Source organism: Leopardus geoffroyi, chromosome B2 (assembly GCF_018350155.1).
Source record: "Leopardus geoffroyi isolate Oge1 chromosome B2, O.geoffroyi_Oge1_pat1.0, whole genome shotgun sequence".
NCBI classification, from domain to species: domain Eukaryota; kingdom Metazoa; phylum Chordata; class Mammalia; order Carnivora; family Felidae; genus Leopardus; species Leopardus geoffroyi.
Window position 1 is genome coordinate 6,260,543 of NC_059332.1, and position 288,358 is coordinate 6,548,900.

A 288,358-nucleotide genomic window follows, 5' to 3' on the forward strand; every position below is an offset into this window, starting at 1 on the left:
AATGAAGAATGAGACAATTTACAATAAACACAATGCACAATAAATTATACGTCAGAAGGTTAGAAGTGCTATGAAGAAGAACGTAGACGTTGGTTAGAATTGACTGGAGTGTGGTCCTTGGGATGGGGTTGCAAAATGCAATGGGGTTCTCAGTGTAGGCAACATTGAAAAGCTATGTTCAGGAAGACTTGAAGGAAGTGACAGAGTTAGAGTTAGGCCTAACTTTCTGGGGAAAGAAATTTCCAGAAAGAAGTCAACACAAAGGCTCTAACATGACACAGAACAGGAGTGTTGAGTAAAAGCAAGGAGGCCAGTATGGCTGGAGAGTGAGGGAGGAACCAGAATATCAGGAGGAGGGGGGACAGTGGTGGAGGAGGGCCTCTTCCAGGGTGTAGGTCACGGATCTCCTCCATTACTAGTGTTCTAATGGGTCTCATTGCAGTCTTTTTTTTTTATTACTCTTTAAATTTTTTAATGTTTATTTTTGAGAGAGAGAGAGCAGGGGAGGGGCAGGGAGAGAGGGAGACACAGAATCTGAAGCAGGCTCCAGGCTCTGCTCTGACAGCTCAGAGCCTGACCCAGGGCTCGAAACCCATCGAGATCATGACGTGAGCCGAAGTTGGACGCTTAGCAGACTGAGCCAACCAGGTGCCCCCTATTTCGGTCATTTTTAAGGTAAACCCTTGGAGGATGTAATCATCCTCCTTAGAGCTGGCCTTGCAATGGAGACCTGGGGGGGTTGGGGGTGGGAAATGGACACTTGTGCAAAATTGGGAAACTGGAAGAAAAATGCATATTGTTTCTATTGATATTAACCGCAGTATATTCATCTTTTACCTATTTCCCCTCATTTTTACCATCCCTTCTGATTGAATCATAGCCCTCACGAATCATTGCTAATCTCGGCTTTCTAGGGTAAATAATCAATCCTCATTTGAAAGAAAAAAATCGAACACGCCCAGATTCTGCTGAAATATCCTTTTTTTTATGGACAAAATGGCAACGTTGGTATTTGGATGAACGCAGTGATAATTTATTTCCAAGGATCAGATGAACATTTTTGACACAATACATTGTGTTACGTGAACGAATGTAAGGGTTTTTGTCTCTGACCTCCTGAAAATGGATGACACATTGAAAATAATTTCATGGTACACCTGAGCATTGCATTTCTAGTAGTTTCCCTCTACCTAGACCTCTTTCTAAGTTTCTGATCGTTGCCAAATAGATTGCTACATAGAACAGGTTTTGTGGTGTTTTAATTATGGCCATATGACAAAGATTGCAATTTAATTTCTTGCTTCTGAAAACCGCAAATCCTTTTTTTTAATTTAAGTATAATTGGCACGTGATATCCTATTAGTTTCAGGTGTGCACCACAGTGATTTGATATTTTTATACATCACAAAATGATTTCCGTGATGTTTCACAAAATCATCACAAAATGATTTCCATGATGTTCTTTTTCGTTTATATTCATCTGTATACTCCCTTTCATTCTGGAGGTGTCTTATAAGGCCATTTGTAGCTGTGGAGGAGACATAACAAGAAAAACAAATAAATGAAAACTCAAGCACGCTTTTTTATGATTCTTTTAAAGATTCCATGCTGAAGGCAGGGTTTTCTGCAGGTGGCCTTCTGAATCCACAGCTTTAGCAGACGCACAGAGGTGGCATTGCTGTGACACATGGTGGAGAAGACTCACGTGTGCGTGCTCTCTTATCCTGTCACATCTCCGAAGGCACTCGGTCGCTTGCTTTGTGTGATGCACACACAGGGCTGCCTCTGAACACGTGAAAAAGAAAACAGGTTGGCTTAACCCAAGAAATGCTATATCCACAATGATAGTGTTTGTCACTACACCAGCCTCATGTAACACAGTTCTCTTTGCACGTAATATTAGAAACAGTCCCATGTTGAGAGTACAGGAAAATGAGTGGGTGAAAATAGCATTCGTTCACCTGAACTTGTCACTCTATTGATAGTGATGGGGGCAATCACAATGAAAAAAGCAGGAGGAGGTGCGGTGTGGCTGAATTTTGTGAAAAAAATGACACTCTTATAACAATATTAATAATACGAGTTAAGTCTTACATAAAAGGTGCGAAATTGAGCTCCAAGTCAAGCCTTGAGTACATATCAGGAAACTCCAAATCTTTGGATCAAGTGAATTGTTAAGATGTGATTTATACTGTTTCCGCACCGGGTCGATACATCAGCAGGCAACCCCCAAAAGAGACCACGTCTGTCAGTATCATGTGACCCGAGACATGAAGGATGTGAGGTCCGCAGGAATCCTTATCTTGCATGGAACGCTGTACCCAGGATGCTAACCCCCAAGCGATGCTTGTTTTCACCTCGTGGATAAGGACTCTGAAATTCAGAGCGAATAAATGAGGTAAATACCACTCAGCCACTGTGTACCCCACATCAGGACTCAAAGGTGCTTTTTTTTTAAAAAAAAATTTTTTTTTTCAACGTTTATTTATTTTTGGGACAGAGAGAGACAGAGCATGAACGGGGGAGGGGCAGAGAGAGAGGGAGACACAGAATCGGAAACAGGCTCCAGGCTCTGAGCCATCAGCCCAGAGCCCGACGCGGGGCTCGAACTCACGGACCGCGAGATCATGACCTGGCTGAAGTCGGACGCTTAACCGACTGCGCCACCCAGGCGCCCCAAGGTGCTTTTGCTAAATCCCCAAGTCTCCCTCTTTGCATCCTGACATCTTAAAAAAAAGTATCACTTTTTTTAGCCCACCTCAAACAGTGAAAAGGACCTTTGCCTCCTGTTTTTTTTTTCTTTTTTCTTTCTGTCTAACTTTCCCAGCCCAAATATTTACCACTGAGTTCAAACCTTGTGTTAATTGCGGATTTCAGAGCTTGGCGAGAGGTTGGCTATAGACATCGGGCGTGTCTGATTATCTACATTGGTGCAGTGCTGTTGGAAGAAACTTGTTTTAGGATTTCAGCATCTTTTAACAACACAACAGGATACATTGGGACATACTTGGTATCTTCCTGTCACTGCACCTTGTTCCATAGGCTATATGACAGCAAGGGACATGTGGCATGAGTAATACGAATCCGAGTGAATAACCCATTCTTCCTCTTTTTTTTTTTTTTGTAAATGACATTACTTTCATGGGTGCACACTGGCAAGATGACGTAGAACTCTATGTTTTCCTTTTTATGAAACTGCATACTGTCTTTCTTAACTCATTTTCCCTGTGAATATATATGTGCTGCCAGAAATTATATTTAAACTACTTGCTTATTGAAGTAGTTACTGCAATTTTCATGCTTTCAATGTGAAGGCATTTTCAATGTGGTGCATTTAAGGGTTTAAAAGCAGCAACAACCCACTTTCCACACCTCTGCTTCCAGTGGCTCCAGCAAAATTTGAAAACCTTCTTATGTAGAAGGACAAAGAGGCAGGGTCACCCACCTGTGCCTTGTGCTTAAATTGAGGTGGGCTAATTCATGTCTTTTCCTTCTTTTTTTTTTTTTCCTTGAAGATAACTGCTATTTTCACCACAGAGAGGAAAAAGGGTTTTACTGTACATTTCTATAATGGAGCTAAAAGAATCCAGTAGCTTGTCTGAATTGAAAGGTCTAATTAGATTCTACTTTAATGTAAGATCTTGGCTTCAAGGTACTTAACCACTAAAAGAGAGAGGGCTTTATAAAAGGAAGCCATAAAATGTTTAAACAGGAGCATCTTAAGTGTATAACTAGGAAATAAAAATACAGCACACCGTATTAACTGGGGATTTTCTAACTCATTGTGGAAACTCTTCTTTTTTTTCTTCTTCTTCTTCTTCTCTTTCATGCTTGTTTCCATTCTGTCTGCATCCTGGTCTCATAAAGGGAAGGGTGATAAAAGGAGGTGACTATGGGAGAAAAGATCCCAGCGAGATCTCCAATTTTAAAATAGAAGCAAGCTGTTCTAATATATTAGTAACACAAAGAGATTCACCACTTCTGCCCCTTCCAAAGGGCAATATTCCCACATGTTATTGTGGAGAAAAGATATGGTAGGTCATTTTCTTTTTCCTTTTCTTATCTTTTCTAGATGGGCAAAATAGAGACCCTTAATGAATTTGCCATTGTTAAGCAAGACTTAACAGTATGCTACTATTCTGTTGTCTACAAGAAATCTGGGGACAAATGTTCCTGAAATGTATCTCCATAGTGAGAATTATTGCCTTGAATTTTTCAGTGATTCTGTGATAATTCTTTTAGACCCTTGTGAATTGGGACTTTGTTGAGGCAGGTGAGACCTATAACCCCTGTATTTACCTCAGCCACTTGAAGCCACTTGGTTAAAACAGCTGCCTGTTAAAAGCAGTGTTAAAAGCTCCAGTGGAGGGGGAAAGAGTTTCTCAGACATGAGCTCTAGAATCTGGAATTCTCTTCTACTCCAGGATGAATTCTACACTTGATCTTAGCCAAAAGACCGAGCAGCGATCAGGATAAATTCTGTAATTGAAGAGCCTTCATGAGCCCCTCCACGGTGTAATTGTGTAAGCTCACGTGTATTTTTCTTTTGCCTTCTCCCATTTAAAAATGTCCCAGGCCTTTTATTGTGGTTCTCGTAGGACCAAAAAGAAAAGTTTTGTGAAAGAACTTGGTTTCTGGCTTCCATGCTGTCGTCTATTAGAGATCAATTTGGTTCTTCCTCTGTTTTCAAATAGTTAGAATTGGAAAGAATGCTTTTCAAGCAATGCAGTGATGAAGAGTTTCCATATTGTTGGTGTCTGTACCATTTTTCCCCTTTACAATAATATTTTTGCCCAGGAACTTAAGAAAGGACACTCTGCTCGCATTCAGGAAATATTTATTGAGTGACTGCTATGTACCAAGCACTGGGGGAAAGAATACGACGTAACACTAAACAGCTATAGATTGTTACATTGCTATATTTTAAAAAGTACCTAGATGATTTGAGGCAGCTAGCAGGGTATGTGGTATGCTATACTTTTTTTTTTTTTAACTTTAGTGAAGTTGCAAAACTATTTCAGAGTCCCTTTACACACAGCAGCAAGTTTCCTCTGTTGTTAATCTTCCCGTGGTACATTTGGTGCAACTAACGAACCAGTGTTGATATATTATTACAACCCAACCTCATACTTTATTCCAATATCACTATTTGTTCCTGAATGTTCTTTTACTGTCCCAGGATCCTATATGGGATCCCACATTACATTTGTTTAGCGTGCTCCATAGGCTCCTTGGGAATGAAAGTTTATGAAATTTACCTTGCTTTTGAAGACTTTAAACAGTTTTGAGAATTACTGGGCAGGTGCTTTGTGGAATGTCCCCCAATTTATCTTTTTTCTGTTGGTTTTTCTCATGGCTAAATAAGGTTTGCGGGTTTGGGGAAGAAAGACCACAGAGGGTCTACACCAACTTTCGTTGAGGATAGATACATGGCACCTGTTAAAAGCATGACTTAACGCTGTGGTTATTAATCTTGATCGCTTGTCTGAATTAGTGTTGGCCAGGTTCCTCCCTGTAAAGCCCCTCCTTGCTTGCTGTTCGTAATGCCCTCTTTGGGAGAAAGTTGGCTCTAGGTCACACTAAAGGGTGGAGAATTATGGGGTGAGCATTTACCAAAACTATTTCAAAGTTTTCTGTATGGGAGATGTGTTTATGTTCCATTTATTTATTCTACCCTGGACTTATATCAGTATGGGCTCCTGGGTATTAACTATGTATTTGGGTTTTTTTTTTTTTTATTTTTATTAAAAAAATTTTTTTTTTCAACGTTTATTTATTTTTGGGACAGAGAGAGACAGAGCATGAACGGGGGAGGGGCAGAGAGAGAGGGAGACACAGAATCGGAAACAGGCTCCAGGCTCTGAGCCATCAGCCCAGAGCCTGACGCGGGGCTCGAACTCGCGGACCGCGAGATCGTGACCTGGCTGAAGTCGGACGCTTAACCGACTGCGCCACCCAGGCGCCCCTGTATTTGGGGTTATAAGTGAATACTGTAGTATTTATTTTGTTGCTCAAATTGTTCCAGATTTAGTCATTAAGAGATTTTTCAGTGGGCTCCTGTGTCCTTTGGACATACTGTCATCAGGGTGTGTGTGTGTGTGTGTGTGTGTGTGTGTACATGTGCGTGCGTGTGTGTTTAGCACCTCTTGATTTCTAGCACTGCATGAAGCTTCAGCTTCAGCTTCCATATTCTCTGCTCCAACCCTAGAACCATCCCTTGCTGCAAGAGGCCCTCATTCCTTTGACTGATACACTCTTTGTACTGAAAAGTTCTATGGGTTTTAACAAATGAGTGCTACTGTGTGTCCACCATGGTAGCATCATATAGAATAGTTTCGCTGCCCTAAAAATGCTTTGTGTTTTACCTCTTTAGCCATAACCCTCCTCAAACCTTGGCAACCACTGATCTGTTTTCCATCTCTAGAGTTCCGACTTGGAATCCTACATGAGATGGCCTCTTCAAACTGGCTTTATTCATTTAATAACACTCAGGTTACAGCCATCCCTGTCTTTACATGGCTTGGTAGCTGACTCCTCTTTATTGCTGAGTGTTATCCGATTGAATGAATGCACCACACTTTGTCTCTGCATTCACCTATTGAAAGACATGTTGGTTACATGGTTACATTCCAGTGTTTGACAATTATGAATAAAGCTGCAAGAAACATTTACGTGCAGGTTTTCTCTGTGGACATAAGTTTTCAAAGAATTTGAATAAATATTTACAAGAGTGATGGCTGGGTTGTATGGTAAGGCTCTATTTAGATTGGTAAGAAGCTAAAACTGTTTTCCAAAGGAACTGTACCGTTTTGAATTTCCACCAGCAATGAATGAGATTTCCTGCTCTTCATTTTCATCAGCAATTGGTATTGTCATTTTCCCTCCCTCCCTCTTTTAGCCATTTTACTAGGTGTGGAATGGTATCTCGATGTTTTAATTTGCATTTCCCTGATGACAAATGGTGTTGAGCATCTTTCCATAGGCTCACTTACCACCTGTATATCTTCTATGGTGAGTTTTCTGTTCAGATTATTTGCCCATTTTTCAAATGGATTTTATTTATTGCCGAATTTTAGGTGCTGTGTATATTCCAGATACGAGTTCTTTATCCCATATGCGATTTGCAAACGTATCCTCTTGGTCTGCGACTTGTCCTTTGGCAGTGATTTCCACAGAGCACACGTTTTTAATTATAATGAAGTCCATCTTCACAATGTGGTTCATGGATCATGCTTTGATGTTGTATCTGAAAACTCATCACTAAGCGAAAGGTGACATAGATTTTTCTCCTAGGTTTTCTTCTGGACTTTTGATATCGTACGCTTTAAATCATAGACATGTTTTTAGTTAATTTTCGTGTAAGTTGTGAGTGAGTTGTGTTTATGCTCATTTTTTTTTTTTTTTTTTTGCATATGGACATCTGAATGTTCTAGTCCCATGTGTTGAAAAGATGCCTCTCTTCATTGCATCCTCCTGGTGCCTCTGTCGAAAATCAGTTGCCTCCATTGGTGTAGGTCCATTTCTGGGCTCTCTCTTCTGTTCCCTTTGTCAATGTCTTTTCTTTTTCCAATACCACCCTATCTTGATTCTGGTAGCTTTATAATAAGTCATGAAATTGGGTGATGCAAAATCCTCCAAATTCATGCTTTTTCAGAAGACAAAAGACCTGGGGGGTGGGGTGGGAAGGGGGGCAGGGAGAGGAACTATTGTATGCCCTTGAAAACTTTTATTGAAATTTAAAAGACAAAAGTTGAAATAACTTGAACTACAAAATTTGTTAACACAAGGTAAAATGTAAATTGTGAAATCAAACATAAGATGTTGTGGGGAGGGAGAGTAAAGATACAGAGCTTTAGTACATGTTTGAACTTAGGTTATCAGGAATTTTTTTTAAAAAATCAGGTTCCTTGGGTTTGTTACATAGACAACCATGCTGCCTGCAACAGAAGACAGTTTTATTACCTCTTTTTGTCTTTTTGTACGACCTATGACTTCTAGTGTGAAGTTGAATAGCCGTGGTAAGAGACAACTCCCCTGCTTTGGCCTGCTATTAGCATGAAAGTGTTCAGTCATTTGTATTTAAGGATTCTGTTAGCTGTAGATTTTTGTATTTTTTGTATTTTTATGAGGTTATAGATAGTCCCGTCTCATCCTGTTTTTTTAACAGTTTTATTATCAATAAGTAATTTTGTCAAATGATCTTTCTGAATATGTTGATACGATCGTATTGTTTTTCTTGTTTTGTCTGTTAGTCTGATGAATTATGTTGGTTTAATTTTGAATAATGAGCCATCTCTGTGTTCCAGGAATGAAATCAACTTGGTTGTGATGACTTATTTTGTTATGTGAGATTAGATTAGCTCATATTTTGTCCATGATTTTTGTCTCTATCTTCATCAGAAATCGGTCTGTACTTTCTTTTCTTGCCATAGCTCTATTTGATTTTGTTATTAGGGTAATGTAGTCTTCATAAAGCAAGTCGTAAGGTGCTCCCTCATTTATTCTGGGGGCGGGGGGGAAGGTTGTGTAGAATTAGTTTATTTCGTATGTATGTGTTTGGAAAAATTAACTGATGAAACCATCTGGGCCAACTGTTGTCTTTTTTTGGAAGATTTTTAACTGCTACTTCAACATCCTCAATAAATATTATAAAACTATTCGGGTTACCTGTCTCTGCCTTGCTTACGTATTTTGGTTCATCAGATAATAAGTCCATTTTATCTAAGTTCTCAAATTTGTATTTATAAAATTGTTTGTGGTATGCCCTTATGATCCTGGCTCAGTTGTGACTATCCCTTCCTTAATTCTTTTTTATTAATTCATTTTTATTTTAAAAAATGTTTTAATGTTTATCCATTAAACATTAATGGGGGAGGGTCAGACAGAGAGGGAGACACAGAATCTAAAGCAGGCTCCAGGCTCCGAGCTGTCAACACAGAGCCCGACACAGGGCTCGAACCCACGGGCCATGAGATCATGACCTGAGTCGAAGTCGAATGCTCAACCAACTGGGCCACCCAGGCGCCCCCCACCCTTCCTTAATTCTTGACATGGGAAAGTGCTCTTTTCTCTCTGTCTCTCTCTTTCCCTCTCTCTTTTTCTGGTTAGCCTAACCAGAGATTTACCATTTTCAAAGAGCCAGCATTTGGGTTCATTGACTTTTAAATTTCTTTTCCCCTTTTAATTTTATCGATTTCTGCTCCAAATTTCATTTTCTTTCTCCTGCTTTTCTTAGGTTTGATTTGCTCTCCTTTCTCTAGTTTACTAAGGTGGAAGCTGAAATTACTGATTGTAGATATATCTTCTTTTCTAAAATATATTATTATTAAATATGATTAGCTGCATTCCAAAAATTTTGAAGGTACGTCTCCACATTCATTTAGTTCTAAATACTTTTTACATCCCTTTGAGGCTCCCCCCAGCATGTGTTGTTTAATTTCCAGATATATGGGGAGTTTCCAGCTCTTTTTCTCTTCTTAACTTCCAGTTTAATTCTATTGTGGTCTAAGAACGTATTCTGTATGATTTCTATCATTTTAAACTCATTAAGGTACATTTTATGGAACAGAATATGGTCTATCCTGGTAAACATCCCATGGGAGCTTGAGAATAATGTGTATTCTACTATTGAATAGAATATTTTATAAATGTCAATTAGATCAAGTTGATTGATAGTGTCATTCAGGTTATCTATAATCTTACTGATTTTCTGCCTGCTTGATCTTTCAATTACTGACAGGGATGTTGAAGCCTTCAACTAGTGTCTTTCAGTTATCATCCACCGCTATTTTATTGGATACTTGTTGGCATTGCAGGATTGGAGGAGTGAGGGACATTCTGTAATTTCCTCATCACATCTGAGTCTCAGATGTGAAGACCGACAGTGCTTCTGTTCCTCCTCGGGGAGTGTAGATTTTTATCCCCATTCTCCTGCTCCCTTCTCTGATTGCAACATTCCTAATCTATTTACCTGATATATTTTGTTTCCTAAGTAAGACATGGAGGCAGGAGTTGGGGGCAGGATTCCTTCCTGAACTGGGATAAGGTTTCAAGTTTGCTCTTGGTGAATCCCTTTCTTCTGGGGTCTAGCCTTTTGTTAGGGCACCGAATCTGTGTGGGCTGTAAGATTACTGCTCTTTCCTTCCCCCAGCCTGGGCCGTGACGGGATCATTCTCCAATCCTCACCATGAGAACTTGGTGGGGGTTTTGCAGTGGGAAGCTTAGGGGAGTGTGGGACCTCCCTTAGACCGATACCCCCAACAATCACTCACTTTCACACTATTTTGAACTCAATCCCTTTTTATTGAAACAGTCATTCAACTGTTCCCAATGGCTATAGATTCTAGTGGCTTCTGTTCCAAGTAAACACACCTCAGAAGCTGTATCTCTCTAGATGCATGACTCTTTAGATTCTAGGCTGGTATTTTGTCCTAAGACCACGGGTCTCAGGTTATTCAAGAAAAGTCACTGATATTCAGTTAGTTCAGCTTATTTTCTTGTGGTAAGTTTGGAAGTGGCAGTGTACAAGTTCTGTATATTCTGGAGTTTAACCAAAGACCCTGGCCCATGCTTTTACTTTGCCAAATCATCCTGGACTTATTATATGGCCTTTGAGCATAGTTTCATCATCTCTTAAAAAGAGCAGATTATGGATTCTAAATCCCCTTTCAAGCAAACATAGTGGGGCTCTCTGAAGGATTCATGGACATGGAACGTGGAGAATGGCCTTAGCAACACAGGTATTTTAAAGCCCCAGAGGGGACACAGAGATCTAACTTAACATTGGTAATCCACCATCCATATCAAAATGTCACTCACTCCCAAATATTCTTTTCCTCGTACTTTACCTACTAGAGGCCCGCAATCTCCTGATAAAATAGTTAGAATTCAAAACAGAAGGTGAGAGCTGACTCCAACAATTAAAATATACCACTAACCCATGAATTCCCTCTTTCTTTATTACCTCCTCACTCCCAACCAGTATGGTACATTCAACTAGTTAGAAGATTGTGCTACCATCATGATAAAAATGATCTAAGTGACTGAAAAAAAAGTCCCCCCAAAAGCCAAATAAGTTTTACTTTGTTTATTTGCATGGCAGAAGGGTCCAGTAACTTGGTATGATTACTTTAGATTATCTTCCATTGTCATATGTTTCTAAGATTGGAGATTAATAACCCTAGGACGATGAAAACAAAACCAGGCGGCACCATCATAAACAAAATAATGCCTACTGTTATACATGATCATTTTATTTAATATTATCTGATCAAATCCTTAGGCGTGGGGGCTAAGAAAGGTTTGAGTTACTCATGGACAAGTCATAAATGTATTTTTTAGTTGGCCACCTCCACCTAATAATGACCACCTCTCCCTCATCATCAGACCCAGATATGATTTGGAGAGTCTTATGTGTAGTCTTTGGGACCAAATTGTTTGATGCTACTTAGTGGTTTCTTCAAACTAAACAGGAAGATCAAAGGTAACATATCTTTATTCTCATCTGCTTCTTCCGTCTCAGTTCTGGAGACAATTCCCCTGTTTTCCCAGCTAAAATCCTTAGAACTGTCTTTGAGTTTGCATTCTCTACCCTTTGAATTATTCTATCACAAAGCCATGTTATAACTTCTGTCCAAACATCTCTGAATCTCTCCTGTTCCTCCATTCAGTTACTTCCACCTTAGAGTCAAAGTACAATGAGAAATGACATTCTTCCCTCTTTCTTCTAACTTGAAACAACACTAAACTATAAAGCACAACGTTTATGGTGCAACATAAAAATAGCTTTATTTCAGATTGCAAAAATCTTGGTAAGTTAATCCAAGCTAAAATTTAACCTCTGTGTTTTTATTTTTATTTTTTATTTTTGTTAATCCCGGCGTTGCTGGCGCCCTGGAAATATGTTTTGCTCTATGGGCATGTCATAAAAGTGTATTAGGAGATTATAGTTAACAGATAACAAGATAGCAAGTATGAGGATACTTCCTGTGTAATCACCTGCAGAGGAGACATGACGATCTTTCTATTCTTCCTCTTTCTAAGTCCTGGGCTGTGAGCAACACATTTTTGTTGTTGATGAAAGAAATATTTTATAGGAATACACAAAGAGGTTTATGAGTCTAAATGAATTCATAATTAGTGTTTGTTTCTGTTTTGATGTTATTACTCTATATTTCTTCCTAGACTAGTTTCAGAACAATGGCACAGGAGAGCCAGAATGGCTTACTGTTTTTGTTTTTGTTTTTGTTTTTTAGGAGAACTCATTAGCACATTACAAAGTCTCATTTTTAAACTTTCTATGGCATTTTTCCACATTAACCTTATTTGCCATAATGGATTTGTGTTTTATTAAATTGTGAAAATGGCACTTTCTATAATAAGAGATTGGTTAATTTGCCATTTTCCTGAAATGGCTAATTGGGATGATTTTCATATTGAATTAGCGTTATTACACCATAGATTTTAAAACACATAACTGACTCTCCATAATGCTTCTGTGATTGCTTGTTTATTCTTTAAGTGTTCCTATGGCAAAATGGACTGTCTGTCTCAAGATCCAACGATTCTAGGTATCTTATAAACAGGCTAATGTTCTTTCTTTATCACTTCGCCCTTTGGTTTCAAGAACACATTTAGACATTTTGATTCTTGCCATTTGGTTCCGATGTTTGGGACATTTAAGTACTTCTCATTTGTGAAATCCTGTGAAATGTTTTGTTGTTCTTCCAGTTTAAGTAGATGTTTAAAACCAACTACTTAGACAGTTACTTTAAGGGGGCTTTTTTGCTTTTATTTATTTATTTATTTATTAATGTTTATTTCTTTTTGAGAGAGAAAGCAAACGTGAGTGGGGGAGGGGCAGAGAGAGAGGGAGACCAGAGGATCTGAAGCAGGCTCTGCCCTTACAGGTCAGAGCCCGATGCAGGGCTTGAGCTCACGAAATGTGAGATCATGACCTGAGCCAAAGTTGGATGCTTAGCAGACTGAGCCACCCAGGCACCCAAGGGAGCTTTTTATAAGAATGAAAATAAAACCATTCAGAAACTTAGTAAAACTGAAACACATTAGCACCGATTTATGCTTATAAACACACATGCTTATAAATACATACATATATATATATATATATATATGCACACACATATACAAATATATGCTGCTGTCTGTACTATACTAATACAAATGATTAAAATCCTTAATATAAGATATACTTTCGCTTTTTCAGAAAAGGACTAAATATATAAAGTAATAGATACTACGAAAAATTGGCAATATTGAAAAGCAGCATGAATAAAATGGGAATTATAGAGTTTTACCAACTCAGCACACCAATTGAGGTGATTCTGGGGTATTTTCCTTGCCTAGGATGTCGACTTAGTTAAAGTAATAATTTTTATGTGGTATAGCCCGCCTCTTTCTCTGGGTGTTACATCAAAGACCCTTCCTATGTTATTGTTTTCTCTTAGATTTTCCTAATCTCTCAGTTGTCATTCCAAACTCATTCTGCTTCAATAACAAGGTAGCAGAAATAAGTGATTACGTAGCTATGAATGTGGAGCAACTCTTGAGAAGTAACATTTGCCTGTGTTCTAATTAAATGCTTGAACATGGTCTTTTGTACTTTTAAAATAACACATTTACATAAGGGAGAGTGGAGAGTAAATATGCGATTAATAACCCCAGGTCGGAGTCAAGTAATGGCCAAGGCAAATAATTGCTGTTATTGTAGTATTACCTGGATATGAAAAATGGTCTTCAAATTGTTGACCTGTGCCTTTAATAGAAAATAATTATAATTATGTTCCTGGTCATATAAAATTATGAATTTCATACAGATCCTTATTCTTGCCTTCTGTAACATGGTAGTAAGGATAATTCTACCTTGATATAGGATTGAATAAACTATTTCAGTATAATCTCAAGTTTCATAGAACGATGTTTTATTGAATTGGAACCAACTTCAACCCAAACCATATAATGCTTGCTTATTGTAGTGGGCAATGTGAGATCAAATTTTGTCAGTTTCAAACAGTTTGTATGGATTGTTGTGGCTTCTACTTAAACCTTATGTTTTCATACATGAAGAATTATTTGTTTTATTTTTAACATGAATAAGTAAGTTTATATTCAAATTTGTTATTAGAAGAAAGCATTGACTCAGTTAAAATATTTTGTCTTAATATTATTTGCTGTGCTATTTTTCACAAGATTTCATTGATCAGAATTCCTTTAGTAGAAGTACAGTGGAGATTTAAGGAGTATGCAGATTTGAAACAGAAAAAACAGGAAGGGGGATTCTAACACATTCTTTTGAAATACATTATTCTTCATCAATCAAAAACAAGTTATTTGATCTCCTAATATCTGCTCTGAGTTCCTGAAGCACTGTCATTCCTGCAGTGAACCCCATGTCCCTCTTACTTGGATAAGATATTTTTATTAAAAGACTATAAAAAAATTTTGTCTCAGTAGACAGAAGGCCACTGAACTGTTCAGTTGACCAAAAATGAAATACATTTTTTTTTCTGATTAATTTTTAAATTGCTGAGATAGATTTATGTAAGGTGAGTATATATTGTTTGGGCATTTAAATATTGTCTCACTAGACATATACCTGAGGTATCATGATGATTCTGAAGCATTTGGGGAGTAATTTTGTTTTTAAGGCTTTTTTGAGTGTTCTGAGTACTCAGGTTGGGTGTTTCATAAGTGCTCAATAACTCTGTGTTGAGTTTGATGAACTTCATGATATTTCTTTTTTTTTTTTTTTCAACGTTTATTTATTTTTGGGACAGAGAGAGAGACAGAGCATGAACAGGGGAGGGTCAGAGAAAGAGGGAGACACAGAATCGGAAACAGGCTCCAGGCTCTGAGCCATCAGCCCAGAGCCTCAGCCCAGAGCCCGATGCGGGGCTCGAACTCACGGACCGCGAGATCGTGACCTGGCTGAAGTCGGACGCTTAACCGACTGCGCCACCCAGGCGCCCCGATATTTCTTTAACAAATGCAGAAGTCTGACACAATGCCTTGGAAATCTCATGGGTTCACCTTAGGAGATAGAGTTATCATGAGCATCTTCACTGACTTTTCGAAGGTAGAGCCCTGCATACTGTGTGATGAATTTCATCTTTTCTGGATCATGGGGAATAAAATGTTATTATGATAAGATAGCATTTCTTGGATAATTTTCAAGATCTATTTCCCTTTTTCAGAAACTCACAAGACACTGAGCCTGACTTGGGAGCACAATGAATCTTATCCAAAGTAATTGTATATGATATACATAATGTTTATTTATCATATATTTATCTATAATGCATATTGAATACACAGATATGTAATTGTATACAATAATGAATAATATAATTTTTATGTATTTAGAAAATGTTATAATTTTAAATACATTTTCCCAAGATTTTCCCTTCCTCTTACATGAAGTCAGTATGATTTGTTTTTTTCTCAGTAAAAGCTATTCAGAAAGAGTTCAAAGATGGAAAGTTCTGGAAAGAGTTCAATTTCCTGTTGTCTAGCATTGATCAAAACTCCCCAACGTCTGGTTCTAGAATTTGTAAGAACTGTAAAAATACTGCATCAGGTATTGGTGTTTGTTGATTTCAGTGGCCAAGTGGCTGCTTCCATTAGCTTTAGAACAGAAATATAAAGTAACACACATTTTCTTTGAGGTTTATGGCTATAACATTGAAAAATATTGGCCTCAATGTCAAAGAAAAATAATTTTTAAATGAAAAATTTATCTGTGGCTAGTATTTATATTATTACAAAATGTTTTATAAAATCTATCTCTTTTTCTTAAGTTTATTTAACTACTTTGAGACAGCTAGAGCTCGTGCAAGCAGGGAAGGGGCAGAGAGAGAGAGGGACAGAGAGAATCCCAAGCAGGCTCCACACTGTCAGCTGGGAGCCCGATATGGGGTTTGAACTCATGAATTGTGAGACCATGACCTGAGCCGAAATCGAGAGTAGGATGCTTAACCAACCTAGCCACCCAGACACCCCTAAAATCTATTTCTTAAAGCTATAGTGTATGCTTCAGAATAACTCACAATTAATTTTGGGGACCTAAGACATACTTTGATTTTTCCATATAAAAATTACTATAGAAGGGGTGCCTGGGTGGCTCAGTTGGTTAAGCATCTGACTTCAGCTCAGGACATGATCTCACAGTTCGTGGGTTGGAGCCCCACGTCATACTCTGTGCTGACAGCTCAGAGCCTGGAGCCTGCTTCGGATTCTGTGTCTCCCTCTCTCTCTGCCCCTCCCCTGCTTGTTCTCTCTCTCTCTCTCTCTCTCTCTCTCTCTCTCTCTCTCTCTCAAAAATAAATAAACATAGGGGCGCCTGGGTGGTGCAGTCGGTTAAGCGTCCGACTTCAGCCAGGTCACGATCTCGCGGTCCGTGAGTTCGAGCCCCGCGTCGGGCTCTGGGCGATGGCTCAGAGCCTGGAGCCTGTTTCCAATTCTGTGTCTCCCTCTCTCTCTGCCCCTCCCCCGTTCATGCTCTCTCTCTGTCCCAAAAATAAATAAACGTTGAAAAAAAATTATAAAAAAAAATAAACATAAAAAAATTTTTAAAAAAAGGATTATAGGAAATCAGGTTATTTTGTTTTTTATGATATTGCTGTAAGACCAGCATTTTGAAAGAATGGATACATATTATTCATTAGGCTACATTGTTTTCAATCCAGGTAAATTTGATAGAATTGTGGCCATATTTCCTTTATAAAAATAAAAGAAGAAGAAGAAGAAGACTATCTGGAATCTCTGATTCTATATGAAGGTCTAGTTTCTAGTTGATTTTTCTGTATTCATAGAAAAGGAAAGAATGGCTTTTGATTTAAGTTCAATATTCCTGTGGTGCCTAAGTGTCTAGTTCTCAGTATTCAGTCTGTCATTATTCATTTATGTATCCACCAATCTCATTTTGCTCTAAGAAACTGACTAAATTGCCTATGTCATAATTTCATTTAACAGTTGCAACTGTCTTGTCAATGTTATTGTCATCCAAATAATTTCCCCCAACTCTCTAACTACATATGGCTCCTTATCTTCAGGTTTAAAATTGAGGGAAGTGATATGGTCTCTGCCCTCTAGGAGTTTATAATCTTAGAAAGATTTGGTGAAGGCAGTCTTGCAGACCTCCATCTTTCATTTTTTTTTTTTTCTGCGATTTAGGCTGTGATTGTTTCCTGAGCCCCCTTCCAAGTCTCTATTCCCAGATATACTGCCTTTGATTGAAAGAGCAGAAGGTTGCATTGGTGTGTGTGTGTGTGTGTGTGTGTGTGTGTTCGCACAAGTACACATAAAGTCATGTGCCTGTATCTTAATTACGTGGAAACATGTAATCAGGCCATAGTCGTGGCACGATGGATTGAGTTAAGAAAGAAAGACAGCTGGGGCGTCGGAATGGCTCGGTTGTTTGAGCGTCCAACTTCAGCTCAGGTCATGATCTCGAGGTTCATGAGTTCAAGCCCCTGGCTCACTGCTGACAGTGCAGAACACCTGCTTTGGATCCTCTGTCCCCCTCTCTCTGCCCCTACCCTGCTTGCACTCTCTCAAAAATAAATAAACATTACAAAAAAAAAATAAAGATGGTGGAAGCATTCTCACAATTTTCCAATTCAAATGTAACTCAAAACTCAGTGCTTTGCCCCCCACACCGCTTCTGGGAGGGATGAAAATACAGAGTACAGACACGCTTTTGCTTCTGGGCCATCCTGATACGAACGTAATCCAGCTGCTTCTATGAAGGAGGCAGCCACTCCTCTCCTTCCACAGTGCAGAGGTGATTCACAAGGCACGAGTGATTTCTGCGACCCCGAATCAAAGAGAGAAACCCTGAGAGTGGTCTGAGGGGACGCAGGAACATTCCTGCTCCTTATCTGCCTGTCTTCCTCAACATGGCCGCCTCCAGACTGTGCACATTATTAATAGCTGTCATTTTTCTTCCTGAACAAATCTCCTCCATGCAGTTTGCACTCGAGGGTACTGGAGAGTGTCCTGCCTATCTCCGTACATTAAATAACCTTATTGCGGTGTGGAGTCTGGCCGTGTCTCTCTCTTTCTCTGTGGCAGGTGTATTTATCATTTTCCCCACTCTGACATTCCTAGCTTGGCTGCCAGACCAGGCCTGGCGCCTTCCTCTCTGGAGATTAGTTTGCATTCTCCAGGATTAAAAAGGTTTAGGGAGCAACTGGGAGTTGGCAAGAAGAGGCTGGGTTGTTTAGAAATGTCAGGAAAGCGTCAGGACTGCCGGTGTGCTGTGGGGGGAGGAACAGAAACACTCTTCAATCAGATTCTAGCAGACAAAACACCACGAGAAAGAGTCAGCAAGGACCTCGAAGATAATAAGAAATCCCTGTGTTCTGAGTACAGGGGAGGGGAGGACGGCGGCAGGGACAGACAACTGCCTTTCCACCAGATAATTTCGAGTTGACAAATCGGACAGCCCAGCACATCACACACTCCAGTGTCACCCTTCAGTGTTAGCGTCATGGCACGTGGCCACCGGGGAGCGGGGCACTCGGAAAACACACACGTGGCTAATGCACTCGGCAGTGACTCCCTTTCCCGTCTCCTTTCCTGCCTCTCTTCGTATTTCTTGGGTGACCTGTGGAGGAGGGACTTTCGTCTTTGATGGGTTTCCTTGGAGAAAGGAGACACTTCCCGGAGCTCAGAGAGAAGCCTCGATCTCCCGAAGATTCTGCGCAGGTGACCAAGGAAGCGTGCGGGTGATGTTTCTTAATGCCGTGTCTATCATAGTCCCACAACCACAAGTGCTGAGAACACAGGGGGTTGTCACGTCTGAAAACCTAAAAGCTGGATTTAGCAGGAAGAATGAACACTATATGAAGAATGCACTATATGCACGGGTGGATTGTCTACACCAGCCTGCCGATGTGTTGTGCCTTCACTGGGGGATGTATTCTGAGCAGCCTTGGAAAGAGTGGGGCTCAGTGCACCAAGAAAAAGGACCGAGGCCTGAGAAACTTGGAAAAGAATTTCCTTGGGGTTGGCTGAATTTGAAGTGAAACACTCAAGTCGTTTGGCCGACGTCCACAGGAAGGATTCCCACCATGCTTTGTTTGTGCCAGCTTACATGGCACTTTGGGACCTTCCTGGGGCAGAGAAGGAAGAGGAACTGATAACAGCAAAGATTTTTTGGCTTTATCTTCATGGCACGAAGCATGGGAACAGTCTTCCATTAGGAATCAGGAAGGAGAGTTTTAGTCAAACGCTTGGGGTTGTTTTCTTCATTTTTAATACAGGCTGGGTGGGTCGTTTGTGATATGGGTTGCGGCTGGCCCACATGATTTTTAAGGTTCCTTCTAAAATGCAGTCCTGACATTCACTTATTAAACCCACATGACTGGCTATAACAACTGGATTACGGGGTGAACTATGCATGTGTCCCATCTAAAAGGCGCTATTAAGGAAAAGGTACAGTTATCTCTGCTACGATTAGCTCTTGAAAAAAATTTTGTTAGGGGCGCCTGGGTGGCTCGGTCGGTTAAGCGTCCGACTTCGGCTCAGGTCATGATCTCGTGGTTCGTGAGTTCAAGCCCCGCGTTGGGCTCTGTGCTGACAGCTCAGAGCCTGGAGCCTGCTTCAGATTCTGTGTCTCCCTCTCTCTCTCTGACCCTCCCCTGTTCATGCTCCGTCTCAAAAATAAATAAACATTAAAAAAATTTTTTTTAATTTTTTAATTTTTAATTTTTTTTTAAATTTAAAAACAATTTTTTAAATTTTTTAATTTTTTAAAAAATTTAAAAAAATTTTTTTAAATTTTTTAAAAATTAAAAAAAAAATTTTTTTAAATTTTTTAAAAATTAGAAAAAAATTTTTTTAATTTTTTTAAAAGTAAAAAAAAAATTTTTAACGTTTACTTTTTTTGAGAGAGACAGAAACAGAGTGTGTGTGGGGGGAAGGGCAGAGACAGAGGGAGACACAGAATCCGAAACAAGCCCGACATGGGGCTTGAACTCACAAACTGTGAGATCACGACCTGAGCCAAAGCCGGACGCTTAGCGAACTGAGCCACCCAGGCGCCCTCCAGTAATTCTTAACCAGATGTTGGGAGTTCGGGGGCCAGTGCTCAGGGCATCTGACATATACAGCCAGTCAACAGAAAACAGGAAACTTCCTTTTGGCCAAGGTGTTGTTTGCAAGTCCGGCACAATTAGCCCATCCCTTTTGCTAATGGGGAGCATTCCTGAGGGGAGACACGGAAGTCTTGTACCTGTGAGAAAGAACTGGGTCTTGTCCTCCAGATAAATCAGTCCTCATATTAAGTGTTTTACGTCCTTATGCATATGAAGCCTCATTCCAGCAACGTATCTCCGTTGCCTTCTTCTCCACAGGGTTCCTCCCCACCAGTCTGTGTGCCCGGCCAAGTCTCCCTTGGCGACACCTTTGTCCAGATAGCTCTACTCAGATCTCCCCGTCTTATGTTGTTCTTTTCACTTAAGCATCAATATTTTAGGAGCAAGACTCCAGCCAGGACAGCAAAGGCCCTTGCTCTCATGCAGTTTAATCTCCAGTATGCTGTGGGGTGGGGGTACAGTGGGAGAATAACACATGATTAACACGCACATAAACAAGATACTTGAACAGTTTTGGCTCACAGCCCTCTTGGAAGCTTCCCGGGAGGGATCTGAAACTTGCCCCCTTATGGGGAGGGCAGATAGAGACCCAAGAAAGAGACAGACCACTCTAGGTTGCAGTTTTAAGAAGCAAGGGGAACTTGCAAGATGAATGGATCCCTGCACCTACTTGCCAAATCTTGAGGGTTTATAAAGGAGCCCTAACTGGGCTCAGTCACCTCTACTTGTGTGGTTTCTGGGAGCGGGAGCCTACATTCCCAGGACAGGGAAGGGGTAAGGCGTCTCCCAGGGCCCAGGCTCAGCTAAGGGTCAGTTGGCAGACAAGTCTTTTTGATGATGCCCCGTAACAAACGTACCAGTAAGTACTGTAAAGACAATAAAATTAGGTGACCTGGTAGACAGTGACTGAGGGGTAGGACATGGGGCTACTTGAAATGATGAAGTAGGTCTTCCTTCAGGAGGAAGGAGGTCTCTCTGAGGAAATGGTATCTGAGCTGAAACTGGAAATTGCGGGAAAGATCCAGTGTCACAAGGATCATTAACAAAGCATTCAAGACAAAAGCAGTGGAAAGGGCCAGACCCGTAAGGCCAGCAGGAGCTCGACCCTGAGAAGAGAAAGGAGGCCAGTGAGGTTATGTGGTCGAGAGTGATAAGGAGTGTGGTGGGAGACTCAAACAGATGTGGGCAGGGCCGTACTGTGAGCATACTGAGGGCCTGGCAAGCTGTGGTTAGAATTTGGAGGCTGCTTTTGAGGATTGGAAGCATAAGGTGACAGAATCCAACCTATATTGTAAAAGAACTCATCCTTGCTCTTGTGTAGTGAACTGATGGTAGAGAGACAGGAGTAGAAGCCAGAAGGCCAGGAAGGACACCACGTCAGCTTCATGATGGTGGCCCAGACCTGGTCCATATGGTGGCATGGAGATGGACAGAAGGAGACACAATTCTGAGATTAAACCAGTAGATTTGGAGATAGACTGAACTTGTCAAGCGAAGGAGTCGAGAGTGCTAATAATGGCTTCTAAATATCTGACATGAGTAGTTGAGCCTGAAGATGTGACAATGACTGACATGGGGACTGCTGGGAGAGGAGCAGGTCTGAGTGTTAATGAAGGATTGGTCTTTGGCCATCTTCTTTTCCGTGTATTCATTTCAGATGGGGGCAGCAGGAAACACCTTCTCTTTCCTGTTATCAAGTGGTGGTGCTCCCAGTCAGACACATCCTACTGACTTCTCTCTGCCCCTCTAGGACTCAGCCCTACCCTGGGAGGAGTAGTGAATTCTCTCCTTCGTACGTTTATGAGCAAGAAGGGGGAGTTTTGAGTTCTGCCTTTTCCACCATCTTTTCTCCCTGAGATTGGCCTTCGCTCGGGCTAACAGCCTGGAATTTCTGGGGCCACTCAAGTCCATTGTCACATTCATTCAGTGGCCATGATGTCAACGTACATTCCATGAATGAGCCACACCAGTTACATCTGTTACAGCTCTTTTGTATCCCCTTTTTCCTGTTATTCTCCAGGTACAAATCCTCACTGAAACCTTGACTACCAACCTACAGCCTCTCCCTATGTTCGCCTTGTTAAATGAACATTTTGTATCAATAACTTTTAATAATTTGGGTAAGAAAAGGATGTCAGACTCCCTTAGATCATTTACAGTTTGGTCCCAGGTAATTCTTGCCCAATTCATAGTAGTAGGAGAAGTGTCTCCACTCCTCAATAACCACTTTGTATTATCTGGTCTCCGTGGATGATTCATGCTGTTCCCTGAGCCTGAAAGCTTCTGACATTTCTGCAAGGCCCAATTCTTTCCGTTCTGTGAAATCCAGCCTCAGTGACACCAGTGAAGTGAAATCTTTTCCTGTTGATATCCCTAGATGGAGATCATTTCACTCCTCAAGTGTAGTATTAAAATATGATCTACATCTCAATAAACACACTGAGAATTTCATAGAAAATTGTATGCCTATCCACAGCTTCCACTGACCTCCAACTCTACATTTATAATTGTTATTACCATGGTGCTTTGTAAGAGTCATTCTCAAATAGCAGTTGTCAGATTAAAAAACTAAGAGTAGTCTAAGGGAGTTTATGATGGTATGAAACCTGATGCACATCGCCAAGGCACCAGCCGTCTAAAGGAGAGTGTGAGTGGAGAGTAACACAGAGGCCAAGGTAAACAGGTAGTCTGTTTCTTTACTTCTTTAGAACTTCAGCAAGGTCTCCATGGACCCCCCCAAAAGTACATTTAAGTTATTTTTGTGGATTAAAGTCTTAGATTCTAGATTTTCCCCTTCAATCTGCTAATTACCTGGCCCTTAGCTGAGTGATATTAGGTAACTGGTATTACTGAGTATATAAAACATTGATGAGTTGTTATTTGGCTTTGGCTTTGGCTTTGGCTTCGGTTTTGTTTTTAATAAGCATGAAGCTTTCTGGTATTTACCTGAAGCTACCGATCCACTCCTGAATAGCACTGAGAACCTCAGGTATCAAGATCACGCCTTTGATTTTACGTCATGACATTCCTTGAAAAACACAACGCTCAGTACAAGCAATGGTTCTGATGCCATCAGCAAGAAGGATATTGAAATGTACTGCTCCTTGAATGCTACAACTGGTAGCATTTTTAATATGCTTCTAAAGGATAGTGACCCAGGGACCTGCTATCAATATCATACTATTGCTATTGCCAAACACTTTCAATTGCAGAATGCCACCTGGATCTCACAGTAACCTTTTAAGATAAGCCAGATGGGTCTTTTAAATTCACACTTGTACAGATGAAGTGACTGAGGCTCAGAAGGAAGAGCTGACCCAGAGCCACAATGTGAATGGTTGCAGTGAGAACTTGAATCACCATGTGTGAGTCTTACACAAATACTCTTTCATTGCTCTGTGCAGCAGATTTACAAACTAGCATTTGGTAGCCTCACAGACCACATTAATCAGACCAGGGAAAATTAGTGCAGGTTTGCACACACACACACACGCACACACACACACACACACACACACAGGCAATTTGTGGGACCAAAAATTGTCATTTTCTTCTAGTCTTTCAGTTTTGCTATTTTTAATATTTATGTTAATTTTTTGTTTCTTGGTGAAGTGCTAAAACAGAGGCAGCAGTTAAATGAAACCAAATACTGTCTATCTTACAGAATTTCCCATTTTTTGTCTAGAAGCTTGATGTTAACTAGATCTAGCCCAGTACTATATACAATGGGGAAAAGGTGTTCAGAAATATCTTATCTCACCCATTTCTTTTTTTTCCTATATTTTTTTGTCTGTGTCCAAAACTCTTTTAAATATCAGATTTGGACGAACAGCATTTCTGGTGGAATACCAGGATTTTCCTCTCCTATAAAATCAGGATTGAAATCACAAGAATGGCAACTTCTGAGACATAGGAATGATGTGAGTGGCACCTCTGGTCACGCTGAGTCAGGACTCAGAAGTGCATTGTGACTTCCCACCTGGTGCCCTGGCTCAACCTGGCCCAGCCTCCTGGAATGTCTTTCTCCTGGTCCCTGGTGTAATCCTTGTCTGTATTTTATGCATCAGATATTGAATACAGTCAATAATACAGATCCAGAATTTGTATTCTTCTTCTAGGGCTACCATCACAAAATTCTACAAGATGCATGGCTCAGACAGCACAAATTTCTTGTTTCAGCTCTGGAGGCTAGAAGTCCAAATTCCAAGATATCAGCAGGGTTAGTCCCTTCTGAGGGCTGTGAGGGAGAACATGTTCTAGATTTCTCTGCCTGTCTAGTAGATGGCTGAACTCTCCCCATGTCCTCATATCTTCCCTCTGTACCTTCTCAAATGGACATCTTGTTCTCTGTCCTCTCAGGATTTTTCCAATGCTATTCCATGTCTTCTTCATTCTAGCAACTTCTATGAGAGCTGAGGCATACTCGATTTCCTTCACTCCTTTGTGCCCCAATTGAGAAGAGCGTCCTCCATGTAGAAGCCTTCAAAAATTAATTCAAGGAAACTCCTAGGTAGAGGTCTTTAAAAGTGGGACTGGAATCCATTTGGCGATATTATATTTCCTAAATTTTGAGTGGGGCGTCCTAACATGTGCAAGCCTTTCATCAGCTAAAAGCTCATCAATATTACTTGCTTAAATTTATATGTAGATTCAAGGATAAGCCTCAAAAGAATATATGAGTTTGTGGTAAGGATTGGGACTTGAGACTGGTTTCTTTTAATTCATACTCTTGTCTTTAATTCTGATTTACTTTCAGTCAAAGCACTGATTTATCTTTTTTTTTTTTTTTTTTTTAGTGTTTTCTCACTTTGTTCTTCATAAGCCTTTTGTTGGCTTTCTAAAAGTTATTGCCACTGAATTAGATTTTAATGGAGTTAATATATCAGTATATTGTTTAGGGTTTTAGTCTGTGATTAATCCTAGAAAAGCTGGGTGAGTGCCTTACCAGAGGGCTATGTTTTCTCCAGGTTGCAACATTATTCATGTCAGATGCAAACCTACAAATACAGAGCGGCAGGAAAAATGTAGTGAGGAAATAGGGAGATCTGGGCTTTGGCACCAGAGGCTAAGGGGAACATTTTTTTTTCCAGGGGAGCTCAATTTTCAACTCAAGGGTCTCTGATGAAGCAGGTCAACTTGAATTCTATGGTAACCAAGATTAAGATGTTATTTATTTCTGATCTACATTTCATGATAAATGAACAGATTTACTTTTATATTCAACTATATAATATAGTTTTCTATAAAGGGCAGATTGTTGGGGTATGTGAACCAAGACTTATAGTTCTATCTGTGCTTCTCCTTGGCTGATGAAAGATTGCTTAAACTCTATACTATTTCTGTAAATAATATTCCCCCATGCTATGCATGTTATGAAACTCGCATCAACCTGAGACCCCCCTCTTCATGTGTCTCCTTTCTCTAGGGGACTCTTCCTCCTTCTCTTGCTTTCCTAACTCACAGATAAGGAGGGCACCAGAAGAACACTTACCTGAATTCCCCTCCTAAAACCTGAGAAGCATTCTACACACAATCCCATCTATATTTTTCAACCCAAAGGGTGCCCGAGAAGCTGGGGATTGTGCCAGTTCGGGCTATGAGGTCAACTCATCCTCCTACATACATTTTCTCTAACAAGAGCATGGCTGCTGATGTTTCCTCATTCAGCATGTCCGGGGCTCACATGGGTCAGCAGTGCTCTTTTCAAATGAGATACCTGGGGTTACAGGTCACCGTTTAAACCAGCAAAAACACCTTGCAGTTCTAGGTTACTTTGACATTGGTAATGACGTACAATTCCTCTGAGCTTAGATTTTACACTTACAATTCTCCAAATTAGCTCTTGTTTTCCCTGTGAGTTTCTGCCTTTTGGGCTTTTAGAGTCGAAAGTGTCTACTATAACCAGGGCCCCAAAGTCCTCGTATATCGTCACAAATCGCTGTAGGATGGGGTGGGAGGGATGCGTGTGTATGTTAGCAGGGGTGGGGGAAGTTGTAGTTGGTGAAATAAAGACGTGAAGAATTGTCCTATGATGAATAGAAGACATGGTGCTGGATGTCAGCCTCAAAGGTACCAGCTAATACCCGCTTGAATCTGTACCAGATCTGGAAAAACAAAACAAAACAAAAAACCATGGAAAGGGAGAATTACGGAAGATTATAGAAAGACAGTGTTTCTTCCCTCTTGACTTTTTATGTATACGTGTGTACCATGTGAAGCAAAAATAAATTAAAATATTTGGCCAGAGTGCCGTGTATCGTGTGCCATGTTTTGTGCTTACGTTGAACTGTGAAAATCCTGTAAGTGAGTCTTTGTCAACCTCCTATATCTATCAGCAACAAAAATATTGTGAACCGCTTATGGGCTTGCTTGAATGACAAATATTGTTTTCATTTCATGGAATCTGAAGGCTTGAAAAGAAACTAAGATGGCCATTAAAACTGTCTGCCTGGCTGTGTGCAAACGTGACCATCCTTACAGAAAGCTGTGGACATATGAGGATCTGTACTGTTTTCAGAGGATATGGACATTCCTCCCTTGAATAAATCACGCCTGCTGTTTAACAACCTTTACAGTTGGGACGTGCCTTCTCATAAAGAACTTGCTTTTAGAGTTGACCAGAGTTTTTCCATCTTGCTGAAAGAAATAGACTCCTTTGTATTGTTTGACCACATATACAAAAGCTTTTGTAGCGAAGGAATCGTCACATGGTGAAGGCACTGGTCTGGTGGCTCTTTCTTCAGAGTTGTGCTCTTTCCTCCCTCAAAACCTCTACAATCTCAAATAGAATTGTCTCCTAGATACTCTTTCTTTTTCCCCCTCTGGGTTACGGCACATCACACTAGATGGCAGTAATACCCCAGTTTGGGCGTCCATTTACTGTCTCCCCTACCCCCACACACAACCTTTTCTTGTCCAAGATAATATGGAATAAAGCATGCAAATAAAATCCGTTCATTTTGTATAAGATTCATTCAGAAAAGCTGATATACAATTAAAGCTGGTAAGGAAAAAAAATATATGTTAAACAATATTGAAAATTCAGGCATTGTGGGGATTTTGGGGGGAGGGGGATGGTCTTCTGGTTTGTTTCTTTGTTTGTTACTGTTTTTCAGATATAGTTTAATTACAAAAGGAAATTTGTTGGGCCAGAAATCTTAGCTTAAGTGAGAAGGTAAACGTGGATTTCTGAGAAAGAAAGGAAGTCGCTTCTGTGTTTTTCAAATTCTATGCTTCTTCCAGCAGATTGGCGATGCCTTTATGCAACATTAACCTGGATTTTCTAGACAGAGATGGTCAGATGCAAACTCAGAGCCTTATGTGTATTGCCCATTAACAGTGAGTAGGATGATTGGAAGGAAAACCAAACCAAATCAAAAGCTCCTGATATAATGAGGACCCCTTTTCATTGTGTTTGTGTAAATCTGCAGAATCTGCTGAGGATTTAGAGGGAGACAAAATCAGTTTCTGTAAAATATTCTTGGTCAGCTAATCCAGAGCCCCAGAATGCCCTACTAGGTGGGAACCATCTGAGAGAAATATGCAAGAAAAAACAAAAACAAAAACAAAGGCTTACTTGGACTGGCACTAATTCATTTTGCATATAAAGTAGTAAAAAGGTAAAATGTTTTTATCAAGAAAAATTTGTCAAACATTTAATTTGATGTTACAGGAATGTTTTTTTTTCCCCTTACACAGTTCACAGCTTTAGGCTTTATGTTGGAATTCACAGGCACTAGCCTCTCATTTTAAAGGAAAGCATGTAATCACGTTTTAAAGGTTACTATACAGAAAACTGAAGCAGCATCATAAGCGGCGTGAATTCGTGAGCAAATATGAAGAATGTTACTCAGCCTGCATGTGAAAATGCTTAATGCATTATTTATAGATATTGTTTTACCACGGAGATCAAGGTCATGCGTTGGCCTCCCGGGCGATGGGTCAAGTCTTGAGAGGCCATCCTGATAATCCCAGCTGACAGTTTCTTGGATAGACTTGGTGTACGTTAAGTAGATGTATTTTCCAACTTGGAAGGAACAGTCAAAACTTTTTTTTTTTCTTAATTAGCTAGCTACTCATTTATCCAACTTGATCACAACTCATTAATTTTGATCAGAAACAATCCACTGGGTTATGAGGTGTTGCTGTGTTCACTTTCTCTCCCTAAATTTTATGAATCATTCCATTAAGAGAAATATGCAATTAACCTTTTCTTCTATCAATTCCTTCTTGCCTTCTATCCTTTGCCAATGATGTTTCCATCTATTCCAGTGTCCAAAAGCAGACTCAATAATAATGTGACTTATGAGAAAATACTGGAGTGCTCACTTCAACAGCACATATACTTAAAATAAAAAGAAGATACTAGAACTCTAGGACATTTACCCTAGAATTTTCAATGGCAAATTATTTCTGAATACTTTTCAAAATCGATATATATATTAAATATTATAGAATTCCATGCCTTTAAGTTGTTACCCATACTGGGCCCTTTTGTTGTTTGTGGTTCCCTTGGGTTCTCTTGTATAATACGGAAGATGTAAACCTGCTTGTTCAAAGAACCTTGGGACATGAAATTGGGGTCCTGACCTCTCCTAGCATTAAACAGGCACTGACATATGGTGGGGAGATTAGGGAGAGTGGGTTGCCCCTGAACAGGCAATAAGGAAGTGCATCGTCTGCTGAGAATTTAAAAACAATAGTAAACTTTACGAAAATTACTCCGGTTTTTATTATCATTGTGCACCAGCAATTCTAAACAATGTCAGTAATAAAATAGGTCTCCACACCGAGCACATCCTTCTTACTCTCTGTCTTCCTCTGAGGGCTGCTGTAAAAGGGAAGGTTCTTGAGGCCATGATACTAGCTCCAAGGGGCTATATTTTCTATTTAGGCGTAAGTGTAAAAAATTAAATAAAATAAAATATAGGAGTTCTCTCATTCCACTTGTTAATAATTTCCCCCAGTTGTAATCTCCTCTACTTCCTTCAATTTTTATTTGAGGGTTTCACATATTATTTTTGTGAGCATGGAGAATTTTGTGGCAATTAGCATTTTTCATGAATACTGGAACATTTATGGATCAATCTGGGCTTTCCTCAAAATCTTGGAACCACATACATTCCTTTCTATCTTTCCCTACATCCAGGATCAGTAGACCTAAAATCAGGCAATATAACATCTATCCTTTATATTAACAAAATACTGTAAAATCAAAGCATTCAGAAAGAAACATCCATATTTACTAGGTAATGGAATTTGGGATAATAAAAGGTGGCAAAAGAACCTTCTGCAGGAGAATAACTGGGAAGAACTTGTCATCAAAGTCAATGTGAATCAGGACAGCCCCTAAGTGAGCATCTCAGGACATCTCTGTTTTGATTAAACACCTCTGCATCAAGGTGTTTCCAGGCCAGTTTAAAAAATCAATGATTGAATTCACAGTAAAACCAATGTATGAATGGAAATCGGGGTTGCTATCATTTGTACATCCGGGATATATGGAAATAGGATCTGTGATTAGAAGCGTGGATTTTGAAGTCAGGAAACCGAAGTTTCTACACTAAGTGTATGACATGGCATACATTCATCTTTAGGACTTAATTTTCTCATCTGCTAAGTTGGTATAGGAATAATATAACAATATAATATAATAAAAAATGTGGGGCTACCATTAGATTTAAATGGTATGATGTAGGTAAAATGCTTATCTTAATTCCGGGCACATAGAGAACTTTCTATGTTTCTTAGCTATTTGATTCCATATGGAATCCCTTGTGTATGGTAGGCGATAGAATAATAATTCTCTTTGGCCAGACTAGCTACCCATTAAGTCGGGAGTGGGTTCATAAGGCTTTAAGCAAGTGGTCACTCTGGGTCCTCGTCTTCTCTTTCTATATTCACACATCACTTCTAGTTATTTAGTCCGATTCTGGTTGTTTAGAATATATCCCAAGTCCTCTCACCAGTGTGTAAATGACAACAATATCATATTCCTAACAGAGGTGGTATATTTCCATCAAAGAAAGAAGAAAAAGCAAGAAAGTATCCACTGAAGTAAGACAGGTGCCCACGGGAGGGGGGCAGTTGGGGTCAGTCTCACAGGATAGTTTGGGTTTGAACAAAGGGGAGCAGGAAGCGGTTCCATGCAGGGTGGGTGGGAGAGCATGAGCGAAGTAATGGGGCAGAGGAAGAAAATGTGCACAGAACAAGGAGGCAGCCAGCATCGCTGGTGTAGGAAGAAGTGCCTTGAGTGGATCGGGTTGGATGTGTAGGCAAGGCTGATCGTGCTGACCCTTCAATGCTGGATGGAATCCTGTTGAACTACAGCAGGAAGCCACCTGGGGTCTGAGAGTCAGGGTTGGTGCTAGATGTAGGGTGGACTCTGGCACTAAGTTTGAAGTTCTAGTTAGGCTTTGAAACTGCAGCTGTGGTTGTGGTAGGTTTGGGGGCCAGTCGTGGATAAAAGTGAAAATGTATTGTGTGTACAGGTGAGTACATTTCAGAGGATCCAGACTCCCTGCAGCTAATCAATGGGTTACTCTTTAAGAGCCCCCCGTTCTCTCTCTGTATATATGTGTGTATATATGTAAACATATACATAGGACTAGTATGTGTACACATATACATATGGCCAAAATGGTGATTGGTCCTATTGTAGGAAATGTTGTCTGAGATGTTTGCTAAGCTGAACAATAAAAATAACAACGAACATTTATTCAAACCCAGGCACGGCGCTGAGCACCTTGTGTATGCTATCCAATATAATTTAAATCTAATGGAAATGGGAGAGAGAGATTACAGCGAGGGGTGGAAAGCAGACCGCCATCAGGGAACCCAGTTAGCAGTCTGTTGCCAAAATCCCAAATTGCCAATTGACAAAGCTCTGGTGTATGATAAATAGAGATGGGGATGGAAAGGAAGGAGGAAGATGTGAAAAATGTTAGGAAGGGAGGAATGATCTCGTTTTGAAAGACACCAGCAGGAGAGCTCTTAGGGAACACTGGAAGATGTTTGTGAATGGAGTAACGTTGGTGGACTGCAGGAATATGAGAGGCACCAAAATGTTTGCGAACTGCAATGTACTTAAGAGTGTACAACATTGTGGAGCGCCTGGGTGGCTCAGTCGGTTAAGTGTCCAACTTCAGCTCAGGTCATGATCTCACAGTCCGTGAGCTTGAGCCCCGCGTGGGGCTCTGTGCTGACAGCTCAGAGCCTGGAGCCTACTTTGGATTCTGTGTCTCCCTGTCTCTCTGCCCCTCCCCTGCTCATGCTCTGTCTCTTTCTGTCTCAAAAAAATAAAAATACAAACATTAAAAAATTTTTTTAATTAAAAAAAGAAAAGAGTGCACAACATCGTTATCTTACCTATCTACGCAATTCTCTGAGAGAATACTTGAGTTCCTGCCACGTCTTATCCTCTGCTCTGTGGTCTGCTTTAAATAATATTCTTCCAGGCCTTCTCTGATTTTTGTCTTCTTGTTCCCAAGCAGATGAGAGAAAACACAGCCATGGACAGGCTTGTTTCAGTGACATCAAATCCCGCGACCCTCTCTGTTCCAATCAGGACACAGTTACCCTAGCAACCAGCTTCTCTCTCTCCCTTTCTCTCTTTTCTTTTTTCCTTCATTTTCTCTCCCATGAAGTGCAAGTTAGTTTAAAAGACGAACTGAAACAAATCTATTCACTGTATTCTGCATTTGACAGTTTGGCTCCTCGAACGATATCCCAGTGCTCCTCTTTCTTAAATGGGTCAGACTCTTTTATGATTTTCTGAATATTTGAAGACACAATTTAAAGAAGACAGAATAGGTGGCAGAAAAAGTGATGCCATCGTGAAGTCAAAGCATTTCAGTCTACCATCTTTTTTGGAAACTGACATTGTAATAGATGGTTTGCTCTCCTGAACTTTAAGTCCAAACTGAGATAATGAAATTATGATTTATTTTTCTCGAAACTCCCATCCTCCTTTCTTGCATTCCGCAGCTGGCATTCTCAGATAGAAACAGCATGGTCATTTCTACACTTCCCAGGATAAGAATGACGTTTATCTAAGAGGTGGTGCGTGTGTACAATTCAGGGATGATGCTTTTCCTAACGGGATGACTTCTGTGAAGGAAAGCTAATTGCTAGGCTGAGCCAATTATATGTCAAGCATCTCATAAAAGAATAGTCCCTTGGTACAAAAAAATATATCACTGACCCCGTTGGCCTTTTTATCCCATGCTTTCCTTCTCTACTAGTTCAATCCAGTAGAAGAATTTCAGAAGAGGCAACTAGGAAATGTTCAAGACCACTACCAAAGTATTTGCTCACCAATCTCAAATCATATTTGAGTGGTTCCATACTATTGGCAGAATTTAGGTTTTGTGCACCAAAGGGGATTTTTAAACAACTTGAAATGGCTAGATTTGTACTGGGGGATGATAAAATCTAGGCATCCATGTTAAAGGGCTTATGAGAACTTAAATGTTCTATAGATTTGGGGACTGTCAAAGTTTTAGACATTAGTTTAGAGTTCGTTAAGTCTAATGACAATAGGATGGTCAGAGTGGGCCTCATGAAGAAATGAAGAAGGTGACTGGAGCAGAGAATGGAAGGAAATGAGGGACGAGTCGTGGGGGATTTTGAGGGAAGAAAATTCCAGCCAGAGGAAATCTCCAGAGAAAGAGCCCAAGAAGGAAAATTGTCTGAATGTTTGGAGAAGAGTAAGCAGGCTGGTATGAAGTGAATAATGCAAAGGTAGTAAGTACTGGGGTCAGAGAGGGATAAGGGCAAGTGTGCAAGGCAGGTAGCAGGTTGGTGTAGGTCGTTGTGAGAAATTGTAAGGATGTTGGCTTTTATTCTGAGTGAAAATGTTTACTGGAAACCTCTGCGTATAAGTTACCAATTTTATTCATATCTTTAGACTTGTCTACAGTAGGATTGGTCCTCTTTTTCATAAAGAGCTGGATAATAAATATTTTAGGCTCATGAGCAACATGGCAACTGTTGCAACAAAGGCAACTCCAATATTGTAGTGCAAAAGCAGCCATAGGCCATTTGTATAAAATGGGCATGGCTATGACCCACTAAAACTTCATTTACTAAAACATGCAAGCAGGCCACAGGCTATAGTTTGCTGACCTTTATTCTAGAGATTCATCTGATTTATTTATACTTCTTCCACAAAAATAAAGCTAAGGGGAAACAGAGAAGAAACTTAAAAAGTGGCTGACTACCTACTATGGGCCAACATGAGTTCTAGGTGTGATATATACTTATTTCCATCCCTCTTCTTTGTCATACATCCAGGACAGCTTTATCTCTCAGGAAAATAACTTCAGTAGACTCCTTCCTGATCCTGTTTTGTTTGCACATCTCCTCAACGCATTCTGCCAGAGCAATCTTTTAAAATATAACAATGCCAAATATTTAAAGAAAGAATAACACTAATTCTGTACGACCTCTTTCAGAATATGGGAGCTCCCAATTCATGTTATAAAGTCAGGATTCCTTTGATAGAAAAACCAGGAGAATAAACATCAGAAAACTACAGAACAACATCCCTCGTGAACACATGAGCATAGACCCCAAAATTATCAACAAAATATTAGCACATGGAATCTGATAACACATAAAAAGAACAATACACTAATGTCAAGCAGAATTTATTCCAGGACTGCAAGAATGGAGTAATATTCTAAAGATTATTCAAAGTAAACTGCAAATTAAGATCCCAAAGAAGTGAAAGCACGTGATCATGCCCATTGATGCAGAACTAGCATTTGACAGAATTTAACAACCACTCATGGTATAGGATCTCAGTAAATTCAGAGTGGAATGGAACATCCTCACCCTGATACAAAGCATATACTAGAAAACTTACCATTAACATTGATAGAAGACCGAATGCTTTCTTTCTCAGATGGGAAACAAGTCAAGAATGTCCATTCTTACCATTCGTATTCATCATAGTACTAGAATGCTACCCTGTACAATACAGCAAGAAAAGAAAATTAAATGCATACAGATAAGAAAGAAAGGAAACTTTTCTGTCACTATCTGAAGATGATAATCATACGTGTGCATTTGAGCAATGAATAAATATAAACTGGTACTAAAAATAAATATCATTTAGGATAGTTCCCCAAAAGTTAAAACCTTAGGTACAAACCTAACAAAACATGTATAAAATCTGAATAGGAAACTACACGATGATAATGAAAAAAGTCAAAGACCTGAATAAATGGAGGGACAGATTATGGTCAGGGACTGCAATAGTCAACATAACAAAGATGGTAATACTTTCCAAATAGATCTGTAGGTTTAATGTAATTGCTATCAGAATCCTAACAGTATTTTTTGAAGATACAGACATGCTGATTCTAAAATGAATATGGAGAGGGGTGACTGGGTGGCTCAGTCAGTTGAGCATCCAACTTTATCTCAGGTCATGATCTCGCAGTTCATGGGTTCAAGCCCCGTGTCAGGCTCTGGGCTGACAGCCCAGAGCCTGGAGTCTGTTTCAGATTCTGTGTCTCCCTCTCTCTCTAACCCTCCCTTGCTCGCTCTTTCTATCTCTCTCAAAAGTAAATAAACACTAAGAAATTTGTTTAAAATTAATATGGAGAGGCAAAAGAAATAGAATCGGTAAAACAATTTTGTAAAAAGAAAATAAGGTCGGAGAAATTATAATACTCAATATACAGGCTTATTTTACAGTTACAGTTATCAAAACAGTGTGGTCCTGGCAAAGGGATAGACACATCACTCAATAGAACAGGACAAATTAATACAGATTAGCACAACTGTTTTTCAACAAAGGAAGGTCTGATCTTCACCCAGGCTTCCCTATGACAGTTCATTGAATCTTCATCCTTTTATTTGGTTGTGGTCTAAGTGCCTGACATTAAACTTCTCAGTGCTGAGGCATCTGTTTCGAGAGACATTCTTCTTGAATTAATATACCACCAGCTGTGCCACCCAAGACGTGCCTCTTTCAGAAAACCCTGGGTGACCTAAATAATTGACTGCTTGAGCGACCCTGTCTCCACTCTCCCACGCCCTAATTCTTGCTCTTATGCTTCAAATGAACGAGTGATGAGTGACCCCAGAAACCCCAAACTTCTCACCCTTGCACCCTAATCAAGGCAGGGTACCAAGTCCAGTCTCTCAATTTGTCTCTCCCCGTGAAGTCACTATGTGGCCCTCAGGCAGGAAATGTACCCCACAGGACTTGTAAGTAATACATCGCGTTCCTCAAAGCTCCCTGATGGTTTCTTGGTGAACTTCATCCTGTGATTGTAATAAGAACTACAAGGGCTTCGCCCTGGTAGGATTAATGTCTATGGGGGCTCTTCATCAGTAATTCAAGTTGGATGAGGGCTTCAGGTATTCCTAGCTGAGAGTGTTACCTTCAATACACTGGGGCTGACACAACATTGGGAAGCCCAACACTAGAGTCACCCTTGACTCTGCTCTTTCTCTCACACCTATGCTTAATCTGTTGGAAAATCATGTCCACTCTTCCTTCAAAGGGTATCCAGAATCTGACTATTTCTCACCTCCTCTACTTTTATCACCACCATCCACTTATTATCCAAACTATTAACAGACTTTTAATTGGTCTTGATACATCTACACTTTCCTGTTCTATAGTCTGTCATCCATAGAGTTGCCAAAGGACTTATTGTAAGAGTTAAGGTTGGTGATACCAATCTTTGACTCAGAAGCTTCAAATGGCTCCTCATCTTACTGAGAGTATAAACCAAAGTCATGACCATGGGATTAAAAGGTTGTGCATGACCTGATCTGGCCTCTTTAGCATCCCTCTGCTTTCGAATTCTCTCTCCGTCTCTGTCTTTGCCTCTCTTTGACTCTTCTGCTGTCACACTGACTTCCTTGATATATCTTGAACAGGCTAAGTATACACAACCCTTGTAGTCTTTGCACTTGATAATTCTTGTGCCCAAATTTTCTTTTCCCAGAACTCTGAAAAGTTCTCTCCTTCACTTCCTCCAAGTCTCTGCTAATCTGGCCTCATATCAGAGACCTTTCCTGACCACCCTAAATGAAAGCAACCTACCCATTCCTGGTGTTCCCAACTCCTCCTACCTGCTATATCTTTTTCTTTCTTTTTGGTATATACAACCTACTGATGAATTATATACATCTTTTATTAAGCTATTCCATAAATATAATGTAACTTTAATAAGGACAGAGAGTTTGCCCATTTTTCTGTTTATTGCTCAATCTAGAACAGCCCCTGCCATATCATAGGTACTTAATACATAAATGTTTGACGAATGGATTTAATAAAGTCATGGCCTTGATGTGCAATTCAGAATCTATGAATAGACTTAATAAATCAACAAAACTCTGATTTTTATGAATATACCTTTGGAAAGTACTTTTAGTAAATAATTTAGGTTGTATAAGTATTACTAGTATTCCTTTCATGTCTTTAACATGAGCCAACCCTCAGTCCATTCTTCCAGTTCTTTCTAGGGTAAATTCTTCAAGACACTCCATAATGCCTTGTTCATCATTTTATCTTCTATGATTTATCATTACATTGAGAATCTAGATTCCATGTTCAATAGGCTATTTCATCTTTAGTTTTTTATTTGTTTAGTGTTTATGTATTTTTGAGAGATAGAGACAGGCAGCATGAATGGGGAAGGGCAGAGAGAAAGGGAGACATAGAACGTGAAGCAGGCTCCTGGCTCTGAGCTGTTAGCACAGAGTCCGACGCAGGGCTCGAGCTCATGAACTATGAGATCATGACCTGAGCCAAAGTCGGACCCTCAACTAACTGAGCCACCCAGGCGCCCCTCATTTTTAGTTTTTTGCCAAGAAGTAATGAATGCTACTTCTGGCGTGTGTTAGTTTTTCCATGTATTCCAACTAGCCAGTTTTAGTACAAGTGCACTTAATTCAAAGAGACATCAATGTTTGGGGTCTTCCCCATGCCCGCATTCAAGTGTCTTTATTATAGCTTGGGTTGACAAGATTATTCATTTGCATTTTGAAACGAAGTTGATGAATATTTCCTAACAAATACCTGTTTCCTTTTTAATACGTTTAAAGACACATATAAAACTCAAAGTCACACTTAACAATTGTTACGTTGTATAAGACTTGTGTTAAGAGCCTTCTCAACAGAGTACATACAACCTTTCACTTTTAGGTGGCAGGTCAAAATAGGAAAAGGGACCAGAGCACCTACATAAGTTTATATAACACGAGAATCATTGTGTTCTTCTCAATGATAATGAGGCTAGGGCAATAAGCAAAACAAGACAAAACAAAGGAACCTAATGGAAAGCATCCATGATGTACATGATTCTATAGGAAATTACTATCAACAAAAATGCTTCTTATGCAAAGAAACATAATGTTTACCCTGAAGTTGTCTACAATCTAGGTCATAGGAGAAGCCAAACCCTCAGCTCTCACCGCATGACAACAGATGAAAGGGAGACAAATTATTACTGAGTTTTGGGTTTCAAAGCCTTTTAGGGACACTGGGAACTTGCAGGGATTCCAGAGAAGAGCCACAGAGATGATTAAAGAGTGTAAAATGGGGCCTCTGAGGGTAGGATAAAGGAATTGGGATTATTTAGTTTGGAAGCGAGGTGATTAAGAAGTGGTTTCCAAATAGCTTTAGAAGTACCCAGTGTTAGCTAATTGATAATGGTGGCTAGCTTTTCCCCAGGATGAGAAGAAGCGGACAACAAAATGCTACCTGAGAGATTTGATTAAGTATGCCACTAAGGGAGAGTTGTCAGAGATTAAAGATAGGAATGGATGGTCAAAGCACAATACTGTTTCTTTTCGCTTTATTTAATCTTTAAAAATAGAGAAGAGATTCAGATAACTGATGTTGAAAGGCAGAGAGTGAGAGCAAGTCACTTTTAAAGGCTATAGCAGTAGATGACTTTGCAAAATATCTTCCATGTGTGTGACCCTTGGACTTTATTGAGCATTTGCCAGGTTTGACCCTAGGCTTCATGCCAATTTTGACTGGAAAAGCATGCAGCCTTTCCTATCATCTTCCTTTCTGATGTAACACCAATTATCTCTATGGATTGAAATTTTTTTTTTTTTTTTAATTTTTTTTTTTTCAACATTTATTTTTGGGACAGAGAGAGACAGAGTATGAACAGGGGAGGGGCAGAGAGAGAGGGAGACACAGAATCGGAAACAGGCTCCAGGCTCTGAGCCATCAGCTGAGCCATCAGCCCAGAGCCTGACGCGGGGCTCGAACTCACGGACCGCGAGATCGTGACCTGGCTGAAGTCGGACGCTTAACCGACTGCGCCACCCAGGCGCCCCTATGGATTGAAATTTTAAATTCTCGGTATTTTGTATCCTCTTATAATCAGGCACACCAAAATAACACAAAGGAACGCGTTGTTTGTTTTCTTTAGGAAGTATTTCATATTTCATTGGTAGATGATGTATAGTCTTCTGGCAGATGAAGCCAGATTGGCAATAAAAATTACTTCCTGGGGGATTACAATTTAGCCTACATTTAGTATCGCCAAATAGTTTTGGTAAAGGAAAAAAACCCTGAAGCAATCAAGGCAAGTTCCACATTTTTGTTTGTTTGTTTGTTTGTTTTTGTTTTTTTTTTTACTTATTAAAGCCTACTTAAAATAAAAGGAATGGTAAATGCAATGATTATGAAAATAAATTTTTCCAGTCCAAAGGCAACAGTTCAGTTGAAAAGCTCATAAAAATGGGGGATCTGACACAATTCATCTCTCTGAAAGCTTGAATAATGTTTGATTTCTTCCAAACCAAATTTTAAACAGCCTAAGCAAACCCAAATTTATTTGAAAACCCAACTCCCATTGTTTACTTTTTCAGTGGGTTTTCTTCTTGGCAACAAAGAGCCTGAAGTCTTAATAAAGTTGGGAACTTACTTAAATGCAGTGATGAAGAAACTGGGCCAACGCTTAGGGAAACTGTTTGCCAAGAAATTTTAGTAACAATTGCATTTTAAGTATTGTTCCATTTACGGGGCGGAATTAAACCGGAATTAAAATTGCATTTTAAGTAGTGTTCCATTTACGGGGCGGAGCAGAACTGCCTATACACCTTAACGTTGTACTGTGCTCTGCACGATCTTAGATGGAATTAGGTTTCTCATTAATGAAGGAAATAAATCTGCATTTATTTCCCGAAAAGACAAGATATGGATTCCAGTAATAGTGTTTTAAAACACACTCTTGTGTACTTACCTACATTATAGTATTTCAAAGTAATAGAAATCTTGGCCACCAAACGTATCTTCATTAATTTCACACTGAGTATGTGAATAAACAGCTAAGCTCAGCACAGGCTTTCTAAAGCTTCCAGACCCATCCACGTACCTGTTCTTTTAGCTTCATTTACTGTGATGTGGAAACCAGCTATTTGACCGCCTGTTTGGTGCATGAATCATTGCATGTTAGAGATAAAATTGTTTTTATTACGTGAGTTGCTTCCATGTCAGCAGGAAAAGGATCTTTAAAGAGAGTAAGAAAAAAGCCACCCAGGACTAGGGGAATGAGCCACTCACGGTGATGATAGGATAGAAGATATTTGGAAGAGCAAAGTTTCACTGACTTCTATACTTCTGTATACAACCTCCCTTTTTTAAATAACACCCTGTTGCCAAATTGCAAAAAAAAAAAAAAAATCTAAGAAAATTGGAAATCATGTTCAACAACACAGATCAATGCTGGAGAAGTGTGATACTCCCTGAATTGAACCCCTGCAATGGGAATAACCCACTTAAAGACATTTTGCTCTATATTAGTTAGAATACAAGAAAAAAAAAGCCCATCTGGGTAAAATTATGATCACTAGATTTTTACCTCTGAAGTCTTCAGAGATATGCTCTCCCACTAAGGCTCCATTTAGGCAGAAATTAAATTTCCACCCTTATCGGCTGTGCAGGCTTCCATGCAGAGTCATGCCCACAGAGCTTAATCCAGACAGCAGTGTTTTGTCATCCACAAATCTATTCTGTTCTAATCTTTGGGTGTGTTTAGAAATACGGATGCATTATTTTCATAGGCCAGGCTGCAAATTGGAGGCAAACCATGTGGCAGAAAATACGAGCTCATAAGGGAAAACGAGCTTAGGTATTTTACTCTAAATTGACAAATAGGATGTTCCCGATCACTAAGGAATTCTTTGGCTCACTATTCAATTGCTCTTAAAAATATGTATCACTGACAAAACAGACACAAATTAAGTTCCTTTAGGAAATAGAATTTCAGTATACTTTGCATTATTTACAGGAAGAATGAAGGACTTTGATACGAAAAGTAACACAAAAGATAGAATGTCACCTGTCATGTAGATACCCAAGGGAGACAGCAAATTGTAGTTAGGGGTGTAGATAAGGAATTCCCGAGAAATTGCCAAATATCCTCTTGAAAAGGTTCGACTTGGAAGTAATTCAGGTGATACCCACATGTACAAATTTGGGAATTTAACGCACAGGGGAGAGTGGGGCATTTCAGGATTATGGTGAAAATGTAGGAGAAGCTCAGAGCATGTATTGCAATGGCTGGAAAATGAGTGAAGGAGAGGCAAACAAATGCTCCCATAGAAGACAATGGCATCCAGTCTCCACTGTCTCTCTTAAAATGATGCTTTTTATTGTGTGTGTAATAAATGTTCTAAGGAGAAGTACAAGGTGGTCATGGGGATCTGTTAAAAAGTTTGGGCTAAGTCCCAACGGGCAGCTGAAAGGTAAAAGTTTCACACTGTCATTTAGTTACTTGGGTGGAAAAGTAGCTTTTAGTCATCATTATCTCCTGGCTGCTTTTGTTTTCTCAGTATGCTTGGCATTGGCATTGTAATATCATACGTCTTTTCAGAAGAGCAGTGTTGGTAGGCATCCTAAAAAGTATACGTGAGATACATACAGACACATGTGTGCACAAACACACATGCTTATGTGTTCACATGTGCGCACAAACACACACACAGGTAGTATCTGTAGTCTGAGTCCCCTTTAAGTCTCTACCACCTTTAACCTCTATTTTCCATTTTCTTTGAAATAGCCATGGTAGTTATTTTATTGTTATAAATGAATTAAGAAGATGTACTAATATATTTATAAGGATGGTGTGGGTAGACTCCAGTTTATATAAAAGTCTTGGAAATAATTTCTTTGGGCATATGGCAATTACAACATATCAAGCCATTTCAAATGCATTTGCTTTATTCTATTTGTAAAAACCACCCATTATATTATATTAAATACCTTAGATAAGTTTTTTTTAAACCTTTCATAATGAAATGGGTAACCCTTAAAATAAAATAAATGTGTTTTGGTGGTTGTTGATGGGTTGTAATGATTTAATAAGCTGTGTCTAATATTTTCTGTATCTATTTAATATAATTTGTAACCTTTCAGTCTAGGAATTCATAAATAGAAAAGAACCACTAGGTCAATTTGTACCTTTCTGCCTTTTCTATACCCCATAAATATGCTTTGTCCATTCTTGGTTTCAGTAACTCTAATGTTGGTTCATCTGTCATATCCTGTGGGAAATCCACACAATGATAGCTTTCAATGTTTAGATATTTTCTTTTCTAATAACATTAAAAATTAGTCCTTAATGTATATAGCAAAATATGTTGGTTGAGGTTTGTACAGAATACTCTCAGGGGAATAAGTGTACCGTGCATTTTCAGATTTATAAGCTATTTGTAAATGCCTACAAAATCCAAGGCAATATGCTTTAAATCATTTCATTAACATGATATTGCATTGAGAATTAGGCCCTTAAATTCAATCTTATGGATATATATATATACATATATGTATGTGTGTGTGTATATATATATATCGTATATATATATCCATATACGATATATATATATCCATATACAATATATATATCCATATACGATATATATATATATATATATATATATATATCCATATACGATATATATATACCTTAGCATCATGTCTCCTGCCAGTTACCTAGTGAGATATAAATGTAAAAAATAAAATTACTTCTGTAACCCTCCTTCATTCTGCATTCTTATGTCTCTGATACACATGGAACACTTTTAGATGGAGATATTGGTTTATTTTTTTTCCACACGAGGTTGTATGTATTTGTATTTGTCCTTTCTCTGACATCAAACATTAATCATTACAAGGGTCACCCTCTTAAGTCCAATAGCATAATTAGAGAAAATTTTCTTTTTCATACAAATGTAACTCACCTTAATAAAATCTAAATGGAAACAGGTACACTGAACCAAAAATGAATTTGGGACATTCAAGATGATTTATTGCCTGTATGTTTTTTTGCATTCCTTTTAGAAAGCAGCCATACTTTATATACTCCTATTAGTCGGGTCAAAATGTTCTGCATGTGCAGCTAGAGTGTCTGGGTCTAAATTCTATCTGTGTGTCCTTTGGGAATCTACGTGCTGTGTCCAAGTGTCCTTACCTGTAAAATGGAGCTAAAATTTTGGGAGATGATGGAGTTTTTGTAAGCATTAAATGAGATGGTGCATTTAGAATGCTTATTAGAGTCTCTAGCTCAGAGTTGGCATTTAATAAATATCTGTTCCTCTTTTTTTTGAAAAATCAGGAAAGGATAACGAAATAACAAGTTGCTAGTAATGGACACGGAGATGTGGGTGCAGATCCCCTTCGAGGAAGGACCTGAGGCCCCGCTGCTGTAAATGTGGTCAGAAGACTGCATTTGGCTGGCGGTGCCTTCTGGGATTGCCCTGCTGCGGAGAGATACCGCATCCCTTGGGGAAGACGTGCGCCTTGATGATCAGAGTGTAGGTGTAACAGTCTTGCCGTTTAGGTTCAAAGCAGGACAGACTGTGACAGGTCATTTCATCTCTGCCGCTCTCAGTGGAGTTGAGTCAGGCTGCCTGTGTCACACTTTACCGGCACCTGCTTCCTCTCCCTCCCTTCCAGAGAGGGTAAGCTGATCTTATAAACAGCTCCAACTCCGAACTCTGGCTCAGAGTCTGCTCTCCAGATATCCCAAACTGCAGCCTTGCTTTACAAAAGGTGTTTTGAAAATACTAGCTTTTCTAACAAATATTTAATTCCAAAATATTTTTGAAAATGTAAAAAAAAAATGGGGCATCTGGGTGGCTCAGTTGGTGAAGCGTCCAACTCTTGATTTCAGCTCAGGTCACCACGGTCTCATGTTTCCTGAGTTCAAGCCCTGCCTCAAGCTCTGTGCTGACAGCATGGAGCCTGATTGGGATTCTCTCTCTCTCTCTCTCTCTCTCTCTCTCTCTCTCTCTCCCCGCCCCCCCAAACAAATAAATAAATTTTTAAAAGGGGGAAAAAAGCCCTTCATAACTAAATGTATTATTTCAAGGCCAGCATACCTGTCTTCAGCAGTGCTTCAGGTTAGGTTCCTTGGAAAGTCATGTAAATGTAAAGAGATGAGTTTCTAAAATAGTTTTAAGTGATGAAGTTTCATTCTTGATCAAAAGACCTGATATGCAAAATTCTGTGGAAATCATTATTAAAAACAGATTAATTATAACTGATATAATCGTCCAAGGTAGTATGATATTATCGAAATTTTCTTTAACACCTTGTTTGGTAGCAAAACATATTTATTTAATTCAATTTATAGAAAAGATTATCCAGGAAGGTGCCTGGCAGTCTGTGATGCCTCCAAGAACCAAAGGAATCCTGGGAGAGAGTAGGGCAAGATCTTTTGAATATGTAAGGACCCGAATGGAAGAGCAGGCTAATTTACAGTGTCGCTCATTTCTTTATTTATTCAGCAAGTAAATATTTATTGAGCATGTATTAAATAACAGGTACTGGGCTAATATCGGCGGTGAGAAAACACAGATGTGTTCCTTGTCTTTTTTCAGCTACTTTATGGTATGTGAGACATATCCTCACATAAATACCTACAAAATTCTAACTGTGGTAAATACTAGGGAGAAGAGGGGGATTTGTGTCTTTGAGAGATTTTATAATGGAGATTTCCCTCTTCAGGATGGGTCCCAGAAGCAACTATTTAGCAAAAGCCTGAAAGATAAGTAGAAGCTAGCAATATGGAGACAAAGTAAAGAACATTTCATGTAAATGCAGGGGCATTTCCAAAGGCCCTGAGGGGAAGACAATTTGGCAAATGAAGTTTGATAAATGAAGGAATGAAAAAAGGCCAGTTTGCAAACCTCCAAAAATAAAGGCGAAGGGTTGAAGCTGAGGAAAGATGTTTAAAAAAACACATTATCCTGAGTTGTTCAAAGTGACACAATGACTATTGTAAGGAAGGTGATCAGAGGAAATATATATGTGTATATGTATATAATAAATATATATAATTGTATAAAATAAATGGATATTTTAATATACTTTTGAAATATTATTGGCTAACGAGAAATTAGTCTTACTAATTTCCACCAGTATATTGGTGGGTGTATAAAATCGTTCTTTTTTTTAAAGATAACTTTTTTTTAAAGTTTCTTTATTTTGAGAGAGACAGAGAGAGTGTCCCAAACCCTGACAATGGGGCTCAATCCCACAAATGGTGAGATCATGACCTGAACCGAAATCAAAAGTCAAACACTTGACTGACTAAACCACCCAAGCACCCCTAAAATAGTTCTTTTTTTATTTTTTTTTAACGTTTATTTATTTTTGAGACAGAGAGAGACAGAGCATGAACGGGGGAGGGCCAGAGAGAGAGGGAGACACAGAATCTGAAACAGGCTCCAGGCTCTGAGCTGTCAGCACAGAGCCCAACGCAAGGCTCGAACTCACAGACTGCGAGATCGTGACCTGGCTGAAGTCGGACGCTTAACCGACTGAGCCACTCAGGCACCCCTAAAATAGTTCTAATCAGGGTGGTTGCATAGATCATTTCTGAATTCACCTCTTCCTATGGACACAGTAAAGGCACCCCTGAGATGGGCCAATTCTCTCTGAAAGAAATCCAGAGACTGAGCACAGGCACATCAAAGTGGTGGGAAAGGCTGAGATACACCTTGACCATAATTTCCACCCATAAATACAGCACTGTGCTCTTTGGAAGGAATACCTAATGAATTGGCCGCCAAATACCAGTCTCTCAGCTTTTACTTATTTTTTATTTTATTATCTTATTTAGTACGCCTAACGAACTTTAGCATTTGTGTATATTGAAAGCATAATTTAAAAGCAGAAACATTTTGTATTACGACATGAACCTTAAAATGACCTATGTATGATAATTATTTATGGTACATCTTCAAATTCTTTAACCCATTTCTCAGCCATGTCTGTCTCTAGTACTTTGTCAAGAGAAGAATTTTTTAAATATAGTGTTATTTTAATATTTGCCATAAAATCATCTGCAGTTTGTTGGAAAGTTGTGTTTTGTAGTCAAATAATATTGAAATAGTTGATACATTTGTCCCTTTTTTCTGTAGACCATGATATTTTACTTGTGTCCACAAGCTTGTTGTTTCATATCTTCATTATCATGCAGTTCAACATATTTTAAATTTCTCTTGTGATTTCTTTTTTGTTTGGCTCATGGTTATTTAAACATATTATTTATTTATTTGTTTATTAATTTATTTTTAGAGAGACAAAGAGTGCACAAGCAGGGTAGGGCAGAGAGAGAAAGGGAGAGAGAGAAACTCCCACCAACAGTGCAGAGCCTGATGTGGGCCTCGATCCCATGACCCCGGGATCATGCCCTGAGCTGAAATCAAGAGTAGGTATTTAACCGACTGAGCCACGCAGGTGCCCCTGACTCATGGTGACTTAGAATTCTATTGCTTCCTTCACTCTCTCCTAACAGAGACATCGGTGTTCAAAAGTTGGATGATAGGATTAGGGCTTAGAAGTGATAGGTGGGAGAGGTGGATAAGTGACTGGTTATATTGAACAAATATGTTAACTGACTGAGCAAGGAAGTAAGTGACTAATAATGGGAGTCATTATTCTGTCTGAGAAATATTTACAAACAGTAATTGGGAAGGCTACAAAAATTCCATGTGAGATGGACTGGAATTGCACTTATATCCAAGTAGCAGTGAACATACCAAGCATTTGGGATTTGTATTCCAAATACCATTCTTCACTAAAAAAGAAAACCAGGAATGCTCTGAGACATATCTGGGAAAGGGAAAGGAGATGAACTGGGAGTCTCTCTTCTCAAAAGAATGAAATTTCTTTTTTTTTAAATGTTTTATTTATTTTTGAGAGAGAGAGAGAGAGAGAGAGAGAGAGAGAGAGAGAGAAAGCTAGGGAGGGGTACAGAGAGAGGGAGACACAGAATCTGAAGCAAGCTCCAGGCTCTGAGCTGTCAGCACAGACCCAGGACACGGGACTCGAACTCACGAACCGTGAGATCATGACCTGAGCCGAAGTCAGATGCTTAACTGACTGAGCCAACCAGGTGCCCAAGAAATTTCTCAAATAACAATGGAAGTACATCAGAAAGACCCAGGAGTCAGCTTGAAGGACCAAATCTAAGAAATTTGAGAATCAAAAGAAATAATGAGTCTATCCAAAGTTATTGACCAGAACTGGAATCCTACTAATATTAAAAAATGAATAATTGTATGACATTGGGAGGAGAAAGAAAAGTCCTTCCTTGCAGTAGAATCTCAGACAATAAATGTAGGCAGAAAGATGGGCACGAGGATTCCCATTTGGTGGCCGTCTTGAGTGTTGGTTGATTCAGTCAGAAGTCACAGTGGACTGTCTGGCTGGTGGGTAGAAGTTGGAAGGTGAATGGACTGGATAAAGATTTAGCAGGGCATAACTCCTTTCTGGCTCTATAATTATTGGGCTCTCAACTTGAGAGCCGTGGCTCACATGGCTACAGATGTCCCAGACAGCTTGACTGGGGCCCTTTTGTTTCTTGTCCACATTTTGTGTACTGGGGCTTCCATGGGTAATGCCTGTGTGAGGATGGCTGGAGAAGCTAAGGTTGATTTCCAAGTTTGTTACATAGCTTCTGGCTTCCCCAAGGATGTGTCTTTGAAGGGGCCAAGGTGGAAGCTGGATAGCTTTCTATGAACTAACCTCACAAGGACAGAATGTCAGCTCTGCTGCATTTCGTTGCCAAGCAAGTTGGTCGTGCCAGCACGGACTCTAGGGGAAGGCAAGTAGCCTTTACCCTTCAAAAAGAGGAGGAGCCAGGAATTTGCAGCCATTTTTAGCTTCTCTTTTCCAAGTAAATTTCTTCTCCATTGCAATTTTACTCAGTAAGGGCATTTTTTACAGTAATGGAATGATTCTCAAAATATGTATTCTTATTATCACCCACCTAAATAATTTTCTCTTTGAAGCATTTCCTTGTTTCAATAATTTGAAGTTCTGCTAATGGGGCCAAGGTAATTGACTCTATCATTTTGATTTTATTAGTTCATAAGAACATTTGGAACTGAAGATGAGTGAAATTAAGTATTAAAATAATCATTCCATCTAATTGAAAAGTCACGGTTCACACAGTTATAGGTAAATATAACTTTTGCAGCTACAGGTATGGAAAATTTTTATTTTAAAAATAAAATTATTTTTATCTTAGCAGATAAACTATTTATAATTTTTTATTTATAAATTATAAATAAGGTATAATTTATAAAAATATATTTTTATAAAAATTTATAAAAATATATTTTTATAAAAATTTATAAAAATATATATATTTTTTTAATTTTTTTTTCAACGTTTATTTATTTTTGGGACAGAGAGAGACAGAGCATGAACGGGGGAGGGGCAGAGAGAGAGGGAGACACAGAATCGGAAACAGGGTCCAGGCTCCGAGCCATCAGCCCAGAGCCCGACGCGGGGCTCGAACTCACGGACCGCGAGATCGTGACCTGGCTGAAGTCGGACGCTTAACCGACTGCGCCACCCAGGCGCCCCTAAAAATATATTTTTATAAAAATTTATAAAAATATATATATATTTTTTTCAACGTTTATTTATTTTTGGGACAGAGAGAGACAGAGCATGAACGGGGGAGGGGCAGAGAGAGAGGGAGACACAGAATCGGAAGCAGGCTCCAGGCTCCGAGCCATCAGCCCAGAGCCCGACGCGGGGCTCGAACTCACGGACTGCGAGATCGTGACCTGGCTGAAGTCGGACGCTTAACCGACTGCGCCACCCAGGCGCCCCTATAAAAATATATTTTTATAAAAATTTATAAAATATATAAAATATATAAAAATATATTTTTATAAAAATTTATAAAAATATTTATAAAAATATAAAAATATAGAAAAAAATATAAAAATTTATAAAAATATTTATAAAAATATAAAAATATAGAAAAAAATATAAAAATTTATAAAATATATAAAATATATAAAAATATATTTTTATAAAAATTTATAAAAATATTTATAAAAATATAAAAATATAGAAAAAAATATAAATATATAAAATATATATAATAAATAAATATATATATAAATATAAAAAATTATAAAAATATAAAAATATATTTTAAAACATGAATTATAATTTATAAAAATAAATCATTTTTATCTCAGCAGATTTTTGACTTCTCGTTTCATTTTATCTGTGACATCACTGCTGTCCCTATTCTGGATGGTAGATGTTGACAAAATCATTTTATGTAAGTTCCACATTCGTTATCAGCCTGAACAGGAAACACCATGTTAGGATTTTAAGTTTTCATTAAAGATGCAATTTTATTTTGTAATCTAATTGTTGATGGAAGATTCATCACACAAAAGTTTATAGTCAGTAACATCATTATAGATACACACCAAACACTGACAAATAATATGTAGCAAAGGAGTTAAGACTGCTCTCATAACCTCTACAGAATGAATGCTAAGCTCCCATCCTTATTTCACAAACACCTGTAGTTTCCTATTTTTGTTGTTGACGATGCCAACTGACAGCCTGGAGGCTTCACGCTTATCGTAGACCTCGGTGATCTGTCTCTAGCTGCTTGTGTCTGAATGCATGTTTTTAAACAGCAAAAGCCCCACGTTGTAATTGAAAGAGAGGTGTTGTGTTGAGTCAGAGAAAGGAAGATGAGTTTTTGCTGGTTGCATTACAAATGTAATAGACTTTAGAGCGAGAACTCTATCTACTGTCCAGGAATGCCACACGTGACCAGATGGACATTTGGCAGAAACTGCAAGTACAAACAAACACATCCTCATTTTTCCCCTGGCTTTTTGAGACACACACACACACACACACACACACACACACAGAGAGAGAGAGAGAGAGAGAGAGGCAGGGAGAAAGAGAATCTGAAGCAGGCTCTGTGATGTCAGCATAGGGCCCGATGTGGGGCTCAATCCCACGAACCTTGAGATGGTGACCTGAGCCAAAATCAAAAGTCTGATGCTTAACCAGCTGAGCTACCCAGGCACTCCTCCCCCTGGATTTTTAAAAATGCAACTCTTTTTTTTTTTTTTTTTTTCAACGTTTTTATTTTATTTTTGGGACAGAGAGAGACAGAGCATGAATGGGGGAGGGGCAGAGAGAGAGGGAGACACAGAATCGGAAACAGGCTCCAGGCTCTGAGCCATCAGCCCAGAGCCCGACGCGGGGCTCGAACTCACGGACCGCGAGATCGTGACCTGGCTGAAGTCGGACGCTTAACCGACTGCGCCACCCAGGTGCCCCAAAATGCAACTCTTAATAATGCTACTTTATTAAACATTCAGAAATCAAGGGACAGCTGGGACAACAGGTCTATACCAATACCACGCAAGGAAATCAAGATAAATGATATTCTACAAGAGCAAAATGAAGAGTCAATTGTTTTAACTGCATCACATTTTGAAAGGATCATCCCAGTGTACTGTGAAGAAAGAATTGAAGGCAGAAGACAGGATACTGAGAAACCAAACCACGTGAGAAGTTGTCATCATATACTGGGTGACAGATGAACAATGTTGATGGTAGCAGGGATAGTGGAAAGTAGATGGGTTTCTACTGAGGACATAGAAGCAAAAGGATTTTGTTCTGTATTGGTGTCTGGAGCATGACTGAAGGTTTTCATAATGGCAGCCATGTATATGGCTTTCATAACCGTGTGAGTGATTCTTTCATTCTCACTCAGAAGGAGACCCCTAGAAAAGGTCCAGAATTATAAGAGGACTACCTTTGAGGTGAGGTGGCTTTTCTCATTCAAAAACGTCAGATGGTTGATTATAGGAGTCTGGGATGAATGAGGATAGAACACCCTTAGACACACAAGTTTTAAAATGAGAACTTAAAGTTTCATCTGATGAGTGAAATTTTCTCAGTCAAGTAGGAGACAGAACTTTTACTGCTAATGGGTGGAGGTGAGGGTAGGAAGTAAGAGACATGGAGAGACATAGCAAAACAGAGACAGAGGTTAGGATACTGAAATTAATCGTTGTTACTGCCTTGAGCAGGTGCATGAGTGGGTCAGGAAGAGCACCACGGGGACATGGGAGTTTTCTACGTGGCGATGCAGGCATACCGAGCTAAGTGCGATGAGCGTGAATCCCCCTAAAATCCAATCACTGTACGCTGAATTAGAAAAAGAGGGGGACCCCCTGTTATTCATGGTCTTTGTTGATTGCATTTTAAACAGATCATGTCTGTTGTGAATCAAAGTCCCTTTTTGCTGATTAATGTTTGAAAAATACTTACATATTCTTTGATGAGCTGAGCTGAAAACAACTTCTAGTTTTCCTACTCCTGATTGGCATTGGTGCTTTCTGACTTTTTTCAAAAAAAATTTTTTAAGTGTTTATTCGTTTTTGAGAAAGAGAGAGACAGAGCATGGGCGTGGGAGGGGCAGAGAGAGATGGAGACACTGAACTCGAAGCAGGCTCTAGGCTCCGTGCTGTCAACACAGAGCCAGATGCAGGGCTCGAACTCATGAACCGTGAGATCATGACCTGATTTGAAGTCAGACACTTAACCGACTGAGCCACCCTGGTGCCCCTGGACTGGGCTTTTTAAATTGCTATCAGATTGAGGGCAGCATTCAACAATAGGCTAAGAATCAGGGACCAAAATTTCTGTGGCTCAAACTCAATCATACCAGTTTGTGTTTTCTTTTTCCTGGCCCCTGAGTTCTAGAAGAGAGGGACTAAAGAGACTGTTTTCTAAATCCCTGGATCCATTTGCAGCATAGGTGAAGAAAATGATTTTTAGCTATAAGTGTTTATTCATGCACTTAAATATACTCTATGCTCTATTATAAATGAAGTTGGAGTCCATATCTGTCAAGGTGATGTTGATAGAAAGTAGAGTTCTATCCTATTAGAGCTTATGAATATTGCTTCAAGGGGACAAATCCTACAGATTGTGCCACAGGTCGGAGGCCATTCTAAGTCCTTAATGCCACTCACATTTAAAATGTAAATAAAGAAGGAGCAGAGTTAGTTACTATGGATGACATTTGAGTATCTGGGGGGAAAAAAAGCTGATTGTGAACTTAAGAGACAAAACTAACCCAACTTCTAATCCGATCAGTCATTTTTTAGATGCTAAAACATATTTTAGAAAAACCTGGTCTGAATATCTTCCAGTCTTAAATAGAAGCTGTACGTACAGTGAGGCCTTCTACCCCATCAAATGTCATTTATGTCACAGTCCTTAAAAGCTTTTACCCTTACCATTTTTTTAAACCTTTTAGTTTGACAGGGAGCTGCAGGATGCTTCTTGTACGTTGAACCCCCACCATCTATCTTGTCCCAAACCAATGTGGCCAAGGAAATGCCGGGGGGGGGGGGGCGGCGGGAGGCATGGAATGTCATTCTTTCACTGAGCTCTGCCCAGACCACTGGCGATAAAGAAAAAAGAAGTTTTGAAACTCAATTTAGAGAAAATTGTGGCCAATGTTTTGAGTTACCACTGTCATATTCATTGCATTTTGATATTCAGTTTGCATTTCCCTCCCTCCCTCTTTATTTATTAATTGGAAAAAAAAGCAGGCATCCATATGGGGACCTCTGACGCTTCCGCATGTCAGAAGTGAAATACAGCAAATACATATGCCAAACTTACAGGCGTCATTTACTCTTAAAACTCCAGGAATCTGAACGATTGGGTAAAATTTCTATGTAATGGGAAATCGTCCTTTGAGAGAGACCCCTGTCTCCGCAATGGACTAGAACTGGAAATGAAGAGTGTTCACAGATAGTCAATGATTGAACCCTTTTTTTTTTTTTTAACTTCAGAAGCATTTTAAAATTACAAACTACAAATGAATTTGAAACACTGCTAATTTGTAAGCCTGCTGGCTGGCGTTGCGGTGGATGTGGGGATGTGAGGGGGGCTGGGTGCAGTGGGCGCAGGAATCTGATGGGCGCAGAAGTCTGATGCCTGATGGGGGGTGGGAAGAAGAAAGAGAAGTCAGCTGCCGAGGAGGAGAAATAGGTCAACACGCACCTCCCTTGTGTGGGGAGGGCTATGTTCGGAAACAATGAAAATCTGTCACAACCAGGAAAACTAAGTAATTGCTTCAACCTGCTGAAGATCCCTTTCCTGGGTAATCTGTTTAAATCATGAAGTCCATTTCCACCCACCGCAGCCTACTCACAGGTGCATGAGGGCAAACACCACGCTGCTTTTAAGGCCCCTGGCAGCGCTCCCTGGGAGGCTAGAAAAAAGATGCTGAGGTGCAATTGTGAATCCAAAGATACCATCTAATATCTGGTGCAATTTATGTTTTTAAGGAAAGCTGTAGCCTGTAATTCACTTGTGAAATACAGCATTGATTTGGTCTCTGACAGAAGAAATAGATTCCGCAGGTGATCTGCACACTTTGTAAACTTATTTCAGCAGACATTCAGACGTTTATCGTACGTCATGATGGTGATTGTCCCCTTTCCAATTTTCTATTGTGATTTTTCTTGGAAAATAACACATTCAGGCTACTTTCCTACAGTTAGGTGGACATAACGTTCGCAAATAAATCTCAAGGGTGAGAACGGGAATAAAATGCTTAGTTGGGGACGCCTGGGTGGCTCAGTTAATTAGGTGTCCGACTCTTGGTTTCAGCTCAGGTCATGACCCGAGGGTCGTGGATGGAGCCCTGCGTCAGGCTTCATGCTGAGTGTGGAGCTCACTTAAGATTCATTCTCTCTCTCTCTCTCTCTCTCCCTCCCCCGCCCCTCCCCCTGGCTCTTGGGCATGCTCTCTCTCTCTCGCTCGCTCAAATTAAAAAATAAATAAATAAAAATTAAAAAAAATAAAAGCTCTATTGGTGGTAGTTTTCCATGAAACTCGGGTATGGAATGTAATCATTATTAATACTTTCACATAATAGAAATGTATGCTTATAGTCACAATTCCATAGAAATCATCCTAAACTTTAGTTAGCACTAAAATTGCCCTGAGAACTCGTGTGAATATTTTAGACATACAGCCTTCACTATTTTCTGAAGGCCTTAGCTATTCCCCGTTAAAAAGAAAATGTTTTGTGTTTCAGAGTAGAAGCATTCTGTGGCCAATGCCTGTATTTCACAAGCTTGGGAACTCGACTTAGGGACACACTGTCTCTGGCATTGGTAGAGTCACCTATCTACACTCGTTTGTTCATGCGAAACACATTCTTTGTGCCATGTACTGTAGAGGACACACAATTATTTAAAAATAAACCAGTCCTCCCTTCAACGAGTAAAGTTGAAAGAGAGAAAAATAATGCAAACAAAACATGATATTCCTATGCAGTGAAATAGGGGTTCTGCAGAAAAAAGTCTAGATTAGAGAGGGAGGCTTTTAACTCCTCCCCTCAGGCCCAGACTTTTCTATCCAACTGCTAGTATGACACCTCCATTTGAGGTCCTATATACATCTCACACTTAGGATGCAGAGAACTGGGCCCGTAATGTTTTCCAACCTTATTCCTCCTCCAGTTTTCTTCAATTCAGTATCAACCTCACCCAGTACAAAATATGTGAAGTCATCTTAAGCTTCTCCCTCATTCTCATGCACCATGTCAATCCATTAGCAAGTGCTGTGGGCCCCACCTTATCCTTCGCTGCGATTTGGTTCCAGCTCCATTGAGTGATGCAACAGTCTTCTACCTCCCCCCCCCCCCCCCCCGCCAAACGTCCACCACTGATTCCATGTATGCATTTTCAGTGCAGCAGCCAGAGTAACATTGTGCCTTACCCAACTCAGGACTCTCCAGTGGGTTGCCATTTTGGGTTGCTCTCAGGACAAACCAAACAATCATCCATGAGAACCTATGAATATCTAGTTGCCTCTTTCTTCTTTGGCCTCAAATCTTCATATTCTCCATCTTGGTCATTCTAATGCAGACACGTTTACCTCCTATGTATTCTACAAATGCTAGAGACGTGCTCCTGAGCCGGGGCCTCTGCTTGGAATGTTCTTCTTGGAACTGTCTGCACCCTGGCTCGAATACCATGGATGTTTATTTCTCAGTCTCATAATAGTCCAAAGCAGGTGATCCTGTTGGGAAGAATTCGTGCTTGATAGAGTACTTTTCTCCATGTGGTGATTCCATTCTCTTGTATGAGTCAACCATCCACGAGGGCAGGGGCCTCCCTGCTGGCCAAATCTGGCCCACACGTGTGTTTCTATTTTTGCCCCACAATAATATATTTTTACATTTGTAAGGGGTTGGGGGGAAAACTCAAAAAAAATGTATGTGGCTCACAAAACCTTAAAACATTTGCTAATCTTTGGTCAAAAGTCTAGGCTGTAGATTGGAGCCAGATTAAATGTAGTCATCTAAAAATCTTAAAGACGCCTGTTTGTTTGTTTGTTTGTTTGTTTATTGTTACCAAACCCTTTAAACATGAAAAGGAAAAAAGAACATTCTTGTTTGTGAGCCATACAAAAGGAAGCAGAAGCCATCGTTTGGTGACCTCTGCTCTAACCATTTATTCACTTTGGAGATAAACTCATTTTTTCTAGGCTTCAATCCCAATGGACACAATGGAATATCCTGTCAGCTTAATACCCTCACCTTGTGCTAAGAGTGTGGTTTGCTAGTTACAGGGCAGAGGAGAAAGGTGTTTATTTACTCTTCTGTGTCTCTCTGTGGCTCCAAGTGCTATGCTTTCCAGCCACGGACTGGTGGCCAATAAGAACCAGGATTATGGCACTCCCAAGTTCCTAGGCAGGCCGTGGTGATCATTTTTACCTGAGCTTCAGTCTTACTTTAGTAGTCTGCGGGGGGAGGGGTAGCTACAGGGAAAATAATTACTGTGCAAGTCAGGACAATGAACCCTGGTGAAAAGAGGACCTTCCCCCCATATGTTCTGATAAAGCTTAGGGCATAACACACCTGTCAGTTTAAATATATCTCTCTCTACTGTGGTCTCTGTGTTCATGCCAGCAACATTCACTGTGAATTGTAACATTTCCTTACATGTATGACTAGAATGATAAAAATAACAACCTTGTGCTAATAGAATTTATTTACTTTGTCTTGAATTTCAAGCGCGCTCGCCCACAGTGAAGATATGAGATTGGTACAAGCTGAACCAATGGTTGCCATTGTTTGAAAAACAGGAGAAATAAAATTTTCCTGAGTGTTGGGGAAATAAATATTTGAGTGGAAAAAAAGGAAATGGAAACTGAATTGGCCAAAATAAAAGTCATGAGGGGAAAGTTTCCTTTGTTCTCCTGTGAAGTGACTTAATATCAGGTGATGTTTAACTTAACAACGAGGACACTGGACAAGAGCTGGCAGCGGAGTTAGGTCAGTTCATACAAGTCCTCATTTCCAAGACTGAGACTGTTGGAACATCCAGGATTAGACTGTAGTTAAACCAGCACAGGTAGTATGCTTTCAGTTGGATTCAATATGAATCTGGGGAGGGCCTGTAAGTTCCAGGCATGTTGCTGGTGGATACGGGTATATTAATAATTAGGTTACCACCTATAGGCTATTGGAGAAGACAGCACTCAGGAAGCCCAGTATGATACAACGTGGTCACCACTGCAAACACAGACACAAAAACAGAAGACTCCTCAGGTGGTATCAGCCCGGGAATACACTGATGTGGATTCAAGCTCCCACTTTGCTGTGGTGGCCGTGGGCAAGGTATGATGGGCTTTCTCTGCCCTGTCTTCATCTGTAATATTGGGAGAATAATCACTATCTTACAGGTTTGAAAGGATAGATAGATAAATGATAGGTAGATAATAGGTGTCTAGATGGATGAATAAATAGATTACTAGACAGTAGATAGATCAGTCTTCTATGTGATAACATTTAGCATAAAGAGTGCACAAAAGAGGAGTTTCTCCTTTTCTTCACCTGATCCTATAGCTGGATGGACCTAACATACGTCAACATATCAAAGGAGAGATTAAAAGCAGTCAGCAGTATTTTCCCATTGGTATTATACTTGTTGGATCAGCACTCTGTATTTCCATAGGTACTTCATAAATTTCAAAACTATCTTATTTTTGGAGCTACATGCACTTACCAACTCACCTTTCTTGACACCATTTGAGGAACAGAAGGGCTCCCACATTTGTGAGTAAAAGGCAGTTTTCCCACATATGACTCCAGTAGTATCAGCAATGGTGTCATTAAATGCAATAAACCCATTTTGTTTTCGTGTTTTGTAGGAAATATGTTTCTTTTGTTCCTATATTAAAGTAATTGGAGTGTGGTTATTTTTTTCCATCTCTGCCTTTAGCTATTGGGTTTTTAAAATTCTTTTGATGATCATGTATTTGTACAGACGTAACATCTGCAAAATACCTTTTAATCAATTATTGGCTATTCATAGTATAGTAATTAGCATATGTGTGAAAATGTATGGTTTGAACGTCTACTTGTTAACATCATGACAAATATGTATCCCTTGTTTATTTGAAATATCAAGAGGTCTTGCAATGTATAGCTTATTATAAACGTTTGAAATTTATATTACAGATGTGTTTTACTGTGCAATATTGGAATATTTGGAAACACATTCATTATGCGATCCCACATGACTTGAATTAGTAGGATCCTTCCAGCAGACCATATCAATGTTGTCTCCCGGCTGTGTGTTTTACTGTCGCAGGATTAGATGGGAGAATCTATCTCACAATTATCAGTGAATTCAAAAGGGAACTATGAGTTACCTTTGAGTGCAAAAATAAATACGAAAGAAATGAAAAAGTAACTTGTTTTATCCCATTCTCCAGGCAAGTAGTATATGCCTAAGCTAGCCAACGAGATCACTTTCTTTCCTGTATTGTTATCTTATGTTTATGTGCACGGGCCTCAGTAAGTCTGTAGTGCGGTTTTCCAGCGTTATCAGAAACCTGGCCATCAGAGGTGTGTGTGTGTGTGTGTGTGTGTGTGTGTGTCTAATTACCTTTTTGGATACAGTGAGGCTGCTAAAGTTTCTCAGGACTGAGTTCTAAAGGATGAGAAGAAACAAGAGGGGGTGACCATTTCAAAATGGGAGAGATATAAATTGAATGTTGTGTGTCTAGAAAAGAAAATGCAGTTATCTGTAGCAAGGGATGTTGGGAGCACAGCCCGTAGTCACACTGGCCAGGGACCCCGTGCATGGAGATTTGGGTTTGACCTTAAGGCCATCTGGCTGCTACAGGAGCTCCTTGCACAAAGGAGGGAAGGGCAGCCAGCTGGGTAGCATGTCACCCACGCCTATGAGCCAGGTGGGGAAGGGAGACTGGAGTAAGGGAAGTTGGAGAAAAATTCTGTTTGGCTATAAAGCATGTTGGGCAGTAGCATGAATAAGTTTTTCCCAAATCATTGTGGAGGAAAGTGGCGTTCCTGAGAGGAGAAAATTGGGAAAAACAAGTGGAACAGGCTGGAGGCTCTCTACTGAAATGTAATAACACTGATAAGTGTTGCCAGCTGTCATATTCGGCATATTCCAGAGAGCACTGCTCATCTCTGGGAATATACTTCCCTAATTTGTACAAATGAAGCCATCATATTAGCAATGAGTCTGACTAGTGCTACTGGAAAAGGTAAGGTCGGGATACTGTGCAAAACACACTGCAAGGCATCTTAGCAAGCTGGCCGTTAAAGAAGGGTTCCAGAAAGAAGCGAGCCAGAGCTGAGTGATGGAGAGAACACAGGAGTGAGCTGGGGGCTAGGGGAAGGGCCGGGGGGCAGTGGGGGTGGCAAGCCCACTTCACCTGGGTGTCCTGTATCCCTTCCTAACAGATGAGCAAAGGTGGAAGGAACAATAAGGCGGGGGAGGGGAGAAGGGAAGCAGAAAGGTAAATCACAGAGATAAGCAAACCCATAGCAGACTATATTTGTTCTTTTCCACAGAATGAATGGTATAGTGCGTATTTCACAGCTCAAAAAAATTATTCTCGCCTTCAGAACACCATTACTTTGAGATTGTTTTTAAAATATCAGATTTCTCAGCATTTCTCAATCTCGCATATACTGGCTGCCTATGGATGATTTCTGAGTGCCTGACACCGAATGTACCATAATAATAACAAAATTATTTCCATGCCTTCAAAAAGCCTATAGTCTAGTGTTATGAGGAATCACTACTTTTAAGTGGCCATTTTTTTTTAATAAAATGCACTTCCTGAGATGCCTGGGGGCTCTGTCGGTTAAACCTCAGTCTGTTGATTTTGGCTCAGGTCATGATCTCCTGGTTTATGGGATTGAGCCCCGCATTGGGCTCTGTGCTGACAGTGCAGAGTCTGCTTGGGATTCTCTCTCTCTTTCTCTGCCCCTCCCCCCATCAAAATAAATAAACTTTAGAATAAAATAAAATAAAATAATGCACTTCCTCTTTTTAAAATCACTACCGATGTAATTCTCATTTCCAGTCCCTGACCTCACTAACAACCCATTAAGGAATGATGCCACAGAATTCAGCAGTAAAGAACCACATTTCCAATGCACCAATGAGTATTCTAGACTTCTGTCAGCCACAGCAGATGGCAGCCCAGAGTCTGAGAAACAGGAGTTCACAAATGTGGCTCTTCAATCATGGTGCTAGAAATTTCCATGAGAGTGGCTTTCCTACAACAGGCCAGGCTACAGACTCATTCTGCTTCAGGAAAAACAACTTTTGAACGATAAAGGTGAAAGATGACCAAACTTGATTTTTTTTTTAACTGACAGGGATAGTACAGATTATCTAATACAAACTCCTAATTTTGTAAGAAAAGAAATGGAGACCAAGACGTCTAGACGATTTACTTAATATCACACAGCTAATGAGATAGAGTTTAGATTATAAACTACATCTTCTGACAATGTTCCCTTACCATTACCATATTACCTCAAGTTATTCAGTGTAGATCTGAAAAAAGAAAAGAAAGCGAATAGGTTTCAGAAATTATTTCTTTGGTTATCAGAGATAAATTTGAGAAAAACAGTAATTGTGAATAGAATTTGATTCAACTATTTTTGAACAGGTGCTTCTGTTTGTAACAAGGAAAAAAAAGAACCTGTCTCTAGTCAATTGAACAAGACTATTATGTGAACAGAAATGCAAATTGGAGCATCATTCAGCCCCGTCTCTTTCTGTGTTCTCTGAAAAACCTTTTGTTTCTAAGTAGAAATTAGTTCGAGAAAAGAGTCCCTTTGCTTGAAAGGCAAGGCAACAGGTTCTCAGACTCTTTTCCTGCTTCCCTCTCCCTCCTGCTCCTGCTTTTAACGTCCGGGTGGTACAGGTATATTTTCCTATTGGCATGACATTCCTATTGGGCAACTTTCACTTTATTTTGAATACCTGCAGGACAGTCCCGGAGAAAGCGGAGGGGAAGAAACGGTGAAAAAAAAAAAAAAAACACAGGAGAGAAGAAGCAAGAGAAATCTATTCCCATTTGGAAAGGGCTGATCATGATAAGAGCCACGAAGGGCACAGGGGGATATAGAATATTAAGCACAGAGAAATAAAAATAGTCCAGACTATCCTGAATGGGGCATAGAAGAAATAAACAATGCTACTTCGTAGTAAAGCAAACAGACTGGAAACAGTAATGGAAATGAAACCCAGCCACACATCTTAGCAAGTCCCCAGTGGAAAGGGGAAAAAAATGGATTTGGTCATTTCTCGCTGAACTTCTTGGACGAGCCCATTTCAAATACAAAGAGCAGGTGGCCGTTGACGGCAACACTCTCGGCTTTCCTTGTCTGATTCAGGAGCAGTGTCAACACCACACTATTCCTTTCGTCCTCCTCTTCCTACAACCTCCTACTGTAGTTTCATGCCAACTCAAGTCCTGCAAGATCTCGTTTTCCAAGCGGACCCTTCAGCGGCCACCCGGATTAGCACAAACGACCACAACCACAGCAGCCCATCAACGTACAGGCAGAGACATTACGGTGACTTTTATTTCCGACTTTAATCTCAAGTTCAAACATAAAGCCTATAGCTACAATCTCAAGAATAGATCAATGTCAAAGGTAGCAAAGGAGGTCAAACTGAATGCAGAGAGAGCTTGAGGCAACTAGAAATTATATCAAGGTAGCGGGTATCGTAATTCCATTTCATGAATACTTTAGAAAGCAGGGACTGGGTGGTCCCCAAACCATTTAAGGCTTTTATTGCTTTGCCAGGCAGCCTGCAAAGACTCTCAGCTGTCAGACATTAGCACCTTGAAGGCTCTCCAAGGTTGGTGAAGCTTTCAGTTCATTTGTTGTTCTGTCTGTAGGGGAGAAGTTGGGTTTGTAACCGAGATTCTGGGGCACTGATACGTTGGTTCCTGATAGCAGAATCATGGCTGTTAATGCACAAGCCTCGGGGCTGCAGGGGAAGACACAAACTGTGCATGCACACATTTCAGGCAATTCAACACGTTGAACACATTCAAGCCAGTTTACTGCATAAAAGTATAACAAATGGAAAGAGAACAGGAGCAGAGGAAGAATGAAGGAAAACAGAAAGGCCGTCAGGAAGGAAAACAAAAAGGTAAAATGAATGAGGACGGCAGAGAGAGGGAGAAAGGACACAGCAGAGAAACAGGGTGGAAGTCGGAATTCGATGGGATTCAACTATGAAGACACTGAGCTGTAGAATTCAATTTTTCAACAGTAAAGTTATCTCTATAGTCGTCGAACTAAAGGTCATTACTGAAAAAGATGTGGTTGTGAAATTAATAGTAAGAGTCCATTTAGGTTTTTAGGACAAGCAAGTTGAGTTTTAGCTTGTAAGGAAATCCATAGCTTTTCTTCTATACTTAAAAGTTTGATACGAGATGATGCAGGACAAGGAAGTAGGGATGGCCGGGTGGGGGACGCAGGGGGTGGGGACAAGCATGGCGCATGCGCAAAAGGGACTCTGGCGATGTAACGGTTCCAAAAAGTCTTTGGTGTACTGCTTTGCATTTCGATGAGAAAAGTTTAAAATAGTGAAATGAATTATTATGAGATATCTGCTTGCACAAGTAGTAACCTGTACTCCAGATGACTGACGTCTATGGTCCTAAATCTATTTACCAGTTAGTTTTCACATTCCATCAAAACTGAAACATAAGATCCACATGATGAGTGCCTTGAATGTGACACTTTCCCTAAATATCATGCACACATGCACATGCACACGTACACGCACGGACACACACGCATGCACACACTCACGCAAAAGCAAAATCCATTACCTAATGAAGCCGTGCCTTTAGGGGCACCTGGGTGGCTCAGTCGGTTGAGCGGCCAACTTCTGCTCAGGTCATGATCTGGCAGTCTGGCAGTTCCAGCCCCACGTCAGGCTCCGTGCTGACAGCTCAGAGCCTGGAGCCTGCTTCAGATTCTGTCTCTCCTTCTCTCTGTGCCCCTCTCCCACTCGCTCTCTGCCTTTCTCTCTCTCAAAGATAAATAAACATTAACAATTTTTTTTAATGAAGCAGTGCTTTTAATCCCCTCTTTCAATCTCTGTCTTTATTTTTGAGAGTCACCATTCAGTTATCTTTCAGTGGCATGAAAAATGCTCTCCTAATGATATAGTTCCATTCAGCTCTCAGAATTCTAAGGAAATTACGCCCAGGGAAACACTGGACACAGGTCTAGAAGGTGTGATGTTAACATGGGTTGTCTGGTAGGCAGATTCGAGGTGATCTTATTGTTTTTCTTGATGCTTCTATGCATTTTCCAAATTTTCTGCATTTTGGAAATTGCCATTATAATCTATCACGATTTAATGAGAATACATTGCTGGTGTCATCATTCTTACCTGAGTGAAACGGAAAGTGAAACCTGTGTTTCATGCTCCAGTGAATACTCCTACTCTTTGAAATCTTAGACCTTAGTGGGGGTTCTCAAGTTTTATTTTATTTACTTTTCTGCCCAGCCTAGGATTATATCTGAGGGATGACTCCACAGTGTCTCCAAGGCTGATCAGTACTAGTTTGTAGCCGCCTTCGAGGAGGTCGAGTTCAGTACTAATTTCACTTAGAAAGTGTGCATATACTCAGACACACACACCATTCTCTCACAACTAACACTCTGATATACTTAAAAAAAAAATTAAGTGTACCGACATATTGGACCAAATGGAAAATCCGTAGCCGCAATAACTACACAGACTGCTTTTTAAAAACAAAAACGAGTTTCACGCCTTTACTGATCCAAACACTGGAAGTGAAAAACTTTGGCCCAGCCCTTCAGCTGGTTTGTAAAACGATAAAAATATGCCTGATATCTAACCCATATAAATGTTACTTCATTCAAGAAGCTGACTGTCTATCATCTCTTCAAGTATTTATAATATTCATTAAAGTGAAAGACAAAAGGAGAGATGGAAAATCTTTGAGCATCTAAGAGTTCAAACATTTTTTTTAACGTTTATTTATTTTTGAGACAGAGAGAGACAGAGCATGAACGGGGGAGGGGCAGAGAGAGAGGGAGACACAGAATCAGAAGCAGGCTCCAGGCTCTGGGCCATTAGCTCAGAGCCTGACGCGGGGCTCGAACTCACGGACCGTGAGATCGTGACCTGAGCTGAAGTCGGACGCTTAACCGACTGAGCCACCCAGGTGCCCCTCAAACATTTTTTTTTTTAACATTGCAGTATTGTTCATCAACGAGACTAGGAGTAATTAATAGGCCTGTAAGTTGGGAAACCAAGTAAAATGCATCGCTTTCTTTCTTTTTTCTCAACGAGTTAAGGGAGAATGTTGCAAGAAGTCTTTCATCAGGGAGAAAGTTTCGTCTTCCTGAGATTTGCTATATGTAATATTTGAGATAGTAAGGACAGGATGCATCTGGTGTGATTACTTTAGAATGTCTTGCCTAAAAGCCATGTGTTAAGTTATAGATTCAGAATACAGTCCCTGCATGTAAGGCAATGGTCTCATGTTTGGCCCCTCCCATGGTGAGCCACACCTTCCTCCTCATAAGAGCCGAAGGTTGAGAAAGGGTGATTGCAAGACTGATGGGAGCTGAGGTACACCGCTAAGGAGGCGAGCACGCTAGCCTCCTGTATGCCTGTTACAGTCTGTAACACCCCTTGCCCACTGCAGGCAGACGGTCCATGTAAACGCCAACAGAGTCTGTGTCTCAGTTTCGTCACCGGAATGTTCCAGCCCAGATCATCACAGAAGAGTGGTAATTCTGTGAGTTTGCTTTTTAGCCCAACATGGCATACGATGATATGATGTTCACAAACAGGAATCCCTGGCAAATTCAATATATGAGATACTCTGTCCTTCGAGGGTGTTTTTGAAAGGGTCTAAAATCATGAGTTAAAAGCAATGAGGGGGCCCCTGGGTGGCTCAGTCGCTTAAGCCTCTGACTTTGGCTCAGGTCACGATCTCACATCTCCTGAGTTCCAGCCCCGCATCAGGCTGTCTGCTGTCAGCGCAGAGCCTGCTTGGGATCCTGTGTCCCCCTCACTCTGCCCCACCCCCAGTCGTGCACACACGCTCACTCTCTCAAAAATAAACATAAAACTGAAAGCAACGAAAGTAATGGAAGTGACAGGCCAGTAGGTGCTGTTCTGTTGCTACTGTAAAGTCTATGTGTCCCTGAACCACCTGTTTCACTACTGTGTGGAGGAAGAGATTAATTGTTCAGCCAGCCTCTTGTGTCAGGATGATGAAGACATTATGCATGTCTTTTTATTTTTTTCCTGTTTAAAAGACAAAACAGGGCCGCCTGGGTGGTTCAGTTGGTCAAGTGTCAGACTTTGGCTCAGGTCATGATCTCGCGGTTCATGGGTTTGAGTCCTGCGTCGGGCTCTGTGCTGACAGCTCAGAGCCTGGAGCCTGCTTCGGAATCTGGGTCTCCCTCTCTCTCTGTCCCTCCCCCATTCGCGTTCTGTCTCTCTCTGCCTTTCAAAAATGAATAAATGTTAAAAATTTTTTTTAATTTAAAAAAAAACAAATAAATAAACATTAAAAAATTTAAAAATTAAAAAAACAAAAACAAAAACCAACATCCTGAAAAGATCCTTCCCTAGCATAAGGAGAGAGCTGGGTCAATAAGACCCCACCTGCACGCTGGAGCCTCAGGTTACAGAAGCCTTTCTTCAGAAATCAAGGGCGTTGGCACCCTTCCGTCGTGGCGGGGAAGCAAATTCGGGAGGTGGGCCTTGCATCATTTTATCTGCTCTGAGAGCATTCCTCTCCCCAAATCTGCCTTAGGAAGTTTTCCTCCTGAAATGCAAACGGTATTTCACGCGCATGGAAGTTCCAATGCCACGAGAGGGCAAGTGTGGCTGTTCCAGCCAACCGCTGCTAAATGACAAACGCTGCCACATTGTTGCACGAGTGCGTGTGTGTGCGAGGATGGGGCTGCGTGTGTACAACCACCTGTGAACACGCCCACAGACCTGGAACGTTTCCCAGTAAAAATATAAAAAAATAAACTTCATCACCTTCATTTTCACACATTTCTTCTTATCAGTGTTACATCCAACATAAAGAAAGAGGCCCAGAAACTCATCATTATAGTGTGAGAAGAGGGGGCAGGAGAATGTGGATCTCTCCATGTGTTTTTGTAATTATAAGAAAAATACGTAGAAATGGAAACAACTCTTCCTCGTGGTATCGAGAGGACAACGCTGAAAGCACGTGCGTCTCCAAATGAATTCTTGCAATGATTCGTCCTCCACAAATCATTCTCTGAGCACATGTTTGTCTTTTAAGTTGACAAGAAATCCTTCGCCAAACCAAATAGTGTCAAGAAGAGACTGGTACTTTACAAACTTTGCAGGTTTTTTGTGTATGGGTTGTTTTTTTTTTTTGTTTTTTTTTTTTTTGCAAGTTCATGATTTAGTACCTGCGAAAGTAGGAGGCTGCTATCCTAGCAAGTTCCAAGATTGATTTCTTCAAGTTCATCCTTGCCAGCCTCATTTGACATGTACAAACACAATCAATACAGTTACACCACAGGTGATCACTCATTAGAAGGACTCCATCCATCCCAAGTGGTACATGTATCAATTCATCATTTCATTTCCATGCATGTCAGAAGGCTGTGCTTACCTTTCAGGGGCATCATTTGAACAGACAAGGTTAATACCAACTTAATTTTACTTTAATGGTAATTTAAATGAAATACTTTGAAGAACACGGAGACCCGGATAGTCTGCCGAGGCGATTCAATACAAAACTGTCTCTGTGTTTGAAGGGTGGTTGTTCACACTATTTTATCTGGTCTCCTCCCTTTCCATGAATGGTGGTGGGAGACCAGTGGGGCCTCAGCCGTGAGGATGAAATGGATATTGCCCACGGAACTGCATTTTTTGGGGGTGGAAGAGTCGAAACCTATGGCAAGGAATGTCGAATTTATTACACAGGACTTTTAATGTCCTGTCTTTGCATAATACAATCGTGGAAATAGAGCATGTGATTCTAAGTCCTGCTGCCGATTCACTCGCTTCTTTTCACATTATTCAAGAGTAAGCCTCAGCGCGGTTAGCTGTGAGGACTTCACTGGCGACACCAGGGAGATCCAGTCACTTTTCAGTGGCCTCATAGCACTGTCTCTGGGTCCCTACCCTCACATTTATGCACTGGCAGAGCGTTCCCTGGCCAGGCGTCTGCATCCCTGACTGGACTCTGCTCTTCCCGTTCCTCGATAGCTGAGCTGTGGTGCTATCGTTTTTAGGCACATATAAAACTTAGCAGGCACAAAGAAGCACTCACTTGATATTAATCCTCATTCATAATTTATGTTTAATAATTTTTTATCCTGCAGTGAATGTGCATTTTTTTCTTTTCTATTACTTGTCTTAAGTCCATATATCCCACTCATCAACTATGCCACTTGTGTTCAAGATCTCGGTCATGGGTTATCACCCGGGGATACTTTTATGGTTTAAAAAGTGCTTCCAGAATAAATTAGGTTGGGGTACTTGGGTGATTCAGTTAAGCATTTGACTTCGGCTTAGGTCATGATCTCACGGTTCCTGAATTCGAGCCCCACATCGGGCTCTGAGCTGACCGTGTGGGCCTTGCTTGGGATTCTCTCTCTCTCTCTCTTTCTGCCCCTCCCTCACTCATACTTTTTCTCTCCCTCTCAAATTAAATAAACAAACTTTAAAAGTAAATAAATTAGCTCATTTGGGGCGCCTGGGTGGCTCAGTCAGTTAAGGGTCTTACTTCGACTCAGGTCAAAGTTTGTGAGTTTGAGCCCCGCATCGGGCTCTGTGCTGACAGCTCAGAGCCTGGAGCCTGCTTCGGATTCTGTGTCTCCTCCTCTCTCTGCCCCTCCCATGCTCATGCTCTGTCTCTCTCTGTCTCTCAATACTAAACATTAAAAAAAATTTTTTTTAAATAATAAAAAATAAATCAGCTCATTTAAAGCTAACATTAACTTATGAAGATAAGAATGGTAATCCCCGTCAGGAAAAAGTCAGAGAACAGGGACAGAGTGCCATAGTAGATGGTCTAGTTGTACAATAAGTTTCTTACTTACTCCCCCAACTCCAAGTAAGTGAAGATTTCTGTTTTTATTCATTGTTAGTCCTTGGACGCAGGAGATGCTTGATAAATATTAGTCGAGTACATCAACATGTAAATGAATGAGCAAATATCACTATGCTTTTTCCAAATCAGATCTCAGCCAGTGCTTCCTTGGTGAATTTTCCCTACCTTTTCTCTCAGGGGCTATTCTAAACATCAGGCTTTCTGACCAAGCCTCCCCCTTCCCTCACCTCCCTCCAGCCAATACCCTGGAAAGCACCTGCACAGACAACAGGGAGGAACTCAGGTGGGAGCGTTCTCACCTCCCTGCCTCCACACATAAAGACCTCTGGAACTTCATCACCTCCCGACCCCCTTGAAGGCTGATGCTTCTAACCACAGTCTTTATTCCACTGTCTTCAGCTTCTCTTGGATCTTTTCCAGTAAGTATTCCATCGCCCACGCAATTTCATCCATTACCTTTCTTCCAGTGTTTTGTTTTCTTTGTTTTTTTTTTTTTTTTTTTTTTTTTTTTTTTTTTTTTTTTCTTCTCAAATGCTGAGCTTGATGAAGTCACTCTTACTGTCTGAATTCTGTTTCTCCCCTTGGTATCTGACCCCTCTCCTCCCTCACTGACAAGAGTCTACTGCTTTTATTTCTGCTCTCTCCATGTGTTTAGATCACATATACTTCTCCCATAATTTCATCCGGTTTCTATCCTCACTGGTGCTGCCAAATCAATCATGGCTAAAACCAGTGGACACATTTCAATTCTTAACTGTATTTTGTCATAAGTGTTCAATTCTCTCGACCTTTTCCTATATTTCAGAACATCTTTTTCTTCAGTGACTGTCCTCTTTCTAGTTCTTTCTGACCATTTTTCTTACCCTTTACTTCTCTTAAAATGATGGTGCTTCCTGGTGTTTGTCCTGGGTTTTCTACTGCCTTTTTTTAAATTATTTTTTTAATGTTTGTTTTTGTTTTTGAGAGAGACAGAGAGAGACAGAGAGCACACACACGCACGAGTGGGGAAGGGGCAGATAGAGAGGGAGACACAGAATCCGAAGCAGGTTTCAGGCTCCGAGCTGTCAGCACAGAGTTCCACGCGGGGCTCAAACTCACAGACTGCAAAATCATGACCTCAGCCAAAGTCAGAGGCTGAACCGACTGAGCCACCCAGGTGCCCCTCTACTGCCTTTCTCATATAATCCCTTGACTATCTTATCTATTCCAGTGATTTGGTTACCACGTGAATGCTAATGACTCTGATGAGTTGCTTGACTTCTAAATTATGAGTCTCCCGTTATGAATTTTTCCAAAATGGAATTCATTATTTTCCCTGGAATCAGTTTATACTCTAAAATTTCGTGTCCTTTTTAAATGAGTGCTACATCAACACAGCAACCTAAACCAGGTAATTCAGCCATTATTAATTTTTCTCCCTTCTTCGTAATCTACAAAGATTTGGTTATTAATTCCTCTCACACTATCCTACTACATGACTCTTAGTTTTCTCTCTTTCTATCCATTTGTAGTCCTGCCGCGTGCATGCAAGTCTTTATCACTTCCGGTCTAGACTGCTGAAAAGGTACCATGAGAGGGTCCCCCTAAATCTGGTCTTGTTTTCCTCCCTATCCAACCTCCTGCCGTGTTGCTGCTATCATTGAATTACCGAGGCAAAAACCGTAAGATCATATATGCCCGTTTTAATCCTTTAGTGCCTTTTTATCACCCTGGAAGAAATACTAAACTCTTTAGCCTGCCTTCCAGAGCTAAGACCTAGTATGTTCCCATCAGCCTCATGGCGTAGGAGTCTAGGCTTCCCTCGCCCTACCTCACTCCCTGCTGTCCTGGTTACATTTCTCCCTATCACATTAAAACCTTTGAAGACCTTGAATCATGTCATGACTTCATGACTTTAAAAGTATTTTTTAGTTAGAGGCGCCTGGGTGGTTCGGTCGGTTGAGCGTCGGCCGACTTCAGCTCGAGTCAGGAGCTCACGGTTTGTGAGTTTGAGCCCCACATCGGGCCTTGTGCCGATGGCTCCGAGCCCGGAACCTGCTTCGGATTCTGTGTGTGTGTCTCTCTCTGCCCCTCCCCCTCTTGCACTCTGTCTCTCTCTCTCAAAATATAAAAACGAATCTTTTTTCTCTAAAGTATTTTCAGTTAGTTTAGAAATCTCTTCACTTGCTAGTCCCTCTTTCATCTCATATGCTATTATTCACGTTTTAAGATTCAGTTGTCAACAACTGTTATGTTTCCCTGCCTCCGTCCCAAGCATAATTGATGACTTAGTCCTTTGAGTATCTACTGCGATTTGAGTATCAACTTAAACTTATTGGACCAATGACTGTAATTTTTTCATCTTTATATTTCCAATGTCCCACAAAGATCTTAACACATAATAAGTGATCAGTAAGTATTACTTGAATGAATTTAAAATGGTTATCAATCATGCTTTATTATTGATTTTCATTCACTCATTAGTAATTAGCATTGATTGATAATTAGATGAGTTTAGTCCTTGATCTGCTCTTCTTTATTATGTTAGAAAAATATTTTTCTTATTTTATTTCACTGTGTTGAGAGCAGTTGAGTCCTGTTAACAGACTTGTAAGTATCCGATACTTACAAAGTATTATATATAAGCACAGTGTTGTATAGAAGATCTCTACAGGTTATTTATATGCATAATTGAAATTCATACCCATTGGTTAGCAACGCCCTGCTTCTCCCTCCTCCTAATTCCTGGCAACCACAGTTCTATTCTTTGTTCCAATGAGTTTATTTTAGATACCTCATACAAATGGAATCATACAGTATTTGTCCCTCAGTTACTGGCTTATTTCATTTAGCATAATGTCCTCTAGGTTCACCCACGTTGTTGCATATTGCAGGATTTCCCTCTTTTTTTGAGTTAGGGATTTCAAAGAAATATTAGCATTTGCATGTTCATTCCAGCACTATTCACAACAGCCAACATGTGGAAACAATGTCTATCAATGGATGAATGGATTAAAAAAACACTGTGGCATATACATACAATGGAATATTATTCAGCTTTAAACAACGAAGAAAATCCTGCAGTATAAAAATCTTGTAGAATGAAATACCATGAAATTTATGGATTTTAATATATAAAATGATATCCTCAGGCATGAGACAACATGCTTTTCCTCTACACAAAATGAGCACTTAGAAATTATGAATGAACCAAATAGTTGAGGTGCATACAGCCATAAAGAACCAGTAATGCACAGATTCATCTTTGCAATAACATTCAGAAAAAAACATAAATGTAAGAGAAAAAGGGATATTAGTACACATCATCTGCTTTAGGCTAGACTCATAGTACTTGAAACATGGCTGTGGATATTTTAACAAACACTCTGCAACCCATTTTACTCATCCTTTTGATTTGGTCCTTTTCGTTTGATTTTTTTTTTTTTTTTTTCTGTAACGTACCTCTGAAAGCTGAGACCCAGAAGGTCTGTGATCATTTCAATTATTGTTATATGAAATTAAACTGGTGTGAAGTTCTAAAAGGAGAATTATTTAATACCCCAACATTACCTGCATGTTGCAAAACAATAATTCTGTAAATAATCCCCTACAAGAGTGAACGCATTTAAATAAATTACAGGGCACAGTCAACATTCGCCAAGCTTCTGTTGTATATACTACTTAAGTAGTGAGAGAAACCTTGATCCCAAATACATGATTTCTTCTGACATAATGACACTATTATTCTCATATTTTCCCTAAAACCTCAACTTCAGGACTGAAAGAAAAGAGCAAAACAGTAGCCACTGCGTTATATATTGCTGAAACAGTGCTAACACACAGATCTGGTGTTCTTTTCTTGATAGGGAAGCAGTAGAGACATATTACGTCCTCTTGAAAATGTCGGGAAGCTGAGGCCATGTTCCTACTTCCCCTTATTCATTATGTTCCCTTCTGTCACCTCAGACACATCACGATGGAGTGAAACCTGTTTCTAATAATGCAAGGTTTCAAGTTGCAGGTGGGGCCGGGAGCAAATATATTTGTTGGAAATACGATAGCGCTATCCACAACATATGCCCGCAGCTACATAAGCTGTGAAACCTAAGTCCATTCTGCAACAGGGTAAGATATATTGTGTGTGTGAAGGTGAAAAAAGAAAAACTATAAGGAGTTTGGCATATTACCTAACTAATCCTAACACCTCAATTTTGAGTCTCCCTCTTGCCCTCTTGAAATTATTTATTAATAATAAGAAAAACGTATAGCTCTTAGCATTGGCTGGCAAACACGGTTTTCAGCAGCATTAAAGTTTAGCAGTGTGGAACGTATAACTCATAGTGGAAGAAACATGGGTTTGAGTTCTAGTCCGTACCTGTGATTTCGGACAGTGTAAAATTGGAGTTTAAAGCCGCTTTCAGCTGAAAATGCATCGAATCAAAACACCAGCCTCGGGGCGCCTGGGTGGCGCAGTCGGTTAAGCGTCCGACTTCAGCCAGGTCACGATCTCACGGTCCGGGAGTTCGAGCCCCGCGTCGGGCTCTGGGCTGATGGCTCAGAGCCTGGAGCCTGTTTCCGATTCTGTGTCTCCCTCTCTCTCTGCCCCTCCCCCGTTCATGCTCTGTCTCTTTCTGTCCCAAAAATAAAAAATAAAAAAAAACGTTGAAAAAAAAAATATTAAAAAAAAAAAACACCAGCCTCATAAGCACCTTAGGTGGCCATGAATGTAAAGTGTTTAGTGCATTGCAAAATCCATGGTAAAGGTAACACGATCTTTCAATCATTATTATCACAGAGATTTGGTTGTTAAGATAATGCCACCATCCTTCGAAGGCTGAAGTCGGGGCAGACATGATTCTGAATAGAACACCTTTGTGCCAGCCAGCCCTCCATAACCCATTAGAGAAGGAGCAATGTCAAGGTATAGAATCTTAGAAGAAGGTCTCCAGTAGGATTTTGAGAGGACTTGAATTCGCAAGGGATCTACATGAGAGGGGCAGCTTGTGTGGATTTGCAGAAACAGCAGATAGAAAATTAAGAGGGCTCTGAGTTCCTTCTGAGCCCGTGGAGGTAGAGCCTGAGATGTGCAGCGTAGGGGCAGTTATGGCTCAGTAACTGGCTATGGACAAAGCGGCTCAGAACCCCAGGACAATCTGCTATTAGGAGGTGGGAGAAAGTGAGTCGAAGAGAGACAGCGTTCACTTACTTGAAGATTCATCTGTGTATTCAGTTTAGGGAGTTACTCAGATAAATTCAGTTCTCGAAGAACTGGAGGCAAAGAAGTCCCAGCGCTGGGGAAGGGACTGGCAGAATCGGGAAAGAGTACAGTTTCCCTGCAGCCATTCTCCGTCCCCAAAGGCAGAAAAGCAGCTGATCCAGCTGAAGCCTCACCAGCCTTCCTGCTTCCACATATGCACATTAGTTATATTATTGTCTAATAATGTCTGCTTGCTTCCTATCTCCCAGGGACAGAGGGAGAATTAATGGTATGAATTTTGTCAGGCACTCCAAGACCCCTAGAGATAGGCAACATAAATATCTTATGATGGTATACATTATTCCTTCCTCTTGTTGTGTACCTGGTAAATGGGAGAGAAAGATCTATGCATTTGTCTAGCAGAAACATTGATGTTTCTTTGTAAACAAAATCAGATTTCATTGGCTCCGTTGTTTGGATTTTGAGAAAAGGTAACATTTTTAAAAATGACTTTACCTTGTTCGTGTCCTCGTTAGATTTGGCATGATATCCATATCCTTACTATGTCTCCCCACATCTAATGTATTTTAATCCTTGCCAATAGCCACTGCACTGTTCTGTGTCAACATAATTTTTTTGTTCAAGCACATGCGTTCTCTCCCTACTCCTATAGTTTCCTGCCTCTTGTAAGAAAATGTAAGAAAACTATCTGAAATAAAGGGACTGTTAATACATAAAACAAACCCTATAAATTACTATCAGTTCTTACTGAAAAACTATTTTTCTTTAGTGAAAGAATATATTTATGCCCAGCTAATTAAGCCAATAATAATGCCATTAACCTCCGTTAAAAAACAGCAGAAGGAAAGATGATTTAATAAGACGAACGGACTGCTGACCAGCGGGCCCAGCTCCTTCCTAATGCAGACACTCCATCCTGACTCCTTTCGAAGGCGCCTACGCAGGGAGGGGACGTGCTTCTGCATATCTGTGCTATGCTGTTCTGTTTACGAGGAAGGGGAACTTTCTGCAGGGATATGCTCTGGATATCTTTCCCCTCGGAGCACCAATGAATTATTTAATACTTGATTTGTCAAAGTAAAGCTTGGCTGCATCACGGTGACAGAGCCCTGCTACAGAAATAGAATATTGTTTAAGAAATTATTGGTGCAAAAAAGGCAACGAAAGCAGAAAGCATAGTTGGTTTTCCAAATATACACCCATAGCACTCATAGTCATCATAATTCAAAGGCTTCATGGGGGAAAATTCTAGCACATTTTGCCTTTATGAAACTATCTTTATGTTCCACATGCAACTTCTGGCTGGGTTTCCCCCAACCCTTTCTCTGTAGTCATCCATATTGATTTCTTTAGGGGTTCTTTTGTCACTTATATTCAAGAGGAGAAAGACATTTCTTTTATATCATTCCCCACTTGCTAGTACCTCTTAATCCCATATTGCGTGGGATTATCTGTATGTGTTCAGTAACATTTTTACTTTGTTTAATGTGTGTGTGTTCTTTAAAAAAACGTTATTATAACTTTAAATCATCACCCCTCTTCTCCCTGGCATCTTTTCAAAACTGGTAGTTTTCATTATTCAACCTCCTTGGGTCCTCAGATCCCAGGACAGACAATCCTTGCTTTGCCTGCTGGTGATGGGCACAGACTTCAGTTATCCCGGTTTAGTTAAACCACATCGGTGCCCAAACGGTCCATGCAAGTTTCAAGTCCCACCTGTAGTAGCTGTGGGTAATCGCATAAAGTACACGCTTAGCTGCCCACTCGTCAGCCCCGCAATCGCATCCTGACACTTGATCATCCTTGCTTTTGACCAATCATGTCCCTTGTTTCAAACTCTGCCGGTGATTGGTCCCCACGCAGCGGTGGTTCCGTCCACACACACAAAGAGCAAAGCGTGTAGCTGCGTGCCCTTGTTATCGCTCAGTGCTAAACCCGGGTGACATTGCACAAAAAACAGATACTTGAAGCTGGAGATATGCCACCAAATAGGGACACCCGGCAAAGAAACAAAACATAGTAACACTGAGGGTGCAGGTGGTAACACCGGGGGTGCAGGTGGGGTGGCTCGTTGATGGAGTTGTAGGAGAAACAGCTCCTTCTAGGAATGTTGACCCAGCTGCCCTCCACCCTAGGTATGGAAACAGGGAACCTGCCTGCAGACAGGAATGGGGAATGTGGTTGTGACCAGGAGGATAAAGATGTCCTGGAGCAAATGACATTAACATAAGACTTCACATCAAAGGAACTCTCAGAGCTGTTTCAAGTCATTGTAAAGCAGAAGATAAAATGTTGAAAGCTGTGGGAAACTTACAGTAAGCTAACTCTCCTAGGTTCGCAAAAGATACTCCTTACTGCCCTCTGTGCTAGGATAAGGAAACAAGCACTGCTCCAGGGACTATTTGAGAAGCGTTGTATGCAAAGAACATACCACGTGCCTGCAATGTTGCTGCTCGAGTTTGAGATTATGATGTACTAAATAAATTCGTTTTACTAATTTTGATTCCTTTATACGTTTATAACTGACATTCTCAGAGTTTTTAATGTATTGACACAGTTTCCTTAAATGTTTATTTATTTTAGAGAAAGAGAGAGAGAGAAAGTAAGCAGAGTAGGGCAGAGGGAGAGGGAGACACAGAATCCCAAGCAGGCTCCCTGCTGTCAGTGAGAGCCCGATGTGGGGCTCGAACTCATGAACTTCGAGACCACGACCTGAGCAGACATCATGAGTTGGAGGCTCAACCGACTGAGCCACCCAGGCGCTCCTTGACACAATGTTTAAAGGTCGCAGAACAGCTGTATTTTTTCAATGGCTTCCACTGCCTGGTCTCAGCCTGTGCCGTCACTTCTACAGCCCCTCACTGCTGTGTAAGCTGGAAGGTTTAAAATATAGGAAAGTCGTGGTTCTGTCATTTCAGTTCCTTGGATGAAGATATTTAAAGTCTGTAATGTATCTTAATGTCACATATGCTTAAGGGCACACTGACTGGTATGGATCAGGGTATGACTTTTTTGAAGGCATTTTGTAAATGTGTTCTTCATAATTGATGTTCCAGGGAATTCAAATCAAGAAAGTCACAGTCCGGGGGCGCCTGGGTGGCTTAGTTGGTTAAGCGTCAGACGCTTGGTTTCGGCTCAGGTCATGATCTCAAGGTTCGCAGGTTGGCATCCCGAGTCGGGCTCTGTGCTGACAGCGTGGAGCCTGCTTGGGATTCTCTCTCTCTCTCTCTCTCTCTCTCTGCTCCTTGCCCACTCTCTCTCTGCCAAAAAGAAAAAGAAAAAGAAAAAGAAAGAAAGAAAGAAAGAAAGAAAGAAAGAAAGAAAAGGAAAGAGAAGAAAGTCACTGTCCAGGCCAAAGTCATGATCCTAATGGACAGTACAGTGCTTCTATTATTTTTCAGTTATTTTGAGTTGTAACAAAATAATGGCATTTTACTATACAGTTTTTTTTCAAGTATTAGGTGTATGTTAACTATTCGTAAAGATTCACCACATTTCGTATGAACTGCAGTGCTCCCTCTTCCTACTGTGTTTTCCCTCTTAAAAAAAAAAACAAACTATTGTTAAAAGTTAAAAAAATAAAAATAAAAACATTAAAATTAGTAATTAAAATTAATAAGGAAGCCATGTTAAGAATACCTCTGAAATTTCCCTCCAATATTTCAGTTAGAGTCATTGTTCTGTTATAAAGCTTCTAGGTGTATATTTCTTTCTTTCTTTTTTTTTTCTTTTTTTTTGGAGGTCAAGACCAGCGAAACCAAAAAAACCTTTTTTTAAAATTTTTCCATCAACAGGCTACATCTTTGTATCTGCATTAGTTTCCTATTGTTGCCTTAGTTAATTACCACCAACTCAGTGGCTTAAAACAACAGAAATCTATTACCTTATCATTCTGGAGTCAGAAGTCTTAAAGCCAAGGTCGGCCTCTATTCTCTCCGAAACATCTAGGCAAGAATCCACTTGATTGCCTTTTCCAGTCTTTGCCCGTAGCTCCCTGCAGGACACAAGCAGCAACTGGGGCTGAATTCTTACCCTGCCCCTGTTCTGGTTTTCTGTAGCTGAGGAAGTTTCCCCAACTTCTGAGGACTTGTGATTAATTGGCCCCACCCTGACAATCGTAACTGCGAAGTCCCTGTTGTCATGTAAGGTAATAGGGACACAAGCTGCAAGAGCTGGGGCACTGGCATGTTGATATCCTGCCTCCCACGCCATGTGGCGATGAGAACCAGGGAGCAATTCATTTCTCCTGACTCGACTTTTACAAAACTCAGAGCTGCAAAATATACTCCATTGTCACAATTGCAAATTCTTCTTTCCCTTCTGACTTTTCTCTGCCACGACCCCTTTTCTATGTTCTGATTTTATTGTGTTAAGGTCCTCATTGTACCTGTGTTTTAAATACAAAGTCGTATTTTTTTTCATTAACAAGTAAATTAATCAAAAATAATATTGTCAGTACCTACTTGCATACTTCAACCTTTTAATTTGCCAAGTAGTGATGTGAAAAGACAGAACTAACACAATTTAACTAACATCTAATTTAACACAAAAACAATGAGGATGGACATGATCACAAAAAGGTATTTGTTTCAAGGAAAATAGAATGATGAACACAATATTTAGCTACTTATGTCCTCATACCTCTGGTTGTATTAAAATTAAAGTGCAGATAAATAAGGTTGCATTTTGAGCTAACATTTGTGTAACTTTTCCTTCATGTGGTTGATCTGTATTAAAGACAACCGAAGTGGAGCTTGAATGACTAGAGTGTTATGATGTTTTATATTTATTCTGTTTCATATAGATTCACTGATGCAAATGCAAAGAACACCCTCTTCCAGCACTGAATCTGGAATATTTTTTACCCAAATGAATATTTCATTGATTTTTCCCCCTAAATTTCTTGGGGAGTTGGATATTGTGTAGATACCGCTTTACAAATGTCCAAACATGGAAATTACATGGGAAGAGAGGATTTTTCTTTCTTTGCAAGATGACATCATGTTTATGGTTTAGTAAAGACCCCAGAGAGTTCTGTTGTCTCCAGGTGCCTGAAAGGTGCTAAAACAGGATCACTTTTCCTCGACCAGTTAGGATGTGCACACACATATACACTCCTGCCTGCCCTCACTTTTTGCAACTTGTCTTTCATGGTGTCTGCTGAGCGGGAGCGAACCAGGGAGCCCCCAGGTTGATGCCTGAGCTGAGCTAGATCGACTGAATTCTTGCTCCTGGGAAGTCAGACTTGGAACATGGAACGCTGACTCACTTAGCTGCTGGGACCAATACCGGGAGCTCACAGAGGGATCAGGCTGGAGTCAATGTTTTCTATCACATGTATAAAGTAGCAAGAACATGTAAATTGCCAACAAACAGAGGAGCAAAGAGGTGCAGTGTCAGAGCATGGGACCAAAGAGAGAGAATCAGCTGGCTTCCCGGGCCCCTCTGGTTTGTTTCCGGTGTCCAGTAAAACCCAGTTTCGTATTTTTTACCTTGATTTCCATGCATCCTTTTCAATAAATTTCCCATTTCATTTATTTTTTTAATGTTTATTTTTGAGAGAGAGAGCAGGAGCAGAGGAGGGGCAGAGAGAAAGGGGCACAGAAGATCTGAAGCGGTCTCTGAACTGACAGTGAGTCCGATGCGGGATTTGAACTCATGAACCGCAAGATCATGACCTTAGCCCAAGTCGGATGCTCAACCGAGTGAGCCACCCAGGTGCCCCCCAGAATTCCTATTTCAGATGTAACAAGGATTTTTTGTTGTTGTCATTTACAACCCAACATCTAAGACTTTGATTATTTTATGTGCAATCTCCTGTTATCCAAATTATGGAAATAAAATATTTTGATGAATATGTCAGAGTCAATTAGGCACATGTAATGTAACAAATATTTCATGAGTGCCTGTCATCTTTCATACTCAGAGCTGGGTCCTACAGTTACAAAGACGAAGAAAGCATGATTCCCGTCTGGTGAAGCTCTTTTTTTTTTTTTTTCCCCAAGATAAATAAACATACATCTTGCTTTGGGCTGGACAGAAGAAACTCCTCTTGCCTGGTCATTTCTTGTACCAAATTAACTTTCTGGATTCAACAGCAGTGTGTTTCCATGTTAATAAAGCTTGATTCACTGTAGCAATGTTTATGATCATTTGGACCCGTCCAGTTGTCATTTGACTTTTTGTTTACATAAAGTGGAATGAGAAGAGTGAAGAAGTGATGGGAAGGTGATGAATTTATAATCAGAAGAATTTCTCCTCGAGGAAGATTTACAAAGACACCATGAGATCCAGTTATACTCAGCTTTGAGAAATAAGGAAAATATATTTGAAGGATTTGAAGGGAAAGGCCATTTGAGATAATTATGCTGTTTGCTCTGCCTCTGATGCCAAAGCCCTTCTTTGTGAAACGGGGATACACTGGTCAGGGGCTGGAGCTCCTGAGACACCCTTACAGGTTTTGAATTCTGGTCCTACCACTTTCTTACGTAATGGTTTCAGCTAGCGTATTACTTGTTCCTGTTTCCTCATTTTTTAAAAAGAGGATACAAGAGTATCTACCCACATGGTCATTTCTGAAAATTAAATAAGATAAAAAATATAAAACCTTTAGAAGAGTACCTGGTATGTATTAGGTATTGAATACATAATAGCTGTTTCCATTACGCTCTTTAAACACATGCACAGAAAACACAGCACAGCCGTGCGCACACATAATGCAAACACACTTAGCCCAAATAGAATCATGAGAGTCTGAACTCATTATATTTTTTAGGGCCTAGTACATGAGTAGTGCTACAAGGAATAAATGTGTGTATAATGACTACATTATGTTCAGTATCTGGAGTTAAGTTAATTATACAAAATAAAAACACAACTTTCTTTTTTTCTTTATCCAGCTTTGCTATTCAGTAAAAATCGGTTTTATCATTATTTACTTGAACATTCACTTTCTCCAGGGCAATAATTAATGACAAAGGGATGTTTACGACTTACCTCTTTTCATCCTCCCCATCTCCCCGCCCAAAGAAGCTGACTGTGATACAGAGTAAATACAGATTTATTTCTGACAGTAGAAGTTTAGCTGGAAAAGTTACAGGCGAAGTTATTCCTTCCTGTGAACGTTATCCAAATATAACTGAATTTATTTGATGGATTGAGGTTAAGTGAATGTGATATAAATATTTATAAAACACAATCGTACTATATACATAATTTATATATATATACATATATACACACATATATATTCTATATACATATATATTCTCTCCATATATAAAATGGAAAATGTACTGAGGAATAAATTCTGCACACAAATAATGCGGCAAGGTTTAAGCACCTACTTTGCCAAAATTAGTAAATACGAAGATCGGGAAGTGAAAAAAAAAAAAATTAAAAGCAGTCCAGGCACGTACCTCAGAAATCAGAGATTAACAAACCTGAGGTGAGCCTCTAGAATTTTTCAAAGTATTTACTTCACAAGAAGGGTTTGAGCATTTCAGCTACTAATTATGTCTATAAATGACCATCCGTATAATGATCAATAAATACTTAACCCAGATACACTATCGCACCGTTAATACGTTGTATTTGTCCAAGGAAATATGTCCCCTGTGTTGTCTTAACTTTCCCTCCCTGTATTAATCAAGTATTGATAACCATGACTTAAGGCCTGAAAATATTACAGTAGAAAACCTTGGCACAGGGAAAGCCAGATCGTACGTGCGCAGGGTTATTTATCAGGCTGTCACCGAACCCTGGGGAAGTGCAGTTCCAGCTAATTTATGACCATGTTGTTTTCATTTTTACCCGGCGCGGGAAGAGCTTACACGGAGGCCCGGCGCTGGTTTCCACAGGAGCTGGGGCAGCCGAGGCACTTGTGGGCTTGCACATTTTTTATGGCACCTATTTTCCCCTGACTCTGCTCTCTTCCCTAGAACATTTAAGAACATTTATTAAACTCAACAGAAGCCAAGGGCTGTGTACGTGTGGCGAGGACAGAGAGTGGAAGGTGAGGAAGTTGAAAGGCAGGAAGGTGGCCCCCGCGCCATATGCACGTTACTTGCAAATGTCACTTGCTCCGGCCCCTCATGTCTTATGCACGGTCACAGGAAAAGCAAGGCCTGAATGTGTGGTGGCTCACAGGTGACCGAAGAAGGTGGAAGATGAGGGTGAGCTCCCAGGATCGCTGACTCTTTCTTTCTCTAGTATAAATGCACAGAAAGACGGAATTGGGGGTGGTGAGGAGTGATGGGTGGGGAGTTGCCAAGCTTAGGGAAGTGAAAATGTGTTTGAATTTTGTGCAAACATTATATGTAGATTTCCCATTTCTCTTCCTCCCATGTAGTCGGCAAGCAGTTCATTTCAAGTGCTCACTTAGGGTTTAGCTTCCTCAAAGAAATTGTAAGCCAGGAATCGTTTGTCATACGTTGTGGCTATTTCCGGCAAACGTGTCACATATATGTCGAAGGAAAGGCAGCATCACAGAGAAATGCATACTGAGTATTTACTCAGCTGCACAAAGAAAGCAGTATACAAAGACGTCCTTTATCCCCCAAAGTCTGGTCTGTCTTCTATCAGTTCTCTCCTGCTTTACTCCCGGTACACCGGGACAGACTGCATCCAAACGAATGAGTATCTGCATCCTTTTGCACACGAGGGTGATACTTGTGTGCATCAAACATCCATCTTCTACGAACTGGAAATAATATGAATAATACGTTGTCCTGTGAATGTAAGATGCATTTATACACTTAGAAGTTGCTTTCATCTGCTATTCTACTTAGTATCTCCAACAGTGCTTTGAAACATGAGGTGGCCCACCTCTTAGCGGTGAAGGTTAACTGAGCGCAAAGAGGTGAAATGACCACTGTAAGTCAATAAGTTAGCCAGAGTCACTACTAGACCCCAGGACTGAGGTCACTAAATCGTGCATTGTGCAGTTACTGTAACAGGACCTTTGGATCTATACAGATCGTATATTAGTGCAAATACACACCTTGTGATAATACACACCTTGCAACAAGCCCCCCCTCCCCCCATGGTGGTTGTCCCTGACGCCCTCCACCAGACGCTCACCTCCTCCAATCTCCCGGAACTCCTGTGCTGGCACACACCCTTCCATTTCACACTGTTGTTCTAAGATTAGTTGTGAATGGGTGTGTCACCTGCACTGGATGGTGACCTCTCAGAGGGCAGGGACACTGATTCTTTTCTTATAGTTTGAGCACAGAGCCAAGTGCCCTGGCATATATTAAAAATAGGTGATGGGGGAAATAGAGACTCTTCAATAGAGAGAACAAGCTGGTGGTTGTCCGAGGGGAGGTATGTGGGGAGAAGGATGAAATAGGTGAAGGGCACTTACCGCGATGAGCCCTGAGTAATGTACAGAATTGTTGGATCTTGCACTGCACACCTGAAACTCCCAGAATGCTGTAGGTTAATTATGCTCGAATAAAACATAGTTGTCGGATGTATCTGTACCTTGATAAACAGCATATGGTTGATGTAATTACTTAGCTGGCTAGAAGGTATACACTAATATGGTTATAAGTTCAGCATCCTTAGGGGCCAGTTAGGTTACATCATCCAAGACAGTAAGCTTGGGCCTTTGGCTGGCTCAGTCAGTAGAACATGTGACTCTTGAACCTCGGGGTTGTTAGTTTGAGTCCCATGTTGGGTGTAGAAATTACTTAAAAAATATAATCTTTAGGAAAGAAAAAGACAGTAAGATAACTCTAGTTATGTATCTTATCTATTGAGAGGTATGGAGCCCCATCTAAGAAGTAGGCATGACTCTGGGTTCTGGAGAGTCAGTTCACAGTATGACATAAATGGAAAGAAAATGTTAAAACAGGAAAAATTCTTCATAACTCACATCCTACTTAGAATTGACCAGTAACATTAGCTTAGTAAACCAAGCAATAGAATCAATCAACGTGCTATACAACATTAATAAAAGAAATGATAAGAACCATATAATCTTGTGAATAGATTCAGAAAATAGGTTTGACAAAATATGGAATCTTTCCCTGATAAAAACCCTCAACAAAGTAGGGAAAGATGGAACATACCTCAACATCATGTAGGCCATATATGAAAAACCCACAGCTAATACCACCCTCAATGGGGAAAACCTGAGATCTTTCCCCCTAATGTCAGGAACATGACAGAGATCTCCAGTCTCACCACTGTTGTTTAACATAGTACTGGAAGTCCTAGCCTCGGCACTCAGACAACAAAAAGAAATAAAAGGTATACAAATTGACAAAGAAGTCAAACTTTCACTATTTGCAGATGACATGATACTCTATATAGAAAAATTCAAAAGGCTCCACCGGAAAAATTGCTAGAACCGATACAGGAATTTAATGAAGTTGCAGGATATAAAATCAATGTGCAGAAACCTGTGGCATTTCTATACACCAATAATGAGCAGCAGAAAAATAAATCCAGGAATCTATCCCATTTGTAACTGCACCAAAAGCAACAAGATACCTAGGAATAAACCTAACTAAAGAGGTAAAAGATCTGTACTCTGAAAGCTATAGAACATTTATGAAAGAAATTGAAGAGGACACAAAGAAATAAGAAAGCATCCCATGCTTATGGATCAGAAGAACAAATATTGATAAAATGTCTATACTACCCAAAGCGATCTACACATTTAATGCAATCCTTATCAAAATACCACCAGCATTTTTCACAGAGCTAGAACAAACAATCCTAAAACTTGCACGGAACCACAAAAGACCTTGAATAGCCAAAGCAATTCTGAAAAAGTAAAACAAAACTGAAGGCATCATGATTCCAAGTTTTGAGTGATATTACAAAGCTGTAGTCATCAAGACAGTATGGTACTGGCACAAAAACAGACACATACATCAATGAAATAGAAAAGAAAACCAAGAAATGGACCCACAGCAGTATGGTCAACTACTCTTCAATAGATGGAATATCCAATGGAAAAAAGACGGTCTCTTCAACAAATGGTGTTGGGAAAACTGGACAGCAACATGCAGAAGAATGAACCCGAACCACTTTTTTACACCCTACACAAAAACAAACTCAAAATGGATGAAAGGTCTAAATGTGAGACAGGAAGCCATCAAAATTCTAGAGGACAACAGAGGCAGCAATCTCTTTGACCTCGCTCATAGCAACTTCTTACTAGATGTTTTGCTGGAGGCAAGGGAAACAAAAGCAAACATGAACTATTGGGACTTCATCAGGATAAAAAGCTTCTGCATAGCTAAGGAAATGATCAGCAAAACTAAAAGGCAACATACAGATAAGGAGAAGGTATTTGCAAAAGACATATCTGATAAAGAGTTAGTATGAAAAACCAATAAAGAACTTATCAAACTCAACATCCAAAAGAACAAATGGAAGAAATGGTCAGAAGACATAAATAGACACTTTTGCAAAGATGGCATCCAGATGGCTAATAGACAAATGAAAAGATGCTCAACATCACTCATCATCAGGGAAATACAAATCAAAACCATGATGAGATACCACCTCACACCTGTCAGAAAGTCTAAAACTAAGATCACAAGGGACAACAGGTGTTGGTGAGGATGCAGAGAAAGGGAAACCCTCATGCACTGTTGGTGGGAATGCAAACTGGTGCAGCCACTCTGGAAAACAGTATGGAGGTTTCTCAAAAAGTTAAAAATAGAATTACCTTAGAACCCAGCAATTTCACTACTAGCTCTTTACCCAATGATACAAAAATGCTGATTTGAAGGTGTGCATGCACCCGATGTATTCAGCAACATTATCAACAATAGCCAAACTATGGAGAGAACCCAAATGCCCATCAGCTGATGAGTGGATAAAGAAGTTATGGTGTACACACACACACACACACACACACACACACACACACACACACATTGGAATATGACTCAGCCATCAAAAAAATGAAATCTTGCCATTTGCAACAACATGGATTGATCTAGAAAGTATAATATGAAGTGAAATAAGTCAGAGAAAGACAAATACCATATGATGTTACTCATATATGAAATTTAAGAAACAGAACATATGAACACATGGGGGGTGGGGAGAAAAGCAAAAGAGAGAGAGGAAAAAGCCCCTTATGGTCTCTTATAGACTCTTGAAGATAGAGAATAAACTGAGGGTTGACAGAGGGAGGTGGGTGGGGAGTGCGCTAGATGGGTGATGGGTATCAGGAGTGCACTTGTGTTGAGTACTGGGTGTTACATATGTAAGTGATGAACCACTAAATTCTACTCCTGAAACCAATATTGCATTGTATGTTAACTAACTAGAATTTTTTTAAAAAAGCAAATGATAATATTTGGCATTAGAAAAAATACACAATATCCCCCCCAAAATATCAGGGTCTAATTTTTTACTAGAACTCTGTAATAGGAGTTGCAGTAACTCTTACACTACATAGTGAATTGTTATTAATCCTAGCATTCAAGTTTGAGTAATCTATAAAAAAAAAAAGTTCTTGGAAAGTCATTTTGGCATTTTCTCCAATTATAAACATAACCTTTATCCAATATACTCAGAAATAAAAGTAAAAGAATGGGTGAAAAGGTATAAACATATTCCCCCTAGGATTACTATCCTATTTAACCTTTAAATTAAAAAAAAATAATCCTGAATTTTTTTAACGTTTATTTATTTTTGAGAGACAGAGAGGGACAGAGTGTGAGCAGGGGAGGAGCAGAGAGAGAGGGAGATGCGGAATTCAAAGCAGGCTTCAGGCTCTCAGCTGTCAGCACAGAATCCGACATGGGGCTCGAACTCACGAACCATGAGATCATGACTTGAGCCGAAGTCAGACGCTTAACCGACTGAGCCACCTAGGCGCCACCCTCCCCAAAAAAGTATTTCTAGCTAAAATTATCAAAATTTTACTTTTATCAGCAAGAAATATACCATGATTTCCAAAGATTGTTTGTCTAATTTAGATAATATTGAAAATTGTATCTTCTTCACTCAGTATTTTCCTATCATATACACTCTAACCAAATTTATTGATTTCTATACCAGGACACTACAAGGTTGAAAAATATATCTGAAATTTTGAATGAATTTCCAAGTAATTCCATATGTTCTTTATCTTGCCTTTTAAAAATCCTCCAAATTAAGCTTATCAATTTCTTTCAGGCAAGACTTTGTGTTATTTCCTTCCTTTGTGATAAGTTTCTCTTCGGTCAAAAGCCTCAATAGACCATGTCATAAAAATATTTAGAATCTTCTCGTGCAATGAAATTCAGATTTAACCATAAAACAGACAGAATCTTGTCTGCACAAATGTCGTTATATTGGACACTTGCTTTTCCTTCAAAATCCTTCTTAACTTCAGCCTTTGTAGCCGCAACTGGTCTCATGCAGACTCTAGCCAGCTTCACACGGTGCAATTACACAAAACCTCATCTCAGGCCAAGATCTGGTAGGAAATAATCAGCAGCCATTCTGCATTCAGCGATGGGCAGTCTGCAAGGTCAGGTATGTTAATATCCATGGAGCCAACCATGCCCAGTGGGATAAAGGAGCTGGTGGATCAATGTTTCCTGCCTTTATCCTCTGGGATAGACTGTTCTGAGGTATATTAATAATGTTCCCCAGAAATCCCTGGGCAGTACCACAGTTATACATTTTTCTCATCTATGCAGTTCTGGGAGAAGGGCAGGACAGGAAATGAAGCATTCCTGTAACAATGGTTCCCAAAGTATTATGCTTGAACAAGCAGTATCAGTATCGCCTGGGATCTTGTTACAAATGCAAATTATTGTGCCCCACACAAGACCTATAGAATCAGAAACTGTAAGTTGGTGCAGCCTGGTCATTTCTGTTTTAATAAGTCCTTTAGGTAATTCAGAAGCACAGTAAAGTTTTCAAAGCATTGAGCTATTTATATGATCGCTGTGGCACCTCAACGGTACAGGGACATTTGTAAATAGGACTCTGAAATTAGGTGGCTCTTGTTTTTGTTTTGGAAGCTCTGAAACAAGAAAATGATAAGCCAAGGTCAGTTAAATATTAACATCTTTCAAGAGCAGAGTACTTCTACAGGAGCATTTATGGAAACCTTCCTCTTAAACAGAGAAGGGGCTTTAGTGCTGAAAAGAAGGTCTGTACTTTAATTACAAGAGTGAGATATCTTGCAAACTAACTGAAAGTGTAGTCTCCATAGAGAGAAACAATGTTAAAAATCAGGGTAAAACCATGTTACCCTGAAACCTGGAATGGCCACGTTTAGGTGAATGAGTCTGAGAATCTTTCACACACACACACACACACACACACACACACACACACGTATAGATACATACCTGCATGCATGTATGAATGCATGTATGTATACATCAACAAAGAGAGAGATGATAGACTCCAACAACAAAAATGATTGCATAAATCGTTGTAAAACAGAGCGAAAGCAACACAACTTACACAGAAATGTTAGGAAGTCACTGGTAAGGAAACAAGGGAAGTGCAAAGCGAATAATCACAGATGTGATTCAAAACAAACAAAAAGTAATTGCCACATACAATTCCAGTTGCTCTGATTAGAGGTTGGGTAATGTCACAGACACGGTTTCCTCCATGTCCCAGTGAAGGATAATTTGAGTGTGCAGCTTGGGGCAGAGACTTAGAAAAGCTAAATTACTCTGCATAATAGAGTTGGTAGAGAACTATCTCTATTATTTTTCCTGAGGATTCTTAATGTGCCATGGATGAGCCCAAGCTCAACATCGTGATGCACTGGTTTCATCTATTTCCCATGTAAGTTGGAGTTGCTCCTTTCCTCGGTCTATTACCTACACAGGCAACCATTTTTTACTTCTATTTGGAAAAATAGAGACATCGATTAGTAAGAAAACCCTAGCCCTAGCCACCAGCAGAGATAAGCTGTTAGTTTCCTATTCTTCTAACATTTCCAAATCAAGTATGTCAGCATAGACAGAGACCTAAAATGCGGAGAATCAGGAAAAAAAAAAAAGCAGAGCATCACCCTGTCAGGGCTATGCTGTCTAATGAGGTAACCCATAGCCACGTATGCCTATCCAGCACTTGAAATGTGTCTAACCCAAATTGAGATATGTTGTGGGGGTAAAATGCATATCACATTTCAAAGACTTAACACAAATATAATGTAAAATATCTCGTTATTCATTTTATATTGATTACATGTTGGAATGATTTATGTTGGACATACTGAGTTAAATAAAATATGTAACTACATTTAATTCCATTTATTTCATTCGGAGGGTTTTATATGGATGTCTGAAAATTTTAAATTATATCTGTGGCTCACAATATATTTCCATCATGTAATACTGATGCAGGTGATTTCCAGACAGTTGGAAATCAAGCTGAATTACTTCTGAACAGTTTATGGTCAAGAAAGAAATCAGAAGAGGTATTCAAAACTATTTCAAACCGAATGAAGATGAAAATACAGCATATCACAAATTATAGAATGATAATAAAACAATGCTTCAAAGGAAACTTACAGCTATAAGTATGTTTACTAGGAAAGAAGAAAGATGTAAAAATGATTATCTCACTTTCTACCTTAAGAAGTGAGAAATGATACCAGTTTTAGAAGGAGATGGGAAAACTTCCCAACTCATTTCTGTGAAGTTTGATGAGTGTGAAACAAAGCCTGGCGATGACCATTCAGGCAAACAAACAAATTTCAGTTTCAGATCAGAAACTCTCATGACACAGATGCAAAATTCTATCAGGAATAACAGCACCAATCAAAGCCGCCAATACATACAAACAGAATAATACATCATGACCAGTGGGGGTTAATCCCAAATGTATGGTTAGTTTAACATTAGAAAAATAAATTGATATAACTCATCAGATGAACAGAATAAAAGAGAAAATCCTATGATTATCTCAATCAGGGCTGAATAAAGCCCTTGGCAAAATCCAACATCCATTAATAATAAAACTTCTCAGCAAACTAGAAAATTGGGGAAAATTCCCTAATATAGGAAGGGCATCTTTGAAAAACCAACAGCTAACTGTATCATAATGAAATATTGCTAATCTTTTCCCAGCTTTGGTAATAAGAAGGGATATCTACTCTCAAACCTAAAGAATGGAGAGAAATTCTATATCCGTGGATCTGGACACTTGGTGTTTTCAATATATCCTTTGTATCCCCCTATACCGCCCCCCCCCCAGTAAAACCCTAATCTTAATCTTAGCATGATTTTGGTAGAAATTGATAAGCTGATTCTAAAATTTACATTAACATGTAAATAACTAAACAATCAATACTAACAAACTAAGGAATTATTGAATATAATAACTAAAACCATTTTAAAGGAAGAACAAAATTGAAGGCTCGACATACCTGATGCCACAACTGATTGTAATGCTACAATAGTCATGATCATGGGATAATGGGGTAAAGATAGACAAATAGATAAGGGTGGCAGACACACAGAACTAAATTATGGCCGTAGCACCAATTCAATTGAGTGGGAATATCTTTTAGCAAATGGTGCTGGAATAACTAGATTTTGTTACTGAAGATAAGAACTATGACTACTGTATCACTTCATACCCAAATTTAATTCAAAAGGATCATAAATCTAACCATAAAAGCTGGAACGATCAAGCCTCTAGGAGAAACATAGGAAAGTATCTTCATGGTATTGGAGTTAAGTAAATATTTTTCATAGGATGCAAAAAGTACAAAAATTCAAAGGATGTAAAAGAAAAAAATAACAAGTTGGGCTTTATCAAAATTAAAATTTTCTATTCACCAAAAAGACTACAGACTAGGAAAAATTGTGTGTGTTTGTGTGTGTGTGTGTGTGTGTGTGTGTAAGTATGCACATGTGTATCCAGAACTTTCTGTTTCTTACAACAATAAGAAAACAAGGGACCTGTTGTAGACAGAATAATGAGCCTCCAAAGTATACCCACATCCTAATTTACAGAACCTATGAATATGTCCCTTTCCATGACAAAAGAATCTACAGGTATGATTCAATTAAGGATCTTGAGGGAAGGGAATTATTCTGGATTAGCTGAGTGTGTCCAGTCTTATCACAAAGGTCCTCAAAATCAGAGGTACTTTCAGTGCAGAGTTCAGAAAGAAAGAAAGATGTGACCACAAGGAATGATTAGCGGGGTGCCACCTTCCTCTCTTTGAAGATGGTGGAGGGGGCCGTGGGTCCAGGAATGTGAGCAGCCTCTAGAAAATGGAAACAGCAAAGATGCAAAGATGGGGATTTTTCCCCTAGATCCTCTCTGGGCAACCTGTGGAAACTTCCATTTTAGCACAATAAGAGAGGTGTCAAATGCTGTAAGACAAAATCGTATTGTTTTAAGCCACTAATTTTGTGATACTTTGCTACAACAGTGAGAGAAAACCAGTATACAGTCCATTAACAATGGAAAGAGTTGAACAGATACTTCACAAAAGATAGAAGAATGACCGATAAGAACCTCCAAAGGTGCTTGACTTCATTATACTTTAGGAAAATGCAAACTGGCTCCAAAATGAGGCACCCACTAGAATGCATATTGTTACGAAACAAAACAAAACAGATAATATGCAACGTTGATGCTGCGGATTCAATGTTTGCGATTGGCCAAAATACAAGTGTTAAATCCCTAACCCTTAATGAGATGGTATTTGGAGGTGGAGTCTTTGGAAAGTAATTAGGTCATGAGGGAGGATGTCTCAGGAATGGGATTCATGCTTTTTGATGAGTAAATAAGAGAGAGATCATCTCTCTCTCTCTCTCTCTCTGTCTCTGCCCATTGAGGATTCAGCAAGCAGGTGTCTGCCTGCTAACCAGGAAGAGCGCTCTCACCAGACAGTAAGTGAGCCAGCATTTTGATCTTGGTCTTCCAGCCTCAAGAACTGTGAGAAATAAATATTTGTTGTTTAAGCCACCCATTCTGCCCGCAGTCCATGCTCACTAAGGTAACTGTCAGGCAAATGGTGGGGCAAATGGTGGTAGTATAAATTAGCACCTCCGTGTGTAGACCCGCTCATCAATGTTGTGATAGATATTTACTCTATGACCCAGCAATTCCATTCTCAGGTATTTACTCAAATAAACGTAAACATGTGTCCACAAAAAGACTTCCACAAGGAACTTCAAAGCAACCTTACTCATAAAACTGGAAAACACCATGCCATCAATGGCAAAATGGATAAACAGCAATATATTCCAACAAGAAAATATTGCCTGACAATAAAACTGGGTAATAAATAAAATAATATGAAGAAATGTATGATATACATAATGGCATGATATACATAAAAGCATGAATGATTTTCCTAAGTACTATGTTGAGTAAAAGAAGTCCTATGATGACATTACATTAACATTGTTATATAAATCAGACTAATTTCAATTTAAGTTAAACTCCCAATTTAGTGTGATAGAAATCAGAAGCCTTGAAATTGGGGAGAATTGATAAGAAAGAGATTTTAGGGGGCTACCTGGGTGGCTCTGTTGGTTAAGCACTTGACTCCAGGAAATTAAGTCTCAGTTCATGATCCCAGGGTTGTGGGATCAAGCCCTATATCAGGCTCTGTGCTGAGACTGGAGCCTCCTTGAGATTCCCTCTCTCTCTCTCTCTCTCTCTCTCTTTCCTCCTCCTCCACCCCCTCCTCCTCTTTGTCTCATGCTCTCTTTCTCTCTCTAAAACAAGAAAAAAAAAAGAGAGAGAGACACCTTAGGAACTTTGTAGGGCTATGGTAACAGGCATATCTTCTTTAGAGTGATAGTTTCACTTGTATAGGAAATGATCAACACTCCTGAATCTGGACACTTAAGAACTGCATATTTAATTTTACATAAATCACACTTCAAGGCTCCAGGGTTGCAGAGGTATACCTGGACAGCACATTGCCTTCCTCCTAGACTGCATTCCTCTCACTCCCTACCCTGTGGCGCCTCTGAAATGGCATCCTCCCAGGTGCAACACTGGGAAACTTGCTCTGCTCTCAGCATGTACACCCCAGGACTGGAGGGTGTCAATGCCCATTTGAGCACCATTGTCCCATGAGGAAAGGGTTTCATTCTCTAGGCAGAGAGAGCTGAGATCCGTTCTGTCAGTGTCCTCAGAAGCTTCTGCTGTGGTTGAGAGATGCAAAGACTCGCCCATGTGGTGGTGGTTTCTCCACCGGTTCCTTTATCCCACTCTCTGTACCCCTGAGTCCTTAGGACACTTTCCCACATTAACTAGCGGAATACAAGGATCTGTCTCCTACTCGGCGTGGGGACCGCCATGTTAAGCCCTCCTTCTCTCTGGTAATACATTTATTTTTTCTTACTTCTGACTCTTTTGTAGCTATGATATTTTTAATAAAGCGGTTTATCTTCTTATGGTATAATATTTATGTACAATAACTTTATTAAAATGTATGTATGTCTTTTGCATATGTGTGTGTGTATTGGTGTGTGTATATATATATATTGCTGTTGGTTTCGCAGGTAGATTTCCATGCTTCATAGATTACATATAACACCCAGTCTTGTCCCAACAGGTGCCCACCTCAATGCCCATCACCCATTTTCCCCTCTCCCCAACCCTGCCCATCAACCCTCAGTTTGCTCTCTGTATTTAAGAGACTCTTATGGTTTGCGTCCCTCCTTCTCTGTTTGTAACTGTTTTTCCCCTTCCCTTCCCCCATGGTCTTCTGTCAAGTTTCCCGAGTTCCACATATGAGTGAAAACATATGGTATCTGTCCTTCTCTGACTGATTTATTTGACTTAGGATAATACCCTCCAGTTCCATTCAGGTTGCTGCAAATGGCAGGATTTCATTACTTCTCATTGCCAAGTAGTATTCCATTGTATATATAAACCACATCTTCTTTATCCATTCATCAGTTGATGTACATTTAGGTTCTTGCCATAATTTGACTATTGTTGATAGTGCTGCTATAAACATTGGGGTACATGTGTCCCTATGAGTCCGCACTCCTGTATCCTTTGGTTAAAGTCCTAGTAAGTTGAAACTTTTTCATGGCTAAACACATTCAAAGTAATGAATTTACAAAACTTTGCAAAACATAGCATACAACTTTACAGAACACATTTTTTATTATTCTTTAATTTACATCCAAGTTAGTTAGCATATAGTACAATAATGATTTCAGGAGTAGATTCTAGTGATGCATCCCCTACATGTAACACCCAGTGCTCATCCCACTAAATGTCCTCCTTAATGCCCCTTGCCCATTTAGCTCATGTCCCCACCACAACCCCTCCAGCAACTCTCAGTTTGTTCTGTCTATTTAAGAGTATCTTATGTTTTGCCCCCCTCCCTGTTTTTATATTGTTTTTGCTTCCCTTCCTTCCATCCATCTGTTTTGTATCTTAAATTCCACATATGAGTGAAATCATATGATATCTGTCTTTCTCTGGCTAATTTCACTCAGCATGATACATTCTAGTTCCATCCACATTGTTGCAAATGGCAAGATTTCATTCTTTTTGATTTCCCAGTAATACTCCATTGTATATATATACCACATCTTCTTTATCCATTCGTCTGTTGATGGACATTTGGGCTCTTTCCATACTTTGGCTATTGTCAATAACACTGCTATAAACATTGGGGTGCATGTGCCCCTTCGAAACAGCACACTTCTATCTGTTGGACAAATACCTAGTAGTGCAATTGCTGGGTTGTAGGATAGTTCTATTTTTAACTTTTTGAGGAACCTCCATGCTGTTTTCCAGAGTGGCTACACCAGTTTGCATTCCCACCATCAGTGCAAAGGATTCCTCTTTCTCCTCATCCTCACCAACACCTGTTGTCTCTTGTGATCTTAGTTTTAGCCATTCTGACAGGTTTGAGGTGGTATCTCATCATGGTTTTGATTTGTATTTCCCTGATGGTGAATAATGTTGAGAATTTTTTTCATGCGTCTGTTAGCCATCTGGATGTCTTCTTTGGAAAAGTGTCTATTTATGTCGTCTGACCATTTCTTCACTAGATTATTTTTTGGGGTATTGAGTTTGGTACATTCTTTATAGATTTTGGATACTAACCCTTTATCTGATATGTAATTTACAAATATCTTCTCTCATTGTGTCAGTTGCCTTTTAGTTTTGCTGATTGTTTCCTCCACCGTGCAGAAGCTTTTTATCTTGAGAATGAACCTGGACCACTTTGTTACACCATACACAAAAATAAACTCAAAATGGATGAAAGACCTAAACGTTAAGACAGCAAACCATCAAAATCCTAGAGGAGAAAGCAGGCAGAAACCTCTTTGACCTCGGCCACAGCAACTCATTAGTCAACATGTCTCTGGAGGCACGGGAAGCAAAAACAAAAATGAACTATTGAGACCATAGCACAGTTTTCTAAAGTAGGCTCCACACCCAACTCACAGCCCAATGCAGGGCTTGAACTCACAACCCTGAGATCAAGACCTGAGCTGAGATCAAGAGTTGGCCACTGGATGCTTAACTGACTGAGCCACCCTAGAGCCCCTTCAGAGCACATTGTCTACAAAAACATTCAAATAATATTAAATTCCTATAGGTCAGGCTGGTATGATGCCAATTTTGTGAAATAGCTCTGAGAATTTTCATTTTTGTCTCTTTATGAACCTTTATTTCCCTGAAGATGTCACCTCTCCATTGAAGGCAACTGTCATTCAGCTGAGAGTAATACTCTCTCATTGCTGTGTATGTGAAAGAAACAAGATTTTGGAATGTGAGAAAGAGGATTGGTTCCTTGCCCCACTACCAGCTACACAGAGATCTGTTGAGTAAATCTCTTAACTATTCTGTCCTTTTAGCACCTTGTCCCAAAGATGTCATAACAATATTTCTGTCTCTCATGCTTTTCCAGAACCTTGCCCATCCCTGTGATTAAGTGAGGACTTCTCTCACCCCCTCTCCCTTCTCCTGCTTGAATCTGGGCAGGTTTTTGACAGTTCTGCTCATCAGAGCATGGCACAAATAGCACTATGTGGCTTCCACAGCAAGGTTAGGAAAGGCAATACAGCCTCCACTTGGCTTGCTCTCTTTGTTTTGGGATGTTTGCCCTTGGAATCCAGCCACTATGCTGATAGGAAGCCCAGACTAGTTCACTTGGAGAAGTCAAATAGAGAGGCCTACAGGGACAGGAATACAGTCCCTGGCCCATAGTCAGCATTAACAGCCAGACACTGAATGACTAACTCTTCAGATGATTCTAGTTCTAGCCTTGGAGTCTTCCACTGAGGCCCCAGGACACATCATGGAACAGAGACAGTTTTCTCTGCCCTAACTTGGCTGAAATCCTGAGCCACACAACCCACGAGTGTAAGAAATAGTTACTGGACGCCACTGTGTTTGGGGATGATTTGTTATGCGCCCTCAGTAACTGGGAGAGATTTTGGTACACGGAAGTACGAAGGTATCTGCCATTACAAAACCTAAAGATACTAACAGTGGTTTTAGGACTGAGTGACAGCTTCAAGTTGGAAGGGCCTTGGAGACTCTGTCCTGTGTTTTCCTACTCACAGCCCAGGCTAACTAAGCAAGAACTCACAAGAGTCTGTGGTTGTGGAAGTGCATCCTGATTGGATGGAAATTGGAAGTTTGAGCGTTACATACTGGTTACTGGGAAAATAGGGTTCTCAATAGCATTAGGGTTAGATTCCCCCTTTGATATATTCTCCATTCTGCTAGTCCCTGATAGGTATAGGATTTAATGAAGACAGGGAAAATGACGCTAATGCTCTAACCAGTCCTCATTTTAGAAAAAAAAAATAAGCATTATATTTTGGATGTTTTCTCAAATGATAATAGATCTATCCCTCTATATGCTTATACCACATTCTGAACAAATATTTTCATCTCCTTAAAGTAATTTTTGTTCTCTTATCCTTTAAACAATCTTACTTCCATCCCAGAGTTTTTAGGAAGAAGATAGCTGCCAGGGATACAATATAACTTATCAGCTTCACCATTTTTAGGAAGTTTAAGTATTTCACTGTTCTTTCTATGTAGGTAGTAACTCAGCTTGCCTGTCCCAGTCTTTGAAAGTTGAAGAAGCAATGGACACAAAATTCCTGAGAGATTCCCAGTTCCAGGATCCTATCCTGGGGAACAAGCTGTCTAAAAGGAGCATTGCTATGATGTTAGTGATAACTTAAGGTTGTGAGCTCTGTCCCTTCTTTATTGCCCTCTTTTGATTTGGTTTTTCTTTTCCTTCTTTTTCTCTGTCCCTGAGGTAAAAAAGGCAGTTGTCACACTGTGTACAGGTAAAGATAAAATGGTTGAAGGAGCACCCAAATGATGCCATCCTGTCTTTTCAAATAAATGCACACCAAGAAACCAGGGAGATTTATCTTCGCACTTTGTAATACCCTTTTGGTTCATTTATTTATTTATTTTTATTATACCCACCCCACCTTCTCACACTCTTCGTTATACCCCGTCGCTGCCGGGTCCTGTTTATCATTTATTTAGGGGGTACGTTTTCATCCATTCATGAAAAGGTGACACCACATCTATTTCAAGTGACAGTTACCAAATAGGCTAGTCTAGCCTGATTAAGTGTGCAAGGAATTTCTTTTCTTTTTCCTTAAAAAATAATTATTCACAAAGACTAGGGGGGAGGGGGGCACGGAAACATATTAGTCTTTTACTGGTAAGAGTTAAACTTTAGTTAACTTTCAAGACCTTATTAATTGGAGAAACTCTACATTTCTGAAAATATGTGTTTAACTGTCTGGAAACTGAGAATTGCATTTGCTAAGGTAATCAGTCAGTAAACAAAGATAACAATGGGCTGTTAGGAGGGTTATAATTTCACCCTTAAATAAAACATAAAGAGATTAGTGGCCATGCTAAGACCAATGATCTGTGAATCAGTCAAGTGGAGATTCAGAATTAAACAGGGCGCAGATTTTGGCAAATATACATTCTCATTCAAGTAGACCTGAAGAGTATAGTAGGAATGATCATTCCTTATGCCCTTCAAAATACTAGCAATACTAAGCCTTCCTCCACATATAGAATTATATTAATTAGTTATCAATGTGAAGAAAGCAAAATTAAACGACAGCCTTACTCTCTGTGCATTTAATAGCTGAGCTTTTGTTTTTCTTTTAAGTCAAGTTTAAAAGAATTGTAGATGTCAGATGGAGAATGGTTGTACCTTTGTTGATGTCAGATGGTTGTACCAGGTTAGTTTTCTCTGTACTGAGAGCAATACTAACTTGGGCAAAAGCAACTTTGGCGGGCCACTAGCCTCCCTGGTTTTCCTTCATGCCTGGGAAGAATCATGTAATTCACATTGCTGGATATATTGCCTCACAGTTCAAAGACATCAGTGTATTTGTTTGAATTGTTTGCTTTTGTTTTTCCACTTCTAATAATTGATTGTCATCAATGGGCAGTCTGAAGATCTCCCTCTCACTCTAAGTCCAAAGACCCATGGAACCATACTCAGTTTAAAGGAGTTAGGCTTGTCTTCAAAGGCCAGAAAAGGAAAGAGTGAAATTGGAATCCACGATTGGCGTTCTTGCTTACATAGCTCCCATCCCGGTGTTGTGTGGGGCTGTGTGTACCACAATGCCCTTGGCCACTGAGCTCTTTGCACAGAACCTGGTGGTGCCCCAGACTGGGGCATTCACACTCATAGGTTGGCTATTATTTTGTAGACATGGTGCTATCATCCGGTACCTGAGCCCTGAATGGTACCAGCTTCAGCCACACACTGTGTGGTCATTAAGCCCTTCTCCAGGAGGTGCCAGAGCCTGGTAGAAAATCCAGTGAGCTCTTCTCTGGGGCAGTCATTGTTCTTTCTTGCCCCTGGTGTCAGTCATGGCCTCTCCAACCCATTCACCAGATCTCAGAGTCAGTTTTGAAGTTTCCACCCAGAAGGTCCCCTGAATCCAAGGAAAAATTACCTTATGCCTGCCAAGAATTATGCCAACTAAAGATAGGAATTGTAGGTAGGGGCACCTGGGTTGCTCAGTCGGTTAAGTGTCCAACTTCAGCTCAGGTCATGATCTCGAGGTTTGTGAGTTTGAGCCCCGTGTGGGACTCGGGGTTGAATGCTCAGAGCCTGGAGCCTGCTTTGGATTCTGTGTTTCCCTCTCCCTCTGCCCCTCCTCTGTTCACGCTCTGTCTCTAAAAACTAAATAAACATTAAAAAAAAAAAAAGGTAGGAATTGTAACACTGGCTACTGGGGTTTTTGTATTATTATTTTATTTGTCAAAAGCCCTAATATGTGATTTGGATAGATGCCTTTCTTCTTATAGATTCCAAATTCACAAATTAAAAAAAAAAAAAGCCTATATATGAAATAGGATACAGTGTGAACCAAATATAAAAGTACATAACTAGAAAAAATACTGGAAAATATGCTAAATGTTAGTAGCAACTGCTTATCAGATGTGATATTATACATCAATCCTCATCATTATTCTCAGAAATGAATGTAAAATATTTTTGTAATTAAGGAAAAATACTAATAATTTGGAAACCAACACACAAGAAGATATTATCATTTTTCCCACATTTTTTTGAAAGCAGAAGTAACATATATTTCAAAAATAAGAAATTATGTGGCCTAAAATACAGAACTATAGGGATCTGGTGCAACTTTTCAAGGAGCTTCTCTCTGAAAATACATGAACATTTTCTATTTTAATGAACAACGTGGTAGTTGCTCTTCATACAACACTTCTCAAGTATTCTTAGCTTACGCTTACCCTAGATTTGAATATATCACCCATTACCTTCTGGCAAACTTTTTAAATTTATAAATTTAAATTTTATAAAATTAAAAAAAAAAGAGACTCACAAACTGAAAATTCAGATGGCAACATGTTGATGCCGAAAGCACTGGGTGACTTCTATTTCCTGGGCTGAAAACTATCACTCACTCATGGATCATTTACTATGAATTGAAGGGACAGACTTGTGGTGCCGCTCTACTCAAGTGACCAAATTTAGTTATCAGCAATCGCAAAATAAAACTCAAGTTCCACTTGAAGGGATGCAATAAAAAGTATACATACAATATCCTCTCCGTGGTGTTTTCTGCTGAAAAAAAGTGTTAAGTATATTATAATATAATGTTAACATATGTTATATATATATATATATAATATATTACATGAGGAAAGAGTCGAAGCGAGCCAGACTATGGGACAATCAACTGATTGGCCTGAACTGAAAACTGGCCTGAACTCTTCAAAAATTTCATGTCATGGCTCAACATTATAGACTAAAGTAGGTATAATTAAATTAATTTTAATGATCACATGTGTTGTACTTCATTGTGGTCACATACGGAAATGTCTTCACTCTCCGGAAATGCACGAGAAACTATTTAGAGGTGAAATGTCACCTCTGCAAATCACTTCCAAATGGTTACCACCAGCAAGTATTAAAACATACAGACAATAGGAAGGCAATAATGGAAACATATTAATAAAAATAGTTAAGGGCGATGAATGTTCTTTGTGCTGTATTTCAGCTTTTCGTTGGGCGATGCTGAGGGACACTTTACCCAGACCTGAACGATTCCAAAACAACGATACTGAAGGAAGCGCAGAGAAACTTTCTGCCTTCCAGGGTTTCTCAGGGAGCCTTGTGTGCAATTCATTCACACCCAGGTGTATATGAAAGGCTTCAGATAGTTTAGATGGTAAGTACAGAAGAGATACGGCAGAGAGACATCTGGGAGTGAAATTAGTGGCATATGTGACTCTAAAACTACGAATATAAAAGTGCATGGCATATAAGAGAGAGGCTGTATATGTATATATCAGTATATGATGTTTATAGCTGTAGTAAATTTAGAAAGAACTATTTATAATTAAGAGCAGACCGAATAGCGTTGGATCATCTTTGAGAGTGTGCACCTTGTGATCCATATACGATTTCCAAAGGCAGGAGAATGATCGGAAGATCAATAGCACTCGAGATGATTATAAGAGTCAGGAAAGATTAGGTTGAACAATTTCACAGACTAAATAACAATGTAAGCAATCAAAACTGTTGAGGTCAAGTGAAAGGCGACCTCATTCCCACCCCTTTGTGGATAACGTGGGGCTGAGTCCTCAGGCACCGCACAGAACTGGCCTCCTTGTCCCCTGGAAACCATTGTCCTCATGATCTCAAACCCTCTCTCACACCAGCAGACGAAAAGTGTCTTCTTTTTTCCGGTGAACTTCCTGTTTCGATGTATTTTGTAAGAAAAACCTTGATATTACAAAGTATTGGCACAGAAGTTGAAATCAACTTGAAATTTCTTTGGATAAAGAAAGAATCCCTGCCTTGGCCATCTGTTAAATTCATTCGAATAGGTCTGGCAGAATATCGCATATGCTCCTGTCTCTCCTTATAGCTTTATCAGCTTTAAAGGTCAATCGTGATGGTGTTTATTAAAGAAAAGGACAAGGGAATTTGCTTTACCTTTAAATCTTTCACACACTTTGCCTCAAGCTATCTCCTCAAGACATATAACCCATTAAAGAACCTGGCCACATTTGTGGATTATAAAACATGTACAGTTTTCCTTCATCATGGAAGGATTTGTTTCCTTGTGAATTACTACAGGTTAAGGTGGGAACATAATTGAAAATTGAGAAAAAAATGGTTAAGTTCATGTATTCTGAATCCGTTTAAATCATTAGCCATCACTAAGGCACTTCTTATATCATCAGTTAGCTAAAATAAATGCTTCCAAGTTTTGCAAATAGTAAATACCACGCAATGGAGTTCAATAACAAACACGGAGAATGAGATCATTGGTTAATATTTTTTGCTGACATTTCATTTTTTATTTAAAAACAAAAGAAAATTTATCCTAATTACTGTCACCCTTCAAAGTAGAAGAGTGAATCGTTCCAATTTATCAAGTGCCTTGAATGTCACAGGCCCAATACTAGATGCTTTTCTAAGTGAAAACATTAGCATTTAGGGACCTATTTTGTCTGGTACAAAGAATTTCTGGAAATTATACTTTTTTTTTTTCTTTTGGAAGTGAGGTAGCTACGTTGGCAAAGGAGACAGAAGCAATGTCCAGAGATGTGGGCAAACGTCCAGGAGAAAGTGGCATAGCAAGAGGGAAAAACACAGAAACTTCCAGAAGTCAAGAATGCCAACTGGGTCAAATGCTGCTGACAGAATAAGATAATCCTGGCGTCAGAGCACTGGATGTATGGTCATAAACATCACAAGTGGCCAATTTGGGGGGATGTGAGGACCGGAGCCAGGCTAGCGTGGCTTACAGAATGAGGACCAGGAGACATGGCTTATTTCAATACTGAGAACTTGCTGTCCTCCTGAACTTCCTGACATTGAAATGGACAACCTAGGAGAAATGTGCTCCTGTCAGAGGAAATGCTCAAGGCAATGTTCAGTTTTCAAGGGTGTGATGGCACAGACTTTAAGCACCTGTTTGGAAGTGAGGAAGAAGGGCTACATTTAATATCTGAACTCCTTGGGGACATAGCCACTTTATGCGATTGAGGGAAGACTTAGAAGTTATGTTTATATTTCTATCCATCTCCATATAGATTTCTCATTTTTTACCTTTTTAATTAAAAAAAATTCAGTCTTTCTATTTTGCAAATACTAAGTGAGCATTTATAGATCCAAATTGACATTCTGAGACTATCCTGTGAGACTAAGCAAACAAAACTCTCAGGCAATCAGAAGACAAAATGGCGTAAGAAATACTTGAGAAATAACAGAAACATTATCCCCTCAAAATTATGGGGGAAAATGAAATTTTGATTGACCGGAGATATCCTTCCAAATATAATCTGGATTAATGATGCCTTCAATCTAAATTAAGTGAAACTAAGAAGAACAAAGCAATAGAACAGAGAAAGCAGGAAAGACCTTTGACTTGAAGAAACTAAGACATAGCTATAGGGGCACCTGGGTGGCTCAGTTGGTTAAGTGTGTGACTTTTGATCTTGGCTCAAGTCATGAGCTCACCCTTCATGAGTTCAAGCCCCACATCGGGCTTGGTGCTGAGAGTGGAGCCTGCTTGGGATTTTCTTTCTCCTTCTCTTTCTCTGCCCCTCCCGCACTTGCTCTCTCAAAATAAATAAAAAGAAAATATAGAAAGTGGAGACCAGTGCAGCTAGCCAAAGAGACAACCCTCCTAGCCACCACTTCAAGCTGACTTCCCTTCTTTCCCGCCTAAAATGATTGATTTGAGACTAACCATTCCTCTTAGGGGGAATTTCTCAGCCCTAAAACAAAGAGTTTAGAGGTGGCCTTCAAATAGAAACAGGTGTCTATTTCCCAACATCTGCCTTATTCTGTCTTAAATTACACCACACACCTGATGCCGACACTTAAATTTATTTTGTTCTATGCTAAGTCCTGTGCAGCTTCTTTGTGCAATTTTCCTCCAAGGTGAGACTTAAAGAGTTCAAGCCATCAGGATTTTCATATGCTACACTTCGGTTCCAAGTCTGCCACACAATTCTTCAGAACAGAGTATTTAAATATTAGTTTCTTCTTGAGCTTCCCTTGTCTCTTATAGTTGGCAGGCTTCCAGGTTGTTGTCACCCTAAGTGTTGCTTAGGGTCAGTCCTATGCTGGCAAGAAATCTATCCCTTCCTTGTGACCATCCCCCTGTCTCACTGCCCAAAGATTCCAGTCCATGGCTCTGGGAATGAAGTGTATGTAAGGGGAGTCAGAAGTCATCAGGAAAACTGCAGACAGCTGAATGCCCATATGTTTCAAGCACCACTATCAGAAATGCATGTGTTGCCTATGCCTGCAAGATAGAATATAATTTAATCTTTCTTTAAAAGGCAGGGCAAGGAAAATATTTTAATATCATTATACTTTACTGGTGGAAAAATCACGATTCCCCGAAATGTTACGTCATGTTTTGTGTAAAATGGGGAAATTTACCAGAAAGATACTAGAGTAATTTGGAGCCTGCATACTCACAGATTCTTCTGATTCTAATTTGTCCTTTCCTGGTAGTCAGCGAGATTGTAATGCTTTGTTTGACTACTCAAAGAGGTGATTTCTTTTCAGGAAATTAAATCAATTTCCATTTGTTCTTGGTCTAGGAAATTTTATTTTCCCTTGTCTTTATTCAATTTTCAATTCATTGTTCTTAGAGCATAAATCAATGTCTTCCTTTGATTTCATGGCAGGTATTCCTTTTTAGAGCATGAAAAAAAATCATTATATTAAACATCCTTCCAAGCTTTGAAGCTATAGTGGTACAAAGTAATCAATATCAGGACATTTCTAACACTATGGAAAATACCAAAAGCTTAGTATTCAAGGATATGAATACTTCAGGAGCAATAACTAGAAATCCTTGATCAGGCTTATCTTTACCTATTCAGCACACGATTATAGAGCAAGTGTAGCATAAACAAAGAAGAAAAGTAACTATTCGTGTTGATTCTCAGAAGAACATAAGTCGTAGTGATGATTTTATTAAGATTCTGCCCTTTTCCTGCACACGTCTGCCTGCCTTGGTTTAAATTTGGAATTGATACTCTATTAGTTTGCTAAGCTGCTGTCATAAAGTACCAGATGGGATGGTTTAAACAACCCAAATCTGTTTTCTCCCAATTCTGGAGGCCAGAAGTCCAAGATCAAAGTGTAGGTAGGATTGATTTCTTCCTTGGCTTGTAGATGGACTTTCTCTCCTCCCTACATCCTCTTCTCTCTATATATCTGTTTCTGAATCTCTTCTTATCAGGACATCAGTCAGACTGGATTCAGGCCCAACCTGGGGACCTCATTTCAACTTAATTACCACTGTAAACATTCCATCTCCAAATACAGTCACATTCCGAGACATGGGGGGTTTGGACTTCAACATATGAATTTGGAGGGGGGTGAGGACCACAATTCTGCTCATAACAGGTACAACGCTCCCTAAGGAACACTCTGTGTAGCCTGGCACACATCACAGAGACATTCTGCCAGGAAACCAAACACCAAGATGAAATTCAGATTAATCTTTTGCACCTGCCCTGATGATAGGTCAACATATAGAAACCAGGAATGGGCACTCGTGACTATATGCGTCAAATCCTGGGTGGATAAATGAAAACACTGGTTTTAAACTTTCAAACTTACATGATATACCAAGTGGGTTACTTCTCCCTCTGCCCCCCTTCTCTCTCAAAAAACTCAAACTCACCTATTAATATATTAATATCTACAACTATTTCCATGGGCGTTTTGAACACAGACCCTTGAAGTTTGTGCGATTATTAAAAAAAGAGTGATATATTTTGACCAATGAAGTTAATGTCATATCAATTCCAACTATTATCATTATTTAATTTATAATTTAATCCTCATGATGCATTAAAAATTTCATCCTTCTAAAAATTATTTACCTGATACAAAAAGAGTGGGTTAAAAAGTCAAAAATTTGTTTAAAATTATTATTTAGCTCAAACAATAGATCTCACGACTAAGTGTATTTTTTTTTAAGTTTATTTATTTGTTTTTGAGAGAGAGAGGCAGGGGAGGGGCAGAGAGAGAGGGAGAAAAAAAATCCTGACTTGGGGCTCAGTCTCATGAAGCCTGATATCATGACCTGAGCAGAAAGCAAGAGTCAGAGGCTTAACCACTTAACTGACTGAGCCACGCAGGCATCTGGTGGCTCAGTGGGTTAAGCGTCCAACTCTTGGGTCTGCTTGGGTCATGATCTCAGGCTTCTCGTGCTTCCTGAAATCAAGCCCGGGGTCAGGCTCCAAGCTCCCAGCAAAAAATCCTTGCTTGATATTCTCTCTCTCTCTCTCTCTCTCTCTTACTTTCTCTCTGCCCCTCCTTCACTTGTGCTCTCTCTTTTAAAATAAATAAATAAAACTTAAAAAAAATAAGAATTTATTTCTATCATTTTATATGTTCATGTAGCACTAGAAAAAACTAGGGTAACAGCTTCATGCCAGAGTCTTATGTCTGTGTACTAATGAAATTTTATGTGTTTTTTTAAGTTTATTTATTTTTGAGAAAGAGAAAAAGAGAGAGAAAGCAGGGAGGGACAGAGAGTGACAGAGACACAGAATCTGAAACACGCTCCAGGCTCTGAACTGTCAGCACAGAGCCTGACATGGGGCTTGAACCCACGGACTGTGAGACCATGACCTGAGCCAAAGTCAGATGCTTAACTGACTGAGCCACCCAGGCACACCTGAAATTTTATGTTTAATCCAGGTGGCAAGGAGTATGATGAGGGTAACCAAGAGCTAAAATGTTTGGACATGTATTTCAGTACTTTGAAAGCCACTTTAAAAGTCCTCTCAAATGAATTTATAATTGCAGTTTTTAACTGAGATCCTCTTAGAACATTAGCCCTGAAGTACATTCGGTGCAGTGAAATCAGTGGAAAGTGTAACAATATAAGGTTTGATTGCTGAACTCCAATCTATTCAGGTAGAAAGTATATTACATGCTTATATAATATCAAATATCCATATGTTTAAGAAAATCCAGTGAGCACTTAACCGATGTTCGATAATTTCATTGATTATCACTCCAGTTCGTGATAGACTTGTCGACATTTAGCATTATACAAAAATACAGATGGCAGATATTTTCATTAAAAAAAAATTTTTATTTATTTTTTTCTTTTTATTATTTTAGAGAGGGAGAGCATGAGTGGGGAAGAGGGGCAGAGGAAAAGGAGGGAGAGAGAGAGAGAGAGACAGAGAGAGAATCTTAAGCAGGCTCCACGCTCAGCAAGGAGCACGACATGGGGCCCAATCCCATGAACCTGGGATCATGACCTGAGCTGAAATCAAGAGTCAGATGTTCAATCAACTGAGTCACCTGGTTGCTCCTGGTATTTTCACTTTCTGTCAGCAATTCCAGGTACCGTCTAAACTTACTATTTCTCGGTTTTCAACTAATTTGTGCCGTTGCCCTTGATGTCCTTTGTGAAATGGAGAGAAACACAAACTAAGGTCTAGGAAAATCTCCAGGCATTTGATTCTGTGGCTTTACCAAGACATGAAAGCCAAGGACAATTATGGCTTAATTCATCTCAATCATGGAGAGTATTCTTTATATAGTTGCTGAAACTAAAACAAAAACAAAAACACAGCAATCAAAAATTTTCTTGTGAAGTGAGCTTTTAAGATGCCAGTATATCTTAGAAGAAAGATAATTTCAATAGAACTCTCATTTAGTTGAAGGACAGTGTCAAACTTTAAAGAACAGAAAGTAAATAGAGTAAACCAAATGGTTCTAAGCTTTCACCACTCAATTATTAGACCTGCTTGAATGAAATAAACATGTCAGATCAAGACATTTGTTTTATCCCAATTTATGCAGATGAGCACCTGGTAAGCTAAAAACAGTTTAACAGTACAGATTCCAACAGCTCTTTCATTTAAAGGTTTTTTAAAAGTGTTAGTTTTCAATACTATGTTCAAATCTTATATATACAGATATATATCTTTAAAAGACATATATATAGATATGCATGTATGTAATTATTAGATTATACACGAGTATGTATCTGTACATATGTAATATATAAATTATACATATATGTGTATATACATATATTCATATTCCTCAGAAATTTATAGTCTTGCACATATAACAAACCACAAATAATGGATCTGATGTAAAATGTAAAGGATCATAAAACATCTCATTTTAAGTGGGCTATTTTCCAAAAAATACAGTATTTGCTGAGAATGTATATTTCCTACAACCAAGCACCATCCAGAATATTATTGCATATGCATTAGATACATCCAATAGATGCCTGTTTATTTAATTTAATTTGAACAAACATATGTATTTTGTAAAATGACAGAGGATATGTCATTGTTTTTTTTTTTCCCTAAATTTGACCTTAAAAAGAAAAACACCATGGATAAGGACCAAAACAAAACAAAACAACAAACAAAAGCCCATAAACAAATGAGATGGCTTTTATCTTTTCTTTTATATAAATGGATGGAGTGTATGTAAGTCATTTTGGTAGTTGTTAGAAGTAAGGACTCACTGAGGTCTATACATGTCCCTTTTTCAGCTTTCTCATAAAAAAAAAAACAGACTTAAAATATGGAGTAGTAGTTAATTATTGAACATAATGTACAAGACATTTTTCAAGGTATTTTAAAAAACTAAACAAATTTTGAGAGAAAACCAAGCAATTCTATAACATACAATACAAAGCATTCTATTAGCCACTAAGAGCTGTGACATATGACAAATGAGCTATGGATTTGCTAGAAGATAGACATTATGGGGACCTTCTTTTATAATTGTAATGCTAATCATGCTAGTAAATGATACTCTACCATTTTTCTCTCTGTATCACATTCAGATAACACAGTCCAACAGTTAAAAAAGTAATGTCAAAAAAAAAAAAAAAAAAATCCTTGACTCTCTTGAACAATATCCAAGGGATGTTACAGAGCATTGCAGTATCCAAAGTGTCTTTTCCCATCTTCTTCCCTCACAAGTCACAACTGCCTCTCCAATGTCACTATTAGTCAACTACTCGTCGGCTAGAACAGCACCCCATCTTTCAGGAACTGCCCTGGAAAATGAACTTCATACTCCTCTCTTCGGCCTTTTCAAAGCATCTGCCCATCTACATAAATGACTTATTTTCTTCCTACCTCTCTTCTTCTCTACTCAAGACATGGTCAAGAAATGGGAATGAGGGTTATGGGCTGCAGACCGGGAGGAACGTGGGGCCCAAGAATGTGTGACATGAAAAGGGATCCAATGAAAATATTTGCCTTTGCTGGAGGTCCTTCTTTAAAAAAACAAAACAAACAAACAAATAAACAAAAAATGAAACAATGAAAAATTCAGACTGCTTCTCTTTCGAGAACCTGTTTCAAGAAATTCCTTATTGGCAATAACACCTGTCTTCAGATAACCAACTAATTAAGAAGAAGAAAAAAAAGTCTGCAATTTCTTTACTATGATATATTTCTTCAGAGTCCAGGCAACAGTTTCATTTACTGATCTAATTGATTTCTTTTTATCAGAGAACTTCTCAAAACAAAGCATGGGAGACTGGTCACATTTCAGAGCAAGTTTAGTTAGTTAGTTTTTTAAATCTGATAAACAGCCCTGAATATCTCTTTACTTCAAGAGCATTAACCATTTTAGATGAGAAAGAGCTATGATTTTATCCTTATGTCTTTGAAAATATGTGGATTATGGCTTAGGCATGATGTCTTTGTTCTAGGTGTATTTGAATTTTTTTAATTCTTTGTTTATATTCAATATGTATTATTGATGATTATTTGAATGATTAGGATTATTACGCTGTTGCAGTATACTTTGAAATGTCAGGTCATAGTTTCAAAACTCTCTCCCTTGTTGGTTGATCATCTAAAAGATTTTCTGACATTTCAGCTGTCCAAATACACAGAGACGGGAGGATTGTATGACAACCAAATTGAAACTACATTGCAGGTTGCATATGAACATAAGAGATCACTTACTGGTAACTTGATACCTGAATTTCAACTGATGGCTAAAATTAACTAAGATGTCTTTAACAGGTTTGAATTTTAATACTCTTTCTTAAGAAGGAGAATCAAGAAGGCTATGCTATGAAAAATCTGAATTTTTAAAATAAAGGCAATGAAAATAGTATCCTATGATTCCATTAACCCCTGAATGTGAATTGATGAATGATCTCCGATTTCATAAAATGAGAAAGGGATTGAGGCAATTTGGAGTTTGGCTTCTACCACCAGTGGAGATAATCAAATGATATTCATAATTGTTTAGCCATCCTAGGTACTTAGAATAAGTATTTCACGGGGCTTAAAGAGACAAGAGCGTTGCTAAAAACTTTATTCATTCCCTTTTCACTACATCTCTCCTATTTCTTCTGATCTCTCACTCTTTCAAGTCAAATAAGAGTTTTTAGTAGGTCTTCAGATTTGTCCAATTAATTGAATATGAGGATGAATGGAGAATAACGTTTATTCATAAATAGATGGGGATAAAGAAAAAACACAAAGCTAACTGAATCTGGTGATGGAATATACGTGTTCTTCCTCGTTAAAGACAAATGTTGGGTTAGAAATTAAGAAGCAGCATATTATGGGTGAATGCGATGCATAGATAAATTATTCTGACTTAATTTTTTACCCCCCTTTTAAAAAAATAAATTATTCAGATTAGCATAGAGATAGACAAAACAAAGCAGATCTTCTTAAGTTTTGAATAGTTGGTAAATTTATGGAGTGGTAAAGAATAGTTGGTGAATTTATGGAGTGGTAAAGATGGTTCACAGCAGTGTGAGTAGTTGGAAAAGTTACTGAAAGAAGATATGTTCCAAACAAAATATATGGCAGAATGTTGGTAGGGTGCGACATTCAGAGCTACCTGTGATGAAAATGGGAACCAGGAGTTGATTATTAAGCACTATATTTCATTTTGATAAGAATTTCAGACTAATTTAGAACCGATTCAAATGGAATCCCACCATTTTTAATAGCAGTGACATACTGAGGCTGTACCAAGAAATGACGTGTGATGCTCTTCTAGAAATTGGTGATTCCATACTAAGGAGAACAATAATTAAAGTCTTATATCCGAAATTTCTCTTAAATATTCATCTTACTGCAAGAATAGCCATGATAATATAATTCCTGCCTATGTGATCTTCATTATTTAAGAAGTCAGTTGATGCTAGGGTTACTGGAATTTGGAAAGTACTCAAAAAGAGTAGAGAAAGGGATATCATTCAATACTGTCACCTCATAAATCATTAATCCCTATATTAGGATTGCATCGTAAGGTCTGCCTGCAACTCTATTATTAAGTAGAAATGGTTCATGTATGGCTTCCTCTCATCCTTTCTCCTTTACTTCTAGTGTGCATTTGGTCTTCATATATTGGACTCACAGACAACCAATGGGGTCTTGTATTTCCTCCTTCTAATAAATAGTTAACAGCAAGAGGACCCCTTAAGGTCAGGTTTTCCCCCACAATGTCACATTCCCAGAGAGAAGTTCATCTCATCTGGGTCTAGGAGGGAGAGTAATGTAGGGAGATTTCATAAAGTAACGTGGTGTTGGCAACGTTATGTTGGCATAAGCTCTAGCTGGGCTATGAGCAGGACAAATAAATAACACTAAATTATTCTCTCTACAGGGCTGATTTACATTAATTTACAAAATTCAGATCAGACTTAGTTCCTTCTTTCCAAACAGCTCAGACTTTCATCTCTGTTTCAACTCTGCTTACCCCAAATGCAAATCAAGTCAAATCAAAACATTTGCTTTTAGGAGGGAGAAACATGTGTCAGTTTATGGCCTCTGTGTATACTATTTGCAGATTCATGCTACCCAAGAACCTCAACATGCATTCTAAATCCACTGCCCTTCCAGTCAATTATATCCCCTCAAGCTTTTCATAATCAACTGAAATAACACAAAGTGATTTTTTTCCTCTAGGGAGACACCAATCAGGCTGGCAATATTGGTGATTTGGACCACTCTCTCAAGTCCAGAGAGTGCTCTGGTTTCAGCATTAGGCACTAATTCAGTTTGTTTGACTGTTAGAGCTGATCCTCCAGGCATAAAGGATGTCTAGTCATCAAACAAACACGATTACTCTATCTTGGACTTGTGCCACGGGAAACCATTAGTGAGGCGTGTAGTGGACGGTGTGGCAAGTGGAGGTAAAGATGGGGAAAGTTGGGTTACTATCTTTCAGAGACCCATTTCAATGAAATAGATTTAAATTTACTAATAGGCTTCTCTTTGTCCCTTACCTGTTCTATGAAATTTGGACTGTGTAGAATTGGAAGGGACCCCATAGATGTTCTAAGCAACTTCCCCTCCCAGGGCAGAAAACTTCCCTACAAAATATTTATGACAAATGGTCGTCACAGGATTCCAACTAAAAAATAAAAAATAAATCTTATATTGAGGGAAAATTTGCTCTATCTTGGACTTGTGCCACGGGAAACCATTAGTGAGGCGTGTAGTGGACGGTGTGGCAAGTGGAGGTAAAGATGGGGAAAGTTGGGTTACTATCTTTCAGAGACCCATTTCAATGAAATAGATTTAAATTTACTAATAGGCTTCTCTTTGTCCCTTACCTGTTCTATGAAATTTGGACTGTGTAGAATTGGAAGGGACCCCATAGATGTTCTAAGCAACTTCCCCTCCCAGGGCAGAAAACTTCCCTACAAAATATTTATGACAAATGGTCGTCACAGGATTCCAACTAAAAAATAAAAAATAAATCTTATATTGAGGGAAAATTTGCTTCTCAGTATCTTTTTACCTCTTGGAGATAGTTTGCCCACTGGAGCAAGGAAGACCAATAAATCAAGCCCAGGTTCCCTTTTGACAACCTGGCAGATAATGGAAGACAACAATTACACCCTGTAAGTTCACCTTTTCTCTGATTCACATGCACAGCTTTGTTCTTTCCAGTCCCTGTGCTTGAGTCAAATAGCTTATCCTCACACATCTGTGGGACAGACCATATTTGGAAATTCAGCATTCTAATGAAATACTCTAAAACCTTGTGACTTATGAGGTCATTGGGATTGTGGTTGGGTTGGAACCATGCTCACTGGTTTCAAAGTCAAGTGCTTTCACATTACTACATGTTCTCTTTAGCACACATGTCCACCTTAGTGAGGATGACTTCCCCCCAAGGATGTATCCACCAAAAGAGAAATTAACTTATCTGTGAACAGCTGCATCTCTAAAAGAAAATAAAACTGCTGAATTAGAGATTCTGTGATTCATGGGAGCGTGGAAATCCCCTGAGGCCGTTCTATTGCCCAACACATCACAATCCTGTCCCTGGTCCCTCAGTATGTTTTCACTTTTATTTTAATACGCCCTTGATAGCAGTCGTGCTCTGGAGCCCTCTTCATTTGAAGTGATAATTATATGGTTTCCCAGACTTTAAACTAGAACCCATGCAGAGAGGTACCAAGCTGGGGAGGTGCCGCGTGTTTGGGGCAGGATGTGAATTTGCAAGGATGGCAATGGCAAGGCTGTGTTGTCGTATCATCAAATTAAATAATTAAAGCTATTTCCCCCATACGTGCACCGTACTTTCTTTATGGCTAATAATTATAACGATGCACTTGGATACAGGCAAGGGTATTATTAGATAATGCCTGAAATTTGAAGTGGCCTCATCAGCCACCCGAGGCGAAGCATAATTGCCCCACTTCTGTGCATTATCAGATAGCAGACAATGTTACTGAATGTTATTACTTAAGTATTTTAATTTTTCATTGGGTAAAGAAATTGAATTCCAGCTCTAAGAGAGAGCCGTCTCTAGCGAATGGATATGTCTGGGCAGGGGGTGAGGCCGCTATGTGGGGGAAACGTGGTGCATCTTTGGAAAGAGTGAGGCTTGCATACAGAACATGTGCATTTTTCCTTTCTCCTGAGGCACAGAAAGGGATATTTCCAGGGCTATTTTTCCCAAGGAAAGCAAAACTCTCTGTCCTCAGTTCACTGAAGACATAGCTACAACAAAAACAAAAAACAAAAAACTTGCTGACAGTGTGTAGAGCTGTTGTTTTAATTCTGATACAGAGAACTGTCTTCCCTCCCTGGAGGGCAGAAAACAGGCGTCTGCAATAAGCACAAGTCACAAGACCGACAGATGCTCTTGGTCCGTGGTGCATTTTTACCACAGTTGCTTCTGCAACCATGCTGGAAATATGGCGTGTGGCATGATGGGAGGGTGTGCGCCTATTGTAAGAGACACAAGCCTGCAAGGGACTCTGGCTGTGTCCTTTGCCATCCAGTCTCCCCTGGAGTAGGAACCAACTGCTCTATTAAGGACTGGTAATGGGTCACATGCAACAAGCATTAAATTCTTCTGCCCCAGTGGCACTTCATAAAGATTTTGTTTCATTAAAAGTCATCACAATAGCATGGTTGAAGTTCAGTGTTGTGGTGGGGGGTTTCTCTTCCTTCTTTCCTTTCTTTCTTTTTTTTCTTTTTCTTTTTCCTTATGTCACAGAATTACTTTTATTAAATTTCATTTGGGTTCACTGTCCCCATGAGGAAGGCCCGATTCCTTAACACAGTTTTTCCTAATCTAACTATCTGCTTACATCTCAATCTCATCTCTTAGCTTTTCTCCTGGCCCCTGTGCAGAATGGCCATGGTGTTCTCCCATGGGGACTCTGTAGGTCTAACTGGAGGCTTAGAAGATGCTTCCCACCACTGCTCTCTCCCTTTGACCTCTTGGATTGGCTTCTCCAATCATAGGGCTTAGTTGCCTATATTTCCGTATCTTCACCAAGCTGTGAACACCCTGAAGTTAGGGACAGTGTGTTCCATTCACCGTTTGTCCCTTCATACTGACTGCTGATTATATATGCAACCAGTGGTTGTTGAATAAATGGATTATGGGACATTATGAGATTTAATAACGATAATCATGACACATTAAAAGAAAAAGCCATTGGATGTTTAATGTCACATTTATTGTCAATAAGTTTTAAAAGATTTAATCCATTTCCCTTGTATTAGGTGCCCCCATGGGAGAAATTTCTTTCAGTTGTCAGTTCTAAGAAATACTTTAGGACTGAGAAAACTGGTATTCCCTTCCCTTCCCTTCCCTTCCCTTCCCTTCCCTTCCCTTCCCTTCCCTTCCCTTCCCTTCTCTTCTCTTTTCTTTTCTTTTCTTTTCTTTTCTTTTCTTTTCTTTTCTTTCCCTCTCACCTATTTTCATTTGTTCCTTCCTTCCTTCCTTCCTTCCTTCCTTCCTTCCCTTCCTCCTTAATTTATATGCACTAACTAAACCATTTCTTTGTTTACACTGGCTGCTGCAAAGTATAGATCCATATTTGAGGCTGGATTTGGTCCACTAACAAAAAAAGGCACAGAAAGAAAATAAATTTACCTGGGTTGCATACAAGGCCATTCATGGTCACCTTAGTTAATTAACTAAGCAGCATCTCAAATCAATGTTGGGGTCCTATTTACATTTAAAGATATAGTTTATGCCTTAAACAAGAAAGTATCAGACTGAAAGTTCAGAATGAGCTATTTGCTGATACATGTTATTCCTAGAAAAGTTTTAAGTGATGGATTTGGGTTAATAGCTGCTGTTTTCCTTAAGAGGTGTCAGATGGCCCCATAATCATTTCTCTAATCCTGTTATTGTATAGCTGAACTTTGTTAATTGGCTTGAGCCTATGTTTTAGTCAAATGTCAGAGTAGAAATAGTCCATGGATAACCATGTTTACTCAGTCTCAAAGAGCTCAGAGAAGATAAACCTTAAAACACGCACTGCTATAAGGCCACTTTCACTGCAGTTTGCAGCCTGGTGTTTTATGTATCAAGAGGATCTCATTGAAGGTGAAGGAAAGCAAAAACCATGCAACAAATTATTTTCAGGCTACTTTGCACAATTGTATTAGTTCAGCCTTCACAAGAAAGATCTTAATTTTTTAATGTTTATTTATTATTTATTTTTGAGAGCGAGACAGAGTGTGTGGGGAAGGGGCAGAGAGAGGGAGACAGAGGATCTGAAGCATACTCCTCTCTGACAGCACAGATCCCGATGCAGGGCTTGAACCCAAAAACCAAGAGATCATGACCTGAGCCAAAGTCGGATGCTTAATTGACTGTGCCACCCAGCTTCCCCAGGAATGGTCTCAATTTTAAGTCTACCTCCGCTCTGTCATCCTTGTATTTTACACAGCAGCACTTAAAAGGGGGAGATGCAGGGACCTTACTTTGTTCTAGTTCCTAAAAATGCACACTTAGTTTTTACTGAAAACAATAAAAAAGTAAAAGTTAAGCAAACCAAAGATTCTCACTCAGTGGATGTCAAATCTTGACTGACTGTAGTGGGTCCTTCTAAGGGTATGAACCAAGAATACTGATATTTTCTATGAGAAATTATTGAAAAAGTGGTGCCATGGGTTTGTGTGTGTGTGTGTGTGTGTGTGTGTGTGTGTGTTCTTCACTTTTAGTCACTACATATAAGTGAATCATGATGTCTAAAATTTTGGTTTACCACCTACTACAGTGTTTTGATCATGAAAGGCACTATTGTAGCATACTTAAGACAATCTGGAGAGATTGTCAACGTATTTCCATTTCTGGCCCCTTTCTCCTTGATGGGCCCAATTAGTGGCTCTGCCCTTTGCACTGGATGAAGAGACTGGGTGGTATTTGTGTTGGCTTCTTTAGAGAGAGGTCAATCTACTACATGTATAAGAAGACTCTCTGAATGTGTGGTGCTCAGGAGGAATAACTTGGTAGAGACTGGCTAGAGTCAAGTATGGCAGGCCCATAGGCCTAGTTTTAGCCAAATAAGGAAAACAAAAATGATGTGTGTTGTTTTGGTCCAAGGTGATTAAGAGCTGGTATACCACCCACACAGCTGCTTACATGGCCATGTCCATGCTGGAGGATGCACGTGGGATTGAAGCCCAGAATGGAGAAAAGCCTCTGGCAAACACATCCAACTTGTGTGAACCAGAAACAAACTAATATGTCCCCTTTAAATCATACTGTGGGCCAGACTTCTTAGTCTTGTAAACATGAACTCAGTTCTGAAAACTCAAGCGTGTTCTTGTTTCTTTCCATACCTTCAACTTGGAATGTATGGAATGAGTGAACATTCCACCTGTCTTTCCCAGGTGCATAAATGTCAATCAATCTACATGAGCTTCATTATCCATTAAAAATAAAACAGATTAGATGAACTCCAAGATACTTTCAAATGATAGGGTTTTAGAATGTTTTGGATGTAACTTAATTGGTTTCCACCAAGATTAGTTGCTGGAATTTAAAGAGTATCTTAAAGATAACAGCATAGAAACATGATGAGTCGATGTTTACGGATTTCTTTGGGAAAAGCAGTAAATCATACAGAAATAAACATTTTGAATAAAAAAAAGGAACTATCAGGTGAGATTCGTTCTAAATTGTGGGTGTTGGCCTAAAGATGGATGTGTTGATTTTCACTTTTTTTGTTGATGTTTTTAGTCAGAAATGAACTGACAAAATGTGAGATTAGGCAAAAGCAGTAATGACAATAAACAAAACTACCTTTGAATGTAAATGAGCATTACATGGTTGGTAGCTGGCATCTCTTTATAATCAACAAATATTTCTTGAACTAGTTGGGGTCACTCACATTTGCTGCGTACTGGAAACAGGGTTGAATAAGGTGGGGTCCACGCCCCCAATGAATTCACTGTGACTATAGACAATAGACTAGAAAAACACACAATTACAATACAAGATACAGACTGAAAAGGAATACTATGTCAGTGTACTCACTAAGCTGGGGGCGGGGGCAGGGGGTGAGAGTAGGGAGGTGATATGAGCTAAGGAACGGAGTAAGAGTGGAATGCATTTTGAGTCTATAGGAGATATATAAAAAGATCATTGCACATGAAAATGTCCTTCCCTTTGAAATAATTAAGTAGCCAACGTAAATAGTTGTGTATCAACTGGACAATTACTTCAAATAAAGGAAAGGGTTAGATTATAAGAGAGAGAGAAAATGCCAAACTTGGTAAAACAATGGAGGACTACGGAAGCAACCTTATAAAATCATTCACTTTAAAATGTGTCAAGAAACACAAGGTCATTCTTAACAGGCAATACATAAGAAAAAGATGAATTATCGCTTCTCAGCCTTTTGGCTAAGATCAAGTGAAGACAAAGATGAATTGCATATGGATGATCTCTATTGACTATAGACATATGATTATTTATCTATAAGCAAATATGAAAAGTCATTTTCTCCTTAAGTCCCCTTCTCCAGAGCCCTAAAAGTCCAAATAATCGTCTAGACTTCTCCTTTTATGAAAAAATGAATTTTAACTATGAACAGCTAGACCATAAGTGGAAGGTTGTCCATCTGAAATCTCTAGTGAGGACTCCAGACATGAGATAAAAAGGAAGGAAGAGGGGCAGGAAAAAAAATAGGCCAGTAATAACTGAAAAGCCTTAGGGACTGGAAGAGAGAAGAACGGTACAATTTATCTTGGTGTTTCAAGGTAAGACAATGGTGAATCGTTGGCCAAAGTTTGACGGGACAGCTTTGACTTGATTATTTAGAAGCTCACAGATGTAGAAATCGGTGCTTAGCTTATGTTACAGATGCAAATTTTGGTAAATTTATTTTGTGGTAAGAAAACTGGAGTACTGCATATAATGCAGCCTGCACATAACCTTCCTCTGCAATCTCCTGAATTTTATAAATAACCTGAGGGATAGCCTCACCCTCATTAGTCAATGAAGGCAGAATGTCAAGGAAGAAAAAAGAGCAGCTTTATAATGAGGAATGGATATAATTATAGTTATTATCACAGAGAAAATGAGGCAGAACAAGTTTAAAAGAATGAAAATATGATTAAGAATCAATTTTAAATACATTCTTAACTTGCTGTAAATACCATACAATATACCCCTGAAAAAATTTTAATCACACATTTAGATAAGCCCTTTTAATTTTTTTAAAAGCCCTAATCCATTGCTGACCTCAAAATATTCAAACTAGAGACCCACATTTATCTCACTTAATCCACATACACAGGTAGATATTAATATTTATGTCTCATTTTTCTTCTCTATGAAGTTAGAGTGATAAACCACATGTCCATTCTACCCAGTTAAGAGTTGACAAAACTGGAATTACAATTCTGATGTCCTTCCATGTTTCTGGGCTACTTTCCAGAACATTTCTATTTATTATAGCAGATTTAACATAATTCTTTCCAACTTTCCTAACCCTCTTCCAGCCCTTCAGAAAAAAATGAATTTCAGTCTACTAAGAATATGTTGTCAAAAAGCATATTTATAAGCAAGATGTAGGATGTTACACAATCAAATATGATTACAGCCTCCCACCTCCATTCTGCTTCCCCAATAGAAGATCTTTTGACGTCTTCACCCCACAAACCTGCCCTCGTTTACGGGGGGTGGACAATTGCCTTTTATGTATCTTCATTTCATTTTTTTTGTTTATATTTGTTTGTTCAGTTTGAATAATAGACACACAATGTTGCATTAGTTTCAGGTGTACAACCTAGTGATTTGACGAGTTTCTACATTATCTTCAACACACTGCAAGTACAGTTACTATCTGTCCCGTTACGTCGCTCTTATGATATCATTGACTCTATTCCTCATGCTCTGCTTTTTATTCCTGTGACTTACTCTTCCAATAGCCGGAGACCTGTATCTCCCTCTCTGCTTCCCCCACTTTGCCCATCCCCCCCACCCTCTCCGCTGGCAAGCATCAGTTTGTTCTCTGTAATTATAGTGCTGACTCTGATTTTTGTGTGTTCATTTTCTACGTTCTACTTATACGTAGAATCATATGGTAGTTGTCTTTCTCAGTCTGACTTACTTCACTTCGCATAATACCCTCTGGGTCCATCTATGTTGCCTCAAATGGCAAGATCTCATCCTTTTTTATGGCTCTGTAATATTCCATTGTGTATATATGCCATGTTTTCCTTATCTATTCATCTATTGATGGACACTTACGTTGCTTTCATAATTTAGCTATTGTAAATAAAGCTTCAATAAATATAAGGATGCATATGTCTTTTTGACTTAGTGTTTTTATTTTTCCTATGTTAATACCCAATAGTGGAATTTTTGGATCATATGGCATTTTTTTTTTAATTTTTTGAAGAACCTCCATACGGTTTTCCACAGTGGCTGTACCAATTTACCTTCCCACCAACAGCGCACAAGGGTTCCTTTTAAACAGAACAGTCTGGGGGCACCTGGGTGGCTCAGTCAATCGAGCGTCCGACTTCGGCTCAGGTCACGATCTCACGGCTTGTGAGTTCCAGCCCCATGTCGGGCTCCAGCTTGGAGCCTGGAGCCTGCTTCAGTTTCTGTGTCCCTCTCTCGTTCTGCCCCTCCCTCGCTCATGCTCTCTCTCTCTCCCTCTCTTTCAAGAACAAATAAAACATTTAAAAAAATTAAAAAAAATAAACAGTCTGGAAAACATTGTGGTTGAAAGCCAGTAATCTCCACTAGACAAATCCAGAATATCATTATTCACAAAGCAGAAATCAAAAGAGATCAAGAGGGGAGAGTAAAAGGGGATTCGGACCAAAGTCAACCAGTCATTAACCTCTTTTCCACGTGTCATTTTTGGTTACCTGACTGACCATGGGTCATTGGCATTGGCACTATGCACCCTGACCCAATCAAACGACATCGGTCTTGCCATACAATAAGTGGAAAGGTGGGTACGGATATGTCGAAAGAGTGTCCACCACAGAATGGATTGTTTGAAGATGCCATTACTCAGGCCTCAGTGTCAGAGAGGACCTTGTCAAAAACTGAAAAGCATTTGTGTCTGAAAGCATTTGTGTCTGTTAGACCGTATCATCATGTCAGAGCATGTCCCATCTAGTGCTGTTTTATATTTATAGAGGGCTTTTGCTTGGGTTTTTATTAGCCATTTGTCACAAGAGTTCTAAAGATGTGTCAGCCGTCATCTCTTTATTTTCACAAGGCAAGGAAGCAGCAGAGATGTGGATGCATTCAATGACACGCCTCTGGGCCCCAAGTCCTAACCAGCCCATTTCAGCACAATGTCACTGGGTGGAGCGGGGCTGGGGTAATGCCGACCTGCCCCAATGTGTTTGCACCCATTTTTCCACATTACATATCTGATCAAGGCAGATGAACCCGTGGGACACGAACAAGGTGTTGTTAGGCCATTCTTTTGCTTCAAGTCAGTTGGATTAGTTGACAAATCCCTGCATAGGTGATACCCTCAGACTTCCCAAGCTGTTTTTAAGTCTGTTAGGTTAGTGGAGGAAAAAGAGTAGAGGAGGTTCCTGTACGTCTGGAAAGCATTAGTGGTAAATCCTGAGTATAAAGCTCATCCACACCACTTTCCCTTAATGAACATCTAATCCAGACATACAACACAGTCCCCAGTGTCAGGACTACACATCTGCTCTCCGCATCCCAGTGGGGGGTTCTAGTTTTCTTGGAAGACTGAAAACCTGTGCATTATCCATTATGCCCTTGAAATCAGGCACGGGCATTTGGAGCAAAGACAGCAAGCTAACTTGGCTGAAGTGAAAGCCATCTGGACTTTTAGCCCTCCCTGAAACATTTAAAAGCAAATCTAAAAAAAAAAGGCATGCCAAAAAAATATATATATCAACGTCTCTCTTTATTATCTGTAAATCTCTGTTGAGCACTAATTATAGAGCAGGCACTAGTCTAATGAGAGCGTAAATAATTTTGAAGTAAGCAGGGCATCTTTGTTAGAAGAGGGATACTAGTAGAAAACCAGATATATGAACACATAATCTAAACATGTTTTAATATATTATGTACCTTTATATGCATATAGATAGTTCCTTTTTATATTAGTTCTACAAAACTTTGGACTTCCAGTGATCCTTGGGTCCTAGCATTGATGGCTTTGTGGAGTCCCCTCCCATAATGAATAGAGCTGACTTGAGCGAACACTAAGATATTGCAGAAATGATGGCATGTGACCTCAGTCTAAATAGAAAAGACACTGAGCTGTGTTTGCTCCAGAGGCCCGTGCAAGAGACCCCAAGACAGAACCACCAGCTAAATTGCTCCCAGGTACCTGATCCACAGAAATGATGCAAGACAATTTCAAAAAAAAAAAAAGCCCGTTAAATGTCTACATCTTAAGGTAATTTTTTATGCAATAAGGAACAATTAGTATAATTTCTGCAAGGTAAATCAACTTATCTACACTGCATTCCCATCAATAACAAGGCATAAGCTTTGAATTGCTATTCTGGTATTGGTGATGAATTTAGTGAGGAGACACCTTGTCTATATACACATATTGTTAGAAATCCATACAAATAAGATGGCGAGTCCAAATTTAGGCTTTAGGCTACAGCCATGCAGAATAAAGTTTCCTGTCCTTTAGAGTCCTTAAATCTGACCTAATTGTGCTCTAATCTATTCATAGGGTCTGAAGTGCGGGCATGATTTTTTACTGCTCACTATGTTCGAGTTTGCGAAATTTATTTTTGATGATTTAGTGCTGTCTCCACAGCATAGCTCTTAGTCACATCCATATGAGTAGGAGAAAAAGAAGTGCCAGCATGTGTTCAGGAAAATGATCAGTGGTCCCAGGTGTGCCCTCGAGGAGGATGTATGCTAGCAAATGTCATAGGATCTGCTCGTCTCCATGGAAAACAATTGGAAGTCAATTCAGTCATAAAAACAGCAGATGAGTTAAACCACTGGGTGGGTTTTTTGTGAGGGGTCTTTGATAACTTCATAAGGGAGGTGAGGTTTTCACATAAGTTTTACAAGAGGCAGGGAACAGGTTTGATTGCAAAACAACAGAAAGCGTTGCCTAGGAATCTCAAAGCATCCATACCATGCTCAGAAATGGGATAGGGAAGCCAAGCAGGGTGTGGATGGGTTTGGCAAGAGGGTGGTCTGTCTCCTAGAGCCCAAGGATGTACACAGGGAAGTGGGATAAAATCAGTGATGCGAGTCATGAAAGAGCCAGGGGGAATTGACGAGCTCAGTTGGAGGAGGGGTGAGTGGACACGGGTGTGTGTTTTATGAAAGGAGAGAAGAACCACAAAGGTATGAGTTTAGGAGAAGGAAAGGAGATCAGGGCCCCCAAACCATTAGCCCCTACATACCCAGAAAAGAAGAACAAATGTGTGTAGGAGGGAAGCCGTGTTTACCAGGAAGAAGTAAGGCAGAGACACAGACCAGCCCACCTCCCATTCACAGCTACCTGTTTCCAGATCCGGGCCCTGTATACTCGTTGATTTTATTGTTATATATTGACTTGCTTAATAAGGATTCATGCACTGTTCTGTCTAGTCAGTGCTTGCAGGGAATTCAGGATATAGCTTGCAACAAGATAACCTGGTCTTATACCCCTTGTAGGTTTTCTTCTTCCAGTTCTCTCTGTCTTCTATGATCAGTCTCTTCTTCACTACAAATCCTCTGCTCAACAGTTATTGACCAGCCCCTAATAAATACATGGACGTAAAATTGTCCCTTCCAATATATCGGCGCCGTCATTGTTCTGGGTGGCCATTTTTTTGCTCCTTTTCCACCTCAAGTATCTGAGAAGAGTAATGATACTCACACTTCACTTAAATTCCTCAGTTCTCAGCACTCTGGCTCTCTTCCACCTATGCACCATCCCCATTCTAGATCTCTCCATAAGGCTGGTCATTCATAAATTCCTTCCTAGTGCTCTGTGACTTTTAACATGGTTTTCCACAGTCTCTTCCATTGTCTTGGGCAATACAATCATCTCCAAATTCCCTGAGGCTTCTTTCTCAGAATCAAATGACATCATTCACCCAGTGTTTGACTTAGAATTTCACTCTCTGTCCTCTCTCATTTCCACTCCAAATATGAAGTGATCTTATCCAAACACAGCTCCTTCCCCTACAATTCTAAGTAATAAGGCTTTGCAAAAAATATTTCCTATGTGCCCACTGTGATCCAGGCAGAGCTCCAGGTGCGGAGCATCCAGAAATAAACAAGTAAAGCCTTTGCCCTCATGGTTTGTTTTTTTTTTTTTTTTTTTTTTTTTCTATGAAGGGAAGACAGGAAATAGGGAATGTGTCCAGAGGTTGTATGTGCTCTCATGAAGAGCTTCCTGATCTCAACTGTCCTTCTCAAGTTCTGATCTCTCTCAAGTTCAAACTCTATCTTTTCCCATGGTCGTAAACACTTCCTTGAGTATTTAAGCTCAGCATATCTCAAACTAAATTCAGCATCAACTTGTCCCAATCGGCCACCCACTCAGAAGAATTCTCCTTTTATTTCTCTGCCTCAATGAATTAAACTATCATCTGCCCACTTACTTGAATTTTGAGACATATTCTGTATTGCCAGAGGTATTAGTTTTGGAAAAAGTAAGTGGTGTCTTTCCTTGCAGGTGTTCTTTTAGTAGTTCTCCATACCAAGCCCAAACTCCTTAGGATAGCAGAGAAAGCCTTCTGCAGTCTAACGCCTGCCTCTTGCCCTTTAAGTATATCTACAGCATACCCTTTCTTGTCCTCATGCTGAGCTCAAGATCCCCCTTTTGCTAATCATATCTTCTCCCACTCGATTCCTTTTCCATCTAGTTACCTCTCATTGAGGCATTCCTCAAGATTCTCCTGACCTGTCACATCCCCTTGGAAATAAGTACCATGCACGCCTTCCCATTTGAGATTGGCACCCCCAGTGTCTTTCTATGTCCCCTTAATATTCAGAAACTACCTTGCTGTTGACCATAACCACATAAAGGCAAATCATATTTCATGTTTTTTCTCCCACATTCAACCATGACTTCTCTGAAAGTAAGAACTATTTTCTCCACATTTTCCTCCAAAGTTTAGCACAGTACTGAATCGAGGAAGCTGAAGAAAAATTTTCTATCACGAATGAGTCACCAAGTCGGCATGGCAATCACTGAGCCCCACCTATATTATGCTTACTCGTATTCCCACCTACTTACAGAGATTATCCGATTGGAATCATTTTATGTAGTGTTATTCATACACAGCCGTGTTGTCTTCTGTGATTTTAAACTTGGTAAAGTGTTAACTTACGGAAGCATGCTCTCCAACCCAGTTGCTGGGTACGGTGTTTTTATTTACTCTTCAATTTTAGCTAAGAGTAGAACTATGTAGGTTTCGTGCACAGACATTTATTTTTTTTAATCCCAAAGAAGTTTACTCAACTATTGTAAGTCATTCTCCAGCAGCGATACGTGTCCCTCCCAGGCTCTGGTATGAACTTCTCTCATCGTGTTTGTCCAAATGAAAACAAAGCAACTGTTGTTCACATTTTCTGTCTGAGACTGTCTGTCATCTCCCTCTACCTAATTTATACTCCTTGTATTAATAGAACAAGGAAAGAGGAGAGAGTTAAACTGCAGACTTTTGTTTAAGAGAAAGTAATCTTTAAACACTTCACTGTTTACTCCATCCTTCAACGTGGTTGGGAGCATTTTGTGTCAATGTGTGTGCCTCTTCTCGACAACAGCAGTTAAGCTGGACGTAGTCCATCGTAGGCTTTACCCACAACCAATGGTCACAGTGTCTGGAAAACCACGGGGACCAAGGCGCCATCAGCTATGGCTGACAAATGGATCCTGAGCTGACTTTGTATTGCAGGGCATGAAATGGAGTGGAATTGTGGCACTTGGCAAGATTGAGTTTGCTTGAGGACTTTTATCCCCCACAGCAAGACAAAGAAAGCAGTGTTCTTTGGAGGCTCTTGGGCGCTCACTTGAAGGCATACTGCTGGGCGGCTAGTTTGCAAATGAGGAGAAATGGGGAATGATTATGTTCCAAGGTAGCTGGAGGCTGCCTGCACTCTTGACCAGGCTGTAGCTCCTTGGGAAGAATGATTAACCTGCCATATGCTACAGCCTGGAACAGAACGAAAGGTAGAGGAGGTGGCAGTGAACCAAGTCAGACAAAGGTAAATTCGGCCAAATAATAACACAAAAACTCACTACCATTTATTCATTATCCATTCATTTGTCAGGTATTTTTTTGAGTACCTATGTTATGCCAAGCACCATTCTAGGTGTGAAGAATGAATTATTGAACAAAGCCAACAACGACGGCAAAATCTACCTTCATGATTCAACATTCCACTTGGGGGGAACGTAGCAAATTATAAATATTACAAATTGATCATATAGCATGTCAAGTTGAGTATCGGGTACCAGAGAAACAAAAAGAAAAGGATAAAGAGAACAATGAGGGCTCAGGATGAGTTTGTCATTTTAAATGGAGCCACACTGGGAAGGTGACGGCAGAGCCAAGAGTTGAAGGTGAAGAAATGATTATGTGACGGTGTAGAGGAAAATTACTCCGTGCAGGGGAACAGACAGTGCAGAGTTCCTGAGGCATGGGTATGGCTATAATGTTTGTGAAGAATCAAGGAGAACTGTGTGTCTTGAGTAGACTGAGCCAGGAAAGGGTTGTAGAAAAGGAAGATAAAGGGATAACGGACCAGCAATGAGGACAGACTATACAGGATCATTGGGGCCATTTTGAAGACTTTTTCTTTCACTCTAAAAATAATGGTGAGCCATTGAAGACTCTTGAGTAACATTAAATGGGAGGACTTCAGGTTTTGTAGCTGCTATGTGCTTGCCATGTAGTATGGGGGAAGATTGTACTGGATCCTAGTGACTAGGTGTTATCTTACTTAGTCCTTTTAGTCAAATTGGCAGTATGTCACCCATTTTACAGATGAGGAGACTGAAGCACAGTGAAGGGTAGCAGTTTGAGCAAGACCACACAGCTAGCAAATGATGGATCCAAGATTTAAACCATGAGACAAGTAATAATGTGTATTCCCCATGGTTTATAGCAATATCGATTCTGGTTTAATTACACTAATGCTTGGGGTTACTAATGGGATGGTAAGTGCATCAGGAAACAGTCCACAGACTTGGGGCATTACTGCTTGAACTAATTTCCAGACCATGTATGACTGATGTGATTGAAAACTTTGACCAAAATTGCTGGCACTTTTAATAGTTAGCCAAGTTCATACTTAAAGAAGAAAGAGTTCTCTGTCTCCCTTCCCAGATGCATCCTCAGGTTGCTTTGTACCCTCTCTTGAGGATTCCTGTATCACTGGAGAGGTACAACCCTTGTTTGGTGACTAACACTGCCTGAGTTGATATATTCCCAACTTATTGATAATAACTGTATCCTGCTTCTAAAACATATAGTATTTTTCCAAAGCAAAGATTAGAAAAAATGGACAAACTGAATAAAAGCAAGTACCACAGTGATGGCCAATGGTATTTGGTGACCTTTGACTTCGGGATGGATATCCAAAAGCAAATGTGGGAAAAACTCTTCTGAAAATTTAACTGATGGTAAACATCATGATTACTTTAGAAGAAAATTTAGAGGATATTGTTCATTTGCCAAATCATCTGATTCTTTCTTCGCAGGCATTAGTTTTCAAAATGCTTCAATTCCACACTTCCTAAATAGAATCATAGCTGATTGACCATGGCTTTCTTGTGTTAGATTTGCCAAGGATGTTGTCCTTGCCATTTACCCAGAAGGAAATCACTCAAGATATAGGCTCATGCCATTTCCTTCAGGGAAAAGTCAACTTCCACAGGTTGCCATAATATTCAAATGAACGGCATATCAGCAATGCTCAAACTTCACTTGAGGGAAGAAAAGCCAGAGGTCTACATAAACCACATAAGGCTTACAATGTATATCCACACACTATTGTCTGAAAAGGTTTACATATTTGATGTGAAGCATTAAAGAAAAAGCAGCATCCAAATATTTGGCCTCACGTGGAGAAGAACATCTGGATGATGGATTTATTGAGAAAATGAATCTGAATGTCTGGGTGTAAAGAATAGTTCCTGTTCGTTGCTTAGAAAAGTGGCCTTGAAGTCTTTAGGAAGAAGTTCCTCATGAGAAGAAATCTCATTAAACTTTCAGTGTGACCTATTTTAAGCTTGACTGGAAAATACATAATTGTTCCATTTGAAACCAGGAAGTAGAGCAAGTCAACATCCTTTATAGCCAAGTCAATAAAAAAAGTGCCTGTTTATAGATAGGTGCCATAACTTTCCACAGGAAAATTGACAGTTTCCAATTTACAGCATCTGAATGGGACCACATTTGTATGCGAAATTAGTTAAATGGGTTTCATTACTTTATAGACACATTCTATCTGTGTGTGTATATGCATGCCATTAGATTATTTTTACCAAATCGTTTTATAAAATCTGCATTTCGCCCTGATTCTGTCATAATTTTCAGGGAGCTTTTCCGTCTTTTTATTTGTATTGCCCTCTGGAGATGGCTCTCAGCAGTTTATCTACCCCAATTTATTGCTTATATTTTGTCCTTGTTTCTTATTGATTCAAAGCTACATGCAATTGTTTCCAGGTACGCTTCTGTATTAAGCAATGTTATCCATCTTTCAAAACCATTGTAAAAAAAACTGGTGCTGTTGGACTCCTGAGTTCTGGTGGTATTTTGTCAATGCAGAGACACTAACTAGACATTGAAATTAATTGAAATCATGACAAACATTTCTATGCTGGATTGACTCCCATCATATTCCAGTGAGTAGCCATCAGGAGTGAGATGCTTGGCTTTCCATGACTGAGATGTCTAACTCATTTTATTACTCAGAAATATATTTTAACTCTACAGAAATGCAATTTTCTTTTTTTGCCCTAAAAATGCACATCTAATACACTTATGTATATATACATTCATCTAACCTAGACATGCCCCATAAGATAATTAATTGTATAAGAAAAGTAGGGTGTATGTGTCTGTGTTTATTCTATGTTCTATCTATCTATCTATCTATCCATCTATCATCTATCACCTGCATCTAATTATCTGTCCATTCCTAATTTATCCCTTTATATTTAGATACTATAACATCAGATCTATATCTAGATATAGACCTAGAGATAGGTGATAGATAGATAGATAGATTAGAGATAGATCATTTCTTTTTCTTTGAGAATAAGTTGGGAAAAAGAGGGGAAGACATATTTAGGCACATGTCACCTTACTTGTTTGGGTTGGTTTAAAATAGATGAAGCATGTGACAACAACCTTTCTTCCTCTCTCTATTCCCACCTGATAGCCATGCCCTTGAGATCACAATTTCCCTCAAAAGGCATAGGGGTGGAAAAGCAGATAATACCATCTTCTATCCATTCTATTATTTATACCGAGGAACTGTAGTAAAGAGCTAGAAGATCAAACGTTGGTTCTCCAATAATTTTAATTATGACTGGTTTGAATTTTTGCAAATAGCTCTCAAACTTCTGTTTCTTTAAATACAATGTGGGTCTGAACAAGCTTACAGAACAAGGTTCATTATCAACTGGTAGTTAGCTTTTTACAAATGTAGCTTCTAATTATCTATGGTGTTAACCACAGGAATGCAACTTATATTGTATCCTGATAATGTCTTTTCAGCACTGTGATTTTTAAAAAAATTTTGTTAACGTTTATTCATTTTTGAGAGACAGAATGTGAGTGGGGGGAGGGGCGGAGAGAGAGGGAGACACAGACTCCAAAGCAGGCTGAGCTGTCAGCACAAAGCCTGACGCGGGGCTCGAACTCACGAGTCACGAGATCATGACCTGAGCCAAAGTTGGACTCGACTGAGCCGACTGAGCCACCCAGGCGCCCCCAGCACTGTGATTATTAAACCATCTGGTTTTCTCTCACAATCCGAATCTGAAAACAATTCTGTTTGTAAAGGGCACAGCTTTTGATAATTCAGAGATTTGTTATAAACATTTGTTAGGGGATATGGGGTGGGCATGAGGAATAAAAATTACAGACATAAATAGCCAGTATGTATGTAAGCAAGTATTAACAGAAATCATATCATACCACTATGAAATCAAGTTTTGATGGATAGAAGCAGGTAACCGATTACCTTATCACAGAACGGCAGAAAACCAGTTGTCTTGTTGGGCTCTAACTGAGAAGCCAGATGGAGACTGGCAGTTGAAGTGGCATTCCCTGGACACACAGGACCACAGGAGGCAGTGAGCCACTGGTTTGTATTTCTAGTTGCACATAGCCAGCGTTGCCCTTAGGAGTAAGAACAGATTCCCCAAGCTATGCATATCCCAGCAAACATACTTTGCTCTAGTACACAGCAAACGACAGATTTTAGAACACACGCGTTCTAGTTTTTATGAACACTTCTAATTATTTTAATGTAAGGAAAGGTGGTGAGTCCAAATGCATAAATGATATGAAGAAACTGTGGGGAGTAAATTATTTTCCGAAGATCTCCATTAGAGTTGCATTAAAAGATGCTCATTTAGAAGGCTATTCATGTATTTTCCATGAATTACAACACTGTACTCACTCCATCCTCAGAAGAAAAATACAAAATCTCAGGAAATAATGTGCTCGCCCACATGGAAATGAATTAGTGAATCTTGGCAGATTATGGAGGTGTGTAAAGAATAAAAAGTTGCAGCAGATTTTCACCAGTCTTCCCACATTTAGAAAGCATTCCAAAGCAGAGTAAGTACATTGTGAAAGATTAAAAGTGCCGTGTACTAGTCCGCTTCACTGTGACTCTCGAGACATTTCACTTCTCATTTCCCTCCCCTATTGCTGGATGCTTCTTGGGAGGAGGGGAGAAAATAAGGATAGCTACAGAAACAGGGGGTCAACCAGAACGGATCAGGAAGGAGCCTCTTGTTGACTGAGCGTGGGCAGGCTTTAGAGTAACCCAGCTGTATTTCCCCAGCGTGTCTGTAACAGAACTGCTCTGCTGGATCACAGGCCCCTCCTTTGCTTTCACAAGAGCCCTGTGTCACAAGGACCTAGGATTCATTCCAAGGTGTCACATTGCATGCTTTGGCATCATATTTACAATCCAAAGAAACTCATTTGCTTAACTGGTTTTTGCATTCCTGCAAGGAGGCGGGGATTTGACAAGAACCAGTGTAGAAGCACCATTTAGAAACACTATATATTGTGAAAAAATATATAGAGAAAAGTATGTGGTGGATAGAATAATGGCTCACCCAAAGATGTCCACTTCCTGATCCGTGGCAGCTGTGAATACGGTGGCAAGGACACCTTGCAGATGTAAATAAGTTAAGAATCTTGAGGTGGTGAGATTATCCTGGATTATTTGAATAGTCCCAATATAATCATATGCATCTGTAAAAGTGGAGAATCTTTCCTGGCTGTGGTCGGAAGGACATGTGACCATGGAAAAATCATCAAAGATATGCAATGCTGTTGGCCTGGAAGATGGAGGCAGGGAGCCACAAACCAAGGAATGTGGTGGCTCCTCGATGGCTGGCAAGGAAAAATATTCCCCAGAAAGTAACAGAGCCCTGCTAACGCTTTGGTTTTCACCCAGTTAAGACCTAGGTTAGATTTTTAACCTACAGAACTGTAAGAGAATACATTTGTGTTGTTTTAATGTGTATTTATTTTATTTTTGGGAGACAGTGCAGGCACAAGCAGGGGAGGGGCAGAGAGAGAGGGAGAGAGAATCCCAAGCAGGCTCCATGCTGCCCAACGTGGGGCTGCATCCAACCGTGAGATCATGACTTGAGCTGAAATCAAGAGTCAGATGCTTAACCAACCCAGGCACCCCACATTTGTGTTGTTTTAAACTAAACGTATCATGACATACTATGGCACCAATCCAAAACTAATATAGTGTCTAATAAAATTACTCTTATATCTTATTGATGACAATTTCCAATGCCTTTCCACCAAGCCATCTTTCATACATTTCTCTCCCCTACCATATTTGGGGATAAAAAAATATCCTATTGACCCTCCTAACTTTTAGCCAGGGATTGCCCTTTTAATGCATCCAGTGACTTTTATTTTAAAACACTATATCAGCTCCAATTTTAAACCCATAGGATTCTTTTGTCCCCCCAATTCCCCATTTCAATCCATTTCCTTTTAACGTTTGAATCAACACAAGGATGGGGAAATGAATGGTTGTCTCAAAAACTAAAATTCAAACGCTAACCGTCACTAAAAAGAAGCATACATTTCAAGTGCATACAAAATATTCTCTAAGACCATATATTTGGCCACAAAATAAGTTTTATGTATTTAAAAAGATGGTAGTCACACAAACACAAACATGTTTTCTGATCACAATGGAATTATATTAGAAATCAACGATAGAAGAGATACCTAGAGGGGCGCCTGGGTGGCTCAGTAGGTTAAGCGTCTGACTTCGGCTCAGGTCGTGATCTCAGTCTGTGAATTCGAGCCCTGCATCAGGCTCTGTGCTGACAGCTCAGAACCTGGAGCCTGCTTCTGATTCTGTGTCTCCCTCTCTCTCTGACTCTCCCCCCTTCATGCTGTGTCTCTCTCTGTCTCAAAAATAAATAAATGTTAAAAAAAAATTAAAAAAAAGAAAATATACCTAGAAAATCACCTAATATTTTGCAATCCTATAATTCAAATAACCCAAGGTTATATATTTAAATAACCCAAGGGTCAAAGAAGGGTAATTAAGAAAGATTTTAGGCCAAATGAAGATAAAAATAAAATATATAGACATTTATGGGATGAAGTTAATGCAGTATTTTGAGAGAAATTTATTTCATAAAGTGATTCCATAGGACAGAAAATAATGGCCTAAAACTAATTATCTAAGATTCTACCTTAAAGCTAGAAATAAATGAACAAATTGAACTCAAACAAGCAGAAGAGAGCAAATAATTAGGATAAAATGAGAAATTAATCAAATAGAAACTTCTGTTTTCTAGACCAAGACAGCAAAAAAAAGGTCAATAAAAGTAAAATTAATTCTTTTTTTTAACTATTTTTTAATGCTTATTTATTTTTGAGAGAGAGAGAGACAGAGACAGAGAGAGAGAGAGAGACAGAAAGAGAGACAGAGCACGAGCAGGGGAGGGGCAGAGAGAGAGGGAGACACAGAATCTGAAGCAGGCTCCGGGCTCCGAGCTGTCAGCACAGAGCCCGATGTGGGGCTGGAACTCACGAACCGTGAGATCATGACATGAAACGAAGTCGGAGGCTTAACCGACTTAGCCACCCAGGCTCCCCGAAAGTAAAATTAATTCTTAAAAAAGATCATCCATGTACCTGATCAACTTCTGATCAGATAGCTCAAGAGATAAAGAGTGAAGATAAAAATTACCAATATCAGAAATGAATGAAAGCTATCACTCTACATTTTACAAACATTAAAAGGGCAGTAAGGGAGTATTATGAACTAATTTATGACAAAAAATTTAATAACTTAGACAAAATGGGCAAATTCCTAAAAAGAAACGAACTACCAAATTTAATCCAAAAAGAAACCACCTGAATAGTCCTATAGCTACTAAAGAAATGTAACTGATAATCCAAACAAATGACTCCTACAAAAAAAAAAAAAAAAAAAAAAAAAAATCCAGGGACAGTGGCTTTACTGGTAATTCCTACAAAAAAAAATTTACGAACAAACAACACTACTTCTAAACAAACTATGGAAGAAGAAGGAGAAGAGGAAGGGGAAGGAGGAAGAGGAGGGGGAGGAGGAGGAGGAGGGGGAGGAGGAAGAGGAGATAGGGAAAGAGAACATTTCTCAAGTTATTTAATGAGCCAGCATTACACTGATAAAATCAGGCAAAGATATTACAATAAAAATATGGATGTCTCTCAGGCATAAAGAAGATTTTTAATGAAATATAATCAGAAAAATATAATAGAATGACAATATAAAATTATCAAATGGAGTTCATCTCAGGAGCATGAAGTTTGTTCAATATTAGAAAAAATCAACCAATGTACTTCACCATATGAAGAGACTAAAAGTAAAAATCATATGATTATTTCAATAAATATGCAAAAAGGCTTTGATAAACTTCAACGTCCATACTAGGAAATTTCTCCTTTTTACTTTTTAATTATTTTTTTATTAGAGAGAGAGAGAAAGCACAAGTGGGGGAAAGAGAGAGAGAAGGAGAGAATCTTTTTTTATAAATATAAATATAAATATAAATATAAATATAAATATAAATATATATTTATTTTTATTTTTCATAAGGAAATGGCTCATACAGTACTGAGGCTGAGAATTCTCATGATCTGCCTCTGCAAGCTGGAGACCCAGGAAAGCCAATAGTGTAATTAATCCAAATCCAAAGTCCTGAGAGCCAGGGGGCACTGAGGATGGGGACCAGTAAGGGTCCGAAGGCCTGAGAGCCAGGAGGGGTGAGGGCAAGAGAAGGTTGTCCCAGATGAAGCCACCAGACGAGAAGGGGTGAGTCCAGTTTTTGTTCTATTCAAGGCCCTCAGTGAATTAGATGAGGCCCATTCACAAGGGAAAGGTAATCTGCTTTACTGAGTTCACCAGTTTAAATACTAATCTCATCTGGAAACACCTCACAGATACACCGAGAATAATATTTAATCTAAGCCCCTCATGGCCAGACAACACATAAAAATAGCCATCATGGTAAAGTGGTACAGGAAGGAGTCAGGCTGGAAATCAGCAGACCCGGTCCTTCCTCTCAGCTTGGCATTTCCTGACTGTGTATCCTTGGAGTAGTGCCTTAACCTCTCTGGATTCCGGTTTTGTTTTCATATATATATAATTTATTGTCAAATTGGCTAACATACAGTGTGTAAAGTGTGCTCTTGGTTTTGGGGGTAGATTCCTGTGGTTCATCGCCTATGTACAGGACCCAGTGCTCATCCCAAGAAGTGCTCTCCTCAGTGCCCATCACCCATTTCCCCCCCTCCCAACACCCACCCCCTCCCCCATCTACCTTCAGTTTGTTCTCTATATTTAAGAGTCTCTTATGGTTTGCCTCCCTCCTTGTCTGTTTATAACCATTTTTTGTCCCTTCCCCCATGGCCTTCTGTTAAGTTTCTCAAGATCTACACATGAGTGAAAACATAGGATATCTGTCCTTCTCTGACTGACTTATTTCACTCAGCATAAATCTTAAGCAGGCTCCATGCTGAGCATGGAGGGTTCCACCTCAGAACACTGGGATCATGACCTGAGCCAAAATCAAGTTGGATGTTCAGAAGACTAAGCCACCCAGGTTCCCCATACTAGGAATTTTCTTACCTGGGAAGGGAATCTAAGAAAAGTCTATAGCTAACATCATTCTCAAAGGTGATAAACTGTATGTTTTACCCCAAAGAGTGGGAAAGTGGCAAGAGAGGAAGATAAAATAAAAAAACATACAGATTTTAAAGAAGAAACTAAGCTATTTTTTCCAAAGAATATGATTATCTATCAAACAAAAGCTACTAGATCTAACAAGTGAGTTTATGTCATAGGATACAAACTCTCTATATAAAATTCAATTGCAACTCTACAGACAAGAAATGAAAAATTTGGAGATTAAAATTAAAAAGAACATTTGTAAAAACATTATAATGTGAAAATGTAGGAATTGCTTTAAAAACATACGCAATGACTCGGGGCGCCTGGGTGGCTCAGTCAATTGAGCGTCCAACTCTTGATTTCCACTTAGGTTAAGATCCCAGGGCCATGGCTCTACGCTGAAAGTGAAACCTGCTTAAGATTCTTTCTCTCTCTCCCCTGCTTGCACTCTCTCTCAAATAAATGAATACACAAACAAACAAAACCACAAGCAAACATGTCCAATACCTGTATTTTACATTCCAAATATATATCAAAGGATATATATATATATATATATATATATATATATATATCCCAATCAACATGGACACATAATTTTTGTATTGATTGATGATTTTTCTTAAAATTACATGATCATACAAAGGACAGAGAAGAGCCAAAATAAGTTTTAATGAGAAGAGCAAAATTGGATGTCTCACACTACTTGATTTCAGAACTAATGATAAAGTTACTGTAAGCAACTCCATCTGGCATTGACATAAAGTAGACATACAGGTCAATCAGACAGAATAGGTACTTCCAACATAAATGCACACATGGTCCTTTGATTTTTTGCAATGTTACCCAAATAAATCAATAAGGAAGGGATACCTTTTCAACAAAAGATGTTAGAACAATTAGCTATTTATACTTACTTTATACCCAATTTAAAAAATAAGTCAAAATGGATTTTAGGCCTAAACATCAAATTCAAAACTATAAAACTTCTAGAATACATATAACAAACCTTCTTTATTGCATTTGCTTAGATAAAAATCCCTTTGATAGCACGAACTATAAAAGAGAAAAATGTATTTTGTGTATAGTGTAGGGAGTTTCCCTTCCATATTTCCAGTATTGAAGAAAGGGTAAGTATCAAAATTCACTAAGAGTTTGGAGACTATCTCATTTCAAACTACCCAGTCTAGAGCACCCATCTGGGACTTCATCATCACTGTAGAGGTCTAGTTGTCTATCTCATGGTTTGTATTTTTACTTTTATATAGCTTTCACCTCAACTAGGTATAAACTCCTTGAGAGTCATCTTTAATATATCTTGTTGACATGGTTTATTAGAGAAGGGGATGCATAAGTAAGCTAATTGGCATTGACTCTTTTTTTTTAAATTACATGATATGTCTCAAGACAAAGTAGGTCACTGAGAAGATGGGAAGATAGGGATGGAGGTCTTAGCAATGGATAAGAGATGTGCAAACAAGAGCACAATGTTCCACCTCTTTTCCAGAATAGTGATGATCTGGCATGATGCTCCAGCTCTATCTGAACAAAGTGGCTCCTTTCACTTCAGCAACCCAAGATTGTGGATGGTACTCAACGGGACACTGAAACTTTTCAAGATGTGATGGTGATTTCTCTTACTGTTCATTTGCATGTTGAAGTCTTGTTATTTTCCCTGTTCTTTTTCCAAGCATGCTCCTTCACCATTATCTTCAAATGTTAGTTGCTTATACAGAGATTTTCCCAGGGATCTTAGGGCTGACAATTTCTTTGTAGGAGCAATTGATTATTCACTGTGTTTTAATGACAATGAAGAGATTAAGAAAAAAAACTCTAATATATACTGAATGTCAATGCCATGAAAAAACCTTTGGTTTTTCATAAGCATTGTCTTGATCAGTTATCAAAAATCTCATAAAATACTGATGAGTTAGGTATTATTTCAATTTTAAAATTGAGGAAATTGTGCCTCAGTGATATTAAGGGGACTTGACCAAACTCAAGAATAAAATAGGCAGCAGTATTTATTTATTTATTTAGTTCTTTGTTTTTAATGTTTATTTTATTTTTGAGAGAGAGAGAGAGAGAAAGATACAGAGAGAGAGACAGAGAGACAGAGTGCGAGTGGAGGAAGGGCAGAGAGAGAAAGAGAGGGAGACACAGAATCCAAAGCAGGCTCCAGGCTTTGAGCTGTCAGCACAGAGCCTGACATGGGTCTCGAACTTATGAACCCTGGGATCATGACCTGAGCTGAAGTCAGAACGTAACCGACTGAGCCACCCAGGTGCCCCAAGCAGCAGTTTTTATTTGAATTGAAGTCTGAGTTCAGAGTCTGTGCGGTTTTTGCTACTTCAACCTACATCCAGGAGAATCAAGAACCTAGACCCACTTCTCTGGCCCTGGCAGTGAATACAAGCAAAGATGGTATATTAGTCATCTACTGCTGTGTAACAAATTACTCCAATTCTTAGCAGCTTAAAATAGAAGTAAATATGGATAACCTCACATGGGTTTTGTGGATCAGAAATTAGGGAGAAGCTGTGTTAAAAAATACCCAGGGGATTTTAATTTATGGAGATGACGGAGTGACAATATGGAGAGGTTAATGCTATTGAAAGAGTGAATAATGTATTACTTACATTTCTTCAGAGAAGGGAGGTATGCCACACCATGCAGGGTTGCATGGGGAAGCACAGATTCAGGCAGAAGGCAGAAAAGAGAAAAGGAGAAAGCAAACCCTTTCTTTCTGCAGGAAACACAAGGAGGACAGAGGATACAGCTTAGAATTGGCTACCAGAATAATATCAGTGGGCTCTGGGCTATAGGGGTGGTCTTTAGTTGCCCTGGATTGATTTAAGGCAAAGAAATACTGGTTTGGCATATAAGAGTTACACAAAGGAGGTGGTGAGTGGTATAGACTCAGGATGGATCAGTTGCATATGCAACGTGTTTGTGATGGCACACAAGTTGTTTGTTATCTCTAGAAATTAGCTAGCTCTGAGAGAAATAGTCTGTCCCCAGCAAGCTACGCCCTTCAAGATGTCAAAGCAGCACAAAATATTTTAAAAACATGATTCATGAACAGCCTAGCTGGGTGGTTCTAGCTTTGGGCCTCTCGTGAGGTTCCACTTAATCTGTCAGCCAGAGTTTCAGTCTTGAGTGCTCGACTGGTATTGGAGGATGTGCTTCCAAGATGGTTTGTTCACATGATGTCAGTTATTGGGGGGAGGCCTCAGTTTCCTTCTGTCTTTGTTTTCTAGTGCTCTGTAACAAATCGCCTCAAATTTAACGGCTTAAATCAACACAAATGTATTCTGTCACAGTTTCCATGAGTAAGGAGGCAGGGTACAGATTAAATGGGGTCTTCTGTTCAGGTTCTTTTCTGAGCCTGAAATTGAGATGTTAGCCGGACTGTGTTCTCACCTTGAGCTCACAATCCTTCTCCAAGCTCATACAGGTTGTTTGCCAGTTCCAGCTGCTTGTGGCTATAGGGATGAAGTCCCTTCATTCATCTTCTTGCTGGATGTTGGCCAGCATCTCCCGGAGCTCCTAGAGGCTGTCCTCAGGTCCTAGCCCCATGGCCTTTGCATAGCATGGCAAATAACTTCTTCTAAGGTGTTGGGAGAATCTCTCCAGTCTGCTATGACAGTCCTAAATAACTTAATCATGGGAGTGACTGTCCACCTACCTATTCTGTATAGCCATATTTAATTTTTTTTAATGTTGATTTATAGTTTGAGAGAGAGACAGAGTGTGAGCAGGGGAGGGACAGAGAAAGAGGGAGACACAGAATCTGAAGCAGGCTCCAGGCTCTGAGCTGTCAGCACAGAGCCCAATGTGGGGCTCGAACCCACAGACTGTGAGATCATGACCTGAGCTGAAGTCGGATGCTTAACCAACTAAGCCACCCAGGCGCCCCAACATAAAGTCATATTCTTATGTCCTGTCCACACTCAAGGCAGAGGCATTACAGGATGTGTATACCAGCAGGTGGGAAGCTTGGGGACCATCTTAGAATGCTGCCTGCCACACTCTACTGGCTTTCCATGGATACCGACATAGCAGTTGATTTCTCCCAGAGAAAGCAATCCAAAAGCAAGCAAGGAGCAAACTGCAATGCCATTTATGACCTAGTCTTGCAAGCCATGTGCTATTATTTTGGTTACATTCTGTCCTTTTTTTTTAAGTTTATTTATTTATTTATTTATTTTTTTAATTTTTTTTTCAACGTTTATTTATTTTTGGGACAGAGAGAGACAGAGAATGAATGGGGGAGGGGCAGAGAGAGAGGGAGACACAGAAACGGAAACAGGCTCCAGGCTCTGAGCCATCAGCCCAGAGCCTGACGCGGGGCTCGAACTCACGGACTGCGAGATCGTGACCTGGCTGAAGTCGGACGCTTAACCGACTGCGCCACTCAGGCGCCCCATATTTATTTATTTTTGATAAAGAGACAGAGATAGGGAGAGAGAGAAAGAGTGGGGGAAGGGTAAAGAGAGAGGGAGAGAGAGAATCCCAAGAAGGCTCCACACTATCAGTGCAGAGCCCAATGCGGGGCTCAAACTCATGAATCATGAGATCATGACCTGAGCTGAAATCAAGAGTTGGATGCTCAACCAATGAACCACCTGGGCGCACCTACATTCTGTTCTTCAGAGGTAAGTCTCCAATTCTGTCTTTCTTTCAAGGACAGAGTAATTAGACTCTATCTTTTGAGGGGAGCTTATAAAAAATTAAGGATATATTTTAAAACCACCACAGATGGCATTAAAAAATTGTCTCATCATCTGCAAGAAGGGTTTGAACCAGTTGGTTACAAAGGTTTTTGAAGTATATGTGCATACATGTTTACATACTTGTGTTTAAAGTAGCTTCAGTTTTGTGCCTCCAGAGGGGTATCCACTGGCAAGGGGTGTGGTAACTCTAAGGAAAGATATCTTCATTTTGAAATCAATTGGCCTTGACTTTAGACTAATGCATTTTCCTTCAAAGTGAAGATTTTATCTCATTTCTGTAACCTAATTAACAGAAAAAAAAGCCATATTAATGGTTTAAATGTGTGCATGTTGGGAAGGGGAATGGTCACAACGTACTTCGCTACATTTCAAACTGTCACATTGTTCTTCCTTTCTTTGCAGGAAGATTTTTTTATAAATCACTTGTCCTTCTGAAATGATGGGTAGTTGTAACTTGGTCTGTCTTTGAGAAAGAAGAGAGGAAACATGGGGAAAAACCAGTGTTAGTCATCCTGACTGCCCCGACATTCAGGGAAATAGAAAAATCCAAATCCAGTGTTCCCATCAGAAAATTTCTGTGGTTTATGGCACGTATTTCAGACCCATTACCTCATGGATTTAGTGGATCATGGATTAACCAGCCTATATTTCAGGAGCATTACCTCATGAAGGAAACATCTTTATTATAAGACAGCCATGTTTCTGAAACATAACCTTGCCACGTGGTGGTTACATGTGGCTGTCTAAGAATATACATTAATAAAAAGCCTTGATCACTAAGATACCTGATATTAGACAAAATAGTTCCTTCTGGTGGGCCAAGTGAGCTAACGGTATTTCCCTCTGACATTTTGGGAATTGAATGCTGCTATGCAATAAAAGAGTATGTTTTCCAGGGGGGAAATATTCCTTTAGAGAAAGCTACAACCACTTTTCTTCTTTCTAGAGGTATCTAAAGTAGCAAGAAGCCAAAAATCTGAGAGCATGGTCTTCTCAAGCGTATCCAACTGTTATTTTATTTTAGCATTGCTTATTAAAAGCTAGTTTAAGTTGTCAAGGATTTCTAGGTCTTTACGAAATTAAAGGGTGGGAATCCCGGCACTCCTCTAGGTACCACCGTCTCAGGGATCCTAAAAAGCCATAACGGTGCAAAAATATCACGAGAAACATAATGGGCTGAAGAAGAAGGTTGGATAAAACATTCTGAAAATTTCCCTTAAGGCGGGAGTAGCAAAGCCATCATCATGTAGTAATGCCTACTTAATTGGTAGACAATTTACTGTTTGCCCAAAACTGCACAAAGCACTGTATCTACACTATCATAATCCTTGTTATCTTATAAAGAAGCTGCTCTTGCTGTATGCAAATGAAGAAAAAGAGAAGGAACTCAAATCAGGAGAAGTCAGGTAATTTGCTCAGCTTTGCTTGATGCAGAAGTGGCAGAATTAAGGTCCTATTCAAGGAAGGCGGACTCCGAAACGTATACTTGTTACAGCTGGTGTTAATAACGTCACATAACTGGACCACTACTAAGGAGTGTTTAGTCCAGGGACTTCTAAACTTCTAAGTAAAATATCTAAGCTGTGACCCAGCCACCATTAGAACTAGGCTTTGCTCTTCTCGGATGTAACACTTAGCCTCGCTCCTAAAGAAATTAAAACAATAAAGAGTATCTGTTTGGAACTATATTGTGTTCATCAGCCTTCTTTCCTGCAAAAAAAAAAAATACATAATAAACAACTCTCCAAATCTTTATGGTTTCTTTTATTTATTTTGGGAGAGAGAGAGAGGGATAGACAGTGGGTAGGGTAGGGACAGAGAAAGAGGGAGAGAGAGATTCCCAAGCAGACTTCATGCTGTCAGCGTGGAGCCTGATGCGGGGCTCTGTCTCATGAACTGTGAGATCATGACCTGAGCTGAAATCAAGAGTCAGACGCTTAACCGACCGAGCCCCCCGGGTGCCCCCATATCTCCATGGTTTCTAATGAATAGCATGTGTTTGTTTGTTTGTTTGTTTGTTCTGTGGACAGGTCTATGAGTTGAATGGGATAGCTCTACATCAGGTCAGGTTCTGGACTTTTCCACATGCGGTCACCCTGAGCCGCTTTGGACACATTTACATCATGGTAGATGGCAGAAATTCTAGAGACAAGCCAAATCACATAAGCGTAACGTCTGTGTTCATAGCAAAACCGCTCACATTCTATTGGCCAAAGCAAGTCATGGTCAAGATCAAAGCCAGTGGGGCAGAGAAGCCATCGCAAAGGTGGCCGGTGTGCAATCTGCTTCTAATGCTAAGGCTTTTATCCTACCATTGAGAAGTTCAGAAGGTGAGGGCATCTCCTACCCCCATAAGTAGTTCTCACTGATGCCATCTTCTCTCAGAAATCTTCTAGCTCCTCCCAAGTTCTGATTAATTGTCCAAGGAAATATGACCCCTATGCCCTTGAGCAAACCCTCTCTTGGTCCTCACCATAGTGTACCACATCTGCTCATGTTCTCATCTGTATGCCACCAAAATGCAAGTTCCTGGAGGGCAAGGACTTAACACACGTGCAATACCGAGATCAGTACCTACAAGTCTTAAATTAATGTTACTCCTCCTCCTCTTTCTCCCCTTTCCCCTCTCCTCCCCTCCCCTCCCCCTTCTCCTCCTCCTCCTCCTCCTCTTCCTCCTCCCTTTTCCTCTCCCCCTTCCCCTTCTCCTTCACAATTATATTCCTGGTACCTTGCACATTCTCTAACACGTAGCAGGTACTCGATATTTACTTCTTGAACTATTTCCTTTTTCTGCCTTGAGGGGAAGTATGACCAACTATTGTAAACGTGAAACCAGTTTGTTTATTTATTTAGTTAGTTAATTATTTTTATTTTTCTCCGGCTTTATTGAGATATAATTGACATATACCATTGTGTATGTTTAAGGTACATGTTGTTCATGAGGACTTGATACATGTGTGCAGTGTGAAACGATTACCACAATAAGGTTAGGTAACACATCCGTCACTTCACATAATTATAATTTCTAACCAGGCGACAACAGCTAATAGATCAGGACATCACATATTGTAGCACGGTTAAAATCACAAAAGTCATGCTGGTAAGTTTTAAATTTGAGGAATCAGAGAATAAGTGACTTCCTCAGGATCTGACAGCATTGCATTAGAACTCAGGTGTCTCCCCTACATCTGTGCTTCTGTTGGATTCTACGTCCACAAGATGGTGTGGACGTTATAATGGTAACATAGGCATGCTTCACCCAATTCAGGGATGAGGAACACTTCTTTGCTCTTGGCTTATTATGTGTAGCCTGAAGGGCTTTTACTGTCTCTTCTTTATAATATTGTATACTTCTTATTTTAAAATAAATAATCAGAGGTAGCTACTCCAAACTTATCACAACCCAAAGATTGGGTAATACCCAAACCCTGTCTACCAGCCAACAGTTTTTCCAGTTGGATTTTCTAGTAAAGACAGAAAATTCTATTGCAAATTTGTCTTAAGGTTTATAACCTATTGGCGAGATTTAGGGAGACAAACATATAAAATACATGCTTGCAGCAAAGCACGCTCTTGAATTGCCTCCATATTTCCTAGCAAACACACCGAGGGCTCTTATACCTGCAGTATATAAAAATATGAGCCCACTCATGTAAGTTCAGCACACCAGAAGAGCATAGGTTAAAATGTATTACCTTCATATTCTATCATGTTTGCAATTTCCCCATGTATTAGCATTTATTTTCAGTAACTCCGACAGAAAATCTCTAATGCTTGCAGATTGAATATTTTTTAGCAGATGCTGATCCAGTGAGATAAAAGCTAAATGCACATTATTTTTAGTGGTGTCACTGAAAAATAATCGTGAACCTTTTGTGAGGTTTGCAGTTTTGAAACCTCCTTCATTGTCTTCTTTTCAGACAGAGAGAAGAAAAACAGGAGGAAGAAAACATAAATGTTGGCATTTGAGTTTTAAGTATGGGCTGTAGTCATGCATTTTCCTGTAACATTTTTCCTTCGAAGAACCATGTTTATTTTTTAATGGATTTTTAGTAATGTATTCTTATGTTAAATATTACTCTTAACATGCGCTTTAGGTTACCTTCTTTCACTCAAACACACAACATTACCTCTTCTACTAGGAAACTTCATGGAAAACTATAATGCAATGCTTCCTGCTGCAAAGATTGGAAGGCCTGAATACGCAGGTTTCCCCATTTCACTGTAGAAGTTTTTTCATATCCTGGGTCCGAAAGGATGTGGGGAGCATCTCAGTAAATTCAGTCTTGCTACAGAGAGCCTGCATATGTACGTACACTTCCTCCCCTTCCTTCCAAAGGCCCCTGGAGCAGATGTTTGCAGATTGATTTATGCCCCATTATATTTAGCTGTCACTTCACCCAGAACTGAAAAGCAGTCATCTCTGGAGGGGAAAAAAAATGGCAGTGCCTTAACGAATTGCATGGATACTGCAGTGAAGGGCAGGAAATGAAGGCCTGTTTGAATCTCAACCTGTTATCAAAGAAATGTAAGAATTTTCTCTGTCAGGGGTTCTGTGACCAAATTTGGATTAGCATTCAGAAGGGCTTCTCTGCCTGCATCCCGTCTGTCCCCTCAACTCCCCAAACACAGCCTTCCATTAGCTCTAATAGGGCCAAGGACACCAGCTACGCTCCTACCCTCTTGTGAAAACCCTATTCACAATGATGGCGGCCAAGTCAACCTGGAATCTTGCTAGTAAAAAATAGTAGAAGCACTTTTTTTAAATGTTTTTAATTTTTTTTTTTTGCATTTAATGGCTTCATTTGCCCTTTGACTCTCGCCTCCCCTCTGAGGAAGCCAGTCCCTTTTAGCAGCCATCTCTTTAAAAAAGCCCAGGGCCAGGTTATTCCTAGAGAAGCAGCCAGTGACCAACAGGGCCATGGTGGAAAGTGTTACAGTCCCGTCCTGGGATCTTCACCAACCCCCCACATGTTCTTCACTCAAAACCCCTGAGTTTAGGAAAAATTTATGGAATATGGTTTCATTTCATTTTCTATTCTAATAATTCCTCTTATGGACTGCCAGTCTTCCGGGGTGGGGTGGGGGAGTAACTCCAATCTAATTGGCCTTATTGAATGTGTTTCCTTTCTGATTAGAGGGATCAGGGCAGGATACAAATGCCAAGTGTTGGCTGTCGAGAATTTGTAGGTGACAAGAGAAAAGATAAAAAGGATAAAAGACAGTGAAAAGGGGAAGCAGAAGGCACCAAAAGACACATTAAAAAGTCTGCTTAGGACAGCTCTTTGCTGTGATGTTAGGACTCTGCTCACTTGCTCCAACTCTCAGTTCTAGATGCTTTTAAACATCTCCATATATGTGACCCTCTGCTCTTCAAATATAATACTATCCAAAAAAATCCATCTACCTTTCTCTTAAATTCCTTATCTCAATGAGCAAATGAAACTTTATTGAAGGTTCCATTTTAGCATGTACTTTATTCTTTGCACTATACAGCACTATGTTAAACATTTATTGACATATATATTCATTTTTAGCATATTCCTTATACATAGCAAGCATTCAGTCACTGTTAGTGAGATTGGAATTCATTTGATTAAACTTTGGAACAGCAATTTTTTTTTCTCTTTTCCAGAAAAACTCATCTCAGGGTTATTGGAACAAATAGTTTCATGAGTTTAGAGAAACTCCTTGGGCTCTGAGTAGCCCACTATGACACCGAGAACCCGAGGTATGAACTGGGAAAGGCTCATCTTACCCTGAGAGAGCCAGCATTCTGCAAACACTCTATCACGTTGTTTGGCCACCCTCCTCAGCCCTGTGCCCCTCACCTTTTGCAAAACAATGTCTTAGTTCATCCAGAAAAAATTCACACTTCCCAATGCTAAGGTTGAAGTCATTCAATTTTGATTCCACAACCAGTCACTGAAAGCTTACTGTGCCCCAGGTTCTTGCTGGGTACTTTAATACCAAAAGCAATGTAATCGTCCCCAAACCACTCTGAGATAGGCGTTGTTACACCACTCTACAATAGGGAGTACTGAAGTTCAGAGAGGTTAAGTGAGTTGGTTAACATTAAGCATCTAATAAGTGAACCAGACTTCAAATTCGCATCCAGATGTGCTGATTCCGTGGCCAACATTCTTTTCACTGTAAATCACAACTGTTCATCAAAACAGATGCAAGTTGTGTCCAGTCTTATTTGATTACTCCCATCTGTTTATCATTTTCCAAACGTTTGCCATTAAAGATTGGGCTGAATCTATCAGATCAAATTTGAAGCGCTGTCTACCACCCTCTGGACAAATAATTTCAGCAAACGTGGCCCAGTTCAATCAATGAACTCCAACACACTAGATTTCATTTCTGACCCTTCACGTTAAGGTGTCCATCTGTTGATAATAAATCACAACACAATCAAGAGGTCAAGCTATTACTGGAGCAAAATGTTTCAGAATAGTTCTCTAAGAGAAGTACCATGAGCTTGACTGAAGTAAGAGAAACATTTTATTTCACTTGAACCTATCTTTTAAACTCGTGTGTATGTTTCGGGAGATTGCTGATGCACTACCCTCTTTACTGTGCAATTAAATACCAAACATACCTGCACGTTTGTTTGCTTTTGAAAGAAAATCCTTTCCTACACCATTTGCAAGTAAGTTTCCTTGAGATAGGGCAGAAACCATAGCCAGTTCTTAGACTTTTGACCCCATCAGAGAGAATAACACAGTATATTTAGTGATGGAATTGGGTGGGAGCATGGCAGCGGTAAAACATGATGCTGACAGCCTGTCTTGATCAAGAATATTCTCCATGTGTGCTTTGCTGAAACATTTTCAAAGCACTTTTTCCCTCTATTCTGAAAGGTGTTAAGTATCTCAGAGTGCCAGAAACACATCATTCCCAGCCAACTCGAGTGAATTTTTTTGCCAATATCGCATTTCTTCCTTCCTGCCTGAAGGTATGAGGCTAACAGAGTTTAAAAAAGTTCTACATCTTAAGAAGTAAAGCTTGTATTTTATTTTTTTCCAAATGCGGTTTGTATGCCTTTTAAAATCACATGAGTTCCCCGGGAGACCTCCACTCCACATCGTTTACTCTGGAGGTAGGCCACCGTGGCCTTTGGGGGTGAGGGGTGGGGTTGATCATAGACATACCCTATATCCATTTGCTGGACAATCAAAAGGCAAGAAATATTTTACCATCTCTACTTATAAATAAGTAGATCTTTACGTGTATAAATTTTAATTCTCGTGAGCACATTTTTAAGTATCTCAGAGTGCCACTTAAGAAGATGTGGCTTTAAAAGCTTGTCATCGCACTTAAGATGAAGAGCCAAACTCTCGTTACCACACAAAAATCTACCTGCTGGGGGCCCTTCCTTCCTCTCTCTAGTCCTCACCCCATCTCTTCACCCTGGCGACCTCTTAGTCTTACTTGAAGACGCGTAGAATTATGACTTCCCCATGAACATTTTCCCGCCATCCTTGAATAGCCCCAGAACTACTAGTAAATCCTTCCATAGCACCCAGTAATTTCCCATTGTATATAGCTCTTACCATAGTTTTAATTTAACATTTATATGCACACTTCTTTCATACACTTATGTCTCCTCACTGTGCCCCATAAAGGTTAAAATCATGTTTCTCTTGGGGCGCCTGGGTGGCGCAGTCGGTTAAGCGTCCGACTTCAGCCAGGTCACGATCTCGCGGTCCGTGAGTTCGAGCCCCGCGTCGGGCTCTGGGCTGATGGCTCGGAGCCTGGAATCTGTTTCCGATTCTGTGTCTCCCTCTCTCTCTGCACCTCCCCCGTTCATGCTCTGTCTCTCTCTGTCCCAAAAATAAATAAACGTTGAAAAAAAAAATCATGTTTCTCTCTTTTTCTTCATTTTTAAAATTGTATATTTTCAGAACCTGTAACAATGTCTGGTACCTAGCAGACAATAGACATTTGTTGAATAGATGAATAAATGATGGTCTTTCTTTTTGAGTTTATTTTCTTAATGCTGAGAGGGTGGGAAAGCGAGAGTGGGGGAGGGGCAGAGATAGAGGGAGAATCCCAAGCAGGCTCCCCGCTGTCAGCACAGAGCCCGATGCAGGGCTTTATCCCACAAACCGTGGCATAGTGACCTGAGTTGAAACCAGGAGTCAGGCTCTTAACGAGCTAAGCCACCCAGGAGCCCTTTCCTCCTTTAAAAATATAAAAACTAACTCAGGAGATTTTTAGTATTTTCTCAAAGCCTGCTCAGCATCAGATGCTATAGAGTTTAGGGAATTGCCTAAAATTAATTGAGACAAAAATAAACAACAAAACTAAAAGTTTTCCAAGGGATGAACCACAACCTTAAAGAAGGGATGAGTTCCCTTTACTATATTCTGAAGGCGTTCCTTCACCACCATGGGAAAATAGGTTGCAAATCTTATGATTTTTCTAATGGAAATTTACCCTTAAACATTATTTTAATTGTATCATATTGGAGAAAGGAAAACAGCATTTTAACAATGATTTGATTAAATGGATTAGAATTATTTTGCTCCAGCCAGAATGATTCGGCCTTAAAAATATATTGACAGTCTGGGGCCCCTGGGTGGCTCAGTCGGTTATGCGTCCAACTTCAGCTCGGGTCATGATCTCACAGTTTGTGAATTCGAGCCCCGCGTCAGGCTCTGTGCTGACAGCTTGCTCAGAGCCTGGAGCCTGCTTCAGATTCTGTCTCCCTTTCTCTCTGCCCCTCCCCCGCTCACACTCTGTCTCTGTCTCTCTCAAAAATAAATAAGCATTAAAAAAAATATATATTGACAGTCAATAGCCCCACTTCAGATGGAAAAACGTTGGGACTGATGGAAATGTTAGCCCTGAGCCCTTCTTTTGAAGTTAGGCATGCATGTGCGTGTGGGTGCACGCACGTGTGTATGTGCACGTGTGCTCATGCATGTGTGTGTGCATGGGTGTGCTTGTGTGTGTACATGCACATATGTGCAAGTGCTTGTGTGTGCATGTGCACATGAGCGTGTGCATACACGTGTGTGTGCGTGTGTGTGTGTGTGTGTGTGCGTGCACGCACAGCGGAGAAAGAGTGGACGTGGAGGAGGGAAAGGGTTTCACCTGTAGGAGTTAACCAAAGATCCACTCTGGGCCCCTTCACTGCTCATTTTATGCCTCCCTGGACAATTTTATTCACCTCCACAGATTCCATCATCATGTATCTGACAATGGTTCACAAATATTTATTGTAAGTCCAGGCCTACTTTCTGAAATCTGAATATGATTTCACTACATGCTCAGTATCTCCGTAGAGGCGCTTCAAATTATTAATACATCTACACTAAATTCATTGCCTGTCCTCCCACATCCACCCAGTCCGTTCCTCCCCCAGGTACCTTATCCTATTAAATGCCACCACCAGCCATTCAGGTGGATGGAAGCATCTTGCCAGGGCCATTTACTACACTCATCATCCAACCGACCAACACCATACAACGTCTCTAATCTCTATACGAATTTTTATTTCCTCCTCCCAGCCAGCATCATCCCTCTTCTAAATCATACAGTGGCCTCCTCACTTGAGTGGCCCTCTTTCCATCCTACTGCCAGAAGAATCTTGTCAAAGTCAAATCTCATCATGTCACTGGTCTCCCACCGACTCCTGACCAAAAGCCTACTTGGCTTCTCCCGCCTCCTCCATGAATGACAAATAGCCTGTGAGGCACTGCACGGTGTGGTTATTAACACTCTTTATTCTTTCTTTTCTCTAGTCAAACTTTCTCCTTTCCTTCATTATGCCATACTTCCTTCTACTTTTGTTCAGATCGTTTGCACGTCTTTTCTCCTGGTTTAGTTTGTGTTAATCTTCAGGTCTCTGTTCTAACATCACTTCTTCAGGTAAACGTCTGCTTAACTTGCCTTTATAACATTTACCACATGCTATACTTGTTCATTTATTTTTATGTTCACCCTGTTCTCCGTTGATATCTAGACATCTCTTTCCCATCCCAAGCAGAAAACAATGAGGGAGAAAAAGAACTTAGTCATAATTTAGATAGACCCATAATGCCACATTCTTTATCAACCACTTTCCTTTGTTTAATTAAAAAAAAATTTTAATGTTTATTTTTTCCTCAGAGAGAGAGCGAGCGAGAGAGAAAGAGAACGTGTGAGTGGGGGAGAGACAGAGACGGAGAGAGACACAGAATCTGAAGCAGGTTCCAGGCTCCGAGCTGTCAGCAGCTTCATGACCTGAGCTGAAGTCGGAGGCTTAACTGACTGAGCCCCCCAGGTGCCCCTCTTTCACTTTCATCTAGAGCAGGAGCGTGGCTGGTCTCTGGAAAACAAACTCCTGGGGCCAGACTTGGCTGAACAATAGCAGTGAAGGCAATTTTGATCCCTTCTTGATTTATCTACAACACCCACAGAATAAGCTTTTCTTTTCTTTCTTTTTTCTTTTTTCTTTATATTTAGTGTTTCTCATATTAGATGCTCAATTTAGCTATTTGGGCAAATTAGGGAAAATTAAAAGTGGTGCTCTTGAACTTCCTTAAGGACCCATCTCCCACAAGCTTGATAATGCCAGAAGGTTATGGCCAAGAATTAAAAAAAAAAAGCCATGTAAACAGTATTTGCTTTTACTTCCAGATTTAGTAAATATTATACAAGGTTGATTTATAAAATTTTGACACACAGATTATGGCAAGCTGTTGATAGCCACATGTGGTAAAATCTCCTACCAGAGCACACAACTTGAAGTCATGAATGCAAGGAAGCAACGAGAACAGCTCAAGATGTTTTCAAAAATTAAGATTAGGAATTAGAAATATTTTATTTTGGGGCACCTGGATGGCTCATTTGGTTGAGGGTTGGACTTCTTTTATTTATTATTATTTATTTATTTTTTAAATATGAAATTCATTGTCAAATTGGTTTCCATACAACACTTAGTGCTCATCCCAACAGGTTTCCTCGTCAATGTCCATCACCCACCCCCCCCCCCATCAACCCTCAGTTCATTCTCAGTTTTTAAGAGTCTCTTATGGTTTGGCTCTCTCCCTCTCTTTTTGTTTTTCCTTCCCCTCTCCCATGGTCTTCTGTTAAGTTTCTCAGGATCCACATAAGAGTGAAAACATAAGGTATCTGTCTTTCTCTGTATGGCTTATTTCACTTAGCATCACACTCTCCAGTTCCATCCACGTTGCTACAAAGGGCCATATTTCATTCTTTCTCATTGCCACGTAGTACTCCATTGTGTATATAAACCACAATTTCTTTATCCGCTCATCAGTTGATGGACATTTAGGCTCTTTCCATAATTTGGCTATTGATGAAAGTGCTGCTATAAACATTGGGGTACAAGTGCCCCTATGCATCAGCACTCCTGTATCCCTTGGGTAAATTCCTAGCAGTGCTATTGCTGGGTCATAGGGTAGATCTATTTTTAATTTTTTGAGGAACCTCCACACTGATGCTCAATGTCACTCCTCGCCAGGGAAATACAAATCAAAACCACACTGAGATACCACCTCACGCTAGTCAGAGTGACTGAAATGAACAAATAAGGAGACTATAGATGCTGGAGAGGATGTGGAGAAACGGGAACCCTCTTGCACTGTTGGTGGGAATGTAAACTGGTGCAGACACTCTGGAAGGTCGGACTTCTGCTCGGGTTGTGGTGTCGCTGCTTGTGAGTTCGAGTCCCGCGTCAGGCTCTGTGCTGACATCTCGGAGCCTGGAGCCTGCTTCGGATTCTGTGTCTCCTTCTCGCTCTCTGTCCCTCTCCCAATCTCTCTCTCTCTCAAAAATAAATAAACATTAAAAAAATTAAACAAGGAATATTTTATTTCTTCCCTAAGTTCAACAAAACACTACTGGGAAATGAGCCATCAATAGAAAGACAAAAATCATACTGAAAATAAGTATCCTTATAAAAATAACCCCATGGGTGTTGCCGCTGCTCATTTGTTTGCTTTTGGTAAACTTTATCACGAAAACAATGGATTGTGTTGCTTGCTCAGAGCAGTGATGTATGCTATGTTTAGAGAAAAGTCATGTGACTGTTTAGGTAAAATATCATATTTTGCATCACAACTAGTCATGGCCAGGTTGACTTCGGTAGGACAGGGAATATAAGATCTGCTACTCTCTATGTTCATTGGGATATTGAGAGCTTTGATGGATCCAATCTGACGTCCATTGGGAGGAAGTAAGAACCAATTGGGAGCCCACCTTCTTAATCAGCGCCGTTTCATTACAAAGCAAGACAAAGATTTGAAAAATAAACAGAAGAGAGTTCAGATAGAGAATCTACGTGGAAGCTACTCATGGTGTAAGAGTGGGTCTCCCAATGATAGGACAGGCTTGATGGTGAGCAGCAGGTAAACAATAGGGCAGGTGTGCAACGGTCAGACTAAGGAAGACTTTCTGTGGATGAAGGAGAAATGGAGCTTCTTACCCTGGGATAAAGTTTGGCCAATTCAGTCTAGGCCTTAGCCTTAAGGACAGAAAAAGGGCTTGAGAAACCCGTGAAGTCACCCATGGAGCCACCAGAATGTAGAACAGAGTAGTAATGATTCCATTATCTATGTTCACCGTTCTGAAAGCTTCCTGCAGCAAGAAATAAGAACGAATCTATGACCCCTAACAAGGCCTCCTACCCACTCTGTAGGTCACTCATGTATTTGCACGTACTGCAGTGGGATCTCTGCAGACCACCATTGGCAGGGATTGAGACTGTCCCCATGTTCAAAGTATGACTACTTCTTTCTGAAACCCTTACTTCCATTAGCAGAAGCCAGGTGGGTGTGTGAGAAGTCTTCCTGCTCCAGGGAAGGTCCTAGAGTTCTCCCTCCCCTTGAATTTACAGCTTTAGGATTGTGAGGATCATCCAGGATTAATCTCATTGTCCCTTGTCCTGCTCCTGATAGTCACCCAAAGAAGCCCTGACCGCTTCTCTCACCATGCTCCAACCTGTGAACCCAATTCTCTAAGCTTCTATAATCCCAAGTCAGTTATTAGTAAAATCCCCCATATCATCACGTTCACTTGGTCTTCTTGCTATAAACGAAATCTGACTTTCTCCTCATGACACTGCTGTCCGTACTACCTTCTCATGGTTTGTCTCCCAAACTCCTCATCACTCTGGGGCCTCCACACCCCACAGGTTGGTGGGGCAAGTGCCTTTATTGTTGCTTGTGGTCAGTTTTAGACCATCTTTTCTCTCTCTTCCGTGAAGTCATCCACGTTGGACTCCTTTCATCACACAATAGCAGCCACTTCCTTATTTTACAGACACACACTTCTCCTCAAGTTACTGCACTTCGTTCCTTGAAGAGTTGAGCTCCCAACTCATTATCTCTCTGTCCACCTATTGCCATCATACTTCTCAGTGTTTCGAATACCCATAGAGATGACTCTTGCTGTAGGCTGGCCTTTTACTCTTTGACTTCCAAATATCTTACCCTTCACTCACCCACATCCACTCATTCTCATGATCTTACCTTTGTTATTATCAATAATTGCAACCCCTCTATAATTTCAATCATGAACATCCCACTCAATGCACATATGGCTACAAATTGACGAGAAAGAAAGGAACAGAACTTTATGGTCTCATAAGAAAGGACCCAGACCTCTACTGGACCTGTCAGAGAGGTTTGCTTCAGGAACAGAGTGCTTGAGCTGAAGCTATTGGATGTTTAAGTGTTTAGTAAGAAGGAAAGGATCTCTGTGGAGAAGTGAAGAAAGGTAGATGAGAGAAGTTTCCAAGTAGAAGGTAGGCTATGCGCCAAAGCCCTGGGGATAAGAGGGAACACATCTATAGAACAGAAAAGAAAACAAAAATTAAAACAAATAGCCAGAGTTATGTAGCATACAGACACAAAGCCCTTAAGGAAAGGATTTTCACATCTCAGCTGCTCCTGGCAATGAATGACAAATACTCCGTTACCATCACTGTTCTATTTGCATGTGGCTCTCTGGCCTCTTCTTGGATATAGAGACCATGAACTTGACCCAAGTATTTGCTAGCTCATATAATCGATTGTAAGATACTCCTTCCCCAAACAGAATATTTTTAAGTTAGTATATTATGGATTACCCTCAACAGCTCTGTGCTGGGGTCGCTTTCAACCCTGCAGGCAGCCACCCAGGCTTCTCACAATCCCACAAGTGATCTTACCTGCTCATCAACCTTGGCTATCAGGCTGGGCAGGACATGGATAGTAGGATACTTCTGGTCCTACTCTGCCTTTGCCAGTGGAGTGGCTTTGGGGAGTGGTGGATAGATGTCAGCCGGGAACAAGAAGGGTGTGTGACCAGACGGGGCACAGCCATGCCCCTGCAAGTACTAGTGAGAATGTGTGAGCGTCTTCTCCCATATGTGCACATGTGTGTGTGTGACCGTGAGTGTCAGTGCAAGTTTGTTCAAGACGTGTTTCTCTCCTTCCATTCTAGGGCTTGGTTGGAAGGCTCAGAATCTCCATGTTCTGCCCCCACTGCCACACAAAATCACTCTGTGTCTACAAAGTGAATGGCTCTCTTGTGCAGTAGATGCCCGGGACCCCGTTTGTTGTGGCCTGGACTTGACCTCTGGTCTCTTGTTTCATTGTCTGCTTTCTGGACTGGAGCTCTTTTTGTTTTGGTTCCTTGATAATTGCTCTTGATTTCCTGCCTGTTAGGTCTTTAATCACTTTTGACCACTTTTCCTGAGACTGTAGTAGTTTTTAGCCCCCATACCCCCACCCCCTTAACTGATCCAAAACACAGACATTTAATCTGTCCTCCCCTCTGGGTGCCTGGCACACAAGGCTGAGTAATCTGTTTGACCAGAGAGACCCCAATCAAGCAAGTATATACTCATTTTTATGCTAATGTGAAGAGCTTTGGTTTTATCCTTCTTTGAAGCCAATAGTGAATGTGATGTTTGAAGACATTTAGTTTGTGGTATAAGAAGTATTGTAACATGGTGTTTTGGTCAGTGTTTTTCAAACTAGTTTTTGCTTCCTATATATCAATGTATGCAGTACACGTGAATAAATTCCCAGTGCCAGTTGCTGAAAATCACAAACTGCATTTTATGATCCCTTGAAAATGAAAAATGCATGGTTGTGTGAATGTGGCAAAGCCATACTTCATCATTTTCAACTGCTAAGCTTTTGCTGCAGAGGTTTTTCCTAGGCAGATCAGTGGAGTTTTAACTTTCTACTCAAGAATATTGATTTAACAAAGGGGGAGAGAGGTTGGCATTTTTTTGTCAGCTCTTCCCACTTGAAGACTGATCACTTGTGGGCGGTGATCCCCCTGAGCCCAGCATGTCTGGACTTATTTATATAAGCAAACCCACTGTCAGAGGATTCAGCGGTAGATACAGTCTGCTATTTTGCTAATACCACTACTCCTCCACAATCAAAATGGAGTAGAATAATTGAAGTTTAAGAACGTATCCTTAAAAACAAAAGACTTTTGCCTAAGGCACAGGAAAAAGTTTTATTAATCAATGTCATTTAAATGTTTGTCAAGCTCTACTTGGCCTATTCTGATTTAAACTAAATGTGAGTTTAATAATACTAAACCAATCAGAAGTTCTTAGAGGAAAATTGGCAGTCAGAGGTTAGCCTGAGAGAATGATTGTACGGAGGTGTCCTATTTGGTCATTTATGTTGTTTGGTTTTAAGACTAGGAATAATTTTAATGAAATAGTCATAAAGATTCCCTAATTGATTCTCTGGGAAATGATTTGTTTCTAGAATATTTGTTTTCCTATAGTTGACCTATATATAATAAAGATTCAGTAGAACCAATTAATACAGGACACAATATGGAAATAGGCAAATGTCTTAGAAATCCCAGTTGAATTGGCTCAGTGATTCTGATAAGGCGTACACATGACTGCTGCTTTTTTCTCTGGGTTAAGATTAAAAGCCAGCTGAGGATGAACAATAGGTCACCATTTATAATGAAGCATATCAAAACAAGAAAGCGAGACAAGTAATAAAACATAATACTCCTTCACGCCCCTGTTTCAGTAAAAAGATAAACCACGTTGGGAATTTTGCCCTTTGCTTGTGTATATCACGTTACATCAGACAATAAGAAATCTGCTGCAAATGCAGGGATAGAGAGAAAAGCCATTCAAATCTATCTATTGTTGTAGGCACATAACAAATGGACCTTTACTGCATCTTCCTTTCAAGGTGGTCCAGGAATAATAGTAGAATGAGAGCACGTCGATACTGATGGTACATCATTTTTCTCCACTCAGAGGAGAAGGAGGGAAAAAAAATCTATTTAATCAATGTATTTTAACAGAGGTGCCTGGCTGGCTCAGTCGGTAAAGCATGTGACTCTTGATCTTGGAGTCATGAGTTCAAGTCCCACATTGGGCATAGGGTTTACTTAAGAAAAATAAATTTCAAAAATAAATAAATAAATAAATAAATGTATTTAGACAATGTAGGACTTTTTAAAAAATATTTATTTCTGAGAGAGAGAGAGAGAGCCAGTGAGGGAGCGCCAGCGGGGGAGGGGCAGAGACACGGGGCAGTGTTGGGGGTGGGTGGGTGGAGACACAGAATCCGAAGCAGGCTCCAGGCTCTAAGCTCTAAGCTGTCAGCACAGAGCCCCACTCGGGGCTGGAACCCACGAGCTGCGACATCATGACCTGAGCTGAAGTCAGACGCTCAACCGACTGAGCCACCCAGGTGGTGGCGCCCATCAATGTAGTACTTTTATATAATAAGCCTCTTAGGCCAGATTGTCCTACCACAACATAAATAGGAACTGGTTGGCAACTGTCCTGTGAATTTTGATTTTATAAGAAACCTAATCTGGACTAATGAGATAAAGAGTCAACGTGCCCTGAGAGGATTGAAGTCTAGGTAAATTGATGAAGAAAGTTACCTTTTCATTTCTTTGGCTCAAGCAAAACTCCCCCTTGCGGAAGGCAGACAGCTTTCTACATGTCTTGGAGTGAGCTTTCCTATCATGGGGCTTACTCCTCCCTGCCGGGTCTTCGTTGGGACTTAGTTTCCTTGTAAGTCAGAAAATAACGATCTTGCAAGATGGTCGCAAAGCTCAACCATGACTTAGGATATTAATTCATAAATTAATCTAGTTAAAAGCAAAGAAACCTCCAGTCTAGTATCAAGAGAGCTGAGATAGAGAGCTATGGAGGATAGACAGATGACTAAATAAAGGAATAAAATCCAACGGGTATAACATTTTTATCACTGAAATTTGAAATATTTAATTCAATTTGGAAATTCAACAGTAATGTACGCATGCAATTTGTGGGTATCATTAATGCATGCACACATATAGTTTTCCATCTCAATTACCTGGTTTTTAACCCCAAGTTTGCATATGTAAGGCAGCCTTCCAGGAAACACATTTCAGGAAAGATATGATGTGTTAAAAGCAGCCCTTCCTGTATTTCAATGAAAAAGCAATCCTCAGCTAGGGGTAATTTTGTTCTGACGGCTGAAGGTTGATGGGCAAAGCTGTCCAGTGCAAACATGGCTCGGAGGGTACAGGCATTTGTTAGTTTAACTCCTCAGGACGATTTTTTCCCCTTTATTTTAGCGGAGACTGCTTTCATGATAGAAAGAATAATTATTACTCAGCACGACATTCTATTGTACTCATTAAGTTATGCCGGTAAGTTATGAGGCATCTACTCAGGTTGTGTAAGTGACCCAATTATCCATATTCATTGTTTGCACTTCAAGATACATTAAAAGCTGACACTGTGTCCGTGTTTTTGCCCATCTCCCCTTCATTTCCTTCACCTTCCCTGCCCCCAAGGATCTGCAAACTAGAAACTGGCAATACTGTTCCTGTTATTTCTCTAGGTGCCCAATAAACACATTTGAGCAGTGGGAGTGCAGCCCAAATTCAGTAGATGGAACTTACCAACCAAAGTGACTTTTGAAAGCTGGACCATGAGTCTTACTGCCACACACAAGCACACACACACACAGGCACATGCACACACGCACACACACACACAATCAAATGGTTTCTTAAGCAAGAGTTAGGCTGTATTTGCTTCCTACCACCTCCTTTTCTTTCCAATGGAATGGCGGATGGCATAACTCCAAGGCTGTAGCTTCTGTGGTTGGGACGGGCCCCCTCTAATGGACCAGACCTCACCTAGGTAACAAATGTCTAATGTGCTCAAGGTACGTGCTCCTCCCAGCACAAAATAATGAGTGAGGTGGACAAGATCAAAGCCACGTAGTTTCTTTAATTGTATCCTCAATTTACTTCAAGGGTAAGAAAGTAAAGAGTAATTGGCAATACAAAAAAAATGAGGCATATGGGATTCATCTTAGCCCTTTACTAATCTTCACTACTGTTTGATAGATCTTTTCTGAAAACAAGGTAGGTGTTTTGTTTAGATGGCGGGATATATTCGGGAAATGCAAGCCCCCCCCCCCCCCGCCGCCCCTTTCAGGAAATGCAGGAAACTTCTGAGTACAGACTTCACTCTGAAGCATAAGCAGATGCTAAATCTTAAATAACTCTTTTGAGGCACTCTTAATACTTTTATCAATCTGTCTTAGATTTAAATGCCAAGATATTTTCATTATATGTTAAAGGAAGCACAACGAAATTATATGAACACAAGCGTGCTATGCTTTGCTATGTTCCTAATAGTCCATGCTGCCCAAATACTTTCCCCATGAAAACAGCACTGACATCAATTCCTCACATGAGACCATGTCGTTAGATGAGTCTGTGGGATTAATGCGAGTATACTGTTTGCCAGATTTTACTGTTCGTTCTAGGACTGAAACTTTACACATAGAAAAATAAACTGGGCACAAAAATTACGATTCACCGTGTGGGTATGTGGCTTTTGTAATTGTGTTTCTTAGATTGTACATCAAAATCACTTTAAACCTTGCTTTTTTATTCCTCTCATAAAGAACATACATTAAAAAACAATCTGCATCTTACATACATACTGAATATATTCATTTAAAACATTTTTTAGGTTTATTTGTTTATTTTTGAGGGAGAGAGAGAGAGAGAAAGAGACAGTAGGGAGGGGAACAAACATGGAAGAGACAGAGAGAGAGAGAGGAAGGGAGAGAATTCCAAGCAGGCTCCACCCTGTCAGCACAGAGCCTGACCTCACAAACCTTGAGATCATGATCTGAGCCAAAATCAAGAGCCGGATGCTTAACCAACTGAGTCACCCAGGTGCCCCCTCAATATATTTCAACAAGAAGGTGAACAGATGTGGGAAGGGACACTACTGTGGACAGTTTTAGAAATATCAACACCTCTGGAGGTTAAAAGGAGAGTTATTCTAAGCCATTTAGCCTATCTGTATCTTTCTTTGGGCATGGTAAGAAAGCTCTGATCATGAATTTATTTGATTTTATAGAGCATTCAAAATGTTCTTGATTGCTATAAAGAATCTTGTAAGGAAACTGACAATTGTCTGCATACAGATTTAGGAATACTGGGGGGGACCCTGGGTGGCTCAGTTGGTTAAGTGTCTGACTCGGCTCGGGTCATGATCTCACGTTTTGTGAATTCCAGCCCCGCATTGGGCTCTGGGCTGACAGCTCGGAGCCTGGAGCCTCCATTAGATTCTGTGTCTCCCTCTCTCTCTGCCCCTCCCCTGCTCTATCTCTCTCAAAAATAAACATTTAAAAATATTTAAAGAATGCTAGAACTGGATACTAAAGAGTGGTACGAACTGGGATGTTCTGATTTCATGATGGAAAGAATGATTATTACTCAGCATGACATTCTATTCTACTCATTCAAGTCATTTTTAATAACTTATGGATAAAACCCTCACTATCTTAATATTTGGCCACACCCTCTCTGTCTAGTGAATCAGGAACACTGAGTTTACCTTTCCCAGATTATCTGGAATTAGATGTGGCACATGACCTCCCAATCACAAAAGGTATACATTTCACACCACTACATGTGACACCACACGCTGATCAACTACAAGGCAACTACAAAGGGGTGGAAGCCTTTTCAAAGATATTTAAAGAGCATTTCCTTTTCATTTACATGGGGTCTGGGTGGGAATCCCGAGGAATCGCCTGTGAAACAAGAAAATCACAATGTGAACGTAGATCAGCTATTTTTATGCCCACCAAAAATATTTATTTCTTTATAGTTCTCTTCCCATGAATCAAGTTCTTGGTCATTTGCTCACACAAAGACTACCTCTTTAGTGACATTGCCTAGTACTTTAATTACACGCAGATGCCTTTCTTCTTGATTTCTTTGCATTTCTGAGCATGTCCTGTAAAACAGTTCAGTGATATGTTTGCTCTTTAACCTCACGTATAAAAGATCCATAGCATGTTGAATAACACAGAAGTATTTCCCTTTTACAATGAGATTACATGTTGGGGATTTCTTCCATACCCTCCATATCCCCCACATCATCTTTCTAGTGAATTTTAAAGTCAGTCAAGAAAAGGAAAAAACTGTGTTCACAAAAGGGTCCTCTTCAGGATGTGTATAAATTTCCTCTTTTCCTTCACTTTGGGTATATCATTCAGAGAATGACCGTGAGGTGAGGGGCCTCATGGCTAAAACGCAAGTCAGCAGCCCTCGTTTTGATGCAAAGAAAGTTTTACAGAAAAGAGCCCTTATTTTATCTAAAGTTGAGGCAAAGGGGAGTCTCCAAGTTTCTCTGTAGGTACCGTGATTCAATTTCCTGCATAAGTGTGTATGTGCGTGCGCAATGGCCATTTTGACTGTGATAGGTGGAATACCGCCCTTCTTCCCCCTAACCAAAGGGAACCACTGTTTCCCTGAACCCAAGAATATGTTAGGCCACATTACAGAGTGCTTTTAGGATTTCAAACGGAATTATGATTTCTAATCACCATCCATGAGATGATAGGTTATCCTGGACTTATCCAGGTGGGCTGAAAGCAATCATAAGAGTAGTGTGATGATAAACAGTGGAATAGGGAGTCAGAAAGAAAGGTCAGAGTAAGACGATGTGAGAAGAACCCAGCCCACCATGGCTGGCTTGGGAAGGGGTCATAAGCCAAGGAATGCAGGCAGGCTCTCAAAGGTGGAAAAAGCCAGAATACGGATTCTTCCCAGAGCCTCCAGAAAAGAATGCACCCTTGGTGCACCTTGATTTTAACCCCGTGAGACTGATTTCAGACTTCTGACTTCCAAAACTGTAAGCCAAGAAATCCATCACGATTTAAGCTAAGCTAGTAAGGTTGTGGTGATTTCTTACAGCAACAACAGGAAAACGACACACATTTCCTGTAGTTCCGTTCTGTAATACTGTTGCATAATTGTGTCCTACTCTATTGGAAGGGGGTGTTGGACAGATTGGGGTAGTGGTGTCATGGTGGGAGAGGAGAGAGAGGAAACAAAGTACTAAGTTAGCTTAGAAAAGCTTCATATCATCAAAGAACTGTATCCTTGAAGATCTTCTACTTCTATGCTCCTTTGCAGTATTAACTATGGCAACAGATTGATATCCTATAAAATATGATCTAACTTTATTTTAATCTAAAAAAATTAGAATCTCATTCCAAAGTTCTTATTTTAATAAGTTTTTCCTTTTGCAAAATAGAAAAATGTACCTCAGTATCCCATTTAACTAAAATAAGATTAAATGCCACCCCAAACGCTTTCTTTGTTACAAATCTATCTCCTGAATGTGTGCATGTGTGCGTCTCATACGAATCTGCATTTATTTGTCATAAGTCATTTTCCTTGTAACTATCTCTCACGTAAATTCCTTTCCATTTTTGTTTCAACCAATTTATGAAACAGTGGAGATCACTCTGTTTCTATTTTTGAGTTAAATGACTTTGTATAGGATTCTACGTATGATTTATTGCTCCTGGCTTAAATATGTAAAGTCTCAACAGAGATGTGTTTAGCCTGGAGATTTTGCATTTTTAGTCACTGGTAATCTGAATTCCAGGACCGGAAAGGAATTCTGAATTCACAAACCTCTCTTTAGGTAGACATCTACATTAATGGTCTAGACAGATATTGCCTTTTTCTCCTTTTGTGTTTTCCAATTCTCCTGGGAAGACATTTTTCATACCAATGTGAAGCTGTGTAGCAATCCCTTACACTGTGCTTTGTTACGTCTAACCTAAATGCCTCTGATCCACTCAAACCCAGTTCTTGCTATGGTCTTAATAGTGATACGTCACACTATCACTTCTGAATCATCTTGCTTTTTACACATGAAATTTTCTTAAGTAATCACTATCCCTCAACAATACTTTTGTCCTCTCCAGGCTTAATAGAGTCGAAAGTGTTTTCCTAAAGGAGGAGAAAAAATTCAGCAATTAATCACATTCATTCTTCTCTCTTGGGGTCACTCCATTGGTCAATTGTGGAACCCAAAGTACTGTATCCTAATTCAACTGTCATCATTAGGGATTGAATGATATTACGGCATTTTGGTTAATGTTGTCTGTGTCATTGTCGGATTTCTTACAGTATTAAGACACTAAAAACTCATATTTAATTCATGGCTTCCATAGCCTGGGTTTTTAATCACAATTAAAATCAAGGTTTATTTCTACCCAGAAATTCTGTAGTTTATTTCTCTTCTTCCATTAAAGGAGAAATACAGGTATAGTCCAAAAACTGTGGGGCTGAGAATAAGGAAACAAACACTCTGGAAGACCCTTCTCTTAACTGGGTCTCAAGGTACTCTGTAAAATTAGACACAAAAATTAGTGATTATGACACAGAGTTATTGTACTCTCTTCCTCCAGGTCCTACCCCTAGATATGTTAAATTAATTGATGTGCATTTATGGAACTCATGAACAAAAATATCCCACTGCTTACTGTGAAGAGTCACTTGATTTTTTTTGTCACACAGATAATTTCTCTAGTCTGTTAAAACTAGTATAAAAGATGAATCCAAAATGCAATTATCTTCTAAACTATCATCTTCTAAGGATTTGACAAACTTTTCCAATATATTCTTAGGGGTGTCAGTTGAGGTAGGAAGCCTCTAATTTATAAGGTTAAGGCTCTCCTAACTTACAATTAGATTATATATATATATATGTATATATATATATATATTTTTTTTAATTTTTTAAATTTATTTTCAGAGAGAGAGAGAGAGAGAGACAGTGTGAGTGGGGGAGGGGCAGAGAGGGAAGGAGAAAGAGAGACAATCCCAAGCAGGATCCATGCTGTCAGCACAGAGCCCAATGTGAAGCTCGAACCCATGAACCGTGAGATCATGACCTGAGCCCAAATCAAGAGTCAGATGTTTAACGACTGAGCCACCATGGTGCCCCTTAAATCTTAGTTCTTATATGGGGATATTTATATTCTTCTTTGGGGAAATTCCATAAGTCACTCAATAAAATATGTAACACCCAAGAAAAATCATCTATACTTATGAAAAAATGAAAATTAACTTACGATCAGACGAAGTAAAATGCCAGGCTAGGTACTCCTTACAATAATTGTGAGGAGCCCTTCAGAATAAGAAAAATGTCTTTATCCATGCTATGTATCTGAAATCATTATAGCTCATATCCTGGAGACACCTCAACAAATTTCTGAAGGAGAATAATTGGAAAATATTACATGACATGAACTTGAGAAACTTAGTGTATTTAGCTGGGCACGGATAGCTGTGTCCCATTCAGAATGCTCTATCCTCATTGTACTATTTTAGTCATTAGAATACTGCTAAGTTTGGGGTTAATGATTGTGTCTTGAAATGATTCAAGTTCTATCCCTTTAATGTTTTTGATTGTAATACTTTCTTCCTTTTACATATAGTTTGCTGTCATTATAGATGGGTATAGAGGGGCAGTTTTCAAATGGGAGTTAATATTGGCCATAGTTACAACACAGAACGTGATTCCCTTCAAGGGAAGTTGCTTCTCTTGGCAACAGTAGTCTTTCAAAGAGAAGGCCCTGGGGCTGAGTAGATGTAATTGAAGAAGAATAAAATGTTTTTTAGCTGTTAACATTTACTTCTGGCTTAAATGTTTTTGCACCTCTGCAATTATTTATATCCAACATTGAGATTGTTAGCATTTATTCTATTAACAATCAGCAGCCCAACTCGCCTAAAGAAGAGGGACAACTTGTTTATTCTTCTCCATATTGGAGAAATTGAAACACAAAGAGAACATATCCACAAGCACAATGCTTTGCCCCCTTTGACCAGTGGTGGCTGTATATCCTTTATTCTCTTCTACTACCTGACATATTAAGAGTTTCTTGGGTTTTTTTTTTTTTTTTTTTTTTTTTTTTTTTTTGTTCTCAAAGCGCATTTTCACAGAAAATTGGCCACTACAATATATTAACATCCCAGGGATGAGGCAACTACTGACAGACTCAGAAGACTTTCTTCCAGGAGATACAGTTGAGTAACTGAACGATGTGATTATCTTTTCTCACTCCCAGTTTGCATGAAAACTGTTCCAGGAAAAATGGGTTCGGCTGTAACAGTGCCTGTCAGACCCCTTCCCATGGGAAGTACGAATTCTCAGCGACATTCTGATACGTGGAGAGACATGAGGTGGAGCGCAGTCAGACCTTGAACTTCAAATTAGTGGACAATGGCACTGTGGAGATACCAACTAATTTTCTCCCTATAGGAATACTGGGCAGCCTGACAGGCCAATAGCATCCATTATTTTTAATTGGAGAGAAAAATGACACGGTTAGAGTGACATACCACATATCCGTGGCCTAACTTTGTGATGGGTAAAAAATTTGCTAGCAAAGTGGACTTTCGTTTTGTATTCAGTTCCTTTTCACACCAACGGGAAGAGTTGAGGGGAGAAATGTCTAAATGTCAGACAGTCAGTGAGGAGACTGCTGTTTCTCAGCAGAGGTAATTAGGTGGACCTTTCTCAACCCGGGACGAGGGAGTGAAGGCTCCTTCCAGGTAACGGTGCCCTTTATTCTGTTTTCAAGAGCCATAGACCAATGTATGTTCTCAAAAAGGCACTTTCCCCTCTGTGATTAAATATTTATCACAGCAAGAAGCTAGCAGTGGGACCAAGTGCTTCCAATTAGCCACAACAGAGGGTGATAAGTGACTTCAGAACAAGTATCAATATTTTAAAAGGGAGGAGTGGGTCAGAGCAGCAAGGTTGCCAATCTTTATTTCTCCCCACAAGCCCATTACAAAGCTTGCTGTATGTTGGTAAACATCAGCCCTCCCCAACCTGCTCTAGTAGCAAGGCTTTGGTGGCCAATGTCAACTACAATACAGAGTCTCTAGGCTTCCAGGTGGTCTTATGAGTAAAGAGCTGGAAGCAGCTTTCTAAAATGAAAGGGGTCAATTCTAGGTCTACATTGTTTAGCCTCAACTGTTGCTCACCCAGAAAAAAAAGTTGGCTTTTTTTTGGAAATTATTCCAGGCAAACGTAAGCTCCTTGAAGGCAGGTGCTCCACACTCTGAGTTCTATCATGTCCTCGGCGCCTAGATGGGCACGGGGTTTCCGTGTAGCCATGATGGCAAGCTTACACTCAGCCGTCCTGGGTCAAAGAAAAGGGAATACCCATTTTCACAAGCACACCATTTCAGTAGTCTCCAAGGAGACAAAAATAATGTAAACATGACAAAATGACCAGATGGTGCCTAGGAAAGAAAAAAAAAAAAAGGCACAGCAAACCTTCTAGGAAAAGAACTGGCAATTTGGCAACATTTCAACTGTTTCAGAGTTGGGGAGCAATTACACTTATATGATGTAAAGTGAAAAAAAAGTCGTGTTTTAGGGAAGAAACCCAGATGTTTCACACCCCAATGTCAAAAGTTTTTGAACTTAGTTTTGCCATACAATCGGTTGATACTTACAAGTAGCTCCGTCAACCATGAGTCATGATGACTCATCATCCATCAACATGACAATAATTACTCCCCACCAAGTGATGAAGGAGAGGGTGTAATGTGAGTACAGTTAATACTGTGCCTGAAACAGCCATTCAGTGAATGTTTGTTTGCTCCCTGTCCTCTCCTTTAGTCCAGATCTGTTTGCTTGGGTGGTTAGTTTATTACAACTATGCTTCCATAAAAATAGGTTCACATACATGATCCATTTACCTACCTTCTAACTGCCAAAAATCTGGCAGGTCAGTTTATACTTATGCAAGTATTTTTTTTTTTTTCTCAAATTTCCGGAATTTTGTATACGATTCGTATACAATTCCAAATAATGGCTGGCACTAGAATCTTGTCCTACCTTCCACTTTCCCATGTTGTCATTTAGGGTTAATTTTGTTTAGTCTCACAAAATGGAATGGTAAGCTGCGTTCCCACTGTCACACAGAAAAAAATGTGAAGACATTCACAGTCTTGAAGAAGTTCACTTCTGCTTCTTTTTATTTTAGAATACTTCTCACAGTATAGGTGGTGACTTCTGGCTAAGTTGTTATTCCCCCAAATGAAACTTCTCAGTTTGAAAGCATTATATCAATGGGGTAATTTTTTGTTAACAGACTTGAGTATCAAACATGTCACTATCAACATATATCAAATACAAGCGTTAAATATATGTGCTAGTTAACACAAAACTATGTCAGTCGGTTATTAGTTATTGTTAATTGTTTGCATTGTGTCTGAAGAATGGCCATTCATTCCAGGCACTGAGGGCAAAGGGTTTGCCCAAAGTACAGACCAGTTTGAATGACTATTCTCTACTTGCTTGCTAATAAATGTTACCTCATTGGGTAAAATTTGTTATGAGAGCTCCTTTTTGAAAAAATAATGTACTTTCAGGGTGCCTGGGTGGCTCAGTTGGTTAAGCGTCCGACTTTGGCTCAGGTCATGATCTCGCGGACCGTGAGTTTGAGCCCTGCGTCGGGCTCTGTGCTGACAGCTCAGAGCCTGGAGCCTGTTTCAGATTCTGTGTCTCCCTCTCTCTCTGACCCTCCCCCATTCATGCTCTGTCTCTCCCTGTCTCAAAAATAAATGTTAAAAAAATAATGTACTTTCTTCCTTCTTTTAACCCTGGATTTACCAACTTCTACGAAAATAAAAACCTGATATGCTGAACGGTCAAATTGACTTAGGTTAATGTGAGACAAAGATCTATTTCCTACTTCTTCTCCTCTGCTTCCTCACCAACATTTTCTCCCCCTGAGAATTTTGTGTAAACAGCAACACAGTTATCATGAGGATGAAGCCAAGATCCTATTTGTCCATTTTTAATTGGCACCACAAAGGTTAACATGGTGGCACCCAGCATCTCTGTAAATGTGCATTTGGCCGCCTTGCTCATCACCCAGTCAGGCCGTGATAAAAGGAAGGGGCAATGTGGCTTCAGTGCCGTATTCAGTACACAACCAAAGAACAGTGGATGCATTGTAGAATCTGAAATGGCTCTTGTTACCAGGACTGAGTTCATGTGATTCTTGGAACAGCACGTGAGGCTGAAGTTGAGATGCCTTTCCGCAAAGAATGTACCATTTAAATAAATTTAAATAAAAATAGCCTTCTTGGAGTCACAATACATTCCACTTAACTAACAAGTCACTATTGATAAAACATAGACATATATATTTCATAGAGTATGTAAATGGAAACTGAACGGGAAATGTTTACCATCTCGAAATGCTGCAGGTTGGAATAAACCTGTAATATTTCACACATTTCCTGGTTATTTGAAAATGTGAAGGATTTGTCTGAGTTACAAGATGAGCTCTCAGCACTTCACTTAGGAACAAACCACAGTGACTGTCAGAGGATCATTTATATGGCTGCTCTCTTATGCTGTTACTGCACGGGTCTGTCCAGAAGTTCTTTACAGTCATTGTATCTGAAAAAAAAATGTCTAAGGCAAGTAACAATGCTTGAATTTAGGACCATGGTATCGAAGTTATATGAACAAAAGAATAGTTGAAAGACGCTGATCGAATGCAAAATGTGGTCTTTTTTTGTATATCTATGCATCGTCTGAGTGGGTGGCTCTATAATAAGCCATGCAAGACTGGTGTAAGCCTGTTCCCAAAGATCAATGCCATGACTGCGGTCATCCATCATCTCTACCACAAGCAGGATGCAATCAATGATAATCCATCTCTTTTCCATTGGATAATGGATTTTTTAAAAAATTTGTGGGATTGATCTTTTTTCATTTTAAGAAACTGTCATTGCATAATACAGTAGTTTTAAGGATTGAGGGAAAAAGGCTTCAGTTGTTTCAATAAAATTCGAATGTCGCTAGATTTAATCGTATTCTTTCATGATTAGCCCTGGGAAAACATTTTAAAGCTTCTCTATTAGGTATTTTCCTGTGTTCCCAGTTTGGCTATGTTTCCCTCTGCTGGGATCACACATAACCCCTTTTAGCTGCTTGCCAAATTTTCTGTTTGTGTTGATTAACTCACATTAAATTATTTGCTGTTAAAGATGTTCCCAATCCTGAGAACTTTTGACTTTCACAGAGGTCTTTTAAAAAATAAAAAACTTTTGTTACCCTTCAAGGACTTTACCTTGGAGACAATGATAACTAATAAACATTTTTTTTGAGTGAAGTTTTCTTAAAAGACTCAAGTATTACCCTACCTAACCAGACTTCTAATTTTCTCTTTCAAATTTGTATTTCCAAACTTTATGTTTCAACTTATATTTCCAGCAGGTTTCACTTCCATACATTCAGTCATTTAGGATGTATTAATTTTGGATCTACAATGTTCAAGACACTCTTCAACCCACTGGGTATACATTAATTAAAGAGAAAAAAAATACCCAAGTCTCTCTCTCAAAGAACTTACATTGCAATAACAAGGGAAACAAACAAAAAATACATAAATACCTTTTAATCTTGGTGGGTTCTACAGAATATGAAGTAGTCTGATCTCAGAGTGACTGAAGACCTCCCTTGGAAGAGTCATGTTGGGAGGACTCTCGGTAGAGGTGACATTCTCTAAAAGAAATAAAACATTCTAAAGTTCTATAAAAAGAAAAATAGAAATAGCAACTTGAAAGAGGGTATGCTGGGATGAGAAGCCATGGTTCCAGGCAGGGTGTCAGGAGAGCATGTCTGCAGTGATGATGGGTAGCTGACAGCTGAGTGATGGATAAGGAACAGGTCACACGGAACTATGTGAGTACAACATCCCTTCGGAGTGGCTCGCTAGTTCAGAGATGTTAGGATGGAGTGAGTCAGGCATGTTCTGAAAGACGTTAGTGTATGTGTCAGAAAGCAAGCCAGTGTCACCTGTGTGCAGTGAATTCCATCTGGCACCGTACCCCCGACCCACAAATGCCACTGTCACCTACATGAGGAACTGAGCCCTACATTCATGAAGCCATGCTCAGAGAACATTCCCAGCCAGATATCTCTGTTCCAGTCTTAGTTTAAACTTCTGACAACAAACAATAACTACCATAATATTCATTTGTCAGAGTGTTAATTTTCACCAAGCACTAAACGTGAACTTTCACAAGACAATCTCAAATTCAGAAAGAGTCCTAAGGTCCTTGTAAGAGTAGTAACTATATTGATTGACTTTATCCTTCAAACATGGAAAAGGAGTTTCAAGGTAACCTCTTCAAATATATTAATAGAGAGAGAGATATTTGTTTGTAATTTTTCTTTTTTCTTACATTGTCTTGATCAGGTTTTGGTATTGGGGTATGCTGATCTCATGAAATGATATGGGAAATATTTTTTGTTTTTATTTTTTCTCCTTTGTTTTGTGCAACTCTTTGGGTATGTTCCATCTTATTTCTTCCTTAACTGTTTGCTGGAATTTACCCATAAAAATGAGTTCGGAATTTTCTTCCTGGGAACCTCTTTGATAATTTCAATTCTGGGGGCGCCTGGGTGGCTCAGTCGGTTGAGCGGCCGACTTCGGCTCAGGTCATGATCTCGCGGTCCGTGAGTTCGAGCCCCGTGTCGGGCTCTGTGCTGACAGCTCGGAGCCCAGAGCCTGTTTCAGATTCTGTGTCTCCCTCTCTCTGACCCACCCCCGTTCATGCTCTGTCTCTCTCTGTCTCAAAAAGATAATTTCAATTCAATTTCCTTAATAGATACAGAGTTATTAGGACTTTCTATTTCTTACAGTGTCAGTTTCACCAAGTTGCATTTTCAAGGAATTTCTTAATTTTAATTAAACTGTCATATTTAGTTTAAATTTTTTTAATATTTATTTTTGAGAGAGAGAGAGAGAGAGACAGAGTGCAAGTGGGAGAGGGTCAGAGAGAGAGAGGGAGACAGAATCCTAAGAAGGCTCCAGGCTCTGAGCTGTCAGCACAGAGCCTGACACAAACCTTGAACTCATGATCAGTGAGATCATCACCTGAGTGGAAGTAAGATGCTTAACCGACTGAGCCACCCAGGCACCCCGTCATATTTAGTTTTAAATGGGTGTTCCTAATAGTACCTTATTATTCTGTAACAACTATAAAATCGGAAGCCAGATATTCTCTCTTTTAATCTTGACACTGGTAATTTGTTCTTTCATGCCATTTTTTAAAATAAAAACTATTGTTTGATGTTTATAGCAGCATTATCAATAATAGCCAAATTATGGAAAGAGCCCAAATGTCCACGAGCTCATGAATCGATAAAGAAGATGTGGCATGCATATATATATATATATATATAATGGGATATTACTCAGCCATCAAAAAGAATGAAATCTTGCCATTTGCAATGACATGGATGGAGCTGGAGAATATAATGCTGAGCAAAATGTTCAGTCAGAGAAAAATACATGATCTCACTCGTATGTGGAATTGAGGAAACAAAACAAATGATCATGGGGGAAAAAAGAGAGAGGCAAACCAAGAAACTGACTTTTAACTATAGAGAACACACTTATGGTTACAGAGGGAAGGTGGGTGGGGGGATGGGGGAAACAGGTGATAGTGATTAAGGAATGCACTTGTCATGATGAGCACTGGATGTTGTATGTATTGTATACCAGAAACTAACATTATAGTGTATGTTAACTACCTGGAATTTAAATAAAATCTTAAAGAAACTATTGCTTGGAGTTATCCCTTTTATTACTCTTTTTGGAAAGACTTTTAAAAGACTGCCTGTAGTATTTCTTTTAGTGCCATCTTATCGGTGATAATTTCCTTCAGCTTTTGTGCATCAGAAAATGTATATATAGAATTCAGGATTGAAAAACTCTGGCTTCATTATTTTTTCTCTATTATTTTCCTGTCTTCTATTTCATTGGCTTCTACTCTGTATTATTTCTTTTCATCTACATATTTTGGACTAAATTTGCTTTCCTTTAGGTAGCTTTCCAAGATAAAATATTATATCATTTTTGTGAACTTTTCTTCTTTTCGAATACAGATATTTAAACCTATAAATTTCTCTGTAAGCATTACTATACTGTCATCCCACTAATTTTGATGTGAAAGCATTTTCTTTATCATCCAGTGTGAAATATTGTATAAGGTCCTGTGTGATTTCTCCATTTACTCATGAGTTATTTAGACTTGTGTTGTCTAATTTCCCAGTATTGGGGTTTTTCCAGATGTCTTATTTCTATTTTTTTTATTGATTTCTATTTTTTTAAGTTTATTTATTTTGAGAAAGAGAGACGGCATGCATGTAAGTGGGGAGGGGCAGAGAGAGAGAGGAGAGAGGGAGAGAGAGAATCCCAAGCAGGCCTAGCACTGTCAGCACAGAGCACAGCCTGACACGGTTCTCATGAACCATGAGATCATGACCTTGGCTGAAACCTAGAGTTGGACGCTTAACTGACTGAGCCACCCAGGCACCCCTGATTTCTATTTTAATTCTGTAAAGGTAAGAGAACATGTTTTGTAAGATTTAAATATTTTGAAAATTATTGAGAGCTATTTTATGAACCAGCATATTTTTTTTTAATTTAAAAAAAAATTTTTTTTTCAACGTTTATTTATTTTTGGAACAGAGAGAGAGCACGAACGGGGGAGGGGCAGAGAGAGAGGGAGACACAGAATCGGAAACAGGCTCCAGGCTCTGAGCCATCAGCCCAGAGCCCGACGCGGGGCTTGAACTCACGGACCACGAGATCGTGACCTGGCTGAAGTCGGACGCCCAACCGACTGCGCCACCCAGGCGCCCCGAACCAGCATATTTTTTATCATGTTAAATGTTTCACAAGGAAGCAAATGCATATTTGAGTGTTACTGGGTACAATATTCTATAAATGTAAATTAGGTCAACTTAGTTTATAGTATCATTTGTATAGTATAGTATCATCATTTAAATCTTTATATATTTTTATCTATAAATTACTTTTTCTGTACATTATTGAAGTAGGGTCTTAAAATCTCCATCTACGATTACAGATTTATTTCACCCTTTACCTCTGCTTTTTCTTTATATATTTAAATGCTATGGTTAGCTGCATACATATTTATGGTTGCTTTGGCTCATTAATAAATTAGTCCTTTTATCATTATGAATTATTCCACTTTATTTCTGATTATATTCTTTCTACTGATGTTTACTTCATCTGAAAGTAATATAACCATTTCAGAGTGTTCATGCTCACTATTTGTATTGTATTTTTTTCTTTTTTCCTTTAATTTTCAATCTATTTTTGAATAGATTTTATATAAACCATCAGTTGTTATTTCTAAACATTAGCAACAGAATGAGATATAGTTGGGACGCCTGGGTGGCTTAGTGAGTTGAGCGTCTGACTTCGGCTCAGGTCATGATCTCACGGCTTGTGGGTTCAAGCCCTGTGTCGGGCTCTGTGCTGATGGCTCGGAGCCTGGAGCCTGCTTCAGATTCTGTCTCCCTATCTCTCTGCTTGTCCCCTGTTCACACTCTATCTCTCTCTCAAAAATAAATAAACATTAAAAAATTTTTTTTAAAAGAAATGAGATATAGTTTTATATTTACCATTATATTTGCCACTTCCAATATTCTTTTTCCTTAAACATTTAAGCTTCCAGGTAGTATCACTTTGTTTCAGTGTAACACATTTCTTTTAGTATTTCTTTCAGTGCAATATTGTAGGTGATAAGTTCTTTCAGCTTTTGTGCATTAGAAAATATTGGATATAGAATTCTGGATTGACATCATTCTTTTCTTTCCCTGTCAGTACTTTTAAGATGTTTTTTCATCATCTTCTGGGCTTTGCAGTTATTAAGAAATTAACCATCATTCATATTGCTATTCCTATGTATGTTATGTGTCTTTTTACCTATGGCTGCTTTTAACATTTTCTCTTTACCTTTGATTTTCAACAACTTGACTGATTTTTCTCTGCACTTTTCTTCTTGGGTTTGCAGAGATTCTTGCATCTCTAGGCTGATGTTTATATAAAGACACACACACACACACACACACACACCATTCTCCTTATTTTTGGAGATTTCAAATACATATATATTATACTGCTGAAGTAGTTCTATACATCACTGAGGTTCCATTCACGTTCTGTAATATTTTTCTTCAGGTTGAATAATTTGTTTTTTCACGCAAATACCCCTTTCTTTTGACATTTCCAATTTTATATTAAACCTATTCAGTGAATTTTTCATGCCAGATGTATATTTTTCAGTTCCAGAATTCCTGTTTGATTCTTTTATTAACAGTTTCTAGTTGTATACTGAGCTTTGTCATTTGTTTGCTTCTGTTCACCTTTTTATTTAAATCCTCTAAAAATTTATAATAGCTGTTTTGTAGCGTTTTTCCATTAATTTCAATTTCTGCATCATTTTAGGGTCTGTGTTTATTAAATGTTTTTTGCCTTGATTGGTGGCCATATTTTCCAGCTTCTTTACATTTCAAGTATTTTTTTTTCTTTTGCATGAGATCTTGTAGACATTTAACTATAAGGAATCTGGAATGTGTTGTCTTCATTTCTAGGGGTTGACTTTTTTTTAAATAAACAGTTAAATTATTAATGGATTTTCTCAACCCAGTCAGGCTGGGTTTTATACCTTCTTTGGCCATGTCTGTCTTTATTGTCTTTAGTCTTATGTTATAGACCTACTCTAAGAAGTACATAGTTATAAAGTTTACCCCCCCGGGAGCTTCACTCAATGCCCAGCATGCTCAGTGTGGCATTTCTCCTCTGATGAGATGGAACATTCTAAGAAGTCCTAGCACTGTGTGACTTCAGATATTTCATTTCAATTCCAGTTGCACAGCCTCTGATTTCTGTTAGACTTTGCAAACTAATCTAGGCCTCAAAGACCCAAAGGGTAGTTCCACATAGACATTGCCCTGCTCCTCATAGTTCCATTGGAACAATGGACTTCCACAGTTCTGCCAGCTTAGCTTAAGTAGAGTTAGCTTAGTTAGACTCCTGATTTCTGCCTGGGCTCCATGGCCCTGTGCCATTGTCTAGAAAGTTCCTAAGGGAGAAAGTCCTGTATTAGTCAAGAGTCCTTTAGAAGAAAGTCTACAGAGCTGTAGTAGCTACCATAAAGTATAAAATTCTCTGAAAGTACTTTGGGTTTTTCTTCCTTTAGCAGTAGGTTTTAAGGAGTAATATTATTACCAGTTTGGGAATATATATGTATATATATGTGTATATGTGTGTATGTGTATATATATATATATATATACATATATATACAGTATTTATTTTTAAATTTAATTTTATATAAACTACTAATTTAAAATAAATATGAATCATAAATTCTAAATTTATTTAAATTTTATATAAATTTAATTAGTTTTATATAACTTATTTATAAGTAGTCAGTGTAATAAGGACACTAAGACTGTATCTGTTAGGATATCTCAAATTATCTCAAAAGTATCTCCATTCTCAGTGTCAAATAGAAGTCCTAATGGCTATGTCAATGTCATCAGCTGAACCTACTCTGTTGGCCAGGGATATTAGATTGTTCACAATCTAATTGCTTGGAATAATCAGGATATACCTCTAGGGCCGAGGGTGGAACCCACTTTCCCTAAAGCATCTATACTGTATGAATGAGAAATGATACCCGCAGGAGTATTGGAGTACTAGGTGCTGACTTGACAATGATGTCTAATACAAAGTACTGTACTTGGTGTCTATCTTCACATTAAGAAGTGAAGAAATAAGAAGTGTGCTACTGATTTTAGAGATGAGAGAGCAACCACATTATTGTCACTCTGTGTTAAAAAATAAGTATAATGATACTTAACAATAAAAATGTCAAGTGCTAATAAATAGAATGCTTTAGTTGCTATATATAAATGCCCCTTTGCAAACACAATGCATCACAGAAGAGAAAGTAATCGCTAATTAAGATGACATTGTTGTAAGTGTTCTTGAATTTGCGTGAACGTGTTAAACATCTATGCTATTAGAGACAAAATACAAGGACATTTATGTTCTCACCATTAGGGGAATCCATTTTTAGTTTTTGCCCTCTTCAAATTTTTTTTTTCAACGTTTATTTATTTTTGGGACAGAGAGAGACAGTGCATGAACGGGGGAGGGGCAGAGAGAGAGGGAGACACAGAATCGGAAACAGGCTCCAGGCTCTGAGCCATCAGCCCAGAGCCTGACGCGGGGCTCGAACTCACAGACAGCGAGATCGTGACCTGGCTGAAGTCGGATGCTTAACCGACTGCGCCACCCAGGCGCCCCTTGCCCTCTTCAAAAAATTACTCTATTCCCAAAATTGTGAAGTCTACCTCCATTTTACTTCCAGAAGTAGAACACAGATTTATCAGGCCAAATAACAAAAGATAGACATACAGTATTGAGGTAAGAAACATGTGGATTTGCAGCATCAAGGAAGGACACATGAAATCATTCCCAAGGCACCATGCAAAGCAGGCATCTAACAATTCACAGACCATTCTAGAAGCAAAACAAAACTTCCTGAGAAAAGAAATGATGATGCATAAACTCTGAATATACTCAGTATGAAAGATTAAAAACTTTATATAATAGATTAAGGGTTATGATCTGGAAAATTATAGACCCAAAGGACAAGAACACACTTGAACAGAATAGTCATGTTCTTGGGTCCCCAAAGGATCAAATACTATAGACTATATAGACTGAATGAATGAATTCATTCCCAACGTACTACTCATTAAAATTGAACTGAATTTTTATTTCCTAAGGTGCATTTAATAGGGCAAGATTATTCACAGATATGAGCATATGTAAATTTTCTTACTTTCAAAAATCATCCATAAAGAATTTACTGAACACCTAGGAGCACACCTCTCATGAGTAGATTCAGTGGAGCCAATTCTACATCCTAGAGGAATACCATCACTGTTAATATCTTACAGCTGGCTACTAGATTCATTTCAGTTCACAGCCACCCAGAAGGGAATGGATCTTAACATTGCTTTTAATAAATTACTCCAAAGCAATTACATTTTTAAACTTCTGCTTCTACCCTACTCTGAACACTTCCAAAAATCCAAATACCTGTGGAATTCTGAAGATCTGCATGACGCTCTCCAGTATGCAAACAAGCTGTGCCATTTGTGTTGATGGGCTCTAGAGGCCATCTTATTAGTAGCTGAATCTCTTCCTGCTTCAGCTCCCAACCCCCCATCTCCCTCAGCAAGTATCTGTGGTCTTCCTGTGGGAGTATCACAGATGCCTTTGTTTAGAAAACACTAAGTGCCATTTGTTTAAATATTTAGACCTGCTTACATCTAAGGGGAGAATTCTCCAAGGACTCTCTAACCCCCTTCATAAATATTTAACATTAATTTTAACTTTATTCTCAAAAATTTTGTTACAATTCAGCAAAACCCATTCTAATTCTCCAACGGGTGTCCTTTACAGCTGCCTTAACTTCCATAGTTGTGTGGTCTTTTGAAAGATAATCCCTGGGCTTCTGTTTCCTCACTTGAAAATGAAAATAATTTTACTGAACATCTTATAATGCTGTTGTGTAGTTCAAAGAAGTTAATTCACAGAGCATTCAGAATATTACCAGTCATGTAGTAAATGCTCAACAAGCATTGGTAAAGTGGCCATCTTATTTATCATCCAACTAGAAACAACTTGGAGAGTAAAGGGTACCATTGGTAACATACAGGAACAACAGGTATAAACTCGAGTCACCCAGAGCAAATGGGGACGCATGGCCATCCTGATTTTTTGCTATAATTAGTGAAGTCTTCATGTCCTACACTGTAGTGGTTTTGATTCAGCACTCCTATCTCAATGTGTATGGATCTAACACCTTTTGTCTTTCCTAGCATGAACATCCCTGAATGGTAGTCCTTCCGACTTGCTTGTCAATAAATATCCACCTACTGCCTGACGAAAGCCAGTATTATTCCTGTGGTAGGGGACTTTTGACAGGAGATCGCTGAGGTTTGAAGTAGCTATGGAAGAGACTGGGCACAGACTGGGCCTGATCTATATTAGTGAGCATGGGTAATAGGTGTTTACCCAGGTTATGATGAAGTCTGATTAGAAAGGGACTTAACAATAAAATAGAAAGGTCAGGACTTAGTGGGACAAGGAACATATAGTTTAGGAGTTTTCTATATGGACAGCAAGATATGGCTGTGTTCTAAGAAAGTTACAGCATTCTCCAAGAAGGCAGTGATTTAAACAAAAAGTCTGTTTCTTATTAAAAAGGCAATTTGTTATCTCAAATCTTGAACCAAGAGCCCTGCAAATTATTATTCATTTGTGCATGTTCTCGTAATCTACTCTCCATGTGCTTTCGGCCAATTGTTTCTGGGTTATTCCTGATGCTTGTTTTCATGTGTCCTATAAACTTACATAACACTTACTGTGTCCTTGGTATTCTTAGTGCAGCCCATTCACATCAGGGAACCGTGCTAGAAAACAAAGACGCTAATTTTATAAGTTCAGTGTAGCTATGCCTTCAATATTCAATTTACAGAGAGAATTTTACACACAACTGATTGAATATCCATCTGGTAAGTCTTTAACATTATCTAATTTCTTTCCACTGTGTGTGGAGCTGCTGAGACACCTCGGGGACTATTTGTATAACATTGCTGCTGCAGGCCATGGAAAATTCTGTGCACTGCTTTCCACACATGTTTGGTTACAGCTGGTTCTGGTTTGTGTGTTTTGGGGTTTTCCAATGCAATTACTGCCTACTTCATATACACCAAATGAATCTGCCTCTTTCTGTTTTAACTGAAGGCTTTTAAACCAGAGTTTCAAATGTGAATACACTGATTAAAAAATAAAAATGCCCAGATAGGCTGAAGGAAATTCAGAAAGACCAAGAGCGCTTCAGTGTAATGTGTTGCCAGGCAGGACCTACCAAAACAACGAATGAATGAATGAATGAATGAATGAAAAAGAAAAGGAGAGAAGAAAGCTATTTCTTTTCTATGTTCTAGGTTCTATTAGACTCCTTTGTGAGTGTGTATACTTCAGTCTCAAGTGTTTCATTGGAGAGAAGAATTAATTCCCTTTCCGTGGAAAGAACTCTCCCACCAGGTACAGGATGCATTCTGCCTGAACCTGACAGATTCATCATGTTCCTACTGGATCGATATGGGCCTCAGTCTTGCCGTCACCGTGGCTTGCGTTCAGTCTCAGTAATTCTCAGATTGCTTACCTACAGATGCAGTGAGGGGGAACCAGTGACCGCGTAGAGCCCCCGGCTTCTTATTGCCATACACAATTATTGGAAGAGAGGAGTGCAGGGTACCCCAGGGATGGCACCAGAAGGAATGTGGTTTTTCTCTTCATTATGCTCTCGATAAAATCAGATGGTATTCCATCAACCAACTTTTTCAACGGAGGTTTATATCACCTTGCTGAAAAATATGTGCCAAGTGCATGGCCACTGACAGGGAAAGTCTGCCTCTTCCATGCGTGCAGGCAAGATTTTCCATCCATTAATTCTGTTCTCTATGCTGAAGATCTTGTTGATGGCAAACGAAATAATACCCAAATGTATTGGCTCTTTCAATGCTATTGAAAGACCACTGCAAAACCACCCAAACGTGGGTTTTGGGCACATTCTGTTTTCGGACACGGGTGCATTTAGCACAAGCAAATGCTAAATAGTTATGCATTAACAATACGCTTCGTATATCAGCAATATTCTCTCTTTCAGTTAATGATATGATGACTATGTAACAGGCGTTTTATTTGCTCACTTTCAGATTTCCAAAGAAATGCACCAATTGAATATAAAAATAGAAAGAAAAAAAATGTTTGAAATGAGAGAAGAGAAAAATCCAAATACCAGGAAGTTTAAAGCATTTCTGCTGGATCCACTTTATTCAAGATAGAGCAGATTTCAGGACTGGGATGTGACTCTTCTCACGGGAAGGACATGCATACCGGAAAGGAAAGGGAGGAAACCTGGCAGAACGCTACTGGTATTTCTGAGAGCGTGAGATATGTGTGTGCATGCTTGTGTGTGCGTGCGTGTGTGTGTGAGAGTGAGAAAGAGAATGAGAGAGACGTTAGGGGAAGCATGTGGCTTGGGGGACATGGGAAAATCAAGAGATCTGAGTGAGTGCATCTGGGTCCCTTTAGGGACCAGAAAGTGATTCTGGTTCTAGGTCAAGCCTGAAGATGATGCAGATATTATTTGCATGTTTACACCTAATGTGGTTCTTTATTATAATATTTATTTATTTTTGAGAGACAGAGAGAGAGAGAGAGACAGAGCACAAGTGGGGGAGGGAAGTGAGAGAGGGAAATACAGAATCCGAAGTAGGCTCTAGGCTCTGGATTGTCAGCACGGAGCCTGACGCGGGGCTTGAACTCACGAACCGGGAAATCATGACCTGAGCCCAAGTGGGACACTCAATCCACTGAGCCACCCAGGCAACCCCTGATGTGGCTCTTCATCCCAGGCAAACATGGTGATTATTACCAGGGCTGGCTGTGGATGAAGAAAGACATGCCAGGGAGTTTAAAAAAAAAAAAAGGCACTGGGCCAGCATAGAGAAATGTTCCAGCACAAGGAAACACTGTCACAGCACTTACCTTTCACTGGGCTTCCTCCCTTCCCACCCACTGCTGCACTTGTTGAGTCACTGACCATGCACAGAAAATACTGTGTTAATTCTAAACGTCACACTTCTCACATCATTTGGGGCTGATTTAGGAAAAGACTTACACTGGTCTTATGCAAAACCTAGCTCAAAACTTTCTAAGAAAATAAAATAATTGTTTTTTCAGGTGAACGAGATACCCAATTCCACACACCTAAAAATTCTGCAATCAACAAATATTAAGATAGTTGGTGGAAAGAGCTGGTAATTTTTTACAAATTAAAGTTACACTTCACTTACATACTTTGGAAAAAAAATAAATTCCATATGGGTTGAGACATTAAATATGGGGGAAAAACCGTGAAGCGGCAGGGAGGGAATGCAGATTCATCTTTAATTTGAGAAGGAAAGGATCCTGTGTAAAGATAAAAGTGAAGGGGCACACCGAAGGAAAATATTGGTAGCTATAACTGTGTAACTGTAAATACCGAAGGTCCTCTCAATATCTTTCTTCAAGCTAGGAAATATATGCAACATATTTGATCGAAAAATAGTTAATTCCCTCGATATGTAAAGAATTTGTCCCAGGTCAAAAACAAGAGATGCTTAAGAAGAAACAGAGAGTCTGTAAAACACACAGGTGCATGTACGTGTGCATGCGTGTGCACACACACGCACACACACACACACACACACACACTTTCCTAAACTGTAACAAAAGAAACACTAATTTAAAAACTATATACCATCTCTTAAAGTGGCAAAGATGTTTTCTAAAGTTTGGTAGTGTTAGAGGGATAAAGGACACGTTTGATGGGTACCATTAATAATCTCTTTCTGGAAAGCAATTTGGTCATATTATGGAGGCCATTCCAAATGTGTGTGTTTAGTCAGACATGGGTACCAAGATGTGGGTATCAGGACTTCATCATGTAATTTTTGATATCGAGAAAAATTAAACCAAATGCTAAAACTCAGATCATTTCTTTTAAAAATGGTCAAAAATCAGGCCGCCTGGGTAGCTCCGACCATTAAGCATCCCAGGCTTGGTTTTGCCTCAGGTTATGATCTCACGGTTTCCTGAGATCAAGCCCGACATCAGGCTCTGTGCTGAGCTTGGAGCCTGCCTGGGATTCTGTCTCTCCCTGTCTCTGCCCCCCACCTGCTCATGCTGTTTCTTTCTCAATAAATAAGTAAATAAAGTTGAAAAAATAAAAATGGTTGAAAATCACACAAGATTATTAGGCAATCGTTAAGATCATTTCTTAAAATAATGTGTGATGGAATGAAGCTCGTTATAAATTCCAAATTAAAAACACAGAATCACACAGCATGTTATTTTGCCCCAATTTATTTTATTTTATTATTAAAATTTTTTTAAATCTTTATTTGAGAGAGAGAGAGAGAGAGAGAGAGCAGGGGAGGGTCAGAGAGAGAGGGAGTCACAGAATCCGAAGCAGGCTCCAGGCTCTGAGCTGTCAGCACAGAGCCCGATGTAGGGCTTGAACTCACCAACTGCCAGATCATGACCTGAGCCAAAGTTGGATGCTCAACCAGCTGAGCCACCCAGGTGCCCCTCACCCAAATTTGTTTTAAATTGTTTTTAACGTGTATTTATTATTGAGAGACAGAGAGAGAGCATGAGCGTGGGAGGGGCAGAGAGGAGGAGACACAGAATCTGAAGGAGGCTCCAGGCTCTGAGCCATCAGCACAGAGCCCCACGCAGGGCATGAACTCAGATCATGACCTGAGTTGACGTCGGACGCTTAACTGACTGAGCCACCCAGGCGCCCCTTCACCCCAATTTGTTTTAAAAGTAAAAGCAGGAATGATAAGTTTGCACAAAGCCCAGAAGGAAAGAGAGTGCTGGTGTGTGTTACAGATGGTTCCTCTGATATTAGACTTACTTATTGATCTGCTGTTCCTTATTAACATGCAAGCTTTTTTATTTCAGGTGCTCAGAGCCTTTAGAACAAGCTGCCCGATGGGCCAAATACGGCAGCCGTTAGCCCCAGGTGACCCTGAGCACTGGAGCTGTGGCTGGTCAGAGTAACATGTATGTTTTAAAGCCGTCACTTTAAAATATACAACAACTTCAGGCGCTGCGTGGCTAAGTCGGTTAAGCCACTGACTCTGGATTTCAGCTCAGGTCATGATCTCACGGTTCATGAGTTCGAGCCTCGTGTCAGACTTTGCGCTGACAGCATGGAGCCTGCTTGGGATTCCCTCTCATTCTCTCTCTGCCCCTCCCCTCTCTCTCTCTCTCTCTCTTTGTCTCTCTCAAAATCAACAAACTTAAAAGAAAATAAAATTCATATACACCAATTTCAAAGGCAAAGTATAAAACAGATAAAATATTCCTTAAATGAATGTTACTATTCGCTATGTTAAAATGATAAGTTTCTTGTTTTTACATGGTAGGTGAAATAAAATATACGACTGAAATGCACTCCACCTGTTCCTTACTTCTTCTTCTGATTCGGCTACCAGAAAATTTACAACGACTCCTGTGGCTTGCACTGTCTTTCCAGTGGACCTCGAGTTATAGAGTATGATGATGGTTTCCGCTGACCTTTCACCTCTATCCTGCACCGTGGCCAGCATTTTGGCATTCTTCGTGAAAGCGGTTTCTTATCAGAAATAGCCTGGGAGAGTTTAACAGTGCAAGACAGGGAGTCTGGCTCCCAAACTGACCTGGTCTTACCCGCTTTCATCTGGGGCAGGGAACTGAAGTCTGTGTGTTTCCTCTTCTGTACCTTGGAGTCATGCAACTCCCAGGGAAGGTTGGGAAAACAAAAGGAGTCAATGCACCGAAATTGCTTAGGACAGGGCCGTGGCCAGTTCAATATCGTTATCCGTTATTATCAATAGTACCGTTATGCCGACAAATTCCCACACCTTCAGGTGAAACAAACAAAAACTGCCAAATATCACATGGTCTATGCCAAGAGTCAAATTCGGGACGATCGGGGGCCTAGACGGCATTTCTCCTGCTTTACGCCGTGCGGAGAAACGCCCTGGGACCTTGTTAAAATGCAGACTCGGATTCAGAGGGTCGAGGGTGGAGTCGGCTTGAGAGTCTCAATATTTAATAAGCTCCCGTGTGACGCTGGTGCGGCCTCTTCTCCCGCTGCATTCGGAATACCAAGGGCTAAAGCAATATCATCCACCTTGACAGCAGGAATAATTGAGGTGCAAGATCGCAGCACGGGCATCAACATAAGTGCATGAAACAACGGTCCTTTTTGTTTTTTACAGTGACTGCTAGCACAGGGATAGATTAGCTTCCTTCTCCTTTAATTGAATTCATCTCATTAAGTTAGACAGGGGTCAGGCAACATCCCCTTGACAGAGATTATGATTCTGTAGCACACACAATTTATAACATTTGCTCCGGGTTTCATGCCACACGCAACATAAAGAATAAACAGGCCTTTCAAAATGTAGTCTTCTAAAATAAACAATTATCTTAACACTCTATTTGGAGTGGTTCCTTCTTTACTGAGGTTTTTATATAGACACCAGTGATTCGGTTAAGAAAATCCCCTTTTAATGTTGGTGTGCAAAGAATTTGAATTGCAAATGAGTGCTAAATAATATCAGATGCTTTTCAGGCATCTGCGTGTTTTCTCCTTTAATCTTTTAATACTGAGAGTAGGATTTATGGATTTTCTAAGGCTCCCTCACCCACCCCCTTGCATTCTTTGGACAAACTCAACTTGCTCACAATATATATGTTGCTAGATTTCATCTTGCCAATATTTTGTTTGGCCTGCAATGTACTATTTTGGTTTTGATATCAAGGTTACGAAAGCCTTGTAGAATTGTGTATAAATTTCACCTGCCATATGTGTCGGGTACAATAAAACTTTATACCAGGAGTATCGAGTTCACGGACAATGACAACATACGAATGAATATTTAGATTAATATACGTTTTGTAGTATGTGCAATAAATTATAATCATACAGAGTTTTATTTCCCATGATCCCATTAGTTTTCTATTTCAAAATGCATGCATGATTGATCTATGCTCTTGTGGATGTTAAGTGTCAGCTCTCTTAAACATACCATAGAAACCATCACATATGTGGCAGCTGGGTGGCTCAGTCGGTTAAGCGTCCGACTGCAGCTCAGGTCACGATCTCAGGGTTCATGAGTTCGGGCCCCACGTCGGGCTCTGTGCTGACAGTTCAGAGCCTGGAGCCTGCTTTGAATTCTGTGTCTCTGTCTCTCTCTGCTCCTCCCCCGCTCGCATTCTGTCTCTCTCTCTCTCAAAAATAAATAAACATTAAAAAAAATTTTAAAGAAACCATCACAGATGCAGAATCTTGTATCTCAAAGGATAAGGAGAGTCAGTTGCCTAAGAGGGAAATATTGCAGAAATCTATGTTCCTGAACCGTCTATAACACACATAACTTGCCATTACTTATTAAATTGGCCATGATCAGGGCGCCTGGGTGGCTCAGTCAGTTGGGCGTCCGACTTCAGCTCAGGTCATGATCTCATGGTCTGTGAAATTGAGCCCCACATCGGGCTCTGTGCTGACAGCTCAGAGCCTGGAACCTGCTTCTGATTCTGTGTCTCCCTGTCTCTGGCCCTCCCCTACTCATAGTCTGTCTCACTCTCTCTCTCTCAAAAATAAATAAACATTAAAAAAAAATTTAAACTGGCCATGATCTACAGACTTTATGCTAACAATCATATTGAATCTTCCCAATAACCCTGAAAGTATTTTCATTCTCATTTTACATGAACCTGAACTTCTGAGTGGTAATTTTCTAGGATCAGATAATGAATGAATGAAGGAGTCATCATTGGCTCACTCCAGAATGTAGATACATTTTCTGGTGGCATCCTCTCCCTTATAATTTTAGTTTCCAACTCCGTGTACACAGTACCTCACTATTCTCCCAGAAGCCAGAAATCTCTATCGTGTCCCACATTCTGGAGAAAAAAGGCTGTGAACTAGAAGTTTTCATCAGGTCTCCTCATTCTTGATATTCCCTGCCTGGTCTTGCTCTTCACCTTGTAATTAACGTTTCTAGATCGCTGTAAGCCCACAAACAAATCAGTGAATAGACTGTTTACAATCAGGAGGGTCAGTTTGTTCACTCATTGATTCAAGCAGCTGGTGGTTCACTTAGCACCTATCTCCGAATCTGACCAATTCGCCTCGTTTAAATCCTAAAGTTTTCCCTCCTTTATCACACTGAAAATGTTGAGAGCTGAAAAATGCATTTCTCTGAAATGAGTAGCAGCGACATAGAAAATGACAAAGGAAGTAACATTGGAGAGCTAAAATAATTTCAATATGCAAAACTCATTTAGAATATAAGCTTGATCAAAATGAGCAAAGGTATAGGTTCTACCAAGAAAAATGGCTTTGAACGCCACAAATATTTAACCTGTCTCCTCAGTAATGTTTTCTAATTTCAAACGCCATTGCATTTGTATTCTAGCCAATTTCCATACTATAAATGTCAGTCAACATAGGCTGATTATGCCTAAGAATGATTTAAAAAGAACCTTAACAACAGTAAAAGTCATGTCCGTATTTTCATTATGCATCTGAGCCTTTGGATTGTAAATATTCCCTCTGAGCTAATATTTTAGAATTCAAGGTCATATACAGGGGATTTTTTTCCTTGCTAATTAGAAAATAGATTACTTCACTTGAAATTATGTAGGTGGAAATTCTTCCCTGAGGAATTCTTCTCTTTCAGATGTGTTTGATCATGTTCAATATTTTTTTAACTATATTATATTTGCTTTTCTCCTCTCACCTACCAAATATGATGCACCAAATGCTTAAGGATTTGACTTATTACTCTGACATTAGTAATAAAGTTATATTAAAAATAATGTACTAGGAGTCTTTCACCTGCATATAATTTTCCTTATTAGATTTGCTTGTGATTTCACTTGTCAAATTTCACAACGTCTAATGTTCCCTCTGTATATTTATAAAAATACTTTATTGCAGATGAGTCTAATCACTATGTAAATTAGGTAATTATTTGGTGAATATTAACATTCTTTCCCATACAAAATAATACATATATTTTGAATCTTCTCTCCTTGCTTTTGGGAGAATATAGCAATTAAAATAGTTATTGAACCCTTATTTGCATGCAAATGAGGCAACTCAAGTAGCATATCAGGATATGCAAAAGTATATTTAATTTTCAATTTCAAATGTATTTCTTATTAGTTAGACTACATCATTTTCAATGCAATTTTCTTCTGGCATGTTACAATCATGTATCATAAAAAGCTTTTCTGGTAACTACTTGCTTGCATGCATGGGCTTTTAATCTTTCTGATTTCTTCTATGGCAAGACAAAATAAATCTCCTTTAAAAGGGAGAAAAAGTCACCATGTTGCTGAATTACATTACTAGATTAATAGATGGCACACAGTTAAGTATTGAATATTGCATTGACTGGACAGCTTCAAAAGGTAAGTTTAAAGTAATTATGAACTAAGTATAAAGTAATTATAAAGAAATATACTGATGATTCTTCTACCAAACAATCATAAAAAAATTATTGAACATAGAACTGTGTCTGAAAGAAAATAGTAGATATGTCCCTGAGTAAATTGCAAGAAAATCAAATAAACTAAGACTTTTCTTATAAAGATAAAACCCCGATATTTCTGATGTTTCTATAAATGTGAATGATGTAGAGACAATAAATAAATATTGAATTTCAAACGTTATAACCACATACCAATGAGGTACCTCTTGACGTTTTAAGAAAACAGTTATAAAGGAAATAAAAGTGGTACAATATTAGAATGATGAATTGAGGAATATTATTCCCTAAAGTGTATTGAATATAAAGATATTCAAGATGGGCGTAATCTTTAGATCTAGCTTTTCAATTTTTTTAACTTATTTACTTTTTGAGAGAGAGAGAGCACACGAGCATGTGGGGGAGGGGTAGAGAGAGGGAGACAGAGGATCCAAAGCAGGTTCCAGCTGCGAGCCCAGACCCTGATGCGGGGCTCGAACTCACAAACCTCAAGATCATGAGCTGAAACCAAGAGTCGGCTGCCTAACTGAATGAACCACCCAGGCTTTCCTACATCTAGCTTTTGATAATGAGTTACTATGGTCAAGTTTATGTCATGTCTTGCACTAAGGCTGATGGCCTGCACACTCACACACACATTCTGTACGTTAATATCAGACATCAACATCTGACTACTGAAGGTCATTGTCTGGACTTAGCAAATACTTCTTAGATTCTTAGATGGAGACAAAGGGGTACTACTTAATAAAAAATCAAAATATGCTTCAAACATAAATAGGTTTTTGGAAATTAGGTGCATGTTATGATTAACTGTCCTGGAAAAGGTATTTCCTATAGGGGAAAAAAATATTTCCAAGAATCTTCATAGTAGTATCCTGTTTTGTCTCTCTTCTCTGCCTCAAATTGATACCTTCTCTATCTATCTATTTATCATCTATCTATCTATCTATCCATCTATCATCTATCTATCCATCCATCATCTATCCATTATCTATCTATCTATCCATCATTATCTATCTATCTACCATCTATCTTTCTATCTCTCTATCATCTATCTATCCATCATCTATCTTCTATCTATCTATCTATCTATCTATCTATCTATCATCTATCTCTCTATCATCTATCTATCATCTATCTATCTATCTATCTATCATCTATCTATCCATCCATCCATCATCTTTCCATCTATCATCTATCTATCTATTCATCCATCATTTATCTATCCGTCTATCTATCATCTATCTACCTATCTAACCTCATGCTCCATTCTCGCCCGCCTCAGTGAATGAATGCTCTTCTCCTACTTAACTACTTTGGTTCTCTGTGCAACCTTAATTCTATGCCTTTTCCTGATTTCTGTGGCCAATAAGAACCTGGTAGATAGCCCTACTGGTCACATGCAAATGTACCTGTCTTTCCACCTGAGGCTAGGGGAGACAGGGTAGAATATCGGTTATCTGTTTTCTAAGCTCTGTCTGAAATAGATGTTTGATAGCAAATACAACCTAGCTTTATCTATCTATATCTATATCTATATCTATATCTATATCTATATATCTATATCTATAATCTATATCTATCTATATCTATCTATCTTAATCTAACCTTGTGGTAATCAAAAAGGAAGGTGATCCTGGGGCGCCTGGGTGGCACAGTCGGTTGAGCGTCCGACTTCAGCCAGGTCACGATCTCGCGGTCTGTGAGTTCGAGCCCCACGTCGGGCTCTGGGCTGATGGCTCAGAGCCTGGAGCCTGTTTCCGATTCTGTGTCTCCCTCTTTCTCTGCCCCTCCCCCATTCATGCTCTGTCTCTCTCTGTCCCAAAAATAAATAAACGTTGCAAAAAAAGGAAGGTGATCCTGGTATATCAATTAGGTTGATGGATTATTTGGCACCACAAACAGGGGGATTGAATGGCTAGTGACATTTCCAGATAGGAGATAGCCCAGTTTATTTGAAACATATGGAATGTTACTATCTGTAATCCCTTTCATGGGATGGAGCCCCTCTTATTACTTATTATTACAGTGTCTGTCCCTCCAAGCATCACTTCTCAGGGCTGCAATTTTAAAATCTGTTTTTAATTGCCATATGAATGTCTGTGTGTCTCTATCACCTGATTCTTCTCAAGGGCAGAATTGGTGCCTCTTTGCTCACCATATCCTACCAAGGTCTGGCATGCAGTCAATGTTGGATGCATTAATTATTGAATTTCAGCTGAAGTCAATTAGGTTTACGTTTGGTTCAACCACTTAATAGCTGTGTGATCCCAGCCAAGTTATAGAACTACCTACCTCTGTTTCTTGCTTTGCAACATTGTTCCAGGAAGCAATAAAAAAGGCACAACTGAAAACAATACGGAGATGTTAGTTACTTTAATTACATAGTCATGATGTGCAATGTCAAGGTTGTTATGAAAGTAATCAAATACAACTGACTTCTTGGTTGGTCTGTTTATTACATATTTTCTTTCTTTGGCCACAGTGAATGGGAAGCACAATCAATGTTCCCTGGAACTCACACCATGCATGGAGCCCTGGATGAACTAGCAGAGTCTTAGAAGTAATCACGATGCAACTATGCTTATTTCTTCCTTGATGCAATAGATTACACTGTTCTAAAGAAAGACAGAACAGATTGATACTCCTAATGTGCTGGTACAAACAAAAACATTTGGTCACCCAGGTGGGAGGTGGCCCAGGGGCCCACTCCGGAAAACAATTGTTGACCTGATTATTGCAGCAAGACCCTAGGCAGGCTCTACAGGGGGCTTGCCAAAAATGCCAAGGACAGCAGCCCCAGCCTTGAAGCAGGACTCCGGAGCTGAGAGCCTGGGGAGAGATCAGTGTGTGCTGGAAAATAAGGCTATGAAGGTTGAAGGTAATGGAAAGCAAGACTGTTCTTGGGTCAATTCCCAAAACGTTACAGATTTTCAGTTATAAGGTATGTGTGGTAAGTGTAGGGACCAGAAAGAGGGGGCTAACCTGGGGCAAACTGAGAGAACAAGCATGAAATAGGAATGCTTTCTGAAACAACACTGATAGCAGACAATTTAAAAATATGGACGAGAATGTGTTGGTCTGGATTGTGTCCCCTCAAAATTCACATGGTGAGGCCTTAATCCCCAGGCTGACTATATTTGGAGAGAAGATCTTTAAAGAGGTCATTAGGATTAAATGTAAAAGGATGAGATCCTAATTCAATAGGGCTGGGGCTGGGGTCCTTTCAAGCAGAAGAAGAGCACAGAGGAAAGGCCATGTGAGGTCCCAGCAGGCAGGCAGCCATCCACAATCCAGGAAGGAAGAGAAGTTTTATCAGAAACCAACCTTGTCAGTGCCTTGATCCTAAACTTACAGCCTCTGGAGCTTCGAGAAAATAAATGTCTGTTGTTGAAGCCACTCAGCCTGTGGTATTTTGTCATGGCAGCTGGAGCCGACTAATATAGGAAACTACAACTTAATTTTTCCAAGTTTAAAGAAGAAGGATCATGTTTCTGGATAGTCCACAGCATAACACTTTCTTGTCTGATAGAGGTAGGTAAATGAGGTGATACATGCCCAACAATAAAACATTAACAGTAAAAATATATTATTTGTTTCTTAAAATACTCAGCAGTCTGTTTCTTAAAACGGACATGTTCCTCTGTTTCCCTGTATGTTTCCCTATATGATTCCCAGCTCGACCCCTTCACAAGAGCTTTAGCAGAACCCCCCAAGTTGCCCCTAACTGGTAGCCCACCGTTCCCAGCTCTAGTGTAGACTGTGACACAGTCTGAGATGTCACGTTCATATCATTTACCTTTCCTGGTTTCAGTTTCCTCGTTCCAGAGTAGTGGGATTTGGTTAACATCACCAGTGTGTGAGTGAATTTTATTTCAACTTGACAACAACAAAAATCGATGATGAAATATATTTGAGAAAGGTTGCCCCATGCAGTGGGGATTTCCTATAGTAGGAATTCTCAGAGCATGAGTGCTTTTTTCTAAGTTTATTTATTTGTTTATTTTGAGAGAGAGAGAGAGCACGTGCAGAAGCAGGGGAGGGGCAGAGAGAAAGGGCGAGAGAGAGAGAGAGACAGAGACAGAAACAGAATCCCAAGCAGGCTCTGTGCTGTCAGCATGGAGCCTGATGCGGGACTCAAACTCACCAACTGTGAGATCATGACCTGAACCAAAACCAAGAGATGGCCACTTAACCCACTGAACTGCCCAGGCACCCCAGAGCCCTTTAATGTTCACGTGATTTACAAACCTTCAAGAAGAGGACTCAGCATGCAGTATTCCTCAGTGTTTTTTTGTCTGTGTTTTGATTTGTTTTGTTTTAACCCCACGACACTGGAAAGAGGTTAGTGCTCACTGGGATCTATCCCGGGGCTCAAATTGACCATGAGGTAGTAAGGTCACACAGAGATCCTCTTAGTGGATGTTTGGCTGCTCATCCTCTAAGAAAGAGGAAGAATGAAGGATCTTTTAGGAGGTTTGCACCTCAGAAGATATGTTTTAAGAAAACTCAAGCATGCTATTCACCCCAGGGAAAGTGCATTTTAAAAAAGACTTGTGGTGTGTTTGAGATGCAACCCTTAACTCCATATACCACTCTTTCCATTCTCAAAAACGCTCTTCTGTTAGCCGTAAGAACCATCCCTATTTCAATCTATCGTTCTAACATTTCTTATTTATAACATATAATGTGCTCTTTGTTTTGGTTTTATTTTTTAAAGTTTATTTATTTTGAGAGAGATGGAGAGAGAGAGAGAGAGAGTGCAAGCAGGGGAGGGGCAGAGAGAGAGGGAGAGAGAGAATCCCAAGGAGGCTCTGAGCTATCAGCACAGAGCCCAATGCAGGGTTTGAACTCACGAACCCTTGAGACCATGACCTGTGCTGAAACCAAGAGTCGGATGCTCAACCGACTGAGCCACCCAGGTGCTTGTTTGGGGTTTTTTTTGTTGGTTATTCTTTATCGTGGAATAATATATTCATGTAAACAATGAAATGGATGCCAAAATTATTTGGCAGGAAACGCAAGACACAATAGGCAAGTGACAATTTTTTGTAAAGAGGAATTCATCAGGATTATCTGAGACACAATTGTGACAGACCCACAGTTCCCAAGCACCATGAACCATGTTCCATTGGAGGAATGGTGACTGGCTGGCATCATTATTCCCAGCGTGGAAATAGAACAAACAATAGTCAGGTGCTTACAGGATTAATGCTACGCAGTATAATACAGCTCACTTCATTTTATCTACATTAAATGGTGCACAATTTACTAGGTTTTCTTATACTTTTTTTTTCCCTTAGCCTTTGTAGAAACCACTTCAGATGGACTCATTGACCGCTGATCATAAATCAGCCCTTTATTGGTGAAGAGGTGAGGTGGGTTAACAATGGATTTACTTGTAAATTGAGAAGAGATAAATCTTTGCTCCCTCAAGGGTAGCAATGTATTTATAGGTTGGAAGGCAGTACCACTTTTCAAAAAGCACTTTATAGGAAGGTAAAGTCTTCAAGACCTTGGGTGTTTATGATCTCTGAAGCTTGTGTATCTGCAGAATTGTTGTAAAACACACTAATAAAACAGAATCGGATGTTGCTTTATATTTGCCTGTGTAACCACTTGAAGTACTTACACAGGTAGAATAGAGGCTCCATAAAATAAACTCATAAGCTGAAATTTAATTCTTTTGGGAAATCTGCCACTTTTATTTACAGGTCTATAAGCCTAGCATATAAAAATAACGGAGAGAAAATATTGCAAATATATTTCATATCACTCTACAATCAAGGTCCCTGAATGGTCTGTAAGCATTTCCATCCCATAAACCTGTCTGGCAATCATTACTGACTTGAATATGTGGAATTAATCTCCTCATCAGGAATAACTGAAACCTACTTACAGAATAAGAGGAACATGGGACAGGCCTAGTCTTTCACTGCTTTATGTTTATATTATGACACACTGAAATGTTCGTCTTGACCGCAAAATGACAGAATAATTATTTTAGAAATTTGCGATATAGAAAGCAAGGGAATTTGGCATGGGGAGCGATGCTAGATTTCAGAGCAACATTCAAATCTCGATTACATTTTAAAAATATAGAGAGGTTCTCCTACCAAGGATCAAGCACTTTCAGCATTTTGAAAGAGCTTAACTAAATCTGTTTTTGGGGTATTCTAACCTATTTCCATTCCATCGGAGTTAGCTTTTTGGATATGCTAAGCTATTCCATAATAATGCATTCAAACAAATAAGAACAACTTTGGTAGAATATCAAGAATTTGAATATTGACCCATTGTTAAATATGTAGCACGTTCTGCGCAAATGCACCGTCCTGGGTCTTCTATCGAGAGGAGGAATTCCCTCAGGTGGAAGATGGACGGCACCATCCACACTGCCGGTTCTCTGGAATATCTACTTGACCTCTCAAACTTCAATTATTTAGAGCTGACTTCTGGGTCTACACTGCTCAGACCCACCATCCCCTCCCCGCCCCCAACACACACACCCCATCTCACGCAGGAGAGGAAGCCAAAGAACTGTCACATCTTTCTCTCCATCATCTCATCGCCCACCGCTCTCCCCGGGGTCTCTCCCATCCGGCCACCCTGCTGTTCCTCTCTATGCCAAGGACTTTCCCCAGCTGCTCCCTTTTCTCTCGAACATCTGAATGGCTAACCCCTCATTCTTTGCTCACTGTTACTGCCTCAGTGTTGCCCGTGCTGATAATCCTGTTTTAATTACAACATAGCTGCTCATCACGTCTGACCTCCCTTTCATTGCTCCTTGTATCTTTCTGTGGTACTTGTCCCCTTCAAACATTCTATCCTATTTTTATTCATCATTGATGTATTAGGTTTACTGCTCATTACTTTCTTCCTCTCACCAGAAAATAAGCCTCCTGAAGGCACAGATTTTTTTTTTTTTTATGGCAGGAGGGTCTTCACTTACTTGTGCTAAATTTTCAAAACCGTGCTTTGCACATGGTCCATGCTCAACACATTTTTATCAAGAGATGGAGTGAATACTAAAATTATATAAATCTCAAAGCTCTGCTCCAAAAACAGTTGATTTTTTTTTACCACTGTCTTGCTATTACCAGGTTTAAACCAAAAATCACGATAACCTTCTCGAAGAAACACCTTGAAACGTGGATCTTTGAAGATGTTCTCAAACACGGTTTCTCAGTAGGGCTCATTAAAATATCGTGAAGGACCAGCAATGGACATGGTCTAATAAAGGCAATGAGTTCACCCGAGGTGGGCTCAGGTCAACGTGATGTAATGGTGCCACCGGAAGAAAATAATCCAGGTCTCCTAACTCCTGTTGTTTGTTTATTTTTACTATTCCACTGCACTGGCTAGGTAGTACCCACAAAGTGCTTGTACCGAGCTACGTTTCTGAGAGAATTTTTGTGCAGGTTTGATCCTTGAGACTGGTTTCTAATCCACCATCTTCCTTGATCTCAGTGATAACAAATAGCATTATAATCCATCCATCTACTCAAGCCAGAAGTCTAGCTATTCCTGTATTTTTTCTGTATTCATGCACACTCTTCCCCTTCACCAAAAAAAAAAAAAAAAAAAAAAAAGAAATCCCAGAAAAACACACACACACAAACAAAAACAAAAAACAAAACAAATCGGGGCGCCTGGGTGGCGCAGTCGGTTAAGCGTCCGACTTCAGCCAGGTCACGATCTCGCGGTCTGTGAGTTCGAGCCCCGCGTCGGGCTCTGGGCTGATGGCTCAGAGCCTGGAGCCTGTTTCCGATTCTGTGTCTCCCTCTCTCTGCCCCTCCCCCGTTCATGCTCTGTCTCTCTCTGTCCCAAAAATAAATAAACAATGAAAAAAAAAAAATTAAAAAAAAAAAAAAAAACAAAACAAATCAAAACACAGACAAAAAAAAAAAAAAAACTTAAGCAGCAACAGAGTCGTATTAGTATTTACCAAATTTGTCTTGATTGCACACGCTTTTCCCACTGTCTTTGCTATTTCCCTAATTCAGAAAATAAGCATCTGTCTCCTGGTTTTCTGGGGAAAAAAACATCACATTGTTTTCCTCTTACTTCCTGTTACAATGAAGGGGCTGCTTATTTCTCCAATTCAAGGCAACTTCCTGTGTGCACAGTAGGGATTCCGCTCTTACCGTCTTCGCAAGGACCTTTCTCTACTGGGCATCCTTCCTCTCTCTGTCCTTTCCTCTCAACTGGTCCTCCTTTCCACTGTAAACATGCCAATCCTTCCTTTTTTACAAACTGAGGTCAAATGACCACGTTTTGCTAATGCACATCCTCTTCCATTTACTGCCATATCTCTTTTCTTGAAAAAGTCGCTAACACACCGTTTCTTCATTTGATCAATTCCTGCCCTTTTCCCACCTGTCTCCAGTCCGTCTGCCTCTCATCAATTCCCTGAAGCAACTCTTGCAACACTGTCACTCACAATTCACACGCCAAAAACCAAACAGATATTCTCCATTTTTCAACTTACTGGATTTCTCCTCTTTAAAATGTTTTTAAATATAGGAGAGATGAAAATAGGTATAAGAGGCATTTAATAGCTATCTACCTAACGCAACACAGAAATGTAAGGAACATGATTCCACCATGGCATTTCAAGTCCCCATTGGTTCTCTCCCTGTCTAGTCCGTTGCATCCCCCCCTAGGATGCATTATCAAAAAAAATAAAATAAAATAAAACAAAGCAGACAGCCTAACGATATTGTTTTATAAAAGCTTACTTCTGCTGGACAATAAGAAGGAATTTATTTGGTTCTGATGATCACTATTTTCTATTAAGTGATTTTATAATATTCTTAGTTTTAAGGAATTTTCACAATAATCTACTCATCATGCTCTTTTGAATTTAATAATACACAGTGATCTAAAAGCCTCAAAACCTGTATTTTGATTGGCTGTTATTATGTGACTAGCATTTTTTTTAATCCATCTACTTGACTTTGTGCCGGAGTCCAGCTCCAGCAGATCCAGGGGTTCCCGAAGGATGAACGGCGTCGGCGAAAAAGTGAAAATAAAACAAAACGAAAAAAAATAAAAAATTAAAAATTAAAATAAAAAGCTAAAATAAAAATGGACACAGACAACAGCAACGTGTTGAACTGGCCGATTTATTGCAGTAAATGTGGCATTATATATGCTAGTGATTTCCTTGTAGCATACGTCAACTATGTTTTTCTAACATTACCTAATTTTGAAAATGTTCTTATGTATAAACGACCTTTAAGAAATAACATGGTGATTTTCCCCTAACTTCCCCACATACCCTTTGATTATAGATTAATTTCTTACATTATTCCATTATGCATCTGCGTTTATCTATAATCTACAAAGCATTTGCTTTGCTGTTCTCGTGAAAGGCCCTCCATTTCTCAACACCTCAAGTGGAACAGTTACAGGGACATGACCCCTTAACCACATGAGGCCAGAAGAACAATGTGTCTGCCTCCATCCGAGGTGCCAGAAAGGGGCTGAAAAAGCCTTAGAAACCCATGCCTCATACATTCTCAGAGAGACAATGCACCTAGGAACCAATGAACCATTCTGTAGCTTAACCGACTAGGTTCAGTCATCATCTGGAATGCCTCCGGGGGGCCAGGTGGGCCTAGGGGTTGAAGTCACCTGTGCCCAGAGATACACTCCTTAGTTGCCGGAGTGGGGCTTTCAAATCCATATGTCTCTCTTTTACAGGCCCTCTGTGCTGGAAAACGTATGAAGCTATCCTTCCTGTAAGAAGAGGAGTCTCCGTAGGGAATGGCGAGAGCTAAACGTAAGGCCCCGCAATTTCTTGCGGAACCTTATTTTCTTCCCTAATGGTTCTTTTCCCAGGGTTCCTGCCGAGGGCAATTCCCCCAACAGACAATACGCCAGGTAGTTTTAAGGCCAAATTACCTAAAAGCGGGAGGACAAGAAGCTTCACTGTCGGCGGGCCGCCCTGCAGTCACCAATCCGTCCACAGCCCGGGCCCTGCCACTCAGGCTGGGATAGCTCAGCTTCCAGCAACTTTGCTTGAGCTGAGCTGAATGAACCCTTCCTCAGACCAGATGACAAATAAGAAGCTTCTGAATAAATGCATAAGAGGCTACCATCAGAAATACAATTCTTATTCCTCCCATTTTAAAAAGCAATTTTTTTTTTCTGATGAAACTAACACTCTGGCCTAATTTCATTTCAAAACCATTAACATTCTATTCTGTCTGTTTGTTGCCAAACATCTGGGGTGAAAACTGAAAAAAAAATTTACTCATTCATATTTTCCCTTGCATCCAGAAAGAAGATTAGCACTTTACAAATAAAATTGCCAAATAAATGCACAACATTCAACTATAGATTTGGCAGGTTTTGTACATATTGCTGCCATGGAAATAAGTAACAAGACAATGCACAGAGAACATATGTAGTTCACTGCATTGATCGGGTTTCTAGATTATTCTGTAGTAACAAAGGTTATTTCTGTGGTACTGGAGACCCTGAAATTCAATAGTTTATAACAGCAGTAGTTCATTCCTTGGCCACAATACATATCCATACGTCACGGGTTAGTTGAGATTCTGCTCCACAAATTCTTTGTTCTGGAGCCATAAGCTCTACCTCTCTACCAGGTTATGCTGGCCTCATGGGGAAAGAAAAAGAAAAGGAGTAACTTAGACAATTACTCTTAAGGCTTCTGGTAGAAAATGATATATGTCCAGTTCCTAAGCCAAAGCAAGTAATATGGCCGCATCTGACTTCCAGGTCTCAGGAAGGTATAATTCTCTCACAAGAAGGGAGAGCAAGTAATGGGGAACAATAATAAAATGTGGCACACCTTACACTATGTAGATTATGATTATTGCCTCATACATACCAGGGATTTAGCATCAGTTTCTTCCCTTGAGGATGAGTCAGTGGGTTCAAATCTTCATGTTATTGTTTATTGTTTGTAAGTGATGCTTGCTTACTATGTCTTAGGTCCTGTGATGCATTCCACTTACTCAGTCCTACTAAAATTGTATCCTTATTTTGTAGAAAAGGACATTGAGGCTTAGAGATGTAACTGACAATTAAATCCATTGTCTAAGGAACTACTGAAAATGAAGGATAAAGTCTCAGATTGTACCCAGGCAGCCTAACTGTCAAGACTATTTTTGTTGGACCATCTGAATTTTATCAAGTCATACAACCAATAAAATAAAGGAGTTGGGTGAGATAGTTTCAAATCACCTTCAGTTTTAAACACCTGTATTACTGCCGCACTCATAATATGTATTATTCTTGAAAAATTTTTGAATTTCTATGTTAAATGTGTCTCTCACTGATTATAAAAACACAAGGTAATCTCTGTTGAATCTGCTATGAAGCCCAGACATAAACTTAGTGGCACTGGTAGGAGAGCAAGACTTGGGCGTCTTTCATATACTTCACACTCTGTCACACTTCTGGGCAAACAAGAGGAACTCAATCAATCTTCGTGGAATAGAATGAGTATATGAATTAAAAATAAATGCATGATGAAAGACGTGTCTCTGTGCATGCCCCACATCTACTTCCTTGACCCAATAGCTATTGGTGACTTAGTCACTACTCAATGACTTCATTATTTTTCTGGTTACAGAAATCTTCATTATGGTGGGCTTCCTAGGCCAAACTAACAGTATTCAACACCAATATATGTCTGCTCAGAGAAAAACTGAATTATCAGATATGGGAGGTTTACAACATGCATAAGAAAGCACTCTTCCTTGTATCCAAGATGCATGTATACCACTAAGTTATATTTAGTATGATGAAACAGATATTTTGAAGAATTGACTTCCATTAAAGGCAATATTACCACAGAAGTTATTTTTTTCACTTTCTAGCAAATAGCTGAGCATTTAGAGGCCAAGAACTATGTTTGCAAAAGATCTTCTGAGTACTAAAAGCTATGTTCAAATAATTGCAATTATTGGAAAACCAAGAGTCAAGTAAGGGAAATGCATAAAAGAAAGTTGAAAACTTCATGTACAATGCAGATGGGTGTAAAATTTATATAAAAATTGAAGAAAATATATTTAATAGAAAAAACAGAGTATAGACACTAGGAACACACAAATGAAACATGATGAAAATAAAAAGATATACTTACAGTAGCATCCAAGGATAACAAATATCTAAGAATCTAACAAGAGTTATGAAACACTTGTATAAATAAAATAATAAAATATACTGAGACATTTAAAAACAAAAATAATTTGAGAAATAAAGAATAGAAAATATGTTTAGTAAGTTGATCCTTCTATAAGTCAGTGAAATGTAAATCAAAACCAAAATGTAATGCCATTTCATTTGCTAAAAATTAAAAAGTGTGACAACACAAAATGCTGGAGATGTGTGTCCATGAGATCTCTTACACTTGCTATTGGAAGTGTAAAGCTTTGCACTCACTTTGGAATGTAACTGACATTATCTCCCACATCTAAAGACGCATGTACTCTACAGGCACTTTAATTTTTAGGCATGCGTATAAAAGAACATCTTGCATATGCATAGCAGGAAATATTTATAAACATTTCAGAAAAGTAATTCTCAAAATAGAAATAAATACCTGTCATAGACTCTGGGTCTAAAGTTCTCTCTTGTCTAGCAAAAAAAAGGGACGCAGGATTGAAAGAGAGATGGCTAATGTCTGGGAAAAGGCAAGACCCCTGAATAAGGGTCCTTGCCCTGTTTTTATTAGGATCACAAGGCTTACAAACATGCCGATGGATGTGCACAAAGGGACAATGAATCTGTGAACATTAACCTGTGGATGTAAGGGAAAGGGGGTCTTGAAGATATACAGTGTTTGGGGTTTGGGTTAATACAAAACAAAATCCGGGTGCCGGCAGTCGGGAGGAAGGTTGTTTACAGTGGACATGAGGCAGCACCTCTGTTTTACCTTAGCTAGTTTAGGGGATGAGACAGATGGGGAAATTAACAAGGCACCTTTTCTTTTGTTAACCATCTCCACTCTGGGCTGCTTTGCCTGCAGCGCAGCGGTCCATAGTCCAATTCACCAATTTACCTAACTTGTCCCTATCCTCCTGTGAAAGCAGCTTTTCTGCCATAGTACTAAATTGGGGGTCTTCCTCCCTGAATTTCTAATATTGTTTATTTCATATACCTGTGTATTGGGGGCCTTTGCACCATTCCTATTTTAGGCGTTTGCCCCTCCCTCTCAATTCTGGGGACTCTGCACCCCCTCTCTATTTTGGGGTGCCTTTGCACCTCCCTATTCCTGGCACCTTTGTGCCTACCTATTCTCAGGGTGCCTTTGCACCACCCTATTCTTGGGGTGCCAATCTGGTTTACCCAAACTCGGGTGTCAGCATTTTATGGCTTTGTAATTCTTTATGCCTTGTTAACCCATTGGTGTAAGCCTGGGTAATCCCTAAGATTATCCCCCACAAACACCAAATGTCAATCAAAAGAAATTTATATGAATCAGTTAAAAATATTAAAACAGTGGAGTATTATGCCATAGTCAAAACACATAAAATTCAATGACATAAATTAATTTTAGCAATATGAAATTAAGTGAAAAATAAGAGTGTGAAAATATTTACAATAAGATACTTCTTATAAAGTTAAAAATCAACTTCTAGGGATGCCTGGGTAGCTCAGTCCTTTAAGCGACTGACTCTTGATTTGGGCTAAATTCATAATCTCACAGTTCATGATGTCGAGCCCCTGCTTGAGATTCTCTCTCTTCCTTCCTTCTCTTCTTCCTTCCTTCTTCTCTTCTCTTTCTGTCCCTCCCCTGCTCATACTTGCTCTCTTTCTCAAAATAAATTAAAAAAAACTTCTAACATGGTTATATATACTCTTTAGGCATATGTGAGGACATTATTTAAAAGAGAAAATATATAAAAGGAAAGCAAGAAATTTTAAGTCAAGATGAAAAAACAAACAATAGATTCACCTTCTGTCCAAAAATAACAGCAACAATAACAAATACAAATATATAATGACATTAAAATGTTGAGTATCAGAGATGGAAAACAAAGTGAGCACTACAACTGTCCTTAAAGCCCTCTCAGTTTCTAAGCGTGGTGTACAAAGGAAAAACTCAGAGCCTAGGCATTTCCCTGAGTTGAACAGGTGGATGTGGGAGTATACTGAAGCCAAGAAGTCTCAATGTCATAGAGCAGAACACAGTAGAGAAGAGAGATGCCCAGAGAGAGAATTCCAGGGATCTCCTTTGAGTATTCCGTCAAGAACTGATCATAACATGCATGTGAGAAAACTACCCAAGCTCAGAAAAAGACTTACCTGAAAGAATTAGAGGAAAAAGTGCCAAACCTGCCAGAATGGAAAATCTTATAACTTAGGGGACATTAGTTCTAACACCCTGAAGCCTCTTGCCTCACGAATGGAGAAAAATAAACGTTAGGAAATGGAGCTCTGTGAACAGTTAGCAACACTTAAAAACAAAACCCAAAAAGATCAAACTATTTACAAATAACTTAAGCATGTCTCTAAACAAACTCAATAATATTTGTAAAATGTGAATCTATACTGCACTCAATAATGTAAAATTCAAAATGTCTGATATCTAATTAAAGACATGTAAAGATGTAGGAAAACACACACACAAAAAACCAAAAAACAAAAATCCCTAACCAACTGAAATTGACCCAGAAATGACACTGATTAATAGACCAGGACACTAAAGCAAATATTATGACCGAATTTCACATGCTTTTTGAGCATGTGACATATAAAATTCATTAAAAGGTAAATGACTGTTTAAAGGAAAAATAATGAACTCTACTGTCAGATTTATGACATACAGAGTATTAAATTATGTGAAAACAATAGCCCAAAGATTAGAAAGGGAGAAAATGGAAGTATATTATTGTAAAGTTCTTAAAGTATTTTTAAAATATTATATTATCACTTGAGGTTAGACAATAGGTTAGGTTACTGTAAGGTATGCCCTAAAATGACATAAGAAAAATTATAATTAATAAAATTTTTAAAAAGCAACTTAATGAGAATCATAAAATATACACAGTTAATTCAAAAGGAGGCAGACAAGAGAAAAAAGAACAAAGGACACATGGGATATGAAAAAAAAATGTAGATGGCAGATTTTAACCCAAATACATGAATAATAACCTTAAAAATAAGTGGACCTAGGACTTTTGCTCCCTGGAAAATGGATTAGGGTACTTATTCTTAGTCCTCTCACTAAGTACAACTAAAAACTCTGGACATTGTATTTAGAACAAATATAAGAGGACTCTAGAAAGTGGGAAGTAAGAAAACCAGATGGGGTCCTCAAGATATGAAGACTGACATCATCTGAGTTTCCTGTTTTTGTATATTTTTTAAATTTATTTATTTTATTTTGGCCTTCTATGTGCCAGACTTGGAACCGAAGGAGCTGGCAATCTTGAAATGTCATTGCATGCAGAAATGTAAACTCCTCAGAAGCTCACAATCTCTCATCAAAGCACCAGAAAATGGGCAGTTGATTAAGGCAGAAAACTTTGAGACGATAACTGCTTTATTCCAATCAAACACGACGGAAAAATATGGCCCCTTCCCTACTCACACCAGCGAAGTTGAGTGGGGCATCCAGACTTCCATCCGTGTTGGCTGTGATGGGGCAGCACTCCAACACTGCTGCCAGAATAGTGTTAGAGAAGTGCCAGTGAGGAGCTGGGACTTGCCCCCTCCTTCAGGTGACAGTAGAGAACACTTGGAAGCTTGAACTCTTACCGCTACCTGTAAGTATGAAGTATTTCATCTTTCCTGCTGGCTTTCTGTCAGGGGAGGCCTAAGAGAGTGTCAGGATTTGCCCAATACCTAGCAGTAACAAGGCTAATTCTTATGTGGTATCAGTAGAGACCACGTGACAGTGGGAGTAATAACCAGGCACTGCTATTCCTCCCAGCTAAAGTAGCATCAAGGGAGTCTAGTGGGAAGCTGTGACTCCCATTCTCACTCAATGATAAGGAGGAACTTCCATTTCTCAGATGTCAATAGAGGCTGAGCTGAGAACCTGGAATCCTATCCTCAAGTGGCAGAAACAAGGTGATAACCTCCGATCCCCTGCTGGAACAGTGTTAGAGGAAACCAGCTACAATAGCAGGTTTAAATCACATTCAGAGCATCATTAAATTACACATAAATATCTAGGTTTTGATTGAAAATCACTTGTCATACTAAGAACCTGCAAGATCTCGAGTGGCTTGAAAAGAAACAATAGACATCAGCATTGAAATAAGAGAGTGTTGGAATTATCTGATATTTTGAAGCAGCCACTCTAATGTACTTCAACTCCTAAAACAAATGGAAATAAAAGTCTTGGCACAGAAATTAGGATATAAATAAGAACCAAATGGAAATTTTAGAACAGAAAAATGTGAAAATCAAAATGAAAAACTCAGTAGATCACTAGCAGAATAGAGAGGAGAGAAGAAGGAATCTGTAAACTGAAAAATACAACAATAGAGATTACCCATCTAAACAACGGTGAGAATTTTTTCTGACCAAAAACCAAATAAACAAAAAACAGAGCCTCAAGGACTTGTGAGAATATTACAACAACAAAAAAATGTAACATTTGTGTCACCAGAGTCCCAAAAGGACAGGAGAAAGATGGGTGGTGTCTGGGGTAGGGAGGTGGGGATTAAAAAATACTACAGGTAATAATGGTTGAAAATGTCTCAAATGTAGCAAAATACATAAACTTAGAAATTCAAGAAGCTTAAGGAATCCCAAAAGAAAATCTAAAGAATTGCACATCAAAGCACATCATAATCAAACATCTGAAAACTAAAGACAAAAAAAATATTGAAAGTGGAAAGCTTTACCAATGAGGCAAAACAATTAGAATTCAGGAAGATTATTCATCAGAAAACAATGGAGTCCAGAAGAAAGCGACACAATGGTTTTGAAATGCTAAAAGAAAAATCTGTCAACCAACATCCCTTTATCTGATGCAAATATTCTTTAAGAATAAGGCAGAAAGTAAAATATTCTCAGGTGAATAAAAATAAGTGAATTCGTCAACAGCATCTGAACCCTAAAAATAGTGACTAAATGAAGTTTTCTAAACAGAAAGTAATGATTAAAAAGGAATTTTGTAACAACAGGAAAGAAGAAGCGGCAACAAGAAGAGTGAAACTATGGATAAATGCAATATGTTCTCATTCTCAAGTAATCCAAAAATTATGGTTTACAACTTAAGCACATATAGCACTGTCTGATACAATTCTAACCATATGTAGTGAAAATATTTAAGAAAATCGTAAAGGGACATGAAAGAAAGCAAGGTTACTACCTTCACTCAAACTGGTAAAGTGATTGTACAAGTAGATTAGGATAGGTTACGTATATGTAACTTAACACCCATAGCCCACCACTAAAAATAGGTATGTGGACATATATATCGAAAAACACTATAAATAAATCAAAGTAGAACTCTAAACAATGTTCAAGTAACTGATAAGGCAGAAAAAAAGAAACAGAGAAACAAAAAAATAGAGAAAATAAAGAGAAAAGAAAAGTAAAAACAAAATGGCAGACTTAAGCCCTGACATATCAATAATTACATTACATGCAAATGACCTAGATGCATCAATAAATAGACCAACATTGGCAGGATGGAATAAAAAACATGAGCCAACTATATGCTATTTGCAAAAGGCTCACCTAAAATATAATGACATAGGTGGTTTGAAAGTAAAAGAATGGAAAAAGATATGTCAGGCAGACACTAGTCAAAGGAAAGCAGGAGTATTCATATTAATATAAGGTAAAGTTCAGAGCACAGAAGTTCACTAGAGACAAAGGGAGACATTATACTATGATAAATAAACAAACCACTAAAAAGCATATAGAAATGTTTAATGTGCATGCAGCCACAGTTGCAGAATATGTAAAGCAAAAACTGACTGATAGAAATAAAATAATAGCCAAGTTCATAAATATAGTCAGATTTTTCAGCACTTCTCCCTCTTATGCATCCAGACAGAAATTCTGCAAAGATATAGAAGAAATCAATAATACCATCATCTAACTTTATCTAATCAAAATTTACAGACATTTCTCCAAACTGCAGAATACAGTTTATTTTCAAGTGTTCATAGAAGATGTACTAAGCTAGATCGTCTACTGTATATCTATACATAAATCAATTGTATTTCTATAGCACTAAGAATAACCACATGGACACCAAAATTAATAATACAGTACCATATATAATCACTCAACAATGCAATATTTAGTGGCACATCTAATAAAATATGTGCAGGACCTGCATGCTAAAAATTACAAACATTTCTGAAAGTGTTTGAAGATGTAGAGAGATGTACTACATTCATGGATTAAAGGTCTCAACATAGTAAAGATGTCAATCGCTCTCAAGTCAATATACAGATTTAACATAATTTCTGTCAAATATCAACATGATATTTTATACATATAAACAATGTTATTCTAAAATTTATATGAAAAGGCAAAGGAATTAAAATAGTTAAAATAATTTTGAAACAGAAGAACCAGTGGGAGGAACCAGTCTATTCAATTTTATGACTTGTTATGTACACATACTTGTAAAGATAGCATAATATTGGCAGAAGGATCTCTACATAGACAAATAGAACTGAATAGAAAACCCACGAAATTCACACAAAGATGTCCAACTGATTTTTGACAAAGAGACAAAAGTAATTCATTGGAGGATATATTGTCTTTTTAATAAATGGTCCTAGAGCAGTTGTACATTCACAGGCAAAAAATGACACCTTACAAAGATTAGCTCAAAATGGATATAGAAGTAAATGTAATATGTAAAACTACAAAACTTTTCAAAAAAAAATACAGGAGATAATCTTCAGGATCTTGGGTTAGGCAAGGAATTCTTAGACATGACATAAAAAGCACGATCCATAAAAGAGAAAAAAAAAAGATCAACTGGAACTCATCACAATTGAAAATTTTTTTTCTCTGCAAAGACCATGAAGAAGATCAAAACGAAGGGAACAGAGTGAGAAGAAATATTTTCAAATTATGTGTATGTTGACACCACTAGCTACAATATATAAAGATCTCCTAAAACTCAATTGTAAAATAAGACAATCCAAATAAACTCTTGGCAAAAGAAACTAATAGTGATTTCACCATCAAATCAAATCAAACTGAAAAGATTTGAAAAGACATAACTAAAAAAAAAGACGTACAGGTGACAAATAAACACACGATAAAATGTTCAACATCATTACTTATTCGGGAAATGCAAATTAAAACCACAGTGAGCTCTCCCTACACAAATATCACACTAGCTAAAATAAAACATAGTCACAACATCAACTGCTAACAGAGGTGCATAGAAACTGGATCACTCATACATTGCTGTCTGGAAGCCACTCTTTATTAGTAACTGGAAATAAACCAGATGTCCTCGATGAGTGAATAGTTACACAAACTGTACTACAACTCTGCTATGGAATGTCATGAAACAGTAATAATGAATGGACTATTGATTGAGACAATGGCATAGATGAATTTCCAAATAATTGGGTTGCAAAAAAAAAGCCAGTCCCAAAAGATAACATGCAGTTGAATTTATACAACAATCTTGAAATAATGGAATTAGAGAAAAGAACAGATAGGTACGTGGTTGGCAGTGGTTCAGGAAGAGGTGGAAGGAAAGTGGTTGGGGCTGTAAAAGGTATGAAGGAACTTCTTTGTGCTTATGGAAATGTTGTGTATATTAAGTATACTGGTATCATATCTTGGTTGTGATATCAAGTCATAATTTTGCAAGGTGATTCTGCTGGAGGAAATTTAGTAAAGGGCATGAGTATTTCCCTATATTATTTCTTATAAGTGAATGTAACTCTACAATACCTCAAAATAAAAAGTTTAATTAAAAACCATTGTATTCAAATTAAATAAAAAGCAAATGGTATGATTATCCCAGTTAGAAGGAAGATATTGTCAGATTAGATAATTTAGTGACCCCAACACATGGTGCGTATAAGAAGCACAGTTTAAATTAAAGACAAATGAGCTAACGTTTAAAAATGAAAAAATATACGCCATCCTAATTTTAATCAAAGGAAGCTGGAAGGGCTATATCAACATCAAACAAAGTGGATTTCATTTAAAAAAAAGAATATTATCAAAGAAGTTTATTTCTTAAAGATCAAGGGGTCAGTTCATCAAGAAGACAAAAATTCTAGGGGAACCTGGGTGGCTCAGTCAGTTAAGCATCCAACTTTAACTCAGGTCGTGATCTCCTGGCTTATGGGTTTGAGCTCTGCTTCAGGCTTTGTGCTGACAGCTCACAGTCTGGAGCCTGCCTCGGATTCTGTGTCTCCCCTTATCTCTGCTTTTCCTGCCTCGTGCTCTCTCTCTCTCTGTCTCTCTGTCTCTCAAAAATAAATAAACATTAAAAAAAGGGGGCGCCAGGGTGGCCCAGTTGGTTGAGTGACCGACTTCAGCTCGGGTCATGATCTCGTGGTCTGTAAGTTTGAAACCCATGTCGGGCTCTGTACTGACAGCTCAGAGCCTGGAGCCTGCTTCTGATTCTCTGTCTCCTTCCCTCTCTGCCCCTCCCCTGCTCACGCTCTGTCTCTCTCTGTCTCAAAAATAAATAAACATTGAAAAAAATTTTTAAAAAAGGAAGGCATAAAAATTCTAAATGCTTATAAAACTAATAATAAACCTTCAAAATATATAAAGCAAAAGCTGATGGAAATGCAAGAAGAAATAGACACATCTGAAAATGTGATCAGAAATTTCAATAGATTATAGATTATTATAGAATATTCTACCTAACTACAAAAAGTGCACATTATTTTCAAATGAACACTGAATATTTATCTTAAAGATAATATTCTGGGTCACAAAACCAATCTCAAAATATCTAACATGATTCAAGTCATACAAAGTATTTTCTCCAAAGACAATGGAATTGTATCAGAAATAAATAACAAAAAGATACCGAAACATTCCCTAAATAACTGGAAACTGAAGAATATGGCTCTAAATAAGTCATGGGCCAAAGAAGATATGAAAAGCTAAAAGTACTTTGAACTGAATGAAAATGAAAACACAACATATCAAAACATGTTGAATACCACTAAGGCAATATTAAAGGGAAATTTTATAGCACAAAATGCCTATGTTAGAAAAGAAAAGGTGTCAAGACAATTACCTAAGTTTCCAGCTTCCATAAATAGAAAAATAGAAGCAAATTGAACCTAAACAGAAGTGATAGCAAAAATCAATAAAACCAATAAAAGAGAAATAGAAAAAAAAGAGAAAACAAAAGCTATTGTAGAAGACAAATAAAAATGGTAAATTCCTAGCCAGATTTATCAGGGAAAAAAGATAAAAATTACCAATATCAGGAATGAGAAAACTGATATTGCTATAGATTCTACAAATATTAAAATAAGGGAATATTCTGAATAATTTAATGGAAATAAACATGACAATTTGGAGGAAATGGACACATATCTTGAAAGACACAAACAACCAAAGCACATTCAAGATGAATCAGATAATCTGAATAGCCCTGGATCTATTAGATAAATTGCATATGTGGCTAAACCTTCCCACAGAAAATTCCAAGCCCAAATCGATCCAACATTGTGTTTTACCAAGTATTTAAAGAAGAAATAATATTAGCAAAATGAGAGATGTCATGAGAAAACTATAGTATCCATTCTTAACAAAATTTTTGCAAATGGAATTAGATACAAAGAGAGAGGATAATACAGTAACATCAAGTGGGGTTTATCTCAGAAATATGGGGTTGATCTAACATGTGGACAATAAGTCCATATAATTCACTGTATTAACAGACTCAAAAAAAATCCATCTGGTCTTTGCAATAGATGCAAGAAAAAAAACAAAAACAAAACAACAACCCATGTTACAAAATTTAATATCCACACTGGATAAAAACTCTCAGAAAACTAGAAATATAAGGGAGCGTTTCCAACCTGATAAAAGGTATCTATGAAAACCCTGCAGCTAACATCATCTATAACAGAGAAATACTAAATGCTTTCTCCCTAAGATCAAGAATAGTAATAACAATAAATTGGAAGTTGAATAAAAAACACCATTTAAAATAACAACAAAAATATTAAATACTTTGGAAGAAGTCTGGAAACAAAGTGTGAACGTTACAAAACATTGTTAAGAAAGTTTAAAAGCTAACCCTCAAAAAATTAAAAGTGACCCAGTAATTCCGCTACTGAGTATTTACGCAAAAGAAACAAAAACACTAATTTGAAAAGATAGACGCACCTCTATGTTCATTGCAGCATTATTTACAATAGCCATGACGTGGAAGCAATCTAAGTGTCCATTGGTAGACAAATGGATAAGGAAAAGGTGAGATCTATAGATAGATAGATATAGATGTAGATGTAGATGTACACATACACGATGGAATATATTACTTGCCTATAAAATAGAATGAAATCTTGCCATTTGTGGCAACATAGATAGATCTAGAGGTTACTAAGTAAAATACACCAGATAGAGAAAGACCAATGCCATATGATTTCACTCATAGGTGAAATCTAAAAATCAAAAGAAGACAACACAAAATAAACACAGAAACAGACTCATAAATACAGAGAGCAAACTAGGGGTTGCCAAAGGGGAGGTGTGGAGCAAGGTGAAGGCGCAACAGGTGAAGGGAATTAAGATGCACGAGCTTCCAGTTATAAATTCCATGCGCTATGGCAATGAAAAGTACAGCATAAGGAATAAAGTTAGTAATATTGTAATAACACTGTATGGTAACAGATGGTAAGTACACTTATCATGGTGAACAACTGGGCAACACATAGGAATTGTTGAGTCAGTACGTTATGCACCTGAAACTACTATAATATTGTACGTCAACCACACTTCAGTAACATTTTTCTTAAAAAGAAAGTTTAAAACTCTTACAAAAAGAGGTAAATAAATGGAGTTAAATAAATGGAGCACTGTGTTCGTGGGCAGGAGAATTCAAGAGTGTTAAGTTGTAAATTCTTCTGAATAGATCTCTATAGGTTAGGGCAATCCAATTGAAAGCATTGGCAGGGCTGTTTTTGGAAATAACAGGCTGATTATATGTTTCAGGTGGAAATGCAAAGATGTTAATGGAATCAAAACGACTTTCTGATTTCAAGTCTGACTACAAAACTAGACCAATCACGAAGGCGTAGTATTGTCACTGGGATAGACAAATAAACCAATAGAATAGAATGGAGAGTTCCAGAAATGAATCCAAATGTATACGGTGAGTTGATTTTTGACAAAATTTCAAATTTATTTCAGGGGAGAAAGAATAAGCTTTTCTAAATGGTGCCAGAACAACTAGATACCCAATTTAATAATGAATCTTGGTCTGTACTTCACATCATAGAAAAGGTATATCAAAATGGATCACAGACCAAACACATTGGTGCACAGACATCAGTACACCGTTTATTTGAAAGTTGCTAAGAGAGTAGATCCTAAAAGCTCTCAATACAAGAGAAAAGTATTACTATGGGAAGTGATGGATGTGAAATAATCTTATTGTGTTACATTGTGTATAACAGTATATACATATGTGAAATCATTATGTTGTACACCGTAAACTTATACAATGTTTTATGCCAATTACATCTCAGTAAAGCTGGAAAAACACATTTGCAGTTTATTTTGTATCAATTATATCTCAATAAAGCTGCTCCAAAAGTGAAAGCAAGAAAAAGACAAATATATATTTGGGATGATATTTATTTACCCCTGTAGAGAGAGTGTGAGAGTTATGCATTGTGAGAGGTCACTGGTTAGCTGTATTTTACTTTTAAGATATTAGCTTCTAAAAATATAAACAAACAAATAAATAATCAAACAATTTTGGCCACTGGTTTGGGAAGTGGTTTATGGGTACTTTTTATGTTATTAGAAATAATAAAATAATTAGATATCATCAGAGCAGAACGGGAGTGTATTTTAAAGCAATGGTTATAATGTTTAATCTGATTCTCTACCTCTGTCTTCCAAATCAGTCATAAGAAGAAGAAGAAGAATATTTTCCAAAGTCTATTCAAATGTTAAACCAGCACAGTAAATTAGGGCAACAAACTAAATTATCTTGGAGCAAGAGACTTTATATTTAATTCTACTTCAAGTTTTGACCTCGAGAGAAATCATGCACTCCAGTTTCCTCAAGGATATGGTTATAAGTATTTTGGCAGTTACACGTCAGGATATTTTTGTGTTTAATAACGGTCAACCTTAGTACAAGGAGAATGCCATGTGAAAAATCAATTTTTACAGTGGATTGCAGGATGCTGTATCTCACCTGTGACCTATGCCATTTCTTTGTGCATTCGGACACAAAACTTAACAATCCAGTCCACACAGAGTGCCGTTAACGCCCTGACTTTTGGGAAAGGTGGAAAGATATTAGCCTCATATTGCCTTATTTTTTCTTGTGAAGGGTGGAGTGATGTGAGAATATGTGATGTTTTTCCGAGGTTTCTGGCAACTGTCACACCTCTAACCATGATCTCAACTGGAGAACCCGAGCCAATGATTTCCCCATTGGTTTTTTTCTCCCCCCTCAAATATATGGGCTTGTAGCAGAGCTTAAATCATGGCTTGGTAATGTATTGAAAGCCGTGACTTGAATAGCTCTGAAATGCTCTGGTTTTGCTAAAAAGATAATGAAATAAATGAATAGCTACAGATTCTTCAAAACAGATGTCGGTGGAGGGCTTTCCTCATTGCACAACTCCAGGCAAAAAATGTACATAGCTTACTATCAGACAGATGACCCTGAGTTTACAACCATTCAACTTTCAATGGCTTGAGAAAAACGGCATACGTATCAGATTTCTGTGCAATCTTTTAGGTTCATTCCTAACTTTTCTCCAGGAGGAAAATTATTTGCTAGTTGTTCAAGAGAACATTACATAAGCTTTCCGATTTTATGCATCTTTATACTTGACATTTGTAGTAAAATGACTTGGTAAAATGATTTCTTCACACATTTTGAACACGCACAAATAAGTTACTATTCATAATCTTGAAAATACTCAAAATCCTGCAAAAGAAATTATAGAAATAAATTTCCATTTGTACCAGTTACTGCGGTGACCTTTTTCTATAGTTTTCCAAATAACAAGTGACTTAACCTATGTTTTCCAACAACAAAGACAAAATAAAAAACTCCAGTTGAGCAAAGAGCTATGCGACAGGGCCCAAATGTCCTTCCATACACTCCAACCCTGCCTGCTCCTGCCTCAGACCATGTGTATCCAGGTGGCCCTCCTGGTGGTGGAGTGCCTTGATCTCAACAAAAGTCACAATGGAAGAATTTTAATTCTTTTGTCATTTGATTCTTTTGCCATAATTGACATTCGTCTTTGTATCTAATGCTTCATCATGTTTTTAATTATTTCCTTGGGTTAAGCAAAGAAATGCTTGTTAGTAGAGGTAGAATTGCTATATTTAAGGACTTTATAATTTTTTTATGATATTACCTTTATTTTGACTATTTTCCCATCATAAAGTTATAATTTATACCTTGTCGATGATCAGTGAGAAATCTCTAACTCTGACCAGCATTGGGCTTTGTCATTTTTGCCACATTTAGTTGATTTATATAAAATAAAACCCAGAGAATTAAGTTGTTGGGCAGCTTGGCCAAGTGTCTTTCTACTACAGTTTTCATAAAATCCTCTCCAACTGACTAGCTTTTGAATATAAAGTTCAGTATTTATATATCAAAGTGTAATAGAAATAGTCACCAGGAGTGAATATTAACATTTAGCAGACATTCTTCACCTAGCCTCGAAAATTCAGCACCTTCTCTCTTTGTCAACTTGATTTCTCTTACTCTTTAACTTGGTAACTTCTATGTTCCTTAAGAAACAATTTTCAGTATGGACTGGTACCACGTAAGTGAATATACATTATTTATAGGAAGTCTAATAACTAACATGTGCTCCCCTACTAATCTGATAGCAATATAAAGTGCCCCACAGTGACAAAAATTCATTAGGATATTGCAAAGAAACTAGTGTTAAAATTCAGCAAGTCTAATAAAAATTCATATTGGATTAAACAATAAAAATGAAAATTATATTCAGGAAGAAACTAAACCTTGCTCTTTAAGCTTCTCAGCAGGATTGATGAATTAGAATTACATGAATAGGGAAGAAGCCACATAAAAGAATGACAGTAGTTAGATACCCTTTCTACTGGAATTCTTGCTTTAAAAACACTCAACGACAAACTTGTGCACATGTACACAAGAGCACACACACACACTTCCCTTAAACTCCAAATATTGTTTCCATTACTGCATAAATTTTGTTACCTTTTGTGGGATAGAACACATCTCTACTTTTCCTTAGTCCTGTCCTGAGTGTCGGGTAGCTTATATACTCGATAAGCATTTTAGAGCAAGATGGTTTACATACTTATATTTGTCCATAAACATTTATTTTTCTATGTATTTAATAATATCTTAGTTTTGAAATTAATTCATTTTGCCCCATTTCTCCCTTTTTAAGAAGTTTATTTATTTTGAAGGAAAGAGAGAGGGGGAGAGAGAATGAGCCGGGAGGGGGGTGCAGAAAGAGAGGAGCAATCCCAAGTAGGATCTGTCTGACGCTGGGCTTGATCCCATAAACCCTGAGATGACCTGAGCCAAAATCAAGAGTTGGACGCTTAACCCACTGAGCAACCCAGCCCCCAATCCCGTTTATCCTTTTTATTTTCCTGTGGCGATGTGTTCAGCCTCTAGTTTAGTAATCTGTTCTGAAAATTCTATTATCGATGAGATTGCTAAGTAAGGTGCTATGAATCATGGGCTCAGAAGCATCACTACTATCTGAAAATGTGGCTCAAATTGTATTCTTAATGGCAGTCCAATCTTAATGTAAGGAAGATTTATCATACCTTCTATGCAGTATTGACCAATTTAGGTGAATGGGGAGAAGGAGTTTAATTCAGAAATACCCTTAAACATTAAATTCTCCTACTTCGTTGCTCATATTCCTAAAGAGTTCTTCATTATTAGAATTATAGCAAGGGTATACACTGCACCTTCTTGGGTTCCTTAAATATTTGCATGTGGCTACAGCATGGCTACTGCCTCAGAATGACTTTCTTTCTCAGGCTCCATTTATTGACAGACATTTGGGAAAAAGATAACTAAGCATCATGTAAGCATTTAGGTAACCAGCCCAAAAAAGTTCAAATAATCTTGGGTAGTTGGAGCTTCTTATGTTTCAAGGAACACTGATCACTCTTCCACTCCTGCTATAACCAAGTAATTTCTAAAGGACATAATCCTACTGCAGATAAGAGCTATAAACTCTCAATACCTTTAAATTTTTGTTTTAATTAAGAGGAAGGAAAGAAGGGGGGTAGAGGAGTAGGAGGACCGTAGACTCATCTCATCCCATTTGATAGGTAACTCTCAAATCATTCTAAATACTCCAGAAATCAACCTGAAGACTAACAAAACAAGCTCCACAACTAAAGGAAGAGAAGAGGCCACATGGAGGAAGTTAGGAAGTTTGGAGGCATGGTTTGGAGGAGAAAAGGATCTCAAATTGCAGATGCTGTGGAGAGGAGGGAGCCATGGTCACAGAGAAAGGTGACAGATAGAGGAGCACATGAGGAAAAGCACAAGAACATCTCCCCAAAGCCATGGGCTGGGAAAATGAGAGGGGCTGATTTTAGGGAGTTCTTGCAACCAGCAGGGCTTAAAGACTGGAGTTTTAAAGGTCTGAGGGCTTGGCTGGGATAGAGCCTGGAGAGCATTGCCCTACTCTAGGCGAGAAGGCAGGCAAACGGCCCAGGGGCAGATGGCTTGCAACAACAGACATGAGGAGCCCCTGAGGCACACAATGGGGGAGATTATTTGCTCCCCTTGGAATGCATGCCTTCAAGGTAGCATTCAGGGAGACACCTCTCCAGGGACAAAGAAGCTGGCTGGTGCCAATCCCCTCCCCCACCCCTCAGCTTCAGTGAGTGGGAAGCAGCACAGTGTCTACACTGCCTGCCTAATCTGCTCACACCAAGCCCCACCACTTGCTCTCTGGCAGGACTGCACTTATCCGTCAAGCTTGCCTCAATCCCAGGCCAACAGGCTCCTCCCATAGAAGACCAGCACAAACCCATGGCCACCAGAGAGTTCTGCAGGGCTTCAGTTCTTTTGGAAATAGTATCAGCTCTCATTTAACAAGCAGACCAGAGCTCACCTAGTTAAAACTCACCACATTCTGGCCAACTACCAAACACCGCCCAATGCAAGCAAGGAGAGGCTCTGCAGATAACTGACCTAAAAGATACAGCAGACAAAACACAACAGCAGACCACATGCAAGATTTACCAGATACACCTCCTGAACCACCATGCCTTGGATACTATATGATCTCTTCTCCATAGAGCCATTACTCTCAGGAGCGGGAAACAGAAGAGGCTTTCCCAACACACAGAAGAAGGCAGAGACTTAGACAAAATGCAAGGACAGAGGAATTCATCCCAAATGCAAGAACGAGATAAGGTCACAGCCAGAGATCTAAGTGAAACAGACATAAGTAGCATGCCTGATGGAGAATTTAAAGCAAAGATCATAAGGATATTCACTGGGCTTGAGAAAAGAATGGAGGACTTCAAAAAGGCCCTTATAACAGAAATAAGAGTTAAAAAAGAATCAGTCAGGAATGAAAAATGCAATAACAGATTAGAAGCAGGCTGGTTGCCATGAACACAAGGCTAGAAGAAGCGGACGGACAAATAAAGGATAAAGAAGACAGAATAATGGAAAATAATGATGCTGAACAAAAGAGAGCAAGTAGAATTATGGCACATGAGAACAGACTTAGGGAACTCAGTGACTCCGTCAAACATAATAACATTCATATTATAGGAGTTATGGAAGAAGAAGAAAGATAAGAAGGGCTAGAACATGTATTTGAGGAAATAATAGCTGAAAACTCCCCTAATCTGGGCAAGGAAATGGATATCCAAATTCAGGGGGCACAAAGAACTCCCATCAAAACCAACAAAAGCAGGAGAACACCAAGAAGCCCTGCAATTTGTAATTAAATTTGCAAAATACAGTGATAAAGAAAAAAAATCTTAAAATCAGCAAGACCAAAGTCCGTAAGTTACAAGGGAAGACCTATAAGGGTAGCTGCCGATTTCTCAACAGAAACTTGGCAGGACAGAAGGGAGTGGCATGATATATTCAACGAGCTGACTGGGAAGCCAATTCTGCAGCCAAGAACACTCTATTCAGCAAGGCTATCATTCAGAATAGAAGGAGAGATAAAGAGTTTCCCAGACAAACAAAAACTAAAGGAGTTCATGACTACTAAACCAGCCCTGCAAGAAATATTAAGGAGGATACTTTGAGTGGAAAACTCTCCAGAAACAATCACTACACAAGTAATAAAGTGGCAGTCAATGCATATCTATCAATAATTACTCTTAATGTAAATGAACTAAACACTTCAATAAAAAGACATAGGGTGTCAGAAAAGATAAAAAAAAAAAAAGCAAGACCCATTTAAATGCTACCTATAAGAGACTCATTTTAGACCTAACGGCACCTGCAGATTGAGAGTGAGGGGATGGAGAAGGACTTATCATGCCAATGGATGTCAAAAGAAAGCTGGGGTAGGAATACTTATATCGTACAAACTAGACTTTAAACAAAAGGCTGTAACAAGAGATGAAGAAGGGCACAATATCATAATAGAGGGGACAATCCAACAAGAAGATCTAACTATTATAATATATAAAACAATTAATAACAAAAACAAAGGAACTCATTGATAATAATAATTCAACAATAATATGGTGACTTTAACACCCTATTTACATCAATGTACAGATCATATAAGCAGAAAATCAACAAGGAAACAATGGTTTTGAATGACACATGGGACCAGATGGACTTAACATATTCAGAACATTTCATCTTAAAGCAGCAGAATACACATTATTTTCAAGTGCACATGGGACATTCTCCAGAACAGACAACATACTGGGTCACAAATCAGCCCTCAACAAGTACAAAAAAGATCAAGATCATACCATACATATTTTCTGGCCACAATTCTATGATTCTCAATGTCAACTATAAGAAAAAAAAATTGAAATACCACAAATAAATGAAGGTTAAACAACATGCTACTAAACAATTAATGAGTCAACCAGGAAATCGAAAAAGAAATTTAAAAATACATGGAAACAAATGACAACAAGAAAAAATGGTCCAAACCATTTCTGATGCAGGAAAAGGAATTGTAAGAGGAAAATATATAGCAATGTAGGCCTTACTCAAGAAACAAAAAAAAATCTCAAATACACAACCAAACCTTACACCTAAAGGAGCTAGAAAAAGAACATCAAATGAAGCCTAAAGCTAGCAGGAAGAGAGAAATAATTAAGATTAGAGAAGAAATAAAACAAAACTATCTACACATTTAATGCAATTGCGATGAAAACACCACCAGCATTTTTCACAATGCTAGAACAAACAATCCTAAAATGTGTATGGAACCACAAAAGACCCTGAATAGCCAAAGAAACCTTAAAGATGAAAAAGCAAAGTTGGAAGCATCTACAATTCCGGACTTCAAGTTATATTACAAAGCTTTAGTGATCAAGACAGTATAGTACTGGCACAAAAAGAGACACATACATCGATGGAACAGAATAGAAAACCCAGCAATGAACCCACAACTACATGGTCATTTAATCTTTGACAAAACAGGAAAAAATATCTAATGGAAAAAAAAAACAGTCTTTTCAACACAAAGTGTTGGGAAAACTGGACAGCAACATACAAAAGAATGAAATTCAACCAGTTTCTTACACCATTCACAAAAATAAATTCAAAATGGATGAAAGACCTAAATGTGAGACAGGAAGCCATTAAAATCCCAGAGGAGAACACAGGCACTAACCTCTTTGACATCGGCCACAGTGACTTCTTGCTAGATATGCTTCTGAGACAAGAGAAACAAAAGCAAAAATAAACTATTGAGACTTTATCAAAATAAAAAGCTTCTACACAGTAAAGGAAACAATCAAAACAGCAAAAGGCAACCTAGAGAATGGGAGAAGATATTTGCAAATGACATATCTCATACAGGGTTAGTATCCAAAATGTATAAAAACTTCTCAAACTCAACACCCAAAAAAACAAATATTTCAGTTAAAAATGAGCAGAACACACAAATAGACATTTTTCCAAAGAAGATATATATACATATGGCCAACAGACACATGAAAAGATGCTCAACATCACTCATCATCAGGGAAGTACAGATCAAAATTACAAGGAGATATTACCTCACACCTGTCATAATGGCTAAGATCAACAACACAAAAACAGCAGATATTCTCAAGGATGCAGAGAAAGGGCACCCCTCTTACACTGTTGATGGGAAGGCAAACTGGTGCAGCCACTCTGAAAAATAGTACGGAGTTTCCTCAGAAAGTTAAAAATAGTACTACCCTACCATCCAGCAATTGTACTACTAGGCATTTATCAGACGAATACAAAATACCAGTTTAAAGTGATACCTGCACCCTGATGTCTGTAGAAGCGTTATCAACAATAGTCAAATTATGGAAAGAGCTCAAATGTCCATCAACTCTTGAATGGATAAAGAAGATGTGATGTGTATGCATACGTGTGTGTGTGTGTGTGTGTGTGTAATAGAATATTCCTCAGACATCAAAAAGAATGAAATCTTGCCATTTGCAATGATGTGGATGGAGCTAGAAAGTATAATGCTAAGTGCAACTTGTCAGTTACAGAAAACCAAAGACCACATGATCTTGTTCATATGTGCAATTAAAGAAACAAAACAATCATAAGGGGAAAAAAGAGAGAGGCAAACCAAGAGATTCTTAACTGTAGAGAACAAATCAATGGTTACCAGAGGGGAGGTGGGTGGGGGGATGGGTGAAATAGGTGAAGGGGATTAAGGAGAGCACTTGTAATGAGCACTGGGGGTTATGTGTAAGTGCTGAATCACTGTATTGTACACCTAAAGCTAATATTACACTGTATGTTACCTAACTGGAATTTAAATAAAAACTTAAAAGAAAAAATAAAATAACATTTTTGTTTAAAAAAATATTCAGCTATAATTAACATATATTTATTTCAGGCGTAAAACATAATGATTCGATATTTGTGTATACTGTGAAACGATCACCACAGTAAGTCTAGTTAACATCTGATACTGTGTAGAGAATTTTTTCTTCCTTGTGATGAGAACTTTTAAGACCTATTCTCTTATTAACTTTATGATACAATAGAGTGTTCGTAACTACAGTCTCCATGCTGTATATTACATTCTCATGACTTTATTTCTTTTTACTCTCTTCACACCAATTTTTAAAAATAAATAATGACACTAAAAATATACAACAGATACTTTCAGGAGCGAAAATATAGAAGAGAAAGGATACTTTGGATGATTTTGTATTTCTAAGGCATTCAGTCAAAGTTATCTGCACACATGGCAACTAATTTTTTATAGAAAACCTAAGATTGTTGTGCCTTGAAGAATTAGGGAACAAAATTTGAGGCACTTAACGTCTGCTTAAAAGTGAGGGGCATCCAATGAAAGTAAGAAGTAGAAAAAAAATGCCGAAATTTTTTGTATCAATTCTGCCCAAATTTGTTTTTTCTCCTGAACCATACATGCTCCTGATAGTCATCAGCAAAGGATAAATAGACTAACCTACACTGAGATTTAGGATGCAGAATTTGGAGTTTAATTTCTACAATTTAATTCCCTGTTAAAACAAACAAAAATAACAACAAAATTTAAAATGTTTTAAAATGAATAAAACAGAGTCCTTGGCTTCCACAGTAATAATGCTCAAAATACAATCCAAAATCACTATACATATGAAGACCCATTCTGAATGGAAAAAACAATCCTGAGACAATCCATATGTTACAAGTAGCAGACAATTGCTATTCTTAATAGCAATTATAACAATATTCAAGCACATAAGGGAAAGTATGCTCACAAAGAATAGATAGGAAGCAGAAAGGAACAGAAATTAGGAAAAGAAATAAATGAGTGTGATACACAATATCTGAAATTTAAAAAATTCCTACATAATATGAGTGAGAGAAAGTCAGTAAACTTGAACAGAGAGAAAAAAAAAAACAGGAAAAAAAGGAGAAAAAAGAAGAGAGCTCAAGACTGTGGAACTACATCAAAAAATCCAACAAACATGTAATTGGGGGTCTCAGAAAAGGACAAGAGACAATCAAGAAGACAATTTATTTGAAGAAATAATGTTCAACCTCTTTCCGATTTAATGAAATATGTAAATTTAAAGATTCATGAAATTTTGCAAACATCAAGTAGGATAAATATGAAGAAAACCAAGCCAAGGTCACATTATAGTTGAAACACCAAATGCTGAAGAAAGAGAAATCTCAAAAGCAGACAAAGAAAAGCACCACATTACCTACAGAAAAACAGTTGGAATTAACATGGATTTCTCATCAGAAAATCTATAGATGAGAAAACGGTGAACAATATCTTGAAAGTAATTAACAAAAAAACTAAATACTATATTCAGAAAAGTTGTCTTTTAAGAATAAATGTGGGGCACCTGGGTGGCTCAGTTAAGTGGCCAACTCTTGATTTCAGTGCAGGTCATGGTCTCACGGTCATGGGATTGAACCCTGGATCGGGCTCTGCACTGAGTGTGGAACCTGTTTGGTATTCTCTCCCCCCTTCTCTCTGTCCCTCCCTCCCCTCCTCTCAAAATAAACAAACTTAAAAAAAAAAAAAAGAACACTGCACCTAACAACAGGAGAAAATTTTTTTTAATTTTTAATGTTTTTATTTATTTTTGAGACAGAGAGAGAGAGAGCATGAGCAGGGGAGGGGCAGAGAGAGAGGGAGACACAGAATCTGAAGCAGGCTCCAGGCTCTTAGCTGTCAGCACAGAGCCCGACATGGGGCTCTGAAGTCAGACACTCAACTGACTGAGCCACCTAGAAACCCTTGGATTATTTTAAAATATATTGTTTAGTTTGAAAATATTTGTGATTCTCATAGATATCTTTTTTTTTAATTTATAATTACACCCCCTTGTGAGCAGAGAACATACTCTGCATAATTTAAATTTTAAATGTGTTGGGGCTTGCTTTATAGCCCCACGTAATGTCTATCTTGGTGAACACAACATATGCTCATGGAAAGAATATGTTTTCTCTGTGGCGCCTGGGTGGCTCAGTCGGTTAAGCATCCGACTTCAGCTCAGGCCATGATCTCACACTCCATGGGTTTGAGCCCCACATCTGGCTCTGTGCTGACAGCCCAGAGCCTGTAGTCTGCTTCAGATTCTATGTCTGCCTCTCCCTCTGCCCCTCCCATGCTCTCACTCTGTCTCTCTCTATCAAAAATGAATAAATGTAAAAAACAAAACAAAACAACTTTTAAATAATCTAAGGGTCAAAGAAGAAATCACAAATGAAATAAACAACATTTCATGCTGAATATTAATAATGATGCAGGATATGAAAATTTGTTAGGTACAGATTAATAAGTGCTGAGGGAAATTATAGCCTTAAATACTTCTATTAGAGATAAAATAATGATCATTCTACAACAGAGATAAAGGAGAAATCCAACAGAATGAGATAAAATTTAAATCCCCCAAGGCTAAAACAGTTTATCTGATGTTTTTGTTAAAAGCATAGTTTTATAAGTTTGGACTTTTTAGTCTTTCAATCTCTCTTTTCTCTCAGTCCAAGAAAGTCTTCCTATTTAGTTAACTGTATAAATTTGGATTGAATTGACCTCCTTCTTCCATACCTTTCTTCTTTACACCTCATCTCCTGATCTCGGGTCCTTCACTGATGGTTCCTGAGTAAGGGAGGCTGAATTAATCTTCAGTCAGATTCAGTGATCTCGTTTTTGTATGTCAACGGGTACTGTCGATGTATCAGTCCCGTAGATCTTTCTGAAGATTAAAATGCAACCACTCTGAAGGACCAAGGTGTGCTATTCCTAAAGACATCCTTTCCATACCCAAACCTCACCCTTAGCAACAAACGTGAATATGAGTCTCTGATTCACAGGCGTCCTTCAAATAAAGCTAAAACAGAACCTCCAAACTTTAAGTGTGATTTCCCCAAATGAACCTTGTAAACTACTCATTTGAATGCCTGGATTCAGAATAAGAAAGAGAACCTCTATGGTTCTTGTATATAATGTTTATGTCTGATTTGAGGGAATAAGCCTTGACCTAACAAAGGAAACATGATTTCCAAGTCACAGACACTAGACAAACCCATGGAGATAACAAATGCAAGACTTGTGTTTTTCGCACTGTAAGTTTTAGAGAAAGTTTATAATTAGTTGACTTTATTTAGCAATTCAAATTTTAGACAATGATGAGAGAGTTGGGACCCAGAACATATAAAATCTTGATTTTAATTTCTATCTTTTCCTCCATATGAACACAAATCGTGTAACATCTAAAGTGGTACTCTCTATCCATAAGAGATTTAGTGTGCACAATGAAGCAAATGTGGTATTGGTGGTCAATAACTCTTTTAGTTTCCATTATCTTATTTGGTAAGGAATTCTAGTGCATGGCATATATATAACCTAATTTAGTGGCCATTGTGTAATGGACACATTTACTTTCTAAAAATGCCCATTGCTGCTTTATAGTTTGTGGAAAAACATACAGAAACTTATTATGCATGTGCTGAATTTTGTTGCATGTAAATTATCATATTGAGGACATAACATATTATTATTCTGTGACCTATTATGGGAGGCCTTTTAGGAGATTACTAGACTGTGTGTTTCAGGGACAGGGACAGAACGATTTAGAGAATTATTTTGGGGGGTTAATATTATTCATCACTATTTTATTTTTTAAATCTCTTTTTTTAATGTTTACTTATTTACTTTGAGAGAGAGAAAGGAGAAGAGGGGCAGAGAGAGAGAGAATCCCAAGCAGCTTCTGTGCTGTCAGCACTGAGCCCAACATGGGGCTCGAACTCAGAAAGGTGAAATAATGACCTGAGTCAAAATCAAGAGTCAGACACTCAACCAACGGAGCGACCCAGGCGCCTCCATTCATCACTATTTTATAAAGTTATGCCAATCCCATGTCTCTCATACTGCCAATTTGTAGTTAGTTTGGGAATCCTGAGAAATGTTTTTTAAGGATTGTTTACAAGTAATTAGCATTTGATTGAAGAAATCCAGGAAGACCAGATTACAGGTGGCAAAAAATAAGATAGGGTTGAAAGCCATGGACATGATTCAAGTAAGGGTGTAAAAGAGATGCAGGTTTTCTTCACTGGGAATAATTTCCCATGGTCACATAGACATACACCTTTATCAGCCTGGCTGATTTTCCCCATTTTTCCCCCCTCTGGAGGTCAATGTCTCCATAACTGCGGAAACCATTTCAAGGAAAGGGCACACCAATGAGGCAAAATCTCATGGAGAATAAATCAGAAATTGCCTTTAGAACTGGTTAGAGGGCTGGAATGTTTATTTCTGGAACGGTTATTTGCTCAAGAAATACAGGTCGATAATTTTGTAAATTTTATCACTAGATGCTATTTTCATAAAAAAGCATTCATGTATTATTCACTTATTTATATTTAATACATTAGCATGCAAAAAATATAATGAGGCTAATTGAGAGAAAGAAGGGTGGGTCATAGTTAACACTTGCTTTAATACGAGGCTTACTTTATATTTGTTCTTTAAGATTTTTTTTAAATGTCCATTTATTTTTGAGAGAGAGCAAGTGGAGGAGGGGCAGAGAAAGGGGGACAGAGGATCCGAAGCAGGCTCTGTGCTGACAGCGGTGAGCCAGATGCGGAGTTGCGGGGCTCAAACTCATGAACCATGAGATTATGACTTGAGCCGAAGTTGGATAATCAAACAACTGAGCCACCGAGGTGCCCGACTTTCTATTTGTTCTAATGCTTTTACATGTGTTAATCATCGCGTGCACACACACACACACACACACACACACAGAATTTGTAATATTATAAAGGTAGATAATATTAGCCTCCTAATTTTACAAATGAAACAGCCACAAAGAGATTGGGCAAGTCACTTAAAAAAAAAATCGCTCTGTGCCTCAGTTTCCTCATTTGTAAAATTAGAAGGTTACCATTACCTACCTTTATAATAGTAGGATAGAATAGTAGAAGAATAGTAGAAATTCGTTCTTAGGAGTTTATGTTGTAAAGTATATAGGAGTTAACCTCTATACTTAACCATTATACATATTGAGGAAATGTCATTCATGAGTTAAGTATTGACATTCTGTGAAGGGTCTGACAGTAACGTTCAACTACTGGCCTGAATAAACCAGACCTCACCTTGTTCTATTCAGAAAATCTCTGTTACTAGGTCGTAAGTCCTAAGATGAGTCACCCCATCTCCACATTGATTTTTACCACCAGAAAGAAATGAGTTATTTGAGTAAATGACCATTAAATATTTGAGTACCTAAAATTCTATGATTCTAAAAGCAATTATCAAAGTATCATTTATCTAGATTTTCTTTTGATTGCTTGTTAACTACTTTACATTTCTGGTTCGGCATTCACAGACAGGAAGATTGAACCATGATAATAATGTAAAGAGTTTTCTTCTTGCAATGAACTCGCAAAAAATTTTGTGGGAAAGGAAGCTGAACACAGTAATAAAAAATATGGTAATAATGCCCTCCGTTGATTTATTCAATTAATCCTATAATTGTAAATAAAGAAGTCCCACTATATAGTTCCACTATATAAAGTAAAGCGATGATAACGTAAATGGAAACATTCACAAAAAGCATTTGTGACAGTGACATTGAACAGTGTGTATTATTTTATTTATGACCAGTGTGAATTTTTTAGTAATTATTCCACGTTGGCTCCTTATTGTGAACAGAAGAAAACCTACCAGAAGCAAATGAAGACAAATCACAGAAGCACATATATTTAAATGCCAAAGACTATTACCAAGCTATTTTCCCAAAGCAAAAATCTATAACATTTTCACAATGTATGCAGTTGTAAGTTGTCTTTCTTTTAACTTGAAATGGTGGATTATTTTGACCTCTGTGTTTTATTAAATCCAATTGGATTTGATGGTTCAGACGGCAGGATTTCACTTAGGAATATTTGACCATATACTATTTTATGTTCCTGAATATATCTATATATGCTGAATCATGGTAAATCATAATAATTTGACAATCTGCAAAACAAAAAAATGTTTTATGAGAAACCCCTCCAGAATCTTGCGAACCGTAGCAAACCTTCTTTCCTTCTTTACACATCGTTGTTCATACACTTTTGAAGACACTTTTCTTGGTAGACAGCATTCACGAGCACGTGACAAAGGAAGCAATAGGCACATATTTTGGAAATTGCCTGCTAAGGGGGGATAAAGATCCCTGATGAATAAAAGGACTTTTGCAGACCTTCCAAAAGCCCAGGTAGGGCAATTTCAGTTAAAGCCATTGGAACTCTCTCCATACCAAACATTGCTTTCCAGGGTTGTCCTGATACTGTCTGTTCTGTCCTAGAGTGGGATTCACCTGCTAGGTCCTCTGTTGTGTTATCAGCATCCAACCATTTCCCTCCTATTTCCTCTCTGGGCAGTTTGCTGGCCCAGCTCAATTAAAGGACAAACCATTGCAGTCTGCAGCCCACGAATTATAATGAAGTCAGCTGTCAAACCCCATCTCACAGCTGCCCCTCTGTGGGTAATCTGATGGCCACTCGTCAGTTGTTTCGCCCAGTCAAACACAGACAAAGGGCCTCTGATGGTTGCTTTATTCTAATCAATCTACACGGAGGCAGATGTTAAAATCCCAACAGGAAAAGGTGTAATTTGATTTAGCATTCAGAACTGCCTTCTTCTATTGATACATCAGATCTCTCCAAACTCGATATCCGTTTGCAACCAAGGGGCAAATGACTTTGTGTTTATTTATTTTCCTCATTCTGTCATTAAAAATAATGCTTTAGAATGACATTCCGGGGTACAGAACATTGCCCAATAGGACATAACAGAACCCAATACATTAATTGGCCTCCCAACGTTGAAGAGATCTGGGTGAGTTAGACTTTTAAGATTTCTCTAACTTTCTAAATATTCTAATGTGAGCCAGAAGAACCAGTGAGCTTTTCACTCACCCTTATATCTTCATATTCTCTGCCAGCCAGAGTAGATATTAAAGGGAGATGGGGCGCCTGGGTGGCGCAGTCGGTTAAGCGTCCGACTTCAGCCAGGTCACGATCTCGCGGTCGGTGAGTTCGAGCCCCGCGTCAGGCTCTGGGCTGATGCCTCAGAGCCTGGAGCCTGTTTCCGATTCTGTGTCTCCCTCTCTCTCTGCCCCTCCCCCGTTCATGCTCTGTCTCTCTCTGTCCCAAAATAAATAAACGTTGAAAAAAAAATTAAAAAAAAAAAAAAGGGAGAAAAAGGGGCGCCTGGGTGGCTCAGTCGGTTGAGTGTCTGACTTCGGCTCAGGTCGTGATCTTGCAGCTTGCGAGTTCGAGCCCCGCGTCGGGCTCTGTGCTGACAGCTCGGAGCCTGGAGCCTGTTTCGGATTCTGTGTCTCCCTCTCTCTCTGTCCCAACCCACTCGCATTCTGTCTCTGTCTCTCTCAAAAATAAATAAACATTAAAATTTTTTTTAAAAAAAAGGGAGAAAAAAGTGGATATTTTTCCTAGAGTAATTAGGCAGAAGGAGAAAAGCAAGATTGGATTGAGAGAAATAAAGAAAGCTGATACCAAGCATGGTCTCTTTTACATCCTCCAACCACAAAGACCGTAGAGAAGTTACCTGTTTTCTTCATGCCTTTCTCTTTTCTAAAGGAAAAGAGAACTTCACACATAAACTTAACTGACTTAAATCAACGCATACACTATTCAGTGCACTCCAAACTTTAAAAAACATGTGACTTTGATTACACGATCACTAACCCTGCCCCTCTGACGACACCAGCTCTGTGTCCTGACTTCTTAAATAAGACACACACACACGTAGGAAAATCTTGCTTCAATGAAATGATTTGTCATCTTATTACCGAGTGTCTGCAGTTCCCATTGGTAATGCCTTTCTGAAGGTGGCAAATTCTTCTTAATGTTATTCAAATATTGAGCACATGGAAGTAATCATTTCTTAAGGACACGATCATAAAGTAGACTGGGGGGAGCCGGCCCATTCATCTTAACATCTGCTTAAGAGGGGGAATAGAAATATTTGAGGCTCTTTTTTTTTTTTTTTTCAACGTTTATTTATTTTTGGGACAGAGAGAGACAGAGCATGAACGGGGGAGGGGCAGAGAGAGAGGGAGACACAGAATCGGAAACAGGCTCCAGGCTCTGAGCCATCAGCCCAGAGCCTGACGCGGGGCTCGAACTCACGGACCGCGAAATCGTGACCTGGCTGAAGTCGGAAGCTTAACCGACTGCGCCACCCAGGCGCCCCTTGAGGCTCTTTTAATGCTGAGAATTAGTCTTTCTCCGACCCACGTCCTGCTATTTATTTAGTAAATCACTGTCACTTCAGGCATTTTGTTTAGATTAATTTTGACTCAAGTTGTCAAAATGTAAACTTTATGTTTTATTCGGTTTTAAAGTCAACATAATATTAAAACTCTGATGTGCAAATTGAGTATAGACTCTTCCTGCATATAAAATTGCTGACAGACCTTTTTTTCACTGGTTTGGCACTAACTTTGCGGTGGTTTTTATAATTATTTGAAACATCGATGTCTAAGAAGAGAACAATATTCTAGAATGAAGTTCTGCCCCAAGCATTTCAACTGGTGATATTGGAAGAAATTCAGAGAGAATATAAAACTATAAGAAGGGGACGCCTGGGTGGCTCAGTCGGTTGAGCGTCCGACTTCGGCCCAGGTCATGATCTCACGTCCGTGAGTTCGAGCCCCGCGTCGGGCTCTGTGCTGACAGCTCGGAGCCTGGAGCCTGTTTCGGATTCTGTGTCTCCCTCTCTCTCTGACCCTCCCGCATTCATGCTCTGTCTCTCTCTGTCTCAAAAATAAATAAACATTAAAAAAAATTAAAAAAAAAACTATAAGAAGAAAAGGCCAAATCTTTGGTGGCAAAATACTCACAGCCAGTGCTAGAAAAATATGAGCTATTACAGAATCCAGTGCTTTTGAGAATTTGGAATTCAACACTGCAATGGTCTTTCCCTATTAAAATAGTTTCAGTGAATGCTTTGCTCTCTTTGAAGATCAAGATGGTGTGTGTGTGTGTGTGTGTGTGTGTGTGTGTGTGTGTGCAGAGTGCCTTAAGAATGACAAGGTTTTGATGTAAAATAAGAAAAGGAAAATATGAGCCCTCTGTCATTCCTGGGAAAATCAATATCTGCCTATCTTTTGTCTGGCCCCTGAGCACAGCCATGAAGTTGATTTTTCTAAAAGAAGAGTAGACTGTCATACAGATAAGAATGAAAGCTTGTAACTGTCTTTGGGTTTGGGTATTCAAATGCTGGTGGCAGGAAGCGGGGGTGTCTAGCCCGGCAATTTCTGTGTGTTATCCTAACTTTGGAGCAAAAAAGGAGATCTTTAGATTTTGATATAACTTCCAATATATGTATTACATTTAGATGATAGATGATAGATTTATATATATATATATATATATATATATATATATATATATATATGCTTCTTTTTGGAAGAATTGCTTATTTAAAAATATCTAGGCAGCTCAAATGTCTTCTATGTGAGTGATTTTCAAAGTTTGTTTGGGATGCCTGTGAATCCTTGAGAGCCTTCTAGGGCATCTGTGAGGGCAGAACTATTTTCATAACAATACTAAAGTGCTCTTCGCTTTTGTCACTCTACTCTCCCGTAAGTATAAAGTGTAGTTTTCTAGACAGCTAATGGAATGCACGCTGCGTATTGTTTTAAAAATTCCTTAGTTTTAATTTCTAACATACTAAGTATCAATGAATATAACCCAATGAACAAAAGCTCTTTGACAGCCTCAATAATTCTGAAGAGTATCTCCACATACTGAATTGTGTTTCCGCTAAATTCGTATGTTGGAGACGAAGCCCCAAAGTGATTCTATTTGGTGGGAAGGCTTTTAAGAGGCAATTAAGGTTAAAGATCATAAGAGTGAGGTCCTAATTTGATAGGATTGGTGGTCTTGGTGGCCTTATAAGAAGAGATCTCTCTCTTTCTCTCCTCTTTCTTCTCTCCTCTCTCTCTCTCTCTCTCTCTCTCTCACTCTACACACACACACACACACACACACACCAAGCAAAGAAAGGCCATATGAGGACATCTGGAGAAGGTAGCATCTCCAAGCCAAAAAGAAAACCCTCACAAGAACCTGACCACGCTGGTGCCCTGATCACAAACTTCCTGTTTCCAGAAGTGTGAGAACAAACAAAGAAACGATCATTCGGTTGTTTGAACCACCCAGTCTCGGGTATTTTGCCACGACTGAGCAAACTAAGACAAGTATAAAAAAGGTCCGGAAACCAAAACTCCAGACAATGGCCAATCTACTTAATAAAGCAGTGATACTGGAGCCCCCTATAGGCTCAAAGAAAAACACAAAAATCCATGGTTCCTTTGGGCTGCAATTATGTCTTTGAACAAAACGAGTAACACATTGTGCTTAGTTTCAAGTGTTTTAAAGTGCTGCAGTCTTCGCCATAATAACGTATTACGAGAGAAATATCTAACAGTTCCCACTTAACTCTAACATTCTTAAATCTGTATCGAAAGCTCTGTGCTTTCGGTCCCCAATCCACTCATTCGACAGTATCTCCTGCTACCAGTCAGTGTTCAGTCTCTCCTTTAGGAAGCAAATCTCAAATTCTTCCAAGTACACCTTGCTCATCCTGGTCTCTGTCCCCGAGCTCGTGCAATATGCCCGCCATATACGTCCTATTGTATCTTTCAACTTAAAGACATTTTTTCCACTACCATCCCATTACGTGGGCTGTGGTAAGCTTTCTTCCGAGGAATTCGGGAGTCCCAGCTCTCTGCACAGATGAGACATCATCTTCCACTTCTCCATAAGTACCATTTTGGGGAAGAGGGAACCGGAAAAGATGAATCTCTTTTTCTACAACGTACCATGTTTTATACCTAGCTTTCAACGTATTACTCTCAGCAATCCAGAACATGTTCTGTCAAAAAGTGCAGAGGCATAATTGGGAAACATTTCAAAACATATGCTTTCATTTTCTCTCTGTGTGTCCTCAGTTTTCTCCCCAGTAAAGCCTGCGCCATCCCTGTGCTGGCAGTGATGATGCCAGAACTACGCAAAAAATCAGATTTTCACATTTTCAGCAAAGGGATGGAATTGAAACTCCGAATTCAGCCCGGTCAAAAGATTTTTCAAATTGTTTTGCCTCCTCCATGTTATTACATTGTGAGGACAAGTTGTTGTGCAGTCGTTACACAAGCCAGGTACTTTCGTGTTTTGTTTGCCGGTGCGTCATGGGGCTTCCTTGAGGATTCGGTGAAGATCTGGCCTGTCCTGCCACAACGGTACATTTGTTATTAGGGAACACATTTACTCATTAAAAAAAAAAATAAGGAGGGGCGCCTGGGTGGCGCAGTCGGTTGAGCGTCCGACTTCAGCCAGGTCACGGTCTCGCGGTCCGTGAGTTCGAGCCCCGCGTCGGGCTCTGGGCTGATGGCTCAGAGCCTGGAGCCTGTTTCCGATTCTGTGTCTCCCTCTCTCTGCCCCTCCCCCGTTCATGCTCTGTCTCTCTCTGTCCCAGGAATAAATAAACGTTGAAAAAAAAATTTAAAAAAAAAAAAAAAAAATAAGGAGTTGAAAAACGCAAGTTTAGAACACCTCACCTCACTTTATTCTTCCCAGATTTTAATTCCTGGCCTATTACGTGTTGCAGACATCGTAGGGACAGATAGGTTTAAGATTAAAATTAGAAGGAATTTTTTACTTTGTCTTGGTTACCCAGGCTGAAGAGAGAGGGGCTGCGAAGAAATCTGGCTTACCTGGATGTTAGGGTCTTTTCCTAGAGGGCATGATGTCACACACACATAAAAATTAAAGGTGAGTTTGTGGCTATTTAAATGGTATCATGCAAATGGATCAACTAAATATATTCATCTCAATTTATTCAGAAATAATCAAAGTAATTCTGGAAGAATAGGATGGGACATTTTCAATTCAGAATAGCCTACAGAAGATTGTATAAAATAATAAGTAGCATTTATGGCATGCCTTCTAATGTAATCACGGTCAAGAATTTTTCATCGTTTCCTTCATTTAATCCCAACCAGAATTTTACGCGAAGATAAAAAGCGAAGCCCAAGGACTGGGTTCAAATCTCAGCTCTTTGACTTATTGCGTCCATAATGTTGGACAAGTTTTTAAACTTCTTGGTGCCTCAATGTTATTATCTATGAAATGGGATGTGAATAATAATAACCCTGACTTGTGTGGCTAAGAGTATTAAACAAATGAATGCATCTAAAGGGCTTAAAGCACCACCTGACTCACAGTAACCTTGATATGAACATTAGCTGTTATTTCCTCATTTCACTGAGACTTGAAAAAATGAACTTATCAATGTCTGCAACCAGTAAATAAATGAGTTCTCGAGATTTGTACATGGTACGGTGATAATAGACAATAAACTTGTATTATAGACATTAAACTTGGTAAGAGACTAGATCCTAACTTTTCCTGCCACTGGAAGAAATGATAACTCTGAGATGTGATTGTCAGCTGATGCTACAAAAGCGATCACATCACAACATAAAAATGTCAAATCAATGTTGTACACCCAAAGCTTATACAACGTTGTATGTGAATCATATCTTAATAAAAATGATTTTTTAAACTCTTATATGCAAGAGTTGCAATTTAAATCCAGACAGTCTAATTGCACAAGTCATGATCATAATCTGTAATCAAAATAGCATCCCCCAGAAGTGAAGCAGGGAGAAGGAACTGTTTAGGACAGCGCTAGGAAGGAGTCATCGGACAGATGAAGTCAAAATCAAAACCCAGCCATTGTGTGGGACACTTCACTCTCTCCTCACGAGCGCTCAGTTAGTCAGAGCAAATGCTATCCTGCTCACCTCACAGATGATGAGACTGAACTTAGAGAACATTTAGGGCCTGGTGGTTGTCAAGTGTTAATGGGTAAGCCTAGACGAAAACTCCAGAAGACTCAGGACTATACATATCGGGAGGTGAAGAATGGGCACTGATCTTGATCCTGTATAGGATGCATTATGCTGTCTTTAAAATTCTTTTCTTGATTGTTAGCTCTGAAAACCCAACTAGGGGCACCTGAGTGGCTCAGTTGGTTGAGCGTCCGACTTCAGCTCAGGTCATGATCTCACCGGTCATGAGTTCAAGCCCTGTGTCGGGCTCTGTGCTGACAGCTGGGAGCCCGGAGCCTGCTTGGGATTCTGTGTCTCCCTCTCTTTCTGCCCCTCTCCCGCTCATGCTCTGTCTCTCAAAAAAAAAATTAAAAACTTAAAAAAAAGAAAACCTAACTAAAGATTTTCTACTGAAGCAATGATCACACTGGGATCTTTTTAGAGCAGAGGTCAATAAACTTTTCCTGTAAAGGACCAGGGAGCAAATCTTTCAGCCTTCCCAAGCCAAGAAAGACAGTCTCTGATACAACTACTCAACTCTAACTTTACAGCACAAATAGGCACAGACAATGACTAGGTAAATGAATAGGTAGGGCTGTGTTCCAATAAAACTTTATTTGTAAAAACAGGCAGCAGGTAGAATTTGGCCTTCAGGCTATAGTAGGCTGACCTGTATTCTAGATGCCGAGTGATATTAGTTTCTTACCAAATGCAGCACATAAGTTTTCATTTAGTACTCGTGAATGGATACATTTACAGTTTAACAAAATGGAATGAAAGTGGCCTTATTGTTGGCTCAATGAATATTTGCTGAACACCTACAATATGTCAGGCACTTTTCTAGGTGGTAAGAAAAAATAGTTGAAGTATGGCAAAGTCCCTTGTCTGGTGTAATCCAGAATATAAATGCCTCTTCCTATTAGAAGATCCCTAAGTAAAACACACACAACATAATTATAAAGTGCAGTAAATGAGCGATCTGAAGGAAATAAACACAATGACGTGATAGAGAGTAATTAGGAGTGGGGGAGATTTTCAGATGGGATATTTAAAGTATCGTAGTTACCTCAAAGGAAGTCTGTGTGAATGGAGAGCAGATACGGGAAGAAAGGCAGATTTTGACATGCCTTGTCAGAACTCTGTGTTTTATCCTAAGGATATGGGAAGCCAGCAAAGGGATTTAAGTTAGAAAATGGCATGTTCCGAATTTTGTTATTAAAAAGCTCATGTGGTTGCTGTATGAATAATAAGCTAGGGGGGAGGTCATCGGTGGATGTGGGTGGCCAATTGTGGGATTTGCAGAAGCTTACTGGAGGTGGGAAGAGTTGGACTAGAGTGGTAACAACAGCACAGAAAGAGTAGACAAACGGAGACTCTGGGACTTATTATGGAGATAAATTTCATTCTTCCTAAAGGCATTCGTGGAAACTATTCTGGCTTGAGAAACTCAGTAGTAAATGGTGTTGTTTACCAAAATGAGGTAGAGGGGTGCCTGGGTGGCTCAGTCAGTTAAGCATCCCACTCTGTTAAGCATCCCAACTCTTGGTTTGGGTTCAGGCCATGCTCTCACAGTTTGTGGGTTTGAGCCCCACACCCAGCTCTGTGCTGGCAGCATGGAGCCTGCTTGAAATACTCTCTCTTTCTCTCTCTGCCCCTCCCCACTCATGCTTTCTCTGTCTTTCTCAAAATAAATGAATAAACTTAAAAAAAAATTTAATAAATAAGTAAGTAAATAAATAAAAAGAGGCAGAAAATATTCAGGAAGGTTGTAGACACAAGAGTTCAGTTTGGTAACCGGTAAGGAAGTCTGTGATGTTTACCGGACAAGAACCTACAGTTTTCACGAAAGTAGTTGAGGAATTATGTCTGGAACTCAGAGAAGCATCAGAGACGGAAATACAGATTGAGGAGTAGGAAGCCTCTTCACGTGGTATTTAAGGCCATGAGGCAAGAAAAAATATAGAGACAACAGGGGATCTATGCCAGAGCCCTGGAGACAACACAACTAGGAAATTTGGGGGGGGGGGGGGTGGCTCCAGATCAAGGTGGTGATGCAGGAGGGTCCCAGGCTCACCTTCTCCCACGGGCACACCAAGTGTGTGCCACAAATGGAAGAGTTTCCCCTGGAAAAAATAAAAAATAAGGAGAGAGAGACTGTAAATGCTAGCTGAGCAAAACCGCACATCAGTTGAGCGAGCGGAAAACCACACCGAAGCAGGTGGCAAAGGCTGGGACGCCCTCTCCACGTGAACTCCGCTCCCTGCACAGCCCGCCGCCTACAATCCGGAGGGAACTCAAAACCTGGAGCTTCTCCCCGATGAGGGAAGGGGCTGAACCCCTCATCGGACACCCCAACTTTTGAGGCCTGTACCTGAGAGAAGAGCCCCCAACCATCTAGCTTTGAAAACCCCTGGGGCGGTGGTCTACCAGACCCAGGAGACTGTAAGAAACCGAGAGGTGGCTGGAAAGGGGCTCCCACCGCACACGTACTCACCTGCGGGGGTGCAGCGCAGAGGGGGGCCCCTGCAGACCCGCACCTCCTTCTGCAATCCTGGCTCCTTTTCTCATCTTCATACCAGCCCGAGAGGCAGGCACCCAGTTGAGCACCCGTCTTTGGCCCGCTGGCTTGTGGGCCCTGTGTTCGCATCTCCCCTGCCTTGCTCTAGCCGAGAGCTCCGTCCTTTTTTTCCTCTGGGGCGCTGGGTGTGCGCTCCCCCACGTCATTCTGCGCAGGTAAGTCCTCCCCTCCGCTCCCGTCCCTTCCCAGCCAGCCTACCCCGGAGCTGAGGGTCTCCCATCTCCCGTCTCCCGAGGTGAATTTGCACACGCAGCTTGCAACTGGTGCTCATGGTTCTTGGCTGCCTCCAAGGGTAGCCCTCGATCTCTGGCCTGGGTCCCCCCAGGACTGTAACAAGCAGAGGGGCAGTTCTAAGCGACCGCCACCCTGCAAGGAACACATAGCAGACTGAAACACGCTCCTCCCCCTTCCCCCAGGATCTCTTGTTCTCAAGCCTTGATGGGGGAGAGGCAGGCTTCCAGTTTGGCACAGGACTCCGGATCCAGGAGGGGCTGTCTGGGAACAGGGTGCTGCGGAGCCTGGCGCCCCCCCTCTGCCTGGCTCCAGCTCACCCCTGCTTCCCAGGGAAGAGCTTATACACTTTTCTGAAACCCTGCTGTTTGTGGTTGCCCCCCCCTCCCCCCCCACACACCTCCATCCCGCCAGGCTCTGGTGGCCAGTGGCCTTACTTTTGTGGGTTCCTCAGGACAACAGAGAAAGAGCCCTTAAAAGCCTGCTGTAGCTGGAGCTCAGGGCTCTGGGGTCCCAGACAGATCAGCTTCAGCCACTCACCGCCGCCAAATCGAAAGGCAGAGAAGCAAGCACTGATTAATTAAGAAAGGAATTTATTTCGGTGAGGCCAACACTGGAAAACGGTGGAGTAACATCTCAAAGAGGGTCTGCCAAAGTGCGGAAAATACTTCCAGGTTAAAGGAAAGCGTGAGGCAAAGGTCAGAGCAGACTTGCTGGTAGGCATTGAAGGTCAAGTTGGTCGTTGTAATGGGCGGGGTCTTGCTGGCTCAAGGCAGTCCTTATTGCCTGGAGGGGGTTGTTTGGGTTTGGGGTCTTTTGCCTGAGAGTAGAGATAAGCTGGAAGCAACTTCATCGGACTGCTGCTTAGACAATCACAAAGGGTTGAGAAGAGCCAAGTGCTAAGTCTAGGCTGAATGGTAAGTCTCCTCTCCTACAGGAGGCCACTCTTTCAGTGTTATAAAGTAATCTCTACTCCCAATGTGGGGCTGGAACCCACAATCCCAAGATCCAGAGTAGCATGCTCTACCAACTGAGTCAGCCAGACGCCCCTGGGGTCACCCACCCTTTCAAGAATGCGGTATATGGCTTTTTTGTCTAATTCATGCAGTCAAGCAAAATGAAGAAAGAGACGAATTTGTTCCAAATGAAAAAACAAGATAAAAACCTCACCAAAAAACCCTTAACGAAACAAATATTAAGTATGTAACACATATTTTGAGACAAGACATTCGCTAAGGAGAGGGAGGAGGAAAACCAAGAAAGCGTGCTTTCACAGAAGCCAAGGAGTGTATCGTGAAAGAGGGATCGGCCTTTATGGCAGACGCTGCTGGGATCCCGTGTCCAACGCGAATAATGGATATATATACCTTAATTGTAAGGCTCATGGACTTTGATAGCCATGAGGAGAACATCGGTGTAGTGAAGAAGAGGGAGAGGGAAGAATGCAAGAGAGAACAGAAAGGGAAGGAAGTGAATTCTGAATTTCTCTGTGAATAAGGAATGGGCTCTTGGGAGGAGAGCACTGGAGTCCAGGTCTGTTTTTTACGATGGGAAATGCTGGAGCCCGTGGGTATGATAACGAATGTGATCTAACAGAAAAAGGGAAATTAATGAGGCAGATAAGCGGATCCCAGAGCAGAGACTGCATACAGAAATATTCCAGAAAAAGCTCCATTTGGAACACAGTATACAAGTTTAATACAGAACAAGCCGCATATAGAACACAGCCTACAAGTTTTAAAAAAACAACGAAAAGAAGATATTTTGAAGTTGAACTATTTTTGAAATTTGGGATGAGTAAAAAGAAAGGAGAATCGGAAAGGAAAATTTTGATTTGTGCAATATTTACAAATAAATACTATTAAGGTTCAAATCGTGGGCTAATGGAGTACTATTCCAAAAGAATTTCCAAAAGAAATTCCACACATGCCTGAATGAGGAAATGAAAATACTTTGTTACTAGCACAACGCTATAAATACCCGCCACATAGTTTTTTAAAGTCCTGTAAAGTCAGCTTGTTTTCTGAGCAATCTTCCTCCACAAACACAAATTGCAATAATGCTTTTAATTTGTTTCTCATACCGTGGCAGAGGTAAGCACCAGTTCACATATATACTGTGTCTCCCTCTCTCTCTGCCCCTCTCCTGCTCATGCTCTCTCTCTCTCTCTCTCTCTCAAAAATAAATAAGCATTAAAAAATTTTTTTAAAAATTGCCTGCAGAAGACCATTGAGTGGATCACAGTTATACTATCATGACATTACTGTAGTCTGAGAGATGATTGGTTTCCACCTCAGTGATGAGCTGTGGATGGCCCCGTTTCAACGAGCGGAGGAAACTCCTTATTTTTATTTATCAGATGTAGTCTGTTAGCATTACCTTTCTACTCAGAAGCTTTATTTTCCAGGTAAACTGGATCAGAAGACAACTGAGAAATTGGCAGATAATGTCTTTGTTACTGTCGGTGCTTCATTTCTAATTAACTACCCAGGATACCAGTTGAGTTTTTATTTGTTTAAAATATATTTTCACGTATTTGTCATCAAATCAGACCAGATATATATTTTAAACGGCTGACATTCGACCCAAGAATCTGAAGGCGAGGAAGGTCCAGAGCCCATGGTGATACCACCTTGTAGCCCTGGAGGTAACACAGGAGGGTCTCAAGAAGAAATCCGTCAAGGGCTTGCACTAAGTTGAAATGAGTGACACCAGGCTCCCAGAGCTTCCGGCCACACCAACCACAGAGCATATTTATTTGTTCAAGTTATGGAGTTAGGAAGGCCGACAGGGAAATCGCCAGGAACATTGTTACCCTCAGGCCATCCCTTGCACTTTACTTATTTTTGAAAATTCAGCTATTGCCGGTCACTGAAAAGACATTGCATCTCAAGCACATAGACGTAAGGTAGTGGGCAAAACCATAAGATTTAGCCTCAGAACACATCGATTTGAAAATCAGCAGCAGCTTTAAGAGATGTATGGCATTACAGTTTGGACGCAGGAACTCCGTTTCTTCAGGATTAAGAACCTCAGTTTCTGCATAACCGAGATGAGTGTCATCATAGCGTCAATTCAACTTGGTAATACCTCGGGCTGCAGTTTCAAGCATCCTGGTTTTGAACTCCAGCCCCGTCACAGACTCGCCACCTTACCTTGGGACGGTCGCTTGATTTCTCTGAACGTCAGCCTGTCCGATATACAAAGAGGCTTCATATCACCTTGCTTGTGGTGCTGTTGTTGTCGCAAGGGATTAAACCAGATCATAGATGTACGTTGCTGAGCTTTGTATCTTCCAGAGAGTTAAATAAATACTCAATAAATCTTCAGCATTTCCTTTTCCCCCCAATTCTACGGATTTCTACCACTTTAGAAGCTACCAGTGTGTCCATTTTTTTTTTTTTTTCTCTCAAGCTTGGGAAGTAGACTCAATGAGATGCTGTAAATTAAAGGTTTTCAATAGATTAGAGTATTAGCGAGGTGGAGATGGCTCCCAACCCTACAGAATGATCTGATTCAAGTGATGTATAGGTATCTTAAAAATAAAAATTTTAAAAGAGCAAATTATATTAATTTTCTTACTATTCAAATAATACATAATCAGTGTAGAAAAGCTTTGTCTTATCCCACTTTAGATGTTTTTTCACTACTTACACTAACTTTCTGAGCGTTACATTTCTAATTTTGTATATTGTGAAAATGTATTTATTTTTATTCCCCCATTGTTGAGTTTTCTCCCAACACTTGCTGTTACTGAGCATAAATTTCTGTTTATATATATATGAGCACCTGTTGAAGATTGATTCCAAGAATGGACATGCTCGATTACATATATCTATATACATACATACACAATTTGAATACTATCAATTTGCCTTTTAGAAAACTGCCAGTGTTGTTCCCCTACTAACCTCAATATCTTTCAAGATCAGACACGGATGTCCAGAGTCAACAGTACTCGAAGGTATAAATGAAGAGGACAAAAGGTGGAATTGGTGTATCTTAAAAATATTCCAGGGGCCCCTGGGTGGCTCAGTCAGTTAAGCATCCAACGTGGGCTCAGGCCATGATCTCCCGGTTCATGAGTTCGAGCCCCACATCGGGCTCTATGCTGACAGTTCAGAGCCTGGAGCCTGCTTTGAATTCTGTGTCTCCTTCTCTCTCTGCCCTCCCCTGCTTGAGCTCTCTCTCTCTCTCTCTTTCTCTCAAAAATAAAGATTAAAAAAATTTTTTTTTAATATTTTCCTTCCTGTCTTTTCACTCTGTGCCCATGTTTGATTTTACACCACGTGGTCCCCTTCACTTAGACTGTGCTTGTCCATACAGTTAATTGTTTTAGAAGAGTTCATAGGAGCTAGTATTCATTTTTCAGCACCAGTTAGAACTGCTCCTACCTTAGGTCCTAATGCTGGTATTTCTGGGAAACCTCCCTTGGACAGTGAGTGGGTTGACCTTCCACAGCGCTCCACGGCACCTCGATCTAACTCTACCATTAATACTCTTTGACAGTTGTCTTCAGGATTGGATTTTCCTATCAGCAGGGAAGCTTGAGGAAACAGACACAATGCCTTACTTGTTTGTGGCTGTATTTCCAGGCTCTGTCATGAACGCAGACTCCAAAATGACTTTTGAATGAGAGCAGAACAAATGAATATGCAAACGGGAATGCATACTTGAGGTTATATTTAACCTCCTTTCATGACTGGACATGTGGAATTGCAGACGTTAATAACTCAAAAGTCATACAGCTATTTAAATGATGATAGTCATGTAACTAGGCTGAGTATATAATTACTTTTCGTTGGCAAAATAAAATAATTCAATTTATAATATCAATTCAACTTTGAGAAGAAAGAAGTCCCTTTCTGTGGAAAAACACATTAAAGTCTAGTTATATCTGACGCTTTCTTAAACTATCTGGTTCATATTTCCCAAGACCTTCTTGGAAAAATGTTAATAACTTACAAGTTCTTAACTTAAACTTAGATTCTTATAAAGAAATAATGAAGTTTCTATTCCTTAGATAAATATCTACATCTCCATTATTAAGTATTAGAGAGAAGCCTATCTGGGTCCTTGAAATGGCTTTTATTCCTACGTGTGTTTTATTCCTATGTATATTTTCCTATGTATTTATTTTGGTGGTTTAAAAAATGGAAATAGGAGCGGGGCGCCTGGGTGGCGCAGTCGGTTAAGCGTCCGACTTCAGCCAGGTCACGATCTCGTGGTCCGTGAGTTCGAGCCCCGCGTCGGGCTCTGGGCTGATGGCTCAGAGCCTGGAGCCTGTTTCCGATTCTGTGTCTCCCTCTCTCTCTGCCCCTCCCCCGTTCATGCTCTGTCTCTCTCTGTCCTAAAAAATAAATAAACGTTGAAAAAAAAAATTAAAAAAAAAAAATGGAAATAGGAGCACCTGGCTCGCTCAGTCAGTAGAGTATGTGACTCTTGATCTCAGAGTCGTGAGTTCAAGCCCCATGTTGGGTGTGGAGATTACTTTAAAAAGAGAAATAAAGATATTCTTAAAGAGACTCAGAAATCACTATTTTCTAATTTATGTATAATTACTTTAGTAAGTTCAACATTTAAAGTTTATTTTCTTCTGAGAACTACGGAAAAAATAAAACCAAACTAAAGCTATCAGAAGAACTCGATTCAATCTGTACTTTGATTCCTGGAAATAGGGAGAGGAATTGTTTCTGAGCCTAATGACTGAGGATTTCTCTTCAAAGAAATCCTTTTGTTGGTTGAGCAATGAAGTAAGTATGAATACTTTGAAAGAAAAGATAAAACTGATAAAGATTATCACAAAAAAGACCCCAAATCAAAATAAGTAAAATTCTATATTTAGCAGAGCACTAAGGGAATTGGCACACAGTTGTAGTTATTACAGAAGATTAGACATTGACTGCATTTCACAGCAGCCATGAGTGATGAGAAAATTACTGACTTCACATTTGATTTGTCCTGGTATTCTAGCCTAAGATTCCTTCCAGTGGTTGGGCCAGATGATGCTAAAAACTTTTGTCTGGATGCCACTTATTAGAAAGACAAATACAAGCATGAAATTAATTTCTATATTTTCAAGGTCATTAGCAAAGTCAGGTTGCCTACCTTCATTTCTTAATGTTAGCAACAGTCAGTAAGAGAGTTAAACACTCAACAAATGTTCAACATTCATTTTCCCCCCTAATTCTACAAATTGTTTCCATGTGAGGAGCCACCAACATAGCCATGTTTTGAACTGTGAGGGGTGTTACAGTGATTAAAACTACCAAATATTTATTGTTGAATGTATGATCTTTCTTTTTTTCCCCCTTTTTTGATGTTTATTTATTTTTGAGAGAGAGAGAGCCAGAGTGTGATTCAGGGAGGGGCAGAGAGAGAGGGAGACACAGAATCCGAAGCAGGCTCTGGGCTCCGAGCTGTCAGCACAGAGCCCCACGCGGGGCTCAAACTCACAAATGGTGAGATCATGACCTGAGCTGAAGTCGGAGACCTAAACTGAAGTCAGACGCTTAACCGAGCCACCCAGGCACCCTAAATGTATGATCTTTCTAAGCCTCTCCTTTGTAGACAATAAATTATTATAAGTATAATACAGATAATTTAGGAAGAGTTGGCATATGAATATTTAGAAAAACGAAAATAAGAAGTAAAAATTCGTATTGTGATTATAAAGGCGAATTTTGAAAATCCACATTTTATTTTTTACCTTTTTATATTTCGGCAGTGAAGGCAGGAGGGAAAACCAAAACCCAAGAATCCCTTGACTGTTCATGTTAAACCTAAAATAGAGTAGGATCAGGAGCAGAAGTAACCACCAAGGAGGAGAGACTTTGGACACAGGTAAAAGAATAGAAATAGAATTCAAGATTTAATTTACAGCCAAAGAACAGGTTTGATCTGTTTTTTAGCTACTCTAAAATATTGAATCAGCCATGTTGAGCGGGGGAGGGCGTGCCTTTGTTATTTAATTTTTTAATTAATTTTCTTTATTTGAGAGAGAGAGAGAGATAGAGAGAGCAGATGGAGGAGAGGGGGAGAGGAGGAGAGAAAGAGAGAGAGAGAAAATCTTAAGCAGTCTCCATGCTCAGTATGGAGCCCAACTGGGGCTCCATTCCATGACCCTGGGGTCATGACCTGCGCCAAAATCAAGAGTTGGACACTAAACTGACCGAGCCATGCAGGCACCCCATTTTGTTATTTAATTTTTAATTACACGAGTAAAAATATACTTACGAAAAACTGCAAAGTACAGATAGGCATGAGTGATAAAATTTACATTACTCGCTTTACATTTGTGGCATAGACTTTTAACTTTTATGTAAAGTATATTTGAACAGTTTTGCACAAAAGAGAGATGTAATTATCTAGATATGGTTCTGTAACTTTCTTTCTTTGGCAATTTATCCCATTCGTCTCTATTTCTTTCTAAGTCAGGACATGTACGTCTGTAACAATATTCTTAATGACTTTATAGAATCCAATTATATTTTTGGGTCATCATTTAAGTTCAGTTACCTACTGTGAGTTCTGATGTTTTGCTATTATAAACAAAGCTGTGAAAAGCTATGAAGATCTGTGTACTTTGGGTCTGCACAATTCTATTTTTAAGGTAAAATTCTTCAATGTGGAATTATTAAGGTAAAAAGTTCTGAGGAATATTTTGAATGTCTTTGACGCTGTATTCCAAATTATTTTCCGGAAAGGTGGAGGTAATCCACAAACCTACAAAAACGTGTATTAACACCCTATCTTTGCTCCCACATCCCAAAACTAAGCACCCGGAGCGCACAGTATTTTTTTAATTCCTAATTTGATATGCAACATATGATCTTTCAGGGATGTAATTTGCACGGTTTGATTTTTCTAGCGATTTTGAACATGTGAATATTTTTTAAATGCATGTTCATCATGCATATTCATTTGTGTACTATCTCCTCCGAAGCCCAGGGATTAGCCCAAACATCCTGATACCATGGTTGTGGCAGAAACACAAGAGAGCAAGCAAAAACACACAAGGCTTCTGGAGGCCGAGGCTTAGCGTTAACACACGGTCACCACTGTCTCATTCTATCTGGGAAGGCAAGTCTTGTGCCCAAACTCGAACTCGGGAGGCCGAGACGTGACTCACAGAGGGATGTCACTAAGGCATTTCCTGGCAGAGAGCACAGTTGCTGGGAGGGGAGAATTAGAGCCGATGACTCCATCCACTTCATTAATCATAGTGGTCGTATTTGATTAGGAGTGGATTTCTTCTACAACTTTGCCGAGTCTCAGTGCCCCTGTCGCTATCCTCTTGAACAAATCTCACGCTTAAACCAGAGGTGGGAAATCCTCATAGCATCAGGGGCCAGGAACGGCAGAGGGCACAAACCACTTGGGAGTGCTGGTGCCACAGTCTACTGACGTGCCGGGTCTGCCCAAGGACAAATCAGATCTAATCTTTCAAAACCCTACGCTGCCCAGATGAAGCATCTTTGCTGGTGGATTTGATGTGGCTCCTAGTTTGAGACCCTGCTCAAGCCAAACACCGTCAGTATTTTCCTATAATTTGCTTACAGGCATGTTTGTTGGCAGAACTATTGGTAGAATTCACTTGGTGTTACCCCAAATTCAATGATTTTTTTCTTAAGCCTTTTATTAAAGCGTAGTCCATTTCGCTGTGTGCCTTTAGCAAATACAGTTAAAATCAGTTAAAGACTCATCACCTCTAGGAATCACCAAGATATTTTAACATGTTCTTTGATAAGAATCCAGGACTCAGTGTAATTTTTTAAAATCTCTGAAACTTGTAGTGCCTCCTCTCAGTGACCTGGAAGCAAATATGAGTAAAGCTCCCCAGTTTGGATCCCATTGCATTTGAGGAGCAAATTCTGTTTGCTGAATTCTTCTATCTCCCTGGAGCTTTTCTGTGGAGAGTTTTCTCTTTCTCTATTTTGTTTTCTATCGTTATTTCTTGGGTCCACATTTGCGCACTTCTAGCTGAATATATGGAAGAATAGTTAGGTTTTTTCCAATCCAGCCACCTGGATGAAATCTCAGCTTCCATCTACTTAACTCTTTCTCAGGACTTCTCCAGAACAAAAGCCCACTTTTCACTCTTTCGCGTTTTCACTCTTTCACCAGGAAAAGAAAAATTCAACCCAAAGTGAATCTTCACCTGACTTAAAACCAAGAATTTTTCCTCAAAATTTGCTTTCCATTTGACTAAATGATGCAGGAAGTAGCCATATTTGGTGTTGGTTGAGAGCGGTTTTCTGGGTCTGACTAATGGGTTTGCAGCCATGCCATTCACCAAAACTATGTAGCTCTGGGTGAGTTACTTAATTAACCTTTCTGTGCCCCAATGTGCTTACTTACAGAATCAGGATAACAATAGTAAATATTTCATAGGAGTATTCTGAGAATTCAGTGACATGGTAAATGTTAGCTATTTTCCATCCATCGATAAGCTAAGACTGTTGCTTGTTTTGTGGCTCCTGAAGCAAAAAGAAACAAGTCTGTGTCATGGAAAAAAAAATGAGTTATCTTCTTTAAAAAAATTTTTTTTAATGTTTACTTTTGAGAGAGACAGAGTGCAAGGGGGAAGGGGCAGAGAGAGAGGGAGACACTGAATCCAAACCAGGCTCCGGGCTCTGAGCTGTCAGCACAGAGTCCAAAGTGGGGCTCAAACCCACGAACCTCGAGATCATGACCTGAGCTGAAGTCAGACGCTTAACTGATTGAGCCTCCCAAGCGCCCCTAAATGTTTATTTTTGAGAGAGAGAGACAGATCCAGGCACCAAATGGGTTCTCTTCTTGACTAACAAACAAGTTAATGAGCTTTGCTACCTCTTATTCTTCTGCATCACTAATCTGGGACTACCTTTCCTTCCCAAAGATTGAAGCGTTTAGACTACTAGATTTATAACAGCCTTTCCCACCTTCCACCTTGTAAAATGAGAGGTAGGATGATGGACGCCATTATTTTATCACAGAAAAAATAGAAGACAGAAACTATTTGACTCAAGGTTCTCCTGATTTCATCTGACTGAAGTTTCGGGCTTAGAAAGGAGACTTTAAAAATAGTCTTGGGGCGACTGGGTGGCCCAGTCGTTTAAACGTCGGACTTCAGCTCAGGTCATGATCTCGCAGGTCGTGAGTTCGAGCCCCACGTCGGGCTCTGTGCTGACAGCTCGGAGCCCGGAGCCTGCTTCAGATTCTGTGTCTCCCTCTCTCTCTGCCCCTCCCCCGCTCACACTCTGTCTCTCTCTCTCTCAAAAACAAACATTAAAAACATAGTCTTGACTATAAATCCACAGTGAGAATTTTTAGTTTCATTTACCAATAGTAATCCTGATCTAAAGAAATAATAAATTCGTGAAGAAAAACAAATCCATTGGTTCTGAACCCAAGAAAGGAAGAACCATCATACTGATCACTTAGCAGACACCTGTGTCTATCATTTGTAATTGATTATCCGTTTCAGTCTCAAAATAAACCTTACGTGTTTTATGACGAACTATAAAAAGTTTAGTGCATACATGGAAAATGAAATAAACAAAACCATGTGTAAGATGAGAAACTTTCTCAAAGCTTGCCATTAGGACTACAATTAACAAAGATTTTTCTTTCTAAGAGATACATCACTTGTGTTATGCACAGTTTGGTCAGTTAATTTTCTTTTTTTTTTTTTCAACGTTTATTTATTTTTTTTGGGACAGAGAGAGACAGAGCATGAACGGGGGAGGGGCAGAGAGAGAGGGAGACACAGAATCGGAAACAGGCTCCAGGCTCTGAGCCATCAGCCCAGAGCCCGTCGCGGGGCTCGAACTCACGGACCGCGAGATCGTGACCTGGCTGAAGTCAGATGCTTAACCGACTGCGCCACCCAGGCGCCCCCAGTTAATTTTCTTTAGATAAGGTGATAAAATCCTAAAGATTATAATATCAGAGATCCAAGATCGATAACATTTTAGTAACATATTCCTACGAGGCTTTCAGAATACTCATTTTATTTAAAAATAAGAACTGACATGGGCACCTGGCTGGCTCAGTTGGTGAAGCATGTGACTCTTGATTTCAGGGTTGTGAGTTTAGCCCTATGTTGAATGTAGAGATTACTTAAAAATACAATCTTTAAGAAAAATAAGAATTGACCTCCAAAATTACTTCCTTGGGTTATAAAGTAGGTATTTGGTAGCAGAGGAATAGTTTTATGAAACCCACCAATATATAAAATGCAAACAAGTTTACTATGGTAAAGTTATAAGCAGCTAGCAGAGGAGATAGTGAAGACACAATCCCACAGCTATTTCATTAGTGGAAAACAGGCAAATAAACTTAATATTGACTTTATGTTGACACACAGGAATACTTTGTGTATTGTCTTACAAGCGACATAACAAAGACATTTTCAGATGAAACTAAAATTAACAGGTTACTACCAAATGCCTTTACAAAACTTGCTCTCAAAGGAAATAATTTCACAGGAATAAAAATGACCTAGGGTAGGAGGAATGAAATACAAGAAGGAATGATGAGCAAACAACTTAGTAGAAATGTATGTTAAACTAAACAACAACAGCCTCCAGTAGATTCCCTCCCACAAATGAGAGAACTAAATAGACGAAAATGGAATTTGAATTGAATACATGATCTTAAGTATCGAAAAGTCTCTACATTTTTTTCATGGTGTGAGAGGTGGGGCAAGGTGTTTTAAGACCAAATTCATTATAGGCTCTGATAAGTAAGTATAGCTAAGGAAGTGTAATCAGTTTTCAAAAATTAATAATAAATGACTAGAAATAGATTTTTTATCTGATATATTAGTGGGATAGAAGGAGGAAAAGGAATCAAACTAAGCAAGAGATTAAGAAAATATAAACAAAATGAGAGAGAAAAGAAAGAAAAAAACAGAATAGAAGGGAAGCACAAATAAAACTGAAAAGTCTGACTGTATTCAATGTGTATTTAAGTATTAAAATATGTTATGCTTATTTAAATATTGACATATTTATATAATTAAATACATAAAATATATATAATAATTAAATATGTAAACTATATTTAAACTGATAAACTGAAACATGTATTTATGTACTTCAAAACAGATTGGATTCAAAAACAGCTCTGTGCTATGTTAGTCATAAGAAATATATTTAAAATATAATGCCACTGTACGATTGAAAAATGTGGGGAAAATGTGGAAAACACTAGCCAAAAGAAAATCAGGAGAACAATATTTATGTCAGAATAGATAGACTTTAAGACGAAATAGTTTTTGCAGTAGAGAATTTTGTCACCATGTGAGAAAATACTCCACACACCAGAAAAATATATGCACCTGAAAATACTTTTAAAATATATAAAAGAAAAATTTATACAACATAGGGATAAGTTAAAAAACATAGCACCATTCTTGGAGGTTTCATAACTATCCTGTCAATTATGCAAGACATAGGTCTTGCCTACAGAAACCTGATAAAGATCTGAGAAATTCAACAAAATTATTAATAACCTTGATTTCACCTTGTTTTTCATGTCTTGTTTCTTAATAGCTTTATTAAAATACAACTTACATAAAATTCAACTGCTTCATCAAGGAAGAAATAATAACAGGAACTTTAAAATACTTGGATGTTGTTATATAATCAGGGAAGGGTGGCATAAATACAGAATAAAAATGTAGTATTAGGAACAGCTCTCTATATGGGTAATATTCTAATTTAAATCCAGTGGCAGTTTTTATGTATACGTAAAAGTATTATAGATACTAATGATGTGCTTCATAGATGATATATATTGTATACGTATTCTTCTGTATGAATTACATAACAAGTCATAGAACTGTTTTAAACAACCTCTAAGAAAACAGTACAGGAATTTATGGCCTGAAATAGCACGGAAGCCAGAGAAAATTACATGACTGACACATGTAATTACATGTGAAATTACACATGAAATTACATGTATAACTCCTTCATACATCAGGGTGCGGAAATACGTAAGCATAACTCCAAACAGCCTCTCTTCCACCGATCACCGACAAACAAAATGCTTCAATGTCTCATTAGCGACTGAAGTTATTCAGTTTTCAAGCACCTATTAACTTCTAAACAGTTCCACAGAAATTGTTTTATTGTGGTATCATTGACATGTAACGTTATGTCAGGTTCAGGTGTACAGTATCGTGATTCTATATTTTATACCTTGTTAAGTGATCACTGCAATAAAGTCTAGTTAACATATTCACCTGTGTCTCTGATGCTAATTTCAGTGGTTGACATAGAGAAGTACTATAGATGTTGGCCGAGTAAATGTATTTGAGAAAGTCCAGACACCGTGTTAGAAGCGTGATCCCAGCGAAGGGGAGAACGTAGGAGAAAATGACAATGGTACTACACACATCAAATCCAAATCACAGAAATTTCACGAGTACTTTAACTTCTTAAGGAGGTACCGACACTCCCAGTGACATGAATTTTAAGTTCGATGTCCCCTTAACCCAATGGTCCGCCTTGCACTATATCAATGTGAGTGATTGTCTCATCGCAGTCAGAGGAACCAATAGGAAGTATGGACATCCTTATTTATTCTAGTAGATATGGACAAAAGGTCACTTAACTTCACTTGACAATCAAAAACCCATAAAAATAAAATAAAATCAGACAAAAATTTAAAAAGGGTAATACTAGTATTCAGGGCTGAATTCCCTCTCTTTATCCATTTACATAATTCCCTGAACAAAATGGAATCTGTAACTATTGACTTCATTCACCTATTTCTAAAAAAATTTTTAATTTATTTATTTTATTTTATTTATTTTATTTATTTTTGAAAAAAAATTTTAAAACTTATAATTTTTAACTTATTAAAATTTTTTAATTAATTTATTTTATTTTTATTTATTTTATTTATTTTTTATTTTATTAATTTATTTTATTTTATTTATTTTATTTATTTTTGAGAGAGAGACAGAGTGCGAGTATGGTAGGGGCAGAGAGAGACAGAAAGACAGAAACTGAAGCAGGCTCTGGGCTCCAGCTGACAGCACAGAGCCTGGCATGGGGCTCGAACTCTCAAACCACAAGACCATGACCTGGGCCGGTCAGATGCTTAACCACCTGAGCCACCCAGGTGTCCCTCACCTGATAATTCTTTACAGTTAAAATGACTTTTATGTACCTGAAGAGAGTTTATACTTCACAGAATTTTTTCTGGCAAATTTTAAGCAGAGATTTCCAGCCTAAGGAATAAAAGTAATTTTGACAGTGGTGACTTATTTAATAAGAAATTATGATTAATTGTTTTGATTATTCAAGGACGTGAACTAAATAATATATCTACATACAATTATATAACATTTCCTACAGTATTAGCCAGCAAGGTAACAATTATATAAAAGACCTTTAGTCCTTATTGAATAAATCATAAGAACTCATTAGAACTGGGTTATTAGAACACTAAAATCCTGACAGCATGATCCACAGATAGAAATACGCTTCAAATCAGTTGTTTTCTTAAGAGAGGATTTACATTTTATAACAGCCAAGAGCTTCCTCAGCTTACATGTGGAGATTTTATTGGCATATATAAGCAATCCCAGTACCCCAGCTTAAAATAGGATTTACATGCGCGAGACTCTCTGTGTCCCTTTGCTCCTGTCTTACTTTGGGATTACTGTAGGACTGTATATCATTTCACAGTAATTTTCAAAAGTAAGCATAAATATTGAATGCCCATTGCTTCCCATATATTATCTCAAGGAAGGCAGAATTTCCTAAAAATCAAACTTCTGTTTAACTGGTCAGCCACTGAAGTTTTTAGTGGCTTCTAAATGACTTCGTGTTCCGAACCCCGTTGGATTGCAAAGCTCACTGAGCCAGAGACTATTAGGCAGAGTGTAGGGTTATTATCGTGGAGGCGAAGTAGGAGGCTCTGAGTGTGTCTGACTTGTCAAAGGCTAGGTATCTTTTCTACCCATCAACATGAACTACCATCGTGCAAATCCAACAGCCGTCCGCTAGTCGCTTAGTTACTAGTTTTATCCCTTTAAGAGCAGATTGTGATATTTAGCCAAGTTTAAGGCCTCAATTCAAGTCGGTGGATCATCGACATCACTAGAGAACATCTGTGTAAGCATTGGCACTGTTTGAAGATCATTCAACAAGAGTAAGACACAGAATGGACTTGCAATGCAACGGCTGCATAGATGTAGCAGCAGGACAGATGTCCACACCAACAGGCAATAAAATCTTACGTTACAAGCACGGCAGACATCCTTATGTGACTGGCATTTCCAAGAACCCAGGAAAAAGCTGATCAAACCAAAAAATCCAAAGACCGTGAAGAAGAGACAACATCTGATTGGTTGTTTTCATCAAATAAGGATGTATTGATGAAGTTACAAAAGACACCTACAAGGCAGCAAGAAGAGTGTTGTGGTTTGAAACCACTTATATGAAAAGGTTAAGACCCTGCAGTACATATCATTAGGAGATTTACAACGCTTAAACTTCATGGAAATTATCTGTGGTGGAAAATTGTGGGTTTTTTTTTTTTTTTTTAATGAAAAATGTTCATGTGAAAAAGAATGATAGCAAGTAAAACCAGAGGCAGAAAAGTCAACATGATAGCTGGGAAATAGGGATGAAGAATGTATCCAAATTTGCTCATGTGGCAGGTAATGGAAGTATGACATCTTTGTAAGCTGATAGATTTCCACCATGGTGAGAAATGGCTATTTCTCGTATTTCATGCGTCCCGGCTGGCTATAACGCATCATCTCAGATACGTGTTTTGTTTTGTTTTGTTCTCTCTTTCTCTCCTTCCTTCTTTCTTTTCTCTCTTCTTCCTTCCTTCTTTTGTTTTGCCCTTTTATTTTATTTTAGTTTTTTGCAGATAAATTGTTTGGCTTCTTGGGCCCGACTTCTTCTTTCCAAAACTTGCATGCACAATTAAAGAGAGAGAACTGGTTAGTTGAGAAGGTGACTCTCTAACATACATACTTGGAGCGTAGTACACGCATTGTACTCAGATTTTGCGCCTTTAAAAATTCTAAGAATTGTCTCCTCTACATTGATATCCCAGAGCCCTACCCCACCAATGCTGCCTAATTTAAGAATCCATTCAGAATTCAAATAAAGATTTTTTTTTACAAACTATAATCTATGCAATGCCTGATTATAGTCTTAAGGATAGATGAATGAAAGGAAGAATAAATATGCCTTTTTTAAAGCTCCTTGAGGACCAAAGTCATGTCTAATACTCCTTTAAGAGCAGATTGTGATATTTAGAAAGTTGAAGGTTATCAGTTCAATTCGGTGGATCATCGATGTAACTGGGGAACATTTGTGCGGGTACTGGCACTGTTTAAAGGTCACGAAACAGGAGTTAAGAAACAGTCCAGTTCACTTGCATTTTACATGCTCAAGTACAGTGTCAGAAGCTAAGCAGGCTCATAGTAAACATTAACTGACTAAATTAATTAATCGTTTGTTTATTTCTGACAACAGATAATGAATGCAATGGATGTTTTAAAAGCGTTCATTAATAGGGATGTTTTAAAATAATAACATATGGGGTATCTGGCTGGCTCAGTTGGTGGAGCATGTGACTTTATTTTTGAGAGAGAGACAGACAGAGCGTGAGCAGGAGAGGGGCAGAGAGAGACACACGCACACAGAATCTGAAGCAAACTCTAGGCTCTGAGCTGGCAGCACAGAGCCGGATGTGGGGCTCGAACTCAAGAGCCGTGAGCCAAAGTCAGATGCTCATGACCTGAGCCAAAGTCAGACGCTTAACTGACTGAGCCCCTCAAGTGTCCCAATAAGCATGTATTTTAATGTTCCCTTAAGTTATATACCCTTGCTCATGTCAGGCAATTATTAAATAAGTGAAACTGATGTGTGTGAACGAAGATAGAAAGAGATGGAAAGACAAAGTAAACAGTAAATATTTATGATGTACTAGATACACATGAGGTTCATGAGGCAGTTCATATGGATAAAAGCTCAAACCAGAACCGAGTGGTGATACCCACGTGACTCTAAGTGTCCCCTTTTTGAGACACTCAGGGAAAAGGCCATGGCGACTCAGTAGACCATCCGCAAACTACAGCTCTGCGCTCTGACCACACATAGCTGCCCCTAAGGTCTTGCTCCGACAGAGTAGGTGTTTGTGTTGCCGCCCGGTGACTCCCGTCTGTTGTCATCTCTTGTGGCACCTCAACGCTGCTCTAAGCACACCAGTCCTGGTGGAACATTTACGCAGTAGAGATGTGAACACTGCATAACCCAGAATCCAGGTAATGCTGCTATGTTTCTTTCCACGTGGGTCCCGCTTTGTGTTCTAAATTAAATACGCTACAGGCGTCACTCATTTCAATTTGGTCTGTGAGCCTTCCTGTTCCATGGCTTGAGTATAACTTACCTCACCATGTACTCAGAGGCCACTATTGCATCATTTCCCACATGACAGAAGGCCATTCTGTTCCTTCCAACAAAGGCGGAAAAAGAGATAGCCGTACATGGGGTCTGAGGGCTGAGTGTCAAACCTGTGGTCCTCACTTTTCTTTTGTTGGAGGAAACCTCAAACTTGGGCAAGGACTGGCAGTGATAAAACCTGCAAAGGCCCTAAGTCAAGCCTTCCCAAGAGCCACTCCAAAAATAAAATCTTGAATGGATGAGTGGATAGATTAGCCTGCAGATGAGCCTCTGGCTCATGGGGCATCCCAGGGTGGACACAAAGCCTAGTGGAAGTTGAGAAGGCTGATAGACCAGAGAAAGTGTGGTGTTAGACAAAGAGGCCACGGTTCAGGTAAGACAGAGGTTTCCACTTTGTTCTACAATGTACCCCAAACGCCCCACAAAACCATTCACACCTATACGGGTGAGAATCCAGACACCTCAAAATACAATTGTAGCGCAAGAGAGAGGTGACAGAGGCCAACCTGAATGCTATCATCCGGATTTGAAGGGGAAGATGGAGCAGTTGGGGGATCTGAATGACAGAGCGCTTAAACAGGAGAGAGAAAATCCTTCCAGGGCCTATTAAAGCCCTTGGGAATTAAGATAATATTGATTAGACAAGTTAACAATTTTATCGTTTGTTTTTGTTCCAGCTGCTCTAAGGTATAGGAGCCGGTTCAAAAAAAAAAAGATTCTGAAAAATTTATTTATTTTTTTTAATTTTTTTTTTCAACGTTTATTTATTTTTTTTGGGGGGGGGGACAGAGAGAGACAGAGCATGAACGGGGGAGGGGCAGAGAGAGAAGGAGACACAGAACCGGAAACAGGCTCCAGGCTCTGAGCCATCAGCCCAGAGCCCGATGCGGGGCTCGAACTCACGGACCGCGAGATCGTGACCTGAGCTGAAGTCGGATGCTCAACCGACTGCGCCACCCAGGCGCCCCCAAGATTCTGAAAAATTTAGAAGGTACATCTTCTTTGTACATCTGTTTGGTGTGTGCAAAGGTTTAGTCCCTTTTACATGGTTTACAAATGTAAAACTTGCTCTCCTGTCTCTCTCAGTCTCTCAAAAATAAATAAATGTAAAAAAAATTAAAAAAAAAACAAATATAAAACTTGCTCTCTTGCAATAATATACAATTATTAAGTTAAAAAGACCTAACGAATCATCTAAAGATAAGCATGTAGGGGCTTGTGGGTGGCTCAGCGGGTTAAGTGTCTGACTCTTGGTTTTGGCTCAGGTCATGATTTCACAGTGGTGGGTTCAAGCTCCATGTGGGGCTCTGTGCTGACAGCATGGGTCCTGCTTGGGATTTTTCTCTCTCCCTCTCTCTCTTTGTCTCTACCCTTTTCCTGCTCATACTCTCTTTAAAAAAAAAAAAAGAAAAAACAAAGAAAAACAAAGAAAGATAAGCATTCAGGCAGTCCATGTAACTCTACTTATACCCTAAAATCTTTATTAAACATTTGCAATAACTTGGAAATGATTACCGCACGTGTAAGCCTGCTTGACTTTTAGTTAGCTCTATTTCCTAAACAGTACATTTTTATATTGACCCAAAATTTACCTCCCTATAACTTCATTCCTTGTATCTGGTCCTGCTGCACTCTAATGTAACGTAGAATAAATTTGCTTTCTTATCCATATTTATTCAGCAAACATTTATTGAGTGCCTACTTTATAGCATTGCATATTAGGTGCCAGAGGTTGCTAAAAAGACTTAAAAATCATTATAGGTGCTTCTGGTTTACACGCTGATATCTCAAAAGACCATTGTTCTCATCCCTGTTTAAACCAGCCAAATAGGTTGCATGAGCATAGCTTTAAAATCATTCAGAAAGAATAAGACCCACACACACCTAAAAGAATTCTAGAAAGTGATAAGGCTTTTATGAGCAAGAAAAAAAAAGTCTCAGTTGCTTTTAAAAAAATATTAAGAGTTCGAGCCCCGCGTCGGGCTCTGGGCTGATGGCTCAGAGCCTGGAGCCTGTTTCCGATTCTGTGTCTCCCTCTCTCTCTGCCCCTCCCCCGTTCATGCTCTGTCTCTCTCTGTCCCAAAAATAAATAAATGTTGAAAAAAAAAAAAAATTAAAAAAAAAAATATTAAGAAAATATTTTTCAGCTTTATTGACATACAATCGACATACAACATGGTGTAACTTTAAGGTGTACAGTGTGTGTGTTGATTTGATGTATGTATATATTGCCATACGGTTACCACTGTTGTATAAGCTAATATCCCCATCGTGTCATATGGCTACCCTTTATTTTCTGTGGTGAGAACATTTAAGATGTACTAACTTAGCATAAACAAGGGCAGAGAACAGTGTTGTTATCTATAATCACAAGGCTGTACATTAGCTATTCAGACCTTATTCACCTTCTAACCAGATGTTTATACTATTTGATCGACATCTCCCCATTTCTGTGACCCTCTACACCCTGGTAACCACTATTCTACTTTCTGCTCTTATGAGTTTGGATTTTTGTAGATTCTACAGATAAGTGAGATCATAGGTTATTTGTCTCTCTCTGACTTAGCATAAGGGCCTGAAGGTGCGTCCCTGTTGCTGCAAATGGTGGGATTTCATTCATTCTCATGGCTGAATAATATTCTACTCCATTGTGTGTATACATATATTTCATATCTTCTTTATCCATTTATTCATTGATTACCATTTAGGTTGTTTCCGTATCTTGGCTATTGTAACTAATGCTGCAATAAATATGGGAGGATAGATATTTCTCTGATATCTTGTTTTTAATTTCCTTTGCATATATATGCAGTGTTGGAATTGCTGAACTATATGGTAGTTCTATTTTTAACTTTCTGAGGAAACTCCCTACTGTTTTTATAAAACAGAATTGTTGAACTAGTTTATATTCCCCCAACCCTGAATAAGGGTTTCCTTTTCTTCACATCTTTGTCAACAATTATCATCTCTTGTCTTTTCAATGACAGCCGTTCTAACATGTGAGGTGATATCTCATTGTGGTTTGGATTTGTATTTCCCTGATGAGGAGCGATGTTTTCATGTACTTGTTGGCCATTTGCATGTGTTCTTTGGAAAAACATCTATTCAGTTCCTTTGCCCATTTTTAAGTCAGATCGTTTGCTTTTATCATTATGTATGAATTCTTTTCATATTTGGACATTAACTCTTTATCAGGTATTTTCTCCCATTCTTTAGGCTTTTGTTTTTGTTTTTTTTTCATTTGTTGATTGTTTCTTTTGCTGTGCAGAAGCATTTTCGTTTGATGTAGTCCCACATATTTATTTGCAATAAATATACACATTTCTTTGTTTCTTTGTTGTTTGTGCTTTTAAAGTCTTATCTGAAAAACTGTTACCAATACCTAGACCCATATCCCTAATGAATCTAGATGTAAAATTCCCAACAAGATCTTAGCAAACTAAATTCAACAGCGTGTCAAAAGTATCTTACGCTATGTTCACATAAGATTTATTACTGGGATGCAAGGCAATACACCAATTAATAAATGTGATACGTCACATAAATACAATGAATGACAAAAATTATATGACCATCTCAATAAGGTCAGAAAAAGCATTCAACAAAAATACAACATTCTGTCATGAAAAAAACTCACAACAGATTTGGTTTAAAAACAAAACAAAACAAAACAAAACATAGCTCAACACAATAAAGATCATAATTGAGAAGCCCACAGCTAACATCTTACTCAATGGTGGGAAAGCTAAAAGCTTTTCCTTTAAGATCAGAAACAAGAAAAGGATGCCCACTCTTGCCATTCTTCATCAACATAGTATTGGAAGTCTTTGTTAGAATAATCAGGCAAGATAAAGAAATAAATATCACTCAGATAAAAAAGGAAGAAGTAAAATGGTCTTTATTTGCAGATGATATGAAATTGTATGGAGAAAAGTCCTAAAGAGTCAACCAAAAAACTGATAAACTAACCAACTAAATTCAGTAAAATTATAAGATATAAACATCAGCATACAGAAATCAGTTGTGTTTCTACACACTAAAAATGAAATATCTATAAAGGAAATAAAGAAAACAGGTCCATTCACATTAGCATCAAAAACAGTTAAATACCAGGAATACATTTAAGCAAGTAAGTGAAAGTTCTATACCCTGAAAACTGTAAGACTCTGATGAAAGGAATTGAAGTCACAAACAAATGGAAGCATATATCATGTCCATACTTCAGAAGAATTAATATGGTTAAAATGTCCATACTACCCAAAGATATCTACAGTTTGCATGCCATTACTCTCAAAATTCCAATGGCATTTTTTGCAGAAATAGAAAAGGCGATCCTAAAATTCGGATGAAACCACAAAAGACCCCAAAGAGCCAAAGCAGTCCTGAGAAAAAACAAAGCTACAAGCATCACATTTTCTGATTTCAAATTCTACTCCAAAACTATAGCAATCAAACAGTATGGCACTGGCTTAAAAATAGACAGGCATGGGGCGCCTGGGTGGCTCAGTCGGTTAAGCGTCCGACTTTGGCTCAGGTCATGATCTCGCGGTCCGTGAGTTCAAGCCCCGTGTCGGGCTCTGTGCTGACAGCTCAGAGCCTGGAGTCTGTTTCAGATTCTGTGCCTCCCTCTTTCTCTGACCCTCCCCTGTTCATGCTCTCTCTCTCTGTTTCAAAAATAAATAAACGTTAAAAAAAAAACAAAACAGGCAGACCGATGGAACACAATGGAAAGCCCAGAAATAACCCCCTTACATAGACAGTCAACTAATATTTGACAAAGGACCCAAGAATATGCAATGGGAAAAAGATCATCTCTTCAATAAATGGTGCTGGGAAAACTCGATAACCATGTGCAGAAAAATGAAATCAAAGCCCTACCTTATACCAATCACAAAAATTTTAACTCAGAATGGAAGACAGACTTAGTGTAAGACCTGAAACCATAAAACTCCTAGAAGAAAGCATAGAGGAAAAGCTCATTTGCTCTTACTGCAGAATGAAAAGTAGCTGAGATGAAGAATTTGCCATTGATGAGATTAAGGAGAGTGTGACACTTACCGATCTATTATTGGCTGTGTGTGCTCTCACATGGTAGATTTATTACATGCTCCATAGATGGACTCTTTAGTTTTCACCTGGAAAATATCTCTGTGAAATTCTGTGCTGGGGTTTCATGTCTAGAGGAGAAAGTGGTCCCTTAGGCTCATTTCCCCCTTTAGTTCATTAAAAATAATATTCTTTTGCTGAGTGATGCTAGCCAGTGCAAAGCACTCAAGTCGAATATAGTTTCTCCATTTAAGAAAAAATATAGATGAAGTTACTCTAAAACAAAAGTCAGTACAAAACATCATCATATAAAAATAGACTAGCTATTGATATCAATTATTAGCTATCAACCCAAAATTAAGTAATAGATGCCTTAGAAAATATGTTGTAGATAAGACTCACATGCTTCCTAAATTTTGGTAAGGGCCACGGGTGCTCCTTGAATGGATCATATCAATATAAAATGTAGCTTGTATAGAACTACAGATAGGAAACAGTACAGAACAAGGCCATTTTTATGATACATGATAATTACATTTGATAAGGAGGACAGAAAAAAGAGGATAGCGTACACACAATTTTTCAATATCTTTTCAAAACTGTTTGCAGATGCCGTTTCAGCTCTAATGATGTGTATTCCTTATTTAGATTGAAACATAGTTGAAAACAATACTTTGCCAAACAATATTAGCTTCCTCATATAGTTTCTTAAAAGTACTCAAATTTTATGCTTACTATATAGCACATTTTGGACTCTTCAAACAAACCAGAATAGATTATTCTGTCACATTTAGCACCCAGGATAAGGTATATTTAAAAAATCTGATCTATTGGGGTGCCTGGGTGGCTCAGTTGGCTGAGCATTGGACTTTTGATCTCAGCTCAGGTCATGATCTCATGGTTTTTGGGATGGAGTCCCATGTCGAGTTCTTCACTGTCAGCACAGAGCCTGCTCAGGATTCTCTCTCTTCCTCTTTTTCTGCCCCTCCCCCATGCTCTCTCTCTCTCCCTCTCTCTCTCTGTCTCTCAAAATAAGTTAACTTTTAAAAAATAAAAATAATAAATTAAAAAATGAAAGTCTGGTTTATCTGATCCCACCTGGAATTAATGTGATTAATGCACCTGAACTTATTTCCAAAATCCTATGATCAACTGGGAAATTAAGTTCCTAAGTTCATTAAGCTACAGAGCAAACCCTGTATACATTTACCCTGCCTGGTAGCCTCTAACGTGAAATTGAAACCAACTCTCTCTCTCTGTGCGTGTGTGTGTGTGTGTTTTATCCCTCTCTGTATCTTTCTCTTTCTTTTGCTTCTAACCGGGCCAGCTACCCCTTCAGTAATTATAGTAGTGATTATTAAGTTACAATAAATCACAACTAAGCATATAACTTGAATAGGCAGACCATCTCATTCTGTGAAACAACAATCTTTACTTTCAGAAGAACATACATAAAGGGATATAGTATCCTTCATGTCTTCTTTTGGATTATTTAATTGATGAGAGAACAAGTCAAATGTTACAACCATTTTGAAAGAGAATTCAATAAACCATCCTTGTATTGATCCATCAGGAACGCTGAAATGTATTTACAAAGAGATATAAAACTTTTTCCATAAGAAGGATGGAAATCAATTGTCCCTGCACTGGACAGAATCTATTTGCAAATCGGAAATAATTATTTGTATTGCTCTTGGTTGTCTCTAACTTTGAGAGCTGGAAAATAGCTCAATGACAAGGAAAGGTACAAAGCCCACAACACAGAATTTTCTGATGAGGATACCCAATAAGCATTTTGATCCATTTCAGAGTTTCTTACAATTTTTTTTTTCTGATACCCTCAATGGCTACTCATTTCCTTAATTTGTCAATATTTGTTACATCAGATGATGATGGACATCAGTGGAGACGGGAGCAGGGAAAACATGAAAAGGAGGAAGGGGAGCCCTGGAACACTATCGATTTTTGTGGAATGAGTGAAGGAGGTAGGAACAGGTTTTTAAGTTCCAGTGGATATATCCATCTTTTCCAATCCATAGATCCATTTTCCTCTCTTCTTGTACCAGAAGATCAGTTTATGTCTCATAAAGCAAAGATCAGTGTAATATGGAAAATTCTTACAGACTAAAATGGCAATGATTCTGCTTTTTCCCAAAAGTGACTGCAGTTTATGAGATGACGACCAGAAAGGGAGGAAAATGACTAATTTGGTAATTGACACGGCAAATAGTTTTGAAGCAACAAAACCGTTGGCTATCTCATCGATCACAGAATGCCAGCACGTGCCCCTTGCAATGTTCCAGCTTAGCAAGGAAACCAAGGTTCTTTTTGGCCAGCACAACTTTTCCCATCAGGACAGAATGATGGCGCTGGGAATCAACTTGACTTAATTCTCAAGACCTTTTCTTCCTCTCACTGCATTTCCCAACTAGCAGTTCCTAAATATTTTCCTTTTCTTTTCCTACCTTGTTTTCCCCCTTGTAGTCTGATTAATCCGCGGGGGAAAGGAGAGCCACTCTTGTATATGAGTGTTAATAAATATCTTAGATGTCACCACGGGGCCACTTGTATATGCGGGAGTAACGTGCAGAAATGACCTGAGATGGAACTTTTAATCCCCCAGGTTTTAAATTTTTCACCTTCTCTCTCATGAGGCAACATCAGATTGTGAAATGAACCATGTTCTGAAAATCAGAAGACTAGTTTCTAATCCAGACTCAGCCAGTAAACCACATGGCATGACCGACCCTCTGGTTCTTACTCTATGGAATGAGCCAGTTCGATTTTGTTATTTATGAAGTCTCTTCCATCTTTAAAATCTAATTACAGAAGGACATTCTATTTAGTGTAGTCCTGAGAATGTTACTAAAGTTTTTAAGGGAATACGGCAAAGATAAAGAAATTATTTTAAATTTATATTAAATTTATATTTAGTATTAGTTCATATTAATACAATTAATATAATATAAATCATATCTTTACAATTAATCTATACCTTTACAATTTATACTTTAATTTGTATTAAAGCCTACAGAAAATAAATTATAAACAATATGAGGAAATAGCTTATCTGAGAATTCTAGACCGAAATAGAAGTTGTTTTTTCTAATTGAATACCTCTAAGTTCATGGAATATTGTATTTGTGTGTATATGTGCATGCGTATCTGTGTTTGTGTGGTGGTGGATCTTACTTGATCAATTTAAACTTTTGTAAAATATAGTTTCAATGACTAGGATTGCAAACATAAAATTATAACATTAGTATTGAGATGGGAGAAATCTCTGGTGCTTAATCAGTAAGGGGGTATTTAAAACATAAAGCAGTAAATTCTGCCATCAGTACAATAAAAGAAATACTATATGACTCAATATCAAGTGTTTGAAGGCTATAAAATTAACATCGTTTGCATAAAATCTGAGCATATGAATTATCCTTGCATAGATGCCATACTCGGCAGCCAAAACCAAAAAGTAGTAATTACCAAAATATATTTTCTTATGGTTTATGCCACTTTATATTTAACACAAGGGCTAGAGTAGGCTAAATTAGCCAAAACTATATGGGGCTTTAATGTTGGTTCCCAATGCAAAAACCTCCCAAATGTCCTTTGTTAAACAAGAAATGAATAACACAAATTAAAAAGGTACACATATTTTCTCCTATTGCCTTCTACCACAAAATCACTAAAATCGTTTTTTTTTTTAAACTTTGTTTTTTGTTTTTTTAATTTTTTTAAAATGTTTATCCATTCTTGAGAGACAGAGTGCAAGCAGGGGAGGGATCAGAAAGAGAGGGAGACCCAGAGTCCAAAGCAGGATCCAGGCTCTGAGCTGTCAGCACAGAGCCTGACGCGGGACTCAAACCAACAAGCTGTGAGATCATGACCCGAGCCGAAGTCGGTCGCCCAACCGACTCTGCTAACCAGGCGCCCTGTTTTTTTGTTTTTATTTTTTATTTTATTTTTTTTAAGACTGTAGATTCATGAGAAGTTGTAAACATTTTGCAGAGGATGTTGTGCCCGTCACCTGGCTTCCCCCAATGGTGACATGTGTAAATACCGTGCATTAGCAACTCAGGAAATTGATTGACACAGCACAGTTAGCTAGACTCTAGCTGTTCCTCAGATTCTCCCAGTTTTTGCAGGCACTCAAACTGTGTATATCTTTTTTACATTACTTCTTACTTTCAGAGATGGTACACCAACCTTTCCTTTTGCTTGGTACTAATTTGAAATCCTAATGGTTAAAAATTATATTTTCATTTCTGTGTTGTGAATAATCAGTATGTTTTATGGATTTAAAATGAACATGTAGGCATAGAATCAGTTATTTGGAAAGCAATGACTAATATTTATCTTACCAAAATAGATTCCTAAGATATTATAACTCTCGATGCTATATATGGTAAGGGACTCAAGCGTTGAATCAAATCCCATTTCACATTAGAGACCATTAAGATATTCATTGATTTAGGAGATGTTTATTGAACAGCTTATTCTGAGCAAACACTAGACTAGACAATATGAGGGATAAAATATGCATTAAAACAGTCTCCCCAGTGATCAAGGGACTTAAAGAACCTGGTAGGGAAATATGATTGTGGGAAAAATAAAATAAACAGCAGAGATTGAGAAGTAGCCTGGATGAAGGAGAGGTATAAGTGAATGCCATTATGTCTGTGGAGAGTCTGACACAAAATAATCTTCCCCAATCAAGATGAGGAAGTTTGAAATTATGTCTAATTTAGTATCTCAACCCAACTGTTCTCTGGGCCTCCACTCTTGACTTGCAATCCCATCTACATTAATTTTATTACAGCAATTTGGAAACCTACTCTAAGACGTTTATTTTTATAGGTTAGTATTCCCTTCAAGAATACTAAACATCGCAGGAAGGATAAATGTGGAAAAGTATTTGTTGCTTCCCTTTCTGATTGGTTGGTGGTAGGTTAGTTGGCTCATTTCTGTTAATTCACAAAATGTAACACAGCCTTGCCGACAGCAGATTGTATTCTTCCTGGGCAATGCTAACTTTGTTGCCTTTTCTTACCCCAAGATCCAACCTTGAGTTTGTAAGATTGAATGTTAGGACTAGTTCCAATCTGGAAACAGAAAACAATGAGCCACAATGCTTTATACAGACAGAAGGAGACCGATGAAAATGAACATCCTTTTAAAAACCACTTCCTGCTGCTTGAAATTTTGCTTTGCTTGAGGAGCTTGTTTATGCCAAAGAATACAGCAGTTAATATTTTGCCTTGCCAACACTACCTTAGTTTTAGCCAGAAGTATACCCAACATCACATCTAAGAGGAAAGCAAGGAGTTAAGTTCCAGTTTAGCGCAGTGGATACATATTGGGGCTCTGGAATCAGATCTCCTAGTCTATAATCTTGGTTTCCCAAGTCATCCCAGGCAAGTTCCTTAACCTAATTGAGCCTCAGTTTTTCATCTGTAAAATGGGAAGAATAAGGACGGCTCGATTCCGTAATGAGTAAATCTCAAAATTCAGTGGCTTAGAATTGCAATCAATGGAAAGAGATAGCAGCAAACAACTGAACAGGTCACGTCACCAACGTGGTGCTGATAACTCCCTGGTTGGGACACTTAGGGATGAACCAGGGCCCCTTGAAGTCTGAAGCCTCAGAACACGCTCAACACGATGAGAGGCATTGTGGGGCCATCATATGTGGTGGTTGTTGCTGGAGCCACCAATGCATACTTGTCCCTCCACGATAAAGGATTTTTAGTTAAATTACATACCTTTTTTTTTTTTAAGACATCATACCATCATGCTATTGAACAGCTGGCAGTGTAAACATAACTTTTATATGCCCTGGGATTCACTGGCTGAATTGTGTAATCCCCAAATTCATATGTTGCATTTTTACTAACCACCACTACCTTAGAATGGAACCGTATTTAGAGATAAGATCTTTGAAGATGTAATTAAATGGAGGTCATTAAGAGAGACCCTAATTTAATATGACTGAAGAAGATATTTGGACACAGACATGGACAGAGGGACGATGATGTTAAGAGAAAGGGAGAGGATGACCATTTAACAGTTAAGAAGAAAGACCTAGAACAGATCCTTCCCTCACAGCTGGAAGAAGGAATCAACCCTGCTGACATCTTGATCTTGGCCTTTCAGCCTCTGGAACCCTGAAAAAAAATGTTTTCTGTGGTTTAAAAGGAAAAAAAAATGACGGCGGATTAACCAAGTGAAACATTATCTCTTGTTTCAGTATAGTCTAGTGTATGCCCCAAGATGAATGGTTCTTTTGAATGATGTCATCCTTTTATTTGGTGGTTCTATCTTCTTCAGTATGAAGACGCCAAAGGCATCACTGTGTGTGTGTGTGAGTGTGTGTGTGTGTGTGTGTGTGTGCGTGCGCATGTGAGTGGAAAGGGTTGGGAGCATCTCCCTTCCAACCAGCTGGAAATTGGAACGATCACGAAGCACTGTGCATGGAGGAACATATGGTTCTATACTGGGAAGAGAAAAGATCACAGTGTCCACATTACTCTGGTCCAAAGTCAATTACGAAGTCACTGCAAATATGAAACACAGTCAAGAAAAGAAACCAGGTTTTGGCGAATGCCTATAGCTCTGCCAGAGTTCTGTATCTCCAGGGTTCTTGTGAGATTTAAAATGAATTAAAACACATGGAACCCTTAGAATTATGCCCTGCAATGTGATAAATATGAGCCATTTTTACATTGTTTATTATTACTTTTTTACAATCTCAGGTGTTAGCTGTCTTTCGACATCAGGTCTAAAACTCCCTGGAGTTTCTACAAACAAGCTGCATGCAGACCAGGCTCTTAACTCAGTCACTACTGAAGAATACAAGATGTCTAGAGCATCACTGGAAATTTGATCAGCAAAGTATCCACTCAGCAGCTTAGCTCTTGGTGTGTTAGGAGGATCCATACAGCCATGTCAATTCAAAGAGGATATAATATATTTAAATATTTATGCCAAAAAAAAGCCAGAGTAATGCAAACCCTTCAACCCAACAAAATGGAACCCCCATTGCTCCTTTTATCTCTGCTCTTAGATCCTCAACTATTTCCCTTAAGTGACAACAAGTAAATTAGACACGTAATTCATTGACATTTCATCACAACTGCCTTGTGTTTGTGGGGGGGGATATCTTTCTTCTCTTCTCCAATTTTTTTTTTATTAATTCTTATAGAGGTTTATTTTTCCTATCTGTCTTGAGTCCAGCATCTTGCAGACAGGGACTACATTTATTTTATTTTTAATTAAAAAAGTTTTTTTTTACATCTACAAAAAAGAAACCACGTTTTGGAATGCCTAAAAGCTCTGCAGAATTTTGAGAAAAGCTCTGCCAGGATATATATATCCATATATAGAGATGTTTTCAATTGAACACATCCCATTATATATTGCAAGCTTCCACTAAGTGCTTGCTTATTTGATTCTTTGTACCCCCTGTTGCACTATGGTCAAGGATAGACCTGGAATCTGACTACCAAATGGTAGCTTGTGGGACCTTGGGCAAGTTATCGATACTTTGGGGTTACTAGAAAGAGAAATAATGAACTGAACAAGTAATAACTGTTCCTAACGTTACAACTACTAGTTATTGTTATTGTTATTACCGTTCATGGTAAAGAGATAAGAATTCTTTGGATAAGCAGGGTGATGAACAAATCCAAAGAGGGGCAAAAGAGCCGACACTGGCTTTCGGTAACTCAGGAATGCTCGAATCTCCAGACCAGACGAAGTCACTCTAGCAGCAGACCAAGTCAGACCGTCACTCCGTGTCTTTCCAGAGTCCTTACATTTCCAAGATGCCAGACCACTGTGAGAGCACACTGGGAACCCGAGTGAGCGGGCCAACAGCTAGGAGACTTTAAAAAGAGTTAGGGATGATTCATTTTCCTTCCCCTAGAGAGACATACAGAACACAGATTGAAGAAGCACTTCTTTCCCTAACCTGGTTTTGGATAATTCCATGGGGGGGCGGGGGGTGGAAACCAGGCAATGTCTCTATTTATGCTATTGTTTGATAGAAGTAAAAATTACTCATCCGCATTATCTCAGGAAATGAAATCCGGTGAGATGGATCTTATGTAAGGAACCTGACTGAATCACACAGTCTCTGTCACCCTGACCTGTTCCTGCTGACAACCCGCAGCATGAGTGGCCATTAGGAGTCTGAGTACTATTGAATTGGCAAAAAGCATTAAACCCAGCATAAGAGTCCTCAGCCCACTGGGGAGAGCTAAACAGATGAGCAAAGTTTTCACTCTAAACTTCAAGACTCCTTACGCTTTCACATTAGAGACAGCCCTGCAAGGAGTAATGCTTTTACTCAGAGGAAGCCGCCCACTGAATAAAACACGGTTTCCTCCGTTTCCCTCGAGCTGTGTTTCCCCCATCACAGAATTTCCGACCTTGTAAAATTTGGCAAAAGCATTGTGAGCAAGGCGACAGCTTGTTCTGGAAATAGAGTGGGAAAGCTGGTTCTAAGCAGCGGCCTGTTTGACAGGCCTGCTTAGGATGGACGGCCACTGGAGCGTTTTCTGGGGCAGACTTGTCAAACTCACTCGAAAATCGACAAAGAAGCTTTCTGGCTAATCTGGGCAAAGAAATCGAGATACAGATAAGTTGAATAAAAGTGAGGTGAGAGGAAATAAGATGAGGACAGCGGTGCCTCCTTAGGCAGTGGACCTTCCGGATGTCTGTGGTTCTCCTGAAATACACCCACCTGGAAGTCCAGCTCACTCCCCAGCCCAGGTCTCCCAGACACACGGCCTCTATAAGCTGATTTGAGGAATTCAGAGGCACATTCCTGTGTTATAATTGCCTACAGAACATGAGAAGAAGATGGGCGGTATTCGCCTCTGTTCCAGAGGAAGGCAGTTGGCTCCCGCCGAGCCTAATCACGCAAGTTCAAAAGCGTTTGGCTCAGACCATGCTAACGTGAGGGAGGGAGGTGCTGTTAAGTGTTGGTCACTTTCCATTCTCTTCAGGGGGGTTCTCCCAGTGCCAATATCAGAAAAGGCTGGAGGACCCTGAGACAGATTTCTCCAGATAACCAGCCAAAAAAAAAAAAAAAAAATAGTAAGGCATGGTATTTATGCCTTTCTGAATCTGTTTTATATCTATACCTCAGCCAGTGAGGCTCAGGTATTGTAGCTCTGGCTCATGATGCCTCCTCCATTTGTCTGTCACCTACGTCCGCCCTTTTTCTCCAACCTGCATCCGAGTTGCCTTAGGGCATTCTGAGAGCACCATATCATGCTAAGCCATAAATAATTAATATTTCCTCGCAGATTTCCATTTTAATTGGTTTCCTTTATGGATACATGACCAAGTAGTAGTATACAAAATAGGGGAGATTAAAATCTAGGACTTCACATGGGGTTGTTCTGGGAATATTGTAGAAACAATGGCCCCTCTTAATAACACCAAATACTCTTTTATCTCTTTTTCATCCTAGAAAGCATATAATGAAACACATATATCCTTTAGAAAGGAAGAAAGAGAGAGATAAAGAGAGAGAGAGAGAGAAAGAGGGAGAAGAAGGAAGGAAGGAAGGAAGGAAGGAAGGAAGGAAGGAAGGAAGGAAAAGAGAGAAAGAAAGAAAGAAAGAAAGAGATAGAGAGAGGGAAAGGGGGAGAAGGAAGGAAGGAAAAGAAAGAAAGAAAGAAAGAAAGAAGAAAGAAGTAGAAAGAAAAGGAAGGAATAGAAAGAAAAGGAAGGAAGGAAAGAAGGAAAGAAGGAAAAGAAAGAAAGAAAAAGAAAGAGGAAAGAAAGAGAAAAGGAAGGAAGAAATAGAAAGAAAAGGAAGAAATAGAAAGAAAAGAAAGAAAGAAAGAAAGAAGAAAGAAGTAGAAAGAAAAGGAAGGAAGAAATAGAAAGAAAAGGAAGGAAGGAAAGAAGGAAGGAAGGAAAGAAGGAAAAGAAAGAAAAAGAAAGAGGAAAGAAAGAGAAAAGGAAGGAAGAAATAGGAAGAAAAGGAAGAAATAGAAAGAAAAGAAAGAAAGAAAGAAAGAAAGAAAGAAAGAAAGAAAGAAAGAATTTTAGCTCTTCCTAAAGTGGCATTTTCCCTATAAGAAAAGTCTAATCTCATGGATGGTGTTTAAATAGTTGACACATCAAGAATTCAAGGACAGCAACTATAATCAACTTGAAATCCTAGAAATTTCAGAGAAGAAAACTGAGACCCAAGGAGGCAAGGCCCAGAGTCAAAGGCAGAGAAAGACTTATAACAAAGCCCCAAATCTCCAGACTCATAGATGAGTGCTTTTCCGTTCCCACCACACTTCCATAAACACAGGATTTGATCTGATAAGAGGTAGAATATAACAGGGCTCAAGAACTCCGTTTCTTCAGTTGGAAAAACCAGGGTTCAAAGTGTAGGCTAGCCACTGTGTGAATTGCTTAGTCTTTAAAGACTTGGCGTCTCAAGAGAAGGTTCAGCCCAGCCATAATACCAGCATCACTTGATGGCTTGTTAGGACTATGGGATTTCAGGCCCCACCACAAACCAACCTAGTGGGAAACCTCGATTTAGCAGACCCCCTGGTTAATTGGCACGCACATCACCATTTGAAAAGCAGGACTTAAAATCAATGATTCTCCATCATGCATTTTGTCAGAATCACCTGGGAAGCATTACGAGATACTGATGCCCAGACCTCACCGTCGGAACCTCTTAATACTGATGTTTGGGCATCAATCACAACCCATCTTACAGGGTTACTGGGTGGTTAGGATCATCTAACTAGTACTCAGGCACCCCTGTGTGCCGCATGAATATCAGCGCTCCCATCCCACAGGTCCTGTTAAGGATTATATGGGATAATGTCTACACCCGCAGAGACTATGTGCTCACAAACGTGATTTATTTCTTTTTTTCCTCCTCCTCTTCCTATGCTTCCTTCTCCTTCCTTATAATGCAGAAGTTAAAGCAAGTTTTCCTCCTTGGCAATGTCAAGGTGGATTTTTTTTTTGTTATTTTTTATTCGATATTTCTAAAAATTCTTTTTGAATCAATAAAATTTCGTGAGTTCATAGGATGTGCCTGGCCCTGTTCTGTGCACTGGCAAAGCAACAGCGAGCCCTCATGTACCCTAGGCTCTTTGCAGGCAGAAACTTTCTGTCTCCACTGCGTACCCAGTGGAGCGCTGAGTCCCCAGCCTGCTTTACTATAAGAAGTCAAACAAATAAATATTGAAATATATATCCCCAAACAGCAACACGAGTATAGCTACCAACTATTTGGGGCGGAGGGGAAAACAAACCCACACAAAATCTTTTCCTTGGAATATCTGGAATAAAAAAAACCCGTTCAACGATTTCTTCTTAGTTCAATTTCTTACATTTTGAAAAATCTCTTCTTTTTCCCTTGAAATCGACAATGACGTTGTCAAGTTAATCACATACACACGCGGACGCACACGCACACGCACGGTTTTCCAAACATTTAAGTCAGAAATCCCAAATGGAGCCTAAGCAATGTGAGGTGAGCGAGGCTATTCACTGACCAGCCCCATCTCTGCCCTGCGGATGCAAGGGACAGAGCAAGGAAGATACACGAAAGGCTGGTTCAGGGCCGTACGATCAAGGATTTGTATTTTAATATCTCCATGCTTTTGTCTGATCAGAACATTATTATTCATTGTTTCTAATTGCGCCGTTTCTGGATCTGTTCATAAATACACATCATAAGAACATTTTCAAAAGATCTGTCACAGGATTGTCTCTATTTTTTTGTGTGCTTTTAAATATAAAAGCCCCCAAAAGAATTGTCAGCAACTCAAAATAATGATTATGTAAATGAAAAAAAAAAAAAAAAACAACCCTGCTTTTAAATCAAAGAAAGGCAAAGCTATTTAGAGCAAGGACCCTCCTCTCCCCAGGAGGCAGGCATTAGTTCACCCCCCTCCCAGGGCCCCACTGGCAGCTAAATCTCAGGGGACATTCTCTCCAGAGCATACCAAGTACACCCTCTAGCAGACGGAGGGCCCATCGCCAATCTGTTCGTTCACCCTTTATCATAAAACTCAAACTGTTATCGATTTTCTGGCACTTGGGTCAGGCCATTGAACATTTGTTTCATCTTTTGTGGTTGAATATCAATTCTGGTTAGAAGGGGGGGAAAACGCCCTCCAGATTTTACAATAAACACACATACACGTACACACACACACACACACACACACACACAGAGGCAGAAAAAAAAATTGTCTATCTCCATTGAGCTTACCAATCAGCAGGGCCCAAATTACCTCTTATTAACATTTATTTTACAAAAGAGGCAGGGTATAATTTGGTGATGGATTCAGATTTGGAGAGGAACTGTAATCAGCCTCCTGAAGTGTTCTGCCTGAAGTACACGGCTGCTATTTTTTGTAATTATATTTCTCTGCCCCCCAACCCCCTCCTCAGTCTGCAGAGTCTTTCACGGGGTCTCTGGTATTTGGATTTCTCCCTCCCCTTCACCCTCCCCACCCCCCCCACCCCCCACCGCCTTGTCTCCCTTTCTCTCTTCAGACCTTCTGAATAATGCAGCCTCTTTCAGGAGCCCCGGCAGGCTTGGAGATTAGGAGGCCTGTTTGTGGAAATGGGGGATGGCTGAATAGGGCCTCCAGTTCCCCCCGGCAAACAAGGCCCTGGGAACCAGTCCAACTGTGGAGAGCATGTGCTGGGGAGGGGTGGGGGGGCTGAATAGGCAAGCAGCAGGCTGGCCCATATGTCAGCCTGGGCCACAAAGACTCCTCTGCACATCTACCATGACAAACAGGATTACCAAAGACAATTAATCTGGCACGCTTTATCAAAATCAAGCACTGACCCCCGACCTCTCCCCTCGGTGTTCGGCAGATGCCACGCTTCAATTCAATAGACCTCAAGTGTTCCCTTTTTCACTTCTGAAAAGAATCCAAGGCCTGAATAAGCCCGGCGTGGGCTAATTGCAGCTACCCTGTGACGGTGACCGTCTGAATCAAATAGGATGGGTCTACCTTTTCTCCCACTGCTAACACAGAGGCTGGCCGCGGCTCCCCGTTGGAGGCAGAAGGAGTAAGAAATGCATCCGTTTTACTTTGATTCCTCCAGCCTGGTGCCTGCAGCTCCAGAGGGTGGGGGAAGGGCCGGGAGGAGCAGGTAACTAATTGCGATGCTAAGGCTAACTGCCTGATATTCAGGATCTCGGTGCTCGTGGGAGAAGGCCCACCAATGGCTGAAGACCATGATGGTGTTCAGAATTCGCTCACCCATCTGTGGTTCTCTAATGTCGCAGAAGACTCTTGGGGCCTCTGGAATCAACAAAATCCCTGTCGTCCATTCCTGTAACGTATCCAAGGTACAGAAGTTTCCACATCTGCTTTTGCGTAGGACCCTGATAAGAGGAACTCCGAATTTGTTTCTGTGAGGAATATGGACCGGGCTACTTAGAATGATCCAGAAACAAGAGTGGTTTGTGGAAAGAGAGTAACTATCATTTTTTTCTTGAAGCTTTGAAGGTTTGAGAGACCAGCAGGAGAAGGAAGTCTTTGACTGTAGCTTTTCTTACTGGGAAGTGGCTGGGGGTCAGAGTCGAGCAGAGCTGACATTTAGGCTTTTTACATTTATTTTGTATTTTATTCTGTTTTTTTGGTACGCGCGATTCTGTCTCCCCCCGAAATCAGCCTGAGTACTCTAAGTGTGGAGAAACAGGAAGCAGGGTAACTCACACCAGTCGGTTAACCTCGGTGACCCCTTGGCTAGACACTTGAATAATTAATCAGTTTTGATTCCAGAAGTCTTTCCCTAAAAACAAAGGGGGAGCTACTCCCATGAAGGAAGGAGGCTTTTCCTAAAGCAGTGTGTTCAGGCCACCTGTGTCATGATCATCCATTAAAAATACAGATTGCTGGGCTCCAGAGAGACCTAATGTCTCTGACCCTTCCAGTGGGAGCCTGTGTCTGCCTGGTAATCATATTCCCTAGGTGATTTTTGTACACACTAATGTCAAATAAAAATAAAAATGGAGGCTGGGACCCCACCTTTTGCCTCTGAACAAAGAGCCCAGACCCAGCTCAGCAAAACACACAAGGATTCATCTCCCTGAAATACCCACTTAAACTGTGCACAAAGTTTGAGTCTTATCTGACTCAGCATGGTGTAGCAAATTAAGGATGGTCTAAGTAACCTGCTCTCTTAACCAATGAGACTTAAGCTTTACAGACGTCCTCTTCCTGACTTTATAAACCTCACTGTAACCTTCCTGAGAAGGTTTTGAAGTCTTCTGTTCCCCAACAGTTTGTTTCTTACTCAACAAAATACTGAAAACTCCCTGAATTTTCTTTTGATGCTAATATCTGAGAATTCTTGTTGCAGTTGAAGGAGAGAAGGAGGGAAGCCATGCCAGCCAGTTGATTTGGTTCCAGGTTGATTCCTCACTAAGTTAGCTCTATCCTGATGGCTGAGTCTTTCTCTGCATTTTGGTTTCTTCACAGAGAGCGATGGCATTGCATCAAGATCTCTCTTGCTCAATGTAGCTTTGAAACACCTTGTTTTTCTGGATCTGATTTTTGGAGAGTTCCTTCCCTCCTGCCTTGGCATCTGACGAATGGAGTCTTCCCTAGTCTCCTTTCACTGCTGTAATTCAGATACTCTGCAGGCTTGCTGAGAAGGTCTGACAGTTGCAGGTTGTATGGTTCTGTCTCAGGGCACAGTTGCTCTATGATTTTTCTTTCAGTGCCACGAAGTAAAATTGAGTGGAAATTATCAAAGCTTGGTTACCAGAAGAAGGCAGAGGTTGCTGTTAAATAGTACACGAACAAGCTCAGAACACTGGCAAGTATTTGCTCGTATCTGTTCAACTTGAAGAAATTGAAGATGGAAAACATATTATTAGTAGGCATGGGGGTCTGGATGCTAAAGTGAGTGGGGAAATGTATGCACCTGAATTGCTCCAGCCTTCGGTCCATCTGAGATTTCCTATGTCGGAGTGACGTTCTGTGCAGGTGCCTGACTCTTGGGCGTTAACCCTTGAAAAGTACAGAGTCTATCCTTCAAGAAAGCTCTCTGTTGATATCTTTTCAACCAGGCTGGGGGAGGATTACTGTCTGTGTGCATGTCTGCCACACAGAGGTGTGTGTTAACTTTCCTCGAACGCAGTATCATCTCCCAAAAATATGAAAATCTTGTTTTACTGCATTTATATTGGAAATTATTTGCAATTAAGTTATTAATTAGTTTAGGGATTTGTAAGATCCAAGACCAGCAAGACTGTCTCCAATTCATGTTAAGCGTATCATATGTGTAAGACTTAAAATATAGAGAAACATTTCTAGGCAAATGATGGATCAAATAAGTAAGAATGTTAAGAATGGTATTATTCATTTGAGAAAAAAATTGGAAGATTGGGTGATTTTTTTTTCCTATAGGGCTTCGGGAGGAAATAAAATATATTTTGTTTGTCTGTTGTCTCTTGTAGCGAGAGATGCAAAACTAGATAGATGGACAGATAGATAAATTTTAGACCCAAGAGAGGATTTGAGTATCATCATAGAGACATAAGGCACGAGTTTCTTAGTCAAGAAAAACATGGTCAGTAAGCACCTAAGTAGGCAGTTTTGGCTGCTAGAACGATTTTCCATTCCTGACTTTCCAGCTTTACTAAACAATCCTGGTATTTTAATGTATAAGGGGTCCCAACTCGCTCAGACCTAAGTGCACACACATGTTTGGAGGTGGTCACATGCTAGTGATTAAAATGATCCTGGACAGAACCAATTTCGCAAGACTGTAGAGGCTGAGGTAGAATGAAGCCCTGTTTGCGCTTCCTGGGGAGATATTAGGGATGAGACTGCCGGCCAGCAGACCTTCAGATCCAAGGAATCCGCGCCCTGTATGGTGTCAGCGATTGCCACAGGTTTCCCACCCTGGACCGAATGATAGTTTAAGGCTGATAAGCAAGAGGTGATGGTCCTGGATAAACCAGCTTCTGGAAGCCCGGTCCAACCCTCCGCGTTGGAGAAAAATGCAGGTGCTCATGCTGTTCCCTCACTTACGATCCTGCCCATGCAATTTCATTTCTTTTGAGCGTCTCGGCAGAAAATGCCCCTGAGAATAAATCTAGAGCCCTTGCAACATCCGGAAAACCATCCAGTGACAATGGAAAATTATCCCTTCCCCCACCCTTTTCATCTCCCCTCTTTTGAATCTTTAACGGGCGAAGCCCACTCCCACCCCGCGAATGCAGAGATAAACTCCTGCTTAGATGATTCACTGTCAAAAATATTGAGCACACTTTAGTGGGATGGCAGTAGTAATGGTCTTTTCAAGTGCTGCAGCACAAAAGCTGAGCCTATCAAGATTTTTTGGCAGGCTCTGCGTTTAGCTTGTCATATTATATATTGCAGAAGTGCAGTTCGGGATCAGTGCAAATCAGCTCAGAGAAGAGGGAAGCGGTGGGCACAGGGTGCATCCGCAGCGCTGGGGCTAAACAGAAGGTGGCAGCATTTTAACGTCATCTGCATACAGCACATCCAGAAGCCATTGCCATGGTCTTTGGGCTCTTTTCTAAATTCCTGATGGGCAGTTTGCAGCTTCATGCTTATTGCAGCAAGGAAGCAGAACACTGGGTGATGAGAGGCATATTCGGATATAATAGCCCTGGACACTTGGAGGTTCAACTGTCAAAATATACAGCCGATAGGAAACCACGGCCCTGGCAGAACACCTACAGCAGCAGCAGCATCTCCTATTTTTTTTTTTTATTCTTCGTTAAAACTCAGTGCTAACAGTAAAGAACACATAAAACATTAAGCCCAGAAAGGGACAGGCAGGTTCAATTTTTCCTACTTCCAAGAGAACCTTCTGGAATTAATTTATCATAAGGGGAATCCCCTGGATTATCAGAAAATCGTGGTCCAGTATGGGCTCTGCTTCTGCAAAAGGTGTGAGTCCTTAGGTCATGAGACAAAGGGTGTGTGCTTTAGAGTTAGACTCCCTAGGCTGGCTACTTCCCAGCTCCGCCACCAGCCAAGTCCATTTGTGTTTCTTCCTGTCCAAACCGGGGTAATGAATGCACCTCTCTTGAAAGGGGCTCATGTGTGAGATCATGGGTGTCCAGTTCTTACCTGGTGTTCAATAAATGTTACCTTTGTGGTTATGATTATGTTATTATTGACTGGATTGTTTTCCAAAAATTGGAATCCCATATCTAGTTTGATTCCTATAGAGATTCTGAGAAGTAGAAGGGAAAGCCATTTTCGTCTTCACCTTACAGGTAGGCCTGGTGAAGGTACGTGAGTCTCTAGGACTCCGTTTTTCTCTTCTATTAAATGAAGAAATTGGAGTAGAGAAGGGCCCTTGTAAAGTTCTGTCCAGCTCTGATATCTGCAGCTCTGTCGTGCAGATTAATTTACAGCACAGTGAAGAGAGATCCAGAGGGAGGATTAATTGTATTTTAATCTTAATGGTAATTTGCTACATAATAGAGATAATGCCTGTTTGTTATGAGCGCACAAAACTCTCCGGCCTTGTGAGGAGCGAGAGCAGTGTTGGCACAGCACAATGACAAAGATCAAGTCCAAGCGTGGGCACTTCACAAAAGAAACCCCGCTTAATTTCATACACAGCCAGGCACTTGACTGGATTTTGTAGTCAGCTGTAGTCCCCATCCATTAGCTCCTTATCTGGGAGAGTGCCTCTCCTGAAATTAATCTGACCCAAATTTGTCATACATGTTCTAGAATGAATGTAATTATCAATACACCATTTAAAAGAATGACCTTCCAGAGAGAACAAGCAAACATAAGCAAAAGCGATTCAACGAACACCACTTGCTAAGAAGCAGGGGTGCTTTACTTCTGACTGTTGTTTTGGTAAATGGTCTGAAATCTCACAACTGTTTCATACAACTACCACGTCTAGAATTTTGCATGGTGCTTTTGGACGATCACACCACACGAGAAATTGTACTCCACCTGTGACCTCGGCTATCCTTAAGATCACTGTGAACGTTTCATCCCATCACCCAGATGTGTTTTCATTGCCACATCAAATGCGATGCTATAGCTGTATTTCACAGATTTAAATTAATCCTTTTGTCTTAATGCCGAGATTTGCCAGAGTTCTAATGATTTAGATGTGGAAAAAAAAAAAACAAACGAAAACTGTCCTTCTCAGATTGTCAAAGTTGAAAGAGCTTTGCTCACAAACATTCGTGGCAAACCTCTGAGCTTCCTCTCCTCTTCTCTTTGCATAGACCCTTGACTTGATATCATTATCTTCCTCTGGTACTAGGGCAGGCATGACAATACACCTTGGGGTCCACAACTGCAGTTGGGTAGACACAGCTCCAAGTGCTGGGCTCTGAAATCCATCGCAGTGTGTGTACTGAGCCCATACTTTCCACGTGTTGTTCCAAACCAAGGACTGTGTGTGATTACAGCACGGAGGCCAGCCTGTTCCTGGAGACTGAGAACTCCTGTAATAGCCTATTTAGTCTCAAGGTCTCCCTAGCATCCTGATTGAATTTTCCTTAGAGCAGATGGCAGTCTAAGACTCTTCCACCCAAAGATTTTTTTTTTCCCTCCACTCCTTCACTTGAGATTAAACTTGCAGGGTGGCCTGAGGTCTCTCCCAAACTTCCTGCCTGCCTCTCTGTTTTGTCTCACAGGCTTTTCCACTGACAAAGCCCTTGTATGTCTAATCTCATCGTGGCATGTTCATTGGAGCATAGTTTGTGTTACTTAAAATGTGACCCATAAATTCCCGGGGCGAGAATCACCTTGAGTTACTGGTTGTATGGTTTCTTGCTTGTATGGTTTCTGAAAAGAAGCCCACTGTAATTCTTATCCCTGTTCCTTTATAGGTAGGGTGTTCTGTTCTGTTTTGTTTTGTTTTCCCTCTTCTCCACCTTCTTTGTCTTTGGTTTTCCACAGTCTAAATATGATTCGCTTGGGGGTGTGCGATTTTATTGTTGCTGTTTGGTATATATCCCCTTAATTGTTTTCCAAGCTTCCTGGACCTGTGGTTTGATGATGGCCAATGGTGTTTGGAAAATCCTTGGTCATTGTTATTCTAAACACTTCTTCCGTTCCAGTCTTTTGTTTTTTAATTTCCTCTATTGAAATTTTGCAAATGTTACACCTTTTGATATTATACCTGTTCTTGTACCTTCTGGTTTTTGCTAGTTTTCAATTATGTTTTGCTCTGAGTCTCTAGTTAGGAAGTTTCTATTGATTTGTCATCAAACCCAGAGATTCCGCCTTCTACCATGTCAAATTTTACTGATGAGCCCATCAGAGACACTCTTTATTTCCATCACAGTGTTTTTGATTTGCAGCATTTCCATTGTGTTCTATTTCAGAGTTTCCTTCTTACTGCCTACATGACCTATCTGCTATCGCATGTTGAGTATTTTTTCCATTAAAACTTTTAACATATGTATCATGTTTATTTTAAATTTCCAGCCTGGTAATTCCAAAATCTGTGTCACTTCTGAGTCTAAGCACGATGATCGCTTTACCTCTTCACACTGTGGGGTGTGTGTGTGTGTGTGTGTGTGTTTTGTGTTCGTTTTTTTTTGTGTTTTGCCTTTTGGCATGCCTTATAATTTCACGCCAGAAGCCTGACGTGCTGGGGCACCTGGGTGACTCAGTCGGCTGAATGTCGGACTCCTGATTTCCACTCAAGTCAAGATCTTACAGTTGGTGAATTTGAGCCCTGTGTCAGGCTCATGCATCGTTGGAGCATAGCCTGCTAGGAATTCTGTCTCTCCTCTCTCTGTGCTCCTCCCCCACTCATGAACACGCCTGTTCACACTCTCTCTTTCAAAATCAATAAATAAACATTTTTTTTGAAAAGACTGACATGCCTTATCAGGTAATAGGAACGGAGGTAAATAGGCCTTTAATTTGAGAATTTATGTTAATCTAGCTATGAGCTGTGGTGAGGTTTAATGTTTTCTGTAGATGCCAGAGGCTTCATATTTCTCTGATGTCCTTGGTTTAGTTTCCTCTCTTTACTTTGGGCTTCCCTAAATGCTCCTTCTCAGAGAGAGTCTATGTCTTACAGTCCTTGTATTTGGAATGTATATTATTGTATGGAGACATGTAGGTGTAAGGGAAGTCATGGAGAAGCAGTGTAATCTGTAATGTTATGATTGCAGCTCTGTGTTTTTGTGGGCCTGTGTCTGAGGGCCATGACCTTCGCAAATGTTTTTATCCCTCTGCCTCCTTCTCCCTTGCCTGGATGCATTTTCAATCAGTTTCCTTAAAGCCCTGACCTGTTGGCTGTGGGTTTTGTTTCGTTTTGTCTTTCCTCTTTAGCTGACACAGGAAAACTAGAGGGGGCTGGGGAAGAAGTTTTTTCCCCCATCTGGAAAATGGAAAACTCTGGCAAATCTTTTCCCATGGAGAATAGGCTTTTGTTATCAAGGCTCTGGGTGTGTTTCAAAATGTTTCCTCTTCACCTTTCCCTGCCAGAACCACAAAGGGATCTCCATGTACCTTCCTGGAGATCCATTCCAGAGAAATGTGGACCAGCCCCCAAAGACTGAAGCCCCCAGGAAGTTATGATGCTAATTCAGCCTCAGCAATTCATCAAAATTACCATGAAAGCGTGCCTGCCAGCTTTTAGCTTAAGCAGCTCCTGTTCCAGGTGAGCAAATTGCAGCTGGACATCTGGAGGCTCTTTCTTTCTAGATATCAAGAAAATGGTTCTCGGATAGGTCTGAGAAAAGTCATTGGTTTTCACTTTGTCCAGCTTTTTCTTGCCGTAAGGATGGGAGTAAAGACTTCCATTACATGCTAGAGATAAGGCCATTGTAGCCACATCCCCAGTTTCAAAAATCAGCAAGTATGGATTGAACAGCTACAATGTGAAAAATTACCATGCATGATCAAGAAATGAGCTAAAGACTCGATTTGTGCCTAGAACTTCACTGGAAATATGAGAGCCACAGCCCTCAAATACCTGGAATCATCCTATATCTTTAGGTCCAAAGTGTGCTTTTGCTACAAGGTTTTTGGTCTCACGACCTTGGAGTTTATAACATCACAAATCACATCAAGATAAGTCTTTGAGGCCAAGAGATCTGCTTACTTTGAAACTCTAGAAAAGTTTCACATCTGGGTTTCTTTACCTGAACTATAGCTTCTTCTAAAACTTTTTCCAGCACTCTGTATTAACCCTTAGTGTAGCAATTAATATATATACATTTCTCTTCCTACTGACCAGGAAGTGCCTTGAGGAAAGGGACTTATTTTGTTTGTATTTGTATCTCTTGAATATGAAAAATTCTATCACATAGAGGAGGCTCAACAAGTATTTAATGAATAAATAAATCCAAGGTAATTATGATCAGATAGTTTCTATTCGCAAATTAATTAATAAATATGGTTTGACCACATTTCCTTGACTGGAAACCCTTTTTTAATGAAAATACAGGAATAAGATAAATATATATAAAGTAAATACCGTAAGATAAGTTACAGGCAAAGAGCCTCTGTAACTTTCACCTTCAATATTAATTTAAAATGTGTGGAATGTGAAGAAATGGTAGACAGTATCTACATGCTAACTAGTCATTTGTATGTAAGTTAAGGACTTTCTTTAATATCTTCTTCAAGATCTTGATTATCAACAATTTTTAATTATCTTACCCTTCCTGGTACTCATATTCTGATCATGCAAATCTTAGGTTTTTGTCATTCAGTTATTACTTATGTCATCAGTAATTTATTAAGCATTGATTAATAATAGTCTTCTTCTAGTTGCTGGTGATAAAATAAGAAAATATTTATGTTCTCTTGCTCTTAATGAACTTTAATATTGTAGGTACCGAGAGACTAGAAAAAGAAGACTTACCTAAGGTGGAAAAAATATTGCAGGAAAGCTTCATAGCAGAGGCTGTGTGAGTTGACATTTTGAAAAATGCAAATGTTATTTAAATAAAACATACAGACAGAAAAGTGCACAATATATACTTGTATAGCTCAATGAATGTGTATAACAATGTGAAAAACAGTATAACAGGCACACAGAGCAAAAAGCAAAATACAACTGTAACCCAGAAAACACCTGCTTGCCCTTTTAAATTACTACCCTCCCTGAATATACCATTAACCTAATTTCTAATATCATAGATTCATTTTTCCCCTATTACCAGAGATTAGTTTTTCCTCCTTTGAAATTTCTTTTCTATAAATGAACTTATTTAAATAGAACTTATTTTTAAAGTAAGTCCAGGTTTGTATAAGATAGAAACGTGTGGGAAATTCCAAGCAAAAGGTCTGCCCTGAACAGAGGTGTTGGGCCAAAACCTGTTCCATCTACTGGTTTCATCCCATTTCTGTGGCTATCTTGGGTCTCTTCTTATACTTGGAAGGCTACATATTAATTCTTCATTAGCTTTCTGCTCTTCCCACTCCCTCTTCATCGTTGGGTACTTTTTCTCGTGAAATGGCACTGAGGTAATCACTTTTTCCTTTTCTTCTTCTGTTTGTTTTCTATATACATTGCATTTATTTTATAACAGCATCAGCATTTCCCATTTTGGATTATTATTAAATTCCTATTGGGCAGGGGTTGCAGTTACTTAAACTACATTTTAATTTATTTGTTTATCTAGCTGTTTATTTATTTATATTATTTTTTTAATTTTAAATTATTTTTTATTATTTTAATATAATTTATTGTCAAGTTGGCTAACATACAGTGTGCACGGTGTGCTCTTGATTTCAGTGGTAGATTCCCATGATTCATCGCTTCCATACAACACCCAGTGCTCATCCCAACAAGTGCCTTCCTCAATGCCCATCACCCATTTTCCCCTCTGCCCCACCCTCCCATCAACCCTCAGTTTGTTCTCTGTATTTAACAGTCTCTTATGGTTTGCCTGCCTCTTTGTTTGAAACTATTTTTTCCCCTTCCTTTCTCTCATGGTCTTCTGTTAACTTTCTCAAATTCCACATGAGAGTGAAAACATATATCTGTCTTTCTGACTGACTTGTTTCACTTAGCATAATACCCTTCAGTTCCATCCACGTTGTTCCAAATGGCAGGATTTCATTCTTTCTCATCGCTAAGTAGTATTCCATTGTATACATAAACCACATCTTCTTTATCCATTCATTTGTTGATGGACATTTGGCCACTTTTCATAATTTGGCTATTGTTGATAGCACCGCTATAAACATTGGGGTACATGTGCCCCTATGCATCAGCACTGCTGTATCCTTTGGATAAATTTCTAGTAGTGCTATTACTGGGTTGTAAGGTAGATTTATTTTTAATTTTTTGAGGAATCTCCACACTGTTTTCCAGAGCAGCTGCACCAGTTTGCATTCCCACCAACAGTGCAAGAGGGTTCCCGTTTCTCCACATCCTTGCCAACATCTGTTGTTCCCTGAGTTGTTAATGTTAGCCATTCTGACAGGTGTGAGGTGGTATCTCAGTGTGGTTTTGATTTGTATTTCCCTGATGATGAGTGATGTTGAGAATTTTTTCATCTGTCTGTTAGCCATCTGGATGTCTTCTTTGGAAAAGTGTCTATTCATGTATTCTGCTCATTTCTTCACTGGATTATTTGTTTTTCAGGTGTTGAGTTTGATAAGTTCTTTATAGATTTTGGTTACTAGCCCTTTATCTGATATGTCATTTGCAAATATCTTCTCCCATTCTGTAGGTTGCCTTTTAGGTTTGTTGATTGTTTCCTTTTGCAGTGCAGAAACTTTTTATCTGGACGAGGTCCCAGTAGCTTATTTTTTTCTTTTTTTTCCCCTTGCCTTTTATTTATTTATTTTTATTAAAAAAATTTTTAATGTTTATTCATTTTTGAGAGAGAGAGGGAGAGAGAGTGCAAACAGAGGAGGGGCATAGAGAGAGACAGAGACACGGAATCCAGGCTCTGAGCTATTAGTACAGAGCCCATTGCAGGGCTTGAACTCATGGACTGTGAGATCATGACCTGAGCCAAAGTCAGACATTCAACCGACTGAGCCACCCAGGCACCTCTAAACTATATTTTAAATAATTTAATAAATTACAGGCTCATGAGAGTATCTTTAAGGTATTTAGTAATATTGGGTCACCTGGGTAGCTCAGTCGGTTGAGTGTCCAATTCTCAATTTTGGCTGAGGTTATGATCTCATGGTTCATGAAATTCAGCCACATGTGTTGAGCTCTGCACTGACAGGGAAATGCCTGCTTGGGATTCTCTCTCTCTCTTTCTCTCTTTCTCTGCCCCTCTCCAAGTATCATGCATTCTCTCTCTCTCTCTTTCTCTCTCAAAATAAATAAAGATTTTAAAAAGTTTTAAAAGGTATTTAACAATATCTTTCCAATTATGATAGCTTCATATAGAAAAGTGTACATGATGAACTAAGATTATAGCAAACATCTTGGGGCGCCTGGGTGGCGCAGTCGGTTAAGCGTCTGACTTCAGCCAGGTCACGATCTCGCGGTCCGTGAGTTCGAGCCCCGCGTCGGGCTCTGGGCTGATGGCTCAGAGCCTGGAGCCTGTTTCCGATTCTGTGTCTCCCTCTCTCTCTGCCCCTCCCCCGTTCATGCTCTGTCTCTCTCTGTCCCAAAAATAAATAAACGTTGAAAAAAAAAAAAAAGATTATAGCAAACATCTCAATGTGACATGGGGTGTTGTGTGTGTGTGTGTGTTTGACAAGAATCACAATTACAGAACACTTAAGAGTTAATTCCTGGAAATTTTTAATAAGCCTTTGTTTTTCTAAGGACATAACTGCTATCCTTTCATCATTGTTTCAATTATACTTATGGTGCTTACATTTTTACTTTGGGCTCCAGTTTTCTTTTTTGGTGATACACTTTCCCATAATATTTACTAGTCTTAATGAACACCAGAAGCAATAGACCATCATGTACTTCAGACTTTGAAAAGCCCTTAAATTAGCCTCAAATCCTTTTTCTCTCTCTTCCTAAAGAAATTGGGTGATTTCTATGTATTTTTTGACCGCTGACATTGGCTGTGCAAAAATGCCTGTTAAAAGGTCCACGTTGTTTTATAGCATGTTTAATTTAGCTAAGCAAGTGGAAAGCATGCTCTTCCCACTTGGCAATGCCTTGCTCAATGAAAGGATTGAGTTCATGTTTATTATTATGTCTTACCTGAATATCTAAGTCTGAATCCATCACTCTGATATATTACAGTATTGTTCTGGTATCTTCAAGTTAAAGAGCTGCTTAGGGCAGCATAAATGTCTTCATGAATCGTAACCATGAAAGTAATTAATATTTGCTGGCGGTCTGCATGGTTCTGGCTCTGTTCTAATCACCTTATTAATTCATATAACCTCCCCAGTAACCCTAGAAGGTGAGTATTATCTTCATTTCCATTTTGCCCATGAAGAACCTGAGATACAGAAACACTAACTTGCTAGCATTTAGGTGGTAGAATTGGAACTCCAACCCAGGCAATGTGATACTCAAGCCTGTTCTCTTAACAAAGCCATAATCAGTGTGCAACATTGGAGACTATCAGCTAGAAGCCATATTAAATTTTTTAAAACTCGGAATTTTCCTGAAGTAAATACTCCCCATAACTAAGTTCCTGTTGGCTTGTTTCATGTATCCCTACTATACCAATAGAAGACATGCTCCCTGAAATTTGATAACAGGGCAAAGGTTAATGTTCCAATGCTAAACGTTGGTATAAACAAATAAATTATTGAACAAAAATGTGGGAAGGGTAGCTTAACATAAGAAGTGGCTGTTACTTCAGGCTTGGAAGTAAAGAAAGGATTTAAATAGGCAAGGAGAGAGGGAGAGAGCATTCCAAAAAGATGAAAACTGATGAACACAGTGGCGGTGGTGATAGGTCACCTGGGTTGTTAGGATCCCCCATGCTTGGGCTGAGTCAGGGATAAGGGTGGGCGTGGGGAGTGAGGAGGGGTAAAGACGAGTGCACACAACACAACCAGAAAGGTACAAGATGAAGGAGCATCAAATGTGCCATCACGTACTATATAAATGCAAAGTTTTCTTTTGTATGCATAAGGACTTACAACGCATTTAGAGCTTGAACAGAAGTAGCCAGCATTGCTAACAATCCTTCATGAGTCCAGTGGTACCGCTAGGACCCTAGAAGATATTTTCAAGAGAGTCCATATATCTGTTTCTAAGATGATTTCTCCATTTCTGTTCCCAAATCTTGTGGCCCCTCCCTTATTCATGTTGCCTTTTCAACTTAATAAATCTATTTATAATTCATTTATCAAGAAGGTACTATAAAGCCCTACATCATACAACTTACAGATTGTGGAACAAACAAGTGTTTTGTTTTTCCTTTTGCCATTTTCTTTTTCTTCATTGGTTCGACACCCGCCATAAGATTTTGTTCAATGGAAACGTTACTTTTAGTGGAATTGGCGTAGGGGATTGGGAGCCAAAGACATGATACAAGGAGCGTAACCTTGAGACAGACAAAGACATGCCCGTGGCCCCTCCTCAGATGTAAGTATGCACACCTTCATTAACTATTCCAGCTTCCCACCAGGCTGGCGGCAGGGGGAATGAGATATCTCATGAGCTGTGCTGGTGACCTGCTTAGCGCAACAGATAGAAGGTTGGAAGCCTGTGGTGTCCTTACACCTGCAGTTTGGAGATAAAGGTAGACCTAGCACGGGTATCAGACAGCAACCTGATTGGAAGACCTGGACGTGGCTGTTTATCGGTATTTAAATCCTCCTTATGTCTAGGGGAAAAAGTTCTCAGGAAAAAAACTGTACTATACAGTTTATATTAATAGTATTAATATATGATTATTCAACTTGCAGCTTCCTGATATAACAAAATGTGAATTTCAAACATCCCTTCTCCCCACCCCTCCCAAAAAAAGTGCACAGTGGATAGTCCTCCCACTTTTCCATCTTTCCTTCTTTTTTTTTTTTAATTTTTTTTTAACTTTTATTTATTTTTGAGACAGAGAGAGACAGAGCATGAACGGGGGAGGGGCAGAGAGAGAGGGAGACACAGAATCGGAAGCAGGCTCCAGGCTCTGAGCCATCAGCCCAGAGCCCGACAGGGGGCTTGAACTCACGGACCGTGAGATCGTGACCTGAGCTGAAGTCGGATGCTTAACCGACTGAGCCACCCAGGCGCCCCTTTCCTTCTTTTTTAAAGGTACTTTAGCTTTTGCTAAACCTAATACTAATGCCTTTCCAACCCAATGCCCAGAGACCTCCTTATCATAGTCCGTTTCCAAGATAGAACAGATACAGTTGGGAAGGCGCTCTAGGCTGCTATTTATCATTCTTGGAATGAAAATCTCAACAAAGGACATCTTCTTTTTCTTCATTGGTTGACACCCGCCATAAGAGTTTGTTCAATGGAAACGTTACTTTTTTTTTTTTTTTTTAATTTTTTTTTTTCAACGTTTATTTATTTTTGGGACAGAGAGAGACAGAGCATGAACGGGGGAGGGGCAGAGAGAGAGGGAGACACAGAATCGGAAACAGGCTCCAGGCTCTGAGCCATCAGCCCAGAGCCCGACGCGGGGCTCGAACTCCCGGACCGCGAGATCGTGACCTGGCTGAAGTCGGACGCTTAACCGACTGCGCCACCCAGGCGCCCCAGGAAACGTTACTTTTAGTGGAATTGGCGTAGGGGATTGGGAGACAAAGACATGCCAGGAGGAGTGGCCAAACACTGTTTTAGAAGTGAGGAGGTCATGTTTCCATCCTGTTTGTCTCTTTGGCCAATCCTTCAGGCCAGCAATTCTCACGGAATGGCCTGGTGACCAACACCATCAGCATCACCTAGGAGCTTGTTAGGAACAGATTTTCTCCAATCCCATCCAGACTTGCTGAAACCAACATTTTAGGGGTGGGGGTCCAGCAACCTGCCTATTAGCAAGTCTTCCAGGTAATTCCGAGTACATTAAAGTTTGAGAACATTTTTGGCAGTGGCTGTGTCTAAATTTCCTTTCAAGGAAAATAGGATTAAACTTGATCACCATCCAGGTTCATGAAACTATTAACAACCTAAGACTCTAAACTTTTCTAAGGCTCTGTCTACTACCGACCAAAAGAAATATGGCTGATTTAGGTTGGGGAAGCAGTCATCTTGAAATGAATCAAGAAAGGTCTGACCACTGAGATGATATATGGAACCGAGCAGATCTCACTTCAAACATTAAGACTTCTAGAATGTTCATAACAATGTCTTTATCCACATTATAATAAACAGACCCAGCGCTTCAAAAAAGTTTAACCCCCCGCCCCACCTCATCAGCACTCAGGATCATATATGCTGTTTATAATAATTCTTTCTTCTTGTTGTTCAGAAAAAAACACGGTGCAATGGGAGGGCTAGTTTTTAACGATCTGGAGAAGCTCAGAGTTCAGGACTGCATTTGGCAGCTACTGGATAAAAATCATTAAGTATTTAAAAGCATTTAAGCTGTTAGAAAGTGGAATTAAACGGTTTTGACTACAACCCCTAGAAGACCATGAAAGATATGAACAGAGAAATGTCTGAAGACAAACACATCTTTGGTCCTAGATGGAAACCGCCACATGATTTAGAAGCGGGTATCTGAGACACAAACACTTTTTTCAGCGAAGAGCCAAAGCAGCTGCAAACATAATCACCCTCTTTAGAAGCCAGGGCTCTGAAAAGATGTCAGTTTCTGTTATCTTTGCCAGGGGCGGAGCACAGCCACCCTCCTGGCAGCCCCACCCACGACCACGACACAGGGCCGGGCTCCTGGGTGCTGGGTGGGGGGGGGGGGGGGGGGGGAGAAAGAGGCTCCAGGCAGCTGGACAGTAGATGGTGCATTGGGCCACCCCATTCACAAGTAGAATCCGGTTTGCACTGAAAAAGATGCCTGTAGCCATTCCTTCTCTGCATGCCTGTAAAATCACAAAAGCAACCGTTCACTCTGTTCTTTAAGCTACTTATGGCTGTCGCCGCTTATTCTGGGTGCTTCCGACCCTGTATTTTGGCAGCAGCGGTGAAGTTTTGCTTGGGTCTCTGTTTTCCGTGTACTATTAATAAGTAGAACCAAGTACACTCGATTGCTTTATGTTGATGTTTATTGAGAAAGAAATGGAAAGTGACAGCCTTATCTTTCTTTACATCTTATACTAGCACCACTTGGAACTGGATTTTGTGTTTCAGCCAAAAGCAAGCATTAACTGGTGGCTAAGTTAAGAAATAATGTACCAGCCTTGGACCTAAACCTGTACATCAATAAGGAAAGTTTGATACCCTTGCAATAAGACCGGTTAATGTTAAGTGAGCTGACTTGGCTTAGCAAAATTAAAAATCAGCACCTTTGCAGGAGAAAATGGGTGATGGGCATTGAGGAGGGCACTTGTTGGGATGAGCACGGGGTGTCGTATGGAAGCAATGAGTCACAGGAATCTACCGCTGAAGCCAAGAGCACACTGTATACGCTGTATGTTAGCCAACTTTGGCAATAATTTTTTTTTTTTAAATCAGCATCTTTGGAAAGTAGGCATGCATTTTTGTGTGCATTTCTGAGTTCCTGGGATCCTTGTGAGAAATTGTATGTGAATCAGTGAACGGCTAAATCCTTCGTTGACTTTTGTTAAGAAGACTAACCGGTGTGATGGGAAAAGTGGTCAGGATCCCAGCCCCATCCCTGCCCAACCCAGAGATGGCATGCAAACCATCTACTCAGAGGTAGTCCTCTGTGCGTCACTGAATTCACCTATAAGCTTTAACAAACACAGCTGCTGTAAGAACTAGGTGACAGTAGACAGGGAATGTTTCCTATGTGATATCCACTCAAAACGTGCTCAATATATATTACCTATCTTCCTTTTCATAAATAGAATTGTCTTCACAGCCATACCTATGTAAGGTCTTCAGTTCAACAGAATTGTTTAGTTCTTTTCCTTCCTCCCCCCCTCCCCCCTTCCCTTTTTCCTTCCTTTTCCCAACTTCTTTTTTCTCCCCCCAACACCCTCTCTTTCTCTTTCTCCTCCACTTCTTTTATAGGAACTTGCTTTAAGAACTTGCTAACAGCTGGACACTGAGTTAGATAATGGCTATCACTGATGTGAGTGACAGGGTTCGGGTTTTCAGAGAGTTCATGGGATGCTCTGACTTTGACAAATGATAAATCCATTATGCCAGAGGCAGGTGAATGTTCTAATAGAGAAAGTGGCAGGAGCCCTGGGTCAGGAGTTCACCCAGAAGACAGTGAGGAAGAATGTGCTCGAAGCAGAGAAGAATTGATAAACAGAATGGATGAAGCCAGCTGAGGACTTTTGGAGAGCTTTAAATGTGACTGAAGGCCATGGTACATGTGGGGAACTTAAAAAAAAAAAGCCAAAATGAAGAACTCAAGTGGAATGATAATGAACCTTATCATTCTAAACTGATGTATTTGACTTTTACCTTGCAGGAGACAGGCTGTCCCTGAAGGGTTTAATTGGAGAAGGGACATAATTAGATGTCCATTTTTGAAAAATATCTGATCTTATTGGGTGGGAGGGGTCAGAGCAATGATGGGATCCAGTGCCCTGAGGGATCACTGCACAGTCTGCAGAGGTTCAAAAGACCCTCTGAATTACATGCATGATTTTGGGTGTACATGCATGTACACATTTTTTTCCTTTGAGGATCAGATTTACTGGAGAAGGCCACCAGTCAGAAAGTAATATTTGCGAGCCCTACACACTTAAAAACCAGAAGCAGGAACAAGTAGTGGGAAGATCATTTAAGAAGTCATCGTACTATCCGGGTGAGAGACAATGGAACAAATCAAGGTCAATGAAAGTGGTCGAGCGGAAAGTGTGGCTTGGAGGCGCTTTCAGAGGAACCATGGAGAGGGCTAGGTAGCCACTTGGATTTGGAGGATAAAAGAAACGGAGGGCTCTGAAAAGACCCCCAAGTCCCTACATGTGTGACTCTGGTGAAAGTAATGATGACCGAGGAGCAGGTCTTAAAAACACATGGTGATCAGTTCTGGGATGTTTGATTAAAAAGTCAGTGGTGCTGGGGAGCCGGGGTGGCTCAGTCGTTTGAGTATCCAACTTCAGCTCAGGTCATGATCTCACGGTCTGTGAGTTCGAGCCCCGCGTCGGGCTCTGTGCTGACAGCTCAGAGCCTGGAGCCTGCATCGGATTCTGTGTCTCCCTCTCTCTCTGCCCCTCCCCTGCTCATGCTCTGTCTCTCTCTGTCTCAAAAATAAATAAAAAACATTAAAAACAATTTGAAAAAAAGTTAGTGGTGTTGGGGTGCCTGGGTAACTCAGTCGGTTAAGTATCCAACTCTTGGTTTCAGTTCGGGTCATGATCTCATGGTTGGTGAGATCGAGCCCCGCAGCGGGCTCTGTGCTGACAGTGTGCAGTCTGCTTGGGACTCTCTCTCTCTCCCTTTCTGTCTGCCCTTCTCCCATTCACATGCGTTCTCTCTCTGTCTCTCTCTCAAAAATAAATAAACTTAAAAAATGATGTCTCTATTTTCGTAGTGACCATTTCATTTATGTCTATCTATGTTGCACACTGCCTTAAGTCAAATACATAGAAAATACCTACTGAGAGTCAATCAGTTGAGTGGCTCTGGAACCACACAGCAAAAATGTGAATCCCAATACCACCGCTCACTAGCTGTGCCTCACTGCACGAATTCTTAACCTCTCTCTCTGTGTCTCAGTCTCCTCTGCAGTAAAATGGGGATGCTGATTGCAACAGAACTGTAGTGGAGATTAAACAAATTGATGTAAAACTATAAAATGTAAGGTGCGAGAACAGTATCTGGTGCACGTAAGAGATCCCATGAATGTTGGCTTTCATCTGGGTAGCAGTGAAATATGGCACGTGATAAGAAGTTCCTATTTCTCACGCATCGGCGGATTATCCGTGGCCTCAGCTCGGTCCACTAACTTGCCTGTGCCGTGGCCAATAGCTGCCTGGTCTACAGGTTCCTGGCTCAGGGCAACTCTGCTTCCAACTGCTGGTCTAGAAGTTGGCAAGGTCATCTGCTGCTTTGCTACTCATCTTCCTTGGGCAAACGGGCTGGCCAGAGATGTTCTTCAAACAGTGATTGGAAGAGGCAAGAGTGCACGCAGACCAACCATAAACACCGCAGGTCCCTGCTTGCATCATGACTACTAATATTGCACTGGACAAAGCGATTAATGTGGCTGAGGCCAAAGGCGAGGAGCAGGGACATATTTTCCTCTGTGAGAGTGAAGAGGAAGCTAGGGCTGAATACTCTTGAACAATAGTATAAACTTCTCCAGCTATAATTGCCATATGTATCTGCCAGATGAGTTCTTGGTTTTTTGTTTTTTTTTTTTTCATCATGCCTGGCAAAAAGAACTTTGGGACCAACTGTCAGAGCACCTAATGTTGAATCTTGCCCATCATATATTAAGATTTGGAATTTTGAAGCTGGAAGAGATAAATACAGTTTTATTAATTACATATATTTGTTGATAGTTTGATGGATTGAGCTATACATCAGAGAGGAAAGAATATGCTTCAACATTATCACTAGACCAGCAGTCATGAGTCATTTATTGTCATTGTTAGTTGCTACCATACATTAAGCTAATTTGTATTTGGGGGGTAGAAGAAGAGATTTATATGAAGTACCAATGGTATTTTTCCCCTTAGATAAATCTGACATTCGTTCTGGTTCCTTTTGGAATGAAAACCACCTGTCATATATTGCAATGTGTTACTTTCCACGTCATAAAAGAAACGTGTCGTGGTATTAAAGTTGCAAGAATCAAGCAAACCCTTAATTTTTAACTCCATTTTACATACTTTAAAAATAATTAGACTATAAGAAGGGAATTCAGCAACCTTTAAAAGTGGGATAGGATAAAATAAATGAGCACAACTCGCAAGAAGGAAGTATTCTCCTTAAGTAAGCCAAATCCTGGCTTCTGAGAATTGAATCTAGCTGTATTCAAAATAACTGATACTACTATAATTTTTATGCTGAAAGAATCAGTTCACCTCCTTCTGATTTTAGACAGAAATTTCACAGTTGAAGTCATTATACTGAATTAAGTAATGTGTCATGATATACTGTTTTAGACATTCTACTAATAAAGAAACATTCGGCCAATTTCAGCCAATATGTAACTAAAACTCATTCAGCAATCCACGAGACAGGATTTTCTGGAAGTAATCTTATCTGAACTTCTATCAATACATATTCATAGGATGCATGTGAAATGTCAGAGGATAATGCCATGTAAGAATTCTTTAAATAAAGATGGTAATATTCCTAAAGCAATTCTCTGGTCTGTCACTCATTCTTCTTTCATACAGTGATCCAAAATATAGTTTCTAATAGCTGTGATAATATAATTCAGTTACAAAGAAGACATACCTTAGCCTTGGATAGAATTAATGTCATGTACTTTTATTGTGTAAAAATAATATATAAAATGTAATTTAATATATAAAAAATATATATACAAATACCTTAATTTCAAACACCAATGTTTGAATATATAGTAAGTCTGTGTTTTGCTTTGTGCTTTCTGTTTTTTTAGAAATTTGGGGTGAAGAGTAAACACAGTTTTGACAATAAAATATCAAAACATACATTGGGGCCTCACCCTGAGACAAGTGGCAGTGTTATAAATGTTAGAAATGTGCAAATTTTTAAAGCCATATTGAATTTTAATGACATCTCTGTAGATTCAAGTAATGGGGACAGCTACCATACACAGAGATGAGAGGTTACAATTCATAAAGTGAGAGTAATTCCCCGGCTGAATTTTTCTCCTGTCTTTTCACTTTCATTTTGTAAAAACAGTTTTTGCATAACACCTCTGACTTCTTTTTGTTTCCCTCACCTGAATTATGATTATTATTGATGGCAGGAGGATTACAAGGATATTGATATGCATACAGAGTGAAACTCACTTCTGGCATTCAGCTCACATACGTTTTTGGTGTCCTTTCTAATTACAAGTATTCCGTTGATTTTTTTTTTTTTTTAATGAATCCTTCTGGATTGCATCACATGGATAGTTTTTGTGCTGAAAACCAGTAATTACGGGGACGTTCTTCTCTAGATAAATGTGGGGGCTATGACTCTTGCTGTGGGCCAAGTCCCCTGGCTTCTGAAGATTTCAGTCCCTGCGTTCCTGCAGCCAACTCTCAATG

At 39.4% G+C, this 288,358-nt stretch overlaps 1 long non-coding RNA gene across 2 annotated transcripts; it reads left to right on the forward strand.

Annotated features, from left to right (window-relative positions):
- Positions 1 to 2,176: 2,176 nt before the first annotated feature.
- LOC123607956 lies at positions 2,177 to 134,757 on the forward strand. Of its 2 annotated transcripts, none has more exons than XR_006717004.1 (3): positions 2,177 to 2,398; positions 4,425 to 4,523; positions 67,126 to 67,346. It is a non-coding gene; the product is annotated as an uncharacterized LOC123607956 (long non-coding RNA). The 2 variants fall into 2 exon arrangements; XR_006717003.1 differs by lacking the exon at positions 67,126 to 67,346 and adding an exon at positions 134,170 to 134,757 and having other exon boundaries at positions 2,179 to 2,398.
- The last annotated feature ends 153,601 nt before the right edge of the window (positions 134,758 to 288,358 follow it).